General features: G+C 35.3%; 7 protein-coding genes across 13 annotated transcripts; 3 read left to right on the forward strand and 4 right to left on the reverse strand.

Moving 5' to 3' along the window:
* Nucleotides 1–24,814: 24,814 nt before the first annotated feature.
* Nucleotides 24,815–89,926, reverse strand: LOC123551017 (general transcription factor 3C polypeptide 5-like). Its single transcript, XM_045339622.2, has 10 exons — nucleotides 89,683–89,926; nucleotides 87,426–87,505; nucleotides 86,059–86,174; nucleotides 84,580–84,834; nucleotides 82,777–82,910; nucleotides 82,158–82,365; nucleotides 80,500–80,660; nucleotides 74,982–75,098; nucleotides 27,523–27,652; nucleotides 24,815–25,754 (listed from the first exon to the last, which is right to left on the reverse strand). The coding sequence occupies exons 1-10, from the start codon at nucleotides 89,824–89,826 to the stop codon at nucleotides 25,483–25,485; spliced, it is 1,617 nt and encodes a 538-aa protein (XP_045195557.1). The 5' UTR covers nucleotides 89,827–89,926; the 3' UTR covers nucleotides 24,815–25,482.
* A 113-nt stretch (nucleotides 89,927–90,039) lies between these two features.
* Nucleotides 90,040–110,808, forward strand: LOC123551030 (putative RNA polymerase II subunit B1 CTD phosphatase rpap2). 5 transcript variants are annotated; one of them, XM_053524991.1, is made up of 11 exons: nucleotides 90,040–90,129; nucleotides 94,902–95,093; nucleotides 96,552–96,650; nucleotides 97,791–97,856; nucleotides 99,083–99,210; nucleotides 100,390–101,441; nucleotides 101,637–101,797; nucleotides 102,613–102,710; nucleotides 103,432–103,512; nucleotides 109,607–109,675; nucleotides 110,543–110,808. In XM_053524991.1, the coding sequence occupies exons 2-11, from the start codon at nucleotides 94,956–94,958 to the stop codon at nucleotides 110,715–110,717; spliced, it is 2,067 nt and encodes a 688-aa protein (XP_053380966.1). In that variant the 5' UTR covers nucleotides 90,040–90,129; nucleotides 94,902–94,955; the 3' UTR covers nucleotides 110,718–110,808. The 5 variants fall into 5 exon arrangements, with proteins under 5 accessions (XP_053380966.1, XP_045195578.2, XP_053380968.1 ...); XM_045339643.2 differs by having other exon boundaries at nucleotides 90,040–90,108; XM_053524990.1 differs by having other exon boundaries at nucleotides 90,070–90,237.
* Nucleotides 110,809–115,327: 4,519 nt separating this feature from the next.
* Nucleotides 115,328–119,508, forward strand: LOC123561105 (uncharacterized). The gene is made up of 3 exons (XM_045353292.2): nucleotides 115,328–116,111; nucleotides 118,524–118,672; nucleotides 119,012–119,508. Exons 1-3 carry the CDS (start codon nucleotides 116,077–116,079, stop codon nucleotides 119,380–119,382), a joined length of 555 nt encoding a protein of 184 aa, XP_045209227.2. The 5' UTR covers nucleotides 115,328–116,076; the 3' UTR covers nucleotides 119,383–119,508.
* Nucleotides 119,509–124,680: 5,172 nt separating this feature from the next.
* On the reverse strand, nucleotides 124,681–146,479 carry LOC123551038 (N-acetylglucosamine-1-phosphotransferase subunits alpha/beta-like). The gene is made up of 9 exons (XM_045339681.2): nucleotides 146,259–146,479; nucleotides 144,638–144,708; nucleotides 142,205–142,354; nucleotides 139,630–139,801; nucleotides 137,547–137,717; nucleotides 135,106–135,413; nucleotides 133,599–133,733; nucleotides 131,290–131,394; nucleotides 124,681–125,888 (listed from the first exon to the last, which is right to left on the reverse strand). Exons 1-9 carry the CDS (start codon nucleotides 146,415–146,417, stop codon nucleotides 125,753–125,755), a joined length of 1,407 nt encoding a protein of 468 aa, XP_045195616.2. The 5' UTR covers nucleotides 146,418–146,479; the 3' UTR covers nucleotides 124,681–125,752.
* A 19,872-nt stretch (nucleotides 146,480–166,351) lies between these two features.
* Nucleotides 166,352–187,966, reverse strand: LOC123551049 (N-acetylglucosamine-1-phosphotransferase subunits alpha/beta-like). Its single transcript, XM_053524994.1, has 9 exons — nucleotides 187,813–187,966; nucleotides 183,169–183,239; nucleotides 180,763–180,894; nucleotides 174,131–174,302; nucleotides 172,541–172,711; nucleotides 170,589–170,896; nucleotides 169,613–169,747; nucleotides 168,357–168,461; nucleotides 166,352–167,325 (listed from the first exon to the last, which is right to left on the reverse strand). Exons 1-9 carry the CDS (start codon nucleotides 187,957–187,959, stop codon nucleotides 167,190–167,192), a joined length of 1,377 nt encoding a protein of 458 aa, XP_053380969.1. The 5' UTR covers nucleotides 187,960–187,966; the 3' UTR covers nucleotides 166,352–167,189.
* Nucleotides 187,967–216,716: 28,750 nt separating this feature from the next.
* Nucleotides 216,717–242,831, reverse strand: LOC123551056 (kelch-like protein 6). Of its 3 annotated transcripts, none has more exons than XM_045339707.2 (2): nucleotides 242,688–242,831; nucleotides 216,717–218,861 (listed from the first exon to the last, which is right to left on the reverse strand). In XM_045339707.2, exons 1-2 carry the CDS (start codon nucleotides 242,691–242,693, stop codon nucleotides 217,074–217,076), a joined length of 1,794 nt encoding a protein of 597 aa, XP_045195642.2. In that variant the 5' UTR covers nucleotides 242,694–242,831; the 3' UTR covers nucleotides 216,717–217,073. The 3 variants fall into 3 exon arrangements, with proteins under 3 accessions (XP_045195642.2, XP_045195652.2, XP_053380970.1); XM_045339717.2 differs by lacking the exon at nucleotides 242,688–242,831 and adding an exon at nucleotides 236,812–237,039; XM_053524995.1 differs by lacking the exon at nucleotides 242,688–242,831 and adding an exon at nucleotides 235,681–235,804.
* Nucleotides 242,832–249,124: 6,293 nt separating this feature from the next.
* Nucleotides 249,125–273,263, forward strand: LOC123551066 (ATP-binding cassette sub-family F member 1-like). Its single transcript, XM_045339729.2, has 21 exons — nucleotides 249,125–249,362; nucleotides 252,428–252,508; nucleotides 253,051–253,089; nucleotides 253,890–254,037; nucleotides 254,375–254,445; nucleotides 255,542–255,658; nucleotides 256,168–256,268; nucleotides 256,683–256,768; nucleotides 257,015–257,154; nucleotides 257,780–257,928; nucleotides 258,414–258,497; nucleotides 259,138–259,262; nucleotides 262,125–262,237; nucleotides 262,567–262,741; nucleotides 263,132–263,206; nucleotides 264,919–264,989; nucleotides 268,053–268,085; nucleotides 268,852–268,923; nucleotides 270,223–270,384; nucleotides 270,844–270,916; nucleotides 271,771–273,263. The coding sequence occupies exons 1-21, from the start codon at nucleotides 249,222–249,224 to the stop codon at nucleotides 271,944–271,946; spliced, it is 2,232 nt and encodes a 743-aa protein (XP_045195664.2). The 5' UTR covers nucleotides 249,125–249,221; the 3' UTR covers nucleotides 271,947–273,263.
* Nucleotides 273,264–276,767: the final 3,504 nt, after the last annotated feature.

A 276,767-nucleotide genomic window follows, 5' to 3' on the forward strand; every position in this document is an offset into this window, starting at 1 on the left:
ACGATGCACTTCCCGGCTCACCGCCCGTGTGGCATCGTGTTAGACTTAATTGTACTTCTGAGTAATCTTTCAATTTATTTTGACGCATGATACTTCAGTTGCCATACCAGCAAAACAAGTATTTAGCAATGAACGTTTATGTCAGTAATAAACAGTGCTTCATTTACCTTGTAAGGGCTATGTTTTGACAGATTTACTCTTTCTCTTTCAGATCACAACTGAAAGACCCGAGATATATGTAACTGGTTATAAGAATTAAATTTTGAAACACTTGAGTTCAGCAGTATCATCCGTGGACAGATCAGGAAGGTCTAATACGTATCAGATTGTATCAGTTGTTCCAGGACAGATGAACATAAACTGCATATAGTAATTCATGCATTCCTCGAGAATAATTTACACATCAAAAAATCAGAATTGTAGAAAGAACAATACCCGCCTTTTGCGGATGTTTGTGAAAAATGTCAGAAATGAAGACCACAAGAGAAGTCGTTTTCTGAGATTCACTCACTGGTAATATGTGCAGGCACCGTTTAAAACAGCTCAGTGTTACATGTGACCACTACTGTACAATATGTAGCCATGAAGAACTTTTGTAGACCGAATTTAATGTGATTTTGCGTGACTATTGTGCCCTTCAAACAAATTTGATTTTTTATAGAAATATTTTTATCTGTCTGTGTGGATGTCACAGTCTTGTCAGCGCATCTCCTTTCTTCTAAATACCATTTGACAGATTTTGATGAAAGGCAACAGCAGTATGAAACTTTGTATGAAATATAGTTGACACCCATAACGGATAAAACACAACAATGTAAATATTCTTGTTTTCTGTATGTTTCGGTCAATAAAAGTTCACAAATTTTATATAATATGCCACTTTATCAAGTTTTGTGTTATTTTAATGACATTTTGGAGTTATAATAAAAGTAGTTGTGCAAAACCTCAACATTTTCTAGTTTTATGGTTTCAATAGTTATTATATTCTGATTTTTGTTGATTTTGAAGCATAGGCAGTGCATCTCCATTTCAACCTCTTTATAATTTTCATAATTACAAAAACATGTACATGGTGTATATCATGGCAATAACAGGTTTTAACGGTAACATATCAATAACATTCAGAGCTTTCTTTTCCATGTTATTCCTTCCTCTATATGTGTTGACATATTCTTTGATATTTTTTTCCACAGAAAGCCCCAGTCGTCTATTCAGATTGCGAATGAAAACAAACGGCCATTTAAAATAAAGAAAAACCTTTAATTTTATAATAACCATGTTGTTGAGGGTATTATGCAATTTAGAATATATGATTATAAATTACCAATCGTCTTTATCGTTTTTCTTTCACAATAAACTTACCACAAAAGTTTTCTTAATTATGTTAGGGTTTACTGTCGTGTCTGAATTTTACAAATTGTTAAGAATATGTGACATAGAGATGTACACTACTTTTTGATCGGCAATGTGGAACGAATTTGTCAGATATGCGATCTTAATAAAACTTAAGGTGAATTTCATTTTTTAAATGTTGAGTTTATAAAGAATTACGTCCAAAGTTCATGATAGGTTATTATTATACTTGTAACAGTGTGTACAATGTTTAGAATTGCTACAATCATGTAACAAATCTTCTTTCCTTGCTTTTTGTAAATATATAACATAAGCTGATAACAAGGGAAATGAAATATTGCTATGTCTTGGAAGTGTATGAGCCTATGTTTGTGTCACAACGGCTTCAACTGTGTAAGGGTTTGAATAAAAAATCAGTAAAATTTCCAAATTTGAATAATCTTTTATACAACAACATTTTCAACAACTAAATAGTTTAAGAAAAGTAAAATAATTTACATTGCAAGTAAAATTTTTCTACCACTGTTCAAGCTCACTACGAGTTTTATGCGTTAAGATTTGCCAGCAAAATCTGAACATTAGTCAGTATTAAATTGTGTAGATTCAATCGATGTCCCATTCTACTAAGTGGTAATTATAATTCGGTTGCTGTCCTTCTTGTTCTTTCCCTGTGCACATCTTAAACCCCTTTGATACGAAAATTTCGTTGGCGCGATAGTCATTTCGCATTTTCCCCCCGAGCAATTGTGATGAACACATGGCCCCTGAAATGTTAAACAAAATTAAATAGTTGCCATATCATTAAAAACTAAACTGCATTGGTGCGACCTTTAAAATATATTAAAATGTTGCTCCTTAAAAACAGCATATGATAATAATTTTACTATATAATTTTGCTTTACTTAGCATGATATTATCAATGTATATTCTTATTTCTCTCATAGAGTCTTGCCTTGAACTCAAGTTCGGAATCAAAGCCATCATACCCGACCATTTTCGATGACACACCATATATAGTTACATGCATCATGAAAAAAATAGAGTAACAAGTTAACTAATGGTTTCCAAAAATACTTTCTATTTAAAGTGGAAACTAAATATTATCATGTGTTGAAGTGCCTATCTAGCTACTCATGATTAAGGTTTATCAACTTAAAATTATTGAAATTTAATCATTTATTTATATCCATATCTTCAAATAGCAACCGACATAGTCGTTTATGGTACAGGACCTCTGAGTTGAGCGTAGAAATCCTTGTCTGTGGCAATTCTGTTAGAGGATGTTCTCCGCTTCTCAGTGTTATGTCGTACAACTTTTCAAAATAATGCGTCATTTATGTCTGTCATGCCAATCACTCAGCAAGCCTTTTTAACATATATTGACACTAGAAGTTTTGTTTCCTTTTTCATCCTTCATGTACCTAAAATAACAAATATAAGGAAATGATAGAACATATATCATACACGTTTATAGTATACAACAAATGTTCAAGATATGCCTCATTCATCTACATCTACATCTACATCGGTACAACCAACAATCGTTTTCCGATTATGACTGGTCGGCGCTGTCAGAGAAACAGTTGTTAAAGAAATTTAGTATATTACAATATTAAAAGTAAAAGATAAAAGGACAGTATGCTACAGTTAAAATAGGACAGAATGGAAGAATTACATAGTGACATTCTTTCAATATCATCTTCAAATGTTTAAATGATGTTTACGGACCATCTAGCGCAAGCACTGAAACGATTATTTATTGCAATTATTAAAACTTTCAGGCAAGGGTGAACACATTTACATGAGCGCTATCCCGATTTTAGTCATACTGGAAATTGGTGAGCCAGGAAGGACATCAGTTCAGCTGATGAACCGGGAAGGCGAAATTTTTGTTTACTGTTTTTTTCGGAAAGTTTAGATTCTGATAAATAATCAAGGTATCACGAACATCTGTTTACCATAAAAGAACACCCGCCAATGCTTGAATTTGTCAGAAATGCAAGGAAACTCTTGTTATACCATATAATATGGTGAGGTGAATAGGGAAGTGTTTCCATGAAGTGCATTGTGCACGAATGTTCTCTTAAACGGAAGGCTTTCTTGAAAGATGCAAACATCAATGATAAACTAGAAGCATGTGCGGGTACTTTAGACTATATGTCATTTCCAAATCTATTCGTTATCAATGTAATAATCGCAAGTTTACTCACCGAATCGAGATGTTTTGACACAAAAAAAGCCGTATCGGGAAGTGTTGCGCGCACCTGTTGATGACGTACTATACCACCCCTGGAATCTATTATTTGCCCATTTATATTATATCCATTATATATACTATTTGTATATTTAGTCCAAAGAATGTTCATGCTCTGCTTTAACTCTTACCCTGCTAAGTTTCTCAAATGGACTTCTCTATCTTTCAACTGGGACATTATCATTTATTGTTCATAGGGGTATTCACTGAAGATTTACTGACTGAACAGCGAACAGTGCAGATCTTGATCAGACTGCATGGATGTGCAAGCTGATCTTGGTCTGCACTGGCGGCAAAGGCAGATACATTGCTTGTAGTATGCTAAGAGTTAAATATTTCTTTGGAAAACTTCACCTGGCTGGAAGCAATTATTTCATTTACATTGTCTTGTAAATAGGAACATGGTAGGGCATAAAGAGAAAACTTGTTTAAACTCTCCAGTGCTGTTAGACTAGCTCCTAGACTATGATATATATCTTTTTACATTTTTATGAATGAATGTATGTAGTGAACTGAGCCAGTCTATATCCTATGTCCAATATCATAATTTCAACATCATCTCTAAAATAGACTGGCATTTGTCTCTATGAAATTGAATTCATCGAAAAAAGGGAAAATTGTAGAAATATATTTATTATCAGTCTAGTGGCTTAGTCTCCAGTGCTGTATACAGTTGCACATATACATATTTCCATGTGGAGTGCTGTATGGTGGGGGGGGGGGGGGGGGGGGGGGGGGGGGGGGGGGGGGCGGCGTTCTTTGAATGTATTCTTGTTGGAATTTTGTCCTTGTTTTTTATTTGCTTCTTTTTTTAGCTAGACCTTTCTGTGCTGATGATGAACAATTAATTGAAAAGACTTAATTTTATTGTTGGGTTTAGAGTTAAACCAGCATAATTTCGGACATTTGGCTACTCTGTAAGTCTGCAGTGTCTACATACATAATATTATATATTATGTACCGGAATTTCATTTTGAGCTATGTTATTCAATCTAGGAATAGCTTTATCAAAGGCAATAAAAATCTGAATATTTACTGCTTGTAAAACATTTCATCAAAACCATTGACAGCTTTGTAACGCTTCGTAACGACTGACTGCCTCAGATTTAGTTTTTACTATTCAAACTGTGAATACTATTAACATGTTTTGAGACCAACCTACGCCTATTTGCATGATATTTTCAATCATTCGATCAATCATGTACATCGTAAGGAAATGTACATTTTAACACAAACATTTAATACAAAGCCCTTAGGGCCTTTACTCAACCATCGATGTTCATTTTTGCCTGCTTGTGTTGTGTTAAGTGTTGTTTTTGACATTTATTTCAGTTATGAAATGCAGTTTACCTAACAGAGTGTTACTGGATTCTGCACCAGTACTAACCTGATCTCTGCAAGTAATTGAGAATTTCTCCACATGAATAAGCGGTGGAGGACAAAATGACTTCAGACAAGATGTCTTTGGAGAATATATGCCTTGCCCAAGGATCAAAATCAGGCCCCTATGATTCACTGACCTGCACTCTCACTTTTGAGCTAAACAGGCGGACTCAAATTGTGTACACTACTTGGCAGAATTAACACATTTATTAACACCTGAAAAAATTAATCAACCAAGATAAAACTGTAAACAGGATCAACAATATGGGTATTAGCCCTTACCATGCTGAATTTCTATAATGGACTAGTCCATCTTCCAATTTGGGCAGTACCATTTATCATTTGAAGGGGTGTTTACTAAAAACTTACTGACTGAACAGCGAACAGTGCAGACCATGATCAGACTGAATGGACATGCAGGCTGATCTTGGTCTACACTGGTTGCAAAGGCAGAATCAATTGACCTTACGCCAGTGTTGATTGACAGGTTCCAACTGACCAATCAGATAACAGAACTGATACGCCTTGTTGTTAGCCGCCATTTTGTCCGTCAAACTTAGTGCCGGACTCGCCAGTCAAAGAATATAAATACCACCGAAAAATCGTCCAAAATGGTAAAAAGGTGACGTTACGACACCTTTACATCAGACACGGGGAAGAGAGTGTAATACTAGAGCGCTTCCCTTTTCCAAATCCACTCCCAGACCTCGAATATTGTCAACGATGTATCAGGCTCTGTGGACGTCCTCAAGAATAGTTGATCTTAAAAATCTTATAAGAGTGTTTAAAAGCAAAGCAATTCGACTTAGCACTCATTGTGTTATAACGTTTTAATTATTTCATTTAAATCAGTGTAAAATTTTATGAACATTAACTTTCTTATTTAACAAAAGTGCCTAGTATTCTTTATTCAATAGTAAAAATATTCCATCAGTTACCAGAGTAACTGGTATGTACTGATAAGACACAAGTATTTGATGTTCTATATTATTTGAATGGTAACGTGTAAATATTATGCCTTAATGTACCGGAAACATGATTTATGCATTTTTTAAGGTTTACATCAATCTCCCACTGGTGTATGTTAAGTCATACCTGGGTGATAATACAACAAATAATAAACATGATAAAAAACTATGATTAATATAAGATTATTTTTAATGAGTCTAATCAACAATTTTCCAGGCGCTCAATGTTTTGACTTAGCACTCGGTGTGTGCTTTCGTTCTAAATTTCATTTTAATAGACAGCGTAAACTTCGTCTAAAATTCCAGAAAAAATAGCATATTTCGTATAAAGAAGATATGTTCTTAAACAAAAAATTATACATTCATTCTGTATACTTTATAAAGAAATTTAGTAGGCTCAAACATTGTTTTAAGCTGCGATGCGCCGGTATATGTCTTGAAATATGAGTATGGACTATATCATCGCCTTGGTCTATATCTTATTTATTTATCATTTACACGTTTTAATTCTAATAAGAGAACTTTCTTTACTTGTACTTAAAACATATCATGTCTAAGTATTAGGCATTAAATGCTATGTATCTGAATAATGTTGAACAATGATATGAGCATCTTAAATGAGTTCCGGTATTTCGAAATCCGACGTTTCTTAAATGACACAAGTGACAATTTTTACATGTAAATTACCTTATTTAATTGATCTAATTATTTTGAAATAGGATTCAGAATCCACAGTCTGATTTCAACCTGAATTAATAAAAATCAATGTTCTAGTCTGCTTAATATAGTCATACCCTACATGAGAAATTTGACGTTTCTATAATGAAAAAGAAACGGACAATTAAAAAAAACCCCACAAAATCAGCTATAATCGTTTCAGAGATTTCCGTCCTTTTTACGTGTTTTCTGCTCGGCCCCCTGCCTTGTTTAGTTTTCCTCATACTCGGATGCAGTTCCCGGCTTTTAACAACAACGTATCGTTGTTTTTTGTAGAATTTATGTTTCGCTACAGAACATCCACTTATTAACGTGTTTTGTGTTTTGTCTTTTCACTTAAGAAATACGTGTGAATTGAGGTAGCGTACGCCGAAATCAACTAGAATGTCCGGCAAAATATTTCTGCCGTCACCATTTGATTCCTTTGTTTGTCGGGCCTAGCATGAATTGTTCCCCCTGAAAACTGGTAGGCGTGGCTACAGGCTATCTGGCGTAAGGTCAATTGTGTCCAGCATGGAAAGGGTTAAGATACACATGGTATGAACAGGAAAGTTTTCAAAGAATAATCAATCCCCAGTGCACCAAACCAACTACAGGAAATGAATTATCAGGCTATATCTCCATAATGAAGAGCATGAAACGATTAAAGGGAGAATCTATTATTCTTTATAGATGTAGAGAAATATGGCAGCATAACTATACATAATTTATTAAAAACAAGTGATGATTAAATGTATAAGGAAAATGCTTAGTCATTACACTGGTCTACTGTTTTATTAACCTTTAGCCTGCTGGCGGCAAGTGATTCTGTCTTTGCAACCAGTGCAGGCTGATCATGGTCTGCACTATTCGCAGTTCAGTCAGTAAATTTTTAGTGAACACCCCTTCGAATAATAAATGGTACTGCCCAAACTGAATGATGGACCAGTCCATTTTAGAAATTCAGCAGGGTAAAGGTTAACACAAGTTCTCAAATATGACAAAATTATGTGTTTTGCTACTTTTTTTTAAACTGCACTGATTGAAAAGGACAAACTGAAATATTAGGCTCTCATTGTAAACACAGATGCTCCCTATTGAGGCTTTTTCAACTGATCATATACATAATGTGTGATCAGCATTAAGTTTTGGAAAAGTTTTCAATAAGAAGTGATTCCGCAAAAAGTTGTGACAAAGATAAAAGTCTTAAGGTAATGACCTGTTACCACATTTGGCAATTTACGTTCAATTATGTAGTCTCCTAATGCTACTTCGGCATTCTCCCACTTCTAATGTAGTTCATAAAAGCCACTAGTTGAAAAATGCTGAAATGCATACAGAGAATAGGAAATAATGAGTACCAAAATTATCAAGTGTAATTACACGGGGGAGGAAGTGTTACACGAAGGATGGAGTTCTTCTGATAACCTGTCATGTTTTCTTCTGATAACGGTTACGGAGTTCCTGGAAAACGTTACAGAGTTCTTCTGATATCTGTATGACAAAACAAGTAATCGGTCGGCAAAATGGTAATTATCAATCTTTAGAAAGAGAGAATGGGGTGTAAAACTAAAGTTTGGTGACCAAGTTTGCCTAATGTTTTGTGCTATGCGTCAGAAAAAAAACTGTTAAGTCTAATAATCAGCGCCACTTCTTTGAAATCAAGACATTTTGAGTAAAATATCAAAATCGTTTGCTTATTCATACATATTAATCTACTCATTCACGTTCTTCATCCTCACCACACACAACAACATAATTTTAGTGCAAAGCTGCAAACATAAACCACTATTTAACAATTTTGTGCCCGATTTTTCAAATGTTACAGAGTTCGGGTGATAACTTTTGTTACTGCCAGGGTGTTTCTTGAGCTATGTTAAGATACTTTTTAGCTAATTTTATTATTTAGAAAGAGTGTTAATCATGTTCTAATGTAAAATTTTTATCCATTTTAGAATCTTGCAGTATAAAAGTTCTTATTATTTTAATATATTCTTTATTTTCTGTAACTCTAGCAGCCCCTATGTGCAGAAGAACAGCACCGTTTTAAAAAGCTTGAAAGAGACCATCCAGGGAAAATCCAATGGACAATGAGGGAGCACAGTGAAGCATTTTGCATATTTTCCTGCAGTTTTCACCCATTTTTTAAAACTATTTTCGTCTCCTTTGCAGTCAGACTTTAAAGGTACCCTTTGGTGACGAAAAATGCATTTGAAGTGAAATAAACCATTTGTCTGTACCCAAGTCAATATTTGAAATCTACTGAGACTACAACCATTTAACCTTTAGCCTGCTGGCGGCAAGTGTTTCTGCCTTTGCTACCAGTGCAGACCAGGATCAGGCTGCACATTCCATGCAGGCTGATACTGGTCTGCTCTGTTTGCTATTCAGTCAGTAAATTTTCAGTGAACATCCCTTTGAATGACAAATGGTATTGCCCAAATTAAATGATGGACCAACAGAGTTTAGAAATTTAGCAGGCTAAGATGAAATGAAGTATGTGCACCATCATAAAGCATTTTAAAGCTGTATAGTAATGGTTTAGCTACTCACAAAGTTAACACCAAGAAATAAATACAACAAAAAATATGTTGAAAGTATCAGAAACTGCATTGTACACGACTCCTGTGGATATGATTTTTGGTAAATAGTTCCATTGGTGTTATGGCATTAAAATTCACTTTGAAAATGGGATTGAATGTCAGCAGTACAGAAAACTCAAAAAAGGTGCTGTAGTTGTCACTAATTTTAAATATAATCAATGTCTTTTTCCTGAGTAAATAATAAACAAAAATGCAAGTTTTTATCACGAATATAGGTTTATTTTTATCTTTAATATAGTACAAATTTTTACATTCGCCCGATCTTTTCCATTGAAAATTATGATGTTCATTTCGTATCAACTGCAAAAGAAAGGCGCTAAAGTTATGTCAACGCTGCTTAGTGATAACAGGCTGCTGCTTTGATAACATCCGCGTATAGTTAGGGAAAACGTTCCTCAGATCACGTCGCAGTTGTTCTGCCTGCTAAACAGATGGCCGGGAAGCTAATTTTAATGTTTTATTAATGCAACAAAATGTGTGAAATTTATAATATAATCTTGTTTACAGATGGAAAGGAAATATAATGTGAATATAAGAAACAAAACTTTTTTTCGGTGTTGAATGCGAAATGAATGACAGAATAGGATCGGCTAGTGCTTTTCATGGATTTGCCGATCCTATTAATTCTGTCGTTCATATTGCATGAACACCGAAATTTTTTTTTATTCATTTCTTAATTAAACTTCACTTGTGACTATGCTAGACATAATACAGTTTTTTATATCATTTAATGAAAATAAAAACCACATTCATGAAAACTTGAATTTTGCAATTTTCCACAAGTTTATATCCCAGATCTTATCAACACAAATAAAAATGAAACAAGTGAATGAAGTATTGCCATGCAATACAAAGTCCCCTACTGGAAGGCACCTAATTTTTTCTACTGCAGTATAACATAATGAACTGATATCTGTCAATGATGTATAAACAATATTGTACTACATATACAATATGTTATAACATTATAACAACACACTTGGATTAAAATGTGCATATATAAAAACCCACAGTTGTTTTCATATTGAATTTTTTTGGCTGATTATAAAAATGTTATCATGTAAGTTATTTATAGTAACAACAAAGGGAAATTAATCTTTAAAAAAAAAAAAAAAAAAAAAAAAAAAAAAAAAAAAAAAGAATTAATAATATAAGTCCACAAGAAACTCTTTACCAGGTAGAGATAGGTCAAAATACACCTAAAAATTGGATGTAACATGCATGCTGTACCACAGAAAAGTGGTCTCGATTTTTCTCTACTGTCAGTAATAAAAAAGTTACAACAAGTGAATGAAGTATTGCCATGCAATACAAAGTCCCCTACTGGAAGGCACCTAATTTTTTCTACTGCAGTATAACATAATGAACTGATATCTGTCAATGATGTATAAACAATATTGTACTACATATACAATATGTTATAACATTATAACAACACACTTGGATTAAAATGTGCATATATAAAAACCCACAGTTGTTTTCATATTGAATTTTTTTGGCTGATTATAAAAATGTTATCATGTAAGTTATTTATAGTAACAACAAAGGGAAATTAATCTTTAAAAAAAAAAAAAAAAAAAAAAAAAAAAAAATAATATAAGTCCACAAGAAACTCTTTACCAGGTAGAGATAGGTCAAAATACACCTAAAAATTGGATGTAACATGCATGCTGTACCACAGAAAAGTGGTCTCGATTTTTCTCTACCGCCAGTAATAAAAAAGTTACAATAAAATCTATTTATAGTAACAACAAAGGGATGTAATTCTAAAAACAAGGGTGCCTCATGGTGGTGAACATTTGGTCCAAGCTACATCAAAATCCCTCCATGCATGAAGAAGAAATGTTCCATACAAAGTCATTCTTGAATTTGACCTTTGACTTCTAAATATGACCTTGACCTTAGACCTAGGGACCTGGTTCTTGCGCATGACATGTTGTCTCATCCAGGGGAATATTTGTGCCAACTGATATCTAAATCCTGCTTTGCATGACAAAGTTATAGACCGGACAGGAAAAAAATCCTCTTGACCTTTGATCTCAAAGTGTGACCTTGACCTTTAAGCTAGGGTACTGGGTGTTGCGCATGACATGTTGTCTCATCATCGGAAACATTTGTGCCAAGTAATATTAAAATCCCTTCATGGATGGCAGAGTTATGGACAGGACAGGAAAAAAACTCTGTTGACCTTTGACCCCCAATTGTGACCTTGACCTTTGAGCTAGGGGTCCGGGATTTGCGCATGACACGTCGTCTCATCATGGGGAACACTTGTGCTAAGTAATATTAAAATCCCTTAATGAATGTCAGAGTTATGGACCGGACACGAAACAGACCCTGTTCATGCTATGTTAACATTTGACTGCTAAGTGTGACCTTGACCTTTGAGCTAGGGGTCTGAAAGTTGTGCATGACATATCGTCTTATTATGAGGTACATTTGTGCCAAGTAATATTAAAATCCCTTCACAGATGGGAGAGTTATGGACCGGACAGGAAAAAAACCTTGTTGACCTTTGACCTCCAATTGTGACCTTGACCTTTAAGCTAGGGGTCCAGGTTTTGCGCATGACACGTCGTCTCCTCATGGGGAACATTTGTGCCAAGTAATATTAAAATCTCTTCATGGATGGGATAGTTATGGACCGGACAGGAAAAAAGCCCTGTTGACCTTTGACCTCCAATTGTGACCTTGACCTTTGAGCTAGGGGTCCGGGATTTGCGCACGACACATCATCTCATCATGGGGAACATTTGTGCCAAGTAATACTAAAATCCCTTCAAGGATGGGAGAGTTGTGGACCGGACAGGAAAAAAGCCCTGTTGACCTTTGACCTCCTATTGTGGCCTTGACCTTTGAGCTAGGGGTCTGGGTTTTGCGCATGACACGTCGTCTCATCATGGGGAACATTTGTGCCAAGTAATATTAAAATCCCTTCATGGATGACAGAGTTATGGACCGGACACGAAATTGCGGACGGACGGAATGACGGAATGACGGAATGACAGAATGACGGAATGACGGAAAGACGGAATGACGGAAAAGAGCATTCCTATAGTCCCCAAAACTGGTTTTCAACCAGTAGGGGACTAATAAAGATCTATGGAGAAGTGTTAAATCATTTTTATGCCAAGGCTGACGTTTTCATTATGTACATCCATTTTTGTTAAGGTAACAATTTCAGTTTCGGGTCAAAATCTTATGCAACCTTGCTCTACACAATAAAACACCTGCAGGATTGAAATTGACTTCCAATAATTTAATTGCTGTGATTCAAAATCAAAGGAATATGAACAAGTAACGGAGTATTGCAGTGGCAATACAGAAGTCCCCTATCAGTATAAAACTTTGTTAGTGTGCGTCCCTTATGGTTGTTGGCAACAGTGTTAGGACTAAAAATGCTTCAAGGCATTCAGGAGTTAAGAAACTATTTTTATTTAAATTTCAACAGTGACCTTGACCTTTGACCAACAACCATGGGTCATGTGCGCGACACATAGTCTAATCATGGGGAACATTTCTTTATACTTTGACTTCTGATTGATAGGCATGGGTCATGCAAGCAACACAAGCAACACATCATCTGGTTATGGGAAACAACTAATTAAGTTTGAATCAAATCTGTTTGGTAATAACAGTGACAGAGTGAAAGTGCATCAAAACTTTATCATGAAATTTTAAGTAAAGAAGGCATTATTCATAAAATATAGGTGCGAGAGTCATGGCCCTTTTGTGAAATGATGTAGGTGATGATATGGAAGAAATGTTTTAAGTATGAATCAAATCCCTTCTGTAATAAGAGAGATATAGTGAAAATGCATCAAAGTTAACCTAAAATTCTAAGTAAAAAGGGGGCTTAATCAATAAAAAAATTGGTTCTTGAGTTATGGACCTTGTGTCATATGATCTGGAACAATTGTTTTTACAATGAATCAAATCAATTTATCAATAATTGAGATAGACAGAAAGTGCACCCAAACTGTAACCTGAAACTCTAAGTAAAAAGGGGGATAACTCATGAAATATTGGTGCATGATTTATGGACCTGAACCATATGATGTTGGCATTAATGAGGAATAACCATTTTAAGTTTGAAGCAAATCCATCAAGTAATTAAGAGATAAAGACAAAAAAACAGAAAGTGCATCAAAATTTTAACCAAGGTGTGGATGAGGAAGGTAGCCAACACTAACGCCGATGCCAGGTCAAGTAGGATAGCCCTCCATATACTTTGTGTAGTCGAGCTAAAAATGCTACAAGACATTAAGAAGTTAAGGAACAAAAACTATTCCAACTTTAATTTCAAAACTGACCTTGACCTTTGACCACAAAGAATGGGTCATGTATGCAACATATTGTCTGGTCACAAGGAACATTTGCTTGTAATGGTAAGAAAATCCTTCAGTGCATATAAAAGTTATGGAGTGGAAATGAATTTTTACTTGTAAAGTGAAATCTAGTAAAACTTACTATCTTATAATATATATTTTACTCCAACCTCATCTTAACTTGCCTCTTTGGTAATGTTGGCCGAGAATCTTCTAGGAGCACAGTAGCAAGCAAACCCCATTTGGAGAACCTTTATTGAGCAACGAAACTATATTTTTTGTTATATGTAATGGGTCCTTAAAAATAAATGTACCCTACAGAATAACTGAATGAGTGCAAAATGCCTTATAAAGGTCAGTATGACTCAACTAGTAAGACAGTCATACTGTCTGCTATGTTAAATGTTTCCTAAAACTATCATCATTTTGACATTAAATTCATCTTCATATCATAGCATAAATGACACAAATTATTTCATAATCACCTTCATCATGAGAGTGCAACTGCTAATTTCAGGAAATGCATTTTTCAATATTTACCACAAAGGGCTCGAGCTGTCTGCAGAGATCTGAAATAATTATTTTCTACAAATCTGAAAGCCTAAGGACAGATACACTATAGAATTAACAAGAGCAGCATGAAGGTCCTGAATGGCTCACCCAACTTACTTTTTACCCCATATGACCTAGTAACTATACTTTGATTCTGACATTTGAGAGTTCAATTTATAGACTTGTCTGCCGATTAAGGAAATCAGCATGATTTACCTTGCTTTATATTGTGCTGAGCTCCTCTGAAATATAGTCATACATTGCTTCTGTAAAATGAAATCCTGTAATGCCTTGTTTCTACCTGTGTTTTGTAAAAGCTTTATAAGAGCACATGTACTTGCTTAGCATAAATTTCACCATTCAAACAACTTTGGAACAGCCTGAGTGTTCAGATAAAGTTATACCAAGTGTGCCTTTTATACAAATCTATAGACATATGGCTTTCAGTAACGTACTCTTGGAAAGAACACAGTAACAATGATTCAAAAGCAGTAAAATGCTGGCATGCTTCTGAAATTAACACACTGAATGCCATTTATCAGAAACAGAATTTTACTTTGGCCTCCATGTCCCCCATCAGATCCCCAGCCATGTCCCCTATCACTGCAGATGGCATGAGTGACTGATCAGAAGAACAAGGAGCTGAGTTTTCAAAATGCAAAATCATGCATCCGGTAGTATGACCAAAGAAGATGTTTTTTGAGGTTTTAACTTTAAAGGTGAAGATCATATAAAGGTCAAGGCCATCTATATATTGGTCATTTTGTAGGTCTTTCCACAAGGTTTGTTGAGTGCGAGTATGAACTCGATTAGACCATCATATGGGCTGTAGGACCAAAAATGTTTTTCATCAACATTTTAAGTTTAAAGAAAAAGGTTATATGACGGTCAAGGTCATTTGTATATAGGTCACAATAGCATAAATAGTATTCCCTATATATTCTATATAAAACTGACATTTTTTAATGAGCTACCAAACATAGCTAGACCCATTTTAGAAAACAAATCCTTACTTCATTTTAAAGAGTTATGATAAAACTGACATAAAATGAAGAGAAAAGTAGGGGTCATGCATCTTCTAAGAGAGATTTCTCTTGTCACATTTGATTACTGTAAAATCACATCAAAATCACACTGCTGTAACCTGGAAGTACTACTTATAATAAAATTGAGTTTCACTTCATCAAATGCAACCTCCTCTCCCGATTTTTCTACCAAAATGTCAAAAATACACTCACAATGAAATTTAAACAGAAACCAGCTTTAATTTAGACCTCTCTGGCCACGCCAAGTGAAAAATTAGTGTTCAAATACCTGGCAGTCATTACGCGACTAGACCAGACGACTCCCACGCTGGTTCCTTTACTATTAAGTTAGGCCTATAGATCAGTTTGTAGGTCTTGCCACAAGGATTGTTGAGTGTCAGTATGAACTTAATCATTAATATGGGCTGTAGGCAATCTGGTTCGTATGGACCGATGAAGGTCAAGGTCATCTTCGGTAGTTTAATTTCATTCAGTTACAATTATTCTGACTCTATGGGCTGTGTGACCAAAAATGTTGTTTATTTAGGTTTTAAGTTTGCTTGTGAATTAGGTCCTGTGAAGGTCAAGTATGTAGGTCTTGCCACAAGGTTTGTTGAGTATGAGTATGAATTAAATTGGATCATTTATGTGGGCTGTAGGACCAACAAGAGCTGTCCATAAGACAGCATGCTTGACTTTTCTCAGTGCTTGACTCTGAACTAGAGCTTTGCAAGTAAAAACTTTATAAAGCTTTAACCAAAAAATTCTAAGTCCAAAAAAGTTAAAAAGGGGCATAAATCTGTCAAAATTCAAATCAGAATTATGGGGATTGTTTCTCTTGGTGGAGACTTTGATAGTAAATAATGTTTTAAGTTTCAAATCAATACCTTTGATAGTAACAGAGAAATTTGACTTTATCAAAAAACTTTAACCAACGGCGACGCCGACGCAGGGGCATTGTGCAATAGCTCTACTTTTTCTTCGAAAAGTCGAGCTAAAAATGTTGTTTGTTTAGGTTTTAACTTTAAAGGTGAAGGTCACATGAGGGTGAAGGTCATCTATATATAGGTCAGTTTATAGATCTTGCCAAAAGGTTTTTTAGTGCGAGTATGAACTAAATCGGGTCATTCATGCGGGCTGTAGGCAATCTGGTTCAGATGGATGGACAAACGGACAGAAGGACAGTTCAATCACTATATGCCTTGAGGCATAAAAATGCACTCATGACAGCTGTGAGAATTATGTAATGTTACTTAATTCAGATAAGTTTATACTATCATATTTTATCTCAACTGTGTCTAAAAATTGCAATTATTTGGATCACTCTTAAGTCTGCTTTCCAGGAGAAACCAGTACTGGTGTCATATTAGGTGTGGTTGTGACCACATTTGGGCCTGAAACCATGACCCAAAGGCTATTTAATTTAAGCATATGTCACCAAACGTACAAGCAGTGCCTATATTACATCTTAATAATATCTGGTAAACTCTGAACACGATCTTGATAAAATTGACAGTTATACAGTAACAGTCTTCTAGGTGAAATTATTTACAATTTACATTATTATTATACCAGATTTATATAGCGCCCTTTTCATGATAAAAACGTTCAAAGGCGCTTTACACAGCAAAAGATCCTGTAAACTATACACCATAATTATGATGTTCCTAATGTTACTCTGTAACATTCAACGTCATGGAAACATAAATATATCATGAATAAAACCTTGTCAAAAGCCGGCGACATGTTTTTACATTTTATAGTTTACGACCCATATGAAGCATTAAAATGTTAAAATTAAAATGCAATTAAGTTTCAACAGCAAGGTTTTCTAAATTTAAGACGACAACCTGTTCCACACCAGGTGCAGGGAAACTGTACAAAATAAGTTGTATAATTATACATGTTACATAATGTTCTATTGGAAGGGCAAAACTCAGCTCGGATTTATTACTTTTTTATTTCATGTATATTGAATGGCCTTCAGTTTAATTTAGTGCAAGACTTCTTAGGCTTTTAACCCGAACTCAGATTTCTCTTTCTGATGTTCTTATTAACTTTAACTTATGAATAAAGGTGGAGAACTCAGATGACTCGAAATAAAATAAATTTAGTAAAAATTTTGCAATGGATTTTGCTCATAGCAGATATTGGACTAAAAATTGCAAGATTTGATTGTTAAACTACAGTTCTTTTAAGCTAGATGGCTAATAAAAAAGTCAGAACTCGTCTACATATGCCATAAAAGAAAGAACAGGATGCAATGAGAAGGCACTGATGAAACCGCAAAATTTACACTAATTTATGTATACACATCAGAAAACAAGTTGAACCAGTTTGATAATTCATTTATACTTAGCCAGTCATGCAATATATCAATATTCAATGAAATCGCTATAAAATGTACGATCAGCAGGTTGAGTATGATCCATCATGAGCCTACACACATTCAAAATATGCAAATCCTGACTAAGCATTATTTACAAAAGGTAGTGGGAATCATTCAATTTCGATTGGGTAATTTAAACACGCTAAAAATAAAATTTAATATAGAATACTCATCCTACTTGTTCTTCAAAATTTATAACAGTTCAATTATCCAAAGCAACGAAGTGATAATCAAACATTCAAGCAATATAAATATTATATCTGCCTACTTAGATCAAATAGAAAAGACATCTTCAAATAGAAAAAGATATCTATAGAATTCATTTGATTTGAAGTAATACGCATCGTCACCTCAACGCAAGAAGTGGATAACTGCATTGACTTAAAGAAGGACTTATTCACTTTTTGCGCTAAGATGACGGCATGTACTCATAAATGTTCAAGGATATTTCTTTTTTTGTATGGCAAGTCAACTGAATAGATGATGCAACAATTTCACTTTCAAGAATATATACATTACTTATCAATAGCATAAGTCAGCAGCCTTTTCATTTTTTAAGGTATTTGCACGGTTGATTATCAGTCAAAAGGTAGATCACTCAAATGAGAGGCCATGTGGACAATTCCCAGGTAAGATAAATGTTCAGAGATATGACAGAGAGATATCTAAATCTTCCAACTCCAGTTTAATTGGGGGAAAGCTGGTTTCAGAAGCAAGGAACACTTATTATGTTAACCTGCTGCCCATAGATAACTAAAAACTAGAATGTGTCTGTAGGACACAGGGTGTGCCCTAACTGGTACATCTGTCACAAATAAGGGGCAATAATTCAAATGTTTGCAGTCTTCAAGAAGAATGCCAAGTGTGCAAGGTAACATCATCATAAAGACTCATGCAATGTTTCATGAATTTACATCAAATACTTTTTGAGCTAGGCACGTTACTAGGTGAAAATGTGCACTTTTGACTATTTCAGGGGCCATAACTTTAACAAGAGGACCATGATGGTCCTGAATCGCTCACCTCTTCCCACATGACCCAGTTTTGAGTATGACGTCGTTTTTTCTATTATTTGACATAGTGACCTAGTTTTTGAGCTCATGTGACCCAGTTTTAAACTTGACCTAGATATTATCAAGATAAAAATTCTGACCAATTTTCATGAAGATCCATTAAAAAATATGGTCTCTAGAGAGGTCACAAGGTTTTTCTATTATTTAACCTATTGACCTAGTTTTCGAAGGTACGTGACCCTGTTTTGAACTTTACCTAGATATCATCAAGGTGAACATTCTCACTAATTTTCATGAAGATCACATGAAAAATATGGCCTCTAGAGAGGTCACAAGGTTTTTCTATTTTTATACCTACTGGCCTAGTTTTTGATTGCACGTGACCCAGTTTCAAATCTGACCTAGATATCATCAAGGTGAACATTCTGACCAATTTTCATGAAGATCCATTGAAAAATATGGCCTCTAGAGAGGTCAAAAGATTTTAATAATTTTAGACCTACTGACCTAGTTTTTGATCGCAGTTGACCCAGTTTCAAACTTGACCTAGATATCATCAAGATGAACATTCAGACCAACTTTCATACAGATCCCATGAAAAGTATGGCCTCTAGAGAGGTCACAAGGTTTTTTTATTATTTGACCTACTGACCTAGTTTTTGAAGGCACGTGACCCAGTTTCAAACTTGACCTAGCTGTCATCAAGGTGAACATTCTGACCAATTTTTATGAAGATCCATTCACAAGTATGGCCTCTAGAGAGGTCACAAGGTTTTTCTATTTTTAGACCTACTGACCTAGTTTTTGACCACACATGACCCTGTTCCAAATCTGACCTAGATATCATCAAGATGAACATTCAGACCAATTTTCATACAGATCCCATGAAAAATATGGCCTTTAGAGAGGTCACAAGATTTTTCTATTATTTGACCTACTGACCTAGTTTTTGATGGCATGTGACCCACTTTCGAACTTGACCTAGATATCATCAAGATGAACATTCAGACCAACTTTCATACAGATCCCATGAAAAATATGGCCTCTAGAGAGGTCACAAGGTTTTTCTATTATTTGACCTACTGACCTAGTTTTTGAAGGCACATGACCCACTTTCGAACCTGACCTAGATATCATCAAGGTGAACATTCTGACAAATTTTCATGAAGATCTCATGAAATATATGGCCTCTAGAGAGGTCACAAGGTTTTTCTATTTTTAGACCTACTGACCTAGTTTTTGACCGAACGTGACCCAGTTTCGAACTTGACCTAGATATCATCAAGATGAACATTCAGACAAACTTTCATACAGATCCCATGAAAAATATGGCCTCTAGAGAGGTCACAATGTTTTTCTATTATTTGACCTACTGACCTAGTTTTTAAAGGCATGTGACCCAGTTTCGAACTTGACCTAGATATCATCAAGGTGAACGTTCTGACCAATTTTCATGAAGATCTTGTGAAATATATGGCCTCTAGAGAGGTCACAAGGTTTTTCTATTTTTAGACCTACTGACCTTGTTTTGGATGGCACGTGACCCAGTTTCGAACTTGACCTAGATATTATCAAGGTGAACATTCTGACCAATTTTCATGAAGATCTTGTGAAATATATGGCCTCTAGAGAGGTCACAAGGTTTTTCTATTTTTAGACCTACTGACCTAGTTTTTGATGGCACGTGACCCAGTTTCGAACTTGACCTAGATATCATCAAGATAAACATTCTGACCAACTTTCATAAAGATCCCATGAAAAATGTGACCTCTAGAGTGGTCACAAGCAAAAGTTTACGGACGGACGCACCCACGCACGCACGGACTGACGACAAACGACGGACACCGCGCGATCACAAAAGCTCACCTTGTCACTTTGTGACAGGTGAGCTAAAAATGGAGGGTGGAGCCAGATGAAAAATAAGAGATGTGCAAGTTTATATCATGATAAAGACTTATGCAAGTTCTCATCAATTCATATCAAATACTTTTTGAGCTAGGTGCGTTACAAAGTGAAAATGTGCATTTTTTACTATTTCAGGGGCCATAACTCTGGAAATAGGGGGCGGAGCCAGACTAAAATAGGGGGAGCGCAAGTTCATATCATGATAAAGACTTCTGATTGGTTTCATCAACTTATATCAAATGCTTTTGAGCTAGGCACGTCACAAACTTCGGACGGATGGACGGACAAGACCAAAACTATTTGCCCCCACCACTCATGGTTGGGGGCACAAAAAACAACATCAAGAAATTGTAACATGGACACAGAAGTCCACCACCAAAGGTCATTTTGCAAGCAAAACGTGATTTTATGAAATTTAGGATCTTGCACTAGCTTGCAAACAACACTTTGACTTATTACTACAATTTATGAATGGCAAGGTCATGTGTTGGACAGCACGGCCTTGCCTTTGGAGCTGAAGGGCTTGGGTCTTCTGTGTAATATATAGACTTGTTGTATGTAACAACTGTGCCGAGTCCCTTGCCGGATGACAGAGTTATTTGTAGGATATAACACAGACCTAATACTGGAGCTATGGACACGGGTCTTGAAGGAGACACCTTATTTTGTTTAGGGGAACATTTTATCCAAATGTAATAAAAAAATCACTCAAAGGATGGCAGTTATGAACCAGGCATGAAACATATGCTGCAATTATTTGACCTTAAAGTGTGTCCTTGACCTTGCAGTGACAGGCCTGAGTACTGATTGTGGCATATTATCTTGATACAGAAAACATTAGAGCAATGTAATATTAACCCTTACCTTGCTGAATTTCCATAATGAACATGTCCATCTGTCAATTTGAACAGTACCACTAACTGTTTAAAGGGTTGTTTACCAAAAAGATACTGACTGAATGGCGAACAGTGCAGATCATGATCAGACTGCATGGATGTGCAGGCTGATCAAGATCTACACTGGTCGCAAAGGCAGAATCAATCGTGTCGAGCATGTTAAGGGTTAAAACCCCTTGATTGATTGATGGCAGAGTTATAGAAGGCTTTGCAAACATTCAGTATGGGTCCTTGACCTTGCAGCTACGGTCCTTTTACCCACACCCAAACTACTTCTACAACTCCAATATAGGACTACAATACCACATACAAACACAAAGTAAGACAGAGATTTGTGCTTAAACGTTAGGTCTTTAATAATTATTTATCACTTCACTATGGTAATTAAGAAATATCTTATAAGCAAAATCATACTGTATGAAGTCGTAAAATATCTCAATGTCATACAAGCATTAGACAGAGGTAAGGCTTTAAATTAAAATCTCTTTTAGCATGAAGATCTTTTAAATATTCCTTTGAAAACTTGATCATAACAAGACCATATCCATTCCATTCACGTTTACCTACTTGGGATTTTATATGCATCAATATCTTACAGAAAAACACAATGAGCCACACCATGAGAAAACCAACATAGTGCATTTGCGACCAGCATCGATCCAGACCAGCCTGCGCATATGCGCAGTCTGGTCAGGATCCATGCTGTTCACTAAAGGTTTCTCTAATTCCAATAGGCTTTGAAAGCAAACAGCATGGATCCTGACCAGACTGCGCGGATGCGCAGGCTGGTCTGGATCCATGCTGGTCGCAAATGCACTATGTTGGTTTTCTCATGGTGCAGCTCAAATGATCTTACAAAACCTATACCTTTTCAACTTTTCAAGTCTGTCTGACTCCTGAATCCTGTTTAAAATGCATAAATGTCATGCAAATGAAAAGCTTGAAAGGCAACAAGCCTTGTCTGGTAATTTGTAACAGGTGCATATATAGCATCCAGGTAATCAGTTTGTGTCAAAGTACCTTTCAGATTTCATGATAAACAACCAAAAAAAACAATTTTTTCATAAAATAAATACTTCAATGGCCATTATAAGCATGTGAAATTGGTTGCATCAAAGCCTCACATGAGACCACAGTGTTTAATAGCTAAATTGTTTTTGTGTATCTCATTTCATGGGAAGATAATTTATGTGAAAATCTGTACTCTTTATTCCGAATATATCATTTCTAAAAGTTAATCAAGTATCTTTAAACCTTATCATGCTGAACACAATTGATTCTGTCTTTGCGACCAGTGTAGATCATGTTCAGCTTGCACATCTGTGCAGTTTGATCATGATCTACACTGTTTGCCATTCCTTCAGTATCATTTTGGTAAGCATCCCTTTTAACAGTTAAGGGTACTGTCCAAATTCAAAGATGGATAATGTTCATTTAAGAAATTTAGCAGGGTAAGGGTTAATAAAAATAGCATGTTGTAAGAAAGAAGTTGTCTAAAACATTATCTTTATACTATAAGGAAGGTACAATCACTGAAATACAGTTGATACTCTATATCTGGAACTCACTTTTCTCAAATTCCGGCTGTCAGAAGCAGAAGTTGACACTGGCCTCCACATCCCTCATCAGATTCCCTCACATGTCCACCATTAGTACAGAGGGCATCAGGTTAGAAGATTAACCCTTATCATGCTGATCACCACTGATTCTGCCTTTGCTACCAGTGTAGATCATGATCAGCCTGCACATCTGTGAGGTCTGATCATAATCTGCACTGTTCGGTATTCAGTCACTCTCTTTTTGGTAATCACCCCTTTTAACACTTAATGGTACTGTCCAAATTCAAAGATGGACAAGTTCATTATAGAAATTTAGCAGGGTAAGGGTTAATGCAGTAATAGAGCTCTGAGAAATCTCCCTACTGTTAGGTATAAAAAATTCAATTGTTTAGTTTTTACTAATTAATTAGATCTAGTTCAATTGTGCCTAAAACTTAAAAAAAGTTATTCTAATCACTCTCAACTCTGATTCCTGGAAAAATCAGTACCCGTGTCATTTGAGGTATGGTCTTGATCCCATTGGGCCCTGAACCCAGGACCCACTGGTTATTTAATTAAAGCATATGACACCAAACGTAAACCTTACACCATAATCCTGAAAAGAAATGTGAAAATCTGTGCTATTTCTAAAAGTTATATCAAGTACTTTTTACTAAAAAAAGCATGTTGTTCAAAAAAAGTTGTATAAATCATTATTATCATTAGCTATAAGGAGGGCGCTATCACTGAGTAATATTTTATTTTCTTTCTGAACAAATGTTCTTGATTTTGCTTTTTTGCAGTTGCTTCAGTCAACTGAAGTAGGAAAAAACATTTTGTATCAACAATGTAATGTCATGGGTAGGGTAACAGGATGTTATTGTAACCACATCTGAGCCGTGCCATGAGAAAACCAACATAGTGGGTTTGTGACCAGCATGGATCCAGACCAGCCTGCGCATCCGCGCAGTACGGTCAGGATCCATGCTGTTCGCTTTTAAAGCCTATTGGAATTGGAGAAACTGTTAGCGAACAGCATGGATCCTGACCAGACTGCGCGGATGCACAGGCTGGTCTGGATCCATGCTGGTCGCAAAGCCACTATGTTGGTTTTCTCATGGCGCGGCTCATCTATCTTCTAGGAAACCTTACCCTTTGCACCAGGATATAAAACTTATATCATATATCAGTTACCCTTCTAATAAATAGCAATGATGTACTGCCCACCTCATGTCTGTGAAGTAACAACAAATATACATAAATCATTAATGCAAAATCCCCTTTAGACACACTGTGCTGAAATGGGGAGTCCTGTGAACAGAGACATGTTCTACAGCACCAGACCTGTGTGTGTAAAAGTACCTGTGTGTGTAAAATATACTGTAAAATCATTAATATTCATGGGGGACTTATTTTTGTGGATTTCGTGGTTGAGTCAATCCACGAAATTTAATCCCAATGAAAAAGTAAAATTTCCATTCATTTTATATTCAAAATTTGAAATCCACAAATATGCCCACGTAATTGCCGTTTTGACCAAAACCACGAAATCTGATGCCCGCGAAATTAAATGATTTTACAGTACCAGGTGAATTTCTAATTTTGTTTCGCTTTTACTGCCATTTTTCAACAGTATTTCAGTTATGTAATGGTTGGAAGTTTACCTAACAAGTGTTGTTCTTAAATTCTGTACCAGTATTAATCTACTCTCTGCAAGTAACTGCCAACTTCTCCACAAAAGTCAGACAAATCATTACAGGCACAATGTCTTTTATCAAATTTGTCACTGAAAAAACGCCACACCCAGTGTATCAAACTCCTTATCAAACAGTGTACTCTTTCTTTTCTTGGGAAAGCAGACAAGCATGTGAATTTCTAAAGCACCATAAAAAGATTCATATGTAACTAAAATGCTGTTTAAATGGAGTTTTACTGCTATTTATCTATACATGTATATGGTAGCATGAAATTAGATATCATGAAAATTTATGTATTTTCAACAAAAATTAATGCAAGTTGCAAAAGTGTTTTCAGTATCACAGCAGGAAACTTTTATAAGCCCAGAAAACACTGGCACCTTTAACCATATAAATCTGGACTGAAAGTTCTTGAACATTATAATATATCCAATATTTGCAACTACATGCTGACCCTTCGAAGGGCATAAAATTCAATATATTTACTACATATCATTTCCAAAAATCTAGCACCTATTTTCAACAGTTCCAATCACTTACTGTCATCTTTCTGTTATCTTCATATTTGTCTCATATATAATGTCCAATACACATGCAACAACAGGTTAGCAACCTATCAGTCATTTTCCAGTAATTCTTCAACAGCATCTTAAAGTCCTATTTCTATACCATTGCCAAACTTGATGTGTTTTACTGTGTTTTTGCCACTATCTTCTGCAACAGTTGTGTTTAAATGTCTTCCATTTTCAATTGGTCTCCAACACTTTCAGTTACCCCTTCGACTCTGTGATCTCCAAATCCTTTCGCTGTCCATACCAATATTATCATCTCCCATATCTTCTTTGCCATCAAGTGGTTCATGCACACTATTAACTCCATACACTATTTCACATTCTGAATATCTGTCTCAACTTCCATTTCACTTTCCTCCTCAAAATTAGTTGTTTCCTTATTGCCCAGATCTGTTTCATCTTTACCACCTTCACCAGTTATACTAAGGTCTCTTTGAGTTTCTCCCTCATTGTCTACATCTGTATTTCCTTTTTCATCAGTTGTACCAATGTCTCTTTCTATTTCTCCCTCAATATCTCCTTCCTCCTCATCAACATCACTGCCTAAACTCAACTGACCTAATTGTCTTTTTCTTTTCTTTGCTAGTGAAAGAAACGAAAAACAACATTAAAAATTTCTTGTTTATGCTCTTCTTTAAAGCAAAAACACACAAAAACAGTTAACAAGAAGGTCATCATGACCCTATACTGCTCACCTGTTAAACTTGGCATTGGAATCATCAAGATAAACATTCTGACCAAGTTTCATGAAGATAGGGTCATGTGGCCTCTACAGTGTTAACAAGCTTTTCCTTTGATTTGAGTGGTGACCTAGTTTTTTACCCCACATGACCCAGTTTCGAACTTGGCCTAGGAATCATCAAGATAAACATTTTTATCAACATTCATGAAGATAAATGTGGCCTCTAAAGTGTTAACAAGCTTTTCCTTTGATTTGAGTGGTGACCTAGCTTTTGATCACACATGGCCTGGTTTCGAACTTGGCCTAGAAATCATCAAGATAAACATTCTCACCAAGTTTCCTGAAGACAGGGTCATAAATACAGCCTCTAGAGTGTTAACAAGCTTCTCCTCAAAACTTAGCGGGTGACATAGTTTTTGACCCACATGACCAAGTTTCGGGCTTGACTTAGGAATCATCAAGATAAACATTCTGATCAAGTTTCATGAACATACAGTCATAAATGTGGCCTTAATAGTGTTAACAAGCTTTTCCTTTGATTTGATCAGGTGACTTAGATTTTCACTCCATATGACCCAGTTTTAAATTTCGCATAGGAATTATCAAGATAAACATTCTGACAAAGTTCCATGAAGATAAGGTCATAAATGTGGCCTCTAGGGTATTAACAAGCTTTTCCTTTGATTTGACCTGGTGAACTAGTTTTTGATCCCACATGACCCATTTTCAAACTTGGCCTAGAGATAATCAAGATATTCTATGCCAGTTCGTGTCAAATCAAAGCTTAAATGAAACCTCTATATGGCTGAAATGGCCAAAATAGACAACTATACCCCTTTCAGAGGCAGTAACCCTAGAACCCATGATGGAATCTAGCCGGTTTATTGTGACTTAAGTTGTGTGTAAGTGTGGTTAAAATCAAATGTAAAATATCACTTCTATCGTGTTCACAAGGTTAAAATCAACAAATTTTGGCTCTTTCAGGGGTCAATTAGGGGCCATAACTCCGGAACCTATGATTGGATCAGACGGATCAATCATAGAATCCCAGATCTATTGTTGTTTTGCAAGTTTGTATCAAATCAAACCCATAAATGAAGTCTCTATAAGGCTGCAAAAGGGGCCATAACTCTGGAACTCATGATCGGATCTGGCCAGTTTTCGGAAGGAACCGAGATATTATACCAAAACAAGTTGTGTGCAAGTTTGATTAAAATTGATTGCAAAATGTGGTCTCTATCATGTTCACAAGACAAAATAGCAAATTTTGGCCCTTTAAGGGGCGATAACTCTGGAACCCATGATGGAATCTAGCCAGTTTTTTGGAAAGGAACCGAGATTATATGCCATCATACAAGTTGTACACAAGTTTGATTAAAATCTATTGCAAAATGTGGTCTTTATCGCGACAAGAAATTGTGAACGGACGGACGAAAGACGGTCACAAAAGCTCATCCTGTCACTATGTGACAGGTGAGCTAACATTTTAAATACAACTGAATCTACAGTCAAATTCAAAGTCACTGCATTAGCAACTTGTACAATCTCTCTAATTCTTTGATAAAAGATAGACAGTTATAGGCTTCTTATAATTTAAAACTATTATATAGGGCAAATTAAACTCCACTGCAGCTGCTTTGTTTCATAGATATCATTTCATAGACTTACTTCTCCAAAATTTGAATTCTACAGAATCTCCGGAGCCGAGTAACCTGTTAAGGTATGAGTACATAATATCCCTGCATCTGTTGTTGAAATCTTCTACACACCATCCATCTTTCTCACTACATTTCTTCTCCTGAAACATCAAAATACTACTTTTTAGTACGAGAAGTCGAAAAAGTTCTGAAAATTCAAACACTTCTTTGTCAATCTAAAGAAAGAGGCCTTGATTTGATTTAGTGGCTCCACATTTTTGTTTAACCTCTAGCGGCACATGATTCTGCCTTTGCAACCAGTGCAGACCATGCAAGATCAACATGCACGTCCGTCTGATCATGGTCTGCATTGTTCACTATTCAGTCAGTAAATTTTCAGTGAAAACCCCTTCGAATATCAAATGGTATTACCCAAACTGAATGATGGACTAGTCCATTTTAGAAATATAGCAGGCTAAAGGTTAAACTCATTTATTTTAGATTAATTGTGAAGCAAGTACTTCCAAGTTATATCAATCACTCCTGACACTCATTCCTGATGGAATCCATCATATAGAGGTATGAGAGAAGACAAGCCAGTTTCCTAAACGCTGAGTGCCAAGTGGCTCTGCGGAGGAGTGAACCTCAAGGAAATATTATATTTACAGGTCCTGAATGAAACATCAGGCTTAAAATAAAATTAAGTTTGTCTGACCTTTACCTACCAATCCGAAAAGAATTGCCCCGACTCAAATAATTTTATTGCATTCCAGAGAAAAAAATTTTTTTTATTTTCTTATCAGAGGGAAAAACTGATTTTGGTGCTGGAAACTGGCGATTATTTTATTTAACAAATGCATAAATAATTATGGCAAGTGAGAAAGTAACCCGCGGTCAGCTAGTAGAAAATCGATAACGCGGACTGTTTATTATCTCGTGTATTCCGAAAATGTGTCAACTTTGCCTAAGGCCATAGGATGCAGACAACAATCAAACCGCTTATAACCGGAAGGCAATCTGACAAAAGGACATAATTTTACAAATCTAGTATCTAATTTACCCACGAAATGTAAAGTATACCAAAACGTCATGCTGATAATTTTCCATTCCATGAGCGTAATATCTAATTTCCATCGCTCGACGTTACTTCTGTTTACACATACACAAAAAATGTGCATAGTACATTCATTTTTTGTTATTATCGCATCAATCTTTTTAGCACCGCTTAAGAAGTAATATAGTTTGAATTCTAAAACGATTTTAATAAGATATCGACAGGAATATAGGCAAAATTCTATAAAAACGGTCAAATTTAAATTTAGTTCTCTGTAAAATTTCAAACAGTGCGATCTTAATTATTTATTTCTTCTAAGGGTAAATAAATGATAAATTCTATGGGCATAAAGTTCAGACTTTTGACCAGAAAGTACAAAAAAACAGAATAAAAAAATCTTAAATAATGAAAAAGCGTCAGCAATTTAAATACATGGCGTAAAACGATTTTTGGCAAACAGATTTATGTTAGTGCGGCAAAATAACTCACAGAGGTAGAATATCCACAGTTATCGTTTGACACATTTACTGTCAATTTATACAGGATATTGAACTCGCTTTAACAAATTAAAGAAGAAACTTTTTTATTGATTAATTTAAAGAACCGAGGCGGTACGATCAAACAGTGATGTGTCATATTGCGCGCAAACATGACGTAATTCCATGACAATCTCGGGCAACTATACCACTTTGATCTCCACTTCAGATGCCATGATACCGACACACTTCTTTTAGCTCTTCAAAGGGGGTGTTAATTTATGATGAAAACAAGGACAATGACTAAGTTTACCAACAGAATAATTACCGATAATCGTTAACGCTTTTTATTTCGCTTTCAACATTGGGTGGATTATGATTATTGTGTCCATATTTTTGGGACATAAGTCTTGAGAAAGTGAAAATAACTAGTCCTAACACTTTTGGAAAATACGGTAGGGGCTAGACTTTGATTATTAATACCATCGATGCAGTCATTCTGGAGAGCAACTAGATGGTGGAGATTACAAGAATAAAGTGAAAAAAAATGTCTGCTGTGAAAAGGAAATTTAAGAAGAACAAATATGATTGATTACAAAGGAAACATAGTGTACATGAGAATATTATTTGTCTACTATGTGTTAAATTATATTTGAAATTTGCTTGTACATAATACTGCTTTCATAACAGTGACAGTACTGCAGCAATTGACAGGCGAGTGGTGGGAAATTTAATTATCTGTAAAAAATATATTATAAACTGACTTAATTGTTGATTTCAAAATGTCTTTAATCAGATATTGTTTTGAAATGCATTTGTTCGAAGTGAGAAAATCTCAGTTTTCGAATTTCAAGAAATTGACAAGAGCGTAAATGTGTTGAAATATTACAGGCTAGATAGTTAATATTTTAATTTTGTTATGCCAGAACAAAGAGCTATAAAAATCTTATACTTCTTTTGCCAGGACAATGGCATAATAAATGTCTGATGTCGGAAAACCCAATCTTGTTTCTGTTCTTAGTAACATGACCAATACGTGCAAGTAGCTTGAAGCTTGAAGCTAAAAATCATCACTTCTGCTTGCAAACTGCCATAACCATTGTAAAAACCTTCTAAAACCCATAAAAAGTTATTATCTATTGAATTAAGCATCAGACACTTGTTGAAAATAAGCTGTAATTCAATAGTTGTTTAGATGCCAAATATCGCGTATTTTCGCGACTATATTGTTTTGTACTTTTAATTAATTTATTTATTTGGGTTTTACGGCGCACCAACACAGTATAGGTTATATGGCGCCAAACAGCACTACAAATTTTGGTTCCACATCTCATTTACATAGAAATAAAAACACGAGGTATGGAATCAAAATTTGCATACCTGCTGGAATCACAGAGTTACTGCAAAACCAAGTGTTAAGACCCTATTAGTCGCCTCTTACGATCATGCAAGGGTAAGGCAGTGGTTCCAATTCTTTTCATACACAGATCGTCCCAGAACCACATGGTACATGGGGCTTGTACATTTAAGCGCAGATGTAGTGCAAACAATCATGAAAACACTTTTGATATATATATATATATATATAAAGAAAAAGTGTAGACATGAAAGATACTCAAAGACTTGGTGAACTTTACCTTATGTGCAAATTAAGTCTGTGCCCATATTATGTGTGCATGAATAGGGCTAGGGGTTTATTACAAGCATACATTTAACAGAGCATCTTCAGAGATTATCTACAAGCAATAGGTATTAATAAATAGACTTTATTACTGAGACAACAAACATTTAAAAAAACTAAAATATAATAAAATTATTTACCTACCTACCTACCCACTGTAAAAATACTGGGTCGGTAAAGGTCAAACAAACTTAATTTTAATTTAGGCATCATTTGCGAGATGTAAGTGAGGACACTGTTTCTGAACTGAGTAAATCTAATCTATATTTGTTAATATTGCAATCTTACATTTTGTATCTGATAATCCTCAAAAGAAGCCATGTGCTTTATTGTTGTTAATGTTGGGTCATTAACATCCTTACCAGTATTGTAGTGTCCTCTGTAATTGTCAACTTCTCCACAACAATGAGAGGTGGAGAAAGAATGACCTTAGACATCGATATTGTCTTCTGTCAAATCATCAGCCTTGTGAGGCAAGGAGGAAAAGTATGACTTTCCAACTAATAGCCTTATGCTCTACTTATGTTTTTTTTCTGTTTTTTTTTCTTATGAGTTTAGAGTCACACCAACACAAGTTTGAGTCATTGTATGCCTAGTTTTCAAGCTTTTGATGGTGCAGGAAGATCCAAGGTGCCTCTTTGTGCATTGTTTCAGGCAACTGGGTGTGCTCTACCTATATCACAGACGGCTACAACAAAAAGCTACATTTTTGGACATTCATTGTTCCTCGCAACAAAGTTGCCAATTTAAATGCAAATATGACACATAAAACCATGCTGAAATGTGGGAATTGACAATAATTTCATAACTTAATGATGTTCTGGTCCTTGGACAATTTAAAATTTGCATGTTGCAATTTATAATATTTTCATAACAACTGGAGCTTTTCATACCAAACCTTCCCAATTTATGACTAATAACAAAAAAACAACAACATGACATGCCACAAAGTATTCCCTTTTATGGCAATGATAAAAAGCTTCCAACTGTTTACAATGGCTGCATCTACAGTTTTCCTGTTAAAGCTTTTTAATAGTCACTTCCTTATACAAAGTGGGTGTCTGTGTGAGTGAGTGTTTGTGTTTAGCATCTTTTTCAACAATTTTTCAGTTATATAAACAAAGGTGTTTACTTGTAGTGGTGAGCACAACGCCCTGCTCTATACTGCTGCCTTACTGGAACATCACACCATGGACATGTGACATAATACCTCATACAGTCCAATTATACTGAGAACCAGGCTGGCCGGTCCTAGTATTATACTCTTAACCCATAGCCTGCTGGTGGCAAGTGATTCTGCCTTTACGACCAATGCAGACCAAGATCAGCCTGCACATCTTTCTGATCATGTCTGATCATGATCTGCACTGTTTGCCGTTCAGTCAGCAGTATCTTTTTGGTAAGCACCTTTTATCAGTTAATGTTACTGTCCAAACTGAAAGACGGGTGAGTTCATTATAGAAATTTAGCAGGGTAAGGGTTAATCCTCAGTGCCTGGCAAGGAAGATACTACTTAAATACCATTTTTTACATCTTTGGTATGACTGACAGAGCCAGACAGGAAACCCAAGGCCCACACTTGAAGCGAGCGTTCTACCAAAAGGCTACGGTGTAACATTAAATTTGCTTGTTCACAAAATGCTTGTAACAAATGAAGAAAGTATTGCCAAGCAAAACACAAAATGATCTGATAAATTTTCAACGTAATTACAATCTTTAAACTGTCTTGAAGGCCTAAAAAATGTTTATTCATTTATTAATGTCTGGCAAAAGAAAATGACTTATCAACCTTTTGAGATTTCACTAGCTATTTATCAGCCATTTAAAAGTAAAAAACAAAAAACTTTCATAAAATCATAACCTCTGCATATGACCTTGACCTTGACCTGATTATGGCACATGACATGTTGGTGAATGTCTGTGCCAAGTTACTTGAATTTCCATCAATGCAGAAAAGAGTTACCTATTAGACATGAAGTGTGACCTTGACATTTTAGTTTGTGAGTTTTACATGTCCTTGGACACATATCCACTTAATATGGATATTAATATGTTTTTGCCATGTATTGATAATATCCATATATGCATAAAATTTCATAGACTGGACAAGAAAAATTGACATTAACCTTATTTTGATCTTTGAGCCACTGCCTGCAACATTTTATTTTGCTATGGCAAAACTTTATGCCAAGATATATCTGATAATCCATCAATGCATGGCAAAGTTCTTGACCAAACAACACCCTGGTAAGGGACTGAAAATGTAATCATCTTATAATTAAGTTATAAAGCAAACTGCAAAATATTTTTTACTACCATTGTATAGTATCAATCTCTTTCTTGAGGGGTCCAAAAACAACATGCACTTCTTTTACAATTTTCTATGAAATACATATATTACTTCTTATATCAAACTGTTATTATTTAAGAAATACATTTTGTATCTGAGAAAATGGCTTTAAAATTATCAAAGTAATTTCATTTTTTTCAGAAGGAGATAATTATCATTCTTGGACCAAATGATTAATTACCATACATCTTACTACAAAAAATATCTTTTGAAGGGGTGGGTATCAGTTTTATTTAAACAATTAGTCTCCAACTGGGAATTCTCAAACTGAAATATCACACAGATATGCATTGCACAGCATGACGTCATTCCTGTGCAGCATGGGATCTTATCTCTCTATAATATATTTTCCTTATTGTGGTAATTGTCACTTGAATATCAGGTATATGATAAAAATATACATATGAGCTGCGCCATGAGAAATGGTGGAGTTGCGACCAGCACCGATCCAGACCAGCCTGCGCATCCGCACAGTCTGGTCAGGATCCATGCTGTTTGCTTTTAAAGCCTACTGCAATTAGAGAAACCGTTAGTGAACAGCATGGATCCTGACCAGACTGCGTGGATGCACAGGCTGGTCTGGATCAATGCTGGTCGCAAAGCCACTATGTTGGTTTTCACATGGCACGGCTCATATAATAAATAGTCTGATATGACACCACCAACCTTGAGAAGCATTCCTTGTCCATCTTTGTCTGGCTTATCTAATTAATGTCTCCATTCAAAATTAAATGAAATTTTAGTGGGACAATAATTCTATCAGAATGATATTTTGACTAGGAAGTTTTACTGCTGTGGAGGATGACTAGCTTAATTAACAAGAGGACCATGATGGTCCTGAATCGCTCACCTGTCCCCACATGACCCAGTTTTGAACTGAGTATGACGTCGTTTTTTCTATTATTTGACTAGTGACCTAGTTTTACAGCTCATGTGACCCAGTTTTGAATTTGACCTAGACAACATCGAGATAAAAATTCTGACCAATTTTTTATGAAGATCATTTGAAAAATATGGCCTCTAGAGAGATCACAAGGTTTTTCTATTATCTGACCTAATGACCTAGTTTTTGAAGGCACGTGACCCTGTTTCGAACTTGACCTAGATATCATCAAGGTGAACATTCTCACCAATTTTCATGAAGATCTCATGAAAAGTATGGCCTCTAGAGAGGTCACAAGGTTTTTCTATTATTTGACCTAATGACCTAGTTTTTGACCGCAAGTAACCCAGTTTCAAACTTTACCTAGATATCATCAAGGTGAACATTCTCACCAATTTTCATGAAGATCTCCTGAACAGTATGGCCTCTAGAGAGGTCACAAGGTTTTCTTTTTTTAGACCTACTGACCTAGTTTTCGACCGCACGTGACCCACTTTCGAACTTGACCTAGATATCATCAAGGTGAACATTTAGACCAACTTTCATGAAGATCCATTGAAAAATATGGCCTCTAGAGAGGTCACAAGGTTTTTCTATTTTTAGACCTACTGACCTAGTTTTTGACCACATGTGACCCACTTTCGAACCTGACCTAGATATCATCAAGATGAACACTCTGACTAATTTTCATGAAGATCCATTGAAAAATATGGCCTCTAGGGAGGTCACAAGGATTTTCTATTTTTAGACCTACTGACCTAGTTTTGGACTGCATGTGACCCAGTTTAAAAACTGACCTAGATATCATCAAGGTGAACATTCTGACCAATTTTCATGAAGATACATTGAAAAATATGGCCTCTAGAGAAGTCACAAGGTTTTTCTATTTTTAGACCTAATGACCTAGTTTTTGACCGCATGTGACCCACTTTCAAATTTGACCTATATATCATCAAAGTGAACATTCTCACCAATTTTCATGAAGATCCTTTGAAAAATATGGCCTCTAGAGAGGTCACTAGGTTTTTCTATTTTCAGACCTAATGACCTAGTTTTTGACCGCACATGATCCGATTTCAAAACTGATTTAGATATTATCAAGGTGAACATTCAGACCAACTTTCATGAAGATCCATTGAAAAATATGGCCTCTAGAGAGGTCACAAGGTTTTTCTATTTTTAGACCTAATGACCTAGTTTTAGACCGCACGTGACCCAGTTTCGAACTTGACTTAGATATCATTAAGGTGAACATTCTGACCAATTTTCATGAAGATCCATTGAAAAATATGGCCTCTAGGGAGGTCACATGGATTTTCTATTTTTAGACCTACTGACCTAGTTTTGGACCGCACGCGACCCAGTTTGGAACGTGACCTAGATATCATCAAGATGAACATTCCGACCAATTTTCATGAAGATCCATTGAAAAATATGGCCTCTAGGGAGGTCACAAGGTTTTTCTATTTTTAGACCTACTGACCTAGTTTTGGACCGCACTTGACCCAGTTTCGAACTTGACCTAGATATCATCAAGATGAACATTCAGACCAACTTTCATAAAGATCCCATGAAAAATGTGACCTCTAGGGTGGTCACAAGCAAAAGTTTAAGGACGGACGCATGCATGCAAGGACGACGGATGCCGCGCGATCATTAAAGCTCACCTTGTCACTTTGTGACAGGTGAGCTAAAAAGTCCTGTCAATTACAACAATTTCATCACAAAAGTTATAATATTTGAGAAGCTGAAACAAGATCAATTTACACCAGATGAAGCATAGAAATAGCTTTTTTTTTTTTTTGGTGATATGTTCAGCTCATTGCAAGCAATCTTTCTGACAAAAGTGCTCAACAAAAGGCCCCTTATTGCATGTCTGAGATACAAATATGAAATAAAACAGAACCTTTATGATATGTCTTTGACCTAAAGATTAACCTTAACCAATGAGCAACTGGTCTCGGATTTTTTATGCAAAATGTCAACTTTTTAATGTGAACATTTATGTCAAGTAACATTTCAGAAATCCCTGATGAATGGCAGATTTATGGACCAATCAAAAATCATCTTACATCCATGTACGACCTTGATCTTGATGTCCCCATGTTATTTATGTTGAATATCTTTTCTTTTCATGGAAACTTTTATGCATCATTAAAACTAAGATTATTTGGTATACAAACATCATCTTTACCAACAGTCTACCTGTCAATTACATGTTCTACCACCCAGTACCTAATGACTGGATATTTAAAATATTCTCAGAAAGTTGTCTCCCTTTAAAACATAATGCCCTTTGTAAACAACTGCTGAAAATCAGCACTGGGACATTATTGCAAATGCATCAAAAATGAAGATATTTAACAGTTCTTTGAAAATGGTAAGATTTTAAAGGCACTGAATTGTCTGGAAGTGTGGCCCCTTAATGCAATCCTTGTCCTAAATTCAATGTATATATCCGACGAGTTAATGACACTTGTTTTGTAGAGTAATAGCCATGTTTCATATGTTTTCCAAATGATTTGATGTTGTTTGAATTTTTTTCCCAAAACAGGGGGCTAGCCATAAAAAAAATTCCTGATAGGATTATACCAAGGTTTTGGCACTGGGAATTACTATGGCTGACATAAACCTTTCAAGCAATTTACCGTGACCTTCAAGCATTACTTCAAGTATTACCTTGACCTTCATGCATGACCGTGACCTCTGAACTATTGGCCTTGGTCTTGCATAAGATTACTCCTGTAGTAAAAACTTTATATCTTTGTAACCAAATGTAGCAATTTTCATATACGTATTTTTGATGAATTGCAATTCTTTATCATTGAACTGCCTTCCTAATATAATAAAGTATCCTACTTTAATAATTTTACACTCTATTTTGGCGTATGAATATTAAGCGAGGTAAAGAGGGTGTAATCCATATGCTAATTTTATCGCATTTAAAATTCAGAACAAGTTTTATATGCAATGTTCAGAAAGCATGAACACATAAATCTTATACACTAAGTGTTTTTATATAAGTAAGAAGAATAAATGTAAAGCAATATGTGAAGATCAGCCATTAAGGAATAAATTTCATATAAAATGATAATTCTACATTTGGTACTTCCTTCAGCAAGCACTAAAAAGAAATGCAAATACTGTCTGAATTTTTTGAAACGAAAAATGCAAATGAGGCTACTGTATTTTACAGTGAACTAAACACAGGTGGGACACACACCTATGATGACAATAGTTTTCTGACATTTAAGCATTGTCATATCAGTTTGTATAAACACTTAAAAGTTACAAGAACAATCATGATATGAACTTGTTTCGACAATTTATCTTAGTTTTCATCATAAAACATCCATGATTTGATGTTAGTGACTGAGAATGAACATTTGGCTTCTTAATGACCTTATGTTAGCTATTTATCTGGATATTGCATGTCCAAACAATGATTCTAGTATATTATAATGTCTATAATGGGCAGCTCTGTCATTGCATACATCATGTATCCATGATACATGATGCGCAGTAAACCTTACTGTTATTTGTTATTAATTTGGGCTTTACAGCGCACCAACACAGTATAGGTTATATGGCGCCAAACAGGACTACAAATTTTGGTTCCACCTCTCAGTAAATCTTACTGTAATGCATACTGTGGATGAATTTTCCTTTTAACTTTACATTACATTGAATGACCTGAGGTGACTTCAAACCTTTGGAAACTTGTGTGGAAGTCAGACACTTCACCACTACGCCAACGACTGTCTTCGATTTACTATATAGGTTATTTTAGTAATTTAGTTATTTCACGATACCTAACGAAAATGCCCGAAAATGTTGGCAAAAATTAATGAGTGCCAGGGTAACCCATGTTTGTTTTGTGTTACAACATCTGCAAAGTCCCCTGCCATGGATTGGTACCCTCTCCCTTGTGGGCTTTGGCAACAACTAATTCCTCGGGATTCTGCAGATGTTATAACACATCTTTTCTCTACAGTGGTATTAAGTACCAACTCTGAGAGAACTTCCCATGCTAAGGTAAAAAGCTTCTTTGTAAAAATGAAAACTTTCTACGCTTCTTAAAAAATTCCTTGAGTGCCTACTACAACATCTCAAAACAGTTCTATCTGACAATGTTGCTACACCAAGGTAAGTTTCATTTGAGCATTTTATACTTTTATAATTATGGTAAAAATGTTAAAATTTCAGGGTGACTTAATGACAGACCAAGAACAAATGAAGAATTTAAACAGTATTTACTATACTTTTAAGTAGAAAATGAAACTATGTGTGAAAATATTTTGTTAAATTACACCTTCTAGGTAATTTATTTAAAATAAATGCAAATTATATGGTTACCATTAAATTTTGTTGCAAGTTATATCATGGCTCATTCAATTTTGACAGTGTTGCTTTGTATTTTATTGAGAAATTATTCGGCTTAAATGCCTTCTTATTTTAGTTTTAGATTAAGGATAAATTTTAACAATTTGCCTTTTCTCATGCACCTATTGACTATTTTTTTCACTGCATCAAGTCAGGTTAAAGATAAGGTTTTATATTACTTCAGGTGGCTGTAATAATTATGTTATCAACTTTTGTTTTGCTGCACTTAAAGGTCCAATACTAAGGAAAGTGAACATTTTAATTTCTTTTAAAAAGCACAGAAACTATTTCATTTTATTGGAAAATGAAAGTTGGTATGTAGAAATTCGAAATAAATCGCAGTATATGTACAATTATTTTTCTATAAAGTATGAAGAAAGTTAAAAAGACCTGGGGGGTCATTTTGTCGATTCATTGAAATTTCAACATAATACACATACATTTCTTTGAGTTCCAAAGACCTTCTGTAAATTTTGACCTGCCAATCTTCATTATTTAGTGTCTTGCAGAAGTCTATGCACTGGCTATGAAAAAACTTGCCAACTCACTTTCCCTTAGTAATGGACCTTTAATTAAGCTTCTAATGCAAGCGAAAATGTGGATAATAAATCTATTAAGGTAGTTCTAGAAGTTTGATAAACCAGAAGTGATGGCGTAACATCATTTATCCGTATAAGGTAGAATAAAGCCTGGATTTGGCATATGGAAATGAAAATCATTTTATGAATTAATGGCAGCCGGTACGTAAATATGTTACAACGACAACGTAACTATCTTTTTTAAGTTATAATATGATATTAAAACATCTAACATGTTAAATAATTGCAAAAGATGTCTTAAAATCAGCTTGAAATGCGCGAATCACTTAAATCATGGGCAAATATCTCAAAAACAAGCACACGGACCTATACATTTTATTTCACCTTATTATAGGCCATATGTTTATTTACGACTGTGAAAACTTTCATTAAAATCTACATTGTAGAAAAAAAAATATTCGTGAAAATGTTATCAAAATTGTGATTTTCCCATAGACTCCCATTATGAAAACTTGGGTGAGATCCAAATTTTTCAAATCAGTCCAGCAAAAAATCAAGCACACCATCCTATCTATTTTTATTTATGGAATTTTCTAAGTATATTCTGAATATTTGAAAAATCGAAATAAAATCAAATTCTACATATTGTAGAATTTTTTTTATCCAAACATGCAGAACAACCTTAACTTGGAAGAGTTCATGGTTTTACTACCGGTACACTAAAACCTGTCCATATTCAGTCAGAAAAACTTTCTCACAAAACAGAGCTCGAGGAGGAATTTAAGTGAAAGTCATCAAGAAACTGCTTATGAAGCAAGTGCATGTCTTCCCCACTGGCACTAGAACAGAAAGACAAGAAGCTGCGTTCAATAAACGCTTGATGCCCCCGGTGGCATCCTTGTCGATACAAAGCAACCTAAGTCCAAAACGAGGTCAAGTTCAAGGTAAAATTGAGGTCAGGTGATGTCTGAAGATGAGGAATGGTCAGAGGTTACATCTGCATTAGTATCAAGTCATTCTAGTAAGGGGTATTGATGCTAGACGAAACGGTCCCATTTGGTTAACCAAGAGATGGCCCATATAAAGCAACCTAAGTCCAAAACGAGGTCAAGGTCAAGGTCAAGGTCAAACTGAGGTCAGGTGATGTCTGAAGATGAGGAATGGTCACAGGTTACATCTGCATTAGTATCAAGTCATTCTAGTAAGGGGTATTGATGCTAGACGGAACGGTCCCATTTGGTTAACCAAGAGATGGCCCATATAAAGCAACCCAAGTCCAAAATGAGGTCAAGGTCAAGGTCAAACTGAGGTCAGGTGATGTCTGAAGGTGAGAAATGGTCACTGGTTACATCTGCATTAGTATCAAGTCATTCTAGAAAGGGGTATTGATGCTAGACAAACGGTCTCATTTGGTTAACCTCGTACGGAGGGACGGACAGGACGATCACTATATGCCTCCTGCATCAGTAGAGGCCGGGGGCATAAAAATGCAACTGTACATGTTATACCTTACCCCTAGGTATACTTTAAGAACCATGGTCATGAACGGGATATATACTAACCCATTTCAAATGCGCATTTCATAAGTAAAACGCACGGTTCGGTAAATGTGTACTATGGGTATTGAACAAGTGGTAATTTATCTTCCATTATGTACTGGTCACGTCTCTTCAATATTTCTTATTTTGGAGAAACAACGCTCATCTTATAGTTTTTTCAACGTTGCAGAAAAAACTTGGTTGAACTTCCCTGGTGAAGTTCCAGTCTACATTACAAAACTATTCTGATTGGTTGAATTGAATAAACAGTACAGATGTGTACCAATGTATGACTTCAGATTCAAAATCATTTCTAAAATGAATTTCATTCATGATTTCGAATTTTATTGTAAAACTGTGAATATTTTGCATTCTGTTTTTGTTTGTTTACATTTCGTCTAACATGTGCACATCGCTCCGACCCCTAGACCGGATCGTCATTAGGGAAGTTCACGCAAAATTTTCTGTAACGCTGATGAAAGCATAAAGTATGTGGAGTATCTCTGCAATATGAAACATTGAGACAAAGTGACTGGTGCCAGTTGGAAGATAAATTACCGCTTGTTCAATATGCTTGGTACCCATTCACCAAACTGCGCGTTTTAGGTGAGAAATGTACGATTGAAATGGGTTAGTGCACTTTCCCGTTCATGACCATGGTTCTTATAGTATACCTAGGGGTAGGGTATAACATGTAAAGTTGCATTTTCTTTCTGTTCTGGTGCCAGTGGTCTCCCCTTAATACTTCATTGAAGTTTCTCTCAACACATGTTTTTGTGTTATGCCCATATATTGCATATCCATTTATCACTTGCATATCACAAAGAATGAATGAATGAGTTGGGTTTTATGGCAAATTGACACAAAAAGGTCATATATCGCCGAGGCATAACACAAAGACGAGACAAACATAAATGTTAAGCTGTACAATGTTTGTAATACAAGTAAATTCTTGGGGAAAATAGAAAGAGAAATCATTGAAAGTATGTAGGATATTGCACTGCAACCATAACTAAATCAACAAAATATACAAATGCACAGACCTCACAGGGCATCATAATGATCCTTTGTAAGCAGAATATGACAGAGCAGTAACAATTAACATTAAAACAGCAATTAATTTTGTGGTGTGTGTGGAGGGGGTGGAATTGGGGAGGTAATGCTGGATATGGAACTGACCCCAAAGACCCCTAACAGATTAGTGCAATAGCTCTACAAATTCTTCTCTTCAGGATTTGAATTGGTAAACTCTCAAGACTACAAATTCTATAGGTCTAGACCGAGGCAAAATGTTCTTTGTTAAAATCTGACAAACAACAATACGGTAAAATGTTCCCTTGAGCACTGATAGCTCGAACAGAAGCTTACTCAAACAATACAGGGGCCTCCATGGCTCAGGTCAATGAGTACAAATCACTTGCCCCTCACCGATGTGGGTACGAGCCTCACTCGGGGCATTGAATTCTTCATGTGGGGAAGCTGGCTCTACCCAGGTACCTGCTCATGATGAAATAGTACACGAGGGGTACCTAGGGTTTTCCTCCACCATCAAAGCTGGAAAGTCGCCATATGATCTTTAATTGTGTCGGTGCCACGTTAAACCCAACAAAACAAAACAAATACTCAATTGTCCACTGCCAATGTGACTTGTACTTTCTATGCTTGGATCATTCAAAACCCTGAACAAGGCACATATTATGCTCTACCCCTTCTGGCCTTGAGCAGCTGGTGCTTTACTGTAATTATGTCTGAAGTTATCATGTACCCTTGAGCCATTGATGGAAGTTGCCATTTACTTGCACTGAAAGTTGGTACTTGAATCCAGGATCGGAATCCTGGATCACTAGGCAGGTCTATGGATATAACAGAAATAGTGTTGAAAATAAATGTAAAAGAAACAGGCATTCAAAACATAATATTGAAGGTTCATCTTGAACCTTTGCTCATACTGAACTACAAAATTTTCAACAAAAAGATAGTGGCTGTCTCTTAATCATCATTATCAATCTTAGACACCCTGTTATTTACTTTTCTTGAAAGTAATTGCCTTTTCATACTATAAAAAGAGCAGCATTGTGGCTTTTACTCATAAATCTTATCTTGGAATTTTAAATTTCAAAACTTAGTTTTCTCTCATTAAGCCTTAACACTCCAACATGTCTCAACACATTTAGGACAATCTTTAAGTGCTTTTATAAGTTTAGAACAGAGAGTAAATTTGTAAGTCTAGAAAGCAAGACCTGTACTCATCAAAGTTTTAAGGTTAAAATTTACTGACTGAATAGCGAACAGTGCAGACCATGATCAGACTGCACAGATTTGCAGGCTGATCTTGGTCTACACTGGCCGCAAAGGCAGAATCACTTGCTGCCAGCAGACTAAAGGTAAAAATCACTGTACTTATTTTGTAATACATCTACAATGCTGAAACTTTGCACAATTAACTTTTTGTCATAGTATAATTTATGCAATATTCCTGCCAAGTTTCATTAAACTCTGTAAAAATGTTACAAATACAGGGCAAAGGTTAATTTAAGCATTTCAAAATGTTGGTCAATGCAAGTTTTGAGTACCAAGAAAAAGCATTTCAAGGGCATAACATTAAACTGTTGTGACATACTCATTCAGAAAATGACTAATACACATTCAAAATCATTTTTCAGGCTAACGTTTTGCAAAAACACAAAATGTAATATATGCATTATCATGCATATAACTGTCAAAATAAAACTTGTCAGTATATACATGCAAGCTACACAAAATACACAACTGCAACACCATACATAAAAAATATGAAATAAGCCACGCCATGAGAAAACCAAAATAATGCGTTTGCAACCATCATGGATCCGGACCAGCCTGCGCATCCCCGCAGTCTGGTCAGGATCCATGCTGTTCGCTTGCAAAGACTATTGCAATTAGAGAAACCGTGAGCGAACAGCATGAATCCTGACCAGACTGTGCAGATGCGCAGGCTGGTCTGGATCCATGCTGGTCGCAAATGCACTATGTTGGTTTTCTCATGGCGCGGCTCTAATAAATTTCTTGGGTTAGACAGAGAGTGAAAAACAAGTTCAATCAAAACAACAAGTAACATAGGAGTTTCACATAGTTTCAAAATATTTAACAACGTGGCCATTAAATGTGTCTGAATGCAATAACTGCCTGTGGCAAAACTGAATAAATTGTCAACATCAAAGTAGCAACCACAGTATTGTAATTGACAACCAGTAATTTGCATCAATTATAGCGAAAAGGTATTTAAACTTTGGAAAGTCGATATTGCATAGAGATGGCAGATTACAGGTGTTAAAGTACAAATTAAGTGACAGTAGGCTGGACACTGTCAATAGTGACAAGTTGTAGCCATACGAACTATGTCAATTTATTTTACGGTTGCAGAAATAAAGTTACCATCATTACATTTTTACAGTATCTTGTGTTTGTGTGTGTTTAAACTTGTTTAGTTAAAGTTAAATTAAACTCAGGTGTCAACATCATTCAGGTAGATCAAATTATCTATTAGATGACACAACTGCTATGCTCATTTCATTGAAATTATTTAAGTTTTAACTGTAATTATGTCTGAAGTTATCATGTACCCTTGAGTCATTGATGGAAGTTGCCATTACTTGCATTGAAAGTTGGTACTTGAATCCAGGATCACTGGGCAGGTCTACGACAGATGGATGCATGCATGCACGGATGGACAGATGGAGACCATTACTATATCCCCTTTGCCTTTCAGCAGGGGGATATTAAATGTTTCTCAGATTTCTGAGGAGATTTGTCAGATTTCCCGTCATCTGGATTTAATTCTCTGACCAAAAGGCTTTGAGTAAGACACTCTACCCCACATGATTGTCAATGCACTATAAACCTTGCACTATTATTCCTAAACCATTGCTCCTCCAAATTACCATTACACCATTGCTCCTGCACAATAACTACTGAAACATTGCCCCGGCACTATAACACCTGCATCATTGCCCCTGCATGATTACTCCTGCACCACGGCCATTGCATGACTACTCCTGCACTATTGCCCCTGCATGATTACTCCTGCACCACGGCCATTGCATGACTACTCCTGCACTATTGCCCCTGCATGATTACTTCTGCATTACTGCACCTGCATGATTACTCCTGCACCATTACCCATGCATGATTATTCCTGCACCATTACCCCTGCATGATTATTCCTGTACCATTGTTCCTGCATGATTACTCCTGCACTATTGCCCCTGCATGATTACTCCTGCACCACGGCCATTGCATGACTACTCCTGCACTATTGCCCCTGCATGATTACTTCTGCATTACTGCACCTGCATGATTACTCCTGCACCATTACCCATGCATGATTATTCCTGCACCATTACCCATGCATGATTATTCCTGTACCATTGTTCCTGCATGATTACTCCTGCAAATTGCCCCTGCATGATTACTCCTGCATCATTGCAACTGCATGATTACTCTCGCACCACTGCATCTGCATGATTACTCCTGCACCATTACCCATGCATGATTATTCCTGCACCATTACCCATGCATGATTACTCTCGCACCACTGCATCTGCATGATTACTCCTGCACCATTACCCATGCATGATTATTCCTGCACCATTACCCATGCATGATTATTCCTGCACCATTGTTCCTGCATGATTACTCCTGCACCATTACCCATGCATGATTATTCCTGCACCATTACCCATGCATGATTATTCCTGCACCATTACCCCTGCATGATTATTCCTGTACCATTGCTCCTGCATGATTACTCCTGCACTATTGCCCCTGCATGACTACTCCTGCAAATTGCCCCTGCATGATTACTCCTGCATCATTGCAACTGCATGATTACTCTCGCACCACTGCATCTGCATGATTACTCCTGCACCATTACCCATGCATGATTATTCCTGCACCATTACCCATGCAGGATTACTCCTGCACCATTACCCATGCATGATTATTCCTGCACCATTACCCATGCATGATTATTCCTGCACAATTACCCATGCATAATTACTCCTGCACCATTACCCATGCATGATTTTTCCTGCACCATTACCCCTGCATGATTTTTCCTGCACCATTACCCATGCATGATTTTTCCTGCACCATTACCCATGCATGATTACTCTCGCACCACTGCCCTTGCATGAATACTCCAGCACCACAGACCTTGCATGATTACTCCTGCACCACTGCCATTGCATGATTACACCTGCACCATTGTCCCTGCATGACTTCTCCTGCAACATTGCCCCTGCTTGATTACTCCTGCACCATTCTCCCTGCATGACTTCTCCTGCACCATTGTCCATCATTGACTACTCCTGCAACATTGCCCCTGCTTGATTACTCCTACACCATTGCCCAAGCATGACTACTCCTGCAACATTGCCCCTGCATGACTACTCCTGCAACATTGCACTTGCATGATTACTCCTGCACCACTGCTGTTGCATAATTACTCAAGCACCACTGCCCTTGCATGATTATTCCAGCACTATTTCCCTGTATGACTACTCCAGCAAAATTGCCTCTGCATGATTACTCCAGCACCACTGCCCTTGCATGATTACTCCAGCACCACTGCCCTTGCATGATTGCACCAGCACCACTGCCCCTGCATGATTACTCCAGCAAAATTGTCCCTGCATGACTTCTCCATCACCACTGTCCTTGCATGATTACTCCAGCACCACTGTCCTTGCATGATTACACCAGCACCACTGCCCCTGCATGATTACTCCTGCACTATTGTCCCTGCATGACTACTCCAGCACCACTGTCCCTGCATTATTACTCCAGCACCACTGCCCTTGCATGATTGCTCCAGTACCACTGCCCTTGCATAATTACACCAGCACCATTTCCCTTGCATGATTACTCCTGCACCACTGCCCCTGCGTGATTGCTCCAGTACCACTGCCCCTGCATGACTACTCCTGCACCATTGCCCCTGCATGATTACACCAGCACCATTGCCCTTGCATGTTTACTCCTGCACCATTGCCCCTGCATGATTACTCCCATATTATTGCCTCTGCATTACTACCAATTCAGAACTATCAAAATCAAGGATGAGATAAGATTTAATTCAACCCTGATCCTTTTGATTCAATATGCAACAGTGTAAAAAAGTTAAAATGAATATTTTGCAAGACTGCATTAAAGCAAATATATTTGTAATATACATTTATGATGGGTGCAATCAAAGATGTTTTATATATAGAAAGCCAGCTTCTTTTGAAATAACCATTTCTGAAAATTAACCTGAAATTCTAAGTAAAAATGGAAAAATGACCCCTGAATTACGAACACTGTGTCACATGATGTGGGTGATAATATGAAACAACTATTTCAAGTTTGTATCAAATCTATTAAGAAATAACAGAGATAGAGTGATTGTACATTAAAAGGACTAAGTAAAAAGGGGCATAATTCACGAAATATTAGTGCCAGAATTATAACCTTTGTGCCATATGATGTGGGTGATGTTAAGGGAAGACTAATTTAAGTTTGAAGTAAATCCATCAAGTAGTTAAAAAGATAAAGTGCATCAAAACTTTAACCAAGGTGTTGACACAGAAGGGTTGCTGACGTGGACGCCAGGTCGAGTAGGATAGCTCTCCATAATTACTTTGTATATTCAATCTAAAAATGGCATCATGTGACTAAAGCTATGGTTAAGCTAAGTACATTTGTATGCGCAGAGTAAAAGGGGATGAAAAATACAACTATAATTTTAATCATCTAATCTGCATTACACTAAAACAGTTTTTCCCTTAGTAAATTTTGTTGAGCTATCTTTAAGGGGCGGAAAAAAAATGGGGTAACATGAAAATCAAACCCTATAGTGGGAAAGTATTAAAACTTTAGGGGTAAATATCAAAACACTCAAAACTCTTTAAACAGCTTATGAAACATGTAATGACTTTTTTCTCTTCTGTTTTGAAAAAAATTTTATTTAGAAATTTAAAAATTGCTTCTTCCCAAATTCCTTAAATATAAATAAACTAACGCATGAGGGCACAACATCTTTTTTCGGGGAGCGTTTTAAGCACAAAAAAAGAAATGGAAACATAAATTTAAAAGTTGTTTCACAGCAAAAAAAAATTTGTAACACCTCAGGGGCCCTCAGAAAGGGGTGGCTGTTTTCGTGAACCTAGTTTTTCTGCCCCAAACTGGACGCCCCCTCTCAGGGAAGAATTCAACATCCTTTGGGGTTTCAAACCCACTGGGTGATAGGCAAATGATTCCAAAGTCAGGACCTTAACAACGGGAAAGGAGGCCCTAACAAAGGTTTGGGCAGATCAAACAAGAAAACTGATATTCAGTTTTAAAATGTTTAATACGGGTGAAATTCTGCAGCAAAAATGTCAATTAAATTTTTAAAAACCCTTTTCATCTGAATATGACAAATTTCTGTTTTGCGACCTGTGTAATCTTCACCTGCACATCTTGCAGACTGATCATGATATGCACTGTTGCCCTTCAGTCGGATCTTTTGGAAAGCACCCCTTTTAAAATTAATGGTAAATCTAAATTTAAAAAATGGACAAGTTCATTACAAAACAGCAGGGGAAGGGTTAAAAGCAAAATGTTCATGTAAAAGGGAAAAACCTTCTCATCATCCCCGGGGTGCTATAAACTAAAAAAGCATAAATCTTCTCTTAGGGCCCATGTTATAGTTCAATTCCCCTGTGCATAGAAATATCATTTAGATGAAATTAATTTATGCAGGTCAAAAAGCCACTAACCAAGCAAAAATTTTTAGATGCCCTGGGAAAAACCAAAAAAGTGGGTTTTGCGCCAGCATGGATCCAACCCCGCGCATCCGCGCAGTTGGCAGGGCCCTCTGTTCGCTAACATTTTCTAATTGCAGTAGGCTTTAAAAGCGAACAGCTGGATCCTGACCAATGGCGGATGCGCAGGGGGTTGGACCAGCTGGTCCAAAGCCACTATGTTGGGTTTTCCATGGCACGGTCATTTTAAATTTGCATGATTAAATGAAAAGGGAAATTTGTATTCAAACAGTGAAACGACTGCATAAAATTGTTTTCATAAAAATGAAGAGGGAAAATTTTAACCATCTTTAAACGTAACATGCCCTTTTATGGGAGGCGAGGAAAAACTTAATCCCAACTGAAGCCGAAAAGATAACAAGTTGATAAAATAGGCTTTAAAATAAATACATCTAGCGTGCATACCTTCTAATTTCAAGACGGATCAACACCACCTACTTAATATCCCATCATTCCTTTAACTTACGTGTCATCAGGAAATGCAGTATTTGCTATGCAGTTTTGAATATATTTTCAATGTCAAACCCACTGAAGAGAAATAATTTGAAATACTTAATAGAAAATGCATTAAAGGGAGGTAATCTAAATTTGTCACAAAATGCACCCAAGGGAGGTTACTTTTAAATGCTTATTTACTAGACTGCGTGTCTATAGGAAACTGGTGCCCCTACTAAAAAAATACTGTCACTGTGTGGTCATATGTCATATTTTGGGAGAAGACAATGATGCAATGACCAAGTTTGATGAAGATCCATCAAGTGGTTCATGAGAAGGATTTCTGATTATATCTACAGCAGCCCCTAATATGGATCTGGTGTTTGGTGATCAAATTTGGGAAGGAAAAGACCTCAAAATGATGCGACAAATCAAATTTGATGAAGTGCTCCCATTTGAACAAACTTTTGAGATTTAATGAAGATCTATCAAGCTGTTCTCGAGAAGAAATTATTTAAAAGTATTTCTATTTTTATCTCAAGTGTCCCCTTAAAAGCATTGAGAGCCCCAATTTAAAATAACTATGGAAAGGACATTACAATGATGCTACAGACCTAGTTGATGAAGATCCATAAAGTGGTTCATGAAAAGAAGTTGTTAAAATGTATTTCTATTTTAGCTTTAAAGGCCCTTAAAAAGGGCCAAGTGCCTCCATTTGAAAAAAATTGGGAAAGGACCTTAAAATGGTGCTACAGACCAAGTTTGATGAAGATCCATAAACTTGATCATGAGAAGTAGTTGTCTGAAGGTAAAGGGGCTGAGTGCCCCCATTTCAACACATTTTTAAGAAAACCTTATAATGATGCTACAGATCAAGTTTGATTAACATCAATGAAGTGGATAATGAGAAGAAGTTGTTTGAATATATTTCTATCTTTTGGTCTAGCGGCTCCCGAAGCTGAAGTTCAAAGGGCCAAGTGCCCCAATTTGAACAAATTTGGAAGAAGACCTTTAATAATGCTACAGACCAAGTTTAATGAAGATCCATTGAGCACATCATCAGATGGAAGCATTTAAAGTATTTATATTTTTAGCTCTTAAGCCTGCCTTAAAGGGACCCTAGGGCCTCTTTTAGAATAAATTTGGAAGAAGATCTTATAATGACATTATAGACCAAGCTTGACTGAAATCCATCAAGCAGTTTATGAGAAGAGGTTGTTTAAAAGATATTTCTAAAAAGGGGCTGAGTGTATCAATTTAAATAAAATTGGGAGAGGAACTTATTATAATGCTACACGCCAGATTTGACAAAGATCCATCAAGATGTTCATTAGAAAAAGTTGTTAAAATGTTTTTCCACTTTTAGCTCCAGTGGCTCCTAAAAGAAGTCAACCAGAACCATCCAAAAAAAGTTGTGGGAGGACCTTACCAGGATGCTACAGACCAAGTTTATTGTTATTCTAACAAGTAATTTCAGAGGAGAAGATGTTTATGTAAATTGTGGATGACGGAGACCGGACCATCTGTACCTCTACATTATAGCTAACCCTGAACCTCCAGTAATAAGTTCATTGAGCCCAGTAACCCATGCAAAGTAAGTCAGTCTGCCAATAAAAGGCAATGCAAAAGTGAAAGAATACAGAAATTTTGGAACACAAAGAATATAACTAACCTTTAGCCTGCTGCCAACAACTGATTCTGCCTTTGTGACCAGGATCAGCCTGCACATCTGTGCAGGCTGCTCATGGTCTGCACTGTTCCCTATTCAGTCACTACAATTTCAGTGAACACCCCTTCAAATAATAAGTGGTACTGCCCAAATTGAATGATGGAACTGTCCATTTTAGTAATTTAGCAGGGTATAATTAACAGTGTAATCCAGGTGTTTTGTATAGCAGCCAATCAAACAGAATAAAGATATTGTATAATTCAGACGCTGTCATTAAAGTGTTTTAAATGTCTAGAACATCTAAAAATTACACCATGTTTACTTTCTTACATCATGTTATGGCCACAACAAAATCTTGTTTCGACAGTAATCTTTGACACATTCCAAATGTAGAGGGGAAAAAATTACAACAAACGTAGACACGCAACTAGAAAGAAAATGAAGGAAATAGGAAGTAGAAAAACATGAAAATACAAATGTCAACAGTAATAAAAAACAAAGAGCCCTTGACACACAAAATAACAACAGGAAAGAGAGATTTCACAGATGCATGATAAAGGATACAGTCATTAAGAGTCATGCAAAATAATGACAGTAAAGACTGTGATTTCACAGATGTGTGGTAAAGGATAGGGAGTCATTTGTATTGAGATGGAAAAGTAATATTAGCTGCAAGAAATAAAAAAAGGACTTCTTAACAACTAGATTTTTACTCCCCGTTATCATGCTGGACACTATTGGTTCTGTTTTTGGCCCAGTGTAATCATGATCAACCTGCACCCATGCAGTCTGAATGATCTGCACGTTCGCTATTCAGCCGTTCTTTTGGTAAAAACCTTTTTTTTGACATTTAAAGGGTGCTATTTTTATTTTAAAGTTCAATAAATTATTTAAAGGGGGAGTGAAAAAAGCATGTTTTTAAAAAAATACTGAAAAAAAAAAATCAAAAGAAATCATATTTTAAAAAGAGGGCCCTTAAGGCCTGTATCCCTCTTTTGACCTATTTTATACCCCAGATAACCTAAAACAATTTGGCTTAAAGTTTCTCGGACAAACTCTGATCAGTTTTATGTAAAATTGGTAGATCTTTAATCAATTTCTTTCATGGTTTGACCTATTCTTTTACCCAAGTGACCCAGTAACAAATTTTTGCTACATTTGACTGACATCAAAAACTGTGTCACCTGGTAAAAACATTTAAAAATCTTGTTAACACTCTTAGGCCATGTTTTCTACTTGATCTTCATAAAACTTTGTCAGAAGTTGTATGCATGAAAGACAGCCCAAAAATTTTAAAACCCTTTTTGTCTGAGTCTTAACTAGTCACTTAGTTTATCAGAGAAAAACACACTGTCAAATCCAAAAAATATTTTATTAAACCTTTAGAAGCCAGATTAATTATTAGATTGATCTTCATGAAAAATTGTCAGAACATTTGTCAATATGAAATCTAGGTCAGCTTTCTGTGTTCTCATAATGTTCTATTCTGTTCTTGATATATTATATTAAGAACCTTAGAAAAACAATTTTTTTTTTTATTAATTTGCTCGAGAAACATTAAAAAGGGCCCCATAAAGGGCCCTGTATCGTCACCTGACCTATTGCCCTAAAGATCATCAAGTTTAAAACTTTGCCCAAAATTTTCTTAAAGATTGGTCATAAATGGGGCCTCCGAGTTTTAACAATTTTTCTTTAATTTGATAGGAAAATTTTTTGACCCCAAAACCCCCGATTAAAATTTGGCCAAAAAGATCTCAGTTAACATTTGGCCAAGTTTCATGAAGACTAGCATAAATTTGACTTCTAGATTTTAAACAATTTACCTTTGATTTGCCTGGTGACCTAGTTTTTGACCCAACATGATCCAGATTCGAATCGACCTAGAGGCATAAAAGACAAACATTCTGATCAATTCCATGATTTTTTAAAATTTAAAAAATTAGGTTCTGAGTGTTAAAAAGTTTTCCTTTGATTTGACTGGTCACCTGTTTTTGACCCTTCCTGCCCAGAGAAATTAACCTAAAGATTTCAAGATAGCATTCTGACCAAGTTTCATTAAATATGGTCATAAATTGGCCTCTAGAGTGTGAGTAGCTTTTCCTTTGATTTGCCCCGGTGCCCTAGTTTTTGCCCCAAATGACCAGATTGAATCTGCCCTAGGGTCATCAAGAAAAAATTTCGATAATTCCCCTGATTTAAAAAAACTTAAAATTGGGTTTCCTTAGAGTGTTAAAAGGGTTTCCTTTTTTTGCCCGGGTTTCCCCTATTTTTTGACCCTCCCTCCCCGGGCTGAAACTTAACCTAAAGTTTAAACTAGCTTTTGACAAGTTTCTTTAAGATATGGTCAAAAATGGGCCTCTAGAGTTTAAAGTAGCTTTTCCCTTTGATTTGCCCCGGTGACTAGTTTTTGACCCCAAAACTAAACCCGAAAAAAAACTTGACCTAAAAATCTAAAGATTAAATTTTAATAAAAGTTTCATTAAAATTGGTCATAAATGGGGTTTTAAAGGGGGTTAACTCTTTTCCTTGATTTTACCTGGTGACCTGTTTTTGATTCCACATGACCCAGATTCGAACTTGACCTAAAGTCAAAAGATTAACACTTGACTGGTTTCATGAAGATGCAGTCACAAATGTGGCGTCTCCCCGTTAACAAGCTTTTCCTTTCATTTCCCCTGGTGCCAGTTTTGCCCCCACATGACCAGATTCTAAATTGACCTAAAAAAATTTAAATTAATATTCTGACAAAAATTTTATGAAGATGCGTCAATGTGGGATCTATATGTTAACAAGCTTTTCTTTGATTTTACCTGGGGACCCAGTTTTTTTACCCAAAAAGCCCAGATTTGAACCTGATAAAGAGATTGAACCTGACCTAAAAAAAAATCAAAAATTTTAATTCTTTCCCAAATTTATGAAGATACAGTCATTTAAAAGTGGCCTCTAGAGTGTTAACAAGTTTTCCCTTTTATTTACCGGTACCAGTTTTTAAAAACCCGTGATCCAATATCGAAAATGTCCAAATTTTTTTGAGGGTAACATTCGACCAAGTTTTATTTAAAATTGGGCCAAAATTGTGACCTTAGAGTTTAACAGTCAAATGTTTTACGCGCCGCGGGCGAGGACCAGGTTTATCACAAAAGCTCACCTTTGGGATTCTTTCTCGGTGGCTAAAAACAGTTAGTAATAAAAAAATAAAAGTTAAGGCTTTAACATTTTATTTTCAGCGTGAAAACAAAACACTGATGAATGTCATATTTTAAATCAGTTAGAATGGTCAATTGTCTTCCTAACAAGGATAATCAGTTTTTCTGGGGAAATAACCCCGTTTTTTTTTGAAAAAGCTGAACGAAGGGAATCATCTCTTTTGACAAAATGGTCAGTACAAACCCAAAAAATAAAAAAACCCCCGAGTTCACAAAATGTTTATCTGACTGGTAAAAATTATTCTGTCTTGTAATTTTTTTTTAGGTTTAAGTTTAAAATCACACAGAACAGACACAGTAATAGGGCACATGGGAACTTTTTAATTTTCAGGTGGGGAAGACTCAAGGTGTCCCTCTGAGAATTATTTCATCATGAGCGGACACCTGGGTAGAACCACTGACCTCATCCATAAGCCAGCTGGATGGCTTCCTGACTCAAGGTTTTCTACACCCCATGTCAAGCTCTAACACACATCATTGAGAGGAAAGTGAATTAAAGTCAGGGTCCTTAACCACTTGGCCATGGAGCCCCTCCATCTCGTAAAACAATTGAAGTTTTACAATACGGAAAGAAGGATTTTGATCTAGTAATCGCTGGTTCTGTCTGGTGAAGTCTGCAAAATGTTAAAATTTACTTGGTAGTATCTGACCACAAGAAATACACAAATAGACAAAATTAATATCATTTTCACAACAAAAATAACTTCATTTACACAAATTGGTTAACAACAGATGCAATACTTGAAAAGAATACAACATTTGAGCCGTGCCATGGGAAAACCAACATAGTGGGTATGCGACCAGCATGGATCCAGACCAGCCTGCGCATCCGCGCAGTCTGGTCAGGATCCATGCTGTTCACTAATAGTTTCTCCAATTCCAATAGGCTTTAAAAGCGAACAGCATGGAGCCTGACCAGACTGCGTGGATGCGCAGGCTGGTCTGGATCCATGCTGGTCGCATACCCACTATGTTGGTTTTCTCATGGCACGGCTCATTTGTTTTGTTGCTAAAACAAACATTTGCTTTTATTTGCAAAAAGACCTTGCTCTTTAAAAGTGAGCTAAACAAGAGCTGTCAGTTGACAGCGCGCTCGACTATTAATCTCAGTGCTTGATAGTATAATATAAGCTATGAGTAAAACTTGAACATTACAATAAGCATATTCTAAGTCGAAAAGGGGCCATAATTCAGTCAAAATGCTTGATAGAGTTGTCTGCTCCTGTTTATAGACTGGGGTCATGATGGTAAACAAGTATGCAAAATATGAAAGCAATTTCTCAATGGACTTTGAAAATATTTGGGGTGGTACGCAAACTTTAACATTAGAATAAGCATACTCTAAGTCGAAAAGGGGCCATAATTCAGTCAAAATGCTTGAGAGAGTTGTCTGCTCCTGTTTACAGATTGGGGTCATGATGGTAAACAAGTATGCAAAATATGAAAGCAATATCTCAATGGACTTTGAAAATATTTGGGGTGGTACTCAAACTTTAACATTACAATAAGCATATTCTAAGTCGAAAGAAGGGGCCATAATTCAGTCAAAATGCTTGATAGAGTTGTCTGCTCCTGTTTATAGACTGGGGTCATGATGGTCAACAAGTATGCAAAATATGAAAGCAATTTCTCAATGGACTTTGAAAATATTTGGGGTGGTACGCAAACTTTAACATTAGAATAAGCATACTCTAAGTCGAAAAGGGGCCATAATTCAGTCAAAATGCTTGAGAGAGTTGTCTGCTCCTGTTTACAGATTGGGGTCATGATGGTAAACAAGTATGCAAAATATGAAAGCAATATCTCAATGGACTTATAAATATTTGGGGTGGTACGCAAACTAACATTTCTGTGATGCTCACGCTAAAGCCCATGCCGGGGGTACTCCAGGATAGCTCCCCTATTCTTTGAATAGTCAAGCTAAAAATCAGGTGACCTTACAAAAAATAACTGTTTTTGGATAGGGAGGGATTTTTGTGTACAAAAATGGGGGCAGAAACACTTTTTTAAGAGGGGAGGGGGCCGAATTTCAGCCCGAAAAACTCTGTGTTCTTAAAATGTATCACATTTAACATTTCTTAAAGTGTCTTTGTAATGTTCTTGAATATTTTTACAGCATTTCAGGTAATCTAACTTCTTGAATAATTCAAGAAAATAAAATTCTTGAACTGTTCCTATAAATGGCAAGGTTACAGACCATTTAATTTAGTTAGGTATACGAGAAGATGTGTAAGTAACAATAGCCGGTCAGGACTGCCCATTTTCTTTCCCTTATAAAGGACCACAATGTCTAACCTCTTGTTGAGCTAGAAACATTTATAAGCTAAAACAGCAACATAGTTTTATGAGAACACATAAATGAGCCATGCCATGAGAAAACCAACATAGTGCATTTGCGACCAGCATGGATGCAGACCAGCGTGCGCATCTGCGCAGTCTGGTCAGGATCCATGCTGTTCGCTAACGGTTTTTCTAACTGTGCAGGCTGCTCTGGATCCATGCTGGTCGCAAATGCACTATGTTGGTTTTCTCGTGGTGCGGCTCAATATACTTATGTCATAAATTTAGCATTCTTAGCGGAGACTCACAGTGGACCTCTGTTGTGTGGGAATTAAGTTTAATTGGGAACGTAACTAGCTAATTGTATAAACAGGGACCACACATAAAATAAATTTACATGCATCAGAAAACAGTTTACAAAACTACCTTTAGTATTAATGTTGAAATATCAATTTTATATTGCTGTCATCAAAAAAAAACAACATAAAAGGTCAGTGACTTATTATTTATGTGGATCTGTTGCAAGCTTCATTAAGCACAGAATATTTTGTTTTCTTTCACATAAAGGCGTATAAAAAATCTGTCCTTAAAAACAGACAAACTTTTGCTTATATGTATAAATGGTTCAATAGGTTGCCTGCTTAGCTGGATAAGGACAGAGTCTTACAGCCCTTTTTTTGTACATTTGGGGAAGGGTACCAGGTCCCTTTAGGAGGGGAAATTAAGTCGCGAAATCATTGTATGGAGGAATATATTTGCTGAAAAGTTGTTAAAATCAGGACTGAAAATCAAAACTAAGGCCTCACCAAATTAAAAAGTTGTTCATCGGATTTGCCGCTCGTATATTTTCAGAAACACAAAAAAAATATTTTTTTTTGTTTTTGGCTTGCGCTCGCCCCATTGAAAAAAATCGATCCAAAATTTTTTGGTGCGCTACTTTTTACGGACGTAAAAGTGTATAAATGCTTATAATTCCAGTCCCAGATTGTTCTCAAATGGATTTTAATCAAAATAATAAATACATACTACGCCACATCGTCTATAATAAATCATAACACGTATATTTAGTTGGATTAAAGTTATTTCCCCTTTATGCAGTTACGCCATTTTCTTCAAATGTTTACCAAATTACATTCTCCAAAAATCGATTTATTTCATTGAAAACTGGATGAAGAAAAGCATACTAATTTGTTTGATAACATCAATCTACATTATTTTGGTAAGGGTAAATGCTTATTGATGCATGTCACTTATCTGTTTTCTGTTTTTTCATGTCCAAATGATCAGCATTTGCATACGAAAGTTGGTGGGGTAAGGAATTTACATTACGAGTTGTTTTCAGAACAGTTTTGATTTTCAAATTTTCCAGTCGTTTAGTGGACTAATGTTTATGCACGTTAATCTCCATTTCAGACTTTAATTGAGACTTTGTTTCAACAAATTTAATATGTTATGGAAGGTTAAAGTTAGAAAAAGAGCTGTACATAAGACATCATGCTCGACTTTTCTGAATCAGAGCTTTGCCAGTAAAAGGGGCATAATAGTCAGAAGCTATTAAAGTACATAGCTATTGGTCATTATATAAAACTTAATAGATCTAGTAACACTCGCATAGATATTTGATGTATCAAAAACTTTGTGAAGTTAGCTAAGAATGCTACATTTTCATAGCAGTAAATATTCAAGTCACATGTATGTGATAAGTATGACTGTATGGTGTAAAGTTATGCATTGTTGTTTATTACATATTTTCTAACAGCATTTTCAAAAGCATGCATTATTTGATTACAGTGTACTGTATGACAGTGTTATTACCTTTTTCCCCCAGAGTTCGCTTTTTTGTGCGTCTGCATGTCAGATTTTCTCAATCCCTGGGGACTTACTTTTTAATTTAAAAGGGCTATACATTCTATTTTATGGTTTTTATTAGTCAGTCAAGAGACAAATGAAGACAAATATATTTCTTCGCTCTTCGCTCGCTCCTGATTTTCGCAAAAACCAAAAAAAATATTTAAATTATTTTTTCGCTCGCCGCCTCAAATTTTTCAGAAAAAAATCCGATGAACAACTTATCAATTTGGTGTGGCCTAATTTCATTTTTTTTTTGCATGGGGAATTTTTGGCCAAGGTGGGGAAAAAAGTATACTTTTTAGATTGGGGATTCATGGGGCCGAATTTCAGCCCTAAAATCAGCATAAAGAAAGGCCTGTCTTATTTTCTTGACAACTGATAAAAGACATTGTGTCTGAAATCATTTGTACATTTTGTTGTTTAACATACCACCACTATATACTAGTATCTGAAATTTGGATCATAAATCTTGATCAACAGTTGCTAAATATTTTGTATTCTTCAGTCCTATAAGATGTACTGTTCAAATTTGCCCTTCAATCAATTCTGAATCACTTCATCAAGGACAAAATTTCTGTAAATTTCAATGTTAAAGAATTGCAAAATACATTCTTCAGTGTCTATCATTCGCGTTAATTCATTTTACCTTAAAAAAAAATTATACATCAAACTTGTTTACCACAAATTTGACAGGATTGGGTCTTACGCTACCTGGCTTATGCTCCAGCAACCATGAGTCAGTCAACACAATATTATTAGCTGATGTAGCGATTTTTCTGCTCCATCGATCTGCAATCTGAAGTCCCGTGGGGATATGTTATTGCTACAAAATTTACATTTAAGTGATAAAACGGTTTCTGATTAAATCCAGCCATCTTAATGTAACTTGATATCTGTCCTGCTATTCTGTTAAGGTAGTTTATGCGTAAATGAGGCTGAATTGGCTACATGAAGCAAACCCAAATTACCGCTTACAGGTAAAAAAGGTGGTGCCCTTAGATCAACAGCTACGATTATGGAAAACATAAAATCAATTTCGAAGTAACAGGTAAATATCTACCATTTACAAAACATAAAAAATTATGAAAAAGATAGAGCCTACGGGGAAATTTTAATATGATCGCACCATCGTTTCAAGGTTAGACTTAACCTGTATTACGAAGTCATAAACTATTTCCTTATGTTAATAGATACTTAGCATACGGTATCCTATTCCATAACCAAAAAGGGTACAAGTTGACAAATATAAATGAAAATTGTGAAATATAATATCCTAAAAAATGTCAAATGTTCATGTATGTCAACTAAAGTTTAAATGTAACAAAATGTTTCAATTTACTCCATAATTAAAGTAAAGGTTCGACGTTTTGTACTCTTGAAATTGTATAATACACAATTATGGCAGTGGTAACTTCTCTCGTTTTTTTCCCCCTATTTTACAACATTTTACAAGTGTTACATTTGTTTATGTTAAATGCGCATGCGTGAATGCCCCTACATATTCTGAGATTGCTTCCCGCGCTGGTCAGTCGTTACAGTAAATAGTATAGAGTAGAATCACGTGTTGTGTTCTGATCTCTCTCCCACGAACTGTGGACATATCATAATAACGAAACATGGTGTCAGAAGTGGGATTCGAACCCACGCCCACATACCAGAAGCGTGACCAGCCCGAACGGATACCCACGAGACGCAGCCGACCTGACATGCAAAAGACACACAGGAACATTTGCTCACGATGCGGAAATAAAAAACACAAACAAACAGACTGTCCAGCATTTGGCTTAAAATGCAACAAGTGTTCGAAATTTAATCACTTTGCTAAAATGTGTAGAACAGAAACAGATAAAAATGTGCATTCAGTCTGTGAAAAAAATTTGGATTTTACTGACTCGAGTGAGGATGAATTTTTCGTTCACTCGGTAAGTGGTTTTCATTCACATTCTAGACCAGATCAGGCCATTGTCCATATCCAGATTCATAACTCAAGCCTTGATGCAAAAATTGATACAGGAAGCCAGGTCAACATACTCCCACAAGAAAAATTCCGGAAATTAAACATTAATGGCCCTTTGCTACCCCCCGAATCAAAATTAACATCCTATTGTGGAAATCAGCTGACTGTTATCGGTAAAATACACCTCCGCTGTGTTTACAAAGATAGGTCAACTCAAGCAGAGTTTTATGTTGTAAACCAGAAAAACGCCCCTGCATTGATAAATCTACAAACAGCCTGCAATCTAGGTTTAATTCAGTTAACATATGCCATTGACCAACAAAAAACTACGGTTCATCCAATAATGACCGAGTTTAGAGACGTTTTCGAAGGAATTGGACATTTTGAAGGCACTTGTTCAATTAAGCTTAAAAATAATTCTGTGCCTGTCGTGTGCGCCACAAGAAAAGTACCGCATGCCTTACGGGATAAGTTAAAGACAGAGCTCGATTTAATGGAGTCAAAAGGCATAATTGCTAAAGTAACAGAGCCCACGGAATGGGTCAATGCTATAGTATGTGTCGAAAAACCGAACAAAAAAGGTCTTAGAGTTTGCATAGATCCAAAAGCCTTGAATGAATGCATTCAGAGACCGTACTATCCTATGCGCACGATCGATGACGTCACTGCAAAACTAGCGGGCGCGAAATATTTTAGCGTTTTGGACGCAACGAAAGGGTACTATTCGTGTGAGCTAACTGACGCGTCGTCACGTCTCACCACATTTGCAACACCCTTCGGCCGATACCGTTATCTAAGACTTCCCATGGGTCTAAAGTCGTCTCAAGATATCTATAACCGGAAAATGGACGAAATTCTGGAGCCGCTCGAAGGCGTGGCCTGTATAGTCGACGACTTGATCATATTTGGCAAGTCAAAGTCCGAGCACGATGAAAATCTCAGAAGCGTGTTAATGCGAGCGCGAGAAAAAGGACTCAAATTTAACCCTGACAAGGCAGTCATTTGTCAAAAGCAGGTTAATTATTTCGGGCACGTGATCACGGATCAAGGCCTGTCTGTAGACAAGGACAAAGTGTCTGCTATCGTAAACATGAACACTCCCACAAACAGACAAGAACTAGAATCTTTGCTTGGCGCCCTTACTTATCTCTCTAAATTCGCACCAAACCTTTCGGAACTGACAAGTTCTATGCGCGCGCTTCTAAAAAAGGACGCGGAGTTCATCTGGAACCCAGAACATGACGCGGCATTCGCAAAGGTCAAAGAGGTCATCACTCAGGCACCAGTCTTAAAATACTTTGACCCAGCAAAACCGGTTACGCTGCAAGTTGATGCTTCATCAAAGGGCATTGGCATGGTATGTCTGCAAGACAACAAACCAGTAGCGTACAGCAGTAAATCGTTAACCGAAAGTCAAATATTATGGTCTCAAATTGAAAAAGAGACACTGGCCGTTCTCCTTGGAGTATTGAAGTTTAAACAGTACATATATGGCAAACACACAATAGTGGAGAGCGACTGCGCTCCAGTTGTCGCCATAATGAAGAAACCCCTTTGTGCAGCACCTCCCAGAATGCAAAGAATACTATTACAACTACAACCGTACGATATAGAAGTAGTACATAAAAAAGGTTCGAACATACCACTCGGAGACGCATTAAGTCGCAACTTTGTACCGGAAACACATTCGGACTTACTTGTAGACCTGGACGCACATGTACATACTGTACTCAAACAGTTACCAGTCAGTGACCAAAAGCTCGAAAAAATTCGAATTGCATCACAAAATGATGATCAGGTTCAAACTCTCATACAGGTTATAAGGAACGGTTGGCCACGTATGCGCCAAGACTGTCCCAAATCTGTAGTTGAGTATTGGAACCACAGAGATGAGCTATCGTTTGAAAATGGCCTAATATTTAAGGGACAAAAGATAATCATTCCCAGGTCAGAACGCTTTGACATGATAAAAGCCGTTCACGATAACAGCCACCAGGGCTGCAACCAAGCAACGCGGCGTGCTAGTGATATCATGTTTTGGCCAGGTATGAGTAATCAAATATTAGAATACGTGCAAGCATGCTCTTTATGCGAGAAATACCGCCCTTCGAACGCAAAAGAACCACTCTTTTCCCATGAGGTGCCCCAGAGGCCGTGGCAAAACGTATCATGTGACATTTTCGCATTCGATAACAAACAGTACCTAATTACTGTATGCGCGTTCAGCAGATTTTTCGAAATAGATTTACTACCAAACACCAAAAGTAACACGGTGATTCGCAAATTAAAGGTACATTTTAGTCGGTTTGGCATACCTGAACAACTTAAATCGGACAACGGACCACAATTCACATCCGAGCCATTTAGCAATTTTGCTAGAGACTGGCATTTTACGCACGTCACGTCAAGCCCACATCATCAGAGTTCAAACGGACTGAGTGAGATATACGTTAAGCTTGCAAAACGCATACTACAAAAAGCAAAAGATGCTAACTGTGACCCCTACTTGCCTCTTCTAGAACACAGAAATTCCCCATTACCTGCAATTGGTTATAGCCCTAGCCAACTCCTACAAGGACGTAGGCTAAGATCAATCCTCCCAGCAACTCATGAACAGTTATCTCCAAAGCCTGTTAATGCAAAGAAAGCCCGAGAAAATATGCAGAAACAACAAACAAGGTCAAAATTTTATTATGACAGATCCACACAATCACTCCCTTCTCTGCAATCAGGGGAAAATATCACATTTCAGAAAACCCCGGGAGAAAAATGGGAACCAGGGAAAGTGCTTGAGCAGCACAACGAAAGGTCATACAAAATTCAGGCATCCGATGGCGCGAGATACAGGCGCAATCGCATGTTCATTAGAAAGTCCAAATCAAATCATGCAAATTCGCGCCAAAATAACAACAATTCCCCACTGAGAACCACTGATACCGCTCTGCCCAGCATCAAGGACAAATCCAAAAATGTTTACAGTTATGTAACACGATCTGGTCAGAGTGTGAGAAAATCGCTCAGAGCTTTCCCAAGCAGCGATTGGTTAGTGTAATGTCAAACAAACAGTTAAACAATTAGCTATGGAATTCCATTGATGATAAACTTTTAATTCTCTGTGTCATGAAACTATTTTGGATGATAACAGTTTACTTATAGAAACTGTTCCAAATTTATCTCCCTTACAAATTTACTCTAGTTACTATGTTAGGAACATTATCATTGATTATAACAATTTCTTGATATTACACATGTATCAATTAATACAATGTACTACATGATTTTTATTATTCTGTTTAATCTGATTTTCTGTTATATTTGTTATACTTTGTTAATGTTGTTTTTCTTCAAAACAAAGGGGATGTTACATTTGTTTATGTTAAATGCGCATGCGTGAATGCCCCTACATATTCTGAGATTGCTTCCCGCGCTGGTCAGTCGTTACAGTAAATAGTATAGAGTAGAATCACGTGTTGTGTTCTGATCTCTCTCCCACGAACTGTGGACATATCATAATAACGAAACAACAAGTATGTGGAAAGGCCATTAACTTACATTTTAAAATCGCCCAATCAGCATCAAACTTCATCCAACATATATCTAATAACCCGCAACATGGCAACATAAAATTAATAGCTCAGATCCACCTATTAGACAAATTGTGACAACTTGTGTACTAATTTTGCTTTCTAAATTGTTTTGATAACAAAACGGTACCTAATAAAGCAGTATATTATGCCACGTTTATAGACGCCCACTGGCACAAATGTGACTTCAAAGACGCACTGTCTGTCATCAAATTCCCTATGTGGTATAATTATCACCATAGGTAATCTGCACTGACTGATGATAGTACATATGTAATGAAAGTCAGTCAATCTTTCAACATAGTCGAGTCTTCATGAACCATCATTTTTTTTCAAACTAAGTTTCAAACAAATATTCATGAGGCATGCACATCATTAATGCTAAGTAACTGCTTATTAAGTGTTCCGGTTTATAGTAAAAAGCTGGCTGCACTTAAAATGAGCTGTATGACTGAATAACTATTACAAAATGAAACAAAAAGTCTTTGTAAGAAGGCTTTTGACATTCAACATTTATGTCATTTAGGCCAACTGAACTTTAGTGAAGATATTATACAATATGTAATAAGTACAACTAAAAACAGTTGAGTAGAATCAGTTTTTATAGCTGTTAAACTATACAATGTTTCACTATTTCACAACAGTTCTAACAGCTCTCCACAATGGAGGTTTTATCTTTTTACTTTACACATACATAATGGCAGAGGTGGCTTTTAAGTGACAGATGAATTACATGTCATCCACTTGTCTAACACAACACCCTAGTCTTCTTTGCTTTGGGTGAGTATTGTACACTTATTGACAATGGTAGCAACAGAACTGTGGGTTCAGGCTGGTTTCACATAAAAAATGTACTATCAGGGCAAGAAAATAACTGTAGTCTATAGCTGTCATTAAATACCATGAGATTCAATTTTTGCATTGGGGTGCCTGATGGGTTTTGTAGGCATGGGAAAAATCACTGGAAAGGTGTGTCCTGCTGTATTCAAGAAAAGTGTTTGCTTATTCCTAAATTTACAGCTATGTCAAAAGCAATATAAGAGCCATGGATTTCACTGCTGGCTAACTCATTACATGTGGGAAGATCACCTACTTCCTCAACAGTACCCAAAGTCGATGGTGAGAAAACAGAACTTGCTCCTATGTCAAACTAGTACTCACAACCTAAATACAAGTTCACATTCTGTTCTATGTTAATCATGTTGGATCCTTTCAACTGGTTACAAACAGAACAATTCAACTGAAATTGTCTTACATCCAAATGTTTTCATACAGTTTGATAGCATTAAATTCTTTTGAAGTTAAAGTTGGACCAAGATTACTGAATGAGCCTTCAAACATCTTAAGATTACAGAATTTTTTCACATTTTTGATACCTATCAACCATTGTTTAAGATTCTAATCTTATCCATACACATTTTATAGGCTTTCTTGTCTTGTGTACATGAGTCTGTGACGAATACTGCATGTTGGGTTTAAGAAATACACATTCTACATTCTAACATGGTTGTATCTGATTGCCATTTAAACAAAGAGGAAAGTGAAGCTCTGTATATTTTGAGAAATAATATATCTCATCAGGTGATTTGTCGTTGAATAAAATCATTGTTTGGAGTTCAGATGGGAAGGAATTATATCACAAGGGTGTAGCCCGAGTGATATAATAATACGCCAAACAATGATTTTATTCAAGAGCAAATCACTAAATGAGATATATTATTTCGATTCTAACACGTTACCAAGGATTTTTCAAATATTTGCCTGTTTTTTGTTGGTTTCTTTTTCAATGCGCCACTATGCCGTTTGACGCAAAGACATAATAATTGTGACGTCAGAACAGTGAATTGTTGTAAAATAACACACAGCTTTCAGCTTTCTTTGTTTAATATGAAAATGAATCAAGTCCTGTTAGAATCTGCGATAAACAACGGTTGACGTCCAGACCAGTGAAAGAACATTATGACGTCATATTGCCCCATGACGCCCTGTTCATTACTACTTGGATAAATGAAGTCCAGCATAATTTTTGTGAACATGTAAGAATAAAAACAATCAAGGCTTTCTTGGGATTTATCATCAAATTTACCATGGTTCACCTTGGGCCAATGCCTTCCTGGTTCAATTCTTGCACATATGAACTCTGAAACGTGATAAATTAGATGACAGACCACTGGAACACCTTGATTCTTTGTTAACCTTTAGCCTGCTAGCGGCAAGTGATTCTGCTTTTGTGACCAGTGCAGACCAAGATCAGCCTGCACATCCATGCAGTCTGATCATGGTCTGCACTGTTCGCTATTCAGTCAGTAAATTTTCAGTAATCACCCCTTCAAATGATAAATTGTACTGCCCAAATTGAATGATGGACCCAGTCCATTATAGAACATTAGCAGGCTAAAGATTAAGTAAAACATGAATTCCTTGAAGTCACAATGGGATGAACAGAATGATGAAGATATCAAAGGTTTCAAGTGATCCAAACACTGGAATTAAAAGAAATCAGCTTCGGCCCAAATAAGGTGCTCAAGCTAGCGCGGGTGCTCAATCCATTAATGCTCAAACAAGCAGTGTTCCACTAAATAAAAAAATTGTCACTAATAAACTTGTAAAGAATGTGTATTGTGACGTTCATTTGTATCACGGTATACCCTGAAATCCCGAAAATAAGCCGGTTTCGAAAATAAGCCGGTCTCGAAAATAAGCCACCATTTCACTACAGGCAAAAAGGGCTCATAAATTAGCAGCACTCAAAAATAAGCCGTACAATTTTTTTGTATCAGTAATAGTATCAATGACTTTGTCAGGACACCATATAAGACAGCAAAAGTTACCAACGTATTCATAGCAGATTTATTTCCTAATGTAATACCAATAAAACATATTTTGGAATAAAAAAAATAAAACAATGCAAGTTGTGCTGATTTTTAAAACCCTGGACAGATTAAAACTTTAAAAACAATAAAATTCCTGTCTCAAACACTTTTCTGTTCTATTAATTAAAATGTCTTTATAACACAATGCAGTGTTTGTCACGTATTGTGTAAGTTATTCATACTTGTTGGGTGATTAAATCATAGGTGTATAATGTTTGTTAGGCCAGACAAAAGTTTTTAATGGGTAATTATCTGTTAGCATCGGATTATTTTCAATAAGAAATTGTAACAAATTGTAAAACAAGAGCTGTCTCCATAGGATGACACATGCCCCCGATGGCACTTTAAATGAATAGTTATGGCCGATGTTCGAGTTTAGGACCTTTGACCTACGGAGCTGGGTCTTGCGCGCGACACGTCGTCTTACTGTGTCACACATTTATGCGTAGTTATTTTAAAATCCATGCATGAATGACAAAGATATGGACCGGACACGCCCATCAATGCAGTATCATGAAAAAAGACCTTTAACATCTAAGTGTGACCTTGACCTTTGAGCTACGGACCTGGGTCTTGCGCATGACACGTCGTCTTACTGTGGTACACATTCATGCCAAGTTATTTGAAAATCCATCCATCGATGACAAAGATATGGACCGGACACGCCCATCAATGCACTATCCCTTAATGTCTAAGTGTGACCTTGACCTTTGAGATACGGACCTGGGTCTTGCGCGCGACACGTCGTCTTACTGTGGTACACATTCATGCCAAGTTATTTGAAAATCCATCCATCGATGACAAAGATATGGACCGGACACGCCCATCAATGCACTATCCCTTAATGTCTAAGTGTGACCTTGACCTTTGAGATACGGACCTGGGTCTTGCGCGCGACACATCGTCTTACTGTGGTACACATTCATGCCAAGTTATTTGAAAATCCATCCATCGATGACAAAGATATGGACCGGACACGCCCATCAATGCAATAACCTTTAATGTCTAAGTGTGACCTTGACCTTTGAGCTACGGACCTGGGTCTTGCGCGCGACACGTCATCTTACTGTGGTACACATTCATGCCAAGTTATTTGAAAATCCATCCATCGATGACAAAGATATGGACCGGACACGAAAAATGCGGACAGACCGACAGACCGACAGACTGACAGACCGACAGACCGACAGACTGACAGACCGACAGACCGACAGACAGACGGTTCAAAAACTATATGCCTCCCTTTATTTTACTTTCATAGGAATACAGTGTTCATAGTTAGGTTTTGCCAACTCAATTTTTGCAGTAAATATAGATTTTACTTTGTGTTAACAATGGTTGATAGAAATGACATTAAGATAGACAATTATTGTTCTTCAACAGCAAACAAAAACAATTTTACATTGTTTATACATTGTCAAGTTTTCTTTCAACATTAAAAATTGCATATTTTTTAACTTTATTGGTTACTCTTTTTTTTTAAGTTTTGTTATACTAAATGTAAAGGGAGACAACTATCAATATATCAAACAACAAAACACACACACTTTAGACCCTTGCATACTACGTAAATAAATTGAACATGCTTACAAACAAATATGAAAATGGTCATGCGACAAAAACTAATTTGTCATGTTGAGAAATTTTTCTACATTTAAGGGCTAGTTATAGTTTAAAAGTAACCATATGTCTACAAAAATAAGTTTTCAGCTCATTTTGAGTTTAGAGGGTATCAATTGAATGAATACTCCTAACTATCCAGTTACGACTATATATGTTGTTTTTAGATACATAAGGCAATGCAGGCAGTTTTATTTTTCAACCAGAAAATACTCTAGTATGTAAACAAGATATGGAATACTGTAAAAATTGTTCAATATCCAAAAATATATAAAACTTATTTATATTCTGGATACTGATTAAATAACGAAATAGAGGCTGTCCCCTGAATTGCAAGATTTTTCTCAAAAACAAGCAAAAGCTGTTAGTAAAACACAATGCCCACTCAAAAAGGCATGTTTGAGGTAAAAACTCAAGTATTCTCTAACTTGCATGCAAAACTTTAACCAGGATTTTCTAAGTCCAAAAGGGGGCATAATTTGGCCAAAATACATGTCAGAGTTATGGAGCATGACCCAGTGAGGTTGGTAATTGACCTAGAAGAAGAAAAAATAAGTTTCAAAGCTATATGCCTTTAAATGATAGCTAAACGTACTTGCATGCAAAACTTTAACCAAGGTGTGATGCTGACGCTGACGCCAGAGTGAGTACAATAGCTTGGACTATTCTAGTCAAGCTAATAATTCTCAAAATCAAGGGAAATAATACTATCAAAAGAAATGGCTCAACATTTTCAAAGTACCATGAATATGTCATATTTGAAAACTTTTTAGGTTGAGCTCTTTTGCTGCCTGTGTTATATCACAGGAAAATCTATATATGAGCCGTGCCATGAGAAAACCAACATAGTGGGTTTGCGACCAGCATGGATCCAGACCAGCCTGCGCATCCGCGCAGTCTGGTCAGGCTCCATGCTGTTCGCTTTTAAAGCCTATTGGAATTGGAGAAACTGTTAGCGAACAGCATGGATCCTGACCAGACTGCGCGGATGCGCAGGCTGGTCTGGATCCATGCTGGTCGCATACCCACTATGTTGGTTTTCCCATGGCGCGGCTCATATCCACTTTTGTATTACCTAAGCATTATCTACCCTAAATGCATTTTTATCCCAAAACACTTCTTTGGAAGTAAAGAACAGAAAAAAATGCTTTACTGCTAAGGGCCTAAAGAGAACCATCATGATAGGGTTTCTCCATCACATTGTTACATTACGTAGAACTTAATTTTGTATTATTGCCATAAGTAAACTTGAGCTCCTATACTAAAGCTTCTCAGAATGTTGCTGAAGCAGCCAGTTTAGGTCCTTTTAGTTCCACTTACACTGAACTGAACTCAGCTTTCCCAATTTCAGTTGTTTACTGTCTGCACTGAAGTGGAGACATGCACTTTAAAAGATATTATGCATGCTGCAAAAGGTTTGTTTCCTACAATGCTGATATTGACAACCTTTGGTATTTCAAAACTGCTTTCAGTAATTTTCATAATACATCTACTGAAACTTCAAACAAAAGATAATGTTAGGGAAACTAATTCAATGCCATTAGAATTCCATTTATGCTTATTCATCACTGAAAATGAAATGTCAACATTCAGCATAACAGTGTTACATCAGATATTTTCTCTCAAGTCCTCTTCATCAAACATTTAGAGAGATACATTAATTTTCAAAAACACTTCCTCACAAGGGTTGTATACAGTAGAATTCCGCTATTAAGACCACCAATGGTTCTTTGTAAAACTGGTCTTATTAGCGGTCTGGTCTAATTAGTGGACAAAGGCTAAACGGGGAAGGTCTGGCAGATAATAACACATTGGAATACAATCAAAACGCAATAATGGCAAACACAGTGTTCAATTTATATGTAGCTTTATTTTTTTTTTAATTTTTATATATACTATTATTTTATAACCAATAATAATACATGATTTTTTTCTATGAAAGTCATCATTTTTTTAGATCTAATTAAATCCATTTTAATCCAGACAATTCGATCAGCGGGCATTCGTCTAATACAAACAAATTAATTATTTCAACAATTTCTTATGTTAAAATGTTTGATAGTTGTTTTGATAACGTTTAAAAGACTTGTTAGCAATTAACGGATAAATACACAATATACACGCTTAACGTGTTAACACGATGTCGCACGAGTTAATTCCCGTGGCGATTCGCGGTAACATACAGAAAAATTTGAGTGGTCGTAATTGCGGTGATTAATTAAGTGTGAAAAGATAAAACAGTTATGAAATTGGTGGTCGCATTAGTGGATTAGCGGTCTGGTTGCATTTTTGGACAAACGACCATTGGTTTTAAGAAGGAAATATTCCGTCCTTTGCAAAATCGGTCGTATTAGCGGTGTGGTCGTAATTTCGGCGTGGTCATAAGTAGGAATTTTACTGTAATAGGTTGGAGTAGAGCTCTGTGACATTAATTTCATTGCGAATATCATAATGTAACATAGGCTATCAAGCTGAAACCTGATCACCATCATGGCAAAATGTGTTTTCCTTGCTGATTCTGATACCTATGATAGCATTCAATGATAATTCTGATAACTAGAATAGCATTCAATGATAATTCTGATACCTAGAATAGCATTCAATGATAATTCTGATACCTAGAATAGCATTCAATGATAATTCTGATACCTAGAATAGCATTCAATGATAATTCTGATACCTAGAACAGCATTCAATGTTAATTCTGACAACTAGAATAGCATTCAATGTTAATTCTGATAACTAGAATAGCATTCAATGTTAATTCTGATAACTAGAATAGCATTCAACGATAATTCTGATACTGGGGATAACATTCAATGCTTATTCTGATACCTAGGATAGCATTCAATGTTAATTCTGATACCTAGGATAGCATTCAATGTTAATTCTGATACCTAGAATAGCATTCAATGATAATTCTGATACTGGGGATAACATTCAATGCTTATTCTGATACTTTGGATAGTATTCAATGTTAATTCTAATACTGGGGATAGCATTCAATGTTAATTCTGATACCTAGGATAGTATTCAATGTTAATTCTGATACTGGGGATAACATTCAATGCTTATTCTGATACCTAGGATAGTATTCAATGTTAATTCTGATACTGGGGATAGCATTCAATGTTAATTCTGATACCTAGGATAGTATTCAATGTTAATTCTGATACTGGGGATAACATTCAATGCTTATTCTGATACTTTGGACAGCATTCAATGTTAATTCTGATACTGGGGATAGCATTCAGTGTTTATTCTGATACTGGGGATAGCATTCAATGTTAATTCTGATACTGGGGATAGCATTCAGTGTTTATTCTGATACCTAGGATAGCATTCAATGTTAATTCTGATACTGGGGATAGCATTCAATGTTAATTCTGATACCTAGGATAGCATTCAATGTTAATTCTGATACCTAGGATAGCATTCAATGTTAATTCTGATACCTAGGATAGTATTCAATGTTAATTCTGATACTGGGGATAACATTCAATGCTTATTCTGATACTTTGGACAGCATTCAATGTTAATTCTGATACCTAGGATAGCATTCAATGTTAATTCTGATACCTAGGATAGTATTCAATGTTAATTCTGATACTGGGGATAACATTCAATGCTTATTCTGATACTTTGGACAGCATTCAATGTTAATTCTGATACTGGGGATAGCATTCAGTGTTTATTCTGATACCTAGGATAGCATTCAATATTAATTCTGATACTGGGGATAGCATTCAATGTTTATTCTGATACCTAGGATAGCATTCAATGTTAATTCTTCTACTGGAGATAGCATTCAATGCTTATTCTGATACTTGGGACAGCATTCAATGTTAATTCTAATACTTGGAACAGCATTCAATGTTTATTCTGATACTTGGGACAGCATTCAATGTTAATTCTGATACTTGGGACAGCATTCAATGTTAATTCTGATACTGGGGATAGCATTTAATGTTTATTCTGATACTGGGGATAGCACTGAACATTAATTCTAATACCATAGGACTATTCAACGTTAACTCTGATACCTTGGAGAACATTCTACAATAAACTTTATGAAATTAAGAAGGGAACTTATTTCATTGTCTTCTTTGCTAAACCTCAGCAGAGGTCATCTGACCACAGTCAATCACTCTAATGATGTTTGACAACCATACACACATGTTCTCCCTTTTTTTCGTCAGAAACTATTTTTTAGTCTAAAGTTCATCATGACCTTTACCCTTAACCAATGAAACAGTGACCCAACACAATAGGGGTCATCTACTGATCAAAGGCATTTGACAGCAACAGGCCCAAGCATACTGGTTACCGATGCAAACTGTTTTCAGTCTGGTGACCTTGACCTACTGACACTTAAGAAAACAAAGATCATAGACTGACCACATGTAATTATCCTCTGAAGTCTGACAGTGACAGCACAGACATTTCCTAGTTATTAGAGATGGGAACGAATATTCGATATTCGAAAATTGGTTGAATATTTGAATATGAAAATCAAATTCGAATATTCGTAAATTATTGTATTTTTTTTTTTCAAAATAAGTATCATTGATTTTGGGCAATATGAGCATGCTAATTCTACAGAATAAAACCATGTCATGTTTGTTTATCGAGTATCAAAAGATGTCCAATTAACAAGAAAATAGCAATGCATAATTGGCAGGGGCCATCGTTATGGATTAACAGTTTGCAACAGGCGTCAATGTGTCAGATGCATGTCAGAAGATGTCCAATCAACAAGAAACCTGCAATGCATAATTACCTGGGGCCATCGCTATGGATTAAGTTGTAAATTTTTTTTTCGAAAACAATACCAAACTTGTAGATATTGCCGATCTTTTCACAATATTTTGTATGACGTTTCAGACCATCCGCAGAATCGGTTTTCATCCGCAATCGGCCGTATTCGAATTAAATTTTGAAGTACTTTACAAGAAAATCAAGAAATAACATATGATTGATGCATAAGTTCATGTTGAAGGAGGTTTAAGTCTGCCTTACTTGCTTTTTACACGACGATTTTTAAACGCCGACTGAAAATTTTCAAAATGGCGGCGGTAATACAACAGGGCGTCACATGTTTAAATGGGACGACCTGCTATTTTTAGATATATTGCGATGGTCTAAATTATAATCGTTTTGAAGCTAAAGCACTAATTTAGTTAAATATGTTCATGATTATACTGTCAGCATCGTGAAATAAAATGCTAGGATCGGTGGGTTTTGCTAGGTAGGATCGGGTTACATGAAACAAACGTTTTTTTGGCCTTATTATGTACGATGACCCACGCTTTAAACAAATGAATACGTTGTGTATATGCCAATCACTTAATAAGAATTTAAAGCTTCCATTAAAACAAACTGAATATTCGAATATATTCGAATATGGCAAACCAAATATTCAAATATTGATTTCAGTATTCGTTCCCATCCCTACTAGTTATTAATCAAAACAGTTTTCAGTCCGAAGGTTACCGCCACCTTTGACCTACAGGTCATCAAATCAACAGGCTTCATTTACTGGCCAAAGGCAGCCGTCCAGTAAGTATAGCAACTGTAGATCAGTGTTCTTAAATTATGATCAGAAATCATTTTCAGTCCCAAGGCCACTGTGACCTCGATCTTTGATTCACCACTCCAAAAACAATAGGTGTCAGCAACTGACTGCAGGCAATTATCAGGTGTAGACCTAAGCTATCTCCAGTTGTTGATCAGATATTTGTCTACCAACCAACAAACATAATTGAGACAAAGCCGTCAAACCTGTATTAAGCATCAAGCCCTGGCAGCAATGCAATGTGACATGTTTAAAGCAGGTGGCTATTCAAGGTAGGTTAAAATTATAACAAAAAATCAAGTTGAGAAGTTAGCTGGCTGGCTGCATAAGACGTTACGCTCATTGTTGGCGTACATTAGCGTAACTGACGTAACGTCGTTTTTAGCCGTTTAGACGTTGAACGGATTACTTGGGGTGGTTGGACTACAGTTTTCATAAATCATGTCGTTTCGATATTTAAGGAAATATTTGATATAGATGTACTATATAATATTTATTCAATATAATTATTTATCGGACTGTGAATTATATTGCGGTGTTCAGATACAATTGTAATACATATACATTATTTAGTTTTCAAACGTAACGTCGACGTTACATTAATTTCACGGCTGTGACATCTCGGCTAGATTTTGCAATTTTCATGTGTTAAATTTAATTCATATTCAACGTAAGACTTATGCATATCAATTTGCAGACAATTGTATGTACTTTCAGACTGCAGTCGCTGTTTTGTAAACAAATACATTTTTCTTTAAATATTTCGGCATGTAACAACTTCGTAATTTTATTTTTTGCATTTTTTGACGCGTGTGACATCGCGGCTAGATTAAAGTATACATATATTAAACGCCATTATCAAAGTCAATATACGACAAAAACTTACTATTTCAAAATTAGAATTTATGTACTTTCTGTCAAAATAAATATTATAGAAAGCATACAATAGTTAAAAAAAATACAGAAATTTTAACAAATCCTGTCGAGGGAAAACATTAAATCTTACGTTTTAAGTTGGATCTGTCTTTTGCTTCCTGTTTGTTACAGGAAGTATTGAACAGCAAATGACTGCAATGACGTCAAATATAGTTAACGTCACGTCACCGAGTCTTCTTATTTGACGGAAAAAAACTAATTTTATGAATTTACCAAGCCGTTAAATAATGCACATTGGTGAATTCTGTTACATCTTACATGACGTTTTAGTGTTGTTTTCTATGATTTTATGTCGAATTAAATTTTTACTAATTGTTAAACGTAAATGCGATCATATTTACTAACAGGGAAATTGTTTTGCCTTTCTTGTGATATAAGAAGATAAACAACCGTATTTCTAAAACGAATTTCATGAAACATTGAAGTGAACGAAACTGAAAAATTTCCGATGTTCGCCAACAACGTACGCAACGTCACAAGGCAAGTGGCTGCTTAATATAGGTGGCCTGTAAGACAAGTTAAACTGCATACCAAATTTGAGATAAGGTCTTTTCAACTTCAAGAACAGCTGACTTATGATTTACAATGCATTGTTTCATATTGTATTAACTGTATCTTTGAAATTACCTGGCATGTAGTTTCTTCACATAGATCTGTGTCTAGGTCTACATTTCAAAGACTAATTTTGAGGAGAAAGACAGAGTGTGAATAAGACAGTGCCCTTCACATAAAGCTGATACAGTATCCAAAAGCTATTAAAATTCAACTATATTTTACCTTGCCATCGTTTTCATGAACCAATGTCTGGACTTCGTCTAACTCTACATAGCACACTGGATAATACATCATACGATGTGGAGGAACTTTGTCCGGTCTGAACTTGTAATATAACTCCTGAAAAAGAATACTGTAGTTTTAACCTTTTCCTGTATGACTATGCAGTACGTTATGACGTAAATAAAACAATATTAATATAACAAGAGGACCATGATGGTCCTGAATCGCTCACCTATTCCCACATGACCCAGTTTTGAGTATGACGTCGTTTTTTCTATTATTTGACATAGTGACCTAGTTTCTGAGCTCATGTGAGCCAGTTCTGAACTTGACCTAGATATTATCAAGATAAAAATTCTGACCAATTTTCATGAAGATCCATTGAAAAATATGGTCTCTAGAGAGGTTACAAGGTTTTTCTATTATTTGACCTATTGACCTAGTTTTCGAAGGTATGTGACCCTGTTTTGAACTTTACCTAGATATCATCAAGGTGAACAGTCTCACTAATTTTCATGAAGATCTCATGAAAAATATGGCCTCTAGAGAGGTCACAAGGTTTTTCTATTTTTATACCTACTGGCCTAGTTTTTGACCGCACGTGACCCAGTCTTGAAACTGACCTAGATATCATCAAGGTGAACATTCAGATCAATTTTCATGAAGACCCATTGAAAACTAGAAAATGCTTTTGTAAAAAAGCGCATGTCTCCCCCAATGCAAAGTCCTATAGGCAAGAAGTCAATAGAGGTCAGGAGCGAAAGTCAAAGAGACACTGATGGTTGGCTGCAATAGGGATTATCTACTTGGCATGTCCAGTCATCCCGCTAAATTTCAACACTCTTGGCCTAGTGGTTCTCAAGTCACTGTTCAGGCTCCTGTGACCTTGACCTTTGATCAAGTGACCTCAAAATAAAAAGGGGTCATCTACTCTGCATGTCCAATCATCCTATTAAGTTTCAACATTGTAGGTCAAGTGGTTCTCAAGTTATTTCCAAAAAATGATTTTACATGAACAGGCCACTGTGACCTTGACCTTTAATAGACTGACCCCAAAATCAATAGGGGTCATCTACTCTGCATCTTCAATCATCCTATGAAGTTTCAACATTCTGGGTCAAGTGGTTCTCAAGTTATTGATCGAACTGGTTATCAATGTTCAGGCCCCTGTGACCTTGACCTTTAACGGAGTGACCCCAAAAAAAATAGGGGTCATTTACTCTGCATGAACAATCATCCTATGAAGTTTCAACATTCTGGGTCGAGAGGTTTTCAAGTTATTGATTGGAAATGGTTTTCCATGTTCAGGCCCCTGTGGCCTTGACCTTTAACAGAGTGACCCTAAAATCGTTAGGGGTCATCAACTCTGCATGACCAATCATCCTATGAAGTTTCATGATTCTGGGTCAAGTTTTGTTTGTTTGTTTGTTTTGGGTTTAACGCCGTTTTTCAACAGTATTTCAGTCATGTAACGGCGGACAGTTAACCTAACCAGTGTTCCTGGATTCTGTACCAGTACAAACCTGTTTCTCCGCAAGTAACGCCAACTTCCCCACATGAATCAGGTGAGGACTAATATATCAGACACAATGTCGTTTATCAATAGTCACGGAGAACATACGCCCCGCCCAGGGTCGAACTCGCGACCCCGAGATCCGTAGACCAACGCTCTTACCTATTGAGCTAAGCGGGCGGGCTTCTGGGTCAAGTGGGTTTTCAAGTTACTGACCGGAAATGGTTTTTTCCATGTTCAGGCCCCTGTGACCTTGACCTTTCACAGAGTGACCCCAAAAACGTTTGGGTCATCTCTCTGCATGACCAATCATCCTATTAAGTTTCAAAAATCTGGGTCAAGTGGTTCTCAAGTTACTGACCGGAAAAAGGTTTTCAATGGTCAGCCCCTGGACCTTGACCTTTAATGGAGTGACCCCAAAATCGATAGGGGTCATCTACTTTGCATGTACAAACATCCTATCAAGTTTCAACATTCTGGTCAAGTGGTTCTCTAGTTATTGAAATTGGAAATGGGTTTTTCCCTGTTCAGGCCCCTGTGACCTTGACCTTGATGGAGTGACTCCAAAATCAATAGGGGTCATCTACTCTTTTTGACTAATCAAACCTATGAAGTTTCAACATTCGGGGCAAGTGGTTCTCTAGCTATTGATCGGAAATGGTTTTTCAATGTTCAGGCCCCTGTGACCTTGACCTTTGACGGAGTGACCCCCAAAATCAATAGGGTCATCTACCTTCATGACAATCATCCTATGACGTCTCAACATTCTGGGTCAAGTGGTTTTCTATTAATTGATTGGAAATGTTTTTCAATGTTCAGGCCCCCCGTGACCTTGACCCTTTGACGGGGTGACCCCAAAATCAATAGGGTCCCTCTACCCCTTCATGGCCAATCTCCAAAAGAAGTTTCCAACATTTTGGGTCAGTGGTTTTTCTAGTTATTGGGATCGGAAATGGTTTTCCCAATGTTCAGGCCCCTGTGACCTTGACCTTTGACGGAGTGACCCCAAAAAAACAATAGGGTCGTCTACTCCAGCAGCCCTACAAACCCCATGAAGTTTGAAAGTTCTAGGTTCAAATGGTTCCCATTTTTGCTCGGGAAAAGAAGTGTGAGCGGGCGGACGGACGGAAGGCGGAAGGACGGACAGGGCAAAAACAATATGTCTCCTGGGGGAGACATAAATATGGCCTCTAGAGAGGTCAAAAGATTTTAATAATTTTAGACCTACTGACCTAGTTTTTGACCGCAGTTGACCCAGTTTCAAACTTGACCTAGATATCATCAAGATGAACATTCAGACCAACTTTCATACAGATCCCATGAAAAGTATGGCCTCTAGAGAGGTCACAAGGTTTTTTTATTATTTGATCTACTGACCTAGTTTTTGAAGGCACCTGATCCAGTTTCAAACTTGACCTAGATATCATCAAGGTGAACATTCTGACCAATTTTTATGGAGATCCATTATGGATCAGAAGTATGGCCTCTAGAGAGGTCACAAGGTTTTTCTATTTTTAGTCCTACTGACCTAGTTTTTGACCGCAGTTGACCCAGTTTCAAACTTGACCTAGATATCATCAAGATGAACATTCAGACCAACTTTCATACAGATCCCATGAAAAGTATGGCCTCTAGAGAGGTCACAAGGTTTTTTCATTATTTGATCTACTGACCTAGTTTTTGAAGGCATCTAACCCAGTTTCAAACTTGACCTAGATATCATCAAGGTAAACATTCTAACCAATTTTTATGGAGATCCATTCAGAAGTATGGCCTCTAGAGAGGTCACAAGGTTTTTCTATTTTTAGACCTACTGACCTAGTTTTTGACCACACATGACCCTGTTTCAAACTTGACCTAGATATCATCAAGATGAACATTCAGACCAATTTTCATACAGATCCCATGAAAAATATGGCCTTTAGAGAGGTCACAAGGTTTTTCTATTATTTGACCTACTGACCTAGTTTTTGAAGGCATGTGACCCAGTTTTGAACTTGACCTAGATATCATCAAGATGAACATTCAGACCAATTTTCATGAAGATCTCATAAAATATATGGCCTCTAGAGAGGTCACAAGGTTTTTCTATTTTTAGACCTACTGACCTAGTTTTTGACCGCACGTGACCCAGTTTCGAACATGACCTAGATATCATCAAGATGAACATTCAGACCAACTTTCATACAGATCCCATGAAAAATTTGGCCTTTAGAGAGGTCACAAGGTTTTTCTATTACTTGACCTAGCTTTTGATGGCACCTGACCCAGTTTCGAACTTGACCTAGATATCATCAAGGTGAACGTTCTGACCAATATTCATGAAGATCTTGTGAAATATATGGCCTCTAGAGAGGTCACAAGGTTTTTCTATTTTTAGACCTACTTACCTAGTTTCTGAAGGCACGTGACCCAGTTTCGAACTTGACCTAGATATCATCAAGAAGAACATTCTGACCAACTTTCATAAAGATCCCATGAAAAATATGACCTCTAGAGTGGTCACAAACAAAAGTTTACGCACGCACGCACGACGGACACCGCGCGATCACAAAAGCTCACCTTGTCACTTTGTGACAGGTGAGCTAAAAAGTAACAGTAATTAAATAGTCTTGTATTCTTTACTCACACTAGCTTGTCATCTGAAAGTATCTGATAATTTCCCTTACAAATCAAAGGTGGAGAAAAAATTACTTCAGATAATAGGCTTCAACCTGGGCCTCTGGATTTACAACTGTATTCTCTGCCTACTGAACTTACTGGTTTGGTATATTACTACAGTATGCCAGATTTATACAGCGCCCTTATCATGATAAACACATTCAAAGGCGCTTTACATAGCGCAAAGGCAGCCACTCAGGGCCCCAAATTCATCCTTTAATAGTACAGACACAGAGCGACCTGACCAGAGGGACAGAGTGAGAAAAGCCCCTAGAACAGAGAGAGAAAGAAATCCTTTTAGATACAGGCCTGTCTGGCTAACTTACCCAGCCTCTTTGTGAACATTCTCATCCATCAGAGGTTCGTCAAAATCCCGAGACGAACCTCTGATTTATTTCCATCGTTTACTTGGTGAGCATGCGCACTCGTAATTACTATCGGGAGTGGTTTCAGCCAATCATTGTTCGCCATTATTTGGAACTCCGAATTGAAACTTCAAAAAATATGTAAACAAGATACTTGCTTACGATGGATAAAGGCTGTATTCCATGACTGCGATAAATAAAGATTTATTCATGTAATTCGACGTTAAGAGATTTACATCAAGAAATAATAATATTCATCGTAAATGGACATCGTATTCCCTCGATAATACAGAAAGGACGCGGTCACGCTTTTCACGGACGATTTTGATTGGTTCGCTACGATTTGTCGCGAAACGACGCTGATTGGCTGAAACGTTTTACCTGTATTGTAACCAAACCATAAATTTCGGCGAAATGTGCCAGAGGTTCATCCTGGGAACCACGGTAGACCTCTGGTATGCGAGAATGCTTTGTGAATAGACAGTCTCATTCTTTAACGTGTCTGGTGTAAAGCACCGATACACGCAAAGACGTCTTTCCTGGGAAGTACCAGTACTACCCTCTTTAGTTAGGTAGGAGACACTCAAGAGCATCTCAGAAATTTCTAGTGCCTGAATCACTATACAAACCCTGGACCTCTGGACTGACAGTCAAGTGTGTTACCAGTAGATAATCAGGCCACCATAGAATCATCAAGAGTCATAAAGTTTATGCCAGAGGCCAAGAACAATTTCTGCTGAAACCTTTTCCATGTCAATTTCTTTTGAAATGAAGCTAATCACAGTTAGAGTTGGTTCTAAACCAGGGTTCAAATGTGTCAGAAAAATGCTAGTATGCCTGGTTGAGCATCTATGGTTTTCCTTCCCCAGAAAAGGTGGAAATTCAAAATATGACCTTAACTGTTCAATAAATCTAAACAGACAAGGAAAATGGCAGTTAAAAACCTTGATGCCTCTCTCTGGACGTAAAAAATTCTGACCTTGTTGAAAGTTTCTTCCTCTTTTTGTTGTTCATCAGGAGTATCATCGAGCGACTTCAAGCTGATTTTTACATTGTGTTTCTGGTTACGATTGACTTGATTCCACTGGTGAAGCTTTAGTATATCCCTCTTGGCTTTAATATCCACCTGTCCAGGCCTCACTAAAAATATGTTCAACTATGTTAACCCTTACTATACCGAACAGGAATGATATTGTCATTGCGACCAGTGTAGATCATGATATGCACTGTTCGCCATTCAGTCAGAATCTTTTTGGTAAGCACCCCTTTTAACAGTTAATGGTTCTGTCCAAATTGAAAGATTGACAAGACTTTTAGTTTAATATAGAAATTTAGCAGGTTAAGGGTTAATACATATATCACAGCAGATATTCTACTTCCCTAGAATAACTTAACTAGAGCTATCCCTACAGGCAGTTAATACCAAGAGATGCTGCTCTGATACAGGGGAAGTAAAATGTTGTGAACATGACCTTCAAGTGTGAACTTTACCTCGGATCTTTAGCTAGTGATCTCGATTGTGCCTTCTGCATGTTATCATGTTGAGGTAAACAATTGATGCTACTTCTATGGAAGTCCGTCTTAAGGTAAATAAGATATAGAACAGACACAAATATAAGTTGTCTGATCTTTGACCTTAAGTGTGACCTTGACCCTTGACCTAGTGACTTGGATAGTACATTCTGTCTGTTGCCTCATAATATAACAATCAAAATATTTCAAAAATCAGAAAAGACTTACTATGCATTTAATTAAAGGTGCATTACTAAGACGAGATACATATTACAGTTTATAACTTTGTACCTACTAAATTCTGTGAAAAAGTATCTACAAAATTATATTACAGAATAATGTTTAACCACAATAAAAGATATACCAGCTAGTTACACCATCAATATTTGAAACTGAAAGTAGCATATTTTTCAATTGTTAATCTTCAAACTGAAAGAAGCCAATTTCAATTACATGTATAAACAATGTCAAATATCTTAAGCAGCATGAGGCTAATTAGAAAATTAAAATAAACTGTAACTTCTAAATGTTTCATCATTTGACAATAATTTTGTACTTTCAGTAGCATGGCAGTCTGTATCAAACTAGCATACTGATATATGTGGAAAAACTGATCCCCATCCCCCATCCCCATGTCTCTATCTCTCTTGGAAAATTCATACAGTTTCATTCTTTTCTGTTTGTTTTGGTAGAATATAGAGAAAGGTAGAAGGTTATCATTAATGTATTTTAGGTTTGTTTACTTCTTATAGCTTAAAAAACCTTCAAATTTAAAGGTCTCAATGCTACACTATTCATTTGAGCCGTGCCATGGGAAAACCAACATAGTGGGTGTGCGACCAGCATGGATCCAGACCAGCCTGCGCATCCGCACAGTCTGGTCAGGATCCATGCTGTTTGCTAACAGTTTCTCCAATTCCAATAGGCTTTAAAAGCGAACAGCATGGAGCCTGACCAGACTGCGCGGATCCATGCTGGTCGCACACCCACTATGTTGGTTTTCCCATGGCACGGCTCATTTGTCTTCCATACTTAGACTGCATAGACTTGTTTCACAGCAGAAAAGGGTCATTTTATGATAAATGAACATCAATATAATCTTTTGGTCTAAGTAAAACTAATTACCCTGTCTTATTCTAAAATCTATGGTCTGGTATATTTTGGATGCTGGCGTTTTTGTTGGATCATAGCCAAACTTGTTCCACTGTCCCCGCCATGGTCCATCGAGCCAGTAGAAGCACATCGCTGGTAGGAATATCTTTAGTTTCTCACTACGTATACCAGTCCTGTGTTCCATCTCTATCTTTAGATAAAGCGGTTTCTCTTCAAACAGCTAAAAACATAAAATTTTCTTTTAAATGTACAAAACAAGCAAAGTGATAAAGTGATAATATCTCATTTTTTTACAGAAATCTCAAATCCTGGTAAGTCCTTATCTCTTATATTAAACTTCCTGTAAAATGTGCAATTTCCTGCCTAACAAAGGACTATGGCAGTATCCCCTAAAAATAGTACCAGAGTTCTGTATGGAGTTAAATTCTTTGAACAACTTTGAAAGGGGGCCATCCAAGGATCATTCCTGTGAAGTTTCATCAAAACTGAACAGGTGATTTAAGAAGAGATGTTGTTTAAAGAGAAGTGTGGATGGACGGACAGACACCGGACGGTGAGCGATCACAATAGCTCACCCAAAGCCTTTGGCTCAGCTGAGCTAAAAAAAAGGGCAGAACAGTAAGAAACAAACCTCTTTCAGCACTTTCTCCAATTTGGGATCAACAAACTCTCCCTTGGTCCTTTTGACAGCCTCTGGTATAGGAGCAGTTGGAAGTTCCTCTCCAAAGTTGACAAATATTGTAAATATTGACCTTCTTTGGCGTACTGAAAATACAACATTGCATGCTCATTGCTGAACTTTTAGTTTCAATGGAATCTCAAGCATCAATATTTTTCCATAGTGACGTTAAATTTCACATCAGGTGCAAGAAGTGACGTAAAGTTCACATGTGTTATTGCATTTAAAAGTTCTGTAACAAACATAATTTACCCAGGCTCTAGAGCAAGTTTATATCAATTATATAATACATGTAACTTTAAGTGAGAAGCATACGTAATTAACAGAATATTAGATTTGCACTGAGAAATGTGCCCTCTTTCTTCCACTGAATAATATGCACTCCCAAAGTTGTGCAATATTTCCTCCGTGGAACACATACATATTTCCTGATACACATACAACATCTTATAATTACTACAGGCTCATTTTTAGACTCTACTATTAAAGCTACAATGATACAACATCTATAATTATATTTCCATACTGAAGCACAAATTCCATATCAGGTGTCCGATGTCGTTCTAAGTGCCATTTTCACGTTTCAATTTTACTCAGTCTAAAGAACAAATCTAATATATGAGCCGTGCCATAAGAAAACCAACATAGTGCATTTGCGACCAGCATGGATCTGGACCAGCCTGCACATCCATGCAGTCTGGTCAGGATCCATGCTGTTCACTGAACGGTTTCAATAACTGCAATAGGCTTTGAATGTGAACAGCATGGATCTGGACCAGATGGTGCGGCTCACATGTATCTATCTTTACATCAAGAAGCATGCAGCACTTGTTCTTTTGCGGAACAATATTTCAGCTGCAGAACTTGGGCATATTTCTTGATAATAATCTATATATATTTCTGACTATTATGTTGCACTGCAAATAAATGTAACAATGGTTAAATTATATGGGTAAAAAAAATGAGCATACAACCTCATACTCAATTGTTGTTTCCTTTTTGGTTGTTTTGCTGGGTTTTAAGGTAATATGGAAACAATCCAGCTTCAATGACAGGCATGTTTTGGGTTTAAAGTCACACCAATAAAACTAACCATATTGCAAATTTCCAGCTTAAAAAGTGACAGATCACCAAGAAGCCATGCTAAATATCATTTTTTTTTTTTTTTTTTTTGGATTTAACGTCGCACTGACACATGATAGGTCATATGGCGACTTTCCAGCTTTAATGGTGGAGGAAGACCCCAGGTGCCCATCCGTGCATTATTTCATCACGAGCGGGCACCTGGGTAGAACCACCGACCTTCCGTAAGCCAGCTGGATGGCTTCCTCACATGAAGAATTCAACGCCCCGAGTGAGGCTCGAACTCGCATCGATGAAGGGCAAGTGATCTGAAGTCAACGACCTTAACCACTCGGCCACGGAGGCCCCCTAAATATCATTTAAGGCCATTGCTGGCATCTGAGTAGAACCAATGACTTTCTGTTAGCCTGATAGATGACTCCCTCACATGCAGACTGTAGGACCTGAATCCCATTTACAGAATGAGACTGAGAGAAACCTAAAGCCGGAAAAACTAACCTTCCATGAGCAAGCTGGATCACTTCTTCAAATAAAAATTTTCACTTGTCTCAATGAAGGCTTTACCTTTGGCAGTGAGTGGCAGTGGCTTTAAAGCAAGCAACCACAGTAAGGTTACATATTTAGTCACAAAAGCTGCCTGTTAAACAAATAACGACATAAACAATAACTTACTAGTGCCAATAAGATTTGCAGGCCTGTCTGTATCTGGGTTTTTATAATCCGGTCTGTGTTTCATTTCTTGTTTGTACTGGAAATCGCATGGTTTATCCACACGGGCAAACATCATCGGGGGAATATATAGTGGGACATCTTGATTCATATACTCCTTCAGTGGTACAAGCTTGTTGAGACAGACTTTCTCATATATACTTTCATAAGTGCCATCTTTCTTAGTTTTCACAGGAAGATACTGGAAATCCACCATTGCTGAAACAATTAGGTATATATTCCTCATTATAGAAAAAAATTCATATTAGTAACATTTAAAAGAATTTTTCTCTACACAAACATGCTCGTGGTAATTCAAGGTCAATCATTGGTACCTATGAATTTTAATACATATTTCTGTTTTAAACTTCATTCTCAGTCAGTACACAAAGTTTAAAGAAATTCTGTCTGTAGGAAAATTTTTGCCTATATACATATAGAAAACTGTCAGATGTGTCTTTAAGTTTGAATCAATATCAATTTAGAATAACAAAGATTGTCATGTGAAGTTGGTAATGATATATTTATGATAAGTATGTTAAGTCTAAATTAAATCCATTAAGAAGTAACATAGGAAGAGAGAAAATACAACAAAATTTTAACATAAAATTCCAAATAAAAAGGGGGTTAATTCATAAAATAATGGTGTCGAGTTGAGGCCCTAAAGTAATACAATGTGGGTCAGACTAAGTTGATTTTTACAAAACTTACAGAGAAGTAGGTTTAAGTAAATACAAACACTCACACCAGATAAAAACTTAACATGACTATTACTAATGTATGGCTGTGGAAGGGCAAAAACTGCAGCTATAATTTAATTAAAGGGAAATGACTCTTGCAAGACCTTTAATTTTCAAAACATTTACAGGGAAGTAAATACAAGTAAACATAAACACCTACAACGAGTATCAATACTATGTGACAACTATTACAAAGGCATGGAAGGACAAAATTTAAAAGTTAATCTTTTGTTTGTTTATTTTGTTGAGTTTTAGAGTTGGTCCATTAAAATTAACAAAGACAGAGTGAAAATGAGATAGAGTGACAATGTATCAAACTTTTAACAATAAGATCTAAGTAAAACAGAGGTTTTTTTTTTCTGTTTTGTTGAGCTAGGTCATATGGTGACTTTTCCAGCTTTAGATAGCAAAGGAAGACCCGGGTGCTCCCCTCCAGGTGCTTTTTCCCTGGTGCTCCTCTGGGCATTGGATGGCTTCCTCACATGAAAAATTCTACACTGCAAGCATGGACGGGGTCAAATGATTCAATGTCAGCAACCTTAATCATTAGATCAGAGGCTCCTTTTCAATTAATCAAAAGACAATAACTCAAACTGGATTCTGTAGTTATCAGCACTAATGTGTACTCCACAAGTAACTCCCAACCAGCATATAAATGAATTTGTTCAGCCCTTATATGGGGGTTGGTTGGGGATGGGATTACCTTGGAACTTGTAAACTGTTTCGACAATGCCTAATACTTTCACTTCATATTCTTCCTTTCCATCAGATTTCCGTCGCCTCCTACACACCTTCATCAACAGATTGGACGCTTTTATTCTGAAACATTCATGACTAATTATTTAATAGCAATTTACCACTTTTCACTTTTTATCTGAAAGAAGAACACCTAAATGCAGGCAACAGACAAAAACTTCTTCACATGCATAGTTTTCCAGGAATTACTTGCTAACTTTGGCAATTTTTATCCTGTTTTTCATTTTTCTAATGTCTTGATCTATTGGTAACTACAGCAGCTACAAGTGTTGAATCATTAATTTTACTGTAAAAATTTTTGTCAGGTCATTTTAGTATCATCTCAAATAATCAATGGAAATTATTATACTCTAAACAGGACTGGTATAAAAAAAATGAAGATGCTATAAAACACACATTTTTAGCAAAATTAAATTCTAGACTCTTTCTAGTATACACTTATTGAATGACTTGCGGGTCAATAGTCAAAACTACTGCACATAAGTGCATTGTACCTTGGGCAACAGTTTCGACTACTGGCTTGCAAGTCATTCAGCCTGTGTTTAACAACATGACATCAGAAAAAAAATGTTCATATTTTTTTCCTTCAAGTTTTGACTTTTTGCCCTGCAAAACTGAGTTTTGAACTACAGGCCAGTCAATATCACAAACTGCAGAGAACAGGAGATTAAAATATGGAATCATGTGATAACTGATTTTATTATTAAATCTATATTTATAGTCCTTTCCATTGGTCTAGATGTAGTCACATGATCAATGATAAAAAGTCGTTTTGACTCAAAGGCGGAGCCAAAACACATATTGACCTCCAGCTGTGACGCCATCACTGTTTGACATCAAAACAATGCGACGTCGTACACAATTTACTACGAAAACTGACCAAAGGCTGCAGATATTTGTATTTAATCTTTATACATATAAGTAGGCTGGATTTAATAATTAAACAATTGTTGCCTTTTAGGTTTGGTCGATATTGGATTTAAAGAAATGATAAATCCACATATTGACTTCACCAAAAGGCAATAATTGTATAATATCCAATAGCAAACAGACACTGGACTGACTCACTGGTATCTATTACACAGCAATATTAATTCTTTTATTGAGAGAACATCCAATAAAATACGACCTCTTTTAACAAAGTCTGTGAAGTGTGAATAGAATACCAATACCTCCCCTGTATCTATTAAAATTTTATTAGTATTTAAAATTAACCTCTTCAGAGCAACACATAAAAAAATCAAATTCCTGTCTTCATATGTGGTGTTGCTATCTGCAGATTTCATAATGACTAAAACAACAAAAAAAGTTTACCTATCACCGTATGTAGCCTTGCAATAGAAATCCTCTGGTCTCCATTGTAGAGGCAGCCTTTTCATTGGGTCCCCATAGATCTGGAAAGGAAAATGACAAACTGAAATAAAATATGGAACTTAAAATGTCAGTATGGGAGAATACTTTAGTCCTTGCAATAAAGAGTAATTTTAATACTCAACCTTACTATTGATTGCAAATTTTTCAATCATTAAATTTATGGAATGACTGAATGTATGAAAATTGCTGAAATTACATTTGTCCTTATAATCTGAGCTTTGCTTTGTATGCAAAAATAAAGGTCAGTTGTGAGTTTCAATTATTTGTGTTCACTTTGAATTTTCTGAAAAAGTCAAAACTTTAAAGTAAACAAAAATATGAAAGTCAGTATCACCTTTATGAACACTTTTATATACAGATACGATTATTTTGATATGAAATGATGTAATTTAAAAATATATAATTTCAGCAGTATTCATACACTGTCTGTAAATTTAGAGACTGAAAAACATGTTAATACAAAGATTATCTGTGAATATAAAGATAATCTGCATATATATATAACCCACTTCCTTAGACATGTTTGTTTTGTTTTCATTTGGAACCATCAACAATTACTGGATAACCTGTTTGATGCTATTTTCGCGGTACTATGGGAATAAAGGAATAAAGGAAAGAAAAACAAGGTTATGCTGCTATTATTTCCTATTAACTTTGTAAACCTTTTCTTTTCCAATATTATTTCAAACAGAAAATCATTTTTATAGTCCTTGTTTACTTTTAAACCCATCATGTTTTTGGTGCATAAGGCCTTCACTTTTGCCAAGTGAGTTAATTCTAATTTCGCAGTATGGCTTCCGACTTGATAAAGCGCTTCCTGTGAAACAGTAAAATGTATCGGACCCCAATATCTTTGAAAATAATTTCAGTAGTAAGACATTAACAATTATTGTAAATTAAATGTAAATTCAAGACAACACTTGGCAAGGTAATTTCGTCAAACAGTTGGACAACAGGCAATTCATTACAGATTTTAATTTGTCAAACATGTCAAACAGAGGTGTGAAGTCCCAATATTTTTCATTTGGACAAGTGAGACAAAAAAGTCCACTTGCCCACAGTCAAAATTCACCGTCCGGATTTTCAACATTAAAAACCTGCATTAAAGTGCCAATAATTCTTTATTTCGGACAATATTGTGTTTTTATGATCTACAGCATGTACAGGTGGAAACAAAAGTGAACATAATACAGTGTATTACTGTTACTGTGACAAAAAAAACTATCAACACTTTTGGCCGTATACAAGGCTGAAGTCGCAATTACTTGAAGCTGGGGAACCTTCAACAGATCTATTCAGTATAACAACAATGCCATGCCGAAACATTGCCCGTGCAAAGCCAGCTTAATTCAGAAAATCAAGATTCTTGAAATGATCTGACTAGTTTTAAATCATACTCTCGATCTCTCTGTGCTTTTGATTTTGTTTTTACCTGACTATTGACCAAAGTTCTAACAACGAATTTGTCCAATAGTCTGTGATAATTGTTTACGTTTCCGGTTTCTATTCGTAGAGTTACCGTGTGCAAAATCACGCAAGACCGAGAGCCAATCAGAAAGCGGAAAAAGGTGCTAAATTTAGAAGCAAGTGAATGATTTTCTGAAACTGCAGCAATCGAGAGGCCCTCAGTGGATAAAACATGGATTTCGTAGATTATAAATATGATAAAGATTATTTTATCACAACCATAAACTTCAAGCAACAGCATTACTAAATTATTCTTGCATTGTGCTCAATTTCTACCTGAAAAAGTATGCTTGTCCACAGACAAACGGAATGAAAAAATGCACTAGTCCGCCAGCAAAAAGTCCTGAGTCGTACAAGTCAGACATAGGAATTCCACACCTCTGTCAAATGATCAGTGAGGGCATTTAAAGATAATTAACCTACTTTTACCCAAATAAGGAGTGAAACGTAATCAGCTTTCAAAGTAGGTCAAATCTGTTTCCTGTAGGTAGTGCTGCACATTGTTGTTCTTGCAAAAATCAAATACTGCTAGACCAGATTTACACGAAAATAGCAGCAGGAGAACTATATACTAATATATACCTTTTGGATGATAATTTATCGAAAGTCACTTGTCTGACACATTATGACAGGTCAAAATGTACCAATGCTTCGCCTTAATGTGACTGAAATTTGAATAAGAAAATAAAAACTAGAAACATAACTCTCGCGAAAACACATGACAATTGACCTTTTCTAAATTTTTGATTCCACCAATTGTGCTAATGGCTTTTTCTGGTTTGCGAACTAAAGCTGGATGTTCAACACAAATAAAGCGGTTGTTTTTATCGTATGACACATCGATTCTGTGGTTTTTATCCGTCCAAGTAGACATTTTTCAGTTTGACAGAGTTATCGTTCTTTTATTTTCGTTGTTTTTGAAATCTCGAATAAAGCAATTTTGATATTATTCTTTTTACAAAAGTCCCTTAAAACACACACATTAACTAAAAATTAATCACTTTTATTTAATTTAATTCTTTTACCTAATAATATTGGATAAGAACATTGAAGTAATGATATAATAAAAAAAAATATTTGAGTTTGAGGCTACCACAACAAAGATGTCAGCGCCCAGGAAGAAAACTTGCGCAATCTAGTTTTTCAGCGTCTTCCTGTAAAAATCACCGAGAATAAGGCACGGCTTAACAGTCTGCTGTTTCTTGGCGCCTGTTTCTTTTAAGCCTGCCTGTTTCTTTTAATGTTCCCCTAACCCCCAATAAAATTTGTCTACTTTTCTTCACAGGTAAAAATTCCTCCAATATTGATTGAAGCACCTCTATTGGTACTGATGATAAACTCGGACAGATGATAAAGTCGACCACCTACGAATTATTCGATTGCAATCGGTTATTTATATAATTGAACACCCCGTGTAATAGCAATCACTTACAATACCAACTGGTGTAAACAAAAACAAAATTGGTAAATATTCTGTATACCACTTGCTGCTATTTTCGCGTTACATCTGGTCTCGCGGTATTTGATTTTAGCGAGAACAACAATGTGCAGCGCTCTCTACAGTAAACAAATTTTACCTACTTTGAAAGCTGATTACGTTTCACACCCTATTTTTGTAAACGTAGGTCAATTATTTTTAAATGCCCTCGTCGATCATTTGACAAAGTAAAATCGGTAATGAATTGTGTGTTGTCCATATATTTGACAAAATTACCCTTCCACTGTGTTAATTTACACTGCAATAATTTTTAATGTCTTACACACGAAATTTATTTTGAAAATTTAGGGGTCCTATACATTTTACACTTTCACAGGAAGCGCTTTATCAAGTCGGATGCCGTACCGCGAAATTAGGATTAACTCCCTTGGTGAAAGTGAAAGTCACATGCACCGGAAACATGATGGGTTTAAAAGTAAACAAGGACTTGAAAAATGATTTTCTGTTTGAAATAATAGTGGAAAAGAAAAGGTTTAAGCAGTTAATAAGAAATAATAGCAACATACTATTGTTTTTCTTTTCTTTATTCATTTATTCCCTTAGTACCGCGAAAATAGGTGCAAACAGGCTAATATGAAAAAGGCAAAGCCTCTGAGCGAGCGTAGCTTAACGGCAAAGAAACTATTCACTGCTTAAAACAATTCCGAGGACCTATTCACTTGAAAAGAAACAAAAATTTAGTGTCATTATACCTGTAACAGCGAATATCATACGTTGCAAAATTTATGGAAAGCCGGTGTCACGGTGACGTCATTACCTGTTTGTGGCGTTCTTATGGCTTTATGCTTATTTATGATATTTTATCCCATTTTCTGGCCAATGCTTGATATTTTAAAAGAAAATCATATTTTTTTTCTACCAACTGGAAATCTTTCTTGCATTATTTTTGAGTGATGGATAATATTCAGCAATCAAATGAAGTTCTGTATTCACTGCCAACAAAGCATTTCCTGTGAGCACCTGTCCTCTAGGGACACGCACTTTGTAAAATAAAAGCAAAACTGAAATTATTTCCATAACATAACGTTTTTAAAAATAAAGACACCTAATGAACATAGAGATTGTAACTCAAATATAAAATAAAAAAAAAAAAAACAATTTTCCCGACTTTGACGGAAGTAGAACAAAATGGCGGCACCCAAAATGGCGGCGCCCAGATGAGAGGAAAATTTTTCAGCTACATCACTTTGCCCAAATCGGCACACCTTTGTTATATTCGCCTACACATTGCCGTAAGGCGAGCTACGCTCACTATAAATAAATGACTTATATTCATTTGTTTAAAAAATATTTATCCAAAATTACTGGGGGAGAGGATGTTTTTTGCACAAGCTCACTGTCAACACATGAATGCCTAGCATTAGCAGGGGTGTAAAAAAAATTTCATACCACTCGCCCTGCAGGACTAGTAGCCAGTAATATCTACTCGCCCTTAGTGAACAGCCACTCGCCCTGATAATTGACACTTTTAATACTGTCACTTTTATGAAAGGAGTATTATGTGCAATAGTATTATTTTCCGGAAAATATTTATTTTGAAAAGTGTCTAAAAAATTTGGACACAATAATCATCGTCCATCCACCCGTGTTGAAAGAGAGGGGAAAAAACGTTAAGGATTATCGGTAATTATTCAATTAATAAACTAAGTAATTGACCTTGTTTTCATGATCAATTTACACCCCCTCAAAGAGCTAAAAGAAGTGAGTCAGTATCTTGACATCTGAAGTGGAGATCAAAGCGGTATTTTTGCTCGGGATTGTCATGACATTACGTCATGTTTTCGCGCCATGTAACACATCACTGTCTGATCGTACCGCATCGGTTCTTAAAATTGCTGAGAAATAGAAATCAATAAAAAGTTTCTTCTTTAATTTGTTATCAAAAGCGAATGTGCTATATCCCGTATAAAACGTAAATGTCTCAAACGATAGTTACTATAGTGGATATCCTACCTCTGTGACCTGTTTGCCATCAAGGAATTTACATTATTGTTTGACAAAAAAAACTTTTAAATTGTTGTCAAAAAATACATGTACAAAGATTCATTTAAAACTTACTAAAAACCGCAATGACATCACATTGCTTTATTTTAAAATCGCGTTTCTATTTACGTTCACGAGGTCACGTAACCTATTCTGCCGCACTAACAGAAATCTGTTTACCAAAAATCGTTTTACTCCATGTATTGTAATTGCTGCCGCTTTTTCATTATTTAAGATTTTTTTTATTCTGTTTTTTTGTTCTTTATGGTCAAAAGTCTGAATTTTACGCCCAGAGTATTCATCATTTATTTACTTTTAGAAAGAAATAAGTAACTGAGATCGCGCTGTTTGAATTTTTACAAATGATTATATGAAAATTCGACCGTTTTTATAGAATTTTGCCTACATTTCTGTCGATATCTTATTAAAATCATTATAGAATTCAAATAGTATTATTTCTCAAGAGGTGTTGAAAACTTGAAGCGAAAATGTTAAAAAATGAATGCACTACGCACGGTTTTTGTGTACGTGTCGACGTAAATTAGATATTTAATACGATAGGTCTCACGTGCTTGTGGAATGGAAAATTACCGGCATGACGTTTTTATATCTTTACGATTCGCGGGTAAATTCCAGTCAATCCAGGTAGCGACTGAACCATCTCAAAGTTTGTTGACGTTTTGGAGTTGTAATTTCTGAATTTTGGTAAAGTAAGGACGTAAAAAACCACTCGCCCGATCGGTCGAGTATACAGCGAGGTCCACTCGTCCTACTCAGACTTTAACTCGCCAATGCGAGCGGGCGAGTGGAATTTTACACCCCTGTCAGACTCTGTACAAACATTCCATGCTTCCAAAGGATCTTCTTAAGATTTTATTAACTATCACAACAGCAATCTTTAAGTGTCATGTAGCGGCTGTAAAAAGTCTCTCCTTACTTGGATTCAGTGTTGTTATAATTTCTGGTCCTTTGGGATCATGGAGTCCACTCAATGTACATGGGTAATAGAGTTCCACTTAAGCCGGTGCTAGGGGGTGTGAGGGGTGTTGCACTTTCCACTATCTCGCATGAGCAGACTCAATCAAACCGAGGCTGGTATTAGGATCTTTTTACAAATTTAATTGATTTAATAATACTTGCAAAATATCTTTAACAACAATAGATTTTGGATTTCATGCAATCTGACTAAAGTACATATCCTATAACGCTACGCATAGGATCTGAGAACGACCTATTCATTGCCTCGTTCTGACGACCCTTTCGCTAACCAATCAGAGCCTAACTTACAACATCTTGCAAATCTACCTGTAGCCTTGACTTTTGATATTTACAATTCTTATATCATAATGTATCAGATAGCCGGTTAGCTCAGTCGGTAGGCCACTCGCTTTGTAAGATAGGGGTCCCGGGTTCGAGCCCTGGAAATGATTGCACATTTTTCTTATTCTTTGAGATTCGAACAAGTCGTCTGATTGGATAAAATAAAAATAGCAATACTGGAAATCCAAAATATACAGAAGACGAATGTGAATGGGTCGTTTTCAGATCTTCGTTTAGAAGATCAAGTACTTAAGTCAGATTGGGATTTCATGATGAATCCATCAGATCCAGTTGTAGGTTCCAGAGTTACAGCCCCTTATTGACCCCTGAAAGAGTCAAAATTTGTTAATTTTTACCTCGTGAACATGATAGAAGTGACATTTTACATTTGATTTTAACCACACTTACACACAACTTACTGCCCCTGAAAGGAGCAAAATTTTATATTTTGGCCCTTTCAGCCATTCATTTATGCTTTGATTTGATACAAACTTGCACAGAATGTTAATCTTGATGATCTCTAGGCCAAGTTCGAAAATGGGTCATGTGGGGTCAAAAACTAGGTCACCAGGTCAAATCAAAGGAAAAGCTTGTTAACACCCTAGAGGCCATATTTATGACCCTATCTTTATGAAACTTGGCCAGAATGTTTATCTTGATGATCTCTAGGCCAAGTTTGAAACTGGGTCATATGGGATCAAAAGCTAGGGTCACCCGGTCAAATCAAAGGAAAAGCTTGTTAACACTTGAAGCCACATTTATGACCCTATCTTCATGAAACTTGGCCAGAATGTTTATCTTGATGATTCCTAGGCAAAGTTTGAAACTGGGTCATATGGGATCAAAAGCTAGGTCACCCGGTCAAATCAAAGGAAAAGCTTGTTAACACTTGAAGCCACATTTATGATCCTATCTTAATGAAACTTAGCCAGAATGTTTATCTTGATGATTCCTAGGCCAAGTTCGAAACTGGGTCCTGTGGGGTCAAAAACTAGGTCACCCGCTGAAATCAAAGGAAAAGCTTGTTAACCTCTAGAGGCCATATATCTTCATGAAACTTGGCCAGAATGTTTATCTTGATGATTCCAAGGCCAAGTTTAACAGGTGAGTGATATAGGGACATCATGACCATCTTGTTTGTCTTACAGTCATCTTGTGGAAGTGTAACATTGGAAAAGAGGTAACAGGTGAAAACGACGACTATGGAAATGGAAGCAGAGAGGAAAAAGGCAGAACAGAGAAGGAAGATAGAGTATCAAGTAGCATGTGAGGAGAGAGCACATAGAATAGTGGAGAGACTTATAGATAACCCAGTTACTCAGGAACAGTTGATTAATGCTGTATGTATCAAATTTATTGTTATACTGTGAAATCATTAATATTCATGGGGGTCTAATTTTCGTGGTTGAGTCAATCCACAATATTTAATCCCAACATGCAAGTAAAATGCCCATTCATTTTATATTCCAGAGTTGAAATCCACGAATTTATATCCCCAGGAAATTGCCGTTTTGACCAAAACCACGAAATTTCATGCCCATGAAATTAAATGATTTTACAGTATTTCAGGAATTTTTGGTTGGTTTAATACTAAAGGGCTTAGGTGTAACTGAGTCATATTCCGATTTAAGAAATATATATTTTCCAAATATGAGACTAAAATTCTCAATTGTGTTCCATAAAATATTATGGTCAAAAAATTATCTTCACCAAATGCTAAAATCAAATTCTCAAAGCCAAGTGAATTGGTTGGGTAAAAGTCCTGTCTTTTTTTTTAGCTCACCTGAGCATGAAGTGCTCAAGGTGAGCTTTTGTGATTACCCTGTGTCCGTCGTCATCAACAATTTGACTGTTAACACTCTAGAGGTCAAAATTTTGGCCCAATCTTAATGAAACTTGGTCATAATGTTACCCTCAATAAAATCTTGGACAAGTTCGATATTGGGTCATCTGGGGTCAAAAACTAGGTCACCAGGTCAAATCAAAGGAAAAGCTTGTTAACACTCTAGAGGCCACAGTTAGGACTGTATCTTCATGAAACTTGGTCAGAATGTTAATCTTGATGATCTTTAGGTCAAGTTCGAATCTGGGTCATGTGAGGTCAAAAACTAGGTCACCAGGTCAAATTAAAGGAAAAGCTTGTTAACACTAGAGGCCACATTTATGACCATATCTTAATGAAATTTGGTTAGAATGTTAACTTTGATGATCTTTAGGTCAATTCAAATCTGGGTCAGATGGGGTCAAAAACTAGGTCACCAGGTGAAATCAAAGGAAAAGCTTGTTAACACTCTAGAGGCCACATTTATGACTGTATCTTCATGAAACTTGGCCAGAATGTTAATCTTGATGATCTTTAGGTCAGGTTCGAACCTGGGTCATATGGGGTCAGAAACTAGGTCACCAGGTCAAATCAAAGGAAAAGCTAGATAACACTCTAGAGGCCACATTTATGACCATATCTTAATGAAACTTGGTCAGAATGTTAATCTTGATGATCTTTAGGTCAATAGATCAGGTGAGTGATATTGGGCCTTTATGGCCTTCTTGTTTAAATGATTTAACTTTCAGCACATGTGGTGGTGATAATATCCATAGCCAGACCTTCCTCTTTTGGTTCAAGTTGAGATAAAATAAAATTTGCCTTGCATGGATTGTGTGTTTCAGTACTATTTAGATAGAAAAGATTTGAATTTAGTGGTTTTAGAAATTGTCTATTTCAAATGTTTCCATCAACAGTAGTGTTCTGAATCATTAGATTGTATATAATTGCAGTAAATAACAGTTATACTTTTCAGTTACATTACATCACCCCGAATCACTACGGAGATATTGTTGAGGAAAGAGCTGTCGCAAAGCAGTGTGGCTATCCACTATGTCCTAAAGATTTGTCAGATGTGAGTACAATTAGAAAAATATGCATAAAGCTAATTGTTTAACTTCAGCATGCTGGCAGCAAGTGATTTTGCCTTTGCCAGTGCAGACAGGCTGATCATGGCTGCACTGTTTGCTATTCAGTCACTGTCAGTAAATTTTCAGTGAACACCCCTTTGAATGATAAGTGGTACTGCCAAAATTGAATGATGGAACAGTCCATTTTAGAAATTTAGCAGGGTAAAGGTTAAAATAGAAGTTGAGTGAAAGTACATGTATATGTGTAATATATATGTAGCCTTAAGGATGAACTAATTTTCATGGATTTCATTACTTAATGAATGCATGAAATGAAATCCCAGTGGACAGGTGTATTTACTCAAAATTTGAAATCCACGACTTAATATCAACACGAAATTGCCATTTCAGCCCAAACCACGAAATTTCATGCCTTTGAAATTTAATGATTTCACAGTAACTGTCTGAATTATGCACATGGAAAAAAACTCCTAATTTTCTATAGGAAATGTTTATATCTTGAATCCAATATTATTGCCTTTTAAACAATTTGTTTGATTTTTTTTGTTTCAGTATTTTTTTCATTAACTTTGAATGTTCTGTGTGTATTTTGTATATGTACCGGTATATACGTATATGTATATAAGAATAACATTTAAGGTAACATTGTTTCTATGTTAACTTAAAAAATATCCATAAAATAAACTGTGAAAATGATTTGTTGCAATAGTGTTGGTCCTTTTAGTATCATAATACTGGACACATGGGGAGATTGAAGGAAAAAGTTTGGTCTTTATACTAGTAGTTATACAAAGGAATTGAAATGCTACAGTATTTAAAATATTCTGCAGTAAATAACTGTACATTACCTATATATACAGTTGAACATCGTTCGCTCGAACTCGACAGGACAGCAAAATTTGTGCGGGTTATCAATAGTTCAAGCCATCGGATGAAATACACTATAAAGGGATTTTACCGGGACCTGAGAATGAATTCAGGCTAAGGGTGGTGTTCGAATTATCAGAGTTTGAGCAAACAAAGTTGTCTGTATGTGTGCTTCTTACTGATAAACAGTGATTATAATCTGAAAATTTACAGTACTGTTTTACTTTAGCTTGAAAAACTTATTCCCTTTTTTACAGGTTCCAAAACAGAAGTATGTAATTTCAACAAAGACCAACAAAGTGTATGATATAGAGTCAAGGAAGGTAGGTGGATGAAATAAATATGTATCAGTCTTTCTATGTACTTAGTATGAATTTATCCGAGTATTGGTTAAGTCATGAAATCAGAAAAGTTTTTCGAATTAACTTGTCATTTTGTTCTGCTACTTAGAATACCATAAGGTCAAGACTTTTAACCTTTCAAGAGGTTGTGAGTTTGATCCCTATGTGAGTAGAGTTCCCTATGAGAAGTCGACAGTAGACAACACATCTAAAATTTTATCGTTTACCCTCCTTCTCGGATGCATGGGATGAAAGTTGTCAGTTGCTTGCAGAAAACTTGTTCATATTAGTTCTGAATCCAAGAACACTGGAAAAATCAACTCTCAACCATTACATAAACTAAAATTGTTGAAAAAAGGCATTTAAACCATATCAAACAAATAAATGGTCAAGTATGTGCCAGAATAAACTGCTCTGGATAGATCATTCTTGCATGCCAGACGGGGATTTCCGGTATTTTTGCCGGTGCTGGAAAAATCCATCTTACACCCTAGGGTGTAAGATGACTCTTGTGCTTTAAATGACGTATTACGAACTATATGTAGAAGATTTATGTAGTTATTTATATTTTATTTCGAAAAACTGAATAAAAATCCAATACCTTGACAGTTCCTTTTTGTTCCTGATAGTATATTTCTCGATTCAAAACACGTTATTTTATCAAAAATTCATAACGTTACGCTGGAACTGATAAAACAAAACCGGAACTAAACATTGTTATTTGTCTTTGAAACGTCATGACGTCTTTCGTGTTTACGGACGTTGATTTCCCGCGCTTTGTTTAAATACGCTGTGATAAGAATTAGTTCTAAAAAGAAAGCCGTTCAACTGATTTTATTTTTATTATTATATCTTGATATCGGTATGCAAGAAAAAGATTCTGTTACCGGTTATAGGTGCAGATGGGAATATCCGGCTCTCGGGTAACTGTTTAGGCGGTAACTCGGTAGGAACCTCGTTCCCGCCTAAACAGTTACCCTCGAGGCCGGAAATTCCCATCTGCACCTATAACCAGTGAAAGAATCTTATAGCCTGATCATACTTAAATTAATTAATAAATTGATTGATTAAATTTAATTTTTCATTGGCATTTGAACCCAAGACCAAAAATTGTTCTCCATGACCATTTATTTACTGATATTAAAAACTATTTGTTTTTCACATATATTTGTTTAATAGTAAGTATATATTTTTGATGTTATTTTCAGAATTTCTGCAGTCCACGATGTTATAAAGCTTCAAAACATCTGGAATGTCAGATTTCCAGTGATCCAGTATGGTCAAGGAAAAATATGCGTCCAACTCAGTTTGACATCTTGGCTCTGGATTTGAAAACGTATGCTAAGACATTTGATTCAGAACATATTTATGCTTTTCCTAAGACCTAAATTTCTTTCTAGTACTTCTATGTTAATTTTTGACCACTGTTATTTCACTGAAATATAAAAAAAAAAAGTGTAAATGAAAATACTTCTTCTTAAAAGTGAGAAAATTGCACATAGTAGAAACAAACCATTTTGTATTACTCTTCTATGATGTTATTAATTGTACCCCCCGACAACAAAGTTGTAAGGGGGGTATACTGGTTTCAGGTTGTCTGTCCGTCCGTCCGTCTGTCTGTCCGTAGACACAATCTTGTGCGCTCCATCTCTCCTCATCCCTTTGACACAATTTAATGAAACTTCACACAAGTGATCAGTAACAACAGTAGTTGTGCATGGGGCATGTTAGGTTCTTTCAGAAAAAAAATATTGCAGAGTTATGGGACTTTGTTTCTTGTTAACATACTATGTACATACAGTCTGCATATGCAATCTTGTGCGTGCCTAATCTTCCGAACCCTTGCACACAATTTAATGAAACTTCACACAAGTGATCAGTACCAACCCTAGATAAATATTCTGCATAGTTATTGGACTTTGTTTTTTGTTTCTATACTGTATACATACAGTCTATATACATACAGTCCACATAATTATGCAATCTTGTGTGTATCAAATTGCAATGTACTGTGTCAGTGCATGCGGGGGGTACATTCATCACCTTTAGTGATAGTTCTAGTTTATCTCTGTCATATTTGTTTTAGCACATTAATTACTTTTGGTTGTTACAAAATCTCCAAAAACTGAGTTCATAAATATAAATATCTGTGAAATATCCCATTTTCATTGTGTTATATTGACCAAGTTTCATAGTTTTACCTTAGTTTTATCCCTTGCTGTTAGAGCTTAGATATAGGGGATTGTTTTTCCCTAGGGTCAATTTAATTTTGGCCTGTATGGATCCTTTATGGGAAAAATACATGGCCACCAATCTTATAGTCACCAGTTTGACTGGAGGTAATGTTCTTTGACGATTTGAAAGATTATTAGGAAAAGTTTTCACTCATTCGCTTGTGGACAACTGTTATGGTTTTGGAGGAAGTCTAGAAATACAAGCAGTTAAAAAGTGATGTTAAACCCATTTCAAACAAGCAAAGAAACAAACAAGTCTATGGTATTATATTTGTTTTCAGAGGAAAGTTGGGAGATGAAGTGATTGTGAGTAAGGCAGGAGTGATTAGGGATGATCTTAGTAGACTTGAGAAGCTTGATAAGTATCAGAAAAACCTGGCAGAGAGGATACATGAACATAATGTAGATATGGAAGAGGAAGAAAGAGCTAGAAGGTCTAAAAGTGAAAAAAATGAGAATGAAGAGTCTGAAGTAGGAGAGAATGCTACAGAAGATGGTGCAGTTGTTTACACTTTAGACAAGACAATGAATGAACTAAGTTTAGAAAGAAATGATAGAGATGAAAAGGATGGAAAACAAAATGATACGGAACAGTTGAATGATGACATGAAAAGCATAAATGATTCAGAATCTTGTATAGAAAAAGCTTCTGGAGACAAAGTTAATGCTGACTCAAGGGAGACTGTGGATGCTCAAGAAAATAACATTCATAGTGCAGTGAAGTCAACTGGCTCTAAAACCTCGAAAAGAAACAAAGAAGCAGGTCCAAGTAAATCAAAAACTGATTACTTAATGCAGTTACTTGATAAAAGAAAGTCTTTGCTAGCTAAAATGGCTGATATTCAAAATGATAACCCTAAGGATGAGGGTAAACAGAAGCAAGAGTATGAAGACAGAAGAGTCAGAGAAACTGTAGCTGACAAGGCTAGAAGAGATGACAATGTTGCAAGAAAAAAGGAAAATATAACCTTAGTTCCAGAAGGTACTAAAACTGAATTACCAGATCTCTCTGCAAAACAAGGAGAATCTGGGGAAATCAAAACTTCAGAAAAAAGTTATTGTAAAACTGTAGCAGAAAAGAAAAAGGAGAAAGACAGTATCAAGAATTCTGTTAAAGATGAACAGAAAAGGACAGGTGGTGTGTCAGCATTAGACTTAATCTGTAAAGGTGTTCAGTCATGGATTACTTTAAAGTCTGTAGAGCATTTGAAAGTTGCTGAACAAGATGAGAAAAAACTGGAGTGCAGTACAGTAAATAAGGCATTTGAGAAACAATATCAGGATCTTGTTGCTAAAGTTGATGCACAGGAGAAAGACTTTGATGCTTTGCTAGGTAATGTAATGACACCTGTTCCTATATTTTTAGAATATTTGTCAGAATTATAAGGATAAATGTGATATTGAGTGATGGAAAAATAAAATAAAAAAGGTATAAAATATGTAAATTACTAATATAAATTGAAAATCTTTCATGATTTATGAAATTTTTCTCTTGAATTTATAATTTTAAATGAAGTTTGTGTTATAGGTGAGGAGACAATGACCTCGGACCATACAGACAGGCCGTCTGCTCCGCTACCTCATTTTGATGTTCTAAGGGAAGAATTGGAAGCTGACCAAATTAGAGTGCAGGAGTTTATGAAGGGATCCTTTACTTATAAAGTGAAAGAAAAACAATCTGGTGACAAGGTTAGTTAAGTTACAGTCTTATATTACTGTAGTTGCCTTCTAAGCCACACAAGGGGACTATAATCCATATTTTTAATAAAATACATAAAAATTTTTGATACTTACCAGTGTGCTGTTTTCTTGTGGACTCTTGTGGTTCTGTTAGCTCATGCTCATTCAGCTGAATTTATTTATTAAACTTTAGCAATTACTGACAGCAAAACTAACTTTACTGAACAAAACATTCAAAAATAGCCATAAAATTATGGCATATGCTTCAAAATATTTACCTGTAATAGATCATGGCCTTCACTTTTTTATTATTTGGTGCTTTTTTATGCATTCATGCCTTCTAATTGGCTGTTCTTTATAGAGACCAGTTTTAGAACCATTTTAACCATCAGAAAACTATGCTCCCCATCAAAAGTTTGCATCCACCTTATATTTCTATTGCTGTCAAAGTTACTTTGAACAAACTTGATGACAAATGGCTGGGCCGTCTATTTAGAAATAGAATGAATCAGTTTGTTCCTCCATATTTATGACTGATTTTGAATTAGTAGCTGACCAACATAACTCATAGATAATTGGTGCACTATTTTAGCTATGCTGGACTAATACATCATCTTAAAACACAGACTGACAAGATACATACTCACATGTATTTAGGATAAGATAAAGAGGTTGCAAGAGCCAGAATCTGCTACATTTGAGTACAACACAAATCAATTAGAAGTAACTAATCAACAAAATAGTAAGAATTATGGCAAGCTCAGTGATCCAAGCCATTGATAATAAAGTTATCCCATAAAATGGCTGTTGTATTTATGCTACAGGATTTGGAGGGTTCCAGCATAGTTGTTTTACCAACTGTGGACAGATATGATCAGCTGTTGATCAGACAGAGGATTGTGATTGACAGAATAAGCAAAGTGTGAGTTCTTATGAATCAGTTATTAAATTTTTTATATTATTAGTATAGGTCTTTATTTTTGCTATGGTAATCAGTATGAGTAAATATGTTTTCAAAAACTTAAAAATAGAATTATGGTATAAAAGGTTTAAAAAGTTCACATTACTTTGCTTTCCTGTACAGAAGGTTAGTTCAGGGAGATCACAATGCTGTCTATTCACAGATACAACACCATTGAAAACCTGCAATACTGTGGAATAATGGTGTAAAACCCAGTTCATCTGATAACTCTTGTTTTATGCATTATTTGATTTTGCATTTTATTGCAGATTGCCCGATGTGTTGCCTTCTTTACAATTTGATGTAACTTTTTCACTCAGATTGCCAGATGTGTTGCCTTCTTTACAATTTGATGTAACTTTTTCACTCAGATTGCCAGATGTGTTGCCTTCTTTACAATTTGATGTAACTTTTTCACTCAGATTGCCAGATGTGTTACCTTCTTTACAATTTTGATGTAACTTTTTCACTCAGATTGCCAGATGTGTGCCTTCTTTACAATGCTGTAACTTTTTCACTCAGATTGCCAGATGTGTTGCCTTCTTTACAATTTGTTGTAACTTTTTCACTCAGATTGCCAGATGTGATGCATTTTTTCCAATTTGATGTACTGGTAACTTCTTCTTTCAGATTGTCACATATATTGCTTTCTTTACAATTTGATGAAAACATTTTCTTGCAGATTGCCAGATGTGTTGTCTCCTTTACATTTGTTGATACAGGATGTATTTACTGAACTGAGAGAGCTGATCTGTACATTCAAGTAAGTCAAGAGAGAAATTAAAATAAGTAATCAATACATTATGCAATTTACATGTCTTGTACCAGGCCCAAATCCAGAAATAATTGATTGAGGGGGTTTGGGGGATGGAGGCACCAGTTCAGAATGAAGGCATCATCAGCAAGGCACATAGCCCCTAGTGGGGGTAGGTACAAAAAGAATGTTCATACCAAGTAAATTAGAAATTATAGTAAGTGGTGCCACTACATCATGCATTTCTTAGATTATACGAATGAAGATGTTTTATGAAAAATTTAAAGCAAGCTTATTCATAAGTATTCAGTTAATACACATTTCGGCATCTCGATGTAAAACAGTGGACAGTGGTTCTTTTTATATACAGTAAGGGCAGTTTAGCACTGAGGGGATGATTTACTTGCTTGCCTGGCCCAGTTCTAAACAAGTTGCAGGCAGTCAACTTTTCAGTTTCAAATCAAGTTATTTAAAAGATATTAAATACTTTATTGGACAGAATGAAGTATTGTCACATATGATATCACAATCTTTGGTAGATTTCACCTTTTCCATTTTGTAGCTATTTAAACTTGAGTCAGCATTTGAACCTGCATTCTAACATTTCACATCTGTGCATAAACATATTAAAATTAATGTCCTATAATTTATAATTAAGTTTGAGAGGAAACGAATACATGTCATAACATTTATTATGCCCCCCTTCGAAGAAGGAGGAGTATATTGTTTTGCAGATGTCGGTTGGTATGTAGACCAATCCGTTTCCGGATGGTTAGTCAAGAACGCTTGGGCCTAGGATCATGAAAGTTGATAGGAAGATTGGTCATAACCAGCAGATGACCCCTATTGATTTTGAGGTCAGTAGGTCAAAGGTCAAGGTCACAGTGACCTAGAACAGTTAAATGGTTTCCGGATGATAACTCAAGAACGCTTAAGCCTAGGATCATGAAAATTGACAGGAAGGTTGGTCATGACCAGCAGATGACCCCTATTGATTTTGAGATCAATAGGTCAAAGGTCAAGGTCACAATGACACGGAACAGTTAAACAGTTTCCAGATGATAACTCAAGAATGCTTTAGCCTAGGATCATGAAAGTTGACAGGGAGATTGGTCATGTCCAGCAGATGACTCCTTTTGATTTTAAGATTAGTAGGTCAGAGGTCAAAGTCACAGTGATCCTGAACAGTTAAACAGTTTCTGAATGATAACTCAAGAACGCTAGGGCCTAGGATCATGAAAGTTGATGGGGAGGTTGATCATGACCAGCAGATGACCCCTATTGATTTTGAGGTCAGTAGGTCAAAGGTCAAAGTCACAGTGACCCAGAACAGTTATATGGTTTCCGGACGATAACTTGAGAATGCTTGGGCCTAGGATAATGAAACTTGATTGGGAGGTTGATCATGATCAGCAGATGACACCTATTGATTTTGAGGTCAGCAGGTCAAAGGTCAAGGTCACAGTGACCCAGAACAGTTATATGGTTTCCGGACAATAACTTGAGAATGCTTGGGCCTAGGATAATGAAACTTGATTGGGAGGTTGATCATGATCAGCAGATGACCCCTATTGATGTTGAGGTCTAAGGTCAAGGTCACAGTGACCCAGAACAGTTAAACGGTTTCTGGATGATAACTCAAGAACGCTTGGGCCTAGGATCATGAAACTTAATAGGGAGGTTGATCATGACCAGCAGATGACCTCTATTTATTTTAAGGTCAATAGGTCAAAGGTCAAGGTCACATTTACCCAGAACAGTAGAACTTTTGTATACAATGACCAAATAATTTCTGTTCCTTGTGCAATTGCTGAATGCATCAAGGGGGGCATTTCGTGTTCTACGAGCTCTTGTTTGATTTAGACTTTTCATACTTCTATTTTAGAAAAGTGTTAAACTTGTTTGTTCTGTGATATATCATCTGCAGAATCCCATGCCTTGGTACCCTAGATGGCTTTTCCTCCTTAACAGGCTTGGGCAAATCTGTCAAGACGGTTTTCTCTCCTTTGAAGGATTGGGCACCAAATATTTCATGGGATTCTGCAGTTGTTATTACACAAAAAGACACATTATCCTTACATTGCCAAAGCATCTGCCTCTATCTACCAGCAACCCTTCAACTACCACAAACAAAATGTTGTACTAGAAACATAGTCTTAATGGATGTGAATGTTAATTTGGTTACAGAATGAAACATATATTATTATCCCCCCGCCAAAGGCGAAGGGGATATTAGAAATGCTCTCCGTCCCTGTGTGCGTCCATCCGCAACGGTCTTTGTCCGGAGCATAACTCCAAAAGTACTGGAGGGATTTTCTTCAAACTTCATACACTAATAGAACACATTGGGAGGAAGTGCAATGTGCAAGAACAATAACTCTACCTTGCCTATTTTTTGAGTTATTCCCCTTTATCATATTTTCTTAAAAAAATTTGTCCGGAGCATAACTCCAAAAGTACTAGAGGGATTTTCTTCAAACTTCATACACTGATAGAACACATTGGGAGGAAGTGCAGTGTGCAAGAACAATAACTCTACCTTGCCTATTTTTTGAGTTATTCTCCTTTATCATATTTTCTTAAAAAATTTTGTCCGGAGCATTTCTTCTTTATGCATGGAGGAATTTTGATTTATCTTGGCACAAATGTTCACCACCACGAGGCGGAGTGTCATGCGCAAGATCCAGGTTCTAAGGTCAAGGTCACACTTAGAGGCCAAAGGTCAGATACAAGAATGACTTTGTCCGAAGCATTTCTTCTTCATGCATGGAGGGATTTTGATGTAACTTGGCACAATTATACACCATCATGAGATGAAGTGTCATGCGCAGTTCCCTTCTTTAGAATTACTTCCCTTTGTTGTTACTTTAAATAGCTTTTATTGTAACTTTTTCATTACTAGTCGTAGGGAAAAATCGAGACCACTGTTCTGTAGTACAACATGCATGCTACATCCAATTTTGAGGTGTATTTTGACCAATCTCTACCTGGTAAAGATCATGTCAAACTAAAGTCTTCTTTCATCAAGGGACAATACCCTGTATTTACCGTTCATAAGACAAATTAGATATGCGAGTTTCTTCCCTTATCTACCCGTAAGGTAACATAACGTATCTTATCACCAATCATTCTCATTCATCAGATGTTCGCCATGGTACCCGAGACGAACCGGGGTACCATGGTACGTAGAGCCTATAAAAGAATAGGAAGGACGAAATGAGAGTCCGTATATTTAATGCAAGAATTTTGGATACAATATTTTCATGATCACCTCAAATATGAACAGAATCATTTTATTTTTGAGTACAAGCTATGAAATGGACTAAGGCAGTCTGACATTGTGGAAACTTTTATTTGCGACAATTAAAACACATGTATTTACAATATGTAACAGTACAGAAAGGAATAACAATTAAAGACACCATCAGTCAAATAATTAAGTACTAAAATTTTAGGTTTATCTGACCGCTATCTCATTTGTATTTGCTTAGTTAATTAGGTATAATATGTTGCGCAACAGAACATCTGGTTGTTTATCAGTATGGATAGCGCACACTGCATGCAGTTATGTAAATTTGCATTTCTGTGATCATAAGTATTCACAATAATTTCCGAAAAAGTCAACGTTATATGATAGATTTTTAGGATTGAAATTTGATGTCTTTTCTTTATTTCGTTTCGGCAAGATACATGGACGGGCATGTATTGAAGCTTTAAAAAGTTAGAAATTATGTACAAACCTCTTTCTCAAAACAAATGCTTTTTCTGACATGAGTGATATAAATAGTTAATATTTACTTCATTATTCCTTATAAAAGTTTTTGTATGTAAATGTTTATGTTTGTGTATATGTATATAATGTATATGATTGATGGTGTATGGGCCGGAGGCCTAAATCACAATAAAGATTTGATTTGATTGATTTGATTTTAAAAATCTAGTTCATTTTCTTTCATTTCATTTCATCATAAAGTTTTTCTTTTTTATAATTGACCCTTACAGGCACAGATACCTGCTGTGTTTACAGAAGTTTTATGGTATGATCATGCTGACAGCTACTATACTTAACACTTTGCTATTAATCAGAAACACATTACACGCTTATACATGTAAGCAAAATAGCCAACCTGCTATATGCTATTTCATTTTAATCAATATTACTGTAATATTAAAATCCATTTTAAAGTAAAATATATCCAGTTAAAAGATATATCATGTCAGTCCATTGTTCACATTTAGACTTAGAATAGTTTTGACAACTATTTGTTCGACTGTAAGCTTCGTAAACATGATAATTAAAATTAAGTACTCGAATCTATGTGTCAGTAGTATATTTTATATACTTCCAGTAGTGCTAAATTTATCTATCAGTCAATTATATCATATAGCAATCTTGCAATACATATAATAACAGAAAAATAATACAGCTGTATGTTCGTATACCTGTGATTTATTCGGTTATGCATTGATACGGTTCTGATAAATAACTATGGAAGCGAAAACCCTGTAAAAGCCGATAAGAATTCTGATTTTGTTTATAATTTCTATACTGAATCTCAAACGTTATACTATTTGTAACATTCTAAGACTGAATATTTCAATTACACATGGTTGCAACAATTTACATTTTTAACCGTAACAATGTCACGTGGCTGTGACATTGACCGCAATACACAGTAATATTTGACACCAGTTTTTTTTTACATAAAATAAACGATATGTAACGCAACATGCGATCAAGGCAATATTTTAAACCTTAATTTTTAAACAATGAGTCAAAATAACTTAAGCTATGCAATTGTATTCCAGCTATAATAATTCTAACATCTTTGCCTCTACTACGGAATACTTCAAGCAAGACAGAGCTACACTCTTATCAGCTAACAGATAATTCGGACATTTGGACAGAGTGGCTAAAATGCAATTTTAGCCATTTTTAAATGCAAATGGAAGCAAGATGCTATTGAATTACTTTAAATATTTTTGTATCATCATTCTCCTTGTTTGTTATACTTTCACGTCATAACAGTGATAAAATTTGTTTCAGAGGAGAAGCAATATTAAATGTCCTTTAAAGTTAGCGAAAGACGTGATTTGCTTGCATTTTATATAGGTTACATAGGGAAATACTATGGTTGATTTCAAATGAAATTGGAAGCAAGAAGAAATAGTGTTACATAAATAAGAAATACACCAGTGGAAAGATAAGAAAATGAATTTTATGGTAGGAACAGTGATAAATTTAAATATCAAAGCAGGAAATAAGAATGGTCAAAACAAAATTTAATCCTTCTATATGTCAATGTAAATGACAGGTCTGTCTGATATCAGAAAGTCTCTGCGGCGGCTGTTCTCGCACCCCGCTGCGGATAGCTTGATAAGACGCCTAAGAAGAAAAAAGCTGGGTATGTTTTGTGTGGACTCACAATTTTTTTTTTTTTTTTTTTTTTTTTTTTTTTTTAAGATTATTTTCCCTTAGTTGTTACTATAAATAACTTATATTGTAACATTTTTATAATTGACCGTAGGGAAATAACAAGACCACTTTTCTGTGGTACAACATAGATGTTACTTTCCAATTTTAGGTGTATTTTAAGGTATCTCTACCTGGTAAGGAGTTTTTTTGTGGACTTAGAAAAACAAAAGACTTACAATGATTACTAAACAACCACAAAATTAAAATTCCATTTGCAAATACAGCTGCTAGAGTAAAGAAATTTGCTGTGACGGGCGTATATTGTGACATTCTGGCACTCTTGTTCCCTGTTAGCTTTCCATTCCTTCTTTTTACAGTAGCCATATAGAAAAACGTCATAGCTATACTGTTCATGAAAATTAATAAAATTTAGCAGTAAACCACTCACCACTGACTTATTCTTTCTTCCACATCTTTAAAACCCCTGATGCGGACCACAACTAAACGGTTCTTCAAAACTTTCCCCAAAATTAATACTAGTACTTTCAGACACTAACTTGCCAGGAACTTTAGCCTTCAATTATAATATGCCCGGCGGGGGGATTAGCCATGTCTAGCATGGCTCTTGTTTAACAAGCAATAACCTATTAGTGTACTTTCATTATTTGAAATTTCTGTTATTTTCAGTTTGACAAGTGACAATATTACATTTAAGCCAGCAGAGTGGACCATTGTTACAGTGATACTACTCAGAATGTAAGTACAAGCAACAAGGTTATAAAACTTGAGTTTAGAGACCAGTTTTAAATCTCCACTAGCATCTGATTGGTTGTTTCTGAGCTAAAAATTTAAATTGACCAATGGAAACTTTGCATTCTGAGAGGATGTTCAAACTGAATTTTAAAATCTTTGACTCTGCTCATTGTTTGGACATTCCTCTAGATGTACATTTTCATTGTATTGTCACCATTAGACAGCACTATCTGTAAGTTCATAATAGGTAAAAATAATACATGCTAAGCATGACTGACTAGTATTCCTAAATTATAAACTCTGCCAGTGCTTTATACTTTTATAAACAAAAACTGTTTAGATCTCACTGAATCAATTTGTTACATTTATTTACAATAATAGATGGAAGTGAATAATTTGGCATAAAGCTAGTGGCATGCCCCTTTCATAATATATTTCAGCTTTTATATGATGCAACTTTTGAGGAAGGTTTATTTAAATGCCATGCCAAACAGCTTCTTGTGAAACCCTGCTTAATATCATTAATATCATTTGTAAATATTGACACTTTAGCCCAAATTAACTAAATAATCTTTTAATTGATAACCAGTCTAATCCCAGACTGAGTGGTTAAGGTTGCCACCTTCAGATCACTTTCCACTCACAGCAGTAGGTTTGAAACTTTGCTGAGGATACAGATTTTTTCAATGTGATAAAGCCATCCACAGGTAGGTACAGAAAGCCGGTGTTTCAACCCAGGAATTATGAAATAATTCACAGATGGACACCTGGAAAGTCATTATATTACCTATAATGTTTCATTGAAAAGCTAAACAGGTGTTGTTCCCCTGGCTGGCTGCTTCGTAAAGATTTGACTGTGTACCATTTCAGGTTATCAAGAAGAATGATCACAGTCCAGAGAAGTTTTACCAGTCCAGGAGCCGAGAAATATTTCACCCTGTTGTTGTCCAGTATTGGTGCCGGTATAGACAGTGTAGATGGGATAGTGAACAATTTGTTGAAAATTGAGAAACCTAGAAAAGTCAGAATGATTTCTGTGGAATAATACAATGTGAATTTGAAGAGTACTTAATTTCAGAGTTCGCCGCAGCAATTTGAAGTGTGTCAGTTGTATACGGAATAAAGAAAAAAAGATATTTAGTGTCGTGTTTTTTTGCCTACACTTATATGATAAATGCATACACAATCAGCAAATCATAATACATTACAAGATTAACAAATGAATTGGACCATTAGTTATCAACAACATAAGTAAACGATTATCTCCAGATTACGGTACATTCATATATGTACAAAGTGGAAAGAATAAAAGAAGAAAAAAGAAGTAAAGAAAACAAATGAAGTGAAGTACCATGAAAAACAGATCAAACACAACTCTTCAGCTGATGAATTTCCCACATCTGATAGCATCACACAGTTGATGAATCTCCCACACTAACGACATCACATGTGTCCCTTCTACGTCCTAGCAAAACTTACCTACAAAAATGCTTTCAGGGGTATATAGAAGTATTGATAATGACGTTTATAGTAAGATGATAACAGTTAGCTTCTTTCAACCAGTTGGCTTCAAAAACAATTTATATAAAAAAATGTTTGCTATTTTGAATTTATATGAACAGGTTAAAGAGGCTGAAGTTTATTCTTATCATTTTTATTCTCGGTCCAAATTTATAGAAGTTTGAGAACACTGAGGGGATGAAGAGTTCACATGCTTCTTAAAAACTATATTATAGGGTAAACATTTTAAAAAGTAATGATCTGCATTTTCTGCAGTCATTGGGCCAAAATTCAAAAGATTTGAATGGTCATAAATCTATTAGTTGAATAATGACTGTATGACAAGGTAAATCCGATTGTTTATTTGGAGATAGTTGTAAACGTGTTTGAACATTACCCTTATGTCTTTATCCCCCTTTAAACACCCCACCCCTAACACACACTATGCAGGAAAAAATGTGGTTGTATTTTGCTTTATACCTGTCAATATGTCGGTCCCTCTGAGAGAAGAGCAGACGGTGTCTGCCAAATAACTTGAAAAAACACATCACTCAGAACTTTGAAAATGGATTTCATCCAATAGCTCATAAATACTTGATCCAGAACATTCAAAACTTGGTAGCATAATTTGGCTTATGAAATAGATGACCCATGATGTCATAAGGGTCAGTAGGTCAAGGTTACAGGAGCCTGAACGTTGAAAATGGTTTCTGCACAATTAACTTGAGAATCACTTAACACAGAACCTTCAAACTTGATAGCAAGATTGGGCTTTTGAAGTTGATGACCACTATTAATTTTCGGGTCAGTAGTTATTGACCTTTATGCCTCTAAATATGACCTTAACATTGGACCTAATGATGTGGGTTGTGCACTCTTTGTGTCGTCTGGACAGGGTTAAAAATTGATGCTAATTTTATGAAACTCACTTTGTTGGTTTAGAAGATAAAAACTAGACAAGAATTTAGGCACTTTGGTCTATCACATCTAACTGTGACATTGGCCTTCAGCCTAAGTGAACCAGAGTCCTCAACAATTTTCCAAGCAGTTTAGAGTATATGAAACTGAGATGAAGTTGAGCTATTTGACCTCTGACCTTCACGTGTTACGCTCGGCATGTTGTCTTGATGAGGTAAAACAATTGATGCTAGTTTTATGAAAAGGTTCCAGTGGCTGAGAAGATATGGAGTGGACATAGATTAATCCTAGCTATCAGATCTTTGACCTCAAAGCATGACCTTGATATTGGACCAGAGTCATGTTCTCTGCACGTCGCCTCCGTTGATTAGGTAAACATCTGATGCTATTTTTATAGCAGTTTATACGATATGAAACAGACACAAATTAAGCTAATTTACCTTTGACCGGAAGTGACCTTTACCTTGGTGTATGTGCTCTGCACGTCGTCCTTTATCTGTCAAAAGTTAACGACTATGGCCGCGTGACCAAGACAAAATGTCTCAAAAGGACCATTGCGTTAGGTCCGCTTTACCATAGATCCTGGTGAATATTGTGTGGCGAGTTTGTCTTCTTCGCATCGTCGACTTAACTGGAATGTGAAAGCTAAAAAAACGTCCAGATAGAAATGTACTTCAAATGATTGATAAACACCGCGATACAGAGTAACATAGGTGATATCTTTGGTTTTGTAAAACAATGCCTGGCCGTCCGTTACTTCAATGAATAAAGTATTACAATGAAATTCTTATAGAGTAGTTCACTACAGATTGAATGCTTGGCAAACTATTTTCTAAAAGTAAACTTTTGTAAGATTTGTCTGTTAAGCTAGTAAAAGGTTGCCAAGCGATCATTTCTGGAATATACTGGTTTCTGTGAAAAGTGATTTTTTAAAAGGTTTCTGTATTGCCGTAATGCTGGCTATTTTTTCATGTATTTGCAAGTGGTGTACTGGGATTATATTTATTAAAATCTATATCAAAGACGATCCTTTTAAACCACGCAGTCAAACGAAATAATGGCAGACTAGATTCCATTATGTCCTTCTAGCACCGGCTTTATCGTTACCCTTTTGTACAAATACATTAAATGAACTTGAACCCAACAGAACATATAATCACACTACATCAGAAAACTTTAACATTTTCAAGACGTGTCATAATAACCAAAGGCTGTATGATAAAAGCACCAATGGTACTGTACTGTAGCATTTCATTCAAATACCTCTAAAGGTCTAGATTCTATTTTCCTTGGCAGAAATATACATGTATCTCAATCCATAATTGAAAATAACAGGGGAAAAAGAACAGAGATTATAGTATGCTAGTAACTAGTTATTTCTATGGCCTAAACATCTAGGATTTGGCCTTTTAAGTCAATGAAGGACTTTTTCATTTTGCAGTCTCTCAAAAAATGGTAGGCTGTTAAGAATATTTTCTTTAGTTTCACACAAATATACTCCCGGAGCTCAAGTACTTGCAATGTTCAAGCTAGCAGAAATTTAATAGTTAAAAAACTGTTACACTATGCTATAAAAAATCATGAATAAATGAGTCTGTAAACAAACTGTTACTGAACAAAAGGGACAGGCGTGAACATATGTCGAAACCAGGGGTCGTGAGTTAGAGCTCCAGTCCCGCTAACTAAAATTACTAACGTTAAGATAAGAGTCCCGTGTATGGGTGCTTTACACCAGGCACGCAAAAAAACAACAGGCAAGCTTCTAGAATTGGGGCGTCTTCTGTATCTTGCACTATCCTTCAATTAACTTACTAACAGTCTCTAAAAGGTACCGCTCATATGGATTTCAAATGGCGTAAATGCTTACCAACCAACAAACTATGTGTTTAGCCATATACTATCAAGGAAAAGCAAAAGATGAGGTTCATAATATGTCTCTGTGTCTCTTTATAATTCTTCTGCAGTGATCTACTAGTATATTGTTTGCATTTCTGTATTAGATCTATATTTAAGGTATACAAAGTTTTTCTCTGGAGTGTTCTTTCAACGCATTATTGGCATTGAACGATCCAGCATGCAGGTTCAAATTCCACAATCTTAAACGTCCGCATCTCCAACTTAGAAATGCACGCATGTACAAAGTTTTTATTGTCATTGGTTGCTCTTTGATAATACCTTTTTCTCATGTACTTGTAATCGAAATTCTAAACGTGTGTTTCGCAGTAACAAAACTTTGGCGATAGAAGTTGTTTCACGATCCTTCATCTTTGCAATACGTTATTAATGTCTTTAAGCAACATTTTCAGAAACTGTTCAGGTCTTAAGTTAGTGATTTTTTTTGTTATAATTTTTAATGGTATTTCTTGGTATTTTCTTAGTGTAGTATTTTCAATAACGCAACGTTACAAAGATGAAATCAAGTGGCCCAGTGAACAGAAGAGACCTATAACAGACAGGTGGACATGTCGGCCGGACAAAGCAGTCACGTCGGCCACTCCACAGAGGGCAAACGTCACACAGATCAGTCAACATAGTCACATCGGCCAGTCAATGGGATGTCTGATCCGATGCCTGTCCGAAACTAAAAGAATATACAAGGTTTTAGAAGTATAAAGACATGGTCCAAATAAATTATATGATTTTTTTCACGTGACTATTTTGCAGCTTTCTGACTGATAGGATATCCAGTATTTTCGTAAGTAACTGCCAACTTTTCCACATGAATCAGAGGTGTAGGACGAGAATACTGTACATTTATTTAATTTCATTTAAAGTCTGAATGTTACTTTGAAGATAGTTTATGCTAAATTATCAGTGCGGGCTACAAAGTCAGACAAAGTCTAGAAATTACCTTGCATAGAAATGTTATTACATACATACATACATACATGCATACATGAAAATTTTAAAAGATCAAAACGTACATACATACATACAAACGGTTTAAACATGAAAATGATTTTAAAAGATAAAAACGTTCAATTATGAAAACAAATTTTCAAGGGCGTTATTTTTTAAAATGTAGATGTAAATGATAAGTATCGTTGGGAGCCGCACTGATAAATTTTATGTTATATTTGAGCCGCACCATGAGAAAACCAACTTAGTACATTAGCGACCAGAATGGATCCAGACCAGCCTGCGCATCCGCGCAGTCTGCGCAGGCTGGTCTGGATCCATGCTGTTCGCTTTCAAAGCCTATTGCAATTAGTTCTTTCTTTCTCTAAATCCCCATTATTAATTGTATTTTTTTCTTAATCGCCTACCTTGTCTGATCAAATTGAATATACTGCTTCTAGCCTATGGTTACAGGTTTAGTTTCGGTCTATTTTGTTTTAGTAATACCTAAAATTCATTCAAAATTGACTGAATATTTCAATAAATAGAATGCACTAGTTGGCGACGTTACAAGGTTATTTGGGATTAACATATATATTTCTTGTAACAGGAACCATTTCCTTAAATCTGTAAAAATCACAGACCGAACAGTTAAATTACAGAAAATAGTTGGATTCCAGAAATATAAAAGTATAATAAAAAAAGTATTATGACGGGTTATATATCGTGCACCTGATTGCAAATAAGATCGGATATTGAATGCCTAGAAAAAGATATCACGTTTAATTTACCAAATATTACATACAATACGTTTATGTCGGCAGATGTTACATCTGAAATGCTGGAAGAACTTGGATAGCTGAAAATTCCTGACATTGTGTATTTAGGTACCATTGGTGCAATGATAGATTAATGCGGCAACATTTTGACGTTTTGCAAAAATGAAGTTTACAACCTTAGGTCAGCTGATAGTTATTTTCAAGACAGTTGGCATATTTATATTTTAAAGTCTCGAAAAATTTAAGAGCATCAAGTTTATTATTTCAACGTAAGATATTTCGTCGTAGCTGAAATTACGTAATTGACGTCAGCGTCATAACGTCGCGGCTAACTGGGACAACGACGTCAATAGATAAAACAGAAACGCAATGGTTAGCACGGAAATCTTTCTAGATATGATCAAGTAAGTTTTTACCATAAGATATGATCAAGTAAGTTTTTACCATATATATATTTTGTTCAGACAAAGTTTCCAATTTCCTTTTATTTCAATATATTTTATGATTCTTTTCTTAAAATTTTCTAATTTGTAGAACGCCACTAACTAACTGTTCAAAATAATCTATAAAATATGCGTAATCGGGGTTGTTTTTAATTGATTTTTTAAATTGAGTAAATGCCGAACTGCAGATATATGAGAAACAAGAAATATCTTTAAAACTGATGGTCGGCGAATTGTAATAAGGAAAGAAGTTTATGAATTTTTCATCTGACATTCATCTTTCATCTAACATTTTTCAAATTGCAAAACTAAACACCGCACTTTAACAATTTAAATGGTTCCCTTTTAATTTTTCGCAAAGGTTTCTAAGGTTGCAATTTTGTTTCGTTTATCCTTAGACGAATAATTACAGCAGTAGTTTGATGAAGATTCATGAAGCGGTTCATGAGAAGAGGTCATTAAACGTGTTTATATTTTTAGCTAAATTGGTCCCTATCCCCATTTGTAACAAAATAGCAGGATACCTTACGATATTGTTACACATCGAGTTTGATAAAAATCCATTACATTTTAGTGGTTAATGCGAAGAAAGGCATATCTACTTTTAGCTATAGTGGTCCCTAATAGTGCCCAAGTTCCTATATAAATAAATTTGGAAGAGGACCTTATAATGATGCTCCAGACCAAGTATGACAAAGATCCACCAAGCTGTTCATGAGACGCTGTATAAAGGCATTTCTAGTTTTAGCTCGAGCAGCCCCTAAATGGGGTCAAATGTCCCAGCTGAACAAAGTTGGCTGCGGGCCTAATAAAGATGCTACAAATCAAGTTTGATTAGAATACATGAGAAAAAACCAATTTAAGGATTTTTTTATTTATTATTTTTATTTATTTCTAAAATAGGCCAACTGATCCCGCTTTAACAAATGCATATTCGCCATTCATGAATCTTTGGACAATGACGTCACACCCATAAAAATGTGAAAGTCAAGCAAAACATACAATTGTAATTATTTCAACATTTCTGTTTCATAAGCAAAGTTTGACCGTAGTCATATCACATAGATAAACTGTATGCAGCGTACCTTCATTTCAGTGTAATGAGATTCAGTCATTATATAGCATATATATAATGAAACAGATTTCAACTGAGTTCAATATTTGCATACCATACTTAAGAAAAATATTCATATATAATAAATCAGTTATTAATTTATAACAAATATATCAAAGCAAACAAGTACTCATTTTTATATGCAATCTGAATAAGTCACAAAAGCAAAAAACCTTTTCATATACAGACTACAATTGTAACAAGGAAAATCTTTTAAAAAGCACTTCTCTACATAAAAGACTCTTATAACAATCTTATTCATGTGATACGCAGACCCTATTCAGCTCTTTCTTTAATTTGATATATGTTGGTATTTGAACAGGTTTTTATCTTATTTATTAAACTTACTTATCATTTCGAGATTTATCAATATTCTTGCTAAATATACTGAGCCAAAGTTAGCTTTTAAAACTGTGAACAGCGTCGTTTAGGATAAACGCTTTGTCTACATTTCACTCAGCGTAGCACAATCAACAGAGTGAAAGAAATTGACACTCTCGTCCAATCAGATAGAGTGTTGCATAAAGCTTCCATTTTGATAAATTATCTATAATGCGTTATCAAGTAGTTTGATTTGCAAACTGAAGTCACGTGGCATAAGAAACGAAAACGAATTTAGACGGCGTCGCCGAAAAAAAAACTGAATGGTTTTCAACACTAAAGAATATTAGACGGAAACTATTTTGAAATAAACGAGCTGATATGCGAAAAATAAACCTTTTTATGTGTTAAAGTTATTTTTAAGAAATTGCTTTAAATTATTGCGTTGATTCGGCACATAGCTAGCTTTTGAAATATGAAAAAATAAATATAAAGTCAAGTCAGCGGTATAATCTTGAAGATAAAATGACATTTGCTGATATTGCTAAAACTCCGGAAATATGGGAATTTCGAATTTCAATTATGACAGCATTCCATATTTGGTATGTTACCTAGATCATCTGTTTTTGAAACTGATGACTTTTAGAACTGTTTATATTACCGTAGAAATCGTCTTTAACAGCAATATTTATCATTTTAGACGTACTTTATTTTTGCCCGGTATGTGTTTTATTCTTGCATACGTTTAAAATAGTGGAACTAAATGATTGCACCCACCTTTAATTCAAATGTTGACAATTTGTTTCCTTAGTGATAAATTAGGTATCGCTTTTATCAGGTCGATAAATCCACATATCAACCTCACTAAAATGCAATAATTGTAGATTTCTATATTATTATTTTTGTCTGAATTTATAAGTTGATCATTTAAATTATAGGCTAAATTCAAAGAAAAGAAAGCGTACATCTAGCTGTGAAGCAGACGGCCTTCCTTCTGCAAAGCGTCCACGGATGTTGTCCTGGGCATCAAAAAGACTCGAGCAAAAGTCTTGGGAATGGCACGAAAGAAGAAGGAAAATTGCTCTAGGTAACTGTCAGATGAATTAAACGTAACGTAATTATGTCAGACATGAATATATCTTGAAAGTCTTTGTTACAAAATAACATAATATGACCTTTTTCTAAAAAAGTTATAATAATGGTTTCACGTTCATTTTAAGACGCATTAATATACACAGTCTACCTAAATTCATGATAAACTTTACCATCTCCTGACTGTCGGCCATTTCGTAGTTTATATTTAAAATAATATACTCTGTATATTGACAAACCTGCTGTAAAAAGAACCCAGTGCTGGTTTCAATTGTTTTGATAGACTAAGTACATTTTCTTAATGTGGTGCAAAGTTCCCGCTTTTTTGTTCCAGGCATAGTACTCTACTGGGAAGCTCAGATGCGAGATTTCCGCAGAAGGGCACGCAAGAGAGCAAGTAGTGAGATGTATGCCGACTACGAAGGCATGGTGAAATCTAAATACATGAAGCTGCTTCAAGATATACAATCACAACCTTCATTATCAACAGTTTCGTCAACAGCAATACAAGCAGTTCTAAAAGCAGCAGAAACAACAGCAAGGGTACAAGAAACTGCCATAAAAGAGGTACCAGTGCCTGCACAGAAAAGAAGATCGATTAAACGGTTATCGGACAATGCTGAAGCAGAGGAAGCTTCCAAAGTCAAAGCCACTCTTGCTCCTCGCAGGAACGGATGGCGTAGAAAAGGAGACAAGAGAAGCTGACTTGTTTATACTAAGAATCTGTATTTTTTCAAATAACAATTAGTAACAGAACACTCTTCTCAAGGAATCTATTTCTTTTGTTTGTTTCCTTATTTTTCCCTTAAATGCAATTTCCTTCAATTTTCTTTAAACCTACGCATGCATTGGACTGACAGTTTGTATAAATCTGGGATCAAAATAAAAATTATTCACATCAGTTCAAGTTAAATATTTTATTCTGACAACAATATTTCCCTTTTGGATCTGAAATCTGTCTATTGAACTTAGCAAACGTGACAAAATCACATGGCTTTGAAACTAATTAAGTTATTTCACAACCTTTGGGCTCATACAGCAAGCTGACACAAGATGTCCCATAACTCTGACATTTTTATCCAAATTGTCTCCCTTTCTAATTGTTCACATTTTTAATATTTAGTAGAATGGCATTAAATCCACTGAAGGGAATTTAATGTGACCTTATACAATGATATATGGAAATAAAAGTCACTGGAAGGCACTATAACTCTGATCTGAATAATGATTGTTTATCTCAAATTTTCTATTCAGTTTTCAGTTTTTAACATGAATGCAATAACTTTACCGAAGGGTCTTTAATATGTCTTTTCACCATGAACGATTAGTTGACATAACAAATTCGTAACTAATTCTTGAATAACTATAAAGTTGTCTCCCATGCATAATAAGTACGATATGTAGTATTCAAAAGAATACCCCTTTTCAAGCAAGGCTTTTATATTCTGTTACAGTAAATGCTCCAAAGGGCCAGAAAATATAACAATACAAATCCAAGGACGGGACTTTTTACAGCCACCACATGACACTTTAACACTGCTGTTGTGACAGTTTATAACATCTAAAAGAAGATCCCTTTGGAAGCATAGAACGCAACCAAGCAAAATAATAGCAGACTTGGTTTGATTGGGTCTGTTCATGAGAGGTAATGAATTAAGCAACACCGATCATGCCACATAGCACCTGCTTTAGCGGAATTCTATTATAGCAAAAATGTACGGATTCCATGTTCCCAACACTGAGTCAAAGTACTGGGATACTTTTTACAGCGGCCACAAAGCACTAAAATACTGCTGTTGTGATGAATAAAATCTATCAGAACAAACCCCAACATCGGGCTAGTGTACCATAATAGTTTGATATCTTTATCTATCAAAGTAACTGCAAACGTTTACATATCAAACCTACCAAAAGTTACTTGTCCTCTCTAAGTATGTGGCAACCTACAAACATAATACTACAAGTACACCAAAATGAACATGTTCTCTCTAAGCGTCTGGCAATCTCCACTCATTATCCTACCAGTATTTCAAATTTGCCATGTTCTTTCTAAGCGCCCGGTAACCTCCACGCATTGTCCTACCAGTATTCCAAAATTGCCATTTTCTCTCTAAGCGTCTGGTAACCTCCACGCATTATCCTACCAGTATTCTAAAATTAACATGTTCTCTGTAAGCGTCCGGTAACCTCCACACATTATCCTACCAGTATTCCAGAATTGCCATGTTCTCTCTAAGCGTCTGGTAACCTCCACTCATTATCCTACCAGTATTTCAAATTTGCCATGTTCTCTCTAAGCGTCCGGTAACCTCTACGCATTATCCTACCATTATTCTAAAATTAACATGTTCTCTCTAAGCGTCTGGCAATCTCCACTCATTATCCTACCAGTATTTCAAATTTGCCATGTTCTCTCTAAGCGTCCGGTAACCTCCACTCATTATCCTACCAGTATTCCAAAATTGCCATGTTCTCTCTAAGCGTCCGGTAACCTCCACGCATTATCCTACCAGTATTCCAAAATTGCCATGTTCTCTCTAAGCGTCCGGTAACCTCCACGCATTATCCTACCAGTATTCCAAAATTAACATGTTCTCTGTCAAACTCCAACGCAGTGATCTCCCTTACCGCTTCGCTCATTGATCACTGCCACCACAACATTCACGTGACCATGGTTCATCACGTGATGATCGGTTTAAAAATTAACTTATATATTAATATGATATACCAAACTTTTGACAATAACATATCTTGGCCAGCAGGAAAATATTCAAAACCCTCCATCTGTTTCGGCTTGGGTCAAATGGCAGTATTATAATAGTGAACGACGTCTAAAATTAACGTCGACATACTCGTTTGTTTACTTTCAGTTTCGTTTCGGGATACTTACCGGTCGTGTAAATAAATACCTATTTTCATTCAGAATCATTATTTTTTTCTTATGGAACATTTCCCTGTGCTTAAAGAAGTGTAAACTTCGAAAATATTGCGGAAAAAATAACTAAATAATTATATAACTAAGAGAAGTCCACTTAGCTTAATTTTAGATAAAAACATTGTGTTGGCAGTGATCAATGAGTTTGGTTCTCTGTAAGTGTATGGCAAACTCCACGCAGTATCCTACTAGTGTTCCAAAAGTAACTTGTTCTCTATAAGTAAATGCAAACCTCCCTACATGATCAGACAAGTGTTCCAAAATTAGTCTTTGTTCTTTGTGAAAAACTGGTAACTTCTACATATCATCATACCAATGTTCCAAACGTAACATTTTTCTATATTAATTTTCCTATGTATCAAAATTAGCCTGTTCTCTTTACGAACTGGCAGCCTTTACACATATCTTAACGTAACTGACAACTTTCACATGTTACTGTACCCGTGTACCATCTTTAATTAAATAACTGGCATCTACATACTGTCATACCCGTATAAATTAACTTATTCTCGATAAATTGCGGACCTCTTCTAAATACTATCGTACCTGTGTACAAAAATGAACTTGTTCTTTATAAGATTACAGATTAGCAAGATCAAAACCCTCTGATCACCAACAAATCAGCTATTTGTGCAACCATCTCTGGATATTTATAACATGAATATCATGAGGTATATCTCATATTACAGCACTGTTAGAAAGAAATGCACGAAAACTGTTGTTTAAAAATTTAGGAACTTAGTGAGTCTGTATATATACAGCAGTTTGTTATCCCTGCCAAAGACGAATAAATATAGTTTTGGCGGTGTCCGGCTGTTCTCCCGCGAGCCTGTGCATGGTTAGGAGTATCTAAAAGTTAGCTCCTACTGAGAAATGTGGCATCGCAAGGTTCAGTGTAGTTGTTCGAAGAAAAAAAGAGTTATTGCACATAGGACTTATCAAGTCTTTCTTTGCAAACTACGTATATAAGAACTTTTCTTGCGGCTAAACTTAGTACATGTGTACTTTCTTGGACACCGAGGCATGCGTTCATGTGTACTTTCTTGGACACCGAGGCATGCGTTCTGATCACTGCGGTCAAGGTCAATGTCATTGTTACTCAAAGGACAAATTGTCCCTACTTAATAACTTCATTTAGGCATTGCTCAACTTGGTATTTATATATATATATATAAGTCGCCTGCATTATTGAGATCAAAGTTCAGTTACTAAAACTGGTTGCTTGAGCAAGTTTTAAAGATACTTCTTGTTGTCAATAAGCTTGTCATGCATGTATCGATATTAAACTTTTTTGACCTATAGATCTAATACAGGAAAATCTAGACTGTGAAGAAATAGAAAAAATGTTTTAACTTCATAAGCTTGGATTTTTAATATTCAATACAGATATATTGAAATAAATATACTTAAACAATACCGATGCACATTACTACGATCGCATGATGACGTTGAAAGAATTAAAAAAACTCGTTGAAAACTTGAAAACTATTTAAATATGGCGCTAGAAACTTTTGTCATAATAATATAATAATACGTAACGGTTGTCATAAAAAATAATTTATCCAATTCTAATTTGCTGTTCCTACAAATAATTTTATTTTTGAGAAAAAAAAAATACTGGTAAAACGGATTCCCTATACATGAAATGGGCGAAATTTTCCCCAATAATAGAATTCCTTCAAACTTTGGATATTGAAGGACAATCATCTAAGGAACAAAAATATGCAATAAAAGACATAGGTCATCGGCATGAAAAAGAGTTATCTGCCCTTGAAAACGGTATTTTGTGGGGAATGTATTTGGGGTCAGTAATTTAACAAACATATGCGTTTCTCACCTATTGATACAGCCGAAGAATTTGCCAGTTATAATTGTACATGTAAAAATCTTTCTTGGTTTGATTTATGTTAGATGTTACGTCAATGTATGTTTGTGTCTAAAGATAGTATTACCACGGAAAGACCTTGCAGTAAAAAAATCAAAATTACCGAAAAAAATCTCAGAAGTCTACTGCTTTTATTTCCTGGCGAATATATCATAAATACATATATAATGTTCATAGAAAAAAGTTCCGAAATTGCAAACGCAAATTCGTTTGGCCAAAGTACTTTCATCTAAACCAGTTTTCGCTAGTTTTGTGGTCATTTTCCCCCAAAGAAATGTGTTTTGCAATTTAGAGACAAAGGTTGTTGTCATGACCTGAAGGTCCTACTATTTATTTAAAAATACTTTACTTGAGCTAGGATTTATATAAATACATTGAAATAAAGCTTTGCCTAGAGCTAAATTATTTCTTAAAAGACCAAGACTACTTATATACATAGGCTCAGCTGAGTCAGTGTCAAGCACAGTTACTAATTTTGCGGTATACTTTCCAACCGCTGTTACATTTCTATGATGAGGACAAGCGGTTTTATTTCCGATAGGCAATTTTTATTTATCTTTTCTGTATTAAGAAAAGAGCAATTTTCACGCCATAACTATGGTGGCAAAGCCGTCTTTTTAAAATTGATGGAAAATCTATGTCCGTTCAATAACTTTAGTTTGGACTGATATATCTAAATTCAACTTGGCCTATAGTGGCTTATAGAAACAACATTTTTGGTGGATTGTTTAGTTGGATGTAGGTCAAGGTCAGTTATACTTAAGTTTACGGTATACTTCACCATTTATGTCAAAAGTTCAACCTTGACCAAGTGGTCGGTATCTTGGCCTTTTTGTGTGAATGTGCGTATTTAGACATTCTCATCAATCACAGGTTCGTCAAAATCCCGAGACGAGCTAGGGACCCATGCTAGACCTCTGGTATGTGAGAATGGTATTTAGAAGGCTTGTATGTCTAATTCAAACTTATTCTTTATGTGAAAAGAGATAGTAGACACAACTTTAATTCTTTAAAATTGCTTGCGGTGAAAGTTCTGACTTCTATATTCACTTGTTTGACATACACATGTTTCGATAGGGGATACCAACTTATTAATTAAAGGCGAAACAAACACTAGCAACACTTTTCTTAACGTGTCATGATTGGAACGAGTTTACAGTATTGTCTAAGAAGCAAATCACCACTCTATATATTTTTAATCACAAAATGCAATGATATTAGAAATAGTCAAAATATCCAACATAGATTTAAAACCTTGACAAGGAGTAACGCAAGAAGACACCTGAAGTACTTGTATCGATTTGAAAGGGCAACATAACCATTGCTTATGAGTTGCCTTAAACTTATTTTTTACTTTTAAAGTACCAGACGTCTAACCAAAAACTTAAAAGCCATATCAGAAGAGTCTGTTAGTATAAATGTTGTAAACCTGAGTAGAACAGCACTCTCAAACTGTAACATTCCCGCGTCGATCAAACTAGTGCAAAATTTCTTAGATTGGTCTGAAAGAATTAGCGTACAAGGGTGGTTATCTAATTATGTCAGAAACACCCTTAGAATATGTATTCTCTGAAGCCTCTGAACAAAAGTGCATAGACAAAACGGCTTGATTTTGTTAGCTTGATACATCATTTTAAAGAGAATATGTTGGAAGAAGATAGCATCAGTCATAAAGGACTATCGTGCAGACAATGCTAACCATTTATGACTTAAATCCGTGGCAATGATGGACAGAGATGCCTACTGGCTCAAAGTGGGATCGGTGGTGCAATATATGCATCACATTCAGCAAAGCCGTTGGTCACATTCAGCAAAGCCGTTGGCCGTTGATCACATTCAGCAAAGCCGTTGATCACATTCAGCAAAGCCGCTGAAGTCTCCTTATGGACACTCTTATGCCACGAACCGAAACATTAGTGAAATTTAGTGGCGAAGTTCATCGCTCCAGGTATGCCTTAGATGGTGAAGTTCACGGCCGAAGTATGCATTCAATAGTGAAGTTCACAGTTCAAGATATGCGTGTAAACGTTTGACTGGAAATTACACTCGATAATCATGACTTCATTGTCCATCTGACATCAATGTACACTTTAAGTAACACTGCGCACTCATGTTCATCCTTGGTTATACAATCGAATTCTATACATTTTAAAGTTCTTTACAAGATTATCAACACTTATTCACAAATACTGGGGCGGCGGGCAGACCAGTTACCAAAACTTGACATACATGTATAACTTGATTTTGACAAAACTCTATTTCAACTCAAATTCAGACGTCTTTGGAAACATGTTTTGTAAGAATCTTTTGAGGGAGTCCTGTATTTCACTCTTCTCTGCGTCGTATAACATGCGGTTAAAATGGTCTGAAAATACCAGGAATTTTGGTTGTCTGAAAATTAAAAGAGTAGCATATGTAGAGTCATCACAAAGTTCAAACAACATATAATAATTACTACAATCGTTTTAAAGGAAAATCAATATTATCTTCCAGTAATTAGCTTGAATAATTGATCCGTTTAAGGCACCGCCACAGTAACAACTCAATAGCAGTTTATATTTTCAGGCCGAGAATTTTTCGCTTTAAAGTTGTATTAAAGCCTTAACAGTCGGCCAAATAATCATCGACACAGAAGCATATGATGATTTATATTACATACGCCGCTTGTAAAATGTTTAAGTCTCGTTTAGACCGAAAGTTTACCCCAAACTATTGAAATCTTACGGACAGTCAAACTCCATTGAAACACAAATTACAAAGACAAAATTCAATTCTTTTTGAAGTACAATATGTACATTACAAAATCTTATGGAATTGTTGTCGAAATTGTTCCTGGTTATTGCATTAGGCACAAAAAGAAAACCCCATGTAAATTTAAATTAAAATGTTGTTTGTACATGCATTACTGACCACAGCTAGCCAGGTAAACCAGTACATATCGATTGTTCATCGCAACACTACACTAACTCTGTTGATTTTTATAGGGAGATAAGATAGTTTTTCATTGAACAATAATATAACATATTTATTAGTCAAGGCTACTGCATGTACCCACTATTTACAAAACAATAATAAATGGAAAATGACAAGATTCTGTAACGTGTAATACCCAAAATGTAACACGTGTAATATTCAAAATGTGACACGTGTAATATTCAAAATGTAACACGTGTAATATTCAAAATGTGATACTAGTAAGTTCTGTTAAGCACTGATTTATATTACTTTAATGAAATCATTATTCTTGTATTATCATGTGCTCTTAAATGTTTGATATGTTTGTAATTGATATGCATTTTATTGTATACCTTCTCCGATAAACTACATCATTGTATGCATTTGTTAAACACTGTCCTGCCATGTATTATGTTTTGTTTGTCCTCATGGGCCATTTGGCCTTATGGAACTTTGAAAAAATAAACTTATCAAACTTATCATGTAAATTATGTGTAAACTGATAAAACAAATTGGATTTTTTGTGTATAATTCAGTAACCAGGTAACATTTCAAAATGATTTTCCTAAGACTTAGATCTTCACGGTCAGCTTTACAATTGGCTGTAATTATTTTTTTTACATGTATTGGATATATTTTGAATTTGACTGCAGTAAAATTGCAAAATTTTGTCATTTTGGCCAAAGAAAAACATCAAATTAAGGCATAATACAGGTAGTGAAATGCACATCCTTTTACTTGTATATGTTCACATAGATATTTAGAACATAATTATTTCAAAATTATTGACTGTATTGTTACCACTTAGTCATCTTTTATTTTTATGAAAATTTGCATGTAAAATTTTGAGTAAAATGGCCGCCACTGTGGCGATGCTTTTATATTATTCCAAAATCTGCTGCTGTGTTACACTGAAAAGTTCTATTCTCGGAAACACAAAATCAGTATGTTATTGTGGCATATATTGTACTTAAAAATAACCAAATATAAATTCTCTAAAAAGTTGTATTCAATTTCAACTAAAAGTATATGCATAATATGCGTATATTAACTTTCAAATATATCACACCCATTAAATCAATCGTACGTATATTCTCTGTTATGTATCAAATAGAAACTAGAGGTATCACTTGCCACACCCCAGTAAAACATTATTTGAAAAGTTTCTAATGGTAATAATTAAATACTGACTATTGTCTCTTTTTTTATGTTACTCATTGAACCTTTTAGGGTCAATGTGGGAGATAATTTTTTATGTGTCATAGAATTAGGTATATTGTTTGTATGGATATTAATTGTAAAATGTTACATGCAGTTAAACCACTTTACTAAGATGTTAGCTCTTGTACGAGATTAACTGGATTTCATCAAATTAATTGTTTGGTGTAAATACAGGCTGCATTATGCCATCTGTCCTTTTGATAACTTTTTATTAATGAACTAGGAATGCGGTTTAGGAGTAGAATCTATATCTTCATAACATAGAAATAATTAATAAACGAATAACATCTTTACCAACAATCTCCCTGACCATAATATGTTCTGGCGTACTGTCGCGTACGATGGATACTTAAAATATTCACAAAACCTTATCCCCCTTTAAAATGTACCATTTGTAAAAAAAAAAACAACCAAAAATAAACAACACAGTATTTACCCTAAGGGGTACCAAATGTTTAAAGACTCTATAGTTCTCACTCAGTTTTATTAACGTTTCGGCCACTCAACCATTAGATCATTACTAAAATTACAAAGTGAAAAATGTTATGAGTATCTTTGTTTGTTTTAGCTTTTTGTTTGTGATATATCTATGGTATATAAACTTTCATTGTCCTACTAACGAATTGAATAGGATATAATTTTATCTCCCATGATAGCATTAGGACTTCACTAGCTTGATGTGTTTCTGCACATTAAGTCTTTTACTTTTTAATCATAACGTCATTAGGCCAGAAGACAGTCCTTGTGCATCATAAATGTGTATCGCTTTTTAGCGGGATTTGACGTTGACGTTTAATAACGTTACGTCAGTTCCGGTTCTGTATTTCAAATGTTGTTATATTATGAGACGCCATGATGTAGAGTTATTCTCGGAATTTGTCATTTTGATAAAGGCCTTAAGGCCGAAACGTTACTAAAACTGAGTGAGAACTATAGAGTCTTCAAACATAAACAATTGCTGAAAACTACGTTCAACCTGGTCATGTGGAATTTCTGCAATAATGCAAATGCGTCGAAACGAAGATATGAAAGAGTTCTCTGAAAATGGTGAGTTTTAAAAGCACTGAACTGTCCGAAAGTGTGGTCCCTTTATGCAGCCCTTTTTCGGAATTCAATGTATATACTGTATCAGTAAATTGACAGTTGTTGTTGTGTAGAGCAATATACATGTTTTATATGCTGTTCAATTTTCACGTGAAACAAACTTTTTTTTCTATGATTTGGTGCTGTTTAAATTGTAAGGTTAAACATTAGGACTTGACAATGGTGTATTACTTTCTATTTTATTGTATGCTGACGATATAAAGTTGTTTAAGAATGAACAAGATCTGCATACTATGTTAAGAACTTTGAATGGTTGGTGTAGTTCTAATAACATGAAAATTAATGCGACGAAAAGTAATATTAAGAGGAAGTTTAAAGTAAAGGTCTCAGTTTGTTTTCAGTTGTAGTCAAGATTATATTGATATTACAGATAAATATGTATATTCAGGTCTAATGTTAGAAGAACTTTTAGATTATAATGTAACAGCAATTTTTGTCACAAGCAGCGGGCAGAGCTTTAGGATTATAGATGGCCAAATTGAAGTCTTTAGGTGGTATGCCTTTCCAACTGAATAACGGTCTTGTGTGGCCAGTTATTGATTACGAAGCAGCTATTTTGGGAACAGCACTGAAGCCATTCAGAGCCAAGCTCTGCGATTTTACTTAGGAACGGGAAGGTATACTCGTTATACTGCTGTTGCAGGTGACATGGGTTAGGGGTTCATTTTCATTAAGCTGTTAATATTTGTTTTGCTAATACATGTTGTAGATAACTTCTCGTTTGAATAATATTATGTTTAATTGCAGTTCTCACAAGTTGATCTGCCAATAGAATTGCCCCATTTCGTTCAAATCTGGACATTCTATTTCACATAGAGTTTTCACATCACACAAATTTAATGGCGAACTCTAAGACGGTTATAAGTTGAATACAGCAGTTTTAAGATTCGCTAATGCTTGCTCGAAATTAATATCTTAAAACTGCTGTATTTAACTTCTACCTATACTTATAGACATTTGGAATGTTGATTAAGTAAATGGTCTCTGAGTAAGAAGTTCACAGATAACATAATAAATGAATATTTAGATCAGTCTTTGCATGCTATTAATAGCAGCACTGGTAGTGTGTGAACTAAGAATATATCGTAATTTTACATTCAGCTTTGAAATACTAAAAATTACTGTTGTTAATACTAATATAATAGTATCTTATAATTCTGTCATAGAATGGTCTTGCAATTTTAACTGTATAAATATTGTTGTATGTGTGGATGTATATGCAAGAATGAGTGAGTATACGGCGTGTTTCAATTCTTCTTCATATATCATTTTAATTTGATTTGATTTGATTTGTTAAAGAAATCATTTTGCTACATTTGTGAAGTAAAAAAGAGGGATAATTTTGTCAAAATAAAAGGTACAGTAATGGAACTTTTTGACATTTTCAAAATGTAAAAGAGGAACATTTTGTTGGAACATAAGTCAGAGGTAAAGGCTTTTGTACATGGACTTGTCTTGTGAGCCTAAAATGTTTTTACAAGTTTCAAAATAATAATATTATAGTGGTTCCCTAGATGTGAACGACAGGACCAAGTAAAAATGGGGTATGATTTTGCCAAAACAGAAGTCAGAGTTATAGTACCCGGTATGTGAACTTGTCTAATGAATCCAAATATCAAAATGATACCTTCATTGGTTTCAAAGATTTTTTAAACATATCACAAACTTGGTAAAACATTAATTAGAATATTTTTGTCAAAGGAAAGGACATAGTTAAAAAAAATAATATGTAAACTGACACTATGATCTTTAAGGTTTCTGAGAAGATTCAATCCAATGAATGAATAGGTATCAGAATTATCAAAGAAAATGTCAATTTTGGGACATTTCCAAAGTGAAAAAAATTGAAGTCACAGTTATGGGACCTGGTATATAACTTGGTTTAAACACACTTTTTTAAAACATGTACATTTGGTTTATAAACATCCATTACTTTAAAATGATATATCCCTATCAGTGGTTTGTTTTTGAATAAAATCATTGTTTAAGGTTTAGATGCGAAGGAATTATATTATGAGGACGCACCCAAGTGATATAAAAATACACAACTGAACAAAAAATTTAATGCTTTTATACAAGAGCAAATTACTGTTGTAGATATCTCATTTTGACTATTACACGTTATCAAGGCTTGTTATCGACATTTTTGAAGATATTTGCCTGTTTTGTGAGATTTTCTTTTCTAGTGCGCCTCTATGACGTTTTACGTTATGATGTAATAACTGTGACGTACAAACAGTGCAAATGTTGTACAGATTCTAATAGCACACGTTTCAGTCTTATTTGTTCAAAACGGAAATAAATCGGGTCAATGAATATTTCGTATCAGCTTTAAAATGACTATAATTGATTCTAATGTCCCATCCATTTCCTGAAATATCAAAATGTCATATCTTTTATCTTTTGTTTTCACAAACAGGGATTTCAAATTAATTAAGATCTAAATCCTTTTTTCTTTTATTTTTCTCTATAAAAACTAGCAGTGTTCACCATCCTTTTGAATATTACTTACTTAAGTAGCATCTCCCGCTTGCACCATTTATACTGCATCAAACGTTCTATTCGACCTCTGTTGTCCATAATAAAATCGATCTTCTCAGCATTCTTTTTTGTCCATCTGGTACAGACATAAATAAACGTATGTACAACGCATTTTTATCAGCATTTTGCTAGTGTCTGTCATAACACGTGTTACCATTATAGTATAAACAGAAGTTGTTTTGTTTTTTCTTTTAAGCAGGAGTGTTATTTGTTTCATTCAACATCATTGGACATATGGAGGATATTTGTTTGTTTTCAGCCTCAGATATCGAAATTTATTTTATGCTAACTGATGAAATACTGTATTCTATCAGTGAGATATAATCCATATCACTCACTCCATATCACTCACTGTAAATGATATAGCTGTCCCGATCTAGATATTCTACTTGTGTATTGTGCATAAATATTAAATCATTTACTTAAAACAGATGAAAATTGTAGTCGTATTTTGTTCTTTATAGTATATTTCTCGATTCAATTTTTTTACTTAATGAGAATTTCATAACGGTATGCATAATGCGATAGGTATTTCAACAACAACACGTATTATGTATAGTTTGTTTTTTATCTCATCAACGTTTCGGCTAACGCCTTCATCAGGATAATACACATACAAATATAAACAACGGACGTGACGTAAAACTGATAACGTAACGTCAAATGGCGGGAAAACGTTAATCAAAATATCAAAATGCAAATACATATAATTATATCTACAAGGTACTATGAAAATACCAAAAATTTCCTATAGTAAGATTATATTTTTTTAATCAAAATATCAAAATGCAAATACATATAATTATATCTACAAGGTACTATCCCGGATATGAAAACACCAAAAATTTCCTATAGTAAGATTATTATTATTTTTTTATATAATTTGATTTAATCATATTTTATTGCTTCTGAACACATAATACATAGCACATATACATAATAAGTAACAAAAGCAAATGGGTTGGGCTACAAGTTATTGCAACATTAGAAGTCAGCCCTTCCCAAGTGCGTAACATTAATAGCAAATGAAAAATGAACGAGTGTATTAGTTTAATTAAGCATTCCTTATACAAAGATATATGATAGTGATAATAACTACAAAGATAAAAAGATGAAGGAGAAGAAAAAGAAGAAGAAGAAGAAGGGAAATATTATAATGATGATATCAATGTAGTAACAAAATGATAACCCTAATAGTATTTATGATAATAATTACACGATGATGTAGTAACAAAATGATAACAATAATAGTATTTATGATAATAATTACACGATGATGTAGTAACAAAATGATAACAATACGCGCTCATAAAAATATTTGATTTTTTCTCACTTCTTAGTGAAATATATTCCATATTCACTCAAAAGAAACAAATATCCTCTATATATCCTCACTGAATGCTAAACCTTTTGGAAAGATTGATAGAATCAACATTCTCCGTGGTGACTCCTTACAAAATCGCCGATGCTAAGCTTGTGCTATAGTTCGCTTGTTGTCCCACAACTAAAGCTAAAACTTGAAAAGAAAGTCTTTGAAAATTTATTTCCGATGTCATGTAATAAAACACTTATCGGATAGCTTGCCACTCAAAATTCAGAACTATTGCCCTACGTCTGAAGGATTGCTGTCAAATGGGTCTAGATACTAGAAGTCATTCAATATAATTTTCTTATTTCGCAACATCATGTTAAACATATGTTACATCGAACCATTGAACTCCTTGTAAACAGAAGTACATTGTATTCAATTTTTATACAAACTGAAAACATGTTGCTCAAAACCTTCTAAGAAACGATAAAGATACCAACCCCTTTACCTTCAATTGAAATTATCAATTAATCTTCCGTTCAGTTGAACTTCATTTTATTTTACACAATTAATTAAACCAATTACATCGCTAAAGAAAATATATTTTATTCAAGTAAATGCACTCTTATATATCTAAATACAAACTAAAGCTAGCTTTTGTCTAAGATGTGATTCATACGCCCGGTAGAAAAAAACTTATAAGAAAAGGTTCATATGGTAATATATAATGATCACTGTGTCGTTTTTTGATATTGTTGCTTAAAACATTTCAAAGACTAAACTAATCGGATAAAAAAGTGCCAACTAGTTTATCTTCAATCGAAATGATCAACTAGTCCTCTGCTCAATTAGAATTCATTTCATTAGAAAATGACAAATGAGGTCTAACGTGAACGCTTAGATTAAATACAGTTTAATTTCTCGGTCATATTTTGTTGAATAAAAGCGATAAATAAAACACGTTTACTTACATTGTCGTTGTTTTAACCCCATTTGCTCTAGATTGTCCTAGGAATATCAAATAGTTATAATATGCGAACTCCGGTTGAATAGTCAAATGTTGTCGTACCTTGGAAGAAGACGTTATATCCCAATCTTCACGAAATCTGAAACATGTTGGAAGAACAGTCATCATGCACTGTACATAGAGATAGTGATGCAAACACTTTTACCTAGATACTGTATTGCAGATCATTCAAGGTGTTATGCTCTTTTTCATGGAATATTAAGTGTAATTAGTTTAAACATATTTTATTTTTAATCTTTAAGTTTAATTGAAAGATATGATTAGTTTAAACAAGAATTTTTACGACAACATGAAAGGAGAATATTCAACAGGGAAAGCCACGTTTTAAAAACGCAACTCAGCACGCAGACGCGCTTACGACCAACACACGCACACACGCGCACACGCGCGCACACACACACACACACACACTAGGACCAAACGAACAAATAAAGGAACACGGCGGGGCACAGTTGTCAAAAATATATTAAATCCACGGGGTTTGAAGATGGGACATTGGCTTAAAGCCTTAATGTACTTTTTCCTGAGAGTAAACACAAGTATTAAAATGTGTATTATTGTGTATTTTAAAGTTTGTGACGGCCGCGTTCCTGTTACAAGGGAATTTGTACACCACGAAAACAATAGTAATAAGGATTTGTGATACTACTAATGTTTTGTTGGTTTCAGGTCACATCGACAATATCAAAAAAAGGTCATTATTGATTGGTGCATAGACTCCATGTGTTCCTTCTGTCTTGAATTCATCGACGGGGACTCCAGTAAAAAGGACATTTAGTTGATGTATCATTTTTGGACATAATTTTAGTTTTAGTGTAGTAAACATTCCCAAGTTATATTGTGCCCATGATCCGTATCCCATGTTCCATCTTATTGGATATATATTTCTCTATTGTTAACGTTTGCTAGGGCGTGTAGTCAGTTTTTAAAGTTCAATCAACGTATTCGATACGTGCGTACAGGTATGTGGGGCACCGTTTTACTATTTTAGACATTTTTAAATCAAAAAGTCATTTCATGATATTGAGATTAATTTTCCGATCTCAAAAATATTGTTTGGTACAATGAAATGCATTTCTGCAGTCAAAATTATTTTTATATTCTTGATATCAAAAAATATATACGCATTCCCTGATAACAAAATATTTCTTGTAATATAAAGAAAATTATTCGATTTTATCTTAACAGAAATTCCTGTCATCTTTATTAAAAAAAAAAAAAAAACAAGACATTTTCGATATCAGACAATATTGTCTGGTTATCAGAAAATTAATTTTATAAGCAGAAAATAGACATGTTTTTATATATATGAAAATAAGCACTTCTATCTAAGTTGCCTTGTTTTTTACTCGGTTTATAATGGTTTGTGGTTGTAACGTAAAGTAAGTTCTTTAAACATTGCTTTTTCTGTTGGATGTTTGCACTTGTTTTCTTGTACATTTTGTTCTTACCTTTTAATCAAGTCCCCAAAGATATCTTTATCAAGTAGAATTGCAGCATGTTCCGGTATATATCTGTCCTGTGGGCCGAACGCTTTATTCAATAAGAAATGGGTGTGTCTTAAAGAACCACCCCAGCTGTCGTACATAAAATCTTTGTCTGTCCCGGGGTACTCAGGTAGCTCCTTAAATCGTTTGCAGTCATCCCCGTCAAATTCACAACTGGCAGTGGTGCAGTTTACCTCACATATACCATTATTCACGTTGTTAGCAGGACATAATGCGTTACAATGTTCGAGTCTTTCTTGTATAAATCGAAGCTTGAAAAGAAATTTGTAACATCAACAATGACAAAAAAGACATAATGCAGATCAGGTAGTTAGAACGATCTCCGTTCTCTCTCGCTGACCAGTTTACTTATCAGATTTTAGGCTTATGTTGTCCTTTGCTAAATAAAGAAGTAGACCAACACCAAATTAAAGTATGATATATTAACATTGTTACGCCAGTGAGGAGCGCCTGTCAGTCCCCGGCAACAAGCTGTACGCTCTGAAGTTGAGTAACATGACTCTTCTTGGATGTACTGTTTCTCATTATGGCAATGTGGAGAAGATGGTTGTAGTCAGGATAAGGCTAGTCAGGATAAGGCATCAAACAGATCTACATAAAAGGGTCTATGGTTTCATATACAGTTATACCAAGAAACCACTCAAGTTATGGGAACTGCTTATTTCTTTAAGTAGCTTACATATTTATACTTTATTGTAAAGGTTTAGGACCTTTAAAGGTTTTTTTTATACTGGACAATTGTTTATACGAGAGATCTGGATACTACCTTTCAAGATGGAGACTTTCTTTGTCCCATTGTGGATAAAAGTTGCATAAAAGTAGACAATGCTATTGACAAAGTTTCAAGAAAATCTTGTGTATTTATAAGAAAAGGTCACATGGCCCTTAAACCGGAATATGACCTCTCCAGATGACGTCTCAAGATAGATCCATATGATAAGACAACGTATCCATCTTAAAACGGACTATTTTATAGATTGAGAATAATTATCATTTTGAGAAAAAAGTTCAACCCCACATTTGTCAACTCCAACGTTGTCGTCCGCATTAGCTGGCCTTATACGTAGTCGGTAAACTGTGGCATCTTTATTAATTAAATCAGGTAGAGATATTGGGGCCTAACTATAGTAAAGGAATCAGCATGGGAGCCATCTGGTCAAGTCGCTTAATGGCGGACAGGTTTCTGAACACTAATTTCTACTTGGCATGGCCAGAGAGGTCTAAATAAAAGCTGTTTTCTGTTTAAATTTCATTGTGGGTGTATTTTTGACATTTTGGCAGAAAAAAAAATGAAAGAGGAGGTTGTATTTGGTGAGGTAAAACCCAATTTTAGTATAAGTAGTACTTCCAGGTCACAACAGTGTGATTTTGATATGATTTTATAGTAAGCAAATGTGACAAGAGAAATCTCTCTTAGAAGACACATAACCCCTACTTTTCTCTTCAATCTATGTCAGTTTTATCATAACTCCTAAAATGAAGTAAGGATTTGTTCTCTAAAATGGGTTTAGAGCTCTATGTTCGGTAGCTCATTGAAATGTCAGTTTTATATAGAATATATATGGAATACTATTTATGCTAGTTTGACCTATAAGAAAATGTGAGCTTAAATTGAAATTTGTCTAGATATTGATATAAATAGGGTAGTTTGGTCAGATTTTGGTAGAAAATGCGCATTTTGATTGAAATTTTGCTACAGCAGTTGATAAAAAACCTAAAAAAAGATCCACATTTTCACAGTTTGGGGTGTATTCGTTTTGAAAAATGCACATTTACACACTACCTTTTGGCCATTTATCGCTTTCAGAGGGGACATCTGGTATATTGCAAAGTGTTAGCGTGTAATTTGCTGGCAAATTATTATAAGAATATAAAAGCTAGGGCAAACACAAGCTCAGGCTAGAAGATTTGGTTAAAAATTATGTCGCGACATCAATTTTGGAGGAAAATTGTCGCAGAGACACGCGTTTCTGAAAATGCCATAAAACCTTGAAAACTGGATCAAGCTTAAATTGGTATTTTTCATGCAGATATGTTACTGGTACTATACAAATGGAATTGAGACTATTACAGAAATGCTTGTAGAAATGGTGATACAGATGTCTTTTATCATTAACACACTGTCTTGTATTAACTATAGAGAAGGCCTAAATGTCTGGATGATTGCGAAGTTTTCGCCAAGACCACACGTACCTATTATTATAGCTCCAATAAAAACTGTTCAAAAATGCGCTGTCTGCAGTGTATACTAATTCATTATGGAGTGCTGTGTTTATAGTCCAGAAAGTTAAAACATCAGTTGACACGCTTTGGGCTTTATTTCTCAAGAAAAATTGATTTTGAAAATGTTATTCCTCATTATTACACCCGACGTTTATATTTACCTTATGCCCTTCCTTTTCTGTATAAAAATCAGAAAACTGCATTTTCTTAGTAAAGATTATATCATCATTCATGTATATGAATCTTTTCGAGAGTCCATGTATCTTGTGGATATGGCATTCTATCGCAGGGGATGTGAACGCGGGTAAATGTGATTTGTTTTCGAAGATTTCCTGAAAACAGAACAATGAAACGTGATCACAGAAGACAAGCGTTGCTAAAATCTGGCATATCTTAACAGTTCCAGCTAGTACTTGTAAGGAATTAAATTAACATGATCTAAGGAACTATGAAACGACTTTCTTGTAATACTTACAGCTACCGAATGATAAAATACAAACTGGATTGCTAAACACTGGAAATCTTACTTACTAGAAACTCCTGGTCAATACGAGCAAGAATATAACACAATCATAGCAGTTAAACTTTTGTAAATCTTGCTTGTTTAGGAATTAATATAAAGCAGAACCAGACTGGAATTTATCGAAATAATACAAGGAAGTTACGATTTCACGTGTACATAGCCCGAGTGAATTATTACACGCGGCGAATCACCGATTCGGAGTGTTTTAATATCATTTGAAATAGTTCTGCTATATTTTATTTTGATTCTAATACTAGTATGTTTCTCATGTAAAGAAGTAGATAAAACAGGGAAGCACAATTCTATTGCGCATGTTTGGCTACAAATATACGAGGTCGATGTGACGTCAACACGTCACCATGACTTATGAGACGCAACACAACCCGCGGTGTAACATACACAGGAGTCTGAACGCCTACTGAGTTATTCTGCGCCCGTATATTCAGAGTTAGTGAATATCATTCCGATTCTTAAACGTTTTTTGTAAAAAAAAACAATACAGTAGATAAAATTTGGTAGCACTCTTTCTCTGAACCTGTATTCAGCCAAATTATATGTCGCTGTGACGTCAATATTTCCGTGCGTGTGTGGTTTTCATATTAGAATTGAAATATTTAACAAAGTCAATATTTTCTGTAACAAATCAATAAATTACAGATGTGATCTTTTTATAAATGTGTAATGTAACAGAACATTAAAACATGACCAGTGCTTGTAAATTTACATAAACTTGGCATTTTGCTCAGAATATTCTATTTGTAACAGAACAATAAAATATGACTTTTGACGGCAAATATACTGATATCACGTGTCGTAAACACAAGATCAGGGGAGATAAACGTTGTTGGACCTTATAAGAATCTTTCACTGGTCGCGGGTAAAGATGGGAATATCCGGCACGAGGGTAACTGTTTAGGCGGTAACGAGGCTTCCAGCCGAGTTACCGCCTAAACAGATTACCCGAGTGCCGGATATTCCCATCTTACCCGCGACAGTGATTGATTCTTTTTCTTGCATACCGATTTCAAGAAATAATAAAAAATAAAATCAATCGAACGGCTTTCCATTTTAGAACTATTATTCTTATAGCAGTAGTATTTCAGACAAAGCGCGGGAACCAACGTCCGTAAAAGGAAAGACGTCATGACGTTTCAAAACAAATAACAATGTTGTATTCCGGTTTTGGTTTTATCAGTTGCAGCGTAACGTTAGAATGTTTGATAAAATAACGTGATATGAATCGAGAAATATACTATCAGAACTAATAGGAACAGTCAAGGTATTGAATTTTATTCCGATTTTTTAAATAAAAATCAATTACTACAAAAATCATACTACATATAGTAGTATCGTAATACGTTCATGTTACAGCACGAGAGTCATCTTACACCGGTGTAAATGGTAGTTTTCCAGCACCGTAAAAATACCGGAAATCCGTTGGTATGCAAGAAAACCTGTTCTTTAGTAGGTCCGGTGACAGAACGATAAAGCATGGTCAAGGGACGTTATCATCGGGACATCTTACTTGTTCGTAAATGTTACTTTCACACACAAATGAGTTGGTAAATCATATTAAAGAGTTTATCTCAAATTCAGTACAACTAAAATGCTACAAAGAGAGATAATAGCTGACAAAAAGTCGCAATGTGAATAAAGTAAATACACAAAAAGATGAGACATTCGCTGGGAAATCAAATTTGTTGATCAAGAAAGATAATTACTTCATGCACAACGACGCTGATTTTTGGATTATTCATTGCCAGCCAGTACGGAATCTGTCCATTCGTGACTATAAAGATTTGTCTTATCCATGGTAGAAATTTTTCGACAGATCTCAGAGAGTACTTTAGTGTTCCCCAATCGTTGTATCGATTTAACGCCAAAATGTCTGATCTGCAAATGAAAATATATAGAAAATGATACAGAAACAGGGTAATTGCGTGGAGTATATAAGTTATTGACAAATGAGACTAATTCAGTCAATGGTATATTCATTAGTTTTCAGTCTACGCAAGGACGGACTTATGCGGTGGGCATGGAGTGTCATTCTGAAGAGCTGGTGAACTCTGATAAGTTAAGGGGGAGATGCGTAGTGATAGAAGGTTTATAGGACACTTCCAACAACCTTGCTGTTGAGATAACGCTTTAGCAACGTGGTTAGATTGTCTGCCTACGGATCACCAGATACGGGGTTCGAGTCCCAGTATGGACCTTGGTATTTTCTGCCCCATGCTTTACTTTAATGTTGTCAGAAATGCGCATTCGTCTTGGATTCATTTCTTAAACTCATTCTGAACCATTTGTCCAAATTATATTAATATTTTCTTTCAATCCATTTTTCGACATGATTGTTTTAGTTTAAGATTCTATATATAAAACAGAGTTGTTTATTTTTATTAATTGATATCATCAATCCCTTTGGATTTTGTACTTACTGATTTAAGATTCTATAGTCGACTTTTTTTCAAATTTAAAAGTTGTTAAAAGGACGTTTATACCTAGGGAAACTTTAAAGAAAAGTTTAGTATCTAACGAGTAACAGTGCAATATGTCGGGCTCCTTACTCTGCGGGGAGTACAGACAGACTGAGACTATAGAAGCCCTTACTTATGCACGAGTACTGGCTTGTAACCGTGGAAGCATATAATTATCAAAAAGTTTATCTTGTGTGAAACTTATTATTAAATCGATGTGAAATGGGTAACTGAAGTTAAAGTTTTTTTTACAAAATACTGCTAGGGAGAGTGGAGTGTCTGTGTGTGTGTCGAGTTTATAGAATACACTAGGATAGTGCATGTGAGATCTTATTTGTAGAATTAAGCAAACAAGGGTCATATGATTTTCTTTAACCCAGCCTGCTGGCGGCAATTGATTCTGCCCTTGCGATATGTGCATACCAAGCTCAGCAGTGTGATCATGGTCTGCACTGTTCGCCATTCAATAAGTATCTTTTTGGTAATTGAACAGTCCAAATTGAAAGATGGAAAAGTTCATTATAGAAATTAAGCAGGGTTAATAGAACAGTTTTTCAAGCTCATTTAAAGATATGTAAAATATGTTTTGTTTGTGTGTCTGACATACTAACAAAGAATGTCTGCCAAGGTTCATTTACTCTCGTCACTGGAAAATTTTAGAAATAGTTATGTTACACACATTGTAAGTATAAAACATACATAGGAAAACCATTTTCTAAAAGATAGTTTAATATTTAGAAAAAGCACTGACACTAGCAGTATAGTTATGATATATACTATATGCATAATTCTCCAGGGCGAAAATTACAGAAGTTTACCGAAACTTTTGGTTCCACCATTTGAAGAATAATAACTTATTGCATTCACCATTCGTCGGTCTCAATTCGGTTTAAGTTTCGTGTGAATCTCAGTAATCACTAGCGGGGAGGTATCGAACTTCTAACATATGTTCATTATGGTTTTGCATTTTAAAAGTATACCACCTTTTCTTCTTAGCAATTTTGGTTGTTGTTTTTTTTGGCATGTATACTGGATCAAAACCACATGATATGTCGATCGACATATCACGCTCTATATTGCTTTTTTTCTAAAATGTATTCCCTTTTTGGAACTTAGCAACGTTTGACATAGTTTCTAGATGTAAACTGGCATCTCAGTAACCATATGAAGGGAATCGATTGAACGTCACACATCACATTTGTTCACTTGTGATGATATGACGTGAAACGATATGGTTTGGTATGATTTGAAAAGCACATGTCCAATAACACTGTTTTGCTTTCTCAAAAAGAAATGATTCTTTTCGACTTAGCTATTTTCTTTGTTCGTTTTTTTAAGTGTCAAAATGTGTGAAAGCTCAAAGACTCAGAATTACAGCCCTTTTGTACTTACGTAGATGTTTTACTACCTTTAGGGTTTTTTTTATTGAGAATAGGGAATGATTTAATGCAGTCCAGTTGTGTGCTGACTTTGTTTACTGTTATTATTATTATTTATATTACTATTATTCAAATTACTTTTTCGTACCTGCGTGTGAAATGGTCGTTTTAATTGTGTTTTGTTACTCGACGAGCAAGTAAACGATACCATACGAGTTTAACTACAAAGAAGTTTAGAGACTGTACATGTATAGTGCCAATGAAGTAAATACTTTACCTGCTAAAGGATCGGCATTAGCCTATGTGTTACAATTCAAAGTTATTTCGGGTCTAATTCTTTGTTTATGGTTGCTTTCTTTTATATCAAAGAATAATCCTATATAACCGCACACACCTCTGATATTGATAATCTTCACAATATTTGCATTATCATTATGACATACTTGCTCTTTGCCTCCTTCTTCATTAGTTGTTCAAAGTTCCGTTTAAATTCTGGATCGGAACCGTTAACCCATGTGTACACCATATCGACTTCCTCCTCATAATTTGGTTGCTGGGTACTCTGATAAATATCTATCCTGTCATTTAATTCCCTGAAGTGTTAATTAAAACATTCCATTTACTTTCTAAATCTTGTTACGTTGCATGAAACTAGGCAAATAAGCTCCGATAAGCTCTATTAACTAATTCTAATTCTAACTAATACAATCAAACGGTCATTTTTTCTTTTTTATTTCAGCTAAAAGCAGCACGAAGACAAGAAAATAATAAGAACTGCTGTTAAAGAAAGCACTGATATTTATTTGAATGTGCCAATATCAACATGTAACATGACGGACAGACGGACATACATAGCACGCATAAATAAGCAGGTAAACTGGCAAATTAGGTCATACTATTGTCAAATTTACCAAGGTTCTAGGGGTATTTCACTGAAATACGGATATATTTTTAAAAAAGCAATCCGGAGATTACAAGAGAATCTTTCAATTTCTTGTTTAAATCAAATTCCATATTTAATTCAATTTCTTATTTTAAAAAGGTCAAAGAAATGCCAAAGGTCCAACTAATGAAAATACAGAGAATAAGGAGACATAATGGAGAGTTTGGCCAGCCTAGCGAGGGTAGGTATACGCTACCACAATTTCCCTCCAGAATATGTATGAAATTATGCAGTTTGAAACTCAACATGAGAAAAAGGAATGTTATAAAAATATCAATAAAACTAGCATTACAATTTAGATATACTTAAACATAAACAAGCCCATGTTAGATTCTGATGAGTTACCCATTTTAAGATCTAGAGGTTACGTAATTTTGTACAAGCACGTGGCTTGTTGGTTTGAGCCCCACTTAAGTCAAGACCACGCCTTTTCATATGACATCAGTTCTGGTTATTCCAGGAAGCGGAATCGAGAATGGTTAAAAAAAACTTGAAGTGTTTCTGTATACATGTGTTTTGATTTGTAGTTTTCTTTGGTTGAATGGGAATGTCCTGCTTTTAGCTAACTGTTTACGCGGTGAGTAGGCAGAGTTTTGTTACCGCCTAAACAGTTACCATCGAGCCTGATATGCCTATTTGTACCTGCAACCAGAAAAAGAATCTTATGTACTTTTAATTACAACATTTTCTCTAGTTACGGATAATCTAAGTAGTGGATTTTTGTGGTGTGGTTTTGTTTGTCTTTTTATTCAAAGGAACATGATCTTTTTAAATTACATGGCAGATCTATACTTGATCTTCGGGTACCATATCATCTTTTTGATACAAATGATGCAAAAGTGTTTTTCACGGGAAGTTAGGTTATACTCTACAAAGTCCATGAATAATTATAACAAAAATAATTATAATGATAATAATAATAATGAAGGGCACGTTTTTCAAGCCTGTATTACAGTGCGTCTCTGTTATTGAAATGATAATGGTGCATTAAACATGAATTTAGTGTGTTAGTGTGTGAATACATGAAAGAGAATTCTCAAAAATAAGGTTGTTTGGAATAGAAGAATTGTGTATTTGTTTATCTATTTTTGAGTAATTGTACATAAAAAGTAGGAATAGATTCATGGGTCGCATTTTTTCTAAAATAGCCTTAATATAGCGTATATAATATATAACGCCTGTAGAAAAGGTAAATACAACTCGAGTTCCAAATGTTCGCGCGTTCTACTTCGAGATAATCGAAATTCGACTTAAAATGATAGTCTGTGTCCGTGCTTTTGGTAGGGATTTGAAACTGCCACCAAGATAGCCGGAAATACGACATAAGCGAGTTCGAGACAGTGACATGTGCGGCAAAACCGGAAAATTTAGCGTTCCTTTAAGCCTATTCCATAATATGGCTTAAAAAATATTATTTCATTGTTTGTAATATTTTATTAGCGATTGTTAAATGCTGATTTTATGATCACGTGTAAAGACATACCCTTTATGTCAGATGTTGTTATTGAAACGCGGTTTTGGATTGGTTGAAAAAAAGTGTTTCTGAAATCCGTAAGAGTCAATGAGACATAGGCTGATTGGTTTAAAATCATAATATTTGTGTCAAAATCAAGCAATACAGTGCTTTGGAATATTTTACAAATGTCTGGCTGAATGCTTGACTTTTCATCTCTCTTTAGAATAGTAGGTGTCAGTGGACATTTTGCCTCTAGATGCCATTCAACTAAGGGAGTAGGTTTGTCTGAAGATAAATTGTAAGAAAATGGATTGGATAAGCCTATATAAAATCGCTATTTTTATGTCTTACTGGAAGAATCACATTTTAATGGTCATTTCTCAATTTTGGGGTTTGTGACAGAGTCATTTCTTACAATGGAAGTCTATGGAAAAACAATAGCAGTGTCGGACCTGTAAAGTTACAAGATCGACTTACTGAAATTTTCTGCCACTGGTGTAGGACTCTGGGGAGTCGATTTCTTCACTTAATAACTCTCTATTATCTCTCTGGAAAAAATCAAGACAATAACTTGTTAAAGCAAAAATAAATAAATAGATTAATAAAAACGCATATATGAGCCGCACCATGAGAAAACCAACATAGTGGGTTTGCGACCAGCATGGATCCAGATCAGCCTGCGCATCCGCGCAGTCTGGTCAGGATCCATGCTGTTCGCTAACAGTTTCTCCAATTCCAATAGGCTTTAAAAGCGAACAGCATGGAGCCTGACCAGACTGCGCGGATGCGCAGGCTGGTCTGGATCCATGCTGGTCGCACACCCACTATGTTGGTTTTCTCATGGCACGGCTCATATCTCTTGTCGCGACAAGCATGTTATTTCTTAGGATGTTTGGAGCGTTTTACGTTTTTTACTTAATACTTTTTTATTGTTGAATACGATAGAGAGTGTGAGAGGGAGTAGAGAGGGTGAGAAGAGGGGCGAGGTGGAGCACGGGAATACAAATAGGAGGAGTTCAATCATTAGAGGAACCTTTTTACTAGTACTAGGTAGATTTGGTAATATGCATAGGTTTACTTAATAGTGTTTGGGCTTTGTGCCTTGAAAATGGTTATGGGAGTCATCCGTATAGTAAACTACATCATTCTGTAAGGGTTTCGTAACTCTTGAACCGGATGTGGTTCACACATGTCATGACAATATGCACACGTTCCCTTCTTTTTAATTTAGACCAGATCCATCGAAATTTAGAGGAGTTAGCAATGCTTTGGTATTTAGTCAGGCTCCAGTCGTATTATGTATTTTAGTGAAAGGGCAGGTAATCCTCGACTAATTGGGCAATAACTCATAATCGAACCATGAAACATGTGTGTCTGATTAATATGCGCAAGTTTACTTCATTTCGGAAGGAACCAACTGACATCGGACAGAAAAGCAAGAATAATGATTTTATTACTATTGTGCCGTATCTGGAACTCTGTAATGAAAAGGCCGTTGATCAGGCGTTCGAATCTTTAACAGGCAGATAAAGTTGTTAAATTTTGATTCAGAATATTAGTTTGGTAGTGGAAAATATTAGGATGAGGTTTAGATGTTACCGCAAAGACGTTTCAGAGTTCATAGTCCTTAACTCATATTCAAAATTTCAAATATAACTCTAGCTAAATAGTCAATACATAGCGCGTTAATGCAAGTTAAGAACAGATGAATTCATAGCCATAAGGACTTATAACAACGAGCTGTTTCAACATCAGAATTTTGTCCTTTCACAAAGCAGAAACAATTTGGCGAAATGACAGATGGCTATCATGATATTGTACTAGATGTATGATTTGAATGGAATTCATATATGGGAAAGAGTATGTCGTTGAAGCTGATAGTCAGCCAACCATTGAAGAATTACATGACGGAGACTATTTTTATCATTTAGAACTAGATCATTGAAACAAATTTCGCATACTACATGTTGTTTCATGTGAATTCTTGAGATTCTCAGAATTTCAAATAATTATAACAATGTAATTCGAAATGTTTTGTTTGTATATGAATTCGTTTTTGTCAACAAACGTTTGAATAAAAACTAGAAAATGAACTTACTGCATCCCAGGAATTTGATTGTTTGTTATATATGGTTAAACAAAACAATCCAACTAATAAACCAAATAACGCGTTATGGAACCTTCTCAAACACATGTGTACTATAAACATCCTTCGAATAAATATACGAGAATAACAACATTTGTTGAGTCTAACCATACTTGCTGTTTGTTTTTACAATAGCGATTGAATCAGTTACATATAATAGAAATTACTTCAATAGACACCAGATTGTTTTGCCTTTGTGAAACTACTCGCACGCATTCTGTCAATAAACCCTATAGATTTTTTCTAAACAGGAAACAGTTGGTTTACAGTTGACCATGTTTTCATTGCCACCTGTAATAGGCAGTCACTTGCCTTAAAACCCATTCAATTGACTTTTTATTCTGACTTTAACTTTCCTTAAACAGCCACTGCCTTTAGCAGCCAGATTTTATGTTGGCTGAATGCTTAAATACAGGCTCGACTGTAGATTAGATGACGCTGAGCCGACATTCCTGAAATGCACCAACTGATTTGTTTAACTACAGATGTTTCAAATTTATTTAGTTTATGAATCAAGAACCTGCCTCAATCAATGTGGAAATCGGTCTAGATAATTATCACTGTTTTCAAAGATTCCAAAGTATATGGAAAATACTTAAATGATAGAAATGAGATAAGCGTGTTGCTAATGATAGATGACATCCTAACTTGAAGGATCCTACATTCGTTAACTGCATATGTGAAAGGAAAGTGATTCGAAACTAACGACCTTGACCACTCTGTTACGGAGGCCCCCACATCAATGAAAGATTGACCAACATACTAAGGTTCTTATCGGCGTGATGGTTCTAATGCACTGACTGTTTAAATAGACAACTTTAGCGAATGTAACGTAATAACATAAACTTAAAAAAAAAGTTTCGACACTTGGGTGCATCCAAAAACCTCACAGCAGCCTACATGTATATCAAGATTCTATATTTATGTTACTGAGTAATTGCACATAAATTTGTTAACACAATTACGTAAATTTTTACAAAAAAAATATAAAGACCTTGCCACATTTGAAAGACAATTTGTAAAATCAATTCCGACACATTTACAACATCTGGTGCTTATAGAAGCACACACATATATTTATGAATTGAAATGTTTGCAGCCTTAAATATTGTTAATATTGAATTATACCACCGGGTGTTTGATAAATTGATAAGATAGATCACATAATTGATCCGACGATTTATCAATTAATTAATAAAAAATTCACTGTTGATGAGAGACATCATATAATTGATTGAGGTACATATTAAATAATTGATTGAGATAAATCGGTCGGGATAAATAACATAGCTCAGGAAAATGTTTTCAAAGCACAGACTTTTGTTGTATTTAGAGTCACACCAACCATGAAACGTATTTAGCATGGCTAAATTTATAAGCGAAGTGGGACCTGAAATTGCTAATGAAATAAAATATCTGTAACAAAGATTTATTATTGAATTCAACCGTTGTTTGGAGTATGGATGCGAAGGAATTATTTCAAGAGTCCGACTGATATAATATACTACGCATCTAATCGACAGATAATGATTTTTTCAAAAAGAAATTACTTTCTGAGATCAATTATTTCAAATCTTACACCTTTCCAACAACTATTACCAACATCTTTGAAGATATCGACCAAATATTTGCCATTTTTATGTGGATTTTTTCCTAGTGCGCCGCCATTTGCAGTAATAATTGTCACGTACAAACAGCTAATGTGTTGCATTCCAACACACAGTTTCTAGGCACAAGACCACAGTTATTTGCCCTTGGTTGACCACAATACGGAAGTGGTTACGCGGAAAATAGTTCCTCTATTTGATGGTGAATATTGGTGAATTTTTGAGTGAAAGACCTGCAATAAATGGCATGATTTAATAGAGGAGATATGAAATAGTAGGTACATGTACAATTTGACAGAATGAAAATGTCAGAATATGCATAACATGACTTTTTGATAGGGCCTGTTTTGCCTGTTTGCGGCCATCTAGAGAGTATTCTTCATACGCATGTGATTTGGTTCAAAATGGTGGAAAAAAGAGCCGGTCAACCCAAACCCAGTGTTTACTGTTGCGGGAACTTTTTCTCTTGGATAGTTCTGTTGAGTTCAGGTATTTTTATAGGGGTTGGAATGCATGCAAAATTGCTATAGTGTCCAGTGCCTATATAGAACATATAGTAAAAATAACTGTGGTCTTAGGCCTTCTAACTTGAATGATTGGGTCATATTAGAATATCTAATAACGGCCGTTTGTTAAAAAACATTCACGTTTTTATTGGCAACAGATATTCATGACGTGCATACTTATACAAATGTTGTATAGGACACTGTTTACACATGTTCATCATGTGGTTACATACGTAGATGCTAAGTGCTGAATCATTAGGTCAAATGTTCATTAGTAATAGAGAAATTCGAACACAATTTTATGATTTGACATGACATACATACATACATACATATAAACATACACCATTAGAATATAGAGGTGTATAAATGGAAACCTAACATGTACAAAAATCATTTTTAACTGTAACTAAATATTCAAATGTATGATGTTCGCATAATTTGTCCCACAAAAAACATGAAGTACACGCAATGCACGATAAGCCACTACTACTATATGCCTTCAGTGACTTACTTCAAATTATTGTAAATCTTGAAATATTGAAGATTTGAATGGCAAATTAATGTTTGTCATTGATATATTGTTATTTAAGGGGACGCATACTTTGAAATTAGAAAAAAAGTGGGTGGGGTATGATAAAATTTACCTGCAAAAAAGTACAAGGTTTTGGTACATGAAATGGATACTGTTTCAACTGTTATAAGTACACAAAGGATTGCTCACTAAAATAAAAATGAGAAAACTGAAACAAGAAAGTTATTGTTGAATTACATAAGACTTATTGTGTACATTCAAAGTCAACAATTAAGACTTTTTGGTGCGAAAATAATAGTGCTTCACCTTGTCCAAACATTTATCAATGTCCTACAGATTCTAATTTAAAGAAAGAATGTGAAATATGGTCACTGTCTTGATTTTCATTTCGCATATGTAAGCTAAAACACATTATTTAGTTTGTTTACAAAGTAGTGCATAAGAAAAGATACGGTGGTCAAGGAATGCCATATTCCAAAACTAAAAGAGTATATTCCCATTAATACATTAAACATTTATCATTACAGAAGTCTAGTGGCTTACAATAAGGGCCTAGAAATGTTGCCATTATTAATTTTTAACTTGGTATTCATGAACTACAATGCACTTAAATATCAAAACACATTCAACAAACTTTTGAAAATGTATTGTCTTAAAAATCCCTAAAATAAGGTATGAAATTTGGTTGAAAGGTCCAATCAATGGTTATATGTGCAAAAGTAACATTCTAATCTTGTTCACAAAAGTTACTAATACACAGCAAGCATGTCAATGATCAAAACTGGACGAATATACAGTTATCCTCACTTTAATGTCATTTATAATTTGTCCTTGAATTCTCCACCATACTTTTCATAACTCTGTTTGCACGAGTTGCACGAGAATGCTGTCATTCACGTAAAAAATGGGGTCAAATAAATTGTAAATGCAATATCATCTAAACGTAATTAATGGATTATGCAGTTCAAGATAAACTTTATCTCATAACGTAACGAACATGTATAATGTTGTAACAACAACTTTACTTACACTGATTTAAGTAGCAGTCGGTTTATAAGTGACTTTATTGATTCATTTTGTGTTTTGTTATTATTGTCAAAAAGTATAACGGAAGTGCCTCACAACTGAAGCGGAAACCAGTTTGATGCGCAAAGTAGTCCATTGTAAGTAATATTTTTTGACAAATGTCCACAGAAATTAATAATTTTCTAATATTAAAGACGAATATCTGAATAGGATTCATTATTTGATAAGAAATTATAATCATCGACACGTTTTTTTTAAAAAATCGTACACGTGCTGACACCTAAGTTGTCTCCCGTTGTTTATAAGAGTTACCTTTCGTCCGGCGCAGTAATACATTTGCAGTGAATCGCCGAGAAGTCGTGGGAAAATTAAAAACCATGTAAACAAACTGAAATTAACCACCTTTTCAAGATGAATTTCAAGTGATCGCCATTATGCATTTAACCCGCCTGACCTGTGTAGCATCTTAGATATCTGTTCTAAGGTATTCATAGTGTAGAATGTGATGTTATGCCCTTGCAATGCTAATCCCACTCTGATTTTTTTTGTTTACATTTTTATCAATGAGAAATATGGCGTCCATCCCGAGCTGAAATGACGTGGCGTTAAATATTTACATGTTTAAGCAAACCTGGTGTGTTAGAAAGAAAATCTCATCCCTTCAACATTATTTGGAACACTGTTATTGTAAAAAACCTGTTTTTTCCTTATACAAAAGCTTAATATTTTGTGTTGAATGTACTTTCACAAAGACCTCTGTTTTCCTATTACATTCATAGTACCACATCCTTATCCACAAAATACTGAATATTACAGGTGTCCATCAGTATTATATCAGTTTAGGAATATGTTTTTTATTTTCCCACCATCGATTTCTTGAATATGCACCCCTTCCGCATTCCTGTATGAACTGTGAATGTAGCAATATGCGTCCCCTTAAGTTTTGATTTTTGTCACTAAATATTACACTTTTTGTATTCTTATACTCCCGCTTAAAATAAATATATTCTATGAAAACGTTATAAATCCGTGACAGAAATATTGTAAATTTAACATGTTTCTACAAGTTTGAGTTTCTGACTATTTAGTAAAACATGTTTGTACATGTAAGTGATTCATTGTTTCTTGAGGAACACTTAGAATTGGTAAGTCCCACTTGACTGAGCAACCGACCTCGAAAGCTGTTGTCATTACAAGCTGACCTTAAAAATAACCCCTGACGTTAAAATTATTCTTTCCTAATTGAGGCGACTCAGGCTGAAATCGCTCTGTGGATTATATATTACTAAATCCGAGGATGGAAAAATGGCTTTGTTGAAACATACCAACCATCTTATTTGTCATAAAGGTTAACATACGTCGTTTGAAAACAAACTCCACCGCGACCCTCTATTTTTGCGCAACAAAGTCACGCATCGAATGGTACACTTCGTGTGGACATGGATTAACCGGGTCAATGTGTATAGCAAGTGTTTTGTAATTGCCGTATTTACTCAACTGAAAGTGGTAACGGATTTACTTTGTTGTTGGATTTATCAACTTATGTTAGCGTAAATACTTTGGAAATAGCTGATTTGACATTACAAGCTGACCTTAAAAATACAATATAGTTCTTTTTCAAAATTTTAGTTTTTGTATTTTGGTACAGAAATAAATGCACCCTTGGTGCAAAAAATAACGCCCCCAGCGGGCGTTTAAACGGGGGGATACAAAATGTCAATAAGGTAGTATGGTCTTGTCCTTGTGTCCGATCCTGGGGTTCCACACACTGATGACCAATATTTAAAACAGACATTGCAGCCAAAACTTTACAAGATGATCATTATATATGTGTGTGCCCTAGAAGGAACTTTTGCTATGCTTTAACTTGTTTCATTTCTTATACTGATTGTTCATATCCAAAATAATCTCAAAGAATATCTTCCATTATTTTGACCGGTTGTATTCTACATAATATATGTTTCAAAAGAATCATTATAAATTTCATTTCACAACAAAATGACCAGTCATTATACAGCCCTATATATTGTTTGTAATGAGACAACTCTGATACTTAGTAAGGTATGGTGGAGACTAAAGGAGCATGAAAAACAGACGAACAGAAGCAAAAATTTCTAATACATGATAAAGTTTATTTGCAACGTATGCCAAAAAATGAGAATGAGTGGGTGGGATAATTCCGTGAAAGTCTATGGAACGAAAACAAAAATTTAGATAAAGGTAAGAATGTAATTCGTGTGTGATGGACAATGGTGATGTTTTGATTAATGAAAGTAACAGCTGGAGGGCTGGAAAGGAAGGAAGCGAAAATGCGTGCATATGTAAGTATTATAAGACGAATTATCCACTATTGCATCACTATTCCGCCACGGAGGATTGATATTGATGTTACCTCTAGTAAAGCTGTGAAAATAAAGGTCTTACTGTTAGCGGCATCACTTCATTCTAGTGGTAAGCACTTGCACATGATCTTGCGACAACCCATTGTAGAAGTTCAACATCCTGTCTGCGGCGCCATAGAAATGCGTTGTAACCTAGTATAGTGGCCTGGTGGTGCACCTGAAGTTTGTCTTTAAAACACAACACCATTATGACAGTTCTAACATTTTTATTTACTACGAAGAACAATGCACAGTTACTTATAAATGTTCAGTCGAATTTCACAGATATAATCAATGTTAAATTAGCCTTTTAAACAGTTCTTTTTACAACTCTATTAACAACGTTTTTGAATTATAAACGTTTTTCAGCCTAGCTTTTAACAATGCTTATTGAGAGCGGGACGACCATGTCCCTAGCCCGTCACCGGGGCTGCTCTCTCTGATCACAGAGTATATTGAGTTTATATAGGATTATACAGGAAAACACAGCAGATACATTATCTAACTTCCTGACCACTTATAAGGATTCGTAGAAAAGAATTCACTTATGTGAACATGTTCATACCCTTAGCTACTGAAGATCTGACAATCTTGTCTGACTTTTATAATTCATGAAATGTTAAGTTTTTGCATGATTTTTAACATCTTAAATATCTGAAAGAAATATCCAAATTTAAATACAAAAACCTAGCCATTACACTACAAAGCGTTACAAACGCTTTTTCGAATTTTAGAGAAAAAATTAGTAAAAACAAATAATTCTCATGTGTTTACGTGAACATATAGTCTGTCAGCCATTAAGTTTAATAGTTTTCTTAAGATATAATAGGATTTAGCATTAATTCCCTGATACTGAAGAATGTTTCTTTTTTGTTGTTGTTATTATACGATCTGATGGCCAATGCCTTTAACATATTGCAAGTAAGCGGTCCTCACCCAACTGTCAGGTGACTGTATACACCCACACGATTGACATCATAAAGATTTAGATTTCAGATTTATTTATAATCCATGGCATATAATATGCATGTGGATAAAACAAAGTGAAATAATGAAACAGTCACATATCAATATTGTACAAAATATTGTGCAAAATGTTGTGCAAAATGCGGTACAATGTCTGACTAAGAAAAAAAATGAATTGGACCAACCACACTAAAATAACCAAAGATGAAAGGGAGACAACTGAAAAACTACTAATGCAGAAATAATGACAGAGTATATTCCCCCAAATATTGCCTATTAAGGATTGGGCAGGTGGCATCACTCACCATTTTCATATTTATTGAACTATTTAGATGTGTACCATTTAATGAACGTGAAACTTGTCAATATCCTTAAGTCATCTGTCCCTGAAAGAGTCAACATGTTGGCACGTAAACTGATATTAAAAAACTTTCTTTATTTTGAAAGAAATTGAAAAAACACAACTTTTCTCAGCGGAACAGTCAGCGGACAAGAAAGTTACCTTTATATTAATTAATAATTTTAAATTATATTTTAACAGACACGTAAGTTTTATTTATACCTTTTAATATTGGTTGAAAAATATGGTCAAAATATCAAAATCGCAGTTTTTGGGACATCACTAGTATCCCCCTTTTCTCCCTCTAATGATATTCGTGCGTGAACACCCGCAATCACGATGTCGAAGCGCCATATCATAAAAGCAAAGCGCGAATTTCATCATCGTGATGTCGCATTTCACTATCGTGTTTTCGCGTTTCGCCACTGTGATTTCGCTCTTCTATCATCACTTTTACTAGCGATACGCAAAGTGAGAAAGCACGATGGCAAAGCATTTGTAAAGTGCGAGTTCGTGATGGAGAAACGCAAAATCTTGAAATCTTCGTACTGCCGCGGCGTTTCATCATTGTGGTCTCGCACACTGCGTTTCGCCTTCATGTGATCTCCTCCAGTGTGAATTCAGACATGGCGCTCATTTAACATAAAAGAGGAGGCAAATGCCCTAATGGAACACCGTAGCCGTGGCTGAAACAATGTTGTTGTTTTTTTTTAATAATTCCGTATACAAACAGATAATTTAGATTACGGTTTCTACGATGCAGCAGAACTTCCAACAAACAAGTTCTATTTAAAAAAAACACACACACAACAACAAAAACCGTTTGTAAACAGATGTACGGCTGCCTCCTTATACGCAAATGATTTTGAAGTCATAATAGTCAATGGTCATGGGACAGATGCTAATTCATGAAAGTAATACTAGCTTATCATGTGTACTTTTTACGGTTAAACACTTAATCTACTTAAAGTTATTCGCTATATACTATATATGAGCTTATTTTGTTCGTTTTGCAGGCATATTTCAATACCTAAGACATGAGAAAATAATTTTATTTTAGTTGTTGGGGTTAATAGTTTGTATTTATTGATACAATAAAATATGAAATGGCAAGAGAATTTGGTAAAAGTCGTGTTCTTTCTAATTACAAATAGTTTACGTTGCGGATGTACAAAATCTGCATGGCCAGCTTACAATGAGAAATATCGAGTTTTCTCTCCCTTGATAATCGATTGCCCTAAAGCTGTCCCCCTGATTGGATTGTCTCCCTTACATTAGCTAAAGTCGTATATTAACAATTCACTTCCTATATTTTGCATTGATCGTGGTATTGCTTTTGGCAAAACATTGAAATAAAGCTATAACTTCTGTTTAAGAAATAATAAATATGTGCCTATATTTTATCAGTTAATAAAATATGGGCAGTCGTTCGGATGCGAATATTAAATCACTCGTGCTACGCACTCGTGATTTAATTATTACGCATCCGAACTCCTGCCCATATTTTATTAACTGATAAAATTATTGGAACATATTTATTATTTCAATTCTAACCACGCAAATCTTCGCATTTTACAGCACTACATTTTAGCACGATATGTCATTCGGCTGGCCATATGCTATTATAAAAACCTCCCCACGAATAGAAAGCGTTGCATCAAACGGAATTTTCCGATATTCAGTAAATTTTAATTAAAGTGTTAAGTAGGTATTGCCGTGAAAATGTTATTTTCAATAACATCTAAGGTCGGGTATAGATATCAGAGGTAAATACTGAATTCAAAGTTTATATATGCAGTTTCTAAAAATAGTACACGTCACCTACATGATGGCACTGAAACATACACGCCAGAACATTGCGGCGGCATATAAACAGGTAAACACTTGAGTCTGGAAGATTGGAACATGAATTCTGATTTATTTACTGTCAAAGTAGAATCTAGTTGACATTTGTGGTGCCTTCAACGCAGAAATTGTAAACTACACACACGACCAGGCATTAATGCACTGGTGTTGAAATTGAAACTTACCGGGCTGAAACATTTTCTTACGGTAAAAATATAAACAAATAAATTCATCAGTTAGAAATTGTTTGTTTCAGAAAATTTGATGTACTTTTTATTACTACTAGCACTGAAAAAGTCGAATATTTAGTTGGTATTATACTGTATATAACGGGTCGAGGCAGAGTAAATCTCACAGTCAGTTACAATCGGCATGTTCTAATCTCTGGCCTGGCCTGGCCCGGCCTGGCCTGGCCTAGCCTGGCCCGATGAGCCCAATTTCCGACTGAGCCGGGCCAGGCCAGGCCATAGATTTCAATTTCGTGAAAGTGATTTCTATAGCAACTTTAAAATCTGACTTTTGGAATAAGTTTGGATATTTCAGACATTGTATAAATACATTTTGAACTCCCACTCTGTAAAATTATACACCTGGGAATAAGCCTGTAGCTAACAAAAGTATTATGTCTAATCTAAAGGTGATGCCTGATTAATTGTTATGACTATTATCCGGGGATCTCCACCTCAATTGACCCTTGACTGGTGGTTTGGTTTTCCCCAAATTGAATAACCTAACTAATTTTATTATTTTGTCTATTGAGGATTATTTAGTACTGTCTGAAATTATTGAACTAGCACTCAAGAATATATTTTGTATGCTTCTGTAAAAAAAACTGTGCCCAAACATAAATAAAAATATAAATATTGAAAATCAAATAAAATATAAACATTTCTTTACTGCCAGGTCGTACATGCAGATAAAGTTGTGCTGATAAACGTTCAGCTACCAATCTCGGGACTGTAAGTTCGAAACACATGTGTGATCATTTTCATTATCATTTTTTTTTAAATTTCCTCTGTAAACTTAGAATGCAGGAAAATTACCACTTATCGTGATTTATTGTTCATTTATTGAAAGAAATACACAAGTATTTGACATTATTCTACATACAAGTTATTACAATAAAATGTTGTAAGAATAAAACCAGTATCAATAAAATGACATTATATTGATTTAATGAAAACAATCTGAATTGAAATCGAACCCACGGTAACATGTGTGAAAGTCGGAGAACTTATCACTACGCCACTGTGCCATTGGTAAACTTTGCATGTTATCTTGGTCAATTTTGGTTACAAAAATGATGTAAAATAAAGAGTGGCACCTGTCAATACTAACGGACAACAACTTTCAATTTCTAAAATAATGCTACCTCCGTTCTAGAACCTGGGATAGTATGGTGCGGGGAAGCGATATATAAATTTTGTAGTTTAGGTTATACACATACTGAATATTTTTGTAAGATTGTTTTTATATTGATCTAAGTATGTGGAAAAAAATCACACAAAGTCTTGTGAAACAGGCTCAAGAGCATCTTTTAGCATGAAATATATCACTTAGAAATAACATAAACGCAATGCACCATTATTTTTTTGTGCAAGAAAAATATCAATAATCTAAAATGCCAACACCCTGACAATGAGTTAGCGGTCCCACAATTAATGAATATTATTTTCATTACTTTTCCATAGATTGAACATCAGCTTAACAAAACCAAACACATTAAAAGTTCAACTGAACAGTTAAAAGGTCAGCTAAGGATAGTAGGGACACAACCTGTAATTACAATTCCCATAGAGATGTGTTCTCAGTGCATGTAAATATTCAGTTATATTGCAGCAGGTAAACTTGGCAGCCTGGAAAACCTGGGATGGGCTCGTGGGATGGGCTCATGGGATGGGATGGGATGGGCTGAAGGTCATGGGATCGTGGGCCCAAGGTCAAAGAAATATATAGTGAGAAACATGAATTAAAAGTTCAACTGGGCAATTAAGAGGTCAGCTAAGGATAACAGGGACACAGTCTGTAATTACAATTCCCAGAGTGAGACTCACACTGTATTGGCTGCCAAGAAGGGAAACAAAGAAAGAAAATACCAACACTTAGTCTTCTAACTTGTTAGAATGTACTTCTACGGTTCCAATATAAGTGATGAAAAATTTATGGACTGTATTTTTTATCATAAGTAAAGCAAAAAAAGCAATTAATTTGAACAAAATATAATCATTTATTGTCCACTTGGTGTTAATGTAAACATCATTTTTTATTATAAGTAAAGCAAAAATAAGCAATTATTTTGAACAAAATATAATCATTTATTGTCAACTTGGTGTTAATGTAAACATCTTTTTTGTGATAAGTAGAACTAAAAAGTAATTATTTGGAACAAAATATTGTCATTTATTGTCTACTTTGTGTTAATGTAAACATCAAATCTATTACCAATAATTGCCATATGTTTAAGAATCCCACTTTACATGTGTTTTAATATGTCTAATATATTAAATTCATTTCTGTCATCTTTTTATTCTGAAATTTGTCAATTATTGTTTTCTTTTTATTTTCATTAACTTTTTTTTTCAGAATTGATTTATCATAAGTTCCATTTCATATTTTCTCTCAAAATTAATTTTCGTCAAACAAATTAATGTTGTAGGTTTATTCTCTGACTTGGGTTAGAGGTCAACTGCTGAATTCATCATTTTTCTCCCTGTGACATATATACATGTAATTCTACCCTTTATCTTCATAATTCTTCATTATACCAAATTGTTTTGTTTTGATATTCAAATACATTTCTTCCACTATATAAGTCTACTTTTATTTCATAAAGGTATCACTTATAAATACACATACAAGAAGTATATATTTTTTAATTTTCATAATATTACTTTAAAATTATTACTGTTCTACGTGTTTTTATTTTTCACAATATTACTTTAAAATTATTACTGTTTTACTAAGTGTACTACTGACTGGATCAAGAGAATTAACAATAATAATGATAACAATATACTGTTATTAGCCTACAGAATAAGACATTAACCCATTTGTTACTCTCGCCCAGATCTTATTGACAGTATGGCATGAATTCCCAGGAGTATCATTTATTTTATAGAGAACTGTTCACCTTAAGAAGCCTTCGAGAATCTGAGAAAATTTTAGGGGCAAATAAGTTCAGCCCATGGCCTTGAGCCCATCCCATCCCATCCCACCAGCCCATCCCATGAACCCATCCCAGGTTTTCCAGGATCCCCGTAAACTTATCAATGAGATTAGCCATTAGTTTTAAAACCAAGTGTTAAAGTTGACTTAAAATAATTTAAGTACAGAAAAAATGGGTAGTTATCATTTAGTTACACCATTTTCTTCAGTGCAAATCTGTATTTCAAATAAGATGAATGACAACTAATTAATGATTCTCCAGAGGACTGGTTGACATGCAGCAAGTAAACAATGCATGTTAATACTGCCTGCTATTGTAATTGTATATTTAGATTTTATGCCATTCATTTGTCTGTGTATAATAAAATCTGGCCTGGCCTGGCCTGGCCTGGCCCGGCCCAGTACAAAATAGAGCTCATCGGGCCAGGCCAGGCCAGGCCAGGCCGGGCCAGAGATTAGAACATGCCGTTACAATCGTAGGGCGGAATGGAAGAGCTATATTTTATCGTAGATTAATGTATAGGCGATTTCGCTATATGTTTATATATCAGCTGCTGCGGATCGTGTTAGAATACTTAATAGATTCATATAGAAAGATATGGTGGCATATTTCTGCCACGAGATAGCTAGGTAGCTGTTGCGATACTTCAAAGAATTATCTTGAATAAGCGAAGTTTTCTGAAAAGTTTATCTCAATAGTGGAAGGTTTTCTGGAAATATTATTGCGATAATTTACATTATTTTCTCGATAATTTTTGTGTAAGTGCCCACAACTGCCATTTATTAGCTAGATTACCTGTCTCAATCCTTCAGAAATTATCTCGATATTTCGAACTATTCTGACAAATTTATGCAATAGTATGGTGGCATATTTCGGCCACGAGATAGCTAGGTATCTCGATAATTTGTAAACTTTCCAGGAAATGTGTGATTTTTTTTCTGAAAACATTTCAGCAATAAATAATATTTTTTAGATATTCTTATTCATTTCGTGAAAACGTTTTAGGGCAAAATTTCGCGTTAATGCTTGGAACTGCCAGGAGATGTTCGGTAACAATCACGATGACTTTTGCGCTATATTGAAAGGGTTGTTACGCCTAAAATTAAAAGTCTTTTGTTTAGGGTAACCTGATCATAACTTTTCTTTGAACTTTTGTAAGTTAACGACAAATTCTTTGGGCATTACCCTAAACAAGCAATTATTTTAGGCCTTATAATTGCCCTACTGAGAGATATTCCTAACACTTTATTGAACAAAGAGCACATATCAGCTATGATTATAACTAGGACGGCCTGCAATAGTCATTTTATCCGTGTAAGTCCGGCTATACAGATATGCAGGGTATTATACTCAACTCTGACCCACACATACAATGTTCTGCATGATCATTTCTTTATTAGATACATGATATAAGTATACAGGCCGATTTGGAACCCAAGATAAAAAAATAAACTGTTCCGTTATTTGTCCAAAAGGATTATATAAGATAACTATAACTCAGTTATTTTAAGGACTAATCGATTAAATTTTAACTTCAACGATTTACATATAATTCTATTTGGCCTGACTTTCTTTTATGTCTGTATTATATTTTCATCTGTTGCAATTTTTTATATGTAATTATGTGCGTTCTTGGGGTGTCTGCAGTAAATAACTGCACTTTAGAAACGTGTATAATTATAAAAATAAAACCTACGGCTCTTTTGAGGGGTTCAGTGGGAGAGGCAGTCTAGTGGTAAAGGTGTTGCCAGATCAATAGGAAGGTCGTTGGCTCAAACCGTACAAAGGTCAATATATCATGCAATACCAGCGCTCTTTTTAAGAAAGCGGAATTTAGACTAATTCTAAAACTTGAAATCTGAATCAAATTTAAATAACTTAGTATTAAAACAATTAAATAATCAACAGAAATGTTTACACCTGGTTGATTAGGTGTTTAACATAAGATAGTTAATCCAATTAATCAATAGCACGTGTTAACCCTGTTAATATTGTCTGTTGTGTGGTCGTTAAAAACTTAATCTTTGGACATCAAAGTGGTCTTATTAGGACAGTCCGGAAAAAATAGATATACTGATAACTTTACTATTTCATGTTTTACTATCTTCATACCAAAGTATTAATGAAAAAAGACATTCTTCGAAATATAAATTTAATGGCATAATGACATTTAATAAAACCGATCCATTGATATCTGTATCAGTTCACGAACTCTACTCTAAACATGTTTAATGTATAGTTTCAAGTTTATTGGCATTTACAAATAATTAGCAAGAAATATTGCGAAGACAATAAGCACAGCAATATATTACACATAGAAAATATACATTGTACATGAATAGTTCAGTTTAAGAAACAGTCATAGCTTCTAGAGTATTTTTACGAACTTCAAAAGATATATATTATATTATAATATAATAATGATACATGTTATATATATATATAGCAATATATTGTAAAATATCAAAACTGACAAGAGATTTCAAAGCTATAATTCTCTATAATATATGCAATAAAACATTATCAGACTAAAGTAAAATTAAAGGCCCACTACTAAAACCCGAACGAGTATTATATGAAAACCAGAGTGTGTAGCTGAGACTTCATATTTTCTTCATATTTACTGAAAATATGACCACTGCATTGGATCTTACCAAATGGTCGTGAATATTTTCAAGAATAACCAACAAATAAACAAAATCTTTTGCCTATTTCAAACCGAAAGTATGTTTTTCGACTGCTAACGAACCCGTCGCACATCATCGGAATTTTTTGGAAGAATGCTCCGAAACGAGGCTTTAATTTATAATTTAGATACATTCAACGATAATGTGATGTTTACAAACATAGCATAGGGAATTCAACATTTTTTTAACTCACAAAAGCTTCATGAAAATCATTCCTGGATTACAGGTAATATACAGCTATACTACAAGTTTTCGGGTGGACAATTTAGGCCCTTCTTGAATAAATGTGTTTTCACAACTTCATCTGCAAACTTATTGAGTCAATCTCTTTTCAGAACAGTTTTAAGAATGTAGATGGATAGCTATTTAACACTGTAGAAACAAAATGTGATTGAAATACCTACATACACTGATTGCTATATTAATTTCAATAAAATTTTATACATTAAAAACATTGTCTTGGCCTAATATATGTCACTGTCAATTTAAAACTAAAAGCTTGTATATCTCATATTTTTCATGCAAATCATGTATAATTACTATCATGAAACAAAAAAATACAGTTATTTTGTGGCGCGTCTTTTAACGGACATTCGTTTGAATTAATTATAAAATCACGTGATCCCGAGAAATTTCCGATCGGAAAAACGATGACACGAAAGCATGGAAAGTAGGACAAAATAACCACCCATGCCAGTCTAAGAAAATACAAAATAAAAATCATTCGCTTCTCTGCACATGTTTTGACTTGAAGGGAATATTGCACGGCTATCGTAATGTTTAGATGACTTTTTGTATATTTCAAAATGTGTAATCTTTTTTAAGATTTACGATTTTTTATTTGTCTTTATTTGGTACCTTTAAAATGCAATACATTTAATAACAGACAAGATTCAGTCCGCTTCTAAATTATGAATCAATGGATTATATACAGAACAGAACATGACATGCATTTTATTTTGAATTAAGCATATACAGCTCATCTTCATATACAACAATATATACATGCATGAATACTAAAAGTGGCAATGCCTACTAGTATACTTAACATACCAGTAATTTGTGAGAGTGCAATACATCGCAGTTAACACTTACAATCAATGTCCAGTTATAACTTTTATTCAAAACTCCACCTTTTCTAAATACAATATTAATTTTATATTTAGATGTTCATATCAAAATAGTTAAACATATATCCGCATTTTAATATAATGGTTCCCAATATGATATAATATAATATAATATAATATAATATAATTAATATAATATAATATAATATAATATAATATAATATAATATAATATAATATAATATATCAGTAAAAGGGTCGTAAAAAGGTGCGAAAGTTTGACCAGGTACTCTAATTATATTACTGATTAAATTAAATTTAAATGGACCGGAGCTTTGTATTATGTTTTAACTACGACCGTCATTGTGACTTTATGCACTTTTGTCGATTGTATTTAAATTCAGTATGCCAAATATATTCCAGATGCATCCACTTTGTTGATCATTTGATGCTTTATGAAAATGAAACGGGTTACATGAATAAAATGATACATTTACACTTCCGATTTTGTTGATATTTAATCTTGTTGATAATTAAGTAATTTCTTACTAAAATATTTGTGAGAAATATCGAACGAGTACTGTTTGTTTTGTTTTTTTTATGAAAGAAATTGCCAAAAGTGTTGAGGGGCGTTAGAATCTTTAATTAGTGTATAGAAATAATGCGCATACCTGAGAAACATTTAATATTTTGATGGTACTTATACATGTTATACCATTTCAATGTGTTATTTCTCCTTTGTTATATCTTTCTGATATTGAAATAAAGGTTGTTTTTTCTAATTTATCTATTCAGTGTATAAAACAGAACTTGACAACGTCTTATTATTGAGTTCTTATTATTTCCTGTCAAAATAATCGGTTATATACCCAGAGGAATTCCTGGGATCTGATTCTACAACATAAATACATAGGTATTAAGGCATCGCCATAGTCACTCAACAGCAGTTCATATTTTCAGGTTGAGTATTGTTCTCTTGAAAATTGCACTAAAGCCTTATCAGTTGGTCAAATTATCATTAACATAGAAGCATATGACGATTTATAGTATATACGCCGCTTGTAAAATGTCTCGTTTAGTCCGAAAGTTTACCCCAAAGTATTGAAATCTTACGGGAGTCAAATTCCATTACAACACATATTACAAAGACAAAATTTAGTTACTACAAAATCTTACGGAATTTTTGTCGAAACTGTTCCTGGTAATTGCATTAGACACAAAAAGACAGCCCGATGTAAATTTAATTTAAAATGTTGTTTGTACATGCATTACTGACCACAGCTAGCCAAGTAAATAAGTACACATCGATTGTTCAATGCAACACTACACTAACTCTATTGATATATTTAGGGAGATAAGATAATTTTTCATTGAATAGTCAACCAATAATATCACATGTTTATATACCTGTAAATTATGTGTGAATAGATAAAACAAATTGGATAAATTTTTGTTTGGATTTTGGTGTTTGGATTTTTGTGTATAATTCTGTAACTAGGAAACATTTCAAAGTAAATTCCTTAAGTCTTTTTTCTTCACTGTCCGCTTTACATTTGGCTGTAATTATGTTTTTACATGTATTGAATATATATTGAGTATGACTACATGTAAAATCGAAAATGTTTGCATTTTGGCCAGAGAAAAAATATCAAAAAAAGGCATAATATAGGTAGTGAAATGCACATCCTTTCACTTGTATATGTTTACATAGATATTTAGAACATAATTATGACAAAATTATTGACTTTATTGTTACCACTTAGTCATCTTTTATTTTTATGAACATTTGCATGTAATATTCTGAGTAAAATGGCCGCCACTGTGGCGTTGCTTTATTATTGTCTAAAAGGCATATTCAGTAATTACGCAGAGGCATTAATATTATCTAAACGGCACACTTGGTAATTAACCAAACCGGTATCACATTCAAAAAGATAAATGTTAGAAAGATCAAAGTCTGCATTTTTGAAAAACGAAAACAAAATCATGCATTTGAATGGCATGTTAATGGTGAGAAATTAGAAATTGTCGATAATTTTTGCTATCTAAGTGTCAACTTAACATACACTGGTAATATGAAAAAAAAACTCTGTAAAGACTCTCTCAGATAAAGCCTAAAGTGCTTATAGCAATCTGCTGTCTCTGTTTAGTAGGATTAATCTAGATGTTAGAACAAAATTTTCACTTTTTGATACGATGGTTGTACCTATTCTGTTGTATGCTTCTGATATTTGGGTAATATACGACTTTAAAGAAATCGATAAAATACTTTTAAGATTTTATAAATATGTTTTTGGTAGTGCGTAATCAATTCCCGAACTTGACTGTTTTTGGAGAACTTGGTCGTTTTATATTGTCTGTTATCATGAAAGAGGGAGCCTTAAAATATTGGATAAAAATAATGAAAGATATTTCTATGTATAGATTATTTGTTGAACAATGCAATAATCAAAATGTTAATTCATGGTCTCATAAAATTAAATCTTTGTTAGACAATTTAGGCTTTAGTGATATCTTGTTGAATTTTGATTCAAATTGTAACTATTGTGATATGTTTAAACAACGGTTACGCGATCAGTATATACAAAACTGGAAAGCGTCGATTTATAAAAGTAGAATTCTGTTATGAGAAATATTTGGATATATTAGAAAGCAATTTACTTAGAACACAATAACACCATTTTTAGAACTGCATCGCATAGCCTGAAGATTATACTCGTATTGATAATCTACATCGTGTCTGTAAAATGTGCTTTTCTACTTTGTTGTAACAAGTATTCAAACATTAGATAAAATTTTTGTAAACAAAAAACAGTCTGACCGTCTATACAAAAATTAATTATGTCCTCTACGAATAAGAAAAGAGTGATTGAAATGCTAAATATGTAAGTAAAGCTTTAAATTACGGAAACAAACCCTTGTTCTAAAGTTCTAAACGCCTTTTAGTTAAGGGTATTATGTTTTGTTACGGATGATATGTTCCGCATTATTAATATGTATAACTGATTCTTTATTTCATATCAGTGTGTCTTTACTATATTTATAATAGATACATGTATTGTAAATGGTCAAAGGCATTGGTAATGCCGAATTGCCAATAAATGAAATGAATTAGTTAGTCATGAATGTATGGATATTAAACGTTTTAGAACTACACTCATAGACTTTTATAATCGGTCACTGTTGTAATTGCGATAACTTGGATAATATTTAAATTACACGACTGGAATTTTCTCGAACACCTTTGTTCCCATAAGCTATTTATTCGTGAGGGTAAATTTCCATCAAAATGGCTTAAATCAACAATGCGAGGTATATATTTTTATATTCAGCGTAGTCTTAACGTAATATATGAAAATCATAGGTGACCGAATATAAATGTCTATGAGTGTACATTATAGCAAAACCTAGACTGTGCAAGAACTAGAAAAAAAGTCTTAACTTCATATGCTTTCAAAACAGATATATTGAAATAAATATATATAAACAATGCCGATGCACATTATTATGATCGCAAGATGTTGAAGGAACTAAAATAGCTCGTCTCAAATCCGATACATTTCGTACTGGAATTCATTAAACGTTGTAACAGCTTGTCCGCCTGCACCATCGATGTATATTACATTCAAAGGGTGTGTTTGATTATGTCTAATGAATTTAATCAAATGTGCACCAGAAGCTGTTGCAACGCAGCGTCGACCGTGAACGTTTCACCCGATTTTGGGATTCTGTGAAGTCGGCCTTGAAAACTATATAAATATAGCGCTAGAAACTTCTGTCATAAGGCCTAAAATTCTTTGTGTCCGGTAACATGCGAAAAACATGTAGGGTAGGCAGGTCGGATTTTTTTTTTTTATTAAGTGAGACTTTTCGGAAATTATTTTTGTGTCAAAAAATGATTACAAATAAGTGGGTAATGCCCTTAGAGCATCAATAAGCTGATTTCTAACGTCACTGACTATGTTTAAAGCATAAAAGTGCAGTTTTGCAACTTTTTTTCAAAAAGTTAAAAAAAAATCTCTTTTTAATTAATTTTCTGTTACACAACGAGAAGATTACAAGTCGTTTTATTTTTCAGAAAAACAAAATATTGATAAAATCAAAGGGATACATCACATAAAGGTTTTAGGGTGGTCTGGGGTGTAGTAACCCCTATATATAGACGAGGGCTAAAGCTGTGGGGGAAAAAAGCAATTTTGTTATATGGTCATTATCAACTTCGGTTGAAGTCTCATTTGTTACGTTAAAAATCTACTGCTTAAATATAAATATCCGCAAAAAAAACAAAAACCATTCTCATTTCTTGCATCATAAACATAAACATCACATTCAGCAAGGCCGTTGCAGTCTCCTTATGGACACTCTAGCAGTTAACATCTCTTATGCCACGAACCTAAACATTTGTGAAATTTAGTGGCGAAGTTCATCGCTCCAGATATGCCTTAGATGGTGAAGTTCACGGCCGCAGCTTGCATTCATTAGTGAAGTTCACAGTTCAAGATATGCATTCAACTTTGTGTAAACGTTTGATTGGAAATTTAACTCGAATATCATGACTTTATTGCCCATCTGACATCGATATACACTTTAAGCAACACTGCGCACTGTTGTTCATCCTTGGTTATACAAACGAATTCTAAACATTTAAGAGTTCTTAACAAGATTACCAACACTTATTCACAAATACTGGGGCGACGGACAGACCACTTACCAAAACCTGACATATATGTTTAACTTAATTTTGACAACAAAAATCTATTTCAACTCAAATTCAGACGCCTTTGGAAACATGTTTTGTAAGAATGTTCTGAGGGAATCCTGTATTTCTCTCTTCTCTGCGTCGTATAGCACGCGGTTAAAATGGTCTGAAAATACCAGGAATTTTGGTTGTCTGAAAATTATAAAAGTAGCATATGTTGAGTCATCACAAAGTTCAAACAACATATAATAATTACTATAATCGTTTTAAAGGCAAATCAATATTACCTTACAGTAATTAACTTGAGTGATTAATCAGTTAGTCATTATCCTAAAATTTGCTGCTGTGTTACACTGAACGGTTCTATTCTAGTAAACGTATCATTTTGTAATTGTGGTATTCATTGTACCTGAAAAAATAGCCAACTATAAAGTTTATTCTCTAAATACTTGTATTAAATTTCACCTAAAAATATATGCATAATATGCGCGTATATTAACTTCCAAATATATTACGCTATTAAACCAATTACATCGTTACAGAAAATGTATTTCATTTATGTACATTCACTGTTATACATATATTTCAAATAGAAACTAGTGGTATCACTTGTCTACAATGTAATTCATATCCCCCAGTAAAAATCATTGTTTGAATAGTTTCTAATGGTAATAATTAAATACTGACCACTGTCTCTTTTTAAAGTCAATCTGGGAGATAATTTTATCTGTTATAGAATTAGGTATATTATTTATATTAAAATTGTCTTAGTTATGCACTTAAATCACTTTACTAAAATATTAGCTCTTGTAAATCACTGTTATAGATATGTCTCTTTGACTCCAACACATGATCAAGTATTGTTATCGACAGCTTTGAAAACATTCGTCAACTATTTGCCTGTTTTTGCGATTATCTTTTCCAGTGTGCCTCTATGACGTTTTACGTTATGATGTAATAACTGTGACGTACGAACAGAGCAAATGTTGCATAATAACACACAGTTTCAGTTTTCATTGTTTAAAACGGAAGTAAATCATCGGGTCAATGAATATTTCGTTTATAGTTTAAAATTACTTATTAAAATTAAATGTCCCGTCATATCAATTTCTCGACATCTCAAAATATTATATCTTTTGCTTTTAGAAACAGGGATTTCAAATTAAGATCTTAATCTTTTTTAATTACTGGCCGTGTTCACCATCCTGTTGAATATTACTTACTTTAGTAGCAGCTCCCGCCTGCACAATTTATACTGCATCAAACGTTCTATTCGACCTCTGTCGTCCATGAAGAAATCGATCTTCTCAGCGTTCTTTTTTGTCCATCTGGTACAGACATAAATAAACGTATGTACAACGCATTTTATCAACATTATTCTAGTGTCAATCATAACACGTGTTTACATCATAGTATAAACAAAAGTGTTTTCTTCTACGCAGGAGTGTTTTTGTTCAAATTCAACATTGATGGAAATATGGAGGATATTTGTTTGTTCTCAGTCTGATAAGGGGGACAATTCCATATCTTTTCGAATGCCAAAGTAAAACACAATGCTTAACGCTTATGACACTTTTGGAAAGATCGACAGAATCAACATTCTCCGCGGTATCATACCTGACTCCTTACATTAATCGACGGTGCCTACCTTGTGCTATAGTTTGCTTGTTGACCCACATAACTAAAACCAAAACTTGAAAAGAAAGTCTTTGAAAATTTCCAATGTCATGTATTTAAACACTTATTGGATGGCTTGCGTATGGCTTGACAGTCGTAAGTTAAACTATTGCCCGAAGTCCGAAGGCCTGCTAATCAGAAGTCAAAAATGTCAAGTCATTCAATACAATATGGTATGTAATATCTAATGCCACGACGATTTTCACCTCATCGTCATGTTAAACATTTTTATATCTATTTTTATGCGTGTAAACAGAAGTATTCAAAATTTTACACAAGCTGAAAACAAGTTGGTTAAAACATTCCAAAGACTGAAAAACGAAAAAAATGCCAACCAAATATTAAACTTTAAACTTTAAACTTCTTTTCATTAGAAAATGAAATCCATGATTCAGGTCCGATTTGAACGCTTAGATTGGTTTAAACAATATTTTGTTCATATATATATATATACATTTACAACATGGAACGCTACATTATTAAGGCATGAAGGACTGAGTAGAAGGCTAAGCTTATTTTAAACTCTCCTTAACGCTTATATTAACTCTTAGCCTGCTGGCGGCAGATGGTTCTGCCTTTGCGACCAGTGCAGACCAAGATCAGCCTGCACATCCGTGCAGTCTGATCATGGTCTGCACTGTTCGCTATTCAATCAGTAAATTTTCAGTGAAAACCCCTTTGAGTAATAAGTGGTACTGTCCAAATTGAAAGATGGAACAGTCCATTATAGAAATATAGCAGGGTAAGGGTTAAGTAGTTTATTCTTTTTAATAAAAGTAATGTATAAAACACTTTAACTTACATTCTCGTTGTTTTAACACCCTTTGCTCTAGATTGTCCCAGAATTATCAAATAGTTATAATATGCGAACTCCGGTTGAATAGTCAAATGGTGTCGTATCTTAGTAGAAGATGTTATCTCCCATTCCTCGCGAAAACTGAAACATGTTGCAGAACATTCATCATGCAATGCAAAAAATGCTAACTAGATTTATTCTCAGAATACGTAAATAAATTACGCTGTTCAAATAGTTAGTAAACAGTTGTCAATATAAAGGTGAAATATTTAAGAGGCCCGGTAGATCAGTCGGTATAGCGAGCATCGGAACGGTATTCTGACCTCACGGGATTAATTCTTAGTCTTGGCCAGCATGTGACATTTGACACACAGCGTAAAACCAATATAAAATCACTTGCTTTGTCCTATACTCGTATAACTGAATAATAGTACTCTCAGAAATTCGAGATCATGGGTTTGGACACAATTTGGTGATAGGATGTGTAAGCGATGTAAGGTAAAAAAGCTGTGTTATCTCGTAATCTGGATAGGATAATATTTATGTACACTGTCCTGTTGCTTTGTAACATGGCGGTGGTTAAGGATGGGGCTTGCGTGCACAATAAACCTCTCTAAGTTCATTATCTAACCGTTCCGAGGTGTTTTGCTCAGTTGTGTTATTGTTACACTCCATTTAAGTATGTTTGTGTAAATAATTTTACGCAGATTTACATACACTGATAGATATATATGTATGTTTGTGTAAATGTAAATTATACACAGGCATGCATACATTGATATATGTATACTTGTGTAAATGTAACATTAACACAGGCTTGCATACACTAATATATGTATGTTTGTGTAAATGTAAATTTTACACACGCGTGCATAAACTGTTGTCGCGTTTCTAGTCGGGGAGGCTGTGTTTTTGTACGTTGCTATTTCTATTGGATATTTGATTAATTGCACTTACCTATTTGTACATTTTGTGTTCTTACCTTTTAATCAAGTCAGCAAAAAGATCTTTATCAATCAGAATTGCTGCATGCTCCGGTATATATCTGTCTCGTGGGCCGAACGCTTTATTGAGTATGAAATGGGTGTGTCTTAAAGAACCACTCCAGCTGTCGTACAAAAAATCTTTGTCTGTCCCAGGGTATGCAGGTAGTTCCTTAAATCTTTTACAATCATCCCCGTCAAATTCACAACTGGCTGTGGTGCAATTAACCTCACATATACCATTATTCACATTGTTAGCAGGACATAATGCGTTACAATGTTCGAGTCTTTCTTGTATAAATCGAAGCTTGAAAAGAAATTTGTAATATCAACAATGACAAAAACAAGACATAATGCAGGTCAGGTAGTACGAACGATCTCCGTTCTCTCTCGCTGACCTATTTTCTTATCAGATTGATTTGAAGTATATATTATCTTTGGCTAAATAAAGAAGTAGACCAACACCAAATTAAAGTATGATATATTTACATTGTTACGCCAGTGACGAGCGCCTGCCAGTCCCCGGAAATAAGTTGTATGCTCTTAAGTTGAGAAACATAGCTCTTCTTAGATGTACTATTTCTCATTATCTCGCAATAGAGGTATTTGTAGGGTAGAGTGTAGTCAAGATAAGGAATCAAACAGATCTACATAAAAGGGTATATGGTTACATATAACGTTATATCCAGGAACCATTCCAGTTATGGGAACAGCTATTTCTTTAATGTAGCCCACATGTTTATATTTTATTCTAAAGGTTTAGGACCTTTCAAGACATTTTATAGTGGACAAAATGTTTATATGAGAGATCTGGGTACTACCTTTCAAGATGAAGACTTCCGTTTGCCATTGTCGATAAAGGCTGCATAAAAGGGGACAAAGCGGTTGACAAAGATCCAAGAAAATCTGGTGTATTTATAAGAAAAACGTGGCCCTTAAATTAGAATGCGAATTCTCAAGATGACGTCAAATCGGTACCCAGGGGGTCACAAAATAGATCCATATGACGAGACAACGTATCAATCTTCAAACGGACTATTTTATAGATCGAGAAAAAAATCATTTTGAGGAAAACAGTTCAACCCTGTAAAATTTACGCCACTGCACCGTCAAGATACGGTGTATTTTTAGAAAGGTTCTTGGTAGTATTTTTTTCTGCTTTTCCACGTGTTCTTGTCTAGTTTTATCGTATTTTATATATATATATACTTATTCAATACACACACGCACACGCACACGCACACGTACACACACACATATATATATATATAAACATCGACGTAAATATACAAAAGGGTTGGGCCAGAAGTTATAACAACATTATCGGGGCCCTCCTAGAAATGGACGTGTTCTTGTCCAACTTTGTCGTCCGCATTAGCTGGCCTTAGACGTAGTCGGTTAACTGTGGCATCTTTATGAATTAATTCAAGAAAAGATATTGTATAAATGCGGTGATACAAATGTCTTATATCATAAACAGACAATATGACAAGGCATGAATAAATGAATAAATGAATAATTGCGAAGTTTTCGCCAAGACTGCATATGAGCCGCACCATGAGAAAACCAACATAGTGCGTTTGCGACCAGCATGGATCCTGACCGCGCAGACTGATCAGGATCCATGCTGTTTGCCTTCAAAATCTATTGCAATAAGAGAAACCGTAAGCGAACAGTAGGCGGATGCGCAGGCTGGTCTGGATCCATGTTGATTGCAAATGCACTATGTTGGGTTTTTTCACGGTGCGGATCATATAGCTATCATTAAAGCACTAAAAAAGTTGTTCAATAAATGCACTTTCTGATGTGTATACTAATTCAATACGGAATGCTATTTATAGTTCAGAATGTTAAAACATTAGAACACACGCTTTGGGCTTAATTTCTCAAGAAAGTCTGATTTCGAAAATGTTGAGTTTTCCTCATTATTACACCCGACATTTAAAATTACCTTATGCCCTTCTTTTTCTGAATAAAAATCAGAAAACTGCAGTTTCTTAGTAATGATTATATCATCATTCATGTATATGAATCTTTTCGAGAGTCCATGTATCTTGTGGATATGGCATTCTATCGCAGGGGATGTGAACGCGGGTAAATGTGATCTGTTTTCGAAGATTTCCTGAAAAAGAACAATGAAACGTGATCACAGAAGACAAACGTTGCTAAAATCTGGCATATTATAGCAGTTCCAGCTAATACCTGTAAAGAATTAATATCGCATTATCCAAGGAGCTATGACACGACTCCCTTGTAATACTTACAGTAACAGAATGATAAAATACAACCTGGATAGCAAGACACTGGAAATCGTATTTACTAGACACATCTAGTATCGATACGAGAAAGAATATAACACATTCATAGCAGTTAAGGTAGTTCTGCACGTTTGGGTCTAATTTTTTTATACAATTTAGAATTTGATTAAACTCTGATTTTTCAAAACTTCAGTATATACCTAGAAAATTCAGCAAATAAAAATGATAGGGTCGTTTGCTTGATTTTTTGCTAGACTGATTTGAAACATTTGGACCTCACGCAATATTTCATAATGGGAGTCTATGGGAACATAACTTTCATAACATTTACGCGAATAGAATTTTTTCTACAATGTAGATTTTGATGAAACTTCTCACAGTTGTAAATAAACACATGGCCTATAGTTTGGTGAAATAAAATGTATAGGTCCATGTGCTTATTTTTGAGAAATTTTACTATGATTAAAGTGAACCGAACATTTTAAGCTAATTTTAAGACATTATTTGGAATTTTTTAACGTGTCATATGTTTTAATATCATATTTTGACTTTAGAAATGTAGCAGCAGTGCCATTGTAATAAATTTACTCACAGGTTTCGATTAAATCATAAAATTATTTTTATTTCTGCACGCCGAATCCAGGTTTTATTTTTCCTTTTCCCGATAAATGACGTTACGCCATCACTTCCGGTTTATCAAGCGTGCAGAACTACCTTAAACTCTTGTTTAAGTAAGAATCAATATAAAGCAGAACCAAACTGGAATTTACCGAAACAATACAAAGATGGATATAGCCCGAGTGAATTATGACACGCGGCGAATCACCGATTAAGTGTTTTAATATAGTTCTGCTATATTTTATTTAGATTCTAATATGTTTCTTGTGTAAAGAAATGAGTATATAAAACAGGGAAACACTATTTAATGGTGCATGTATGGATACAAATATAGTAGAATACGTCACCGTGACTTACTTGGCATGAGACGCAACACCACCCGCGGTGTAACATAAGAGCGTGCACGCCTACTAAATTATTTCTGCGTCTTTAATGACCAGTTCAGAGTTAGCGAATTGAATTAAGTGTAATACGGTTTTGTTTAATCCGCGTTCCGATTTTGAAACAAAAAATATAGTATATCAAATTTGGAAGTACTCTTTCTCTGCACCTGTATTGAGCCAAATCATATGTCGACTGTACAGCTGACTGTGAATAAAGTAAATACTCAACAAGAGGAGACAATCGCAGGGAAATCAAATTTGTTTATCAAGAAAAATAATTACTTCATGCATAACGACGCTTATTCTTGGATTATTCAATGTCAACCAATACGGAATCTGTCCATTCGTGACTATAAAGATTTGTCTTATCCATGGTAGAAATTTTTCGACAGATCTCAGTGAGTACTTTAGTGTTCCCCAATCGTTGTATCGATTTAACGCCACAATGTCTGATCTGCAAATTAAAATATATAGAAAATGATACAGAAACAGGGTAATTGCGCGGAGTATATGAGTTATCGGCAAATGAGACTATTCAGTCAATCAATAGTATATTCATTAGTTTTCAGTGTATGCGTGTATGGACTCGGTGGGTATGGAGTGTCATTCTGGCGAGCTCGTGAGCTCTGAAAAGTAAAGGTGGTAGAAGTGTAGTTATAGTATGTTTATATGCCATTTCAAACAGTCATGCTGTTAGGTTATCATGGTTAGATTGTCCGCCTACGGATCACCAGGTCCGGGGTTCGAGTCCCGGTATGGACCTTGGTATTTTCTAGCCCATGATTTACTTTTAAGTTGTCAGAATTTCATTCTGAACCAATCGTCCGAAATATATTAATGTGTTCTTTTAATCCATTCTTCGACATGTTTTTGTTTAAGATTTTTTAGTCGATTTTTTTCAGTATCTAGAAGTTGTTGAAACGGCGTTTATATCTAGAGAAACTTTAGAGAGGTTTAGTATCTAACGAATTGCAGTGCAATATGTCGGACTACTGGCTGGAAAATCGTAGTTTTGAATACCGTCTGCGAGTAATATGGAATTGACTGAGGCTATAGAAGCCCTTATTTATGCACGAGTCCTGGCTTGTAACCATGGAAACATATAAATATTTAAAAGTTTATCTTGTGAGACAACCTGTTTATGGGTAATTATTATAACTATAACTGAACTTTTAAGTTTTACAAAACACTGGATGGGAGTGCGGAGTGTCTATGAATGTCCAGTTTATACAATACACATTGACTATGATAGTGCATGTGAGATCAACATAAAATATATTTTTACATGACTGTATTCTATTGTTTCTCTGATTGGCTGAAAACGGTTCGAAAAGTAATGAGTAAATGTCATATCAACTTATCTTGGGTTATAAATAGTAGGTAAATAAAAATAGATCGAAGTAGGTGCTTGGAAAACTAATATCAACCTGATATGGTCTAAAAATAGATGGCAATATTTCCCATTTTAATTGTCTAATTAAATGAGAATACAATTGTAATAACATGTCTGACTATACATCTATTCATATAATAAAACAATTATTGACTTTTTCATAGGTTGATATCAGGATTTATCAACCCTCAAAAAGTTATATTCACCTCGCCTTCGGCTCGGTGAATATAACTTTTTTGGGGTTGATAAATCTTGATATCAACCTATAAAAAATTCGATAATTGTATACAATTACATGGCAAGTTTAATATTAATACATGTACATACAACAAACGATAAACATATATGAATTAATATAGCCAGTCAATCAACGTTATATGTCAAGGATAACACATTAAAATGAGTTAAAATAAGCTCTTATTTCCATTGTGGTCTTAGAGGACATAGGAAGAGATCACACTAGAGATCATAATAAAAACAATAATTGAAATTTTTAGAACAAAACCTTGGTAGGATTATACTATAAAATGTATTACATAAATAAAATTGCTATTTAAAAATTAAAGTTAATTAGAACAAACTTATCACTATATATTAAAATATAACTTAACTAGAACAAACTTGTCACTGCATGTTAAAATTTAACTTTATTAGAACAAACTTATCACAGTATGAACTATGATAATGATGAACACTAATACTAATAATGAGTAAACTTTAATCAGGTTTACCATTAAACATTAAAATGACTAGAGTATCTATCTGAAACTATTGATTTAAATTATTAAAAATAAAAAAGTTTCTCGCACATGTTGTAGAAGTTAAATAGTGCTCCTTAACCGTGGATTTAAAAGAAGAAGTGGTTGGTTCTAGAATCCCTGATATATTGAGGCAGACTGTTCCAAAGGGCGCACCCCATACAAGCAAAAGTCTTTTTGCCAAAGCCTTTGAAAATAGGAATAGCATACCTCTTGCTACCTGACACTGCCAAGTTAGGACCAACATTGATCCTGAACCTAGTGGAGTAATTATGGACAACACTGACAGAGGTAAAGGTTTGAATTAGTATTACAAACATGACAGAGAGTTATTTGGTTCACTCTATCTGCAACAGGTAACAAGTTAATATTTGAAAAATGCTCTGTACCTATGTGATACCTAGGATGTAAACAAAATACAAATCTGATGGATCTGTAATTTGTTTTAACTCTTGAGTTAAATTGTTGAACCAGACAGATGAAGCATAGCCGAAATGAAACTTATAAGGAAAGGGACTAAAAACGTTTTAGTGTGCCGAGTGAGAAATTCACTTTTACGATACAAAAATTTTAACCTAGCATTGGATTTCTTAATTACAGATCGAGCCATAGAATCAAAGGTCAAACACTGACCATAAGTTATTTCACTAGCCGTTCGTCGGCGTCCCAATTTGGTTAAGAGTTCGAATGTAAGTGGTATCTCAGTAATTGGCGTGATACGATATGGTATGGTATGACATGAAAAACAAATGTCCCATAACAGTGTTGTTTCCGCAAAAAGAAATTATCACTTGAAACTTTGCTATTTTTCTTCTTTTTTGAAGCATCATAGTTATATTTATGTGAAAGCTGAAATCCTCAGAATTAAAGCCCTTTTGTACGTTAGTTTTCTTATTGAGAATAGAGAATGATTTAATGTAGTCCAGTTGTGCTGACTTTGATTATTATTATTATTATCATTATTATCATTGTTATAATTATTCAAATTATTTATTTCAAAGAGTTCAACTACACATATCCATTGAATTTTTACCTTTGTGACAGTTTTGGTACTCACAGATCACAGACTGATGAAGGTTCTCCAATGGAGTACCGAAACTGTAACAAAGGTAAAAATTTCAATAGAACTCTTTGAAATAAGTGATATTTTATCCTGATGTATTTCTTTAGAGACCTACGATCGGATTACGGACGGGAGTACGTCAAGCGACTTGGATCTTTGCAAAACACGGATAAAACTGCGCGAGCTTGCAACCATATCGTGTTTACGTTGAGGTGCCGGGACGAATGTATTACCACACCCAGTTTGAAAGTGAAGTGCCCTGTGAATACAGTGAGAGCGAGAGAGATCGTGAAAAGGGCTCAGATAGGATCAATTAGGGGGCGTTTAAGAGTTTCGAACAATAAACTAGTGGTTTTGAACGAAACAAAGGAACGTTTAGAAAGGAACTGTTTACTTAATTGCCTAGCAACCGCTTGGTAATAGTGCGCGCGCACCTGACGAGAGTTTGCGAGAATAAACATAAACAAATAAAACGGCGGAATCAGGCAAAATTGGAGAGGTGGATTAATAAGAAACAAGATTCGGATGGAAATAGGGAGACTAAACACACGGACAAGAGGGTAAGAAACCGTTCTAGTAAACAGTTAAGTGAGGCAGAAAAAAGTTTGTTGTCGAAAGGTTTTAATTACGCTGTGACACCTGATAAACTTCCGATAAATGATTTTTGGTAGCAACTAATCATGCCACTTGGAACTTAGAAAGAGATGAGGTGGACTCGCTATGTGCTGCGAAAGTGACTGGGATCATTAAATGTTATAAGTTGTCCCCTCCTAATCTCATGAAGGATGAGAAGGAAGCCTCGAACTGTTTGAGCAAAGACAAAAACATTTTGGTTTTGCCCGCATATAAGGGTCGTGCTACTGCAGTACTGGACACAGAGGACTGTAAAAAAGAAAATGTTTGATATGCTCGGCAATGACAAGACCTATGAGAAGCTTCTAAGTGACCCACTAGTAAATATGAGAGAAAACCATATTACAGAGACTCAAGTCAGAAAACAAATTGACTAAGTATCAGTACGATGGGTTGTATCCTACATCAGAGAATGTGCCAAGAATGTATTGTACCCCTAAAATACATAAGCCCAACACTCCTCTCCGCCCTATAGTGGACTATACTGGCTCCTTAGAGTACAGAACGTTCCGTTCGTTGGCTGACATATTAGGACCCCTCGTAGGAAAGACCGATCAACATATCAAGAACAGCAAAGACTTCAGTGAATGTATGTCAGAAGTAATGATTCAAGATGATGAAATTTTTAATTCACATGACGTAGTTTCTCTGTTTACAAACTCTCCAATAGACAAATCTTTAGAAATCATCGAACGCAGACTTGAGCAAAAATGGATTTGAAAAAGCGCGCAAAATTGACAATGGAGGACATTATGGAGCTCCTCAGCTTCATTCTCAGTTTGGTGAGCAGATATTCCAGTAAAAAATTTGGACAGCCATGGGATCACCAGTCTCCCCGTTAGTTGCGAATCTGTTCATGGAATGGTTAGAACAGGAAGCGAAAGCTACATCACCAATTATGTGTTCGCCCAAACTTTGGAAAAGATATGTGGATGACATCATAGAGATAATAAAGAAAGGACAAGTGGACAATCTAACTGAGCACTTGAATCAAGTGGATACTACCGATAGTATCAAATAAATTCACACATGAAGAAGAAAGTGATTGCCAGATTCCTTTCTTGGATAACGTTGATAGTTAGGAAAGAAGACGGAATGGGGAAGTTGTTAATCTACCGGAAACCTACACACAGGCACACACTGACCAATATCTACAGTTTGACTCACGCATCCCGTTGTCGCACAAGCTCAGTGTGAGAACTCTTGTGGACAGGTGTTTCTCGGTGGTTACAGAGAAGGATGACCAAGACAAGGAAATCAAGCAAATATGCGAGGCATTGAAAGGATGTGGGTATCCTCAGTTGACTAAGACAAAAGTAGTGGAGCAAGTGGAAAAGAAAACAAAGATAAAAGAGGGAAGGGTAAAGGACAGAAAGAGACTGAAACAAATCTAAAGGGTTGGTTGTTATTCCCTATGTCAAGAATATGTCAGAGGCGCTACAAAGGGTTTTCAGAAAGCACAACATAAGTGAAGCAATGAGACCACATAGCACACTACGCAGAGCTTTGGTTCACCCCAAAGACAAGACAAAGAAAGAAGATGATTGTGGCTGTGTATATCGGATCCCATGCAAAAACTGTGATTCGGTATAAATCGGGGAGACAGGTCGCAAGCTCGGGAAACGACTAAGCGGACACAAGAAAGACTCCGATAATAGCCCGGCAGTCTATACGAGATCAGAGCGGAAAGCGTCGCAATCAATAGAGCACAAAAGTGCAGTGACTAATCACATTGCGAGACAAAATCATGTAATATACTGGGCGGTGGTGAAGATAATGGATAAGGAGGATAATACATCTCTCAGAAAGCATCGAGAGTTACTTCACATAGTGGGAGATGCAAACGTCATGGACAGGGACGAGAGTGGGGGTGGGAGCTGGCAAATGAGTGTTATCTACAGGCCCTTGTTTACTGCTGGGAACCAGTCCAGTAGTAAACCCGCCATGTAACGTCAGTTTCTTGCGGAGTTCACAGTGTGATGAAGGTTCTCCAATGGAATTCAATGGATATGTGTAGTAGAACTCTTTGAAATAAGTGATATTCTATCATGAGGAATTTCTATCGAGCTATTCAAAGTACTTTTTCATACCTGTGTGTGAAACGGTCATTTTAATGCGTGAAGTATTTTGTTACTGGACGAGCAAGTAAATGATACCACACGTGTTTAACTACAAATACGTTAACAGTTAGTTTGGTATCAATCGGAGTTTATAGACTCAATCTGACCAAAGATCTCAGATCTGTATAATCGGATTTCCAATATTGCTATTTTTATTTCCACCAATCTATTTTTATTTGAACCAGTCAGATGACTTGTTTCAACAAGCGTTTGGCTAAATGTTTGACTAAAATATTTTTTACAATAAAAGTTTTATTATATTATGAACATAAGAATATGAGATTTTGTTTCAAACTATCTTGAATGTGAAATGAAGAAAAAACAACGCCCGAGACAAGAATCGAACACGGGCCGCCGCGGCAATAAATATATTTCTGCCGTCTTGACTAATACAATACAGAGGAACACGTACTTACTGATCGCGATGGTTAATATAAAGCTTTATAATTGAGGCAGTTTCTCCTGTACCCCTTACAAACGCATTATATATTTTGAAGGGAAAAATAAGAAAAACAACTAATTCTCATGTGTTTGTATAAGCTGTCTTGTTACAACTATAAACCATTACGTGATAGTTATATATCGAAAACTGGACTCCCAGGTTAAATACATTTTTATTAAAACTTCTACTCTCACTTTTAAAATATTGAAAGCAAGGATCTGATTGGTAACGTAAGTCTCAATAGCCTGTGTTTAGATCCAATGCGTAGCGTTAACTGGAGATGGTTTTTATCAGATTGTTTGAGACTGTACATGTATAGTGACATTGAAGTAAATACTTTACCTTCTAAATGATCGGCATTAGCCTATGTGTTACCATTCAAAGTTATTTCGGGTCTAATTCTTTGTTTATGGTTGCTTTCTTTATCAAGGAATAATTCTATTTAGCCGCCCACCCCCTCTGATATTGTTAATCTTCACAATATTGCATTATCGTTATAACTTACTTGCTCTTTTTCTCATTCTTCATCAATTGTTCAAAGTTCCGTATAAAGTCGGGATCTGAACCGTTAACCCATGTGTAAACAATATCGACTTCCTCTTCATTATTTAGGTGCTGTGTCCTCTCATTTAGTTCCCTGAAGTGTTAATTAAAACATTACATTTATTTTCTAAACTTTGTTACGTTGCTTGAAACTAGGCAAATATGCTCCGATAAGCTCTTTTAACCAATTCTAATTCTAACTAATACAATCAAACGGTCATTTATTTATTTATTTGATTTCAGCCAAAAGAAACACGAAGACACGAAGATAATAAGGACTGCTGTTAAAGAAAGCACTGGTATTTATTTGAATGCGCCAGTATTAACACGTAACAGGACCGATAGAGAGACAGACTCAGAGATTGTAACAGAATCATTTAATTTTTGGTTTAAAACAAAATCCATATTAATTTCTTTTTAAACGTCAACTGGAGTAATGACAAAGGTCACACTAATTGAAAATACAGAAAATAAGGAGAGATGTGGAGAGCATGACCAGTCTGGCACAGTAGGTATACAGAATTGTGTGAAAATTATGCAATTTGAAATTCACCATGAGAAAAAGGAAATGTTACAAAAATATCAACAAAACTAGCATTACGGCATTAGATATACTATTAACGAAACATAAACAAGCCCATGTTAGAATTTAATGAGTTATCCTTTATTAAGATCTAGAAGTTTCATAATTTAGTTTAAAAAGTGTCAGTTTTACTCACTGAACTTAATCTATGTCACTGTACACTGTCATCAGGATGATATAGGCAGTGAGAAATAATCAGTTGTTTAATTTAGAAGCATAGAAAATGTTATAAAATTCCTGTTACAGATCTAGATCTATTAAGTGTTTTTGCTTATATGTATTTGGTTTGTAGTTTTCTGTTTGTTTGGTGCGGACTGGAATATCCTGCTCCTAGGTAACTGTTTCTTGTTACCGCCTAAACAGTAACTCTCGAGCCTGATATGCCCATTTGCACCTGCAAGTAGTGGACTTTTTTGGTGAGTTTTTGTTTGTTTTTATTTCGAAGTAACGGATTTTTTTAATTACATATAGCAGATCTATACTTGATCTTCGAGTACCATTTTCATCTTTTTGCACTATACACGCTATACTAGGGCATTTTTAGAAAAATGCGACCCATGAATCTATTCCTACTTTTTATATACAATCACTCACAGAAAGATATACAAATGTACTTTTCTTCTACTTCAAAACAACCTTATTTTGGAGACATTCCCTTTCAGGTATTCACACATTAATAAATCACGGTCTTTCTATGAAATATAAACAACCTCTCTAGGGCCCGAAATTCATATCTTGAACTGTTACAACTTTCAATGACTTCGGCTTTGGAATAATTGAAGTGCTTAAATCGAAAGAAAAAAAGTGGTCATGTTTAATACAAGATGATCATTTCAATCACAGAGACGCTCTGTAAAACAGGCTTGAAAAAACGCGCCCTTCATTATTATTATTATTTTCATTAAAATTATTTTTGTTGATATTATCTTGGAGGTAAAATATCTCCAGGGTATAACCGAAGTTCCCGTGAAAAAATCACTTGTGCAACAACTCGAGCTCCAAACGGTCGACCGTTTTACTTCGAAATTCAACTTTAAATGAAAATTCGTGCCCGTGTTTTGGGGGTGGGATTTAACACTGTCTTCGAGATAACCGGAACTTTGGCATAAGCGAGTTCGGGATATCGGGTTTCAACTGTACTACGTTTGTCACACAGTGACATGTGTGGCAAAAACGGGAAAATTTAGCGTTACTTTAAGCCTATTCAATAATATGGCTTAAAGAATATTAACTTATTGTTTGTAATATTTTATTAGCGACTGTTAAATGCTGATATTGTGCTGTACGTGTAGTGACATAGCCTTTAGGTCAAATGTTTTATTAAAACGCGACTTTAGATTGGTTGAAAAAAGTGTAGTGACCCGTAAGAGTCAATAAAACGTAAGCTGATTAATAAAAAGGTTATGTTTACAATAATAAAATTTGTGTCAAAATCGAGCAGTACAATGTTTTCTGTAAAATTTGGAATATTTTACAAGTGTCAGGTTTAATACTTGGCCTTTAATTCTCTCTTTAAAATAGTAGGTGACAGTGGGAACTTTGCCTCTAAATGCCGTTCAACAAAGGGAGTAGGTTTGCCTGAAGAAAAATTGAAAGAAAATAGATTGGATAAACCTTTATAATTTTTTTATTTTTATGGGTCTGAAATGCTTTCCTACTGGAAGAATCACATTTTAATGGTCATTTCTCAATTTTGGGGTATGTGACAGGATCATTTCTTATAATGGAAGTCTATGGAAAAAACAATAGCAGTGCCTGACCTGTAAACTTTTAAGATCGACTTACTGAAATTTTCTTCCACTCATGTAGGACTCTTGGGAGTCGATTTCTTCACTTAATAACTCACTAGTATCCTTCTGGAAAATAAATAAATAAATCTCATGTCGCGACAAGCATAATATTTGTTACGATGTTTGGGGCGTTTTACGTTTTGGACCTGATACTTTTTTCATTGTTCAATGCACAATTTCATAAGCATGCTGAAGTAATGAACAGATGGATTCAAAGCCATAAGGGCTGAACAACGAGCTGTTTCAACATCAGAATTTTGTCTTTTTACAAAGCAAAATCAATTTGGCGAAATGACAGATAGCTATATATGAATCAAAGCATTGTAAATACTGGAGGACGGATTGTCTTGAAATGTAATGATTCTGTCAGGTCCGAGATCTGCAATGCCCCTTTTCTGTTGGGCCTTTTAAACTAGTAAATGTCTTTTTCGGTTGTTTTTTTACAACAGTGTAACCATTTCCTTGCCAAATTTCTATGTTCATTGTGAATTTAATGATTAAATTTGAACAATGCGGACTATCATGATCAGACTGCACAGATGTGCATGTAGACACATACACACCATTGCTATTTGAGAACTATTTTCTTTCGGCGGAGTGTGAAATCTATTTTGATTATCAAAAAATCGATTAAACCGAAATTCGTATATGTATTATTGTTGTTACACTGGACGGAATTGTCTTCGACAATCCGTCCAAAAACATTCCTCTCGAAGTAGGCAACTACCGTCCTGTAAGCATTTTAAGTATTGCTTCAAAAATTCTTGAACGATCAGTATATAATCAACTCTCAGACTATCTTGAAAAACATTCTTTGCTGTTTAAATTCCAGTCAGGGTTTATGCCTAACTATTCTACTGATGCATGCTTAATTTATCTTTTAGATTATATAAAGCAAAATAATGCAAACGGTCTTTATACTGGGATGGTTATGTTACATCTGCGGAAGGCATTTGATACCGTAGATCACAAAATTTTATGTGAAAAGTTATCAGAAATGGGGCGTTTTATGTACTAGTTGGTTTAAATCATATTTGGCAAATCGACATCAAATTGTTAAAAACAACAATTGTTTATCAGAACCTATTAATATTTCTTGTGGAGTTCCTCAGGGAAGTATTCCTTTAGCCCCCCTTTTTCTTTGTTATGTGAATGATATGCCGACCTGCATTGATCCATCCTGTAAGCTCTTATTGTATGCGGATGACAGTGCAATACATTTTGCTCATGAAAATTCCGATTTTGTTTCAAATCAATTAGGACATGTTATGGAATTTTGTTCATCATGGTTAATTGATAATGAATTATCATTACATCTAGGCAAAACAGAATGTATGCTATTCGGGTCGTCAAGAAAATTACGCAAGATTAAATCATTTGATGTAAATTGCAACAATCGTGCAAAAAATATGTTACTTAACTTGGTTTTACTATTGATAATTTTTTAACATGTGAGGCATTTGTTGATAGCATTGTTAAAAAGGTCAACTCCCGAGTAAAACTTTTGTACAGAAATTGCCAGTACTTTAGTCAAAAAAAAAAACAAAAATGACCTTAGCGTCTGCCCTTGTCCAATGCCATTTAGATTATTCTTGTTCATCTTGGTATTCCGGTCTAAATAAGAAATTGAAATCAAAACTACAAGCTTCACAAAGCAGAATAACTAGATTTGTTTTGGACTTACATACTAGAACCAGTATTAATTAATATGATGTTCTAGAAAAAATACCAATATCCTCAAAGTATGTGACGGAGGAAGCAACTCCGTCTTATTTATGCATTCAATATTTTTGACGATAACTGCCCAAACTATTTGAAACAAAACTTTACTAATGTATCTGAGATACATCCAAAGGCAAGATGTAGTAAAAACAGTTTTGTAGTTTTTTTCATCCTTTGAGTCTAGGAAATTCTTCTATCAGGTAATTTCAGATTGGAACGCTCTGCCAAGCAGCCTAAAAGATATGAAAAATAGGTCAAGTTTTAAATCTGCTTTAAAAGCACATCTTTTTAAAGAAGGTAAATCACTCGAGGAAAGCCAAGCTATGAGACATTAGTATGCAGCTTTTAAATTCAGTTGTTATTTAACTTTTAGTTGTTATTACCGAGGTACTTACTAAAAATACTCTCTCTTAATACTTTATTTTTATTTATTCTTCATTCGCGTATTAGTTTTTCATTGATCTTTTATTCCCTTTTTACTTAACATATAACTTAATCGGTACCGTAATAAGTCGAGGACCACATTGAAAATAAGTGCTCTTCAAGCTACTTTCATGGGTTATCCTTGGTATAAAATCAGCGGACAATAATTTATGAAACAGAACTAAACCTGAAATAACTTTTATGTATTTTTTATCAGTATTAAATCATTGTCATTTGTTATCACTTTTCAAAAACAAATTATTTATTCGTATTTCTTTTATATATTATGCAATATTGTCACATGTAAGTCACATCTTAGTTTTAGAAATTGTTTGCTTAGTTTCAAATATCTTACAAAACATATCTTACTTAATGCGATATTTGTATTTTAAATTGTGTATATGATCTTATACCCGAATGAATCTATCTATCTATCTATCTATCTATCATGGTATTGTACTACATGAATGGTTTGAATGTACAGTCGGACTTCGATGGCTCGAAATTACTTCGAATTTTCCGTTGTTCGAGCAATCCAAACGGCGGCCATTTTGAATTTGGGAATTCAGGGGCATAATGTGTTACAGACCTTACATATTGATATATTGTCATATTGTACCTAAATGTGTGTATGATAGGATGATAAATGCAAAAGGAACGCTGAAATATTCTTTTTATGCCCCCCGAAGGGAGGCATATAGTTTTTGAACCGTCTGTCCGTCTGTCGGTCTGTCGGTCCGTCGGTCTGTCGGTCTGTCCGCAATTTTCGTGTCCGGTCCATATCTTTGTCATCGATGGATGGATTTTCAAATAACTTGGCATGAATGTGTACCACAGTAAGACGACGTGTCGCGCGCAAGACCCAGGTCCGTAGCTCAAAGGTCAAGGTCACACTTAGACATTAAAGGATAGTGCATTGATGGGCGTGTCCGGTCCATATCTTTGTCATCGATGGATGGATTTTCAAATAACTTGGCATGAATGTGTACCACAGTAAGACGACGTGTCGCGCGCAAGACCCAGGTCCGTAGCTCAAAGGTCAAGGTCACACTTAGACGTTAAAGGATAGTGCATTGATGGGCGTGTCTGGTCCATATCTTTGTCATCGATGGATGGATTTTCAAATAACTTGGCATGAATGTGTACCACAGTAAGACGACGTGTCGCGCGCAAGACCCAGGTCCGTAGCTCAAAGGTCAAGGTCACACTTAGACATTAAAGGATAGTGCATTGATGGGCATGTCCGGTCCATATCTTTGTCATCGATGGATGGATTTTCAAATAACTTGGCATGAATGTGTACCACAGTAAGACAACGTGTCGTGTGCAAGACCCAGGTCCGTAGCTCAAAGGTCAAGGTCACTCTTAGACATTAAAGGATAGTGCATTGATGGGCGTGTCCGGTCCATATCTTTGTCATCGATGGATGGATTTTCAAATAACTTGGCATGAATGTGTACCACAGTAAGACGACGTGTCGTGCGCAAGACCCAGGTCCGTAGCTCAAAGGTCAAGGTCACACTTAGACGTTAAAGGTCATTTTTCATGATAGTGCATTGATGGGCGTGTCCGGTCCATATCTTTGTCATTCATGCATGGATTTTAAAATAACTACGCATGAGTGTGTGACACAGTAAGTCGACGTGTCGCGCGCAAGACCCAGCTCTGTAGGTCAAAGGTCCTAAACTCTAACATCGGCCATAACTATTCATTCAAAGTGCCATCGGGGGCATGTGTCATCCTATGGAGACAGCTCTTGTTTTTATTTTCAAACATGACATAGATACGAAAAAAAACACAGATAAAACACTAATATAATTATAAGAATTTGGTGAAGACAGCACCATATAGAAAGACATGAATAGCAAACCTTTTTAATCATAGACCATCAAATGAGTTCGAATTTTCGAATTTCGAGCGATCCGAGGTAGAACTATATAGATTAAAGAAGGAATAAAATCGAGACCGGGCGAAGAGCTCGAGCGATACCGGGTGTTCTAAAGATCCGAGTTCGAGCCATTTGAAGTTCAACTGCAATTCATTTAGGAAAGAGTATGTCGTTGAAGCTAATAGTCAGCCAACCATTTATGAATTACATGATAAAGACTATTTTTATCATTTAGAACAATATCAATGAAACAAGTTTCGCACACTAGATGTTGTTTCATTGGAATTCTTGAGATTTTCAGAATTTAAAAAATTATACATGTAAGAGTGTTATTCAAATTGTTTTGTTTGTATAGGTGAACAGGTTTGTACTACGCCCTCGTGAAGTTATTACGCCCGACGTATAAACGCCCATCGTGCATAAAAAAATTTTAATCACACTTTTGCTATAAATTATTTCTTAATTATACTACCAAGAATTTGATAAATTGATTGAGACAGATCACATAACTGATCGAGATTTATCAATTAATTGATCAAAATAAATTTCAAAACGCATTGTTTTTGTCAACAAAACGTTAAAATAAAAACTAGCAAATGAACTTACAGCATCCCAGGAATTTGATTGTTTGTTATATATGGTTAAACAAAACAATCCAACTAATAAACCAAATAACGCGTTATGAAACCTCCGTACTTTAAACATCTTTCGAATAAATATACGAGAATAACAACATTTGTTGAGCCCAGCCATCCTTGCAGTTTGTTTCTTCAATAGCGATTGAATCAGTTACATGCAAAAGATATTACACATTTATAACACATTTACAACATCTGGTGCATATATAAGCACACATATATCTACGAATTAAAATTTTTCGCACCCCTGTTTTATTGCTAATTCATATTAAATTCTAACATGCCTGTCTCTATTAAAACACACTTACGCTTGAAGGACGTCACGTTAACGTGTGGTGACGTCAAAGTTTTTGTTGCGACCAAGAAAGATCGCTACTATATTTTATCTACTGTTTTAGATTGATAGCAAAGGCGTGTTTTAACACCATTTATACACTCTGGCTTATACACTCGGGCCGTAATACGTCGTACAAATTATTTCATTCGCCTGACGTATAACCGCCCATCGTGCATACATTGTGTTAAAACACTCTTTTGCTATAAATTATTTCTTAATTATACTACCAAGAATTTGATAAATTGATTAAGATAGATCACATAATTGATCGAGATTTATCAATTAATTGATCAAAATAAATTTCAAAATTGATGAGAGACATCATATAATATTGATATTATTGACAGATAAAACAACGAGCGTAAAATCAGAATTCCTCAGGAAGTGATAGGCAATGAGGTTCGTATTATTATGGACAAGCCAGACGTTTTGAACAAATGGATGTCAGATTATAAAAAAATATTTAATTGTAATAATTCTAATTTATATGATGATGCTCATTTGCAATATGTTGAAAATGGTTTAAATTATACCATATGTTTCCGAAACTTGATTGTAATTCTTTGAATGAACCAGTCAGTAGGGATGATGTTTATAATGTATCTAAAACACGGCAAAGCAACCAGCTTTGACGAGATTCCAGCTGAAGTCCTGCGTAATGGAACATTCATCGACGTACTGTTCAAAATAGTCAGCTATGCTTTTGAAAATGGTATTGTGCCTAATGACTGGTCCAAACGTTTGTTTGTTTGTTTTAACAGTATTTCAGTTATGTAAAGGCGGGCAGTTAACTTAACCGGTGTTTCTGGATTCTGTACCAGTACAAACCTGTTCTCCTCAAGTAACTGCCAACTTCGTTACATGTATCAGAGGTGGAGGACGAATGATTTCAGACACAATGTTTTTATCAAATCGTCACGGAGAACATACGCCTCGCCCAGGGCTCGAACTCACGACCCCGAGATCCGTAGATCTGCGCTTTTCCTATTTAACTAAGCGGGCGGGCTGACTGGTCCAAAGGCATAATAATCTCTATTCCTAAGGGTTGATCCTTAAGAATACCGACTGATAACTTTGTTGTCTATTTCTTGCAAAGTGTTTGTACATATTCTGACCAATAGACTTATGTCTTGGGTTGAAAAAAACAAAACAAAATATGATGTAAAGAACAGAATGGTTTCCGCAGTCAGAGAAGTTGCTTAGATCATGTATATTTGTTACATTCATTGCTAAATAACCGTATATTAGTTAAAAAGAGTCTTTTGCCTGTTTTGTTGACGCAAGAAAGGCGTTCGATACACTGAAGAGTTGCATATGGTATAAACTAATGCAAATTGGTATATACGGTATTTTTTAAAATCCATTACAATCTCTTTATGCATCTGTATCTTGTGCAGTACGTGTAATAATGACGTAACAGATTGGTTTAATGTTAATATTGGTGCATGGCCAGCTTATGATGAGAAATATCCTTGATTATCGCTTGTTTAAAGCAGTTCATTGGCTAAAGTCGTATATATTTGCACTGATCGTGGTATTGATTTGGACAATACTTTGAATTATTATTCAACTTTACAATATTACACACTGTATTAGATCAACTGCAAACATCATATGAAACAGACAGAGCTAATACAAAACATAACTGAGCCAATATGAGAAAAACAGGGCCAATACGAGAAAAACAGGGCCAATACGGAATTCATGCATTCCGCCAATACAAAGAAGCCACTTCCGTTAGATTTTTAAATGACGCCATTTTGTTTTACATCAGAGTTATAGATTACATTCTTTTTCACATTTTGACAAAAAAAAAGCATCCAACATGTTTATTTAATAACCAAGTATGACTGGGCGGGGATGTACGTCTTCAGAGATTACAACGGTACTTTCACTTATTCGGTATTGTGTAAAATTCAAGTGTTTCCTGTCAGAAATTCTGCCAGTTGTCAAGGAAAATAATAAGAAAATATGGAAACTCAGATTAATTAAAGGGATGAGACTTATCTTTAACAGACATTTTGATAGTGTGGACTATTTGTGCAATGAAAAATAGCGATTCAAGTGCTGGAAAATGGATAAATAAACTGGCGAACAAGAGTGTCAGTTGTGAACTGCAAACAATTTCGGATAAGAATTAAGGGGACGCATACTTTGAAATTAGAAAAAAGTGGATGGGGTATGATAAAATTTACCTGCAAAAAAGTACAAAGTTTTGGTACAAGAAATGGATACTGTTTCAACTGTTATAAGTACACAAAGGATTGCTCACTAAAATAAAAATGAGAAAAACTGAAACAAGAAAGTTACTGTTGAATTACATAAGACTCATTGTGTACATTCAAAGTCAACAATTAATATTTTTTGTGCGAAAATAATAGTGCTTTACCTTGTCCAAACATATCAATCTCCTACAGATTCTAATTTAAAGAAAAAAAGTGAAATAAGTTCACTGTCTTGCTTTTCATTTTGCATATGTAAGCTAAAACACATTATTTAGTTTGTTTACAAAGTAATGCATAAGAAAAGATATGGTGGTCAAGGAATGCCACATTCCAAAACTAAAAGAGTATATTCCCCTTAATACATTAAATATTTATCGTTACAGAAGTCGAGTGGCTTACAATAAGGGCCTAGAAATGTTTCCATTACTAATTTTCAACTTATTATTCATGAACTACAATGCACTTAAATATCAAAACACATTGAATAAACTTTTGAAAATGTATTGTCTTAAAAATCCCTAAAATAAGGTATGAAATTTGGTTGAGAGGTCCAATCAATGTGTATATGTGCAAAAGTAACATTCTAATCTTGTTCACAAAACTTACTAATAGTGAGTAATATACAGCAGGACTGTCAATGATCAAAACTGGACGAATATACAGTTATCCTTACTTTAATGTCATTTATAATTTGTCCTTGAATTCTCTACCATACTTTTCATAACTATGTTTGCACGAGTTGCACGAGTTGCACGAGAATGCTGTCATTCACGCAAAAAATGGGGTCAGAGAAGTTGTAAATGCAATATCGTCTAAACGTAATTAATGGATTATGCAGTTCAAGAAAAACTTTATCTCATAACATAACGAACAAGTATAATGTTGTAACAACAACTATACTTAAAACTGATCTAAGAAGCAGTCGGTTTATAAGTGACTTTATTGATTCATTTTGTGTTTTGTTATTGTTGTCAAAAAGTATAACGGAAGTGCCTCACAACTGAAGCGGAAACCAGTTTGATGCGCAAAGTAGTCCATTGTAAGTAATATTTTTTGATAAATGTCCATAGAAATTAATAATTTTCTGATATTAAAGACGAATCTCTGAATAGGATTCGTTATTTGATAAGAAATTATAATCATCGACATGTTTTTTTAAAAATCATACACGTGCTGACACCTAAGTTGTCTCCCGTTGTTTATTAGAGTTACCTTTCGTCCGGCGCAGTAATACATTTTGCAGTGAATCGCCGAGAAGTCAATGAGAAATATGGCGTCCATCCCGAGCTGAAATGAAGTGGCGTTAAATTTTTACATGTTTAAGCAAACCTGGTGTGTTAGAAAGAAAATTTCATCCCTTCAACATTATTTGTAACACTGGTATTGTAAAAACCCTGTTTTTTCCTTATACAAAAGCTTAATATTTTGTGTTGAATGTACTTTCACAAAGACCTCTGTTTTCCTGTTACATTCATAGTACCACATCCTTATCCACAAAGTACTGAATATTACAGGTGTCCATCAGTATTATATCAGTTTAGGAATATGTTTTTTATCTTCCCACCATCGATTTCTTGAATATGCACCCCTTCCTCATTTCTGTATGAACTGTGAATGTAGCAATATGCGTCCCCTTAAACAAGGCATGGGACTATATAATAGGTGCTTGGTTGGTTATATTATCTTGATCAACACATATGTGTATAATTTTGTGTCTCGTTGCTTGCAGCCTAAAAGGAAATGACTTTTAAAGCAGTTTTTATCACAGTTCAAATGATAAGATACTCTCTAAAGAAAATAAACAGATAAATAGGAATTCCAAAAAATATAGTAAGTTCTAGTTACTCTTGATTTTGTCGCATTAAAAATATCTCTCAAAATTATTATAAATATGGCCTTTTGTTTTGGAACTTAGAAGTCCTCCATAAGGAGATGGCCAAATATTTAAAAAAAAAAAAAAAAAAACGACATCTAAAGTAAGGTTCCTCCGTGATCAAAACGAGACTAATATTCCTATTTTGCTTGCATGCTCTTGTCTATATAACAGTATTTTTATGTAACTTCACATGCCTGCTAGAGGTTTTCTCTTTACAAACATGAAAAAAATGTTGTAAACTAAGTAGGCTTAATACGGTATCTGACATATTTTTTTTAAATTTCGAGTAGTATAAAAGAACTTGATTAAAGAGGCATGTTAGTAATCACGCTCAAAGAATTGATTGATTACCAATTTTAACCAGACTTGATCATAGCTGTAAACGCAAGGTTTTACATAAAACAGGAAAGAAAGAAACTTTTCAGTTAAGGAATCTGTTGGTATATGATAATCATAAACCTTGAGAAAAAATGCCATTTATAAAAATAGTTTTGATTCATTCTGTTTACTTTATAATAGTGCGGGGGCCTCCTTGGCCGAGTGGTTAAGCCGCTGACTTCACTTGCCCCTCATCGATGTGGGTTCGAGCCCCACTCGGGGCGTTGAATTCTTCGTGTGAGGAAGCCTTCCAGCTGGCTGTGGTTCTACCCAGGTGCCCACTCGTGATGAAATAATTCACGGAGAGGCACATGGGGTCTTCCTTTACCATCAAAGCTGCAAAGTCGCCATATGACCTATAATTGTATCGCCGCGACGTTAAACCCAACAAAATAAATAAAATAATATATAAATAGTGTGAAAGTTATTCCTGTTTGCGCTGATTTTACATTTCAATCATGAAATAAAATTTACCTGATATGGTGACAGTTGTGCATGCTTTATACGAACAAAACCGTGAGAAACATGAAAGTCGCACAAAGGTCTAGATAATCCCACTGTACACATTCTTTATTTCTTTTTCAATTTTGGGTTTTTCCTAGCTAAAATGGGCATGGTACTGTTGTTTATTATTTTCCCTTGGTTTGTATATCTATGGAATTCACGTTTTATCTTTTATTTAAATAAATGAATCAATTCCGCTCCCCACTCATAACTTTAACTGTTCGCCGAAATAAATAAGATAACACTCTTTTCCATAATCTGACTCTAATTGACATTTTTTCTCCTATCGTCAAATACCGGTACTCTAAAATATCTAACTGGTTTGTCCGAACTAATTCGTGATTATTCGTATTGTTCTTAAACCCCATGATCGTATTTTTCTAAATACAAGCTCTGTTCTGTTCTGTTCTGATATGTTATATCCTGTTATATCCTCATTATTATGAACGTTATCATTTCATATCCCTGGATAGAATTGTAAGTTGTTGGTATCTATAGTTCTGTTAATTAACACCGCGTACGTTTTGTACAACAGAGCTATAAGAAAACCGCCAGTTTTTTTTTTTTTTAGTTTCTTGGTTAACTTTGACGTTAATTGGAAGCAAGAAGCTTTTATCTTTTTAAAGTTGTAAATATGTCATCATAATGTTCATAAAGTAAAAAAAAAACCTACATACGTGCAAATAAGTTGTCATATTTGGAAAAACATGGTTTATTTGCCTCTAAAGTGAAAGAAATTGAAAAGTTTAGCGATTTTCACTATATGTTCAATATAAGCGATGGTGATACTTTTAAAACAAAATTGGAAGTAATACGATATCCAGTTAGAATAAATATTTTTACATGAAATTGAAGAGGAGAAATTGGATGCATAATGTCAGATCTGCTAAAACATTCAAAAATGTAAAGAAATATTTGAAATTAACAATTGAAAATAGTTTTCATATATAATCTATTGCTCAAAGTTTATTCATTCGGGAAACCAATTACTTTCAAGGGGGACAACCTACTATGACATGCCAGTTGAAATATAATAAAAGACTGGAATGTATCTTTCGCCGACAATGATTTCTATCTATGTAAACGATCTGGCAAAGAAATCAAGAAATTGAACTGTTGAATAATGTTGACGACATTATGATCTCAGTTCTTCTCTATGCTGATGACATAATATTGTTGGTTGAAAATGAAACTGATATGCAATGTATGCTTAACACTGTGTCTACCTGATGTCGTAAATGGAGGCTGACTGTAAATGAATGTAAATCTAAAGTTGTTCATATTAGACAACAGTCCAAAGCTGTATCCAATTTTCAGTTTAATATGGGTGAACTTAATATAGGTACAGCGTCTGAGTATAAATATTTTGGTTTTTTTGGTTTAATGAACATATAGATTTGGAAAAGTCTATGATCTGCAAGCAGGGCTCTCGTAGCCATATATTTGAAATTTGTTAATGCTGGTGGTATGGTGGTATGTCACACAGGGTATATAAGAAGTTAGTTGACACCGTTGTCGAGCCTGTCTTCTTCTACTGTGCGGGAATTTGATGCTATCGAAAGTTTGCTTGTGTCGAGTCTGTGCTGAAAAAGGCTAAGCGAATGTACCTAGGTGTAACCAAAAACGCCCCAAATCTTGCCGTTAGTGGAGATCTTGGCCGGGCATCTGTAGATACTAACAGAAGATTGAAGTTGTACGCCTGTGGTGTCGGCTGAAAAATCTTCCAGAAGATAGACTAGTTAGACAAATGCATTTCCTATATGTTAATAAACCAAAATCATTGAAGAAACAGGCAAAGGAAATGTTCGATGTATTAGGTATTAATGATATCATCATGGTTGATAAGCCTTGTAAGGCTAGTTGTATTAAAAAAGCTAAAGATATCTTGTTTAACAATGATATGACTTCTTGGAATACTAATTTACGAAGTCAGGATACGACTGAAAATGGTAACAAACTTTGAACTTTCAGAGTTTATAAGGCAGATTATTGTAGTGAGAATTATATATTGCTAAATTTGCATAGGGACCAACGCCGATTTCTTGCTAAATTTAGGGCATGTAATCTACCATTTGCCATTGAAACTGGTCGCTACACCAAACCTAAAACTCCTGTAAATGAAAGACTTTGTAAATACTGTGATAATAATTGTGTAGAAGATTAAACTCACTTCCTTGTTGATTGTGAATTGTATAGTGACCTTAGATACAATTTGTTTATGAAGGCACAATTACTGCTTCCTGGCTTTAATGACCTAAACTCTGAGAGTAACCTAGTAAAGCTCATGAATACTAAAGAGCTACAGTAGATCTTAGCAAATACACTTTTATCAATATATAGAAGAAGAAAGCATGCAAAAGTGTAGCAACACTATGTTTTAACTTAAAATACATAAAAAATTTTAAGTGTTAACTGTATTCTAGTCCATGGTTTTGCGATATACACAGCAGTCTGTCTACCTTACAGTCATATTTATTTAATACATATCCCACTGATTTACAGGTATATATTACTCCAACGTGGCCACTGGCACCAAAGCAGAAAGAAAATGCAACTGCATATGTTGTACACTACCCATAGGTATACTATAAGAACCATGGTCATGAACGGGAAAATGCACTTACCCATTTCAATCGTATATTTCTCACCTAAATCACCTAAAACGCGCAGTTCGGTGAATGGGTACCTAGCATATTGAACAAGTGGTAAGGCCTAAAAAAATCTTTGTTTCCGGTAGCATGCTAAAAAATTTAGGGTAGGTAGGTCGATTTTTTTTTCTTTAGGGAATCTTTTCGAAAATTATTTTTGTGTCCAAAAATGAATACAAATAAGGGGATTGTGCCTTTAGAGCATCAGTAAGTTGATTTCTAACATCACTGGCTATGTTTAAGGCATAAAAAGTGCAGTTTTACAACTTTTTGTTAAAAAGTTGAAAAAAATATTCTCCAAGGCCATAAAAACATTTAGGGTCGGGTAAAAAAAATTAGGGTAGGTCGGGATACCGGAAACAAACAATTTTTTTTACGCCTAATGTATCTTATATCGTGTACCAGTTACTTTGTCTCAATATTTCATATTGCAGAGATACTCCACATATTTTATGCTTTCGTCAACGTTACATAAGAAACTTGCGTGAACTTCCCTTATTAACACACGGTCTAGAGGTCACAGCAGTGTGCACATGTTAGGCGAAATGTAAATAAACAAGAACAGAATACAAAGTATTCACAGTTTTTCAATAAAATTCGAAATGATGAATGAAATTCATTTAAGAAATGATTTTCAATTTGAAGTCATACAGTGTATACATCTGTACCGTTTATTTATTGGACAAGAGGTAATTTATCTTCCATCGTGCACCAATCTCGTTAAATTGTCTCAATATTTCATATTGTAGAGATACTCCACATATTTTATGTTTTCGTCAACGTTACATAAAAAAACTTGCGTGAACTTCCCTTATTAACATCCGGTCTAGAGGTCACAGCAGTGTGCACATGTTAGGCAAAATGTAAACAAACAAAAACAGAATATAAAATATTCACAGATTTTCAATAAAATTCGAAATGATGAATGAAATTCATTTTAGAAATGATTTTCAATTTGAAGTCATACAGTGGTATCATCTGTACCGTTTATTTATTGGACAAGCGGTAATTTATCTTCCATCGTGCACCAATCACGTTGTCTCAATATTTCATATTGCAGAGATACGTCAACGTTACATAAAAAACTTGCGTGAACTTCCCTTATTAACATCCGGTCTAGAGGTCACAGCAGTGTGCACATGTTAGGCGAAAGGCAATCTGACTTAAGTACTTGATCTTCTAAACGAAGATCTGAGAACGACCCATTCACATTCGTCTTCTGTATATTTTGGATTTCCAATACTGCTATTTTTATTTTCGCAAATCTATTTGAACCAATCAGACGACTTTTTTCAATAAGCATTTGGCTGAACCATCAAAATAGCGTCGAATGTCAAAGAGTAAGAAAAATGTGCAGTCAATCCGGGGCTCGAACCCAGGACAACTCGCTTACAGGGCGAGTGCCCTACCGACTGAGCTAACCGGCTGTCTGATACTTTAAGCGACCAAGTCCGTACCATGACATATGATTTCTCTCAAAACACGAGGGCGTAGTCGCGATGTGGTCATCATAGGAATTGTAAATATGAAAAACCCAGGCTAGATATAGATTTACAAAATGTTGTAATTAAGTCTCTGATTGGCTAGCGGAAGGGTCGTCAGAACGAGGCTATCACTAGCTCGTCTTCAGATCCGAGATTACGCATTAGTCAGAATGGGCGAAATGTAAACAAACAAAAACAGATTACAAAATATTCACAATTCTACAATAAAATTCGAAATGATGAATGAAATTCATTGTAGAAATGATTTTGAATTTGAAGTCATACAGTGGTATATACATCTGTACTTAGATCTATATTTAAAAAGGCCTGTTTTTAGGACACGACAATAATTTTATTTAGCATGGTTCTTTGACATCATTGGTCGTGTACGTTTTTGAGTTTGAAGAGATAATAGTTTTTTCAAAGGCAAATGACTTTTTGAGATTAACTATTTCAATCCTTACACCTTTTCAACGATTATAATCTACATCAGTCTTTAAAGATATTCACCAAATATTTACCTGTTTTATGTGTGCGCCGCTATTTGCCGTAATATTTGTCACTTACATACAGCTAATGTGTTGCGTTCTTACACACAGTTTCAGTCTTCTTTAATAGGGAAATGACTTGTATGATCGGGTCATATAAGAATATTTAATCACGACTGTTTGTTAAAAACACTTTCAGGTTTTTACTCATGACATGCTTACTTCTACATATGTTGTATAGAACATTGTGGTTACATACGTAAATGCTAAGTGCTAAATCATCTGAGTTATCTGAACACAGTTTAATTATTTGACATAACATACATAACAGGGAACCACTGACTCTTCAAGGCACTGACCTCTGCCTTTACCAATTCCGCCACGGAGGAATATGTGTAAATTGCGTTGAATAAGATATCATAATTAAGGCAGTAACAACGCTTTTCGATTGTCAGTGTAAAAACTAGTAAAAAAACTAATTCTCATGTGTTTCCATAAACATATAGTCCGTTAGCAATTATGTTTCATAGCTTTCATAAGAAATATAGCATTAAACATTCATTTCCTGATACCTAAGAATGTTTCTTTTTTGTTGTTTTTGTCGCACGATATGAAGGCCAATGCTTTTGTTGAAAATTGAAAACAGGGAAACAGCTGGATTGACGTCATTTTGCCTTAGAAAAACCACGTGACTGCCCGACATAAAGCAATTGCAAGTAAGCGGTCCTCACCCAACTGTCTGCACCCAGACGTTTGACATCATAAAAGATTGGAAACGTGGCACTACTCACGATTTTCTTATTTATTGAACCATTTAGATATTTACCATTTAATGTACGTGAATATTATCAATATCCTTAAGTCACCAGTCCCTGGATGATTCAACAGATTGGCACGTAAACTAATATTAAAGAACTTTCCATATTTTGAAAGAAATTGTAAAAAAATAACAATTTTTCTCAACGGAACAGTCAGCGGAGAAGAAAATTATTTTCATATTAATTGAGATATTTTTTCAACAACATTTCAAAAGATATGTCAGTTTTATACCTTTTACTAGATCTATTGGTATCACACTTTCACGTAATAATATAACGTACTAAAATAATAAAACACTGTTTGACAAGTTAACACCACACTTCGACATGATAGCATAGCTTTTGTAACATAATAGCATGCACGGTAATCACACGGTACTTTGACATGATAACATGACAATTTTAACATAAAAACACGCTCTGTAGACAAGATCACATGGTACTATGATATAATAACATAGCACTTAACATAACAAGACACTGTTCCCTTATGAAATGGTCAAAAAGCTGCGAACCTGTCACGAACATGCTACGAACATGCCGCGAATATACCTATTCGCAGGAAGTATTCGCGGGATATTCGCTGCTACCCGCGATCATGCCGCGATTTATTTGATACTAGTTCGCGGGATATTCTCTGGAAAAACAATGATCGCGGCATGCTCGCGAGAAGAACTAAGAAGAATGTAACCTTTTGGTAAACTGTTAATGAAGGGATTTGATAAGAGCAGGTAACTGTAGATCAATTAATTTGTAACATTATCTGTAAGGTCACAGTATGAGTCTGATAAGTTAATTACAACCAGATATTTTGGATATGTTTAGAGGGAAATCTGTATGCATTACAGACCTTTTTCATTTATAAGTGAATGATGATTCTTAAAGGATTATAGGATAATAGGAATATATTCTTATCTGTGGTAAGTCAGAAAATTTATGTTTAATATCTATACTCATATATCTGAATAAACATGAGGAATTTTGAAAATGAAATAAATGCTTAAAAACTTTTGCAGAGCTAAAACATATTATTTAAAAATAATATAGAACTAATTATGACAATTTCTAAGCTTCATAAGTTTGATAATTAACATGTAAAACTATGACAGATTTGTAGTCATACATATACATGTAACTTAAAGCAGTGTGAAGAAAAAAAAATAATGAAATGAATACATGCACTGAGACACTAGTTGTTATTGAATGAATACAATTAACAGTTAAAATTCAAGTATATTTCATTAAAGTTCAAAATGCACCTAAAAGGATATGAAAAAGCTCAGACACTGACCATTTGATGTTGTTACAGCCTCAGTGCTCAGTTTATTCAATAAATTTATATCCCTGATCCCTATTAATTTATTTGTTTTTGCACTTTTTCTGTGCACAATTTCTGGCCAGGTTTTGCTTAGTAGTCATGGTTTTCAGCTAGTTTGCGGCATGTTAGCAGCAACTAGTTCGCGGGATGTTCGCAGCAACTAGTTCGCGGGATGATCGCAGCAACTTTTTCGCGGGAAGCTCACAGCTACTTGTTCGCGGAAAGTTCGCGGCAACTTGTTCGCGGCAAAACTAATTTGCATGTGAAAAGTAAACACCTAACGAACATCCCGCGAACATTATATCAATTGTATCAAAAGTGTTCGCGGCATGTTCGCCTGATATTCGCGGCATGATCGCAACAAGTGTTCGCGGCAAACTATAGTATTTCCGTAAGGATTTCGACAGAATTGAAGATGTCAAACTCACCTGACCTGTATAGTTGGTCTGTTATAGGTTTTCTTCATTTCTTATTTTACCACAAAGAAGACATCTTCACTCATTTAAAATCATACAGATTATGACAATGAAATGTGTTATATTTTGAAATTTGCAGATAGCTATTAAACGATATTAATGTATGACATTCTTAGAATTTGTACTTAAATCATAAACAAGTATTTAAACAAGTGTAGAAGCAAATACTTCATTTATCGCATTCAATGTTATGAACATCATTTCCATGCCTATGGAATGGAACAAACCATAAACATCTCAGTCAACTAATATTTATTTTCAAACTTTGAAATTAACCTTTTCAATGAATTTATGACAGTACTTACAAACATCCACATTAGTTCTAAAATTACTACAGCACATGTGTGCTGCCGTAAATTCTGGGGTGTTGGGTGTATGTAGAACGAACGTTTCTATCCAATTTTACTATTTTTATCTTATCCACAATACGTTGATTTCAACAAAAAATATACATGTATAACAAAACAGAGTTTGTGAGGACTGGTTATCCAGTTAATAAAATTACATAACAATTCTTTCAACGTCGCTCAACCGAAGAAATTCATGAATTAAATGCTAATGTAACACGCACTTGTTCTGTGACGTCCACTAACTATTATAACTGTCTATCTTTCTTTCTACCAGAATGCTGCATTATTTCTTGTCATTTCAATTTACGATTTTCAGCCAATGATATCACAGATTTATATTAAGACAAACAGTACATACGAATTATGCAAATCATTCTTATACACTTATTCTTTAGATCTTGCCACAATTATGATAGTGACAGAAGTGGCACCTTTATGATATCTCAGTAATCTCTTATAACAATGAAAGAAAGACCAGGTTAGGAGATTATCTAAATACTTCGTAATCTTGCTTACTGCTTAACAAATAATCAACTTGTCTTGTGTGTCTACATGTGTACAACAACAAAAAATGAGCCGCACCATGAGGAAACCAACACAGTGCATTTGCGACCAGCATGGATCCAGGCCAGCCTGCGCATCCGCGCAGTCTGATCAAGATCCATGCTGTTTGCTGACGGTTTCTCTAATTACAATAGGCTTTGAGAGCGAACAGCATGGATCCTGACCAGACTGCGCGGATGCAAACGCACTATGTTGGTTTTCTCATGCAGCGGCTCAAATATTACTTAAAATGATTTAAAACCTAGCAACTTAAAAGTTTACAGCAGGACATATGCATTGTATGGAGTTCCGTTTGGACAATCGTGACTTTCTATTGAATCATAAACCGCGATGTACGATGGTACGATGACGAAAAAGCGGTTGTGCGATGGCACGATGATGAAAAAACGATGGTACGATGGTGAAAACGCGACGGCACGATGATGAAATCGCGATGATGCAATGGTACGATGGTGAAATATCGATGTAATATCGCGTTTTCATCATCGTACCATCGCATTTACACCATCGTATCATCGTACCATCGCGTTTTCATCATCGTACCATCGCGTTTCCGCCATCGTGCCATCGCGTTATCACCATCGTACCGTCGCGTTTTCATCATCGTACCATCACATTATCACCATCGTACCATCGCGTTTTCACCATCGTACCATCGCGTTTTCACCATCGTGTCATAGCGTTTTCTTCATCGTACCATCGCGTTATCACCATCGTACCATCGCGGTTTTACCATCGTACCATCGCCTTCCGGTGGTCATGCGCAGTGGTACAGAATATTGTATCAGTAAAATACAGGCTTGATACAATCTGATTTTCACATTGCACTATGTACCTTCTACTTACTAACAAGAATAAGCTGAGTTTGAATGATATCATGTGACTAATACACCCAGCTTTTTATTTACTTTCATGCATGCATAAAATACAAAGGACGTGGCCTTGAAGATTTTACACAGTTTTAATGAACTGAGCATTGAACATTTTGTAAAACAGTTTGCAAAACAGCAGAGTCTAGATGGTTAATTTCTTCTCGCAAAATACATTGAGATACATTCATCTATTGTTGACAAAAATACAATTGCACGGAACTATGCATTTCTAACCGGAAGGCGATGGTAAGATGGTGAAAACGCAATGGTACGATGGTGAAAACGCGATGATACGATGGTGAAACCGCGATGATACGATGGTGATAACGCGATAGCACGATGGTGAAAACGCGATGGTACGATGGTGATAACGCGACGATACGATGGTGATAACGCGATGGCATGATGGTGAAAACACGATGGTACGATAGTGAAAACGCTATGGCACGATGGTACGGTGATGAAAACGCGATGGCACGATGGTACGATGGTAAAAACGCGATGGTACGATGACGAAAACGCGATATTACATCGACATTTCACTATCGCACCATCGCGATTTCGTCATCGTGCCATCGCGTTTTCGCCTTCGTAGCATCGTTGTTTCATCATCGTGCCATCGCACCATCGCATTTTCGTCATCGTACCATCGTGCAACGCGGTTAAGTATTAAATAAAATGTCACGAAACACCGCTACCGAAAGAGAGCTCTTATTTACAGCATTTTATGGGCTGTGTTAGAGAATTATGAGAGAAGTAGCACGTTTCTCACAAATGAACTCAATAAAACCTTGTCTGCTAATATTTTATTTTGTTGCGTTCTATGCTTCAGTAGAACTATTTATAGATTTCATCAACATGCATGTAACAGATGTGAGTTTCTATATGCATGTGCATGTGCGTGTGAACTTTTTTGCATACGCGTTATAGTCTGTCTACCTTCCTAAAAGATGCATAGAAATTGTTTTGATTGCATTCTTTGTTAATGCTCGACAGCCATGTTCAATATCAACAATTATAATTGGGAAATTGCAATATGCACGTTTGCCAGGTAACGGGTATTTCGTGAATCAATTAAACATGGTAATTTATAGCTTGTTAAGATATGCTGTTCGATAAGGACTCAGCTTGTTAATAACTCGGCTTGTTATGCTGTTAGATAAAACCTCAGCTTGTTATGCTGTTCGAGAAGAACTCGTCTTGTTATGCTGGTTGATAAGAACTCAGCTTGTTATGCTGTTTGACAAGAATTTAGCTTGTTATGCTGTTTGACAAGAACTCAGCTTGTTATGCTGATTGATAAGAACTAAGCTGGTTATGCTTATTGATAAGAACTCAGCTTGTTATGCTGTTTGACAAGAACTCAGCTTGTTATGCTGATTGATAAGAACTAACCTGCTATGCTGTCTGTTAAGAACTCAGCTTGTTACGCTGTTTGATAAGAACTCAGCTTGTTATGCTGTTTGAGAAGAACGCAGCTTGTTATGCTGTTTGATAAAAACTCAGCTTGTTATGCTGTTTGATAAGAACGCAACTTGTTATGCAGATTGATAAGAACTCATCTTGTTACATTGTTTGATAATAATTCAGCTTGTTATGCTGATTGATAAGAACTCAGCTTGTAGCGCTGTCTAATTAGAACTCAGCGTGTTATGCTGATTGATAAGAACTGAGCTGGTTATGCTTATTGATAAGAACGCAGCTTGTTATGCTGTTTGACAAGAACTCAGCTTGATATGCTGATTGATAAGAACTAACCTGCTATGCTGTCTGATAAGAACTCAGCTTGTTACGCTGTTTGATAAGAACTCAGCTTATGCTTATTGAGAAGAACGCAGCTTGTTATGCTGTTTGATAAGAACGCAGCTTGTTATACTGTTTGATAAAACGCAGCTTGTCATGCTGATTGATAAGAACTCATCTTGTTACGTTGTTTGATAAGAATTCAACTTGTTATGCTGATTGATAAGAACTCAGCTTGTAGAGCTGTCTAATTAGAACTCAGCTTGTTATGCTGATTGGTAGGAACCAATCTTGTTATGATGATTGATGAGAACGCAGCTTGTTATGCTGATTGATAAGAACGGAGCTTGTTATGCTAGTTGATAAGAATTGAGCTCGTTATTCTGTTTGATAAGAACGCAGCTTGTTATGCTCTTTGTTAAGAACACAACTTGTTAATATGCTGATTGATAAGAATGCAGCTTGTTATGCTGTTTGATAAGAACTCAGTTTGTTATGCTGTTTGATAAGAACGCCGCATAAAAAGCTGTTCGAAAAGCAATTAATTTTGTAACTCTTCTCGATTAAAACTCTTTTGGAGCGCTGTTTGATAAGAACTCAGATTGAAGAACTCAGTTTCAGCGCTGTTCGAAAAATACAAAGCTTGTAACATTGTTCGATAAAAACCCAGTTTTATTTTTATCTTACAGTACATGACTTGTAACCCTGTTCGATAATTATAGGTTATTAGCTTTTGTATCGGGAAATATGCACGAGTTCTTCAGTGCAAATATTGCGCGACTTTAGGAGCGCAATATTCTTCCGCTGAAGAACGAGTGCATATTTCCCGACTCTTTTATAACATACGCATCTACATGTATAAATATTATGTAAATACTATAATTATGCTCAATAGCCTGAATAGGACTGACAATACTGAACTAAGTAGAAAAAAAATAGAACAACAACACACACTGAATTACGTCACGCACCCGATATGAAATTCAGGCGTCAGTGTGTGGAAAAATATTGACGTTTCCGGTACCAGTGTAACTTAACGGGAAATAGAAACGATTATGTAGTAATAACTCAGGTTCTCACGCATGTCGATAAGAACTCATCATCTGTTAGTTAAAAACTGAGCTTGAAGCGTTGTTCGATTAAAACTTAGTTCTCTACTTCTGTTAGATAAGAACTCAGCTTGAAGCGCTGTTTGAAAAGAACACTATGGTGGCATATTTCTGCATACGATAACCAGATAACTTTCGCGAAAATGTATCGAGTTTTCACTATAAAAAACATAAAAGCTTTTCAAAAGTTATTAAATGGAAAAACATTGCGTTAGTGCCCATTTCTGCATCAGAAAACCAGATAAGTTTCGCGAAAATGGACTAAACTTTCATGAAAATCGGTAAAGCTTTCGTGAAAATAAAATGTTTTCGCGAAAATAATATTTTATTTTTACGAAAACTTTACCGTTTTTCATGAAAGTTTGGTCCATTTTCGCGAAACTTATCTGGTTTTCTTATGCAGAAGTGGGCACTAACACAAATTTATCCACTTTATATTTGCAGTTCTTTTCGAGAAAAGCTTTTATGTTTTCGCGAAAAGCCTATAAGTTTTCGCGAATTTTTTTATGATTTTTTTTTTGTTGAAATCTCGATACATTTTCGCGAAACATATCTGGTTATCGTATGCAGCAATATGCCACCATAGAACACAGCTTGTAGCGCTGTTTGATAAGAACTCAGCTTGAAGAGCTGTTCGAAAAGAACACAGCTTGTAGCGCTGTTGGATAAGAACTCATGCAGCTTGTTCGAAGATGGGATCAAAAGTAACGCAACCAATGGTGTTAAATGAAAACTAAAGGTTGGATTAAGAAAATCTTTATTTCAAACCTTCAAAGTAATATCCTTTGACAGATACACAACGTCTCAATCTTTTAATCCAATCCTTAAAAGCTTTCTGGTAGTCTTTTTCAGGTATACTCACTAAGGGAAGTTAACAGAAGGAAAAAACATAAGTTAGTACTGTTTTATAAAATGAAAAATAACCTCACACCGTCCTATCTTTCAGACCTTGTTCCATCTAATGTAGGAAGAGACCATAGATACCCTCTTAGAAATGCTGGAAATATTCAGACTATATTCACACATACTGCATTTTATTACAATTCCTTCCTTCCATCAGTCATACAGGACTTCAACGCTCTTCCAGACGAAATACGTAATGCTTGTTCTCTAGCGTCCTTTAAGCGTATGTTAAATAATGACATTCCTACTGTTCCAAAGTACTTTCTGACAGGAGTAAGAAAATCTCAAATACTTCATACAAGGCTACGTAAGCAATGCAGCTCTCTATCTTCTGAGCTCTATGCTAAAAACATTATTAAGTCTCCAAATTGTGACTGCGGGGATGTAGAAACGTCTTATCACTATTTTTTCATATGCCCGAGGTATTCTCACTTAAGAATACAATTGTTCAATATCATATCCCAGTTTTGTACTCCAACATTAAATGTTATCTTACAAGGTAATCCTGCTCTATCAGATGATTCCAACGTAGAAATATTTACTGCTGTTCAGTGTTACATTGTTAAATCCAAACGATTTTGATCTACAAGAAGTAAACATATCAGAAATAGCTTACATGAAAAATAGCATATCAAACCCTTTTAACTGTGTTAAGTGATAGTAACTCCATCATGTAATTGCCTCTAGTTTTGTTGTCAATTTCTTACTATTTCTGTTCCTTTTTCTTTCTTTTTTTATACCAGTATCTCCTACTACGTATAACTTTATAAATAGTTACTTTACACCCGTGTAATATTCTTTAGTAAACGTTTGTAATTTTTTCCATGCATTTGAAGGTTTCTATTGCCATGAACTATATATGTACATTGTTGTAAAAGGGAGAGGACAATCTTAAGCTTATAAAGCTTCCTGTCCAATCCTTTATTGTATATTTGTAATCATGTTGTAAAAATATTGCAAAATAAAATATGTTTAAACCAAGTGAAGTTAAATATGGCGGCCCCCAAGATTTGGCCGGATGTATATTTTCTGCCTGCAAGCTTTTTCTTGAGACAAGGGAAAAGGAAAAAGTCACAGGGGACTATATCCGGAGAATAGGGTGGGTATTATAGAACATATACTCCCTGTTCATTCAAAAACGACGTCACGATCCAAGCCTTGTGACTCGAGGCGTTGTCATGTTCGGATACCCGTCTTTGGTCGACGTTTCTGGAAATGCTTGTCAATGAGAAGCTTTTTAAGAACTTTTTTCTTATAAAACTTGGCATTCATTTTCTTGCCTTTAGGTACAGGAACCTGGATGGCGAGACCTTCAGTAGTGAAAAATATGGCATACATAACCCTTTTCACACTTGCAATCCTTTTGGCAATGCAAGGCCTTCTGGCATTTTTGGTGAGCCATACTCGGTTGCCAATTTTTCGATGCGGTACGAAGAAACGTATCCAAGACTCATCACCTGTTACTACATTCATAAATGTTTTTTGATCGTATCTTGGAAACCTTTTCAAAAGCTTGCGCGCCATCTTAACGCGCGTGCGTTTTTGCTCATCGGTGAGCAAATGCGGGACCCACCTTCGATTTCAAAATATTTCGCAGAATGCGCAACACAGATGCTTTTGAAATGCCAACCATGTCCGCAATCTGCTGAGAAGTATATCTTGCGTCAGAAAGTACTATTTGTTTGATTTTTTCAACAATCCTTGGACTACTTGCAGACTTAGGTCGACCAGTTTTAGGCGCATTTTTGACAGACTCCATGCCTGCACAAAATTTCCTAACCCATCTGCAAACCGTTTTTTGTTTGTTTTGGGTTTAACGCCGTTTTTCAACAATATTTCAGTCAGCCCCGCCCGAGGATCGAACTCGCGACCCCGAGATCCGTAGACCAACGCTCTTACCTACTGAGCTAAGCGGGCGGGCTATCTGCAAACCGTGGAAAAAGACATTTCATTATTACCATAAACAGCACATATGTCAGCATAAATGTCCTTTGAACTTCTTCCGTGTGAAGCCCAAGTCTTAATGTAAGACCTAATTTCGTTCGCATTTTTTACACTCTTACCAACCATTTTGCCTAACCGCCTACGAGAAAGGTTTGTGCAAATGTGAATTGTGAGCGAGATATTGTCTACATGTATTGTTTATACGTCGATTGAAAGCTGTTACAACGAGGAATACGTGCAAGGCGTGAATTTTGTACTCGCGCTAAAAATAGCGGTTATCAATAGCCAGTGGCATTACTTTTGATCTCATTCTAGTAGCGCTGTTTGAACACAGCTTCAAGAATTATTTGGTTAAAACTTAGCTTGTACTGCTGTTTGATCAGAACTTATCTTGAAAAGTTGTTAGATAAGAACTCAGCTGAAGCGTTGTTTGATTAAAACTAAGTTAATAATACGGTTAGATCAGAATTCAGCTTGTAACTCTTTTCGATAAGAACTACGGAATCCTGTTTGGACCATGTCACATGTCTTCCGTCGCGCCTTGATGTCGACAATGCGACAATGCAACACGACATCGCGACAATGCGACGCGACATCGCGACAATGCGACACGACACACGACAATTATATCGTAGTGTCATGTCACATTGTCGCCTTTCAAAAGCGGGATATTTCGCATTGTCGCGTCGTTTGTAATGTCGCGTTGTCGTGATATTGTGTCGCTTTGTCTTGTGTCGTGTCGCAATGTCGTGTTGCTGTCGCTGTTGCTGCTCGCGACGCGCGACAATGCGACACGACACGCGATAACGCGACGTGATGCTCAACAAGCCATATTTAGCATTGTCGCCTTGAAATGTCATGCGTCGTGACTGTGCCGCAATCGCGACACACGACAATTCCAAACGACATACGACAATGCGAAGCGACATTTTTAAAATATCGTGTTGCATTGTCGCGATGTCGAGCGCGACATACGACATTTTAGTGATAAATACAGGAGAAAGAACTTTTCTGAAAAAGTCATTTTACATCAGCTAATACTCTAAAGTAACATGCTTTGGTTTTTATGAATTATGTCTGTGGAAATGAATAGTTTTAGGTAAGTTTTGTCCGTCTGTACGATCTGTAGACTTGCTATAGGGACCGTAACGCTAATTTTGCCGCATTTATTTCGAAAGATTCATCAACTTCATTTTATTAGCTCACCAGAGCACAAAGTGCTCAGGGTGAGCTATTGTGATCGCTCACCGTCCGGCGTCCGTCCGTCCGTCCGTCGTCCGTCCGTCCACACTTTCCTTTAAACAACATCTCCTCCTAAACCAACAGGCCAATTTTGATGAAACTTCACAGGGATGTTCCTTGGATGGTCTTCTCTAAAAATTGTTCAAAGAATTGAACTCCATGCAGAACTCTGGTTGCCATGGCAACCGAAAGGAAAAACTTTAAAAATCTTCTTCTCAAAAACCAGAAGCCCTAGAGCTTAGATATTTGGTGTGAAGCATTGCCTAGTGGACCTCTACAACATTTATTCAAATCATGACCCCAGGGTCAAAATTGACCCCGCCCCAGGGGTCACTTGATTTTACATAGGAAAATCTTCAAAAAATTTCTAAAAATAAACCAAAAGGCCTAGGTCTTAGATATTTGACATGTAGCATTGCCTAGTGGACCTCTACAAAATTTCTTCAAATCATGACCCCCAGGGTCAAATTGGCCCCGCCCCATGGGGTTACTTGATTGTACATAACAAAATCTTCAATATTTTCTAAAAATAAACCAGAAGGCCTAGAGCTTAGATATTCGACATGTAGCATTGCCTAGTGGACCTCTACAAAATTTGTTCAAATCTTGACCCCCCAGGGTCAAATTGACCCAGCCCCAGGGTTTACTTTATTGTACATTGGGAAATCTTCATAAATTTGCTTAAAATAAACCAGAAGGCCTAGATCTTAGATATTCGATGTGTAATATTGCCTAGTCGACTTCTACAAACTTTATTCAAATCATGACCCCCGGGGTAAAATTGGCCCCGCCCCAGGGGTTACTTGATTGTACATTGGAAAATTTTCCAAAAAATTTCTGAAAATCATCAGTTTGACATTTGAAACATATTACTCTGGTGAGCGATCCAGGGTCATCATGACCCTCTTGTTATAAAAAGCGCTTGGAGTAAGATATCAAACTGAATTTTCTTTCAATAAGTAGGACTGTCTTGACTGCTCTGAAATTTCTGGAGGCCCTTTCCTTAGTTTGGAGTGTGTTACGTGCTTCTTTATGGTGTCCGAGATGCACGCGGAATGGAGTTGCAAATATTGAAATCATTTTATGCAGAAGCGGATGTCACTACCGATAATATCAATAGAAAATTTATGGAACTGATGACCCATTCAATAAAACGCAAACACTCGTAATTTTGGACGGCTGTCCTCAGCTTTTTGTTTCATTGGAAGGATTTAATGAGTAATGTTTGGACTTAAACAAAAATATCCATATTATAATTACTGCTTTGCAACCGATACCTTTTGTCAAGCATTCAGTAGAAAACATATACCTGAAACCATTTACTCCTGAAGAATTATCTTCATTAATAGATCAAATCGTGCCGGGGGTACAAAACGAGAGCAAAGATACTTTTATTAAATATTTTACAGGTTCTCGCCTTCCGGAATGACATGATAGTACTGATCAAGATTTAGATAAAAGGTAGTAAGATCTTAATATTTATGATATATTTGTTTATATTTGTTAATCTCTTATGAATTTTTACCAGAGTAAATTGTGAATTTATACAATTATGTTGATAAGTAAATGTTTATAGATCTTAATATCATAGAATTGTTTTGAACCTAGTACTGAAATTTTTCTTTAAAATGTGTGTTGTTTTTATTAGCTCACCTGTCACATAATGACAAGGAGAGCTTTTGTGATCACCCTTCGTCCGTCGTCAGTCCGTGCGTCCGTCAACAATTTCTTGTCTGCACGATAATGGCTTCATTTATGAGTTTATTTTAACCAAACTTGCATACAACTTGTATCACCATAAGATCTCGGTTCCTTTCTTGAACTGGCCAGATCACATTATGGGTTCCAGAGTTATGGCCCCTGAAAGGGCCAAAATCAGCTATTTTGACCTTGTCTGCACAATAGCAGCTTTATTTATGATTTGATTTTTACCAAAGTGGCACACAACTTGTATCACTATAAGATCTTGGTTCCTTTCTTGAACTGGCTAGATTCCATTATGGGTTCCAGAGTTGTGGCCCCTGAAAGGGCCAGAATTAGCTATTTTGACCTTGTCTGCACAACAGCAGCTTCATTTATGATTTGATTTTAATCAAACTTGCACAAAACTTGTGTTGCCATAAGATCTCAGTTCCTTTGTTGAACGTGCAAGTTATGGACCCTTAAAGATCCAAAATTGGCTATTTTGGCTTTTGCAGCCATATAGAGACTTCATTTATAGTTTTATTTGATACAAACTTCCAAAATATCTTCAACAACAATAAATCTTGGATTCCATGACAAATCATATCCAATCGTAGGTTCCAGAGTTATTTTATATCTGATTACCTCCCCTGATTGTAGTCAAAATGGATTTATACCAGTAAGTACTTATAGGACTTATTTGAAATTTCATTATTATCATTAGTTGGACTGAGCCAATCAGGGTAGATAACGATGGACTGATTTAATGTCAAATTACCTCCCTTTATTTCAAATTAAAATGGGTATATCTCCGTAACTAATGAAGATACTGATCTGAAATTTCATTTATGTCAACAGATTTATTTGGCAGATCCTTCTTTTGTTCACTTACAATAATTTTCTTTTTAATTACTTCCCTTTTACGTTAATATAAATACCTTATTTTTAGTAACTTTTTTATTATTGGCCGTAGGGAAAAACCGAGACCACTTTTCTGTGGTACAGCATGGATGGTACCTCCAATTTTTAGGTGTATTTTGTCATATCTGTACCTTGTAAAAATTGTTTTTCTTTTTGGTTAAATTTCTTTCCTTTGTTGTCCCTGTCCTTTGGACTTAGATATTTTTTCTGAGGACCTTCTTGTCCTCAAGTGCAATGATAACAGGTGAGCGATATAGGGCCATCATGGCCCTCTTGTTATTATTTTACTGTAATAATATTGTATTAAATAATGTTGCTCTTCACTTTTTATGCACCCTCCTGAATGGTGGAAAATGTTGCTTTTTGTCTATGCCGTCTGTCAGTCCGTCCGTGTACCGTTTACTTTTATTTTGTCTGCACCTTTGGGCGGATTCAAAAAGAGTGATCATTGTCTGCAAGTCAGCTATACTTCCGCTTTAACAATATTTAGCTAAGTTATGGCGTTGGTAATTTCTGGAAGGCTTGGTCGAGCTTTTTCTTCACAACCCCTGGTTTGTTGGTTTGGTTGTCACACCTTGTTGGCTTCCTTGCATGAAAGAATACGAGGCTGAACCCACAGCACTTGATCACGGTGCTCCCTCCCCTCCCTGGTTTACATGAACCATCTATTTGTTATAAAAAGTATTATTTAAACAAGGTAGTATGTTGGAAAAAATGTAATAAAAGGTGGTAAAGCCACGTTAAAAAACGCAGCATCCCCAAAGCTCACGAGTGTGCACAAGACTATCACACATAGACAAATTTATGCAAATACAGACAACACATACTCACAGATAAAGACTCATTAAACGCACGAGGACAAAACGAACAAAGAAGGGAACACAGAGATGCACCACCTTGGAAAGGTCATTGGCAAAACCACCACTGGGTAGCCTATACAGGTTTATGGTGCAGCTAACCTCACTCATACCCACACCATGTTCCAAAGTCACACGACAGTGTAAATAGATGTCATCCCGCAAGGTGAATCCCTTATTTGGGTATTTGTTCAGAACATCGATCCATATTCTAACAAAAACTAACCTGTTACTGTCGTTGCTGCAAAGAAAGTAACGTAATATTGTTTTGGAAAATTTGAAGTGTTTTTGTCACGCTAGTCCTATCTTTGATACTACCCGATTATACTAACAACAAGTCCAAAATTACTCTGTTAAATTAATACTTGCCTGTTTCGAAGAAATAAAAAGTAGCCATGTGAGAAAAAAAAAATCTATGTGACTAAAGCACATGAACCGTAAGCCAAAATTCAGGTTCAAGTTTAAAAAGGGAAATAACTCCTCAGGCCAAATAAGACTATTCAATTATATAGCTATCATTATTATTTCCCTTTCGAAAATCTGACATTTATTTTGATTTAATGATACTAAATATAAAGCAAACCACTAATTTTTGTAAATTTTAATATAAATGCTATTTTGTGTGTTAATTTAAGACACGTATAAACCATATTAGGACTAGACTTACCATATTGGGACTAGACTAACCAAACCGGGACATCTTGCAACTCATCCAAGAATATCTATACTCCCAATATGGGTTCTACGCAACTAAACACACAAAAATAGTGTTTAATTATTAAATAATTAACTGGTTTGAACAAGCCAATAATGCCTCTAAGATTTATGCCGTTAATGTAAATTTGTAATTTTCTAAGTGATTACTGTAATTATATCAGCAGTTAAATGATTCATTATGCATGGAGAATTATCTGAAATGGATTGGTCTATGTTCTGCAACAGTTATTTGAGCCGCATCATGAGAAAACCAACATAGTGCGTTTGCGACCAGCATGGATCCAGACCAGCCTGCGCATCCGCGCAGTCTGGTCAGGATCAATGCTGTCCGCTAATGGTTTCTCTAATTGCAATAGGCTTTGAAAGCTAACAGCATGGATCCTGACCAGACTGCGTGGATGCGCAGGCTGGTCTGGATCCATGCTGGTCGCAAACGCACTATGTTGGTTTTCTCATGGTGCGGCTCATTTATACTCTGAGTATCTTCACTATCACCAAAACATGAAACAACTGTAACTCTTATGGAGGAGTCGGCCATATTGAGAATACGTGTCATAGGGTGAAAAATGTCATTCATGGGCTCTAACAAGGGACCCCTCGAGTACTGGACGAGCGCTATTCCGTACAAGCTTACCTGCTTATACATTATATTTGGGACCCCTCGATTACTGGACGAGCGCTCTTCCGACTTGGCTTACCTGCTTGTACATCATATTTGGAACCCCTAGATTACTGGACGAGCGCTCTTCCGACTTAGCTTACCTGCTTGTACATCATATTTGGAATCCCTCGATTACTGAGCTTACCTGCTTGTACATCATATTTGGAATCCCTCGATTACTGAGTTTACCTGCTTGTACATCATATTTGGAATCCCTCGATTACTGGACGAGCGCTCTTCGACTTAGCTTACCTGCTTGTACATCATATTTGGAACCCCTAGATTACTGAGCTTACCTGCTTGTACATCATATTTGGAATCCCTCGATTACTGAGCTTACCTGCTTGTACATCATATTTGGAATCCCTCGATTACTGGACGAGCGCTCTTCCGACTTAGCTTACCTGCTTGTAAATCATATTTGGAACCCCTAGATTACTGAGCTTACCTGCTTGTACATCATATTTGGAATCCCTCGATTACTGAGCTTACCTGCTTGTACATCATATTTGGAATCCCTCGATTACTGGACGAGCGCTCTTCCGACTTGGCTTACCTGCTTGTACATCATATTTGGAACCCCTAGATTACTGGACGAGCGCTCTTCCTACTTAGCTTACCTGCTTGTACATCATATTTGGAATCCCTCGATTACTGAGCTTACCTGCTTGTACATCATATTTGGAATCCCTCGATTACTGAGCTTACCTGCTTGTACATCATATTTGGAATCCCTCGATTACTGGACGAGCGCTCTTCCGACTTAGCTTACCTGCTTGTACATCATATTTGGAACCCCTAGATTACTGGACGAGCGCTCTTCCGACTTAGCTTACCTGCTTGTACATCATATTTGGAATCCCTCGATTACTGAGCTTACCTGCTTGTACATCATATTTGGCCGAACCTCTCGATTTACTGGACGAGCGCTCTTCCGACTTAGCTTACCTGCTTGTACATCATATTTGGAATCCCTCGATTACTGAGCTTACCTGCTTGTACATCATATTTGGCCGAACCTCTCGATTACTGGACGAGCGCTCTTCCGACTTAGCTTACCTGCTTGTACATCATATTTCCTGCTATGATCAAGTTCGTACCTGGACAACACTAATATTTATACCTCACTGGATATGTAATAAATATATCATTCATCCTGGCTATACCAGCTAAGCGCTGTAAAATGATATACAATTTGGGCATGTCTTGCTGTGAACATATGTGCCTTGGTGCACTTATTTATCAATTATCATTTGCATTTTTTTTTCAGGGCGTCTTACTCCACCAATACCGGTATTCTATTTCCCTAACTGAAACAAATTTATCATATGATCGCAAGAAGTTTGGGATTTGGACAGAATTTGACAGAACAAATGCTTGCCCTTTCACGTGTATACATAGAGTTTCTGCAGGATATAGTAATCATCTTTATAATTGTAAATGACCATCTCAACAATACAAGCTAACAGTAAGCATCCTTTTGGAAACATAGAATGCAACCAAGCCAAACAATAACAGACTCGGTTTGACTGAGTCTGTTCAAGAGAGGTACGGGAAAGTACAACATCCCTCACGCCCCCTAGCATTGGCTTTTTTACGGCGGCCACACGGCATTGCTATTGCGACAGTTAATAAGATCTATCAGAAGACCTTAGGCAGCATAAAATGCAACCAAGCAAAAAAAAAAATAGCAGACTCGGATCAATTGAGTCTGTGCAATACGCAAAATGTTTTGATTGGTTAAGTTTATGGATGAAGCAAAATGAATAAGAACGAACTCACTGAGAAAAAAAAACATTTTGCACTCCAGCGTTACTGCATTCGACAGTTACCGATGTTTTAGCTCCTCTTTCTGAACACATGACTGTTTACATCCTTTTTCACATGATGTTCCGAAGTTACTGAAATAAGTGCTTAGAGCTAAATGAAAATGGATAGCAACGAGTATTCCACAATGACGGGAGCATATCTTGCTCTGTGTTAAACATTTCAACAATTCTAAAAGTATTCATAAGGCTGTTTTAATCAATTCTATTATCAAAATAACATTTAATGAAATAAAACGACACAAAATGAGAAGAAATATTAAAGAAATATAATTTGGAAACAAAGCACGCAACCAAGCAAATTTATAGTAGACTCGAGAGGTTATGGAAGGTTCACGAGAGGTTATGGAAGGTTCACGAGAGGTTATGGAAGATTCACGAGAGGTTATGGAAGGTTCACGAGAGGTTATGGAAGGTGCAACTCCTCTCACGCCCCTAAAGCGAAGTTACATTCTACAGATACATTGGATGAACACCTAAATCCAAATGGACCGCGAGTCCAGATACGGGAAGACTTTTACGGCCGCCACACGTACTGTTGTTGTTGTTGTAATAGTTAATTAAATTTATCAGTAGGTCATTTGCCAGCATAGACACAACAAAGCAAACAATAGCACATTCTATGACATACATCTTGAATGGACTCAGACAGTGATCTCAAAGGAAACTGCATTGAACGTTGTTTCAGTTAGCCGCTGTTTCTCTTTAGTCTTTAGCCTGCTGGCGGCAACTGACTCTGCCTTTGCGATCAGTGTAGACCAAGATCAGCCCGCACATCCGTGCAGGCTGATCATGGTCTGCACTGTTCGCTATTCAGCCAGTAAATTTTCAGTGAACACCCCTTGGAATAATAAATGGTATTGCCCAAATTGAATGATGGACCAGTCCACTTTAGAAATTTAGCTAAGGGTTAGACTTTAGTGGTTAGACTATAGTGGTTAGACTACAGTGGTGCACAAAAGTCTGTACCGCCAATGATAAAATAATTGTGTATCTACAAAAATACTTGTCTGCGTTATACAAGTTCACCATGTTGTCATGCTATACTGGACGTTTCATTCTTAAATCACGTAGCTTGTATAGGCCACAATATGTTTCGCCGAGGTACTGTTTTATCGCAAACCTTATTTTTTCATAAAAGGTAGAAGTTTAAAAGTATGTCGTGTTGGACAATCTAAAGAAGCCATACTAACATGACAGGGACATATTTATAAGACAGACAAAGGAACCAGGATAACGATAGTAACACTTGTCGTCTTTGATTGCCTTGTTTATCTTTGACACTTTAGCTTGTGTGTACTGTCTGATTACTTATTTTCCCGGAATCAAATTTGATTTCATATTTGAGAAACTTTTTATGAAGAATCAATTTCAGGCCTGCGAAATTCGCTCGCGATGGCACATTTTTTCTTGCGATCGTGCACGACTTTTCCGTGTCCGGATTAAACGTAAATATATCTCTGAAAACCGATGTACCACATTCACCACCCATCAGCAGAATATTTCCTTTATGGTGTATTGCTCCAAAGCGTCTGCGATTGAAGTGTCGTATCCTAGCAACAGGCTTGCACACGCCATCTTCTGTAAGACCTAGGACATTGCCATCCGTACAGACGATAAAAACTCGCTTGTCGCAGACAACAGCTCGACTGAGTTTGCAAGCGTAAGGCAGATTATCCACACGGGTACAAGTTTTCAAACGAGTGTCAAAGCATTGTACAATGTTTGTTTCTTTTTCATCTGCTAGCAAACCACCAAAAATGAATATTTTTTCTTTACTTACGGCAGCTGTCGTAGAACGGACAGGTGTATTTAGCTCACCACATTTCGACCATGTGCGTGAAGTTATAGCATATTCTCCGATGTCATTAAGTGTCCTATTTGATTCTTCTGTTTGATTGTCGTCATAGCCGCCTAGAACAAACAAAGATTCACCTACGGCAACCATAGCGTGTCTTCTGCGTCCCTGGATCATGTTCGGGCACCGAACCCATTCATTGTTGTCTGAGCGGAACTGGAGCAAAGAATCGAGCTTTTGAGATCCCCCGGAGACAAAAATATCATTGCCAAAAACGCAAGCTGAAAATTCGCGACCCAGTTTCCATGGCAACGACATCAGTTGGAACCACGTTTTCCGGGCAAAACTGTAAGCGAGAACGTCCGCAACTCGCTCATTGGATGCGTTGTATCCACCGATGACAACAAGGACTTCTTCCATGTTGGCATACCGACGAAAGGTCACTCTTGGAGAATTAAAATCCGGTCTTCTAGAAGGCAACATCTGATAACTGATTGCCTCCCTGACAATATCACGACATTTCTGATTGTTGACGACAAGCTCCATCGGTTCTACCTCATTGAGCAGATATTCGGAACTCAACAACGGTAATCTTAAATGCTCAAACAGTTTAGAGGTATGCTCCATTCGGTTTTCTGGATCGAATCGATACCATCGAAAAACTGAGTCGCAGACAATTTCTTCATTCGTTACTTGCAAGTCGTCATCATTTATGATTTCGTACATTTCATCTGCGTCAAGGAAATTGAAATCTTCAGTTTTGCAAACATCGGTGAAGTTTTCAAGAATCACATACCACGCCTTTTTTGCAAGCTCCTTACATTCGTGTGCCTTTGCCAGGCGCCATGCACCGATACAATTTTCGATTGAAATGTGTCCAATCAGAAATTCCTCGCATTTCTGATGTAGTAATTTGATTTGAAACAAGGCAGACGCTCGCAACAGATCTTCCGCATTTTCAGTACAGATATTTAGTTTTCCCGAATAAACAAAGTCAAGAATATCGACAAAAGTTGAACTTTCAATACCTTGAAGTCGGACAACTCCATCATAACATTCGCGCATGCCTGACAAAAACATGGCGTCGAAGTATTCTGAAACGGAAGCAAGGACTATTTTGTGACAGCGGAAGGATTTATCCTGTACTATTATTTGGACATCGGTATGTCTTCCGGCAAAATACATCTCCTCCAAAGCATCGAAAACCATGGTTGAAACTTTAAACCGCAGTGGTTCCACCGGAGATTCAACAAAGGACGGCTCATTCTCCATTTCCTGTAAAGATAGAAATAACACAACTTTATGAACAAGCCAATAAGTATTATATCATAAACAATTTAGAATTATACACCTAGAAGTAGTAAAACGTTTCCACTGGTATAGTGTTATATCATTTATTTTTTTTTTTGCTTTCTTAGTCAAACTAAAAATATCATATTCCTATGCTTTAGTAAGTATATTTATGTATCTCTGATTGTTTACCTTTTCTCGTTTAAGTGTAACATTTTGAAGTACTTTGGCCAAAAAAAAGTAGTTATTTTTCCGTTGCAACCCCTTGTCAGTAAAGGTTTTATTGTACGAAGTGATGGTAAAATGAAAGACAATCAAACTTTTCCAAGTTGGCACTTCGAAAGAAATTGTCCTAAGTGTAGAATTATGTAAATTTTATATTTATGTAATTATTATTATTGTATGTTTGTTATTGTTATTCAATGTCGTGTCATTCATATTCTAAAATTTGCTATTGTTATTGTATATGTCGTTATTCTTATGGTATGTTCAATATTCTTATGGTAAAAGTCATTATTGTTATTCTATATTCCGTTATTCTTATTGTATCTTTGATATTGTTATTCAATGTCGTTGTCATTCATATTCTAAGTGTTACCATTGTTATTCTATATGCCGTTATTCTTACTGTATGTTCGATATTCTTATTGTAAAAGACGTTATTGTTGTTGTATATTCATTATTGTTTTTGTAAGCTTGATATTCTTATTGTATGTGCGATTTCCCGCGATTTAAATAGCACAGCGACGTTATACAAATACAATCACATAACATAGAATAAGAATGACACGTTTTGTAAATAGAATCGTCAGATATTGAACAACAATGATGACTTTTACCATAAGAATATCGAACATACAATAAGAATAACGACATATAGAATAACAATGGTAAGATAGAATATGAATGACACTACATTGAATAATAATATCAAAGATACAATAAGAATAACGAAATATAGAATAACAATAATGACGTTTAGAATATGAATGACAAGACATTGAATAACAATAACAAATATACAATAATAATAACAAACATATATAATTTAGCAACGTTTGGCATGCCATATAGAATACTCCTTTGAAAAATTGGCATTAACATTTATGACTGTAACCGTTTTCACTTTCGTTATATATGTTTACTATAATATTGAATCTATGTTTTATGACAAAGAAGTTATCAAGATGAGTAAAGCAAGAAGTTTTCTTCGTTTTTGTGAGATTTATTATTAAATTCAATTAATGAAATGAACTTAATCTAAATGAAATATTAATTTGACACAACAGAAGTAATCGTTTAACTATGACAGGGCAAAGGGTGATTGTTTGGTTTACATGTTCTCTGTATTTGTGTATCCATAATAATCATTATTTTAGAATGACAAATTTCTTATTTATTTATATACATAATAAAATGAAATTATGATCTGTCTGCTCTATCGGACGAAGACGATCGAAAATCAATATTTTTAGCGTTCCGGTGGTTCATTTGTTTCAAAGCGACGCTTTGATTGTGCAAACAAAATCGTTTTGGTGATTAACGCCATCGACCGGACAGTTAAAGTAAGATGTTGGCTTTACTGTTGACTATGGTGACTGATTTGTGCCATTTCATTCTGTCGCAGCGATACGACGAAAAACGTCGTGAGTGCGCCCCGCCGAACCCACCGAATGTCGTCCCGCAAAACGCCGTCCCGCTGAACGTCGGATCGTCAGACGTCGTCGCCCTGTCGAATTTTGCCCAAACAAACGTTGCCCCACCAAATGACGCCCCGCCAAACATCGTCCCCACCGAACGTCGCCTCGGCGAACATCGCGTCGTCAAACATCGTCTATTCGCCTTCCGGAATGACATGAATCAAGATTTAGACAAGAGGGCCATGATGGCCCTATATCGCTCACCTGTTATCATTGCACTTGAGGACAAGAAGGTCATCAGAAAAAATATCTATGTCCAAAGGACAGGAACAACAAAGGGAAGAAATTAAACCAAAAAGAAAAAAAAATCTTACAAGGTACAGATATGTCAAAATACACCTAAAAATTGGAGGTACCATCCATGTTGTACCACAGAAAAGTGGTCTCGGTTTTTCCCTACGGCCAATAATAAAAAAGTTACTAAAACAAGCTATTTATAGTAACGTAAATGGGAAGTAATTAAAAAAAATGACTGTAAGTAAACAAAAGAAGGATCTGCAAAATAAATCTGTTGACATAAATGAAATTTCAGATCAGTATCTTCATTAGTTACGGAGATAAACCCATTTTAATTTGAAATAAAGGGAGGTAATTTGACACAAAATCAGTCCATAGTTATCTACCCTCATTGACTCGGTCCAACTAATGACAATAATGAAATTTCAAGTAAGTCCTATAAGTACTTACTGATATAAATCCATTTTGATTACAATCAGGGGAGGTAATCAGATATAAAATAACTCTGGAACCTACAAATGAATCTGATTTGTCATGGGATCCAAGATTTATTGTTGTTGAAGATATTTTGGAAGTTTGTATCAAATAAAACCATAAACGAAGTCTCTATATGGCTGCAAAAGCCAAAATAGCCAATTTTGGACCTTTAAGGGGCCATAACTCTGGAACCCATGAAGGAATCTGGCCAGTTCAAGAAAGGAACCAAGATATTGTGGTGATACAAGTTTATTGCAAGTTTGGTTAAAATCAAATCATAAATGAAGCTGCTATTGTGCAGACAAGGTCAAAACAGCTAATTTTTTGCCCTTTCAGGGGTCATAACTCTAGAATCCATTATGGGATCTTGCCAGTTCAAGAAAGGAACCTAGATCTTATGGTGACACAAGTTGTGTGCAAGATTGGTTAAAATAAAATCATAAATGAAGCTGCTATTGTGCAGACAAGGTCAAAATAGCTAATTCCGGTCCTTTTAGGGGCCATAACTCTGGAACCCATAATGGAATCTAACCAGTTCAAGAAAGGAGCCAAGATCTTATGGTGATACAAGTTGTGTGCCAGTTTGGTAAAAATCAAATTATAAATAAAGCTGCTATTGTGCAGACAAGGTCAAAATAGCTAATTTTGGCCCTTTCAGGGGCCATTAACTCTGGAACCTGTAATGGGATCTGGCCAGTTCAACAAAGAAACCGAGATCTTATGGTGATACAAGTTGTGTGCAAGTTTGGTTAAAATCAAATCATAAATAAAACCACTATCGTGCAGACAAGAAATTGTTGACGCACGGACGCACGAGACGCACGAACGCACGGACTGACGACGGACGAAGGGTGATCACAAAAGCTCACCTTGTCACTATGTGACAGGTGAGCTAATAAAAGGCAGTAAGATTTTAATATTTATGATATATTTGTTAATCTCTAATAAATTGTTACCAGAGTAAATTGCTCATTCCTTCCCCAAGACCCCTATTCCCCACATAAAATCTTACTACCTTTATTCACACTGAATTTTATTAATATTATTATGTCATTTCCAGTGGCGAAAAGACGACATTCGGCGGGGCGACGTTTGTCAAGGATATATTCAGCGGAGCGACGTTTGGTGGGGCAACATTCACCAGGGCGACATTCGGTGAGGCGATGTTTGGCGGGGCGACATTCGGCGGGATGACGTTCCCTTCATCAAAATGTACCATTCTCTCAAAAAGTCCAATGTTAGAATTCACTCTCTTGCTCGCCCCATTTCTTTTGAAAATTTTCCGAATAACTAATTTAATCAATTTAGAGTGTGACCCTACTGGAACCGTCGGCAGTTCTTATATCCAATAAACTATAAAAGAATCATTTGAATTCTTGCAAGATAATAACATTTAAATCCCAATCACTGTTTTAAGCGAATATGGTAGGTCAACAGACAGTAGTTTTCATTGCCAGTAAAGCTTTAATAAAATGCATTTAACTGATTATAGAAAATAATTACTAAATATTGATCTTCTGTTGTTTTTACCTTCCAAATCAGCAATTCGGCTGCAATTACTGATTATCGCAATATGATATTCATACACTACATAACTAGCATTCTTTATTCTATATCTAATTAACAAACTTACACGGGCTGCGTTTAACACCTTTTGACCTTTTGAAATGTCCTAAACCTGCACTTTCAAAATTGGCTTCGAAAACCATGACTGTAAATACCCCTTAATGTAGCCATATAATCATCAATAAATTAAATAGGAAATGGAACTACAATCGTATCTAAATAATGAATTATCAGGAGTAAGGTTTAATTCCCAGTACGCCATTAATTAACTCAAAGATTCATTCATAATTCATTGTATTCCGTGTACTTTATGTTGACACTGTTATTGACTTGTTTCTATGGGTATTGCTTTTAAAACATGTATGTCTCACTTTTCTATTACTTTTGTTCTAAATAAACAACAATGAAACTGTGATTGGTCACCTACGTCACGTAACGACTGAATGTTTGTTACAAATGCTATTGAACAGTTGACAAGAAACGTGGGAATTCCACGAAAAACAGGTTTTCAAACTTTGCATCACGCCAACAGATTCTGTTTTAAAAAAAGGGCCATGTTCTATTATACATATTACACATAATTATTTGAATGCATCACATTATGCCATTCAGAAGTACAATAGACATGTCACTGCCATATGTAATTCCAGACTCACGATATTAGTTTGACCTTGACCCCATGGCAGGGTAAGGCCCAGACCAGGATTTGAACTGTGACCTGTTCATTCTGCATTGTAAAAGACCAACACTAAATCATTTTCTATTTCGAGTAACAGTCGAATGACCTCCAAATACATTCCCAGCCTTTGTCTTTGATAAAAGCTACCTTAACAGAAAAAATGCTGACAGTAAACCTAAATAAAGATATTGAGTGTAAACCATTTTTCTATTTTCAATAATAGTGATCCTAAATACAATCAAAAGCCAGTCCTTCATAATATAAGCTTGTTATGTGATAATAAGTCAAGCCTAACTAAACTTATAAACCGCAAACTACATTTTTGATGATATGATCACAAAAAACTCTATTTTTAGTAACTGTGGCCTTGACCCAATGGCAATATAATGACTTTTTATCACAAAAAGAGAAGAAAGAAAGTTAGGCGCTCAGAGGGATTTGAACAGAGACCCATCTGTTCTACAGCACAAAAGTTCTCTTCATTCCAACGCTTTAGACCACTTTCAGAGCAACAGAGGAACTTTCAACCTAACAGCTTAATCAAGTTATCATGTTCTAAACTTGAGCTATTGAGCGAAAACCATTTTTCTATTTTTAATTAAAGTGACATTAACTCCGACCCGAGTTACCCAAATACATTCCCAAACTTTGTGTTTGATGAAAGCTATCTACAAACCAATTTTGCTGGCAATAGATGTACCCAAACTAAAGATATTGATTGGAAGCCATTTTCCTATTTTTAGTAACAGTGACCCCAAATATCTAATATAAATCTGGTTTCGTATATCATCCAAAGCCAGCTCTTCATATATAGGTTTGCTATACATAAAGTGACAGTAAGTAAATCCAAACTAAAATTATAAACCAGAAACCATCTGTTTGATGATCATGTTCAGAAAAAAATATATTTTAGTAACTGTGATCTTGACCTTGACCAAACTGCACTAAAATAACTTTTTATCACAAAAAAATTAGGCGCTCGGTGGGATTTGAACCGCGACCAATCCGTTCCGCGGCACAAAAGGTAGCTTTGGCTCAACGCTCTAGACCACTGCGCCACTGCACATTTAACAAGTTAAGCTGACCTTGACCTTTTACCCACTTATCCCATACACAATCCCAACCTTGGTTAGTATAAGCTTCTTATAGGCCAAGTTTATTTTTTTATACAACAATGCAAACTATTAAAGTGATTGAGCAGAAATCTTTTTTCTATTTTTAGAAGCAGTGACCTTGACCTTGACCCTTGTGACCTCATCCGTCCTACCAACGACAGTCGCCAATCTCAAAACCAGTTTTTTCAGACCTGCTTAAAAAAAGAGTATGCTTTTTGCAGATAGGTTATCCATGCCGAGATGATTTTAAATCCAGGTTATGGTAAAAATAAAAGAAAATATACTAATTCAAATCGATAATACCGCTGAGAATACTGATTGATTCTCGTTATCAAGATCATGTAAAACTGTAATTATATCATCGATTATTTTAATCATACCAATTGTTTCATGGAGCACGTTGCAGAGACAATTATCTTAAATGAATGACCCAAGTCACCTGTCAATCCTTTGATGTAATTAACAGCATTGATGTCATCATTTGACAGATTTTAATTAAAAGTTATCATCAGGCAATTGCTGTCTCTAGTCCCTTGAAAAGCACCGTTTTCCGTTTTCCGGGGTATATTGAAAATGAGTGAGACTTCACACGGGTGTCAACGGAATAGATTAAAATATAACATTATTTTATCAATACATGGAAGCTTCAAAGCAGTAATGCGACCATTTTAGGGAACAGAACTACAAGTACGCTATACTATACGGACCGGCTATTGAGTGTAGAATCAAGCTGGCGCTTGTGCAGGAAGTTTCATGCAGAAAAAGTGAGATAACACTAGCGATAGTCTAGTTTTATGTGGAATCGTGCAGGCAATAAGTAGGGTCTAGAAACGCAAATACAAGCGAGGTTCTAGAATCATACAGACAATAACGAGGGTATAGAAATGCGAATAAAAGCGAGGTTCTAGAATCATGCAGAAATTCTAGCATAAAACTGCTGTTATTGTCACTTTCCGGGGGTGTTTTAACAGGAGAGAAAACGTGTGTTAACAGAGAGATTCTCGCGCTCACGTGCTGTTATAACACCTTTTTATATATCCGCGTTCCGTGGCAAAGCGTAAACGCATTACGGCCCCAAAACGGATAATTAAAAATGAAATGACGTCAACGTGACAAAACAACATAGACTTTACCGCGCATTTCATGAAATTCAATGACGTTGAGGGACAATATATTAATTCACCTGTTTTTTACGCGTTTTCTGCTAGAATAGCGTTAGTGCATGTTCTTTTCGTGTTATAACATCTTCAGAATCCCCCGGGAATCGTTGGTACCTTCGCCCTAACGGGCTCGGGTACCAACCAATCCCTCGGGATTCTGCAGATGTTATGGTACCAACCAATCCCTCGGGATTCTGCAGATGTTATAACATGAAAAAACATGCGTTATCCCTACAATAACGAGGGTATAGAAACGCAAATACAAGCGAGGTTCCAGAATCATAAAGACAAATAACGAGGGTATAGAAACGCGAATAAAAGCGAGGTTCTAGAATCATGCAGACAATAAGGAGGGTCTAGAAACGCGAATACAAGCTAGGTTCTACAATCATGCAGACAATAACGAGGGTATAGAAACGCGAATACAAGCTAGGTTCTAGAATCATGCAGACAATAACGAGGGTATAGAAACGCGAATACAAGCTAGGTTCTAGAATCATGCAGACAATAACGAGGGTATAGAAACGCGAATACAAGCTAGGTTCTAGAATCGTGCAGACAATAACGAGGGTATAGAAACGCGGATACAAGCGAGGTTCTAGAATCATGCAGACACTAACGAGGGTACAGAAACGCGAATAGAAGTTAGGTTCTAGAATCATGCAGACAATAACGAGGGTCTAGAAACATGAATACAATCGAGGTTCTAGAACCATTTAGACAATAACGAGGGTCTAGAAACGCGAATACAAGCGAGGTTCTAGCGAAGTTCTACAATAACTCGGAAACTAGCGAGGGATTAAAATCATGCGGAGACTCACACCGACCTTTAACGACGCGGGCACAAGACAAACCATTCCTGCATACCAGGCGGGGATTTCCGGTATTTTTTACCGGTGCTGGAAAAATCCATCTTACACCCCGGGTGTTAGATGACTCTCGTGCTTTAAATTACGTATTACGAACTACATATATGTAGAAGATTTATGCAGTTATTTATAATTTATATATAAAAAAAAAACAGAATAAAAATCCAGTACCTTGACAGTTCATCTTTGTTCCTGATAGTATATTTCTCGATTCAAAACACGTTATTTTATGAAAAACGCTGCAACTGATAAAACAAAACCGGACTTAAACACTGTTATTTGTCTTTGAAACGTCATGACGTCTTTCCTGTTTACGGACGTTGATTTCTCGCGCTTTGTTTAAATACGCTGCTATAAGTAATAGTTCTAAAAAGAAAGCCGTTCGATTGATTTTATTTTTGTTATTATTTCTTGATATCGGTATGCAAGAAAAGGATTCTGTCACTAGTTATAGGTGCAGATGGGAATATCCGGCTCTCGGGTAACTGTTTAGGCGGTTACTCGGCTGGAGCCTCGTTACCGCCTTAACAGTTACCCTCGAGGTCGGAAATTCCCATCTGCACCTACAGCCAGTGAAAGAATCTTATAAGGGAACATTAGTATTACTGATGAACCATTCATGAACCACTTGGAACTTATAAACGTCTAGAATCACACGTAAATATGCAGGGGGGCTTCTATCACTCAAACAATAGCGAGGGTCTGAAAGCACATTTAGAAAAAAGAATATCTGTTTTGTTGAGTGTTGCACGACCTAGCTCAAGTTCATCCCGATGCAACCAGGCTGCAGGAATATTAAACTGAATATGAATGAAGGCGAGTCTCAGAATACAATCGTGTCCTTTATCAACTAAATTCTGAAAGGTTTATGTCTGATCTGATAACTTGAATTTATATTCAGTACGTAAGCACCGTTTCTTGCACTTTTTGTCTATAAGAATCGATGACATGACCTTTAAAAGCAAATCTGTGTTGCTATATCGGAGTGTTCTCTGAAGCACCTGATATGACAATGTTAACTTTAACTATTCATTGGGTCGTTACCTTTGACAAAACATTGTCTGGTAAAACAGGAAAGGTTAGATCGATAAGAACTGTAAATTGAAACTGCCAACAAGTAAAATGCCAATACTTGTTTGGCTTTAGTTTAAATTCTAGGACTGAAAATGAGCTACGAGTACAGATGTCTCTGGTATTATGCCAATAACACAAGTCAAATCACGTAAACGCCGTTTTGTTTTTCGCGTCAAAAGTTTACACTGTCACTGATTATAGAACTTATAATTCAATAGGAATTTTTTTTATTTAGATCTATTTATTAGCTCGACTATTCGAAGAATAGTCTAGCTATTCTACTCACCCTGGCGTCGGCGTCGGCGTCGGCGTCACACCTTGGTTAAGTTTTGGCATGCAAGTACATACAGCCATCAATTAAAGGCATATAGCTTTGAAACTTATTTTTTCTTTTTCTAGGTCAATTACCAACCTCTCTGGGTCAAGTCCCATAACTCTGACATGTATTTTGAGCAAATTATGCCCCCTTTTGGACTTAGAAAATTTTGGTTAAAGTTTTACATGCAAGTTACTATCTCCAAAACTAATGCAGATATTGATTTGAAACTTCACATGTGTCTTCGGGGTTATAAAACTAGTTGATAGCATCAAGTCCCATAACTCTGACTTTCATTTTTGCCAAATTATGCCCCCATTTGGACTTAGCAAATTCTGGTTAAAGTTTTGCGTGCAAGTACATATAGCTATTACTAAAAGGCATATAGATTTGAAACTTATTTTTTCTTTTTCTAGATCAATTACTAACCTCACTGGATCAAGTCCCATAACTCTTACATGTATTTTGAGCAAATTATTCCCCTTTTTGGACTTAGAAAATCCTGGTTAAAGTTTTGCGTGCAAGTACATACAGCAATTACTAAAAGGCATATAGATTTGAAACTTATTTTTTCTTTTTCTAGATCAATTACCAACCTCACTGGGTCAAGTCCCATAACTCTGGCATGTATTTTGGGCAAATTATGCCCCCTTTTGGACTTTGAAAATTCTGGTTAAAGTTTTACATGCGAGTTTCTATCTCCAAAACTAATGCAGATATTGAACTGAAGCTTCACATGTGCCTTCGGGGTTATAAAACTAGTTGATAGCAGCAAGTCCCATAACTGATATGCATTTTGGTCAAATTATGCCCCCTTTTGAACTTAAAACTCTTTTGATATTTAACCTTTTTGGGTAATATTTTCCTGCTTCTGGGACAATATTTCGAATAGTCGAGCTTGGCTGTCTTACGGACAGCTCTTGTTTATTTTTGTATTCGATTTGTAATAAAACAGCCTTGTTGTTTAATTTTGTCAAACTTTACACTGTATATGAAGTAATTCTATGCTTTATATTATATATTTAACAAATAATCAAGGCCTTCGAGTTGTTTGTCGTCTAATCTATCACGGTTCACATGCGCAAGAATTGAATCACGAGGGCGTTAGCCCGCATGGTTTAATTAATATCTTAGCATCTGAACGATGAACCGTCAAAAAATTATACGACGAACCACACTGAGACCTTGATTTTTTTTTATTCTTACATACTTGTTGAAATGTTTTGATAAAAATTATGCTGAGCTCCGTTTTTGCGAGAAGTAATAAACCGGAATTTGACATCATAATTGACGTCATTATGCTCTCTTACCGGTCCGCGCGTCAGCCGCTGTTTATTGCAGAATATACAAAGCTTGAAAAAAAATGTGTTCAACTTTAAATCAAATCGAGCCATGTTAGAATGACGTCCTTTACAAATTTGGCAAAATTTTTATTCTGTAAATTCATTTTAGGAAGACATTTTATATGCAATAATTTCAAACAACCGAAACTACGAATCCGACCGATATATTAATTTAATCTGGCTAACATAAATGTTATTGAGCTTTGTTACAACCACATTTGTAATAAAAACCAGATTTGTAATAATTATAACATTTCTCGTTTTTATTACAAAAGTGGTTGCAAAGGTTCAACCACATTTGTAATAACCAGATTTGTAATAAAAATCGCAAACTTTTTTTTTCGGGAGATGTGTTTTCCCACGTGATATTCAAGCTTATGCATGCGTTATTAAGCACGTGCAGATCGAATTGAACTGTCCTGGGTCATTTAAGACTCCAAATGTTTTACCCGAAATCCTTCTTCATGGACATATTTTACTTTAGAAAATTATTACATTTCTCGTTTTTATTACAAAAGTGGTTGCAAAGGTTCAACCACATTTGTAATAACCAGAATTGTAATAAAAATCGCAAACACTTTTTTTCGGGAGATGTGTTTTCCCACGTGATATTCAAGCTTATGCATGCGTTATTAGGCACGTGCAGGTCGAATTGAACTGTCCTGGGTCATTTAAGACTCCAAATGTTTTTACCGAAATCCTTGTTCACGGACATATTTTACTTTAGAAAATTATAACATTTCTCGTTTTTATTACAAAAGTGGTTGCAAAGGTTCAACCACATTTGTAATAACCAGATTTGTAATAAAAATCGCAAACACTTTTTTTTCGGGAGATGTGTTTTCCAACGTGATATTCAAGCTTAGGCATGCGTTATTAGGCACGTGCAGGTCGAATTAAACTGTCCTGGGTCATTTAAGACTCCAATTGTTTTACCCAAAATTTTTGTTCATGGATATATTTTACTTTAAAAAGTTATTACATTTCTCGTTTTTATTACGAAAGTCGTTGCAAAGGTTCAACCTCATTTGTAATAACCAGATTTGTAATAAAAATCGCAAGCACTTTTTTTCGGGAGATGTGTTTTCACACGTGATATTCAAGCTTAGGCATGCGTTATTAAGCACGTGCAGGTCGAATTAAATTGTCATGGGTCATTTAAGACTCCAAATGTTTTACTCGAAATCCTTGTTCATGGACATATTTTACTTTAGAAAATTATTACATTTCTCGTTTTTATTACAAAAGTGGTTGCAAAGGTTCAACCACATTTGTAATAACCAGAATTGTAATAAAAATCGCAAACTTTTTTTTTTCGGGAGATGTGTTTTCCCACGTGATATTCAAGTTTAGGCATGCATTATTAGGCACGTGCAGGTCGAATTAAACTGTCCTGGGTCATTTTAGACTCCAATTGTTTTACCCGAAATCCTTGTTCATGGATATATTTTACTTTAAAAAGTTATTACATTTCTCGTTTTTATTACAAAAGTGGTTGCAAAGGTTTAACCACATTTGTAATAACCAGATTTGTAATAAAAATCGCAAACACTTCTTTCCGGGAGATGAGTTTTCCCACGTGATATTCAAGCTTAGGCATGCGTTATTATGCACGTGCAGGTCGAATTAAGCTGTCCTGGGTCATTTTAGACTCCAACTGTTTTACCCGAAATCCTTGTTCATGGATATATTTTACTTTAAAAAGTTATTACATTTCTCGTTTTTATTACAAAAGTGGTTGCAAAGGTTTAACCACATTTGTAATAACCAGATTTGTAATAAAAATCGCAAACACTTTTTTTCGGGAGATGTGTTTTCCCACGTGATATTCAAGCTTAGGCATGCGTTATTAGGCACGTGCAGGTGGAATTAAATTTTCCTGGGTCATTTAAGACTCCCAATGTTTTACCCGAAATCTTTGTTCATGGATTTATTTTACTTTAAAAAGTTATTACATTACTAGTTTTTATTACAAAAGTGGTTGCAAAGGTTCAACCACATTTGTAATAACCAGATTTGTAATAAAAATCGCAAACACTTTTTTCGTGAGATGTGTTTTCCCACGTGATATTCCAGCTTATGCATGCGTTATTAGGCACGTGCAGGTCGAATTAAACTGTCCTGGGTCATTTAAGACTCCAATTGTTTTACCCGAAATCCTTGTTCATGGATATATTTTACTTTAAAAAGTTATTACATTTCTCGTTTTTATTACAAAAGTGGTTGCAAAGGTTCAACCACATTTGTAATAACTAGATTTGTAATAAAAATCGCAAACACTTTTTATCGGGAGATGTGTTTTCCCACGTGATATTCAAGCTTATGCATGCGTTATCAAGCACGTGCAGGTCGAATTAAACTGTCCTGGGTCATTTAAGACACCAAATGTTTTACCCGAAATCCTTGTTCATGGACATATTTTACTTTATAAAAGTATAACATTTCTTGTCGGTTACTTACATAAAGATACTGTTGTACTGATTTTAATATCATTGACATTTTTATCATCATTATAAACATAATCATAATAATAATAGTAATAATAATAATCCTCATCATCTTGGGCTGGTCCGTTCTAGGATCAATGGTAAGATTAATTGCCCTAAACCGAATTACCTAAATACTGTTGAAAGCAGGCTCTCTGAATCCAACAAACAAATATATTATTCATCAAAACCATTATACAGATTACCCAAATTCGAGACGTTTGCAGTAATAGGTGTAATATGACCACTACAGATTGTCAATAAATGGTGGTTATTTGTACCAAAGTATTTGGAAATCTGACTAAAGCGAGTTATGATTCGTGCACAAACATTATATATTACACAAAATAACAAAACAAATCTAAGTTCAAAGCTGTGACCTTGATCTTGGAGATAGCAACAAGGATCATGATCGCAACACACCTTCTATCCATGCTGGTTATTTGTACCAAATAATTTGAAATTTCTGACTATGCATGGGCAAGTTATACCAAGGACAAAAACTTATACATGTATATATAACTGCACGAACACACAAACTCCGCTGTTTCACGGCGGGATTATAATAAAAGAAGGCCTGTTAACTCATAGGCGGGCTCAATGAGGTGAGGGTAATTAGAAAATAAGGTGTATTTTCTTAGAATCTCTGGCATTCTGACATTTTCGTGAAGTTCCGGAAAGTCTATATTTAGACTGACCTGTGCATTTATGCATCTGAATTAGGGTCAGAAAATTTCATATTCAGGTAGAATAAGCCTTCTTTGAAATAACAGCGAACGGTGTTTACCAACTAACCCGTCACGTGGCTCAATTTTTGTTATCATTTCTGCATCCACTGTCACTACCACTTTAATATGATACCAACTTCAGCTACTTCCACTGTTACCTCGACTAGCTGAAATGTTTATCTACAAGTTCAGGTCACTGGTTCGAACCCGGTGGCGACATACATTTGTAGCTATCTTTCGTCATCCAGAGCTGTTTCAAGTTGGTTGACAGACAGGAAGTTGCTATGTCATGGTACAAATTATGTACAACTTGTCAACCTTAAGTCTAGGAGGGCCCGATCTTGTGCTGCGAACTAATGTCTATGAGATTCTAAGAAAATACACCTTATTTTCTAATTACCCTCACCTCACTGAGCCCGCCTATGAGTTAACAGGCTTTCTTTTATTATAATCCCGCCGTGAAACAGCGGAGTTTGTGTGTTCGTGCAGTTATATATACAAAGTTTTTGTCCTTGGTATAACTTGCCCATGCATAGTCAGAAATTTCAAATTATTTGGTACAAATAACCAGCATGGATAGAAGGTGTGTTGCGATCATGATCCTTGTTGCTATCTCCAAGATCAAGGTCACAGCTTTGAACTTAGATCTGTTTTGTTATTTTGTGTAATATATAATGTTTGTGCACGAATCATAACTCGCTTTAGTCAGATTTCCAAATACTTTGGTACAAATAACCACCATTTGTTGACAATCTGTAGTGGTCATATTACACCTATTACTGCAAACGTCTCGAATTTGGGTAATCTGTATAATGGTTTTGATGAATAATATATTTGTTTGTTGGATTCAGAGAGCCTGCTTTCAACAGTATTTAGGTAATACAGTTTAGGGCAATTAATCTTACCATTGATCCTAGAACGGACCAGCCCAAGATGATGAGGATTATTATTATTACTATTATTATTATGATAATGTTTATAATGATGATAAAAATGTCAATGATATTAAAATCAGTACAACAGTATCTTTATGTTAGTAACCGACGAGAAATGTAATACTTTTTTAATGTACAATATGTCCATGAACAAGGGTTTCAGGTAAAACATTTGGAGTCTTAAATGACCCAGGACAGTTCAATTCGACCTGCACGTGCTTAATAACGCATGCATTAGCTTGAATATCACGTGGGAAAACACATCTCTCAAAAAAACAATTTGCGATTTTTATTACAAATCTGGTTATTACAAATGTGGTTGAACCTTTGCAACCACTTTTGTAATAAAAACGAGAAATGTAATAATTTTCTAAAGTAAAATATGTCCATGAACAAGGATTTCGGGTAAAACAGCTGGAGTCTTAAATGACCCATGACAGTTTAATTCGACCTGCACGTGCTTAATAACATATGCATAAGCTTGAATATCACGTGGGAAAACACATCTCCCGAAAAAAGTGTTTGCGATTTTTATTACAAATCTGGTTATTACAAATGTGGTTGAACCTTTGCAACCACTTTTGTAATAAAAACGAGAAATGTAATAATTTTCTAAAGTAAAATATGTCCATGAACAAGGATTTCGGGTAAAACATTTGGAGTCTTAAATGACCCATGACAGTTTAATTCGACCTGCACGTGCTTAATAACATATGCATAAGCTTGAATATCACGTGGGAAAACACATCTCCCGAAAAAAGTGTTTGCGATTTTTATTACAAATCTGGTTATTACAAATGTGGTTGAACCTTTGCAACAACTTTTGTAATAAAAACGAGAAATGTAATAATTTTCTAAAGTAAAATATGTCCATGAACAAGGATTTCGGTAAAAACATTTGGAGTCTTAAATGACCCAGGACAGTTCAATTCGACCTGCACTTGCCTAATAACGCATGCCTAAGCTTGAATATCACGTGGGAAAACACATCTCCCGAAAAAAGTGTTTGCGATTTTTATTACAAATCTGGTTATTACAAATGTGGTTGAACCTTTGCAACCACTTTTGTAATAAAAACGAGAAATGTAATAATTTTCTAAAGTAAAATATGTCTATGAAGAAGGATTTCGGGTAAAACATTTGGAGTCTTAAATGACCCGGGACAGTTCAATTCGACCTGCACGTCCTTAATAACGCATGCATAAGCTTGAATATCACGTGGGAAAACACATCTCCCGAAAAAAAAAGTTTTCGATTTTTATTACAAATCTGGTTATTACAAATGTGGTTGAACCTTTGCAACCACTTTTGTAATAAAAACGAGAATTGTTATGATTATTACAAATCTGGTTTTTATTACAAATGTGTTGTAACAGAGCTTACGTAGACAATAAGTAGATCATTCAACTGAAATTTTCTACTGACCTTTTCTTTAGTAATAAATTATGCAAAATTATTTTATGAACGTAGATAGATATACCAATAGCCAATCGATAAAGTTTTTCCCCACGCAAATACCAGAATATGTACATCTACCTGCATTATTTCGTATGAATAGAAAAATCCGTTTTTAATAGGTGTCCGGTTTGAGGGTAACTTACGAGTTTCTGCCAAAACAGTTACCCGCGAGCCAGATATTCACGTATTCATCTACAACAAATAGTATATATTACTTTTACGTACATCTAATACAAATTATAGAATTATTTCAGCAAAATTAAATACTTTCTTTGTAGCACACTTTCTTGTAGTAGATATCCAGCGTAAACGAAGCGCTGGAAATTGATGCATGTTAACAGAGACGCACCACACAACGAAGTTCCGGTTTAGATTTATCACCATGTTTTTCCATATAAAATGACTTTCTTAAAATGTGCAGCTGTCAAGGCATTTGATTCATGCAAACATAATTACAATATTGCTACTTTTTTTATAAGCAATCCAACGTTGTTTTTTTTTTTTTTGTTTTAATATAAAATCATTCTTACACACCAGATGGGGATTCCGTTATTTTCACCGGTGTCTCGTGTTGAAATGACGTATTACGAACTACATTTATGTAGAAGATTTATGTAGTAATATATAGTTTATTTCATAAAACAGAAAATAAATCCAATACCTTGATAGTTCCTGTTTGTTCCTTACAGTATATTTCTCGATTTAAAAAAAAACGTAAGTTTATTACAAATACATAACGTTACGTTGCGAGTGATAAAACAAAACCGGAACTAACATTGTTATTTGTCTTTGAAACGTCATGACGTCTTTCCTGTTTACAAACGTTGATTTCCCGCGCTTTGTTTAAATACGCTGCTGTAAGAAAATAGTTCTAAAAAGAAAGCCTTTCGTTTGATTTGATTTTTAGTATTATTTCTTGAATATGGTTTGCAAGAAACAGGTTAAATTACTGGCTATAGCCTCGTTACCGCCTTAAACAGTCACCCTCGAGGCCGTATATTCCAATCTGCGCCTACAACCAGTGAAAGAATATCATTTTTTCATACTACTTTATACTGTTTCTGTCACTAAAGGTTAGTTTGTTCACAATAAATTATCTTTAATTCATTTTTTTTTCATTACATAATTATTTTAAGGATAGAGAGACGTAGGTCAAATTGACTTTTTTATATAGTTAAAAAAAAGTAGAAATTTTGATGTTTCGAGAGAAAAAGTTAACATGTGATAAAAAGAATATTTCATTTGTGGCTTTCCACATTGAATTTATTAAACTCGTTGAATAAAATTGATAAAATGCTCGGCAGAGCCTCGCATTTTATTATTTTATTCAACTCGTTCCATAAATTCAATACGAAAAGACACTCATCTGATATCCTCTATCTATATTATTATTATTATTATTACAACGGCAGTAAGATTTAAGTTGTCATGTCTGAAAACGGTTATGTCTGAAAACGGTTCCTTCCACATTATTAACATGTAAACACATAATTCTAACGAGAATTTCTTGTTGCTGAACCAAAACTTGACAAGGCAGCATTTATGAGATATAAACCACTTTTATGGTATGAAAAATATGCAATCTGTATTACAAAATAAAAAATAACAAAACAGATTAATAAGGCTGTACTTTATAACTTGTACACATAGGTTATTTAAGCACAGTGCGATTCAAAACAAGCGTATAACCAGTTTGAAGGATTTTTAAACTTCGGTATTATTTACAACCATAAGGAGATTAAGTAAAGTATAAACATGAAAGCAATTAACAAAAACATCAAATTGAACATACCGTTTTTTTTAAATGATCGTAAATATATCCATTTTGACTGACATGCAAATAAATAAGTCCTTCCGAAATTTTAAAGAAACGTCATAACGCTGACAGACAAAGGTTTACGTGTGGTACGAAGTATTCGTTACATTATAACAGAAAAAAGGCTATCTAATTCCGTTTAATATTTCATTCATACACAAAATTGCGTGTAACGCTAAAACGCGAAAATTGACTGTATGAATATTTCATAACACGCTGACAGATATACTGATAATCGCGCATAATGTGTTGCATGTTGCCTAGCAAATTATTGTATTATTTAATTTATCTGAAATCTCAGAGAGATTTGCAAACAATACATGCTAGAAGTTATTAAATAATATATTCTCCTATTGTTTTGCATTTGATTGTTTTCGTTATTATATTGTCCGGATATCGCACCCAGAAATTGGAACTAGTGTTTGTTTAGTACCGTACGTTGGATTACCTAAACGATCTAAGCGGAAAAAAAACAACTAGAAAGCAACCAAAAATGCTCATTATGTGGTGGGGGAGACAAATTGATTTAGTGCTGTCCGTCCGTCTGTCAATATGTCCGTCTGTCCGCCTGCCTGTCTGTCACAAAGTTTGTCCACGCAACACCTCCGACACCGCACGATGGATTTACACAAAATTTCACATTGGTGATCATTGCCAAGCCTAGTTGTGCATATCGTCGGCATTTTCTGGTTCGATTATTTTCGGTGGAGTTACGGCCCTTGATTCATCAAATTTTAAGATGTTTTGGTCACAATTCTCTGATGTCATTTGGCACATTTCCCCCAAACTCAGTTACCAAGCCTCATTGTGCATATTGTTGACATTTTCCGGTTCGGTTATTTAAAGCGGTCACGGCTCTTGATTCATCAAATTTTATGATAATTTGATCACTTCTCTTATATTATTTGGTGGATTTCCATCAAACCTTACAGGAGTTAACAATGCCAAGCCAATGCAATCTTGTTTGCGCGATTCTTTCTGTCAAATTATTGGTCCCATGCTTGTTTCGGGAACTATTAGATCGCGTTTTTACATTTGTCCCTCATTCCGTCCGTCATTCCGTCCACCCATCTCCCATTTTCGTGTCCGATTCCTAAATCTGCCATCCATGTAGGGTTGGTAACATTACTTGGCACTGACAATCCTCATAATAGATGACGTACCATGTGCAACACAAAGGCCCTAGCACAAAGATCAAGGTCACAAATGTCACGAGGGTCAGCAGGGTCTTTCCTGTCTGGTCTCTGGTCTGTAACTCAACTATTTAGGGATTTTAACGTCACTTTGCACAAATTTTCTCAATAATAAGACAAGATGTCATGCATCATTTTAGACTTTGAGCTTATAGGTCAAGGTCACATTTTACGGATTTTTTCCTGTCCGGTCCGTAACTCAACCATCAATCAAAGTATTTAAATATTACTTGGCACAAATGTTCCCTATAACGAGGCGATGTGTCACGCTCAACTTGCAGACCACTATCTTAAAGGTCAGGGTCACATTTTGGCGATCGAAGGTTAACATGGTATTAACAGGGTCTGTTTCACGTCTGGTCCATAATGCTGCCATCCATCAAGAGATTTTGATATTACTAGGCACAAACTTTCCAATAAAAAGACGACGTGTCATGTAAAATACCAAGACCACCTCTAGCTCAAAGGACAACGCCGAAAATGGAGGTCAAAAGTTAACTGTCTATTTTGTGTCCGTTCCAAAGATTTTAATGATCATTTTTCTTGTCCAATCTGTAACTTTTTCATTTACCTATATGGATATTTAGATAACTTGCCATAAACATTAATTCACATTCACAAAATTAATAACAGTTATTAGTGTTTTTTTCTTCTTCAGAATAACTTCACTTTAATATGATGAAGTATGCCATTACAATTTTTCTCTATCAAATCTTTCATATATACAAATAGATGTTAAAAGCAATTAACGACTGCAGATTTTCAGATATAATCTATATATTTAAATCCATTTTGCGTTATTACATATTGCATATAAATCACAATGTTGTATATTCTAACATGGCTCGATTTGATTGCCAGTTAAACAAAGAAGAAAATCAAGCTCTCTATATTCTGGGATTAACAACAGTTGACGTGCGGACCGGTAAGAGAGCATTATGACGTCAAATTGCCGAATGACGTATGGTTCATTGTTCCTCAGGTAAATGAAATCCCGTATCATATTTACCAAAATATTTCATTAGCATGTTAGAATGAAACAATCAATGCCTTCATGTGGTTTATCGTCTAATTTACCACGATTCATCGTTCAGATGCTTCCGTATTTAACCACTTGGGCTAACGCACTCGTGTTTCAATTCCTGCACATTTGAACTCAGAACCGTGATAAATTAGACGACAAACCACTCGAAAGCGTTGATTATTTGATAAATACATCATTGGTGCATTGATAAACTGTCACCTTCCAGTAGGGGACTCTGTAATGCAAGGCAATTAGTTGTTTTAGTATATTCCGTGAAGGAATCAGAAGTTTGAACGCTTCATGTGACATTGACTGTCTGAATCTTACACCTGACATTTCCCATTGGTAGCGGAAATGTTTAATTCCGTTTTATGCAAATCAATCCATGCATAAAAGAGCATATTTATTCGACTCTATAACCTTTTATAATAATCATTCTCTTTCCAGGAAGAATGTGTCATAAATTAGAACACACGTATTTAATCATGATATTTCTTTTTTCCGGCCACAGGCCGGTATTGATTTCATCTTTACTTCCTGTTTTATATACGGGGTGAAGGTCATTTAATAGTTGATTAAAACTGTACATTTTGACTGGTAGATGAAAAATTCCACAGGTTTCCGAATGGAATAGATAATATTTTCTTAAGGGGTGTGCATGTGCTGTAAGGTGTATTGTTTATTACAAGGTTATTTTGGCTTGTGAACACGATAGAAACCACATTTTGCCATCAATTTTATTCAAACCTGCATGCAACTTGTATTGGCATAATATCTCGGTTCCTTCCAATAACTGGCCAGATCTGATTATGGGTTCCAGAGTTATGGTCCCTTAAAGGGCCAATATTTGCTATTTTATATAAAAATATTTATGGTTTGATTTGAAACAAACTTGCAAAATATCTTTAACAACAATAGATCTTGGATTCCATGATAAATCCGTCAGATCCAATCATATGTTCCGGAGTTACAGCACCAGACTGACCCCTGAAAGTGCCAAAATTTGTTAATTTTTTACCTTGAGAACACGATAGAAGTGACATTTTACATTCGATTTTAACCACACTTACACACAACGTAAGTCACAATAAGATCTCAGTTCCTTTTGAAAACCGGCTAGATATCATCATGGGTTCTAGAGTTACTGCCCCTGAAAGAGGCAAAATTCTCTATATTGGCATTTTCAGCCATATAAAGGTTTCATTTATGCTTTGATTTGATACAAACTTGCACAGAATGTTTACCTAGATGATCTCTAGGCCAAGTTCAAAACTGGGTCATGTTTGGTCAAAATCTAGGTCACCAGGTCAAATCAAAGGAAAAGCTTGACTTGGTAGGGGTTCTGCGTGCGTCTTGCTGATATGATCATACCATACAAACACAGCCTGGTAAAATGAAACAAGATGTATCTTTAAACAAGAGGGTCATGATGACCCTATATCGCTCGCCTGTTAAACTTGGCTATGGAATCATCAAGATAAACATTCTGACCTAGTTTCATGAAGATAGGGTCATAAATGTGGCATCTACAGTGTTAACAAGTTTTTCCTTTGATTTGTGTGGTGACCTAGTTTTTGACCCCACATGAACCAGTTTCGAACTTGGCCTAGGAATCATCAAGATAAATATTCTGACCAAGTTTCATGAAGATAGGGTCATAAATGTGGCCTCAATAGTGTTAACAAGCTTTTCCTTTGATTTGAGCGGGTGACCTAGTTTTTGACCCACCAAGACCCAGTTTTAGTAGGAATCGTCAAGATAAACATTCTGACCATGCTTCATGAAGATAGGGTCATAAATGTGGCCTCTAGATAGGGTGTTAACATTATTTATGAATATAAACATCTCCAAGCCGTGAGTCCGATCTCTACAGCAGAATCACGTTCGCTTTCCATTCCTAAATCGGAAATTAAAGACACTGATTCTGGTATGCCTGGTATGTGGCCTATGGAGATGATAAGGTCTGCGTATTGGTGATAAGGGCCAATACACAAGTCAGGACCATTGGTAGACTTGCTTCTGTTTATCATAATAAGCTACTGTATAGCTACTGTGCAGTAAATAAATTGCAGGTGATATTTCTCACCTTTATAGCAAATCAGTTCTCACCTTTATAACGAGTTTAGAAAGCTTGATTGAATTAGGGCTAAATAAACAAAGTGATAAAATACAACAGTGTTTTATCATATTTTTAATAAAGTAAGTTTTTTAACAATTACATCTCATTATTGCTGTTTTTTATTATCAAAAATATAAAAAATGCATTCAGGCACATAGCTTTTAGAAGTAATAAATTATTGTGTATTTTGGACAATGATATATCTTTATTGCTGTATTTTATTATACATAAAAGAAAGTTAACATTATTTAGACAACACAAGAGGAATTAAGCATTTTTAATACATAACATCCTTCTGTTTATATACCTTCTTTATCTATTAAAAATGCAACTGAACGCTTCTTTAATTTCTAATAAAATCCAGCAATTATCTTTCTTTTTTTTCTTTTTTATTTTGTTACTTTTGATAAAAAGATCATAATCATTAAATAAATAAACTCGTAATTTCTCTTATTAAGTTTTGAATAATTATTTTATAATGAGAAATGCTTTGCTATAAGAGTTATAATTTAATTGGCCAGGACATTACTCAACATGACTGAGCAATCAAAATTGGTATCTTATCAATTAAAATAATTTTGTGTACATGCTGAAAAAAGACTAAACAAAACAACAGCATTTCAATTAATAAAATGCAAAACACAGGAAATAACCAATTTACCTGTAGGCAATAAAATTTATGATCCTCTGACAATAATTAGGCTACATGTCAAGTCTACAGGGGTTTTATGGACCCTTATCAGACTGGACCAGACAGGATCTTGTATATTGGGGATTAAAAAGTCTGGAATTTGGGGGGAGAGGGGGGGGGGGTCACTTATATAGAAGATTTTCTTTGCCTTTAAGGTTATACGTCCGCGGAAAAATTTCACGAGGACGTAGTCCGAGTGAAATATTCTTGCGACATTTAACCGATTTTGAGTGTATTAATTTAGGTAAAACAAGATTTTGCTATACATTATTTCGATTCTAATATGCACTTAATCTAAAGCAGTTGATAAAATATAGTTGCCCTCTTTCTTGGTCGCAACAAAAACATTGACGTCATCGCACACAAAATAAAGGTCTCCAATTATAATTCGATCCGTACTCTACGTGCCTTAGGCTTTCCTGTGGCTGAAAGGCCGTATTGGCCGTCATTAGGCGCAAACTACACATATATACACCTTCAAGTAAGACATAATGCTTGTATTAACAATGATTGTGGTTTTCGTGCTTCACATAACTCGATTTTCAGCACCTGGGAAGCCAAAGTTCTTCACCGGGTAGATACAATTAATGTAGCGGAGTTGTCAAACGACCTTGCGTTACACACCATGTAATGTGGATATCAAATTTTAGTACCAAACTTGATACAGCTGTTTATATAGTAGCATTAAAATTATGGTTTAAAATTACACTGAAACCAGAGTTTCCGCTTCAAAATCAATTCTGGAAACGTTTCATAAACAAAACAATATATCAATTCAACTATTTTCTATAGCTAGTTATTGATTAAAAGTTTAAAGACACTCACCTCCATTTTAATTCCTAACTTTATTACTGTTTAGTTTGAGCAATGAATCATTTTGATTTAATGTATGCCATTTTTTATGACAATAGAACATATACATGCCACAGTTAAGCTAACCTCTATTCCTATTGTATCGAATATACTCTATTGATTGGTTATTTAGTCAGCTTCATGAATATTTGTCTTATAGAGGTTACCCGAGAGGTGTTATTGATTATTACTGAGTAAGTATATATTCCCTGCATTACCTGGATACTGCTTTAAATCGAAGGCGGAGCGATATAATTTTGGCGTAAGCAATATCTAGGAAGTGGTTTGGAATATTTAAATAAAACTTCATATACATGTTCACCACTGAAGGGAAATGCGACACGTCAAGTTTAAGTCAGATTGGCCAAGAAACACCAGAGTCATTGCGCTTAGTAGTTTCTATAGTGTTAACTATATAGGGTACTATAAATATGGCATTTTCTGCTTCATAACTTGTGACATATTTGACCTAGGACTATGAATCTTAAACTGAATTTAGATCACCATAATATGGTAGTGCACACACAATTTTTTCAGGATCTCTTTAGTAACTTCAGAGTTATTGCCCTTTAATTGTTTAAAAATCCACATATTTGTACATAACAAACTAGCGAATTGTTAGAATTTCATAAAACTTATTTCATTTTTTCCATGAACATTTTCCATGACTTCTTGGCCCTTTTCGTCCCTCTAAACGCTGCGAGGGATACAGATTGTTAAATTAATGTGGTTTACAGCTTCGTTAGATTTGGGGTCATGTCAATTTTCCAGTTGTATTTAGTAAAGTTATTAAAAGAGATTATGACCCAACTGTTTTGAGACATACCGCATGTTTGGTGTTCAGCCCTTTTGATCTCGTGGCAGTTCCAAGCATTAACGCGAAATTTTGCCCTAAAACGTTTTCAGGAAATAAATAAATAAAAATATCTAGAAAATATTATTTATTGCTGAAATGTTTTCAGAAAAATGCACACATTTCGTGGAAAGTTTACAAATTATCGAGATAGCTTCCTAGCTATCTCGTGGCAGAAATATGCCATCCGCTAGCACCGGCTTAAGGTATTAGATCACTAATAGTAACGTTTACAAAATGGCCTTTGCTTGGTATATTCTGAAAGGTAACCTTGTTTTGCACTATTTTGCAATTTTTAAACAACTTTTACCGTGTCGTTTTTTATAAATTTTGTATAACTTATGGTATCTCCTCAAGCTCAAGTAGAGACAAATTTCAAAGTGATAGCCACTATCCAAAACGTTTGCAGAGAACTCATTTTACCATTAATTTTAATAAAAGAAACATCAAACTATTGGTAAACAATCATAAAACACAAAATAAAAATGTCAATATCATTTTTTCTATTGTGCCTCAAGTAAACGGATTTAATGAGACAGAATTCATACTTCAACATTGAAAAAATAAGGTCGAATGCTGTGTTTCTGTTTTGAATTTTGCTTACTTCATTTAAAAATAACCTTAGGGCAGACGTAAAACCTACCTAAATTTCTTCCACAATATATAATCTAAGAGTGAAAGCAAAATAGAGAATTTTCACCGCTTGTAACTCAATATTTTTAAAGTCGTGTAACTCTATCCCTTCTGTTTAAATAGTAAATTCACTTTGAACACCAAGAAATTGCTTAAAAGATTAATCTTTTTCCATTTTTGTACAAGAAATCAGTAATAAGTCTTGAAAGAAGTAAAAACGTACTAGAAAAAAAGGAAAATAAGAAAAAAAAAATTTGGTCCGAGTAGGGCTTGAACCTACGCCACCCCTAAGAACTGCAGTAAAAGTAGGTTTATGGTAGGAATTGAGTACTCTTCAAAAAGGAGGTTCTCTATTAGTGATCTAATACCTTAAGATAAATTCTATTGGTAAAACTGAATGCTCTTTAAAACCTTGAAGTATTCAATATTTATTCAAATTTAATTGAATGTATAATCAAAGTAATAATAATCAACCTGGTTATTCTGCATATATTGTTTGCGAAAAATATGTAATTTCTATGTTTGCTATAGTATTTGATTTAAAGCTGTATTTATGTAGTTATCTTGATCTTTACCTTAATATATTTGCGTAATTGAATTGAATTGAATTGCAATTAAGTAACATATGTACCCGAAAACAATTGGGTCAAAACTATACTTTGCCTTCATTAAGTATCTGTATATCTGTCTGCCTTTCTGTCTTACCTACCTACTAACCCACCCACCTATCTATGTATCTATAAAAAAAGAGTGTAAAAGGGTGAAAGGAAAAATTAGGTTATAATAGGCCATGTTCACTGTTCCTAACAACAACATTGAACTGCTCAAATGTTGGAAGGAAGGAAATACCAAGGAGTATAGACGCAGGGAAGAACGAGTGTTCGTAATAGTTAGTGGCTGCAGAGATTAACCTGACAGCAGACGATAATGGTGGGATATCCCAATCAGAGGGATGATATAACCTTCAGTGGGGATAAAAACAAGATTTATTGTAATTTTGGGATGGTTAGGGGTATATGCTCGCCACTTTAGATGTGCGACCGAAAATTGAACATAGCCCAATGCGGTGTCAATCTAGTTTGTTTGTATGGGTCTCAGACTTCGGAGATATATTCAAGCTGTGTTCTGATTAGAGTCTGTTAAGGCATAGACTTATGGGGTTTTGAGTTGACATTTATAGTCCTGTGAAGGAAACCTAGTTTTTCTTAGCCTTTTTATCTGACCTATTTATGTGGACGTCTCACAAGAGATCGTTTGAAATATTCACGCAAAGGTGTTTCACTGAGGTTAAGAGATTGGAGTAAAGTACAGCTGTATAAATTTATTAATTATTCCCCTGTAATATTTCGAAAAAAGTTGCTCACCAAGACCATTTTCTAAGAGTGATAACCTCATTACGAGACGAAGTAAATGGTTTATAGGCATTGTACAAAAGTGTTTACCATTGCTTTGTAAAACTGCTTTTAATATGGCATTGAAACCAATCTAAATTGTGTGTTCTGGGGTCTTATATAACACAAATTTTAACTTTTACGTCCTGTGTGGGTTGACCATAAAAGATATTTGTGATTGTACATATTCTTTAATGTCTAAACTAGTGTAATATCAACGGTGCTTGATTTTAGGTCCTATTTACATAAATAATAGTTACTGGTTCTTAATTTCGCACCAGAAAACGACATTTTGTGCAGTTGATTGATGCATTCTTCATTCGTATAAACTGATTACATTTGCCAATAATAGGCTACTACCGTCCATGAACAGGCATCAAACTGAGCCTGCAACATTTTCGTTTTTGTCGTGTTGAGCGACCTGTGGAGTTTCCACTATTTTATTTCATATATTGATACAGCGTAAAATCATGAGACTGTTTGGCGTTCAAAGCAATTAAATAAGTGGTATGGGGTATTCATGTATAGACTATCTCTGAGAGGCAGACGTATCACTTTTCCATTTCTTACTTAAATTTCTTCACGGAGCTGGTAAATGGATTTCAAAATTTGATCAATAAATTGTAGAGCTTCCCAACATATAAAGCGGGACAGTCTCTAGAGGAAAAAGTTAGTAAACTTTTTTTCGAAATTGAGATTTTGTCTGATTTTTACAATGAGGGTGTGTTTTCTAGCCATTAAATCGACATTCTTGAGATATTTTAAAATCTCAAAACGGTCATACTACTGCTATCGTAGACCTTTAGAATGGTGTACAATGTATATATAATTTATGTCCGGATATTGGAGAATAACGTACGTGGCAATTAAAAAAAAAAATGTTACAAATTTAGGTATATCAGACCTAACTGTTTTGAACATTTAGAAGTACTTTTTCTTTCATTGTTTAAACACCATCTAGATACAAGATACAAGATTAGAAACAATTTAAGAAACAAGAATCTTTAATAAATTCAATGTGGAAAGTCACAAAATTTAATGTAATATTCTTTTTACCACATGTAAGCTTTTCCAGCCGAAACATAAAAAATTCTTCTTTCTTTGACTATTATAAACAAGTCAATTTGACAAACGTCTCCGATACTTTAAACGACGTCGACGTCAAAGCTTTATTACACTAGTGTATTATCATTTTTATGCAATAGCTTTATTACACTCCCGCGACGTCAAACATGTGATAAAATAAAAAGTTGGATAGCACCTTGTGCATATAAAATAAAGACATTGAACAGCCTATACTAAAGAAGACATATCTACAGTTTACATGCTGAGAAAATGCTCCTTTATATGGAAATAAAAGAAAAACAAAGAAACATAATGAAGACATATTCCAAAGTACTAACTATACTGAAATGGAGCTAATGAATGGAGCTTTACTTATAAAATAATACTAGTGGTTACAACACACTAAATAGCTGTTCTTCTTTATTCTATATAGAATTGACATGTTTCCAATGGCCGCAGCACACATCAGGACCCATTTTAAGTGTCTGTAACTTACATTTTCTTAAAGAATATTGTCAGTGCTTAATGAAAATCAAAAGAAAAGTGGAGGTCATGTTTGATGCAAGAAAAATGTTTTCAGTCAAAAACACAAACTACAAAGTCAGCTAAAAAAATGAGACCCCAAATTGTAGTGGTGGTATATGATCTTAGTTTCCATGAAAAATTCTGTCATGTTGTTATTTCATTTATATGAAAATGCTACCTTCATGTCAAGCATAGATCTGTCATGTGATTTTAGCAAAAAATGCAAAGAAAATAAGGAAAATAGCTCTACAGAGCAAAAAAATCTGAGGAATATTTGTATCCACCATTTTTTCGCGTAATTTTCCTATTTAGATATGACGTTAAATATGTAAAATATTTTTAGAATTTCGACAAATTTCGCAACATGTGTCACTTCCTACTACTGCTGTCGTAGACCTTTAGAATGGTGTAGTGGCTGATCACTACCAAATAGAATGTAAGCCTCCGCAGGTCTAGTCACAAGTAGTCCAAATATAAATAGTACTAATCTTTTTTTCCTTTCCTAGTGCATTTTCTCGGCAGCAACGTGCTTACTTTTACCCTACCGCGTTTCAGTATGTATCACTTTGCATTGTAATGAAATCGGCATGTTCCTATCGCATGCTAGATAAAAATGGCGGCGTAAGAATTTAATGTCACGAAAAGAGAAATTGAAAGAAGCGAAAATTAGTAAATTCAGCTGGTTGTATTTAACGAACTGTAGTTTTCTTATATAAAAGTTAACACCCCCTTTTCTTTTTGTTTTTCTAAAGTAGCGATCTAGTTCTTTATGGGAATATAAGTCTCTGAAAATCTGATATGCTAGAAAATGTCGAAACACCGTTATGAAGTGAGTGAATTTTATATGAAATAAAGAAGAGCTGGATTTAGTGGTGTTCAGCCTATAAGGGGCAATACATGTTATTTTCTGAAAGCCCTCGAAAATGATTGGAAATGCCATTAATCTATTCTTTATGATGTAAAACGGTAACAAATGGCTGAAAACGCTTAAATTTCTTGTGTTTTTGGAATTTAGATCGAATTTTCGACCAGGTGGCACTATTTTGGTTCGTTTTAGGACCTAGTAAATGTCTTTTCTCGCATTTTAGCACTTCAGTTGTCTAAATAATATTGAAATTAGCATGTTTCTGAATGAACATGACAAACATCGTAACGATTAAATGGATGGTAATTGTAAATTCCACGAATAAGGTAAAATTAATTGAAATATTGCTTGCACAGGGCTAAATTTTGCATATTTTTGGGGATGGGGGTGACCTGTAATGAATTGTCATTTCTCTACATTTTCTCAATATTTTGCACCAAAACAAAGCAGAATCATTGTGAAATAGGTGTACCTTGAGAATGAATGCAAATTCATGGAAAAATAAGACAAAAATTTTCTCTTATAGGCTGATCACTACCAAATAGAATGTAAGCCTCCGCAGGTCTAGTCACAAGTAGTCCAAATATAAATAGTACTAATCTTTTTTTCTTTCCTAGTGCATTTTCTCGGCAGCAACGTGCTTACTTTTACCCTACCGCGTTTCAGTATGTATCACTTTGCATTGTAATGAAATCGGCATGTTCCTATCGCATGCTAGATAAAAATGGCGGCGTAAGAATTTAATGTCACGAAAAGAGAAATTGAAAGAAGCGAAAATTAGTAAATTCAGCTGGTTGTATTTAACGAACTGTAGTTTTCTTATATAAAAGTTAACACCCCCTTTTCTTTTTGTTTTTCTAAAGTAGCGATCTAGTTCTTTATGGGAATATAAGTCTCTGAAAATCTGATATGCTAGAAAATGTCGAAACACCGTTATGAAGTGAGTGAATTTTATATGAAATAAAGAACAGCTGGATTTAGTGGTGTTCAGCCTAGTGGTCGGGTTATGATATTTAGTAGACTACAACCTAAGTAGGGGTTTTTATTACAAATTTCTAAAAATATGGAGAAAATTCGGACGTGTTCGGATTTTACGGTAGGAAGTGACACATGTTGCGAAATTTGTCGAAATTCTAAAAATATTTTACATTATTTAACGTCATATTTAAATCACAATGCCGAAGAAAAATCGCGGAAAGAAGAAAGACGATGATTGGAACGATGAGGAGACAGAGAAAAAATTGGAAGAAAAAATGAATAACTTGGGAACAAATGACGATGACGAAGAGGTCAAGGAAGAAAAGAAATCAAAAAAGGTTTTCACTTTTTTACTACCATGAATGATCTCATGAACTTGTCTGTCGCTGTTTTTTTTTATTTGTTGCTGTGCCCATTATGTTCAGAGCTTTTCCCCAAATATAATTTGTGAAAGACAATTTTACAACACAGAATGTGACATTCAAACAATATCATATCGACGATAATTATTCCATATGGAAGTTTTCTGTTGTTTTGGGGCTGAGTGTTATCCTGACAATGGTCTTTCAGTGCTCCAGCTAGCTAATTTTAGCAGGGTGCATCGCCCGTTCTGAAATTTGTTCTGCCCTGTTGCCCCGCCAGGCACCCTGCCCGTTTTACAACCATTCCAGAGCTTCAGAAATCTGCAAATTTATTGGTAGCCTATTGGGCTACAAATGTTTTTGTCTGGTAGCCCGAACATTTAAGTTTATTTGGCAATGGCCATTTATGTTTATTTACTATGTGCTTCTATACTACAGTTGGGTGGAATGATTAAATTAATATAGGGTTTTATAATTTTAGCCATATGCACATTGATATAAATTCTGTTCTCTAAAATAGCAATTATCATTACTCATTTTTCTCCTTCTTTTTCTTTTTAAAAGATAAAACTACATGTATTTAAACTGAGAAATCTTCTCCTGATAATTATTGCAACATGGCAATATAAAAAGAATGCGCCAATCAATTTTTATAAACTTGCAAATTCTTTAGAGCAGTATGAATTGTAATTTATCTCAAAATTATTTAAAGTTGCCATAGTTCTGTCTGATTCTAAACATCTTATAATGTCTAGTTTAACAAAAGGACTAGAACCGCGTACATAACGTCTTTCAGTTTCTTGGCACTGCATATTCACTTACCCGAATTTATGTTTGTCCGAAATTCTCTGTACTTGCCAATGTTTGCTAAATCAATGTCGATTTTTTGCATGTTAGGCAAGTATTTAAATTGAAAAAGCATAAACTCAGTGTAAGCACTAAACTGCCTAAAAATCAAATGTCTGTTTCTGATTACTTGATAAATATTGAGGTCAGCGAAATCGAAAGTACACTTTGGCAGGTGGCGGTAAAATGACATAATTTTAAGACTGGTTTGCATATTGTTGTGAACAATACCGATTATCGACTTTGACGTTATTGGATCAGTCTAAAATCTCGCGTGCACATGTTTTTGTAAACATTCGCCTGCAGTTACGATAAAACAGTTAATTGCTTTGCAGATTGTGACCATTGATTGTGACAGTAGGTGGTAAGATAATTAATGCCTCGGGCGTGTATCTCTCGATAAACAAGGGGATTAAAGACAACTATCAAATTTATGTTTGAAGACTAAATTATTGATTTCCGGGCTAAGCAATATGGAGTTTCAAGGTAGCCCGGCAGGCACGCTCTGAAAAAATTGAGTAGCCCGACAGAATTTTCTGGTAGCCCCCGGGCTCCGGACATGGGATTTCTGAAACCCTGCATTCATTTCCTTTTTAGCCAGCCTTCCCTTTTTTGCCTCAGTGGTTATAATAAACTGCTTTATTGCACCTTTTTGTCGAGTGATACACGCCGGGAGGCATTGACATAATTGGCAAACAATTACCTGCTGTAATCGGCACGATTTAGTCTGCTACACCAGCATTAAAATCACTGAAGCTTATAGTGTTAAAACAATATCTAACCAGTCTGAAAGTTATCTTGATTTTCGCGCCGCCTGTCAAACTACTTCGTTTTCGGTCACGGGTTTAAATGTCCGTTTACACACAATTAAAACTTAAGTCCAGACAACAGACATTTAAATCTAATTGATAAAAATCGACCACAGTCAAATTTAAATAGGAAAATTCTTTATCTTGATCATTTTAAAAGTTTTTGAAATCGAAAGTAGATTGTCGTCTGCTGTATAAAATTGCCGATTTTTCGTGAACATTTCTTTGAAATTAGTTTAATAAGATGTAAGGACACTGTAAACTTTAATGTCAGATACTATAAAATGCTGTTAAACTGTCTTTGCATCATAATAATTTTTCAAAAATATTGATTAAAAATGAGTTTTTTGAAAAGTGTAACCATACCTGGATATAAAATTTTGGATACCGGAATACGTTCTATTAGAAGTGCTAAACTTGCATTTAGTCTGTTGTAAGCTAAAAACTTTGCCTTATTTCATTTATTTAAGTGAAAGTTTAAACTTTATCTTCCATATCTTACATATATAAATTTATAAATATCAAGTACATGGAAAAGATGTGTTCTGAAATTTTAACAAGTAAAATGGGCCTAAACAAAAGTTATTAAAATGTTATAGCTACAGAAATGATTTCAAGCTTTTATTTCTTTTAACACACAGATATTGTTATTAAATAAACAATTACAAAGAACAGGCCCAGATTCAGGGCCAGGCCAAGGGGGCCTGTGCCCCCAGTTGGCTGAGAAGTGACCTATACTCATCAAAGATGCACCCTACTGTTTTGACAAAAGAATATTTTTTTCTCAAAATTTAGACCCAGAAACGCACCAGAGGCCACCATTTCGTAGGGGGAGAGCCCCTGACCACCCAATCAAGAGGAGAGTAACATACCCCTGCAATACCTCAAAATTTAGACCTAAAAATGCACCAGAGGCCACCATTTCATGCCTGTATTTCAAAAAAAATTTGGAACTGCCAAGTAAAATACAAACAGCAGCATTCTTTGTATATTAGAGATGACAAACCTAGCCTATCAAAGCACAAAGTATGCCTTATACCATGCCTAAAGTGTGCCTTATACATGTATAATGCCAAAAGTATGCAAAATACCTTGCCTAAAGTATATGGTAAAATGCACCTAATGCATGCACCAGTTACAATTTTCTGACAGGGGGCAGGGAGGGGGTGGAAGTTTTCATCATATCTCTGCCTGAATACCAATAAATCTGGCTGTTCTTTATTTCGTTTAAAATCCACTTACTAAAATAATGATATTTTGACATTTTCTAGCTTTTATTTATAACTTCCCAGTTATCTGTCTGTCATCACTGTCAAACCCTTTTCAAACCTAGTTATAACTGCAGTAATTTAGTAAAGTAAGATGTAATTTTGTTTGTTTTTGCAGAAAGATAAAAAGAGTAAGATCAAGAAATTAGCAGAATTTTTAGCAGAGGAAGAAGAAGAACCTACCGTTGAAGAAAATCAGGTTTGGATTTACTTTTGTGTTTAGTGACATTAATGTCATAATTATGTAATGCAATGGGCCTGAAAGAGTTTAATAAATTCAATGTGGAAAGTCACAAATGTGATATTCTTTTTATCACATGTTAGTTTTTCCTGTCGAAACATCAAAAATTCTGCTTTCTTTTACTATATAAACAAGTCAATTTTACCAACGTCTCCTATACGATAAACGACGTCAACGTCAAAGCTTTGTTACAGTAGTGTATTATCATTTTTAAGTAATAGCTTTATTACACCGGTGACCCCCGCAACTTCAAACACATGATAAATGCATGTATTTGCAGTTGCAAAAACATGTTAGAAATTTCAAACTAAACTGAAGGTGATAAAAAATTAGTGTAATATCATTATGTTTTGAAGATTTTAGTATGACTGCTAAGTTCCCAAGACCATGTCATTTAGACAAGAACAGCTTCACGGAAAACCGTAAAAGATTCTTTAACCTTTTTATTGCCATTTTAATAGGTAATTGATGTTACAGGTATCTTTCTTATTATATTTCAGCCAGAGAACACTGCTCCAAAAGGGAAGAAAAAGGGAGAGGTAATGATCAAATTTCTGATTTTGATTTCTTAAGAAAATATTAAGATGATGGTTGAGGTTCAGTTCCCAATTTCACAGAAGTACTCAAGTTTGTTAATTAACTTAAGTACGTTAATTTGCTTAAGTTTTTACTTTTCGGAAGCGAATTAATGTACTTAAGTCAATTAAGAAGCTTAATTACATGTATATTCATGAAGTCTGGGCCAGTTCTACTTGCAAGCTTCACAGTGACAGTATGTTTTTTATGTGGATTGAATTTTCAGGTAGCATACGTGGCTGAGTGGCTATGGTTGCTGACTTTGTATTACTTACCCCTCACTACCTTGGCTTCAGAACCTCACTTCAGGTGTAGAATTCTTTGTGTGACAAAGCCATCCAGTTGGATTATGGAAGGTCAATGGTTCTAACCAGATGCTTGTCCAGAGGGTCACCTGTTGGTTTTTTTGACAAAAGCCAAAAAGTTGACATATGACCTAAAATTGATTAAAATGACTTAAAACCAAAAAACAAACGGAATGAATTTTAGCATGAGCACAAGAGTTTGACCTAAAATACCAGTGTATACTTCATTTTGATCAATAACCAAAGACAGGAAAAAGGGTATTGAGTTTTTAAGTGTTTTGATTTTGTTCATAATTGATAAAAGCAACTTTGGTGCTCTTTATCTTAGGGCTATTTTATAGAAGATTCTGTCTCATTATTTGAAAATTACATGTACATGTAAGTTTGCATGTTCACATAGAATCTTAATTGACTACAAAAAAAAAAAGAAATTTCAGTACTTGCCTAACCTTTTACAGAAAAATCAGACAAATAAACAAGGTGTCAAAGGCAGAAGAGATGCCTCCCCAGATGAAGAAGAAGATTTCGATGATAATGCTGATGATGAGCCAGAAGAGATGGATAGAGATATGGCAGGACAGAATGGCATGGAGGACGAAGCTGCAGGTTTGGTCCCAGTATTGCTGATTATTTTAGTACTGACTGAAGTTTATGTAAAATGTTTGGTTTGGGGTTTTTTTGGAAGTGTAATGAAAAAATCTTAGGTATGATAACTAAAATGTGCAAAATAGGTAATTAAACTCCAAATTTTGCACATTCATTTTGTAGCATCTTTTACAATTTATCACTGCAGTAAAAAACGCAAAACAATAAGATATTATAATGACTTTCACAATTTTGCAAAACTTTTTTTAACAAAAATCGTTTGGCAGCATAGTCCTTGACTAATGATTCACAAAGTCTAAATGTGTTATTTGTAAAATGTTGGCTGCAATGTTTGTAGATGAAGAAGAAAAAGTAGAGACAGTGAAACCAAAGTTGAGTAAAAAAGAATTGAAGAAGCTGAAAAAGCAGGTATGTCGTCGATGTATATAACTTTACATTAGCACAGTAAATCAGCAGAACTTTGGTATTTTTAAAGGGGGGTGATCTTTTTACAGAACCCATTCCCAAAAATAATTTGGAAAAAATGAAGCGCAGTCCAATTAATTTTTTAGCTTAACTGCGCATGATGTTTCCATGGTGAGCTTTGAGGACCTTTTAATGTCTGTCATCCATCAGTCATCCACAATGTTTTGAATATCTCCTAAACCACATAGCCAGTTTCAGCCAAGCTTTACCCTTACCATGCTAATTTCTATAATGAATTGTCCATCTTCCAATTCGGACAGAACCATTAACTGTTAAAAGGGGTGCTTACCAAAAAGATACTGATTGAATAGCGAACAGTGCAGATCATGATCAGACTGCATGGATGGGCAGGCTGATCACGATCTACACTGGTCGCAAAGGCAGAACCTATCATGACCAGCATGGTAAGGGTTAAATGAACTGTTTCTTGTGTGGTCCACTTTCAGATTTTTTTGCAATATTCTGACTGCCATGGCAAACAAAAGAAAAAAATATCTTCTCAAAAAATCTCTGGCCTTATTTCAAAATAATTTCAAAGCAATGCTTTGGATGATCATCTGCCAAATTCCTTAAATTGTTAAAAAATGGCTCTAGAAGGGTAAGGCTAGTTTTCTCTATATTGCTATATGAAAAAATAATTTCCTTATGAAGGTAATGGCCATTTTCTTAAATATTTCACACCGATTGCTTTGGGTGACCCTCTACTAAATTCCTTCAAATTATTTTGATTTGTTTAAAAACAGCCATCATAGGGTAGGCCTATTTTTCTGTATATGGAAAACTTTGAAAATCTCTGAAACCGCTATCCCTGTTTTATAACAATTTTACAAAAATATCCATATTTAAATTTCCCACAGACAACATTTGCCATGCTAGTGGATCAAACATGCACCCTCTATATTTTCACAGTTGGAAGTTTGAAGTGGGCATTTAACCAGTAGGACCTAAGATAGTTAATTTTAATGAGTACAATGTATCATTGTATGAGTAAAGTATTAAACCACCTTTTAGGTATAATATAAAAGGTTTTTTATTTCAGATGGAGTATAACAAACAGTTGGAAAGCTTGGATCCTAACAGTATACATCAGTTCTCAGTATCCCAGGCGGAGAAGTCGGCTAAAGCCGCTGTATTAGAAAACCAGATGGATATAAAGGTTGGTTTAAATATTTAAAAGAACTGTAGTTTTAGGTCTGTTTCACATAACATCATTTGGATAAAATTTGTCTTTTAGGAGGTGTGGGGACTTCCTATGACTCCTACATTTGAAGTTTGATTCAGAGGTTCAGCTGACTTAGTCTGCAGTGTCTACACATAAAGATATCTCAAGTTGGTCTCTGCGGCAGGGTCTTAAAATAAAAAGATGGTAGTAGGATCTTTTTAAATGTATAAAATATCTTCAAGAATGTCAGTTTTATGGCCAAAATATATTTTTAGCTCAACTATTCAAAGATTAGGTAGAGCTATTGCACTTGCTCATTCGTTCCACGTCTACAGCAGCGTCTGATTTAATTTTTTGTTTACAATATAATGTTAGAACAGAAAAAAGTAAAGTGATGAATAACTTATGTTCGCTTTTCTGTCTTGAATTTTCTTCTAAAAAAGTGCCTGTTGAAGGCAGTGATTAAACTTGCATTTGTAACCTGTTATAAATATCTGTTCTAGGTGGAGAATTTTTCAATATCAGCACGAGGAAAGGATCTGTTTGTAAATGCGAGTCTTTATATCACTGCAGGTCGGAGATATGGTTTGGTAGGACCTAATGGGTAAGTTTATAATCCTAGGTTATTTATGTTATTCTTTAACTCATAGATCATTAAAAGAAACAAAAACCCTGTAAAATAATAAACATGTTTTCTTGACATTATTGCTGTCAGAAATCATCCAGTACAATAATTCTGATAGTGCTGATCTTGGTACAGTACACTTTACTGACATTTGGCAGCAATCAGATTTGCTGTAACCAAAAGTCGTTTTCTGGTTTGTGCAATTAAAGAAACTCTTTCTTTACTCTAAATCTTGTGTAAAAACAATTGATTGGTTCTGAATGTTGGTAGCTAGAAGACATTAAATACCTATGTGAAGTTTAGTCTGTGAAGTACTCCGCTATGCTCCAGTATATAAGTTAAAAGTTGCAAAATGCTCGTTTTTCTTGAATTTAATTATTTGCTATATTTCAGGCATGGAAAGACAACCCTATTGAAGCATATATCAGGTCGTGCCCTCAACATTCCACCAAATATAGATGTACTATACTGTGAACAGGGTATGGTTGTATTTGCTTGTTTGATGTAGCTTTAACAAATTCTGTAATTTTCACCATATGCTAGTGGATGTTCTTTAATGTCATCCTAAAATTCTGAAATGGGAAGTTTAGATAATTATTGTGAACCAAGAAAAGCTGCTTAGAGCTTCTGTAACATATTATTCCTTTTTTATATACAACATATTGAGAGAGACTTGCTTAATCCGGGTAAAGTTTCGCTCATAAAGTGATTGTTTCCTTCATCAGAGGTGGTAGCGGATGAGACGCCTGCTTTAAGAGTTGTCCTTAAAGCTGATACAAAGAGAGAAGCACTTTTAGAAGAGGAGAAAAAACTTGTCAAAGAATCGGATGCTGGCAACACTAAAAACTCTGAGAGATTAAATCAGGTATGTTAGATAATTGCTGTTTTTTAACCCTTACCCTGCTAAATTTCTTTAATGAACTTGTCCATCTTTCAATTTGGAGAGTACCATTAACTGTTAAAAGGAGGTTCTTACCAAAAAGATACTGACTGAATGGCGAACAGTGCAGATCATGATCAGACTGCACGGATGTGCAGGCTGATCATGATCTACACTGGTCGCAGAGGCAGAGTCAAATCGTGTCCAGCATGGTAAGGGTTAACAGGAATTTAATGTTATTCATACTGCAGATGTATTTTGCTTTCAAGTATGGTACAGATATTCACAGTGACTTGGTGCTTAACTTTTACCCTGCTAAATAAATTTCTAAAATGGACTGGTCCATCATTCAGTTTGGGCAGTAACACTTATGATTCAAAGGGGTGCGATCATGGTCTGCACTGGTCGCAAAAGGCAGAATCACTTGCCGCCAGCAGGCTCAAGGTTAAAAATGGAGGAAATACTATCTTAACTCTTGATTATACTCCTCGAGCAAAGATAAAACGTGTTTCTCCAAAAAACAGAAGTTAAATTTTACCTGTGTCACTTTTTGAAAGTTTCCGTTTTCATGGTTCGTTGAAAATTTGAATGTATTGTGTGTTTTTTGCAGGTATATGAGGAATTGCGAGCTATTGGAGCAGACGCAGCTGAACCAAAAGCAAGAAGAATTCTTTCAGGTCTAGGATTCACAGTCGGCATGATGGAACGTCCCACAAAAAGTTTGTCAGGTGGTTGGAGAATGAGAGTATCATTAGCAAGGTGAGTGTTAACCCTTACCCTGCTAAATTTCTATAATGAACTTGTCAATCATTTAATTTGGACAGTACCATTAACTGTTAATACTATGGGTGCATACCAAAAATATACTGACTGAATAGATGTGCAGGCTGAATTGATCTACACTGGTCGCAAAGGCAAAATCAGTCGTGTCCAGCATTATAAGGATTATAATTTATAGTCTAGAGGTATGATGGGTATAAAGCACAATGGCACAGTATAACATAGGTATTTGTCCATAGTAACAAGTTTCCAGTATTAGTAGAAATACTCATTGATCTTGACAGCCAAATATCTGACTAGTTAAATTACTCCAGTCCATTGTAGACTTTGCAGTTATAGGTTTGAAGATTTATGCAGATCTTTACACTGCCTTTTTATAGAGAAGTTTTTTTCTTCTCAAAACAAGTAAAAAACAGTGATATGGAAGTAAAAATGTTATTAACTTCTACATATCTTTATTTCAGAGCTCTGTTTTTGGAGCCTACATTGTTAATGTTAGACGAGCCTACAAATCACTTGGATCTAAATGCTGTTATCTGGCTCGATAAGTAAGTCATTTATCCAGATGTTAATGTGTTGATTAATTTTCCCCATACAGTTTTTAGAAGACCATTATGAGAGCCGTTCATGCTCCACCTCTGGTCTGATTCATGTGCTGCAGTTGTCAGATAAGTCATGCCATGAGAAAACCAACATAGTGCGTTTGCGACCAGCATGGATCCAGACCAGCCTGCGCATTCACGCAGTCTGGTCAGGATCTGTGCTGTTGGCTGACTGTTTCTCTAATTGCAATAGGCTTTGAAAGTGAACAGCATGGATCCTGACCAGTCTGCACGGATGAGCAGGCTGGTCTGGATCCATGCTGGATGCAAACGCACTATGTTGGTTTTCTCGTGATGTGGCTCAAATTTTCACTTCAAACAAATTGTAATGGTATAATGTCCATAGTAGTATTAGACAGAAATAGAAATGGCTTGCCACACCTCTTCCCACACCTGCCAAAAAATAAAATGTAGTAACAGTGTGATATTTTCAATTTAGAAATAAATAGTTTGTGTTCTTGATAAGTGTTCATGCCCTCTGCAAGTATTTCATGCATGGGTCATGCCTGCAGTGGTAAATCAGATGTTGTGTAAATAGAATACTAGAATCTGAGTGTTGCATTTTTTCATCTAAACCATTTTACAGTTACCTACAGACATGGAAGAAAACTTTACTTGTTGTCTCTCACGATCAGAGTTTTTTGGACAATGTGTGTTCAGATATCATACATCTGGATCAGCAGAAGCTCTTTTACTACAGAGGAAACTATGGTAAACTTCTTGTCGTAATTGATAGCATGGGACACAATTACTTCCTTGTCTCTGACATGGAATCACTTGCCCGCACACGCCTGAGGGTTTGAAACCTCTCTCTGGATGTAGAAATTTTTTTCATGTGAGGAAACCATCCAGCCAGTTTACAGACGGTCGATGGTTCTACCCAGGTGCACGCTGGTGTCTGAAATAATGCTGGGAGGGACACCTCTACCATCAAATATGACCCATGACGGTTAGTGTAACATTAAACCCAACAAAAATTACTTCCATACAGTCACTTTACCCTGACAACATTTTAATTCTTGAACTTCCATAAGCACTTTTTTAATCCTCCGCCGTGGCGGAGGGATTATAGGAATGGTCTGCGTCCCTCCTTCCGTCCGTAACAAAATCGTGTCCGGTCCATATCTCCTAAACCCCTTGAAAGATTTTCATGAAACTTGGGTCAAATGATCACCTCATCAAGACGATGTGCAGAACCCATGAGTCAGCCTTGTCGGTTCAAGGTCAAGGTCACAACTCAAGGTCAAAGGTTTGAGCCTGCCATTTTATGTCCGCTCTATATCTCATGAACCCCTTGAAGGAATTTTATAAAACATGGGTCAAATGATCACCTCATCAAGACAATATCATGCAGAACCCATGAGTCAGCCATGCGGCTCAAGGTCAAGGTCACAACTTGGGGGTCAAAGGTTTTGAGCCTTCCATTTTGTGTCCGCTCTATATCTTCTAAACTCCTTGAAGGATTTTCATGAAACTTGGATCAAATGATCACCTCATCAAGACAATGTGCAGAACCCATGGGTCAGCCTTGTCAGCTCAAGGTCAAGGTCACAACTCAAGGTCAAAGGTTTGAGCCTTCCATTTTGTGTCCGCTCTATATCTCCTAAACCCCTTGAAGGAATTTTATCAAACTTGGGTCAAATAATCACCTCATCAAGATGATTTGCAGAACCCATGAGTCAGTCATGTCGGCTCAAGGTCAAGGTCACAACTTAGGGTCAAAGGTTTGAGCCTTCCATTTTGTGTCCGCTCCATATCTCCTAAACTCCTTGAAGGATTTTCATCAAACTTGGGTCAAACGATCACCTCATCAAGGCAATGTGCAGAACTTATGAGTCAGCCATGTCAGCTCAAGGTCAAGGTCACAACTAAAGGTCAAAGGTTCGAGCCTTCCATTTCGTGTCAGCTAAACCCCTTGAAGGAATTTTATAAAACTTGGGTAAAATGATTACCTCATCAAAACGATGTGCAGAAATTATGAGTCAACCATGCCAGCTCAAGGTCAAGGTCACAACTAAGGGTCGAAGGTTTGAGCCTTCCATTTTGTGTCCACTCTGTATCTGCTAAACCCCTTGAAGGATTTTCATCAAATTTGGGTCAAATGATCACCTCATCAAGAACTCATGAGTCAGCCATGTCAACTCAAGATCAAGGTCACAACTGAAGGTCAAAGGTTTCAGCTCTGTATCTCCTAAACCCCTTGAAGGATTTTCATGAAAATTGGGTCAAATGATCACCTCATCAAGACGTTGTGCAAAATTCATAAGTCAGCCATGTCAGTTCAAGGTCAAGGTCACAGCTAAAATCAAAGGTTTACCCTGTCACTATCCATAGCAGTGGCGGGGGATTTAGCTGTCTTTCAGACTGCCTTGTTGCCATTTATCATGTGTTCAGGTGTAAAAATTAATAATAAACACTTGAAATGACAAAAGCTGGAAAGTCACCATATGACCTTAAATTGTGTTGGTGTGACGTTAAACCCAACAAAACAAGTAATATTCTAACACGACTCGCATTAATTGTTATATAAAAATATAGCCAACAGCCTATATATGAATCTTAGATAAATTTGGACTGACTGATACATTTGCCCCCTACGATTGTAACATAAGAGATTCTACTTCTGTTCCATTACATATGAATTATTTCAGGGCCAGACAGTTAAAAACAACATTTCAAAAACATAATTATGATAAAAAGTCATACTGACTTATGTGTAGGGCCGTAAAACACGTTTTGATCTCTACGAGCGAATTAAATTAGCTCAATTATGATTCAGCGGTGACATCATAAATGTATGACATAAAGTTTGGCGTCATAATGATGTGATGTCATATAAAAGTTAAGCACAGGGTCAACTACTGTAAAATCATTAAATTTCGTGGGCATGAAATTTGGTGGTTTTGGTCAAAACGGCAATTTCGTGGGGATATGAATTCGTGGATTTCAACTTTTGAACATAAAATGAATGGGAATTTTACTTGTTCGTTCGGATTAGATTTTGTGGATTGACTCAACCACGCAATCCATGAAAATTAGTCTCCCATGAATATTAATGATTTCACAGTAACCTAATTTGATGATTCTGTTTATAAATAGTTTGCGAGCTGTTAGATTACTAGTTTATAAATACTTCTCAAAATTCTGATAAAAAAGAAACAAATATCTATACGTTCCATTGGCTATGCAACACTTTCTAACCATGGGGGTAAATTGTAACAGAATATGACCTGAATGACGTATTACGCTGAAAATGTAGTACTGTAAAATGCGAATTATTTGCGTTGTTAGAGTCAAAATAATAAATATGTTCCAATAATTTTATCAGTTAATAAAATATGAGCAGTCGTTCGGATGAGAATAATTAAATCACTCATGCTAAGCACTCGTGATTTAATTATTACGCATCTTAATTCCTGCCCATATTTTATTAACTGATAAAATATGGGAACAGGTTTATTATTTCTTAATTAGAAGATAGACATTGAATAAATTAACAGTAGTTTAATAGTACAAGTGAGTGTCATTTAGACGTTATGTATACATGTGTAAGCCTTTTGTGTCAAATTTCAGCTACTTTTAAGAAAATGTTGGTACAGAAGCGTAAGGAGCAGTTAAAAGCTTTTGAAAAGCAAGAAAAGCAAATAAAGGAGGACAAAGCCTCGGGGAAATCTAAAAAACAGGCTGTAAGTTATTAAATATTATTGCTTTCCAATATATATCTAAATGTGAAGAGTTTCCTATGCCCCTGGGCATATAGCGATTGAACTGTCCATCCATCCGTTTATCCATCTGTACGAACCAATGTGTCTTAGATGATTCATCCTTCAGTCACTTTTCTGAATTATTCAGGAAACTTGTCAGTTAATTGTAGAGCTCTTTGTAAAGAATCCAGAAATATTAATGCTAAAAGTTAATTGACTGAATGTGACCGAAATACTGTAACTGAGAAAAAGTATGCTTAAACCAACAAAACAAAACAAACCTTGTGAAGAGATTGTAAATTTTGATACAGGAATCTAAAGCCAAGGAAGTCCTCACAAGAAAGCAGCAGAAAAATCGAAGTAAACAAGAGATGTTTGTAGAGGACGAGAAAAAGACGGAACTTCTGCAGAAACCAAAAGAATATCAAGTGAAGTTCAGATTTCCAAATCCAGCCCCACTAAATCCACCCATTCTTGGTATATCAAGTGAGTGAAATGCAGTTATAGATCTTGTTTCAGAATGATTAAATGAAGATATCTTATAAACAGGAAATGTAATCTTGTATCTGTTTATGCTTAAAGGTGGTAGTCAAATAGCAATTGTGCCATATATCAATTTATCCATAATTTCTAATCATGACCATAAGTGTAACCTGTGAAGAGATTTTGAAGATACTTTGCACAACTGTTCAACACTAGTAGTTAACCAACACATGCAGTGCTAATATGGTCATGGTCACACACAAAAACTCACTTTATCTCATTATTTTTTTTATCAGTATTAAAATTTTTTCGAAAGACAATTTACATTGAAAAAAAATCAAAAAAATTCTGTGTCATCAGAAACCATTTAAGCTTATTATATATATATTACAGATTGCACATTCAGTTATGGTAGTGGTCAAGTGCTGTTTAAGAATTTGGATTTTGGTATTGATATGAACTCTAGAGGTAAGTGAAGGATTTTGGTATTGATATGAACTCTAGATTTTGGTATTGATATGAACTCTAGAGGTAAGTGAAGGATTTTGGTATTGATATGAAGTGAAGGATTTTGGTATTGATATGAACTTTAGAGGTAAGTGAAGGATTTTGGTATTGATATGAACTCTAGAGGTAAGTGAAGGATTTTGGTATTGATATGAACTTTAGAGGCAAGTGAAGGATTTTGGTATTGATATGAACTCTAGAGGCAAGTGAAGGATTTTGGTATTGATATGAACTCTAGAGGTAAGTGAAGGATTTTGGTATTGATATGAACTCTAGAGGTAAGTGAAGGATTTTGGTATTGATATGAACTCTAGAGGTAAGTGAAGGATTTTGGTATTGATATGAACTCTAGAGGTAAGTGAAGGATTTTGGTATTGATATGAACTCTAGAGGTAAGTGAAGGATTTTGGTATTGATATGAACTTTAGAGGTAAGTGAAGGATTTTGGTATTGATATGAACTCTAGATTTTGGTATTGATATGAACTCTAGAGGTAAGTGAAGGATTTTGGTATTGATATGAACTCTAGAGGTAAGTGAAGGATTTTGGTATTGATATGAACTCTAGAGGTAAGTGAAGGATTTTGGTATTGATATGAACTCTAGAGGTAAGTGAAGGATTTTGGTATTGATATGAACTCTAGAGGTAAGTGAAGGATTTTGGTATTGATATGAACTCTAGAGGTAAGTGAAGGATTTTGGTATTGATATGAACTCTAGAGGTAAGTGAAGGATTTTGGTATTGATATGAACTCTAGAGGCAAGTGAAGGATTTTGGTATTGATATGAACTCTAGAGGTAAGTGAAGGATTTTGGTATTGATATGAACTCTAGAGGCAAGTGAAGGATTTTGGTATTGATATGAACTCTAGAGGTAAGTGAAGGATTTTGGTATTGATATGAACTCTAGAGGTAAGTGAAGGATTTTGGTATTGATATGAACTCTAGATTTTGGTATTGATATGAACTCTAGAGGGAAGTGAAGGAATTCGATATTGATTTGAACTCTAGAGGTAAGTGAAGGAATTTGGTATTGATGCAAACTCTAGAGGTACGCGAAGGATTTTGGTATTGATATGAACTCTAGAGGCAATTGAAGAATTTTTGTATTGATATGAACTCTAGCGGTAAGTGAAGGATTTTGGTATTGATATGAACTCTAGAGGCAATTGAAGGATTTTGGTATTGATGCAGTATCAAGAGATAAGTAAAGGACTTTGGTTTTGATATGAACTCTAGAGGTAATTAATGTATTTGGCCACTTAGTTAAAGAAGAATTTTTTCGTGCCATTCCATATTATTTGTCATGTATGAAAGTCATTATGTTACAAAAGAACATCTTTTCAAAATTAAAATTTGCTGAAAAATGACATTCTGTATTTGTTATTCTTGTAATTTTCCAAGCATTTACTAGTTAAGTTTGATTTTTTTTTGTTAGTGTGTAATTTCTTAAAAAGGAGAGTTCATGTCTTAAGAATTTGAAAAAAGCAGTTTTCCCAAAACTCCAGCCAGATGTTACTTTTCATGTGTATGACTAGCCCCAGGTGATAATAGCACTTCATACTTACGAATAATGTACAGAAATTCCAAATTATCTATGCAACAGCAACAAGAATGTAGGATTTAAACATGGTGAAAAGTTTCTGTTCTTATAATAATCTTTATATTTTGCAGTTGCAATTGTTGGTCCCAATGGTGTGGGTAAAAGTACATTCCTGAAGCTACTGGTAGGAGACTTGGAACCTGTAAGTTGTTTTTGAGTCGGCTAAAGGCTGAAAGCCTTTTGACGAGTCCTTGCTGTTCAGCGATTCTCTAAATGGACCGAATAACACGTGAAGGGATGTAGTTCCATTAGATTTCTCAAACTTCAAACAGTTCACTGCATGAATGAAGTTAACTTGTGTCAATTCCCTTTGCTATGACCAATATACGATGTAGTCTGTCATATTTATGACTTGTAATTGTGCAATACTCGAATGTAACTCATTTAGCATAAATGTGCATTTTAAGAATTGCGCAGGCTTACAAAGCTTGGGTAACATCCAGCGAAAGACAAAAAATAGTTCCACAGGGCTCCAGATAAGATGCGTATTAGCGTAAATTACGTATAGAAATAATGCAAATACGCATGTCTAATAATTTCTAAGCGTATAAAAACGTATATAAAATTACAGAAACGCACACAATGCTTTTTTTAAAAACAAAATCTGAATCGTCTGGATGCGTTAGGTAACATAGCCGATCAGCCTTAATTCTCCCACATTGAACGTAAACACGCATCGTATGATTTCTATAAACTTTGCGTGGGTTGAATTTTGCAGTCAGTAAACGGATAAATTATCGGAAGAAGAAGCTCTTACTGGTTTGTTTAGTTACTATTGATATTAAAAATGATTTTAATTCTTATTTTTCGAGAAATAAACAAATCGGCGAAACATTAAATTGTATTTTCTTGTAGTTTTTGAAATCGAAAGTAGATCGTCTATGTTTGGCTGCTTTCACGAAACGAAACAACTTTTTTATGAAAAGATTTAAATAAGAGGTAATTTAACCGTAAACTTCAATGTCAGATACTGCCAATTGCTGCTAAATGTCTTCGTATCATCACAATTTGTAAAATATATTGTTGAAACTGGAGAAAAGTGTAATCGTATCCGGATATAATATTTTGAGTAAATATCGAGCTGTGTTATGAAATTTTAAGAAAAAGACTAAAAACAAACTGAAACTGGTAGACTATACTGTCAGTACATCAATCGTTAGCCGACTCAGGCCCTTTAGGCCTTTGATTATTATTTTAATGGCACATTTAAGTTGCGTGTACACTCTGCTGATACATTCTTTGTTTGGTAAAGAGCACTGCTCTTATAGGTCCCCAAAAACTTATAAAGACTTATTATTTTAAAAGACCTCTGTCAGTCAATATTACTGTCATGAGAGGTTAATATTACTTTTAGATAAGTCAACAGAACTAATAATTACGTGACTCCTTGTATAAATTGCTGGTCCTTTGTGCTGTTGACCATTCTGTAGTTTAACACGGGTACCCAAGCTGAAGTAAAAAATTTAGGGGTAAAAAAATATTTGAAATTCATTTCTGTTGTCATGTAGTAAAACACTTATTGCATGCTTGCAGGTTAATAGTCAAAACTATTTGCCTGTGGTCCAAAAACACTTATTGAATAGCTTGAAGGTCAAATTGAATATAGTTTTGACTAACTGGCTGGCAAGCCATTTTGTAAGTGGATATTATTGCATGACTATTTATATAAATTGATGGTCAATAGTTTGTGCTATGGACCCGTCAATAGTTCAACACAGGTTTGTAAGGCTAAAGTGAAAGAAAAATTAGAGAAAGGAAACTTTGAAATTTGTTTCTGATGTCATGTAGTGAATACTTACTGAATGGCTTTCCAGTTAGTAGTCAGAGGTATTTGCCTACTGACCTGCAGGCCATTTAGTAAATGTATATATTGGCCTATATAGAGTAAGTCCATAATTAAATAATATTCACGTAAACACAAAGTTGGTTTTGCTGCCTTAATGCCAGTTAATGAAGACATGTTATGCTTTACAAGGATAGTTTTTCAAAATTAATCACTGCATAAAATTGAAATTACAAAATGGTCTTACATCCATATCAGTCAGGCAATACAAAATAAAGAATTCAGAAATATGCTTTTGTAGGTATTAGAATTTTACTTTTTATGCCCCCGAAGGGAGGCATATAGTTTTTGAACCGTCTGTCTGTCGGTCTGTCAGTCTGTCGGTCTGTCGGTCTGTCCGCATTTTTCGTGTCCGGTCCATATCTTTGTCATCGATGGATGGATTTTCAAATAACTTGGCATGAATGTGTACCACAGTAAGACGACGTGTCGCGCGCAAGACCCAGGTCCGTAGCTCAAAGGTCAAGGTCACACTTAGACATTAAAGGTTAGTGCATTGATGGGCGTGTCCGGTCCATATCTTTGTCATCGATGGATGGATTTTCAAATAACTTGGCATGAATGTGTACCACAGTAAGACGATGTGTCGCGCGCAAGACCCAGGTCCTTAGCTCAAAGGTCAAGGTCACACTTAGACATTAAGGGATAGTGCATTGATGGGCGTGTCCGGTCCATATCTTTGTCATCGATGGATGGATTTTCAAATAACTTGGCATGAATGTGTACCACAGTAAGACAACGTGTCGCGCGCAAGACCCAGGTCCGTATCTCAAAGGTCAAGGTCACACTTAGACATTAAGGGATAGTGCATTGATGGGCGTGTCCGGTCCATATCTTTGTCATCGATGGATGGATTTTCAAATAACTTGGCATGAATGTGTACCACAGTAAGACGACGTGTCATGCGCAAGACCCAGGTCCGTAGCTCAAAGGTCAAGGTCACACTTAGATGTTAAAGGTCTTTTTTCATGATAGTGCATTGATGGGCGTGTCCGGTCCATATCTTTGTCATTCATGCATGGATTTTAAAATAACTACGCATAAATGTGTGACACAGTAAGACGACGTGTCGCGCGCAAGACCCAGCTCCGTAGGTCAAAGGTCCTAAACTCGAACATCGGCCATAACTATTCATTTAAAGTGCCATCGGGGGCATGTGTCATCCTATGGAGACAGCTCTTGTTAAATTGGCTACTCATTCCATAGCAAGATTTTTTAAGAATTAATTAATCCCCAGTTGGTACATTTACAACATTATATGAAAATTTATACAATGTATTTCAATTTGAAAATTTGCATTCACAGATGAATTTTTGGCTATTTGTAGATTAATAACAAAATATGCTACTTTCAATATTTCAGAAAGTGGGAGAGCTGCAAAAGAATCACAGACTGGTATGTTTGCTCGTAGAAAAAGGGCTCTCACTGAATGAAGAATTTAAACTGATAAACTGAAAGGCAGATACTGATAAAAAATTTATTGTATTTATCAGCTGTTATCTGCAAAGTCATTGCAATTATAAAAGATTACTGTCAAGTTTAGAATCAAGGAAAAAGTAGTTACATTTAATTATTTGTCTTTTCTTCAGAATGTTCTTAATATGTCATCCATTACAAGTATAACAGTACAGTGATGCAACAACAAAATGATAACAGCCCTTGCGTCTAATAATTACTTGTCCAGTTTGGCATGTCTAATTGGTAATATCCGGTACTCAGTAAATTATTTGATGTTTACTAAAAACAAGTGTGATAGAGTATAAGCGTGGGTGTCACAAATTTTATCAGAAAAAAGCTTAAATGAAAAATTAGTTACAGTCTCACAGAATGACTTCATGTCATTTGCATGGCTGCCTTGTAAATTAGAGCATCTTCTGTATTGTTTCATTTAAACCAAATTTACAGAAATGTTTTCTTCATGATACAATGAAAACATTTTAATTTTGTAGTTAATGTCAAAATGGCTAAGATAAACCAGTTGTAAATAACAAGTTTTTATCATTAAATAATTGTAAAGAAACGACTTTCAGTATGTTAATGAAAGACATTTGAAAACACAGAAACCTTCAAGGGAAAAAAAAATATTCAAGAATATACACTGAATTAGACTGAAAAAAAAATAGAATTAAATTGGAAATAAACAATACTACCTTTTTTTCAGAGGATAGGAAAATACGATCAGCACTCGGCAGATCAACTGATGCCTGATGAAACTCCCATTGAACATCTGCAGGTATGTAGTTAGTGAAGGGAAATATTTTGCATCTGCAAGTATTTAGTAAATGAAGGGAGGTATTAGTAGGTATGTACTTAGTAGTGGTCAGTAACACATGGGCAGGCCTGTATTTTGCAAAGGGAGGTAACTTACTTCTGCAGATAGGAGGTAATTCACATTGGTTTATTCTGGTTGAAGGATTTTAAAGGCAGTTCTGTACATATTGATTAATCAGATATGGCATTACGTCATTTATCAGGGTAATATGTAATCAAGCCTGGACTCGGCATACGGAAAGGAAAATCATTCTGTGTGTACATTTATAAAAACAGCAACATTGCTTCCTTTGTAAGGTTGAAACATGGCAAAAAAATGACACATGAATTAATTCCAAATACCGGTATTTCCTTGAAATCTGCTTGAAATTTGCAGATGGGCAAATATCTCAAAATTACCCACTGACCTATACATTTTATTCGACCACAAAAAAATTAAATAGATATTAAACTGTGAAAAGTTGCATTAAAATATCTACATTGTAGAAATATTGTTTTGTTTGCCAAAAATTTCTGTCTTTGATAGAATCTGGAAAGTAATGGAGGAGGGAAAATGGGTAATGGTACTTGAATGTTATACAATCTTTTTGTGCCCAAAAGATCATAAAATATCTGTATGATTCTCTTAAGCTAATTGAAAAGTCTTGGGAAATAAAGTGAATCTACCATCATTGAGTTTGTGAATAAGGATATCTCACCCAATCAAGAGAAGTTCTGAGTGACACTGTTTGGAATTATCTAAAACTGAGGTTGCGATTTCTTTATTAAATATTGGTTAGTAATTTGGAGATATTTTTAAGGCATTTTAAGGTCTATATTGCAAAATTCTGTCATTTTCGGACATCAGCGATGCAGTTCAATATCCTGCAAACTTATTAAGCCTTGTTTTTCTTTTTGCAGAGTTACTCCTTTCCTGTATAAACCAGTCCAGATTATTTTTTTGGCTCTGGTGATACATAAACCAGTCAGCTGATTTAATCCTTACCCTGCTAAAATTCTGTAATTGAATTTCATTCTGGACAGTACCATTAACTATTAAAAAGGGTGGTTAACAAAAAGATACTGACTGAATGGGGGACAGTTTAGATCTTTATCAGACTGCACAGATGTGATCTGCACTGGTCACAAAGGCAGAATCAATCGAGTCCAGCATGATAAGGGTTGATAAGCCTGCCCAAAATAAACAGTATTTAACCCTAGTAAAACCAGAGTTGGTTTTTAACTTGGTCTTTTAAAACTAATCTTCCCATTTCATTTACAGAGGAATTTCAATATGGAGTATCAGCAGTGCAGAAAAACGCTCGGTAGTTTTGGTCTACCAGGACATGCTCACACAATAAAGAACAGGGATCTGTCTGGAGGCCAGAAAGCTAGAGTTGCTCTGGCTGATTTGACATGTAGACAGCCAGATGTTCTGATTCTTGTAGGTGTTTCCTGTATTATTTGATATTGTTACATAAAATTTACATGGAAGATCGAGTGTGTGTAGGCCACACGTGCAACAATTTACTGTTAAATGTTATTTGCCAGGCCAGAAGTTTTTCACATAAACAGACCAGTATTGTTTTGGCTGATATAAGATCACAGTCAGTCATACCGACACAAGCTAAACTTCAGATGGTCTACAACTGTGATGAGCACATTGTCCCATTCTTGGAGTCATTTTTGCAAGTCTAAAGAGCAGCAGTTCGTTTCACTTGAACGTACCTTTATCAAATATTTCTTGGAGAAAACAAAAATGTTCCTGTTTACTGCACTAAAAAAAGGTTATCTAAGTGTTAAGTAAATTAAATGTTCTAACCAAAGATTTTGAACTGGTCATTTGATTGTAAAATACAGTTTTCTTTCGGGAAGTTGTTAGAATATTATGATATGATTTCAGGATGAGCCTACAAACAACCTTGACATTGAGTCAATTGATGCTCTCGCTGAAGCCATCAACGATTTCACAGGAGGTAACTAAATAGAAGAAAATTAGAAGTTTATGATTTGTCTAGATGAAAATACACTATACTACATGATTTAAATGTAGGACAAGTACCAGTCAAGTCTTTAAAGTAATAGCTTAATCAGTCACCTACATTTTGCTAGTGATAGATTAAATGAGCCGTGCCATGAGAAAACCAACATAGTGGGTTTGCGACCAGCATGGATCCAGACCAGCCTGCGCATCCGCGCAGTCTGGTCAGGCTCCATGCTGTTAGCTTTTAAAGCCTATTTGAATTGGAGAAACTGTTAGCGAACAGCATGGATCCTGACCAGACTGCGCGGATGCGCAGGCTGGTCTGGATCCATGCTGGTCGCAAACCCACTATGTTGGTTTTCTCATGGCACGGCTCAAATACTTCTATTTTCAGGTGGGTAAAATAATTGAGGCCAAGGCAGAATCCTTAATTTTTTATAATAGTCATTGTTACATTGATTGCAGGAACTTTTAAGAGTATTATACGATATTGTTAATACAAACTGTACTTGGTTAATGTTTTGATAAACTTTCATTCTGTCTCTTTCACTCTTATTAGACCTACTAGATACATTTGACTCAGACTTAAAACTATTGTCCAATATCATCATCCACATTGGAGTCATTAAACACTCTAGTGATAGCTCAGACTTCCTCAGATGTGCCATATTTTTCGATCCAGTGTGAACTATGGAAGTAGTTGAGCCTGCTGTCTTGTTTTGTACCTTTTATGTACAATTAAAAAGAAACTTAAATTTCAAAAGAATTAACCTAAATCTGGAAGTGTGCCCCTTCAAATAGAGCTAGCTATTGTCTTCAATGTCACCAATATTTGTCTGTTTACAGGTGTAGTGATTGTGAGCCACGACCAGAGATTAATTTTAGACACAGAGTGTACTTTATGGGTGGTTGAAGATAAAAATATTAATGAAGTGGACGGAGACTTTAATGACTACAGAAAAGAACTTTTAGAAGAATTAGGAGAAACGATAGCCACGCCAGGAAATGTTGGAGCTAACTGAGAAATTACTTCAAAAATTTAGAATGCCATTTATGTATTCTAATTTGGATTTAAGAGTCTTCATTAGGATGAAATATTCATAAAATCATCTATTAATAAAGTAAATAGACTAGATAGAATGAAGATATATTTTCATAAAATCTGGTCAACAACAAAAAGTTATGTAGATTCTTCATTTCTGCCAAGATACAAATTCATAAGGAATACAACGCCAGCAAGAAGAAACTTGTAAATAACAAGTGTTTTATAAAAAATATCAGAAATTATGCGGACTGTAAATTGTGTTGAAGATCTCATTTATACTATTCAGACTATGAAGAAGACACCTCCACGGACTTCCTATAGGAATCATAGAAGCTTTGTGTGATAAATTATATTATATTGTGTCAGTCAAAATTGAAATGTTTATAATTTTAATAGTTTTTGCATGATTTCCAGTCTTCAGAATTTAAGTTTGTAGAGCGTATGTCTGACAATCCAAAGGTCAAGAGTTGTATTTCCAGTTCTCGGCAAAAGTTTGGCAGAAGGCAACACGTCTGAAGTCATTTGTCCGTGTCTTCTGACTCAGGTGGGGAAGTTGTCAGTTATTTGTAAACAATTGAACATCATGACTTATCTTAAATGCAGCTAAAAATGGTGTTCAAAACTTCTTGTAACCTGTGAAACTGCTGTATCTTTATATAGAAAAAGAACTAGATACAACATTTTTAAGCTGCTCATTGAATGAGCTCAGGAATGTTGGAGGTGCTTTTTACAACATATTTGAGCTGCGCCATAAGAAAACCAACGTAGTACATTTGCGACTAGCATGGATCAAGACCAGCCTGGGCATCCGCACAGTCTGGTCAGGATCCATGCTGTTTGCTTTCAAAGCCTATTACAATTAGAGAAACTGTTAGCGAACAGCGTGGATCCTGACCAGACTGTGCCAATGCTGGTCGCAAACACACTATGTTGGTTTTCTCATAGTGAGGCTCATATTTGGTCCTGTATTTATATCCGCTTATTCATTGCAAGAAAGGAAAAACATTGTAGCTAAATTCAGTTTGTTAGCTGAATCTTGATGTGACACCTAGAAGCTGAAACAGCAGCTCTAGATCAATGTTAACTGGTAACATAGTAAAACAAAAACCTTGATGTGACAAAATGCTATCTGAAATGTATTGAAATAATTACGTACAGGCACATAGAAAAACACAACTGGCTTTCTCTGTATGTTAACTTTTAAGAAAACTTCTAAATCAACCACGTGATGAATAAAACAAGGACATTGGAAATAATATAAAGAAAAAATAATAAAAAGCTTTTGGATGAAAAATTTTCTTTTCTCTTTTTGTCTATAAATGTACTTCATTGATTAAGGGAAGGAGGCATTCAACCGTAACAACTGAGATGCACAATTTCTAAAATGCAGAAGATTCCACACAAAAAAACTGAGATAATAGCCCTTGACTTGGGTCAAAAATTGTCTTAGTTCATAATACATTAAGCGGAATTTACAATATATTGAGCAGTCTTCATGAATGAGGCCACATTTCTTGAGCAATCTTCACAGGATGTACACGACTATAAGCTCATAAACATGTTCAATATCGGGCAAACTTGCTAATAACACTGGAGTTATGGCCCTTGGCTTGTTAAATTGGTATTAATGTTTGTAACATACAAGTTGTAAAACTTCTTAAGCAGTCTTCATGAAACTTTCAAAAAATATTCATGGACACGAGATCTCGGTTAAGATCAGTATGAACAAGATTGCTCCAGTTACACTATGAGTTGCAGCCCTTTATTTAGCATTGCATATTAATGTCCTTTTCCACAGTGTGTACACTAAGAAAGCCACATTCCATTAGAAAAGTTCTTTACACAAAATGTACATGCTTGTACTATTTCATGCATATAGTTGTCTCTGAATCGGTAAAAAGTCCCAATATACATGTATGTTTTCCAGGTCATAAACACATGAGACCACTTTAGCCAATTGTCTCGCATTATGACTGCATTTCTTGAGCAATTTTCACAAAACTTAACACTAGTTGTGGCATCTAGTTCACAGACTGGATAGTGGACAGAACACCAGAATTGTGTTCCTTGATATAATCAGAATTGATCAACTTCCCTTATAGGGTCTTGAGTAACTACTAGTATCTTCTACAAATATTTAATTCTTGTTTATGGTAATGCAAACTAATCTGTTTCTTTTGAGGCAAATTTAGTTCCTCATATATGATGATGTACTTTGCACTGCAAGTAGCTTTATCTTTAGATGGATGTTATCGTAATTAACGTCTGCCAGAGTTACGCCTAATGTGTTGATATAGTGGAATTGGCTAGCTGTCCGCTATTACCATGACGTAGACCCCTTTCTACACGGAGTTGGCTACAGGTATTAGATATTGTGTAGCTGTTCATCAAAAAGAATGCTGCCGTCTCTCAAAGAGTTTCCATGAACACTTTAAAAGGGAACCATTTAAAATCCGTACCTTCAGGAATGAAACGCCCAATGGTCGGAAAGCATTCTTGTTACTGTTTGTGTTCCTCCACATCACGCTCTCGAGTTTATACACGCATATGTGTGTTCGGGTTTAACGTCTTTTTCAACAATTTTTCAGTCATATAAACGACGGTGTCTACTTGTAGCAGTGAGCACAATGCCCAACTTTATAGTGCTGCCTCACTGGAATATCACGCCGTAGACACGTGGCATGATACCCCACCCAGTCACATTATACTGACACCGGGCTGACCAGTCCTAGCACTATCCCCTTAATGCTGAGCGGCAAGCGAGGAAGCTGCTAGTACCATTATTTACGTCTTTGGTATGACGCGGCCGGGGATCGAACCCACGACCTCCCGCACCCGAAGCGGACGCTCTACCACTAGGCTACCGAGGCGGTACATGCATTTCAAGATCATTTTACAGTACTTGTCAATTTGATCCTTACGCTGTTACCGTCTTCATCACTATATCCCTCGCCTCGGTCAGCTTCTGTTGCTCCTACGTCTTAAGTTCATGTCTCTACCTGGCTATTTGTACGGGGGTTATTCAATAAATATTTAGAACGGCTATATAGAACTTTTTCTCGCGTTAAGAACGATTTCTTAAAACCGGTAACATGTTCGCCAGCAGCTGTAATTATTAAAAGAGGCAGACTGCACACAGTACAAAACTAGACCTTTGCCGCGGGACCCAGTCAAGTTTTCTCGTCTTAAACCTGATAAGCTCATTGGCTTGTCCTTTTGTTCAGTCCAGCTTGCCTTATATCATCGCTCCAAACTACATAGTAACGAAGCGAAATGGGTTGCTTGTAAATGTTGTCCCCTTTCCTATCTTCCGTTCCATTTCTGACGTTGGTTGTCTGCATGCCTCAGGAACTTCAATTCATAGTGTAGGTTGTTTCTAAGATCTTCCTTTGCTTTTCTGCGCAGGATGATTGTACTCTTTCGCCAAATGCCGGATGTCGCTCCTGATATCAGCGATTCTCTGGTTATCTTGTTTGCTTGTTGCTCCTTGGTTCGAGGAGACCAAATCGCTCTTAATCCATTTTGTAAATAATCCTTAACATGGCATGTCCCGTATCTGCTGTACCAACAACAGTACTATATGTAACGTTATTGTGTATTCTTCAAAACTATGTCAACGTCTTCGTTTAACAGCTGTTATATTTTATTCCCCACGCTCAATTCGCTTTTTAGCTCACCTGTCACAAAGTGACAAGGTGAGCTTTTGTGATCGCGCGGTGTCCGTCGTCCGTCCGTGCGTGCGTCCGTCCTAAAATTTTTGCTTGTGACCACTCTAGAGTTCACATTTTTTCATGGGATCTTTATGAAAGTTGGTCAGAATGTTTATCTTGATGATATCTAGGTCAAGTTCGAAACTGGGTCACGTGCCGTCAAAAACTAGGTCAGCAGGTCTAAAAATAGAAAAACCTTGTGACCTCTCTAGAGGCCATGTATTTCACAAGATCTTCATGAAAATTGGTCAGAATGTTCACCTTGATGATATCTAGGTCAAGTTCGAAACTGGGTCACGTGCCCTCAAAAACTAGGTCAGTAGGTCTAAAAATAGAAAAACCTTGTGACCTCTCTAGAGGCCATATATTTCATAAGATCTTCATGAAAATTGGTCAGAAAGTTCACCTTGATGACATCTAGGTCAAGTTCGAAACTGGGTCACGTGCCATCAAAAACTAGGTCAGATGGTCAAATAATAGAAAAACCTTGTGACCTCTCTAGAGGCCATATTTTTCATGGGATCTGTATGAAAGTTGGTCTGAATGTTCATCTTGATGATATCTAGGTCAGGTTCGAAAGTGGGTCACGTGCCATCAAAAACTAGGTCAGTAGGTCAAATAATAGAAAAACCTTGTGACCTCTTTAAAGGCCATATTTTTCATGGGATCTGTATGAAAATTGGTCCGATGGTTCATCTTGATGATATCTAGGTCAAGTTTGAAACAGGGTCATGTGCGATCAAAAACTAGGTCAGTAGGTCTAAAAATAGAAAAACCTTGTGACCTCTCTAGAGGCCATACTTGTGAATGGATCTCCATGAAAATTGGTCAGAATGTTCACCTTGATGATATCTAGGTCAAGTTTGAAACTGGGTCGCATGCCTTAAAAAACTAAGTCAGTAGGTCAAATAATAAAAAACCTTGTGACCTCTCTAGAGGCCATACTTTTCATGGGATCTGTATGAAAGTTGGTCTGAATGTTCATCTTGATGATATCTAAGTCAAGTTTGAAACTGGGTCAACTGCGGTCAAAAACTAGGTCAGTAGGTCTAAAATTATTAAAATCTTTTGACCTCTCTAGAGGCCAT

The sequence above is a fragment of the Mercenaria mercenaria genome, chromosome 15 (assembly GCF_021730395.1).
Source record: "Mercenaria mercenaria strain notata chromosome 15, MADL_Memer_1, whole genome shotgun sequence".
Taxonomy (NCBI): domain Eukaryota; kingdom Metazoa; phylum Mollusca; class Bivalvia; order Venerida; family Veneridae; genus Mercenaria; species Mercenaria mercenaria.

What these genes read in the sequence shown, in the direction of transcription:
- LOC123551030 (XM_053524991.1), top strand. Translation starts at nt 94,956, where the DNA reads ATGGAAATGGAAGCAGAGAGGAAAAAGGCAGAACAGAGAAGGAAGATA. An exon ending in AGACTTTGATGCTTTGCTAG is followed by an intron (nt 101,442 to 101,636) that starts GTAATGTAATGA and finishes TTTGTGTTATAG; the next exon opens with GTGAGGAGACAATGACCTCG. An exon ending in AAAAACAATCTGGTGACAAG is followed by an intron (nt 101,798 to 102,612) that starts GTTAGTTAAGTT and finishes TTTATGCTACAG; the next exon opens with GATTTGGAGGGTTCCAGCAT.
- LOC123561105 (XM_045353292.2), top strand. Translation starts at nt 116,077, where the DNA reads ATGGTTAGCACGGAAATCTTTCTAGATATGATCAA. An exon ending in ATCTTTCTAGATATGATCAA is followed by an intron (nt 116,112 to 118,523) that starts GTAAGTTTTTAC and finishes TTTAAATTATAG; the next exon opens with GCTAAATTCAAAGAAAAGAA. An exon ending in AAGAAGGAAAATTGCTCTAG is followed by an intron (nt 118,673 to 119,011) that starts GTAACTGTCAGA and finishes TTTTTGTTCCAG; the next exon opens with GCATAGTACTCTACTGGGAA.
- LOC123551049 (XM_053524994.1), bottom strand. Translation starts at nt 187,959, where the DNA reads ATGGCTGGGCTCAACAAATGTTGTTATTCTCGTATATTTATTCGAAAG. An exon ending in ATGAGTGGAAGAAAATTTCA is followed by an intron (nt 180,895 to 183,168) that starts GTAAGTCGATCT and finishes TTAACACTTCAG; the next exon opens with GGAACTAAATGAGAGGACAC. An exon ending in TTTGCTGACTTGATTAAAAG is followed by an intron (nt 169,748 to 170,588) that starts GTAAGAACACAA and finishes AACATGTTTCAG; the next exon opens with TTTTCGCGAGGAATGGGAGA.
- LOC123551038 (XM_045339681.2), bottom strand. Translation starts at nt 146,417, where the DNA reads ATGGTTAGACTCAACAAATGTTGTTATTCTCGTATATTTATTCGAAGG. An exon ending in TCAGCGTCGTTGTGCATGAA is followed by an intron (nt 137,718 to 139,629) that starts GTAATTATCTTT and finishes TTCTGTTTTCAG; the next exon opens with GAAATCTTCGAAAACAAATC. An exon ending in TTTGGGGACTTGATTAAAAG is followed by an intron (nt 133,734 to 135,105) that starts GTAAGAACAAAA and finishes AACATGTTTCAG; the next exon opens with ATTTCGTGAAGATTGGGATA.
- LOC123551017 (XM_045339622.2), bottom strand. Translation starts at nt 89,826, where the DNA reads ATGTCTACTTGGACGGATAAAAACCACAGAATCGATGTGTCATACGAT. An exon ending in AACAGTTTACAAGTTCCAAG is followed by an intron (nt 84,835 to 86,058) that starts GTAATCCCATCC and finishes TAATTGTTTCAG; the next exon opens with CAATGGTGGATTTCCAGTAT. An exon ending in AGGAAGAAACTTTCAACAAG is followed by an intron (nt 75,099 to 80,499) that starts GTCAGAATTTTT and finishes ATTCTTTTTCAG; the next exon opens with GAGTTATATTACAAGTTCAG.
- LOC123551066 (XM_045339729.2), top strand. Translation starts at nt 249,222, where the DNA reads ATGCCGAAGAAAAATCGCGGAAAGAAGAAAGACGATGATTGGAACGAT. An exon ending in GGTTTGGTAGGACCTAATGG is followed by an intron (nt 256,269 to 256,682) that starts GTAAGTTTATAA and finishes GCTATATTTCAG; the next exon opens with GCATGGAAAGACAACCCTAT. An exon ending in TGTACTATACTGTGAACAGG is followed by an intron (nt 256,769 to 257,014) that starts GTATGGTTGTAT and finishes TTCCTTCATCAG; the next exon opens with AGGTGGTAGCGGATGAGACG.